General features: G+C 40.2%; 3 protein-coding genes, 1 long non-coding RNA gene and 1 pseudogene across 4 annotated transcripts; 2 read left to right on the top strand and 3 right to left on the bottom strand.

The window, feature by feature from the left end:
* Window positions 1–35751: 35751 nt before the first annotated feature.
* GCM2 (glial cells missing transcription factor 2) lies at window positions 35752–43390 on the bottom strand. Its single transcript, XM_053601565.1, has 5 exons — window positions 43301–43390; window positions 38469–38721; window positions 38197–38309; window positions 37634–37759; window positions 35752–36678 (listed from the first exon to the last, which is right to left on the bottom strand). Exons 1-5 carry the CDS (start codon window positions 43388–43390, stop codon window positions 35752–35754), a joined length of 1509 nt encoding a protein of 502 aa, XP_053457540.1.
* Window positions 43391–43700: 310 nt separating this feature from the next.
* On the top strand, window positions 43701–129132 carry SYCP2L (synaptonemal complex protein 2 like). Its single transcript, XM_053603632.1, has 32 exons — window positions 43701–43733; window positions 44083–44287; window positions 47306–47572; window positions 47666–47850; window positions 54484–54549; window positions 57257–57394; window positions 57480–57599; window positions 60461–60565; window positions 60999–61023; window positions 66013–66098; window positions 66213–66301; window positions 68992–69026; window positions 69873–70015; window positions 71910–71962; window positions 72871–72916; window positions 73625–73717; window positions 73816–73876; window positions 84851–84993; window positions 86886–86982; window positions 87462–87550; window positions 95259–95406; window positions 95985–96038; window positions 97824–97952; window positions 103064–103137; window positions 103261–103330; window positions 110942–111043; window positions 113550–113582; window positions 113643–113719; window positions 114286–114377; window positions 116601–116700; window positions 117262–117320; window positions 129105–129132. The coding sequence occupies exons 1-32, from the start codon at window positions 43701–43703 to the stop codon at window positions 129130–129132; spliced, it is 3045 nt and encodes a 1014-aa protein (XP_053459607.1).
* A 3430-nt stretch (window positions 129133–132562) lies between these two features.
* ELOVL2 (ELOVL fatty acid elongase 2) lies at window positions 132563–192617 on the bottom strand. Its single transcript, XM_053603671.1, has 8 exons — window positions 192538–192617; window positions 152625–152688; window positions 146892–147079; window positions 142120–142197; window positions 141093–141264; window positions 138548–138672; window positions 137202–137336; window positions 132563–135511 (listed from the first exon to the last, which is right to left on the bottom strand). The coding sequence occupies exons 1-8, from the start codon at window positions 192538–192540 to the stop codon at window positions 135386–135388; spliced, it is 891 nt and encodes a 296-aa protein (XP_053459646.1). The 5' UTR covers window positions 192541–192617; the 3' UTR covers window positions 132563–135385.
* On the bottom strand, window positions 169869–170347 carry LOC128593794 (ADP-ribosylation factor 4-like; annotated as a pseudogene).
* A 3725-nt stretch (window positions 192618–196342) lies between the features above and the next one.
* LOC128594828 (uncharacterized) lies at window positions 196343–229007 on the top strand. Its single transcript, XR_008382628.1, has 3 exons — window positions 196343–196425; window positions 219920–220192; window positions 228306–229007. It is a non-coding gene; the product is annotated as an uncharacterized LOC128594828 (long non-coding RNA).
* Window positions 229008–232710: the final 3703 nt, after the last annotated feature.

The following is a 232710-nucleotide window of genomic DNA, read 5'->3' as shown; positions in this document are numbered from 1 at the left end:
TAAGCTTTAAATTACATTTCATCAATTTCAGGTGAATAAAGGCTTATAGATGAGAGGCAAAACTTTTGAATGTTCAGAAGAGTATATTGAAGAATATATTTATGGCTTAGGGTAGGTAAAGATTTATTAAACAAGACAACAGAAGTCCTAGCCTTAAAAGAAAAGTAATAGATTATGTTAAAATTAAAATGTCCTAGAGCCAGGCACAGTGGTTCATGCCTATAATCCTAGCACTCTAGGAAGCCAAGGCAAGGGGATCACCTGAGCTCAGGAGTTCCAGAACAGCCTGAGCAAAGGTGAGACCCCATCTCTGCGAAATAGTAGTGTGTTGTGGTGGACACCTATAATCCCAGTTTCTTGGGAGACTCAGGCAAGAAGATCACTTGAGCCCAGGAATTTGAAGTTGCTGTGAGCTATGATGGCACAGCACTCAACCCAGGGTGACAAAGTGAGACTCTGTCTCAACAAAAACCCCCAAAATTAAAATTTTCTGTTTACCAAAAGACATAGAGGGACAGGATAAGTCAAAAATAGAGAAAAATACTTGCTCTTTATATAATTGTCAAAGGATTAATATATTTATATTCTATGTTCTCATCAGCATAGTAAATATAGAAAATATTCTGAATAGTATGAATCTTACATATGAAAAGATAAAAAACAATAGAAAAATTAAAACAATGAATATGCATATCATAGTACATACAAAAAGTAAGTAAACCCACTAGCTTGACAGAGGTGTTGGCAAGGATGTAGTGGAACAAGAACTCTTACACAAGAAGTCCTTGATAACTGCTGCAAGGCCCGTAAGTCAGTTGTAAATGGTTTAAAAAACAAAGATTGTAAACGCATGTCTCTCTTTGCTTCAACGGTATATCCAACTAATAAGCCTCACCTATCCAGTGAGTTTTAGCTGTAAATCTCAATTCCTTTCTCTTTCCATGTCTTTTTTTCTTTTTTCCTTTTTCCTTTTATTTCTCTTAAAATTTTTGTGTTATTAATAGAAATTCATATTTGATGTGGCTTAACTATATTTCAGAAGGTCATCAATTGTTCCTTGAAACATTTTTGTGTTAATTTTTTTTTTGTTTTGTTTTTTTGGCTGGGGCGGGTTTGAACCCACCACCTTCGGTATATGGGGCTGGCACCCTACTCCTTTGTGCCACAGGTGCCGCCCTGGCATGGCCAGTTTTAAAGTTGAATACTCAATTACTCTATAACCCAATGAATTCATTTTTAAAGAAATGTTTAAAAAAAATTACACCCAGGCCACACCTGAGACCAATTAAATCAGAATTTCTGCTAGTGGGCTTCTGGAGTTGGTGTTATTTAAATATCCCCAAGTGATTTCAAAGAGCAGCCAAGGTTGAGAATCAATTCCCTAAAGAATGTCTTGCACATGTGCTCCAGGAGGCATGTACCAAATGTTCACATACACGATATTTCTAGCAGTGAAAACTGAAAACAACCTAGATGTCATTTGCAGGAGAATGGACAGATCAAAGTGTAGATTGACCTTGGAAACATAATATTGAGTGAAATATACAAGTTACACAAAACAGTATGCAGTATGCTATTATTCTTATAAAACTTAAACACATGCAAAACTAAATAATGCATTGTTGAAGGTTAGGTCAGGAATTCACAAGACCCCCCGCCCACCCCCCCGAATTCAGAGATTTACTAGAAGGACTCCTAGGATGAGTATAATTGTACTCACGGCTAAGATGTAGAAAGTGAGGTCATTAGAGGGGAAGAAAGAGGCAGAATCTGCACTAATCCCTGTGCAGTTTTTCTTTAGTCCTCACTCTCATGTGAATGGGAAGCCCACTCTTCCCCCAGCAATGAAAATCCAGCAATACGTGTGCCATGTTTCTGCTCAGGGAAGCCCATTAGTGACTTAGCAGCCAAGATTTTTAGTGGAAACTAGGTGGATGCTAGATGCCATCTGCCTAGCACCTACTTGAATTCAGGACTGCCAGAGGCCAGGCACAGTGGCTCAACCCTGTAATCCTAGCCCTCTGGGAGGCCAAGTCGGGTGGACTGCTTGAGCTCACAGGTTCAAGACCAGCCTGAGTAAGAGCGAGACCCCTGCCTCTAAAAATAGCCAGGTGTTGTGACAGGCACCTGTAGTCCCAGCTACTTGGGAAGCTGAGGCAAGAGAATTGCTTGAGTCCAAGAGTTTGAGGTTGCTGTGAGCTATGATGCAACAGCACTCTACCCGGTGTGACAAAGTGAGACTCTGTCTCAAAAAAAAGGACTGCCAGAAAAGAAAAGCAGATATTCAGCATGACCCACACTGTGCGCACACACAGCATATGTACAGAGAGCCACCTATCTCGGTTAGGGAATGGTAGGAACACTCCTAAAATCCAGGTTCCCAGACACAAGCGAGAGTACAACTTTGCAAGCAGACCCAGGTAGTCAGCTTCAGGCCTGTTATACATGGTGTGAATTCCTTTTCTGCATGATGGTACATGCATATATGGTAAAGCCATGAAAATTAAAAGAATGTTCAACCCAAAGTTGAGGATAGTGGCTAACTCTGAGAGTAGGAAATGGGATACAGAAAGGAGCACACAGGTAAGTGCAAAGAATTGGTGCTATGGAATGTACTGACATCAGTTCCTTTGTTACTGTACTATAGTCATGCAAGCTGTCAACCACACTTGGGCAGGCAGGGTGAAGGATTCACACATCCTTGTACGTTTCTTTACAACCTCCTGTAAATCTATAATTACAGTTCAGTTGGCTCTTGAAAAACGCAGGGGTGAGGGCCACCAATTCCCCATACAGCTGAAAAATCCACATCTAACTTTCGACTCCCTCAAAACTTGACTACATAGCCTACTGTTGACTGGAAGGCTTACTGATAACACTAACAGCACACGTTTTGTAGGTTATACACATTATATACTGTATTCTTAAGTTAGAGAAAAGAAACTATTATTAAAATCATAAAGGGAAAATATACTCACTGTTATTAAGTGGAAGTGGAACATAACAAAGGTCTTCATCTTCTTTGCCTTCATGTTGAGTAGGCTGAGAAGCAGTGGGAAGAGAAGGAAAAAAATCTGCACCCAAGTAGACCCTTGCAGTTTAAATCCGTGTTATTCTGTGGTCAGCTACACAGGGTGGCCATAAAGTTTGCAACTATTTTAAATTGCACACCAACTTCATGCACCCTGTATTTTGAAATAAAAAGTTCAAAAATTTAATTGAACTGAGCACTTAAAAGCACTTCACTGTATATGTCAATTAAAAAATTGATAGGCTCATGAGTGTTTACTATAATTATGCTTCATATTAAGCACATTTTCATGCATTCTTTTGTTGGCATCAAATATTGCATAATGTTAAAGGAAAGTAGATGAGAATGTCAAATATTATAAAGAGATCAAGCAAGATGAAAATTGAAAAGCATCCATTTCTTTAGATGTCACTGTGACCTCAGGATGGAAATTTCAGCAGATAGCTGGCATAGTTGAAAGTATGCAGACTTTTGTTCCAACCTCAGTACCACCTCTTACTGACTGTGGTTATTATTTATCTCCAGGCAAAGAACTTGACTTCTCTGATCCTCAGTTTCCTTGCCCATAAAATGGGCTAATAACACTTAATCTTGAAATCAGTTTGACATTCTCATCTACTTTCCTTTAACATTATGCAATATTTGATGCCAACAAAAGAATGCATGAAAATGTGCTTAATATGAAGCATAATTATAGTAAACACTCATGAGCCTATTAATTTTTTAATTGACATATACAGTGAAGTGCTTTTAAGTGCTCAGTTCAATTAAATTTTTGAACTTTTTATTTCAAAATACAGGGTGCACGAAATTGGTGTGCAATTTAAAATAGTTGCAAACTTTATGGCCACCCTGTGTAGCTGACCATAGAATAACACGGATTTAAACTGCAAGGGTCTTCTTGGGTCTACTTGAATAATTCTCAGCTCACAGTCATCATCATTTAATATTCTTTATGACCTGAGGATTAAAACTACATGTCACCATCATCATTTGAATGAAATGGAGGCTGGATTGTGAAATGGATAGTGAATATAAAGAATTAAAAATACTGAGTATAGAGTGTAAAATTGTGCTGTGAAGAAAGGAAAAAAAGATAAATTGGTCATTACAGGGGGAAAAGAGAGACTTTCTTCTAAAAGGAAGAGATTTGAGGCTGTTTATAAGGTGAAGGGGCATGTTCAGTACTTGCAAAGAATGGATAATTGAAGAAAACTGAAAATCCCAGAGTAAGGGTTGGAGCCAGAGAGATGGGCTTACAGCAGTAAAGGAGTGATTAGCCTTTGTTGCGGGTTGGGGTGTGAATAACTCTCCTGAAGTAAGTCAAAGAGGTACAATAGGTGTGGAGCTTAGAGGTCACTTGGCAGTCATCATGGCCCCAGTGAGTTTGCATTTCATCAATTCAGAGTGTTACAACATATACAGCTGGAATCTGTTTCCCATTAAGGCATCGTCAATGGCATAATTTGCTCCTCAGTGGTAGTAGTAGTGGTAGTGTTTTGTGATTTGTTTGTTTGTTTGTTTGTTTTTGAGACAGAGTCTCACTGGGTTGCCCTGCTGGATTGCCCTGGCGTCATCATAGTTCACAGCTGTGGGTTACAGTTTAGCTTAGGCTGACATTCCTGAGGATCTGCTGGCAACAGCTGGGATTCTTCAACCCTAGCTCTATACTGAACACAGTACCTGCAGGACATCACGAGACAGCCAGGAGTGTTCAGTGGTTAGACATAGATCTATGGGTCACCCAAGGGAAAAGGCTCAAAGATTGACATCACTTAAAGGTTAAGATACAGAATAGCAGGGTAGAATAGGGAAATGAAAGTTTACCCCGAAGGCATTTTAACCGGTTCTTTTGAACTTCATAATCTCTTATGATAATCTCTTCTTTCTTTACAGTTTCCTCAATTCACTGATGTTGCAAAACTTCGTTTCTTTCTATCTATAACTTTGCATGTTACAAATGTCTTGCATGTATGGATTTTTCCTGGTTCCGTAAAAGACCCTTGAGGTTTTCATTCAGGGTGGCACTTCCTTGCTACCTCTAGGCACGTGAAGCTGCTTGCCTCTCTGAGCCTCACAGGTTATTTCTTTAAATAACTTAGTGTAAGAGTTTATTTATTGTGCCGTTTCCTCACCATTTCATCCCTAAGAGCAGAATTACACACAGCAACCTCAAATTCTTGGGCTCAAGTGATCCTCTTGCCTCAGCCTCCCAAGTATCAGGGACTATAGGCACCTGCCACAATGCCTGGTTAGTTTTCCTATTTTGAGTACAGATGGAGTCTTGCTTTTGCTCAGGCTGTTCTTGAGTTCCTGGGCTCAAGTAATCCACCTGCATTGGCCTCCCAGAGTGCTAGAATTATAGGCATGAGCCACCTGGCCAATAACTGCCTGGCCAATGGGGTTATTTTTTGAGGAGTGAAATGGAAAATAAAGTTATCCCACCTCAGTTTGTTTGTTTTTTGAGACAGGATCTCATTCTGTTGCCAGTCTAAAGTGCAGTGTCATCATTTTATCTCACTTCAGCCTCAAACTCCTGGGCTCAAGCAATCCTCCTGACTTAGCCTCCAGAATAGCTGGGACTACAGCAGCCTACCACCATATCCAGATAATTTTTCTATTTTTTTGTAGAGACAGGGTCTTGCTATGTTGCTCAGGCTGATCTTAATCTCCTGACCTCAAGTTGTCCTCCAGCCTTGGCCTTGCAGTGTGCTAAGATGACAGGTGTCAGCAACCTTACACAGCCTCAGTCTATTTATTTATAATAACAAGTCCTCATTTATTGCCTCCTATATACTACAGCCTGAGGCTGAATACTGACTGAGACCTGACGGACAGAAGGAGCAGTCATATAAAAGGCATCACAGAGGAGAGGGAATGAGGAGGGCATTTTCTAGGGGGGAGAACAGTATGGGATGAGGTCAGAAAGGGAGGCAAGACCTAGATCACATAGGGCCTGGCAGGACTGGGGAGGAGTTCAGACTTTCTATCATATGTCATAGGACAAAATTCTCCTTGCAAGGAATTAAGCAGAATCTGATATGATTAGATTTGCATATTAAATACCCCACCCCCAAATTGTGCCTGTCATAATCCAAGCAACTTTGTGTCTCACTTGAGTTGTTGCAGCAACCTCCCAACAGAGCATCTGTTTCTGCCTGGCTTCCCCTTCAGTATATGCATGCGGCAGTCAGATCCTTTTAGAACATAAGACAGATTTCACCACTTTGTTAAAAGACCTGTAATAGCTTCTGATCTCTTCCAAGTTAAAACAGGTCCTTATGGTGACCTCAAAGGTCCGTGGTTATCTCACCACCAGTCATCTAGTCTCCTCCTCTCCTGGTCTTTTTTTTTTTTAAGGGACAGAGTCTCATTTTGTTGCCCTCAGTAGAGTGCAGTGGCATCACAGCTTACAGCAAACTCCAGCTCTTGGGCTTAGGCAATTCCCTTGCCTCAGCCTCCTGAGTAGCTGGGACTACAGGTGCCTGCCAATGCCCAGCTATTTTTGTTGCTGTTGTTGTTGCCGTTTGGTGGGGGCTGGGTTCAAACCGCCACCCTCAGTATATGTGTCTGGAGCCCTACTCACTGAGCCCCAGGTGCCGTCCCTCTCCTACTGGTCTTCCTTCTTGGCTCTGCTCCAACAGAGCCTTCTCTCTGTGCTCCTGCCTTGGGCTTTTCCTCTGGCTCTTCCCTCTGCTCAGAATTCTCATCCCTCAAATGTTGGCATAGCTTGGTGCCTCACTTCCTTTTGGTCTTCATTAAAATAAACCATTTTGAGTGCAGCCTCCCTGGGCCACCTGACTACCTCACTGCTAACACTTCATGCACACCCCTTGGTTTGCTTGCTTTCTTTTGGGCACTTATCACCCTTTAATCTATAATATGTTTTACCAATTTATATTGTTTATTTTCTGCTTTCCACACTGGAATTTAAGTTCCCTGGAAGAAGTTTGTTTGATCACTGATATATCCATCCCATCAACACTGTTCAGTACATACCCACAGCTCAATAAATATTTATTGAATGAGTAAATGAATGTTTCTCCTGGCTGCTCTCTGGAGAACAAATGATAGAGGGGCAAGTGGGAGGCAGTTAGGAAGCATTTGCAATTGCACAGTTAAAATACAATGGTGGTCTGAGGAGGTGGGCAGCAGTGGAGGCAGAGGGAAGGGCCCTGGTGTTCAGTCACCAGTCAATCCATAGATGGGCTCCATTGAGAGACTGCACTTATAGAAAACTTAATCTTTGCTCAGAAACTCCTATGACAGAATATCCCTGCTGGTTCTGATTGTTCAAACCGTCTTCCTTTTTTTGATATACAAAGTGATGTGTCACTTTGCAGTTCCTGATGGCTACTGTGAACTTTCTCCCTTATGATTTATAGGGGACCTCTTGTTTTTACCTGTCCAGTGTCTATACTCTTCTGTTATGTATTCCCCCATTTTCCCCTTGGGCAGACACCTTTGACCCATTTGTCTATGTGGCTTAGCTTCAAGGATGGTCATTCGAGCCAAGGAGTGGCTTATACAAATGGATCATAATTCTGAGCTGCTGACAAAAAGGGTATTTCTTTTTCTGCTAGAGATACTTAGCAGTAAAATGAAGGCTCAGAGTGAATAGGGGCCATCTTGCTGCACAAGGAAAACTAAGAAGGCAGAGCTGAAAGGGACTGACATCATTCCAGATGGCAACATTCCAGTCTTTGAAGGCAGCTGTTCCATCTCTCCATCTAAGGACTGATGTGTGATTAGACACCACAGTCCCAGAATATCAAGGTCACCCCTTTAGGCAGTTTAGTCTCCCATCCCATGCTTGAATTCCTCCCCAGACTCATGCCAAGTGTGTGAACCTGACATTCAGTGACTGAAAGACCAGAACATGTCCAGTTCAATGTATTTTTTACTATATTGTACTCTTTTTTTCTTCAACTCTCAACTCTGATCCTACTAACGTCAATTTATGTGTTTGTGAGTTATCTTGCTCTCCTTAGAATTTTAATTAAATTATTTTCTAAAGAAATGTATCCTCCATATAAGCTTATAATCAAATTTTAATCCTAAATTCAAAATAAGTTTTACATCATTCTAATTTTAGGAATAAACCCTCCGCACACTCATTTTATCCATGAGAACACTTGTCTCCTTTGCAATTCTGTAGAGTAGCCAGTTATTGTTTTTTTTTTAACTGACTTTGCTCAGGCTAAATATATTTGTCAGAATTATTAGTTAAAAAATATTGCTATGTGTGCTCTTTTGATTGTGTCCTTGTCTGTGCAGAAGCTTTTTAATTTGATCAGGTCCCATTTATTTATTTTTGTTGTTTCTGTGACTACATTTGGGATCTTATTCATGAATTCTTTGCCTAGGCTGATATCAATAAATATTTTTCCAACATTTTCTTCTAGAATTTAAAGTTTCTTGCATTATGTTCAAGTCTTTATCAATTGTGAGTTAATTTTTCTGAGGGGTGAGAGGTGAGAATCCTATTGCAGTCTTTTAAATGTGGCTTTCTAGTTTTCTCAGCACCATTTATTGAACAGGGATTCTTTTCCCAGTGTACATTTTTATCTATTTTGTCAAAAATCAGATGAGGATACAAGGATGATTTCATTTCTGGGTTCTCTGTTCTGATCCATAGCTCTATGTCTTTTGTGTCAGTACCATGCTGTTTTGGTTATTATAGCCTTATAGTATAGCTTGAAGTCTAGTAAGGTGATGCCTCCCACTTCTTTCTTATTATGTAAAGTTGCATTGGCTATTCGGGGTCTTTTCTGGTTTCATATGAAGCGTTGAACTATTTTCTCTAGTTATGTGAAAGATGGCATTGATATTTTAACTGGAATTGTATCAATCAAAAGAGCAAATAGACAATCCACAGAATAGAAAAAATATTTGCATGCTATACATCTGATAAAGGACTGAAAACCAGAATCTGCAAAGAACTCAAGCAAAACAATAAGAAACAACTAAACAACCCAATTAAAGGGTGATGAAAGGACATTTTTCAAAGGAAGATATTCTAATGACAAAAAAACTCATGGAAAAATGTTCAATGTCTCTAATCATCAGGGAAATCTGAATCAAAACCACAATGAGATATCACATAACTCAACAAGGATGGCTCATATTATTAAGTCTATAAACAACAGATACTAGTGTGGATGCAGAGAGAAAGGAAATCTTATACATTGTTAGAGGGACTGTAAATTAGCACAACCTCCATGGAAAATTGTATGGAGATACTTTAAAGAACTTAAAGTAAACCTACCATGACCCACTGCTGGGTATGTACTAAAGAAAAAAAGGTCATTTTATAAAAAGGACACCTGCACACAAGTCTTTACAACAGCACAATTCACAATTCCAAAGACATGGAAGCAACCCAAGTGCCCACCAATGCCTGAATGGATTAATAAAATCTGGTATATTCATACTATAGAGTATTACTCAGATATAAAGACAAATGGCAATCTAGTATGACAACCCAGATGGAACTGAAGACTATTCCTCTAAGTGAAATTTCACAGAAGCGGAGAAACAAATACATGTACTCAGTATCAGGTTGGAACTGATTGATCAATACTTACGTGGACATACGGAAGTAAGTCTTGTGTGTGTGTGTGTGTGTGTGTTAGTTTTTTATTGTTGTTGCAGTTTTGGCCGGGGCTGGGTTTGAACCCACCAGCCTCAGTATATGGGGCTGGTGCCCTACCCACTGAGCCACAGGCACCTCCCGGAAGTAAATCTTAATGAAAATCAAGGTAGGAAGCTGCATACAGTGGCTCACGCCTGTAATCTTAGCACTCTGGAGGCCAAGGCAGGTGGATCACCTGAGCTCAGGTGTTTGAGACCAGCCTGAGAAAGAGCAAGACCCCCAACTCTACTAAAAATAGAAAAATACTAGCCAGGTGCTTTGGCAGGTGACTGTAGTCCCAACTACTCTGGAGACTGAGGCTCGGGTATCTCTTGAACCCAAGAGTATGAGGTTGCTGTGAGTTATGACACCATGGCACTGTACCCAGGGCAACATAGTGAGACTTTGTCTCAAAAAAATAAATAAATAAATAAAGCTGAGTGAAGGGGGAGAAGGGATGGATAAAGTCATATCTACTGGGTATGGTGAACACTGGGTGGGGGGCACATTTATAACCTTGACTCAATTGGTGCAAAAAGCAATGTATGTAAGCAAAACATGTGTACCTCCTAATATTCTGAATTTTTTTTGTTTGTTTGAGACAGAGTCTCCCTATGTCACCCGCAGTAGAGTGCTATGACATCACAGCTAACAGCAAGCTCAAAGTCTTGGGCATCACAGCTCACAGCAAGCTCAAACTCTTGGGCTCAAGCGATTCTCTTGCCTCAGCTTCCCCAGTAGCTGGGACTATAGGCGCCCTGCCACAATGCCTGGCTATATTCTCTTGCAGTTGTCATTGTTGTTTAACTGGCTCGGGCCGGGCTCGAACCTGCCATGTGTATGTGGCTGGCGCCGTAACCACTGTGCTATGGGTGCCGAGCCTCTGAAATTTTTAAAACAGATATTGATATAAGAGAAATCTTGTGGGCAGTGCCTATGGCTCAGTCAGTAGGGCTCTGGCCCCACATACTGAGGGTGACAGGTTCGAACCTGGCTCCGGCCAAACTGCAACAGAAAAATAGGCAGGCGTTGTGGTGGGCACCTGTAGTCTCAGCTACTCAGGATGCTGAGGCAAGAGAATCTCCTAAGCCCAAGAGCTGGAGGTTGCTGTGAGCTGTGACGCTACAGCACTCTACCAAGGGTGAGAAAGTGAGACTCTCTGTCTCTAAAAAAAAAAGAGAGGAAGAAAAATGTTGTGGAAAAAGTTAAAAAATATCTGAGCATAATTTACCTGCTATATCATGAGTCATCACAGGGTAGTAGTGTTCTATGATACTGCAATTCTGAAAATGATTTTCAAAAGACTGCCTTATTAAGAAAATTAATTTTTTTAACAATTAATGGTTTTTCTGATTAAGAATCTGAGTTTCATTTGGGTTCTTATTGATACTTAATCATTTTTGAGCAATTTGAACAACAAACAGCTAAGTAAATGCTAGCAAAAAAATTAGTGCATTATACTAGTGATTTTTTTTTAGTTAATCTATTTCATCAGTTGACTAATTGATAAGTAATAAATAACAATATAACACTAAAAGATATGATTAAAAATATCTCACCACTGTTAACATTTTAGTGTATCTTATTTTACAATTTTAAATAAACTTAACTTTAGAATAGTTTTAGATTTACAGAAAAATTACAAAGTTAATACAGAGCATTGTTTTATAACCTGTAGCCAGTTTCCCCATTGTTAAACATCTTACATTAATATAGTATATTTGTCTCAGTAATGAACCAGCATTGATATGTCATCATTAACTAAAGTACATACTTTATTTAGATTTCCTTAGTATGCCCATTTTCTGTTCCAGGATGTCATACAGAATACTACATTCTATTTAATTATCCATATGGATATTCCTTAAAAATTCAAAATAGAACTACCATATGATCCAGCAATCCCACTTCTAGGTATAGGTCTGAAAGAATTGAAACCAGGATGTTGTACTGTGCAGAGATAGCTGCACCCTTAAATCCACTGCAGCATCCCTCACAATAGCCAAGATGAGAAACATCTAAACATCCACTGACAGAAAAAGGGATAAAGAAAATGTGCTGTATACAAAAATGGAGCCTTCATCAGCCATAAAGAGAAGGAATGCCTACCATATGCAACAACATAAATGAAGCCGGAGGATATCATGCTAAGGGAATTTTAAGCCAGTCAGAAGATAAATACTGCACGATTCCATTTAGAGGGGTATTAAAATTGATTCACAGTAGCAGAGAGGAGAGTGCTGGTTGCCAGGGGTTAAGGGAAAGGAGAAATGGAGAGTTGTTATTCCATCGGTATCAAGTTCCAAATGAAATGCAGAGTTTTTCCCAACAGCCCGCTCCAAAGAAAAGAAACCACATCACATCACCCTGGAATAGCTTTTCTACTAAAGCAAGAGTATACGTGGGGTGTTGGTTTTTTATCAGTGTTCACAACTTGTTGCTTTCTATGGATACAAGAGCAAGAACGGCATAGCCCTTCAGTGGTGCCCAAGCGTGTTGGCTAAGAGGCATTGCAGTCCTGGGGGTACTTCCGAACCTTCCTCATAGAGGTCACAGGTTGTAGGTAGAAGCTAGGAGGGCCCCTATCTGGAGGAGCAAAAGACAGTGAGCCCAAAACACTCAGTCCTAACTTTAGGCACAAAACATCCCTAAGGGTGACTGTAGGAGTCCCGCAGGGTCACAGGGCAGGGCTGGGAACCTGAGACGGGGCTGTCTGTCAGTAAGCGGCTGCTTCCTGTTGTGCTTAGACTGTTACACTCACTTGGGCCTTTACACAAATAAGTTCTGAGTTGTCTGGCTTAGGAGGAAGTAATAAATTATATCACCTCAAGTATGTTTGCTTCTGTCAGAATGACTTTGTGGACCTGATCTTTATCAATATGTTTCCAGGCCCAGCGACTTGTTTAGAAGAAGGTTTTACGGTAATATGATATATCATCAAGTTCCTGCCCCATCCCTCACCCCCCCACCACCAAAAAAGTTCGAGAGCTCTACAGTACATTTTAGAAGCACTAGAGGGACATAATAAAGGCAAGTGATTCATGACATTCCAATTTTCATTCTCATTTTTAAAAAATTTCTTAAGATGCATGATTTTTTATTTTGGTCACAATGGAGTATCTGGGGGAGGTTGTGTTAAAAAAAAAAAACAACAAAAAAAGTAAAAAGTCAGGAAATCCATGCAGTTCTTTTCAGCTTTGCTGAAAGATAAATACTAGCTTTGCATTTTAAAATTACTACCCAGCCTTTAATGGGTAACTACATGCATAGCTTTTGAACAGCTTCCCACTGAGATTTTAGAGGTGTTTGTTAATATGTCTATCTTTATTTAAATGCAAAGGTTCTTTTCTTTATGGAAAAAAGTTTTCCCTGTTATATAAATTAAAAATTAGACTTAGTCCAATTCACTGTGCAGTTTAATAATAACTTCTGCTCAGTTTTTGGTTTACTTGTGGACAGTCATGAAAGGCCCAAATCTTGGGTGAATTAGGAAAGTGCTTTACCTTTAAGCTAGGTGGTCACCCTTTCACAGTAAAAACAAACTGTGAAGAATAACTGGCAAGTGAGGGAAGCTAATGCAATCCAGGAGTCGGATGATTCTAGGGACCCCAGAAAATGGCCGCTCGGGGGCTGAAGAAAAGAGAATGTGCTACGTGTGGCCCCTTGACTAAATCCAAACTTCACAGAATAAACTCCTTTATTAAAATAATTTATTCTCTAAGATTTGGATTCAGGCTAGGCCTGGTGGCTCACGCCTGTAATCCTAGCACTGTGGGAGGCCAAGGTGGACGGATCACTTGAGCTCAGGGGTGTGAGACCACCCTGAGCAAGAGTGAGACCCTCCTCTGAAAACTAGCCGGGCGTCGTGGTGGGTGCCACGTGTGAGATGTGCACTCTCTCCCGTGAACACTCCCATGAGCCACGGGGAGGAGGGAGGAACCAAGAAAGAAGATAAAGGATCCTGAATAAAGAAGACCTAATGTGGGAAGAGGGAGAAAGAAATCCCAGCATCCTGGTGGAGGAAAGAAATAGCAGTATGAACATGTGGTTCAGATAGATGGAGGAAATACCACAAGCAATGCTCAAAAGATTTGCAAATGTTTGTCTCAGAGTAGTGGGAGTAGGATAGGGAAGGGTAGGCCAGGGGACTGCTGAGCTCATTATACTACTTGGCATATATACAGAGGGTGCCAAAAAAAGGTATACACATTTTAAGACAAGAAAAAACGATTAGAATGGTAATTAATATTCAGTCACATTTGACTTCTGAAATTACATGAGATGCTCGACGTGACTTGTATTCATCTTTAGTTATCAGTATATATTGAGTATTATAATTTTAATACAGATTTTCCTATCCTAAAATGTGTATATATTTTTTGGCATCTTCTGTATATGCACACATATTGTGTGTTTAGATACACATACGATAGTTTTAGAAAAATAAAATTAGCTTTCAAAATGTTATGGCTCTCTGCTTATAATGCCTATTGCACTGTGGATTTTGTTATGTTAAAATTCATCCTAATGAATTCTTTTTTTTTGAGACAGAGCCTCAAGTTGTGGCCCTGGGTAGAGTGCAGTGGCATCACAGCTCACAGCAACCTCCAACTCCTGGGCTCAAGTGATTCTCCTGCCTCAGCCTACCAAGCAGCTGGGACTACAGGTGCCTGCCACAATGCCCAGCTATTTTTTTGGTTGCAGCCCTCATTGTTGTTTGGCAGGCCTGGGCTGGATTCGAACCCTCCAGCTCAGGTGTATGTGGCTGGCACCTTAGCTGCTTGAGCCACAGGCGGCGAGCGGCCTAATGAATTCTTTATGTTGTCTGATATTTTTGTGCATGATCCTTGAGTCACCTAAGACATAAATAGAAATAAAGAGAAAATCTTTTTTTTTTTTTTTTTTGAGACAAAGTCTCACTTTGTCACCCTCAGTACAGTGCGGTGACATCCTAGCTCACAGCAACCTCAAACTCTTGGGCTCAAGCCATTCACTTGCCTCATCCTTCCAAGTAGCTGGGACTACAGGCACCTGCCACAAAACCAGCTACTTTTGGAGGTGGGGGTCTCACACTTGCTCAGGCTGGTCTGGAACCTATGAGCTCAGGCAATCCACCAAACTCAGCCTCCCAGAGTGCTAGGATTATAGGCGTGAGCCACTGTGCCTGGCCTAGAAATAAACAGAAAACCTTAAAATCTCCAGACAAAATGAGGGAAAAGATAAGAATAAAATCTGATTTGTTATCAGAAATAATAGAGGACAGACCTAGAATTCTATATCCAGCAGAAATATTATTCAAAAATAAAAAGGTACAATAAAGACATATTTTGTGGGCATGTAAGGGATAAGAAAGTGTGATGAAAAATTGGAAATCAATAAATTAGACTGAGATGAAATGAGAAAATTCATTGAAAAATAAATCTACCAAATAAATCTACCAGAGGGGTTCCCTCTTTTGAAGTGTTCAATGCCCTCCAATTTCTACCTAACTTTGGAGATTTTTCCAGGGCCTACAAATATTTACATTTTATGTTTGTCCAGAGTTTATAACTATTACGTTAAGAAGAGTTAGTCCAATACAAGCCACTTCCCCATTTCCAGAACCAAAACTTCAAGAATTTACTTTTAAGTACTGATACCCCAAATATTTCAAAAGGAGATCGCATTTTTGACACCAAGTCTTTCCATTCATATTTTTATGACTTCACGTGTAGATATGTAACAGCAAAAAATTATATATATTCTGATGTTTAACATAAGTTCAAGATTTGCAGAGATCAGTCATTATTCTTGGAACCCCTCCTCTGTACTGTCATCTTTATGCTGTTTCATCCTCAGATGATTAGTTTTTCAGTGTTTAAATAGGTATTTCTTCTGATTCTCTTTAAGGAGTGGGAGATTTGATCATATGCATGTTTTAAACTACCAGCATATTTCTTATCAAAGAATGGCAGAATTCCCCTTCACAACATGATGACTATCAGGACAGTGGCTGACCCAGCAGCTTCATATTTAAGACTGTGCATTTCACATTTGAGCTTTTCAAATTCTCAGAAGATAAGCATTCTTGAAGAAAACATCATTACATGGTCTTCTCAGAACTTCCAATTGATAATACTTTGTAAGCCTATAATTAATTTTCTCAGAACTTCTTAGTATTTAAGATGAGCAATAAAATAGTTGAGAAGTAGAAGAAACACTCAACATTTGCATATGATCTATTTTCTGCTTAAAATAACTTTCAGGACAGCGCCTGTGGCTCAGTGAGTAGGGCCCCGGCCCCATACATCAAGGGTGGTGGGTTCAAACCCGGCCCAGCCCAACTGCAACAAAAAAATAGCCGGGCATTGTGGCAGGCGCCTGTAGTCCCAGCTACTGAGGAGGCTGAGGCAAGAGAGTCGCCTAAGCCCAGGAGTTGGAGGTTGCTGTGAGCCATGTGACGCCATGCACTCTACCTAGGGCGATAGAGTGAGACTCTGTCTCTAAAAAAAATAAAATAGCCTTCAAAAAGTATCTTTGGGGCTCAAAACAGCGTTCAAGTGGGTCAATGTTTGCTGTTGCATTATGTTCATGAGCAATTGCTAGGTAATTAAGTTTGTATTCGAATAGCATTTGACAATCTGCAAATGCCAAGTATTATATGTGGATTCCCGAATTTCTATCTCCAAGTCTGTGCCTCTGTCTTGGTCTCTAGACTCACATATCCAACTGAGCTCTCAGTACTTCACTGGGAGATCAATGGTCTGAATTTAGCACTCCTGAAATTGAGCTGGTGATCTTCTCTCCTTCCTCCACCTCCCCTGCCGCTCCTCCTTCATCCTTCCCCATCTGAGTCAATAACAATTCCGTGGTTCCACAGCTCTGACCAAATGTTTGGTGTGTTACCCTTGAATCTTCTCTTTGTCCTCACATTAACAAAACCCATGGTCTTTACCTTCACTAACATGCCCCAAGTTCAACCAGGTCTTACCCCTGCTGCCCGCACCCTGGTGGGAGCCCTGGATGTTTCGCCTCTGCAGTGCTGAGATCACCTTCTTCCTGGGCCCCTGCTGCTACACCCACCCTTCTCAGTCCATCCCCAACACACCCGCATGAGCTCATGTTCTGCCTGTACTCCAAACCCTTCAACGTTTCCCATCTCGTTGTAAATAAAAGGCGAAGTTCTAATTAAGACCTGCAAGTCCTACAGTCATCTTGTCCGAATCTCACCTCACTCTGCTACAGCAACCTGGTGGTTCTAAACACGCTGAACACCCACCCGAAACACTCTTACCTCAAGTAGCACATGGCCAACGCTCACATTTTCTGCACATTTTTACCCCAAAGTCACATTTTTAGTGATGCTTTCTTCCCCTGGATTCCCTATGTAATTATGTACACTTCCTTCCAGCACACACTTCAATCTCCCTCTGTGCTTTATTGCCTTCCCTGGCACTTATCCCCATTTGCCATTCTAGATATTTTCTTGTTTATTGTCAATCTCTGTAAGGCAACGAGGGCAGGGATTTGAGCCCGTGGTTTATGGCTGTGTCTCCAGTGCCTAGGCAGTCTCTACCACAGAGAAGCTCCAAACGCATTTGTTGAATGAGTAATACAAAGCTACTTTCATACATATGGCCATGTCTGGTCCTTCCAACAGTTCAGTGAGACGGGTATTCAGTGTCTTCATTTTAGTGTTGATGATACTATATTCAGTTTGATTACATGACTTAACCAGAGGTGCATAATCAATGTCAAAGACAGTAATCAAATGCTAGATTTAGTTGTATGGTATGTTTTGGAGATAAACTAACAAGAATAAATGTCATTTATACAAAATACCAATGTTATATGATTTATAATGTCATATGTCATATAACACTCCCACCCAGGTCAAGATAAATATGGCTTGTGAATCTCCTGCATGCAAAGAATCTCCTGTTATTTATGAACCAATAAAAGGAGGATTTTTAGGTATCTCTCTTGCTACATTATTATCTACTTTCTCTAATAGTATGCAAGCAACCAGACATTTTTAAAAATTGAGATTAGATTCACATAAGATTAATTTTTTTTTAATTTTTATTTTTTGAGACAGAGCCTCAAGCTGTCGCCCTGGGTAGAGTGCCATAGCATCACAGCTCACAGCAACCTCCAACTCCTGGGCTCAAGCGAGTCTCCTGCCTCCTCCTCCCAAGTAGCTGGGACTACAGGCGCCTGCCACAACGCCCGGCTATTTTTTTGTTGTTTTGGTGTTCCCGGGCTGGATTTGAAACTGACTTGCCACTTCAGGTGTATGTGGCTGGCACCTTAGCACCTTGAGCCACAGGTGCCGAGCCTTCTTTTTTTTTTGAGACAGTCTCACTCTTTTGCCCTGGGTACAGTGCTGTGGTATCATTACAGCTTACAGCAGCCTCCAAGCTCAACAGATACTCTTGCCTCAGTCTCCCCAGTAGCTGACAGGCATGTGTCCCCACACCTGGCTAGTTCTTTCTATTTAGTAGAGATGGGGTCTCGCTCTTGCTTAGGCTGGCCTCCAACTCCTGAGCTCAAGCAATCCACCTGCTTCACAGAGTGTCAGGATTATAGGTGTGAGCCACCACTCCCGGCCAAGATTAATTATTTTAAACTAACCAATTCCATGACATTTAATTCTTTCACATTATTACACAACTGCCACCTCTAATAATATAGAACTTTAGTTATAGAATTTCCTTCCTCCCTCCTCCCTTCCTTTCTAACTTTCTTCTTTCCACAAATTATGCTATGATAAATACAGAGAACAGACTCATAAGAAAACTTAAAGAACTAAAAATTCCTTTTTGTGGCTCGGTGTGCCTGTAGCTCAAGCGGCTAAGGTGCCAGCCACATACACCAGAGCTGGCAGGTTCAAATATAGCCCGGACCTGCCAAACAACAATGACAACTACAGCCAAAAAAAAGAAAAATAGCCAGGCATTGTGGCGGGCGCCTGTTGTCCCAGCTACTTGGGAGGCTGAGGCAAGAGAATCACTTAAGCCCAGGAGTTGGAGGTTGCTGTAAGCTGTGATGCAATGGCACTCTACCCAGGGCAATGGCTTGAGCTCTGTCTCAAAAAAAAAAAAAAAAAAAAAATTCCTTTTTGTGAATTAGTTTCATCCTTTCTAAGTTCAAAACTTACATTTTTTTATCAATCTATTGGTAGGCTCTAGTACTTTAGCATAAAAGCCTACCTTTAGTACTTTTATAGTACTTTAGGGCTATAAAAAGCACAATGATATATACATTATTTTGGTGAATAGTTACTACTATTCTTGATATATGCATGTACTTACTGGTCTCCAGAGTTTCTGTAAAATTGTAATTTTTACATTTACAAAACCCACATAAAATTATTTAATTAATTATATATCATATGACATTGGCATTTTATATAAATGCCATTTTTTTCTTGTTAGTTTGTCTCAAAAACATACCATGCTCGGTCTTATCTCATAGTCCCCAAAGAGTTCACTTTTCCCAAATATCATCTTTGTTTGCCATCTACCTAATTCTCTCCACACCTCTACGCCCAGGCCTCTGTTTTCTGTGAGAGTCTCATCAGCTACTCAAAGCATCACTTATTTTCTTCCTCCTTTAAACTTCTTGTACTGCTTTTCTTGTCTCCACCATAGGACATTGCTGAATTTCATTCTGTTTTGTCTTGTTCATTATCTTTCCATACCTAGCTACTCTGGGATCCCACTGCAGTTTTCATAAAGTGAGAAAACAAGCCTAGATGTCCTTTAGTTTCTTCTGAAAACTCTAATTATGTGTAATAGGGTCTTTTTTTTTTTTCCGATCTGAGCCAGACACAATCCTATAAAACACTCTGCTCAGGCTCAGCACCCGTAGGTCAGTGAGTAGGGTGCCAGCCACATACACCGAGGATGGTGGGTTTGGTCCTGGCCTGCCAAACAGCAATGACTACTGCAATGAAAAATAGGCAGGTATTGTGGCGGGTGCCTGAAGTCCCAGCTACTTGGGAGGCTGAGCCAAGAGAATTGCTTAAGCCCAAGAGTTGGAGGTTGCTGGGAGCTGTGAGGGCAACATAGTGAAACTCTGTCTCAAAAAATAAAATAAAATAACACTCTGCTCAGCACAAAACAGCTACTTAATAAATGACTACCTACCATCCTACCATGGATCCTACCATGGATGTTTATGTGTGTTTAAGAGTGTGATGCCAAGGGCAGCAGTAGGAGTAGAGTGCAAACCCGGCCCTGGCCAAAAACTGCAAAAAAAAAGAAAAGAAAAGAGTGTGATGTAACTCCTAGGAGTGATAGTGATACTTTAGGTAGAACTAATAGAGTTATAACATTCAGGTCTCAGAAGTGATAGTCTAGTTTCTCTCATTAGTTACAAAGCACTACCCTGGCAGGCTCATGTTAAGAGAAAAATATTTTAACTGGATGCAAACAAGTTAGGGTAGTTTCTGGAAACCGTAATCTAGAGATATGGAAGGCACTTAGCCTGGATAAGAAGAGAGTAACCAGAGATAAGAATATTCCAATGCTTTGGGATAGAGAATGAGGAACAGAATTATTTTCTATGGTTCAGAAGACAAATCTAGGACAAATGGAGTATAATATGGGGGTGATTTCAACTTAGCATAAGTAAACACATTTTTATAAATTTCTTATCCAGTAAAAGAATGAGCTAAATGCCTCCTAGGGCTTATTAATTAATTCTGTAAATTTTATTGAAAACCTACTCTATTCCAGGCACTATTTTTTTTGACATAAAAAGTGATCAATGAGGCAGTCCTGGGTCTGCTGTAATAGAACTTACATTCTAGTGGGTCAGAGAAACAACAAGCAAAACAATTTAATTTTCATGAACAAAACAAAATTGCTATGAAGAAAATAAAACACTGTGAGAGATGGAATGAGGTGGGAAAAGAGCTAGGAGGGAAGAGGTGGAGTGTGAGAGGCAGGCACTCCAGGAAGGAGGGGCAGCAGAGGTAGGTGTCAGAGGGCCCTCTGCTGATGACCCTGTGATGGCGGACATTCTTAGGTCTACTTGGCCAGGCCACGGTGCCCTTATAGTTGGTCAAATACTGGTCAGATGTTGCTATGAAGGTAGATGTGATTCATAATCAGTTGACATTGAGTGGCGCCTGTGGCTCAGTGAGTAGGGCATCGGCCCCATATACCAAGGGTGGTGGGTTCGAACCCAGCCCTGGCCAAAATGCAACAAAAAAGTAGCCGGACATTGTGGCGGGCACCTGTAGTCCCAGCTACTCAGGAGGCTGAGGCAAGACAATTGCCTAAGCCCAAGAGCTGGAGGTTGCTGGGAGCTGTGACACCAGGGCACTCTGCCAAGGGCAACAAAGTAAAACTCCATCTCTAAAAAAAAAAAAAAAAAATCAGTTGACATTAAGTAGATTACCCTCTATAACATAGGTGGACTGCACCCAAACGGTTAGAAGTCTCGAGAGCAAAGAGCAAACATAAGGTTTCACAAAGAAGGGAATCTGCGTCAAGAATGCAGCATTGGATCTGACAAAGTCTTGATAACTAAGATCAATAAAGAGCTCAAATTAATCAACAACAAAAAAATAGCTAACAATCCCATGTATCACTGGGCAAGAGACATGAACTTCCTCAGGAACTTTCTCTGAGGAAGACAGACGAATGGCTAACAAATATATGAAAAAATGCTCATCAGCCCTAATCATCCGAGAAATGCAAATCAAAACCACGCTGAGATATCACCTAACCCCAGTAAGAGTAGCCCACATCACAGAGTCCCAAAGTTGCAGATGCTGGGGTGGATGTGGAAAGAGCGAACACTTTTACACTGTTGGTGGGACTGCAAACTCATACAACATCTTTGGAAAGAAGTATGGAGAATCCTCAAAGAACTCAAATTAGACCTCTCATTTGACCCCACAATCCCACTACAGGCATCTACTCAGAAGAAAAAAAAATCATTTTATCATAAAGACATTTACACTGGATTGTTGCAGCCCAATTTACACTTGCCAAGATGTGAAAACAACCTAAATGCACATCACCTCAGGAATGGATTAGCAAACTGTGGTAAGTGTATACCATGGAATACTATTCAGCCATAAAAAGACGGAGACTTTCCATCTTTCATATTAACCTGGATGGAGTTGAAACATATTCTTCTCAGTAAAGTATCACAAGAATGGGAAAGCAAATACCCAATGTACTCAATACTAATATGAAGCCAGTAGATGATCTAATACATACCACATAGGAGAAAAATTCATTTCAATTCAAGTTGGGGGGAGGGGGGATAAGGGAGGGTGAACAGCGGAGGGGAGGTTTTAGGTTCTCCCACTTAATGGGTACAATGTAAGGGTATATTAGATGGCACACCTTTTGGGTGTGGGGTACAATGTAAGGGTATATTATATGGCACACCTTTTGGGTGTGGGACACAACTGGAAGAGGGAGTCTACCTAACAAATTCAAATATTGTAACCTGATTGTTTGTACCCTCACGTTAACCTGAAATTAAAAAAAAAAAAAAAAAAAAAGAATGCAACATCAAAACCTACTCAAATTTCTAGGCTGCTGAACTGCCCTACAAATTTCAGACTTGCCAGCCCCCACAATTGCATGGGCCAGTTCCTTAATGTAAATCTGTGTGTGTGTGTGTGTGTGTGTGTGTGCATACACACATAAGTATGCACATATAAACCCAACATGCATATGTGTATGTGTGTACATACATAAACATGTGTGTATGTACACACACAATCGTATGTATGAGTCTTTTTTTTTGAGACAGAGTCTTACTGGGTAGAGGGCCATGGTGTCATAGCTCACAGCAACTTCAAACTCATGGGATCAAGAGATCCTCTTTCCTCAGCCTCTGCAGTAGCTGGGACCACAGGCGCCTGCCATAAAGCCCCACTAGTTTTTCTATTTTTAGTAGAGCTGGGACCTCTTTGCTCAGGCTGGTTTGGAACCCCTGATTAAGGTGTGAGCCACCTATGCCCAGCCTGTATGTTTCCTACTGGTTCTGTTTCTCTGAACAATCCTATGTGGACCCCTTCCTGGGAGTTTTTGCACTACCTGGAGTGAAGTGTCAAAGATGCCACAGCCAATTAGTGGGTGTGGAGAGTGAACTCCAGTGGAATATGATACTGGGCGTGAGGGTTTCAGGAGGCATTGCTACTTCACAAATATTTCTGCTGACTTGAATCCTACAATGTAGGGGGGTTGCCTACACTGGAAATACTCAATAAAAAATGGAGAATTCATCCTTTATTCCACCTCTACATTTAAAAATGGATTTCGTGGTTAATTTAGAATGTATCTTAGAGAAAAAGAGGTTAATTATGGACATTTAAACTTTATTTTAGCCTCATTCCTTGCTGGATTTTTAAAAATAGACATATTAACGTTTTTGAGACCGACTTTTAACTTACAGTCTAAGGACTACCTTAGATATTGACATGGGAACACCATGTGTTATCAGTGAGCAACCAGTTTTGATTTATGATTTGCTACACATATCTGAGAAATCACCTTGAAATGATTTTCCTGGCATTTGCACAAGTGATATAGGTCACAGATAACATTCATCATTCTGTCACCACTTGCTACTCCCTTCCAGTTCAGCAAATGCCTGGGATAACATTTCATAGACTCAAGGCAACTTGTCCTCATCAGAGAATTGAATCTCCAGGGTCTCATGGCCGTAGCTGACAATTAAAGGTATTTTCCACCAGGAGTGCAGGGTGTAGAGGAGTGTTGTTAGCTGATAAATGAACTAGTAGTAGAGTAGAGGTTACAGATCACCATGGTCAATTTACCTTATCGGTGAATAGACATAAAGTTGTAATTAGCCCTCTTTTATTCTCCGTATAGAGAACATTTCGTTTTTAAATGAATCATCTTGTCTAATCTTAAATTATGCTAATTAAATGTTATCTAAATAAATCAAGCTATATTTTATGTTAGGGAGTTTGTAAGTCTGACCTGAACTTTTGTCCTGAATGGATCATGAACAATGCAAAATAGAAGATGTGTGATGGAAATCAATATTTTAAATGCTAGATATTTTAATGTTGTCTCCTTCAACATTTTTCTTCTGAGTTACAGAAGGGCTTAGCTTGATTTTGATCATCTTCTAAGATTCATGGAAAAGTCCTCATGATTGCAAAACAGTTTTGCTTAATCAGATTTACGTTTCTTCAGTTTATTTGCTGTTATTCCTTAAATAGTCACTCTTAAGCAAACTTCTCAACTGCATGCAATTTTCTAGCCCACTTTCAACCCTCAGCAACTTTAGATTATGAAAGTAGATATTTCCTATGTTCCTGTATAAGTCCTTCCAAGTAATTAAAAACCTTTGCCCCTGAATAAGGAGAGATTTCATATATCCCAAGGGGAAAGAACTGAAACCCTCAAATCATCCCACAAAAGAAACTGCGTACCCCATCTTCACAATGTGCAGAAGTGTTGGTTCAAATCCTGTCTCCCACTACATGGCTGTGTGAATGCTGGTAATATTCTTTCATGCTCACCCTTTTCAGTTCTGCCTGATTCCAAAGACTGTGCTCCTAAACGTCATGTTATATTGCCTAATCCCATCTCAGCATGAGTTTTGCTGCAAGTATTTCTGGACTACCATCTGAGTCATTTTCTCTCTCTCCAGCTAAATTTCCCTGGTCCCTGTAATCCGTTTCTTTTAATATGACGGTTAACTCTGTGAGCTAATTTGTCTGGGCTTTGGTATCCGGCTGCTTGGTCTACCTTTCAAAGTACTCTTTCCAGGATGAATTTGTGAACTTAATTGTCAGACCTCGTATGACAAAAGCTCTGCTGGCCATTCCAGAGAGAGTTCCAAACTGCTATGAAGGGTGGACTAGATGCTGGCAACAGTGCAGAGCTTTCCAAGGGGAATGTTTTGAAGGTGACTATAATCATATTCAGTAATGAGTTATACAGCACTTTTTCTAGGATGAGTTCGTGAACTTAGTTGTCATGTCTCTTTAGCCTCCTCTAGACTGTGAGTTTCTCAGACTTTCCTTGTTTTGATGACCTTAGCAGTTTTGGGGAGTACTGCTTAGTATTTTGTAGCATGTCCCTCAATCAGGATTTGTCTGATGTTTTTCTCATGATTAGACTGGGGTTCTGTGTTTTTTGGGAGGAAGGCCATAGAAGTAAAGGGCCATCTTCATCACATCATATCAAGGGTACCTACCATGCCCATGACCTAACACTGTTGATGATGGTCATCTGGTATCTCAGCTTCAACAGGGGGTGGTGATGACTGCTGACCTGTGGTACCCAGTGGATGTCCAATGACCAGACAGCAGAATGGTGGAGAGTGGAGTCCTCCATGAAGGACATTCATTGGATGCCCAGCCAATTCTCTGAATTTTTCAAAAACAATTTATAAAGTTTACATCAATTACAATTGGTGGGATGGGATGATAGGATTTTTTTTTTTTTTAAGTTTTGAGGATTTCTGCAAAACTTTGCTGGGCCAGTTTTCATTTTATATTCATGATAGCATCTTGAGGATGATTCCATTAATCTCTGCCTCAAATGCCTGCTGTGACATGGGGAGCTGGGCAGAGAGAAATGCTGCTGGGAAGAGGACAAGGAGAGGTGAGCAGCACACCAGAGTATTCTTCTCTGATAGTTCTTAGTTATAGGAATACACATAATGCTTTTTTTTTATTGAAAACATTGTTATAAAGAATATAAGCTCCACGAGAGCAAAGACCTTCTTTACATTGTTCATCACTGTAATGTAAGGGTCTAGAATATCGTAGTTACTCAAAAAATGTGTTTGAATATGTGCTCATAAATACAGTAGAACCCCTGGAAGTTGACCACCCAAGGGACTGTAACAAACTGGTCAGCATACAGAGGAGGTCAACATAAGGAACCAGACCTACTGTACTGACACAGACATCTATGAAAATTTGGTCAAAACTTGAGGAGGTGATCGATGGAGGGAGGTGGTGGTCAACTATGGAGGTTGACCTGTATGTTCATTATAAGCATGAACATATTCAATATCTAGCTTCAAAAATAGATTCTTTGCCAAAAGGAACAACCTCCCACTTGTGCTTTTCAGTATATTCTTCTTACGAAGGTGTTACAATTCACCTTCTCCTTGGCAGACGGTCTCTGTGCCCAGCTTCTGCACCTGCAGAGACAAATTCAGCTCTCACCGTTTTAATGTTTTGACAACCATAAAATTAGTGAGGAAAAATTCTTAGAAATATTGTTCTATTTTCCAATGTGTATAAAATATTGCAATGCATGTGATAAGGTACAGCCTTCCATGGCTATTTAACATGCCATTTAGCACGTCTTATTTCTTTTGCTTACGACACATTTAAAAAAAATTGTTTTAGAGACAAGCTCCACTGTGTCACTCAGGCTGGAGTATAGTGGTTATTCAGAAAGGTGATGACAGTGCCCTGTGACTGCAAACGATCCTCCTGCTTCAGACTCCAGAGCTGCTGGGACTATAGGCCTGCACCACCCCACCCAGCCTTTCCCCACCCCCTTACTACAGATTTCTTGAAGGCAGAAACCACATTTCTTGCTTCTCTGTAATTCCTATAGTGAAACACCTAACTGGTGAATGATAATATTCTGTTGAATATGTCATGATTATTTTTTCAAATTATCTTTGCAAATATAGTCTCTGAGGTCAACTTGAACTTTTTTTTCATCACAAAACCAGAACATAAAGCTGTTTATTTACCCTAAAGTCTCCTGTTAGCATTCCACGAAGACAGCAGGACTACAGCAAGGTCAGTAATACACGAAGCAGGAATGGATGGACTTGTGTTTGGAGGCCCACAGGAGCAGTCAATCCTGAAAACAGACCACGGGAACAGATAACTTATGCACATTCATTATGACATTGAAATTCTGGGGGCACTTGCTTAATAGGTTTTATGACTGCATCTTGACAACAGCCAAAAGGGATCTTTAAAAGCACAGTGTTTGGGGTGGTTAAGAGAAGGGATTCAGGTGGTTTATGAAAACCTTGGATAGTACTATAATCTAATAAATAGGTCATCTCCAGCAAAAGGCTTCTTGATTTTTTTTTTAAACCTGCCCTTAAGAAGCATTAGAAAAGAGAATGTTTATTTCCCACAGGCGGCGGCTTCCATGGGCAGAAGGGTGGCAGTTTTACTCATTAGAGCCCTTCTGGTACATGTCAGGGGGACCGCAGGTGCCTGAGGTTGAGGAGGGATTCTTCTTCCCCCTCTTTTCCACACACCCACAACCCTGGAAGCCTCGTGCTTGAAAAGATTTATCAGACAAACTATAAAACGCAAAGCTACGTGGGTAGCTCAGCTGTCTGAGAGAGGATCAGCCCAACGCTAATGGGCTGATGAATTGAAAATACATTACCGATGTAGCATCGAAAGAACATTCTTACTTTTAACCAAGTGGAATGGAAATCTAAGGAAATAGGATAACCATCAACTGAAAAGGTTGGTGGCAGGAGCTCAGGTTGTTCATTCAGTGTGGTTTGTAAATGGAAAGTTCAAAGGATGATTTGTGGCCTTTAAAAATCTTATATTAAGTGTACCTATAGTGTATATAATCAAGGATGATAAAAAATATATTCTCTTCCACTAAGTAGAGTACACAGCCTACTATTATTTCCACACAAATGTTCAGCAACCAGATTGTTTTATTTAAATACACTTTTGGCTTCTTAGTTTGTCAAATGTCACTTACTATCTCTTAGACAAGAATGAAATTAAATGATAGTATTTCCACTAACAGAGTGCCAGATAAAACACAGGATACCCAGCTAAATTTGAATTTCATGTAAATGATGAATAATTTTTGCTATATCCTTTCATTATTTGAGATATGAAATCATGTACCACCAAATAGCAATGTTTCAGTCAAATGCAGACTGCGTATGTGACAGCAGTCTCATAGATAAGCTGAAAAATTCTGATCCCCTGATGATGTCATAGCCGTCATAATGCCATAGTTAAATGCATCACTGTGAGTTTGTGGTGATGCTGGTGTAAACAAACTTACAGCACTGCCCATCATGTAAAAGTAGAGCACCTAATTATGTACCGTATATAAGACTGGATAGTGATACTAAACTGTTACTGGTTTACTGCATTTTTTATTGCTAGTTTAGAGTGTATTTTACTTATTTAAAAAAACATTAACTATAAAATAAAACAGTCTCAGATAGGTCCTTCAGGAGAGATTCCAGAAGAAGGCACTATTATTATCACAGGAGATGACAGCTCCAGGTGTGTTGTTGCCCCTGAAGATCTTCCCGAGGGACATGGAGACTAAGGTGTCTTAGTTTTTAAATTTAAAAAGTAAAAAAAATCAAAGGGTATAATAAAACCAGCACACTGTACCCCATGATTGCATTAGTGTACACAGCTATGATTTAATTTAAAAAAAGTAAAAAAATAAATAAAAAATTTTGAAGTAGAAAGAAAGCTTATAGAATAAGGACATAAAGAAAAAAATCTGGCTTGGCACCTGTGGCTCAAGCGGCTAAGGCGCCAGCCACATACACCTGAGCTGGCGGGTTGGAATCCAGCCCAGGCCCGCCAAACAACAATGACGGCTGCAACCAAAAAATAGCCGGGCATTGTGGCGGGCGCCTGTAGTCCCAGCTACTTGGGAGGTGGAGACAGGAGACTCGCTTGAGCCCAGGAATTTGAGGTTGCTGTGAGCTATGATGGCACGGCACTGTACCCAGGGCAACAGCTTGAGGCTCTGTCTCAAAAAAAAAGAAATCTTTTTGTGCTGCCATGCACTATGTGTTTTAAGCTAAGCGTTATTAGAAGAGTCAAAAAGTCTTTAAAAATTAAAAAGTTTATAAATGAGAAAAAGTTAAGGAAGCTAAGGCAAAAACAAATGTAGCGTAGCCTGTGTGTACAGAGTTTGTAAAGTCTGCAGTAGTGCACAGTAACGTCCTGACCTAGGCCTTCACATTCACCCACGTCTCACTCACTCACGCATCCAGACCAACTTCTAGTCCTGCAAGCGCCATTCACGGTAAGTGCCCTAGACAGCTATACCGTTTTTTATCTTTTATACTGCACCTTTTTATATGTAGATATGTTTAGTAGCACAGACACTTAACCATTGTGTTACAATTGCCAGCAGTAGTCAGTATAATCACATGCTATGCAGGTTTGTATCTTCGGAGCAACAGGCCGTTTAGCGTAGGTGTGTGGTAGGCTGTACCATCCACGTTTGAATAAGTACATTCTGTGATGTTTACCCAGTGACAAAGTGGTCAAGAATGCATTTCCCAGTCCTTAAGCGATGCGTGATTGTACTAATCCTCAAAAATTACTTAATTATCTGAAATTCAAATTTAACTGGGTGGCCTGTATTTTTATTTGCTAACTCTAGCCACCCTATCACCGAGGCAAATTTCACTGGAAGCAACTTGAAGCTCTCTATGTAGATTTTAATCAGGAACATAGACTTTTATTCACACTTGGAGATCAATCTTACCTCGGCCACACAGCTTTCCTCTTCCTATCAGCTCTCAGTCCATTCCTGTATGCCTCACAGACTCCCATAAACCTGTGGGGAAGCATCTTTTCTACTTCTTCCCCCCCTCCCAATTCTTCAAAACATACTGTTCATGTAGTTTAACTTTATTTGAACCTCATGGAACCAGACACTTGTCTGTACTCAGCTTCTCAGCTACACTTTGCAGCGTTGCCCCCCTCCCAGTTTGGCCCAGGCTTCTGTGACCCCTTCTCTGTCCTGGTTTTCTACCTCCCTGCCACTAATCCTCATCTCCTCCATCAGGCACTTCTCCTCTAACTCCACCTTGGGAATTCCTCCTGGCTGCATAACAGCTTCCCCTTCCCCTCCTCTCTGCCAACACCATCAAATAGAACTTTCTCTGAGGTTGGAAACGCACCATCCAACGCAACGGCCCCTGGTCCTATGTGGCTACCGAGCACTTGAAATGTGGCTAGTGTCACTAGGAAATGAACTTAAAATGTTCTGTTATTTTAATTAATTTATATTGCCACAAACGGCCAGTGGCTGTCATATGAGATGGTAGACGTCTCATTGGGTGAGACAGCCTTATGTTTACTATTTCCTGAGATTTACTTATGGCTCAGACCGCTCCACAGAGCCTCAGGGCTATAACCATCTGATAATTGGATGACTTGCCAGCATGAAGGGACCATAACTGTCTTTTTCTCAGCTGCCAGTACCTCAGAGAATGGTACTCCCAGTCACTCTGTTTGTTGAACCCAGAAACTGAGAGTTCTTGGTTTTTCCTTCTTCCTGACTATCCCACATCAATCACAAGTAAGTTCTGTTGGTTCTGCCTCCGAACTGCGTTTTGAATCTGTTCACTTCCTTCCATTGCCACCACTACCATTTAGTCCAAACCATCATAGTTTCTTGCCTGGACTACTTACTGGCAATAGTCATCCTGTTTCCTAAATGGAGCTTTTATCTCTTTTCTACACAGCATCAGAATGAGTTCTCCCAAAATATAAATTAGATCATGTTACTTTTTTGAAAATTCTTCAGTGGTTTGTTTTTGCTCTTGGAATGAAATTTAAATTCTTTGTCTTGGACTTCAAGGCTTGGGGCCCTGCTTTCAAGTTCAACCTATTTCATACTGTGTTACCCCTGTGTTTACGCCCTGACAAGTCCACCCTTTGTCAACTTGGCAGCCAGATGCATCTCCTGAAACCATACTTAATGCAACTATCCTGCACACAACTAAAAATGCACCTTCCCCAGAATTCAGCTTTTAGGATTTCAACATTTGGGAATTTGAATTTTGAGATCTTAGATGTTAGACTTTAGGGATTTTGATTGATCTTTCCAGATTTCAGCATTTGGGATTATGATGTTTGAGATTGTATGTTTTAGGATTATGATTTCCATTGCCTGAAATGACAGGTTTGAAATGTTACTTGTCTTTCCCTATTATACATTAAACTTATAACTATTATAATATGGGTGGGCTGACCCTTTACCCAGGGACACCCTTGAACTACACTTTGGGAAACCCTTGCTTCTGTGCCACCAACCCATATCTGCTCACTTTTGTCTGGCCTTTCCTACCTGTTCTGCCTGGGTTCCTTAGGTCCCATGTTGGGACACAAACACTTAGAAATAATAAAGATCACTACCCTGTGCCAAGAACAACACTCTGAATGGAATTTGAAAATAGAATTTACTGATAAAAGATGTGATGAAAGCCAATATAAAGTGCTTAGGAACTTGGACTTTGGTGATGAGCAAGCTCCAAAGCCCAAGACTCTGGTTTGCTGTGTACATCGTTTCATCTCCCTCAGGTTGCTCAGGGGACAACTAGTAGGATGAAATAAATTAATATACCCTCAAGGATCAGAACAGTGTCTGGCACATGGTAAGTGCTAATCAAAATGTTAGATATTATGGGGCAGCGCCTGTGGCTCAGTGAGTAGGGCGCCGGCCCCATATGCCGAGGGTGGTGGGTTCAAACCCAGCCCCAGCCAAACTGCAACCAAAAAATAGCCGGGCATTGTGGCGGGCGCCTGTAGTCCCAGCTGCTCTGGAGGCTGAGGCAGGAGAATAGCGTAAGCCCAAGAGTTAGAGGTTGCTGTGAACTGTGTGACGTCATGGCACTCTACCCGAGAGCGGTACAGTGAGACTCTGTCTCGAAAAAAAAACAAAAAACAAAAAAAAACTTCAAAATGTTAGATATTATGGGCAGCGCCTGTGGCTCAAAGGAGTAGGGCGCCACCCCATATGCCAGAAGTGGTGGGTTCAAAGCCAGCCCTGGCCAAAAAACAAAGCTGCAAAAAAATGTTAGATATTATTATAGGTTGTTAGTTTTGGCAGTGGAAATATAAAGGAAAGAATAGTCCATGATTGTACTAGACATCCTCTCTTTGAGGAAAAGTTGGTTAGAAAATCATAGGAGTACACTAATTTAATCCTGTGGTAAATACTGTATGTGTCTATAATGTCAGGGTATTAGGGTTCTATGAATCCTAATAACATAGAACATTCAGTGATTTAAAATGGCATCTGTCCACTTAGATCAGGAACCAGGCAAGGTTGCCCATTGTCTCCATTGCTCTTTAACATTGTAATGGAAGTTTTAGCCATTGCAATTAGGGAAGGAAAGGTGATCAAAGGTATCCACATAGGGTCAGAAGAGATCAGACTTTCACTCTTTGCGGATGACATGATCGTATATTTGGAAAACACTAGGGATTCTACTACAAAACTTTTAGAAGTGATCAAGGAATACAGCAATGTCTCAGGCTACAAAATCAACACCCACAAATCTGTAGCCTTTATATATACCAACAATAGCCAAGCCGAAAAAACAGTCAAGGACTCTATTCCTTTCACAGTAGTGCCAAAGAAGATGAAATATTTGGGAGTTTATCTAACAAAGGACGTGAAAGATCTCTATAAAGAGAACTATGAAACTTTAAGAAAAGAAATAGCTGAAGATGTTAACAAATGGAAAAACATACCATGCTCATGGCTGGGAAGAATCAACATCGTTAAAATGTCTATTCTATACTTGGGCAGCTCCTGTGGCTCAAAGGAGTGGGGCGCTGGCCCCATCTGCCAGAGGTGGTGGGTTCAAAACCAGCCCTGGTCAAAAAAAAAAAAAAAAACTGCAAAGAAAAAAAAAAAGTCTATACTACCCAAAGCAATATATAATTTTAATGCAATTCCTATTAAAGCTCCATTGTCATATTTTAAAGATCTTGAAAAAATAATACTTCGTTTTATATGTAACCAGAAAAAAACCTCGAATAGCCAAAACATTATTCAGAAATAAAAACAAAGCAGGAGGAATCACGCTACCAGACCTGAGACTGTACTATAAATCCATAGTGATCGAAACAGCGTGGTACTGGCACAAAAACAGAGAAGTAGATGTCTGGAACAGAATAGAGAACCAAGAGATGAATCCAGCTACTTACCGTTATTTGATCTTTGACAAGCCAATTAAAAACATTCAGTGGGGAAAAGATTCCCTATTTAACAAATGGTGCTGGGTGAACTGGCTGGCAATCTGTAAAAGACTGAAAGTGGACCCACACCTTTCACCATTAACTAAGATAGACTCTCACTGGATAAATGATTTAAACTTAAGACATGAAACTATAAAAATACTTGAAGAAAGTGCAGGGAAAACTCTTGAAGGAATCGACCTGGGTGAATATTTTATAAGGAGGACTCCCCAGGCAATTGAAGCAGTATCAAAAATACACTACTGGGACCTGATCAAACTAAAAAGCTTCTGCACAGCCAAGAACATAGTAAGTAAAGAAAGCAGACAGCCCTCAGAATGGGAGAAAAGATTTGCAGGTTATACCTCTGATAAAGGTTTAATAACCAGAATCCACAGAGAACTCAAACGTATTAGCAAGAAAAGAACAAGCAATCCCATCTCAGGGTGGGCAAAGGACTTGAAGAGAACTTCTCTAAAGAAGACAGACGCACGATTTATAGTCACATGGAAAAAAGCTCATTATCCTTAATCATCAGAGAAATGCAAATCAAAACTACTTCGAGATATCACCTAACCCCAGTAAGAGTAGCCCACATAACAAAATCCCAAAACCAGAGATGTTGGTGTGGATGTGGAGAAAAGGGCACACTTCTACACTGCTGATGGGAATGCACACTAATATGTTCCTTCTGGAAGGATGTTTGGAGAATACTTAGAGATCTAAAAATAGACCTTCCATTGGATCCTATAATTCCTTTACTAATCCTATAATACCCAGAAGACCAAAAATCACAATATAACAAGACATCTGTACCAGAATGTTTATTGCAGCCCAATTCATAATTGCTAAGTCATGGAAGAAGCCCAAGTGCCCATCGACCCACGGACCCGTGGACTAGCAAATTGTGGTACATGTATACCATGGAATATTATGCAGCCTTAAAGAAAGATGGAGACTTTACCTCTTTCATGTTTACATGGATGGAGCTGGAACATATTCTTCTTAGCAAAGTGTCTCAAGAATGGAAGAAAATGTATCCAATGTACTCAGCCCTACTATGAAGCTAATTTATAGCTTTCATATGAAGGCTATAACCCAACTATAGCATAAGAATGTGGGGAAAGGGCCAAGGAAGGGGGGAAGTCAGGGCGGAGGGAGGGTAATGGGTGGGGCCACACCTATGGTGCATCTTAGAATGGGTACAGGCGAAACCTATTAAATGCAGGATACAAATGTCTACATACAGTAACTAAGAAAATGCCATGAAGGCTACGTTGAACAGTTTGATGAGAATATTTCAGATTGTATATGAAACCAGCACATTGTACCCCTTGATTGCACAAATGTACACAGCTATATTTTAACAATAAAAAAATAAAAAAAGAATAAAACTAATTTAATAGTTTGCAAATTGGTCATTCTATACAAATTTGAGGATGATGCTTTTCTCCCCCCAATTCTTTTTTTTTTTTTTTTTTGAGACAGCCTCAAGCTGTCACCCTCAGTAGAGTACTCTGGCATCACAGCTCACAGCAACCTCCAACTCCTGGGCTCAAGTGATTCTCATGCCTCCGCCTCCCAAGTAGCTAGGACTATAGGTGCCCCCCACAACACCCAGCTATGTTTTGGTTGCAGTCGGCGTTGTTTGGTGGGCCCGGGCTGGATTCAAACCCGCCAGCTCAGGTGTATGTGGCTGGCTCCTTAGCCACTTGAACCACAGGCACTGAGCCATCTCCCCACAATTCTTAAAAATATATTGTTCATGTAGTTTATCTTTATTTGAAAACTGAATATTTTCACTAAGTATTAGGAGTAGTGCAGTGTGTATGTGCACCCTACAAATGTTTTGAAGAGGCTTTCTGATCTGACCAAGTACAAGAGGTATTTCTATTTTTTTTTTTTTCTGAGACAGAGTCTCACTCTGTCACCCTGGATAGAGTGCTGTGGCATCATAACTCACAGCAACCTCAAACTCCTGGGTTTGAGCAATCCTCTTACCTTAGCCTCCCAAGTAGTTGGGACTACAGGCATGTGCCACTGTGCCCAGCTAGTTTTCCTACTTTTAGTAGACAGTCTCGCTCTTGCTCAGGCTAGTCTTCAACTCCTGAGCTCAAGCAATCCACCCGCCTCGGCCTCCCAGAGTGCTGAGATTATAGGTGAGGGCCACCATGCCCCACCAAGAGGTATTTCTAAAATAAACCATAAAGCTGCCAAACTATTTAATAAGTTTTACTATTTCATAATAACTGTTTTCTAGGTCATAATATGAACAATATTTTTTCTATTTCTGTTTTGAAATAACTCAAGCATCAGCCATATTACTTTAAATTATTACATTTAATTGAATAATATTATCTTTACCTTCATTAAATTTCCTTTATGAAGAATAACAAAAGAACAATAAAGCTATATTTCAACATAACATTTCAATTCTAATTTTGAAATCTAATCAGAAAAATATTTTATTACAATGATAATCCATTAAATACACATCTTCATTATGCTATCTTTGTTATGAAAACCACCATGTTAAGAAAAGGTATTCAGTTAACAATGAAAACCAAATTCATTTAAAAAACAATTGAATTTCACCATTGCCAGAGATTTTTTTAAAAGCTATAGATACATATTTTGGAGATAAAATGATCGCAATTACTTCCTAAAGCTATTTTAACAGGTTCTAAATGCTAAACAGAAATTTCATGAAACTACTCAGGAATTAGCTTGTAGATTTTTTTTGAAAGCTATTTTGACAGCGTCTAAAGGGCCAAATAAGGATGTGTGGAATTCCCTAATATGGCCTAATGGGAAAAGGTTAATAAAAACCAGGATCCTCAGTTTCTATGTGAACTTAGATCAGTATTTAACCTTCTCCAGTTTGCTTATCTGTTCATTTGGGTGAGTCACATCTTCCCAACCTACTTCTATGAACTATAGTGGGTTTTAAAATGCTGTGTGAAATTTCTCTATCTTATCTAAACATTTCCAACTTATTATTTCCTCAACCACTCAGTATTTTCACTAGTGTTGACATTTCTTAGTCTACAAGATGAATCTCCCAACTCAACATATTTCACTGTCTACATGTACACCAGTACTATGTGGCCCCTGAGTTGTCTTTCAAAAGTCCTCACTGTCACAACTAAAGATCAGACCCACTCTATCTGAGTAACTGATTGCAGGGCCCAGCCCAGACAGACACACCTCCCAGGTCTCTGCTCCATCCGTCCTAGAGGAAGCTGACTCTTGAGGAAAAGCCAAAGTGGGTCCAATGGCCTGGCAATCTCCTGGAGTTTTCAAAGGAAGTGGGCCCAAGGGAGAGGCTGCCCTAGTGACTGTAGCTGGAGGGCTCAAGGCTTCAGGACAGACAGACATCTGAGTGTCCTCAGGAGCACTGTTACAGCCTAAAAGGCTCTTAACCTCTCCCCCTACATTGGCACTGTATTTCAGAGCAGGGGGCTGGTAGGCCTGGTAGGACACTTTGGTGGTGGTTGTAATCACTGTCTGTAGGGCAGGGGCACCTGGTGGGGCAGTTGTGAGGTACCTGCAGGGAAGCTCTGGATTATAATAAGGGAAATTGGCCATGGCCTGGAGCTGTCCATGGTCAGACCTGTCCCCAAGGACAGGTATTCCAAAAGCTGGTTTCCAGTCATGTTGTTTACTGGTGAAATCAAAGTTTCTCTCATAACTGCTGTATGAACTGACGTTATATTGTAGTGAATTCAGATGAAGCCAGTCTGTGTCATTAGGGATACCTGGGGACTCTTTACAAAGGGTAGAGTAGGGGCTCGAATTTATATAACCAGGGCCTGACAATTCATAGTTGCAAGGTGGCCTAGGCAAATAGATTCTTGAGTTTGGATATTTCTGAAAGGGTAGCATTTTATCTCCTTGAAAAGTGGCTAGGTCGTAAGCATCAGAGATTGGGAAGGAAGGGCAAGGCTGTTCTAGAACAGGGAAGCCGGTGTCAGTAATTATATCAAACTGTTCCGGATGTTCCAGGGGAGGTATATTGAAATGAACACTGCTGCCTTGGTCTTCTTCTGCCTAAAAAATGATACAAATATAGACACATGATATGTAAATCGTGTGCATGCCTTCACCCTCACCTAACAATACCCCCCCAAGCAAGTGAAAACAAACTTCCAATTGGTGAGGAGCTCTGCGTTGTGAACACTGCACTGCTCAGGTAGGTGATCTGGACTCATGGCCCAGGAGTTGCTAAGCTTGAGCTGGCTCAGGCATGAATACCATACCACTGAATGAGGCAAGTTCACCATGGCCAGGCAGGATGGGTCTGAGAGGCAGATGGTCCTGTTCTCGCTCAACTGTGTTCAGAATAGTGGAGACTCAGAAGCCACACAGACCTGGGTTCAAATCCTGACTCAGTCCCTCACTAATTGCTTAACCTCTCTGGGCCTTGGATCCTTCATTATAAACATGGGGCTTAATATTTTATTAATTGTAACCGTTGGCTATTGCCACTTTTTCATAGAGTTTCTATAACCATTAAATGTGTGAAACCCTTAGATCAGTGCCTGGCAAGTAGGAAGTGGTGAACAATGTCAGTTTCTGTTTATAATCACAGTAACTCTTTGCCTGTGTAACATGCTTTGGTAGAAATGCCAAACTTGATCAAGTTACCTAAAGAAATTGTTATCTTTTCCTGTGTAAATAAGGTGAGGATCCTCTCAGGCATGTACTGACTCACTGTTGGTATGCACATATTTCTTTCTTTATTACTGTTGGATAATCGCCCTTGGAGGAGGATGTCAGCACATATCCTGGCCATATCATTGCTTGTAGAAATTGTTTAAGAAGAAGAGGATATTAGAAACCCTATTCAAAGGTTGTTTGAATAATTTTCTGTTGGAGTTATATAAGTTTCACATAAAACCAAACCCTTGTAGTTAATATATGACATTCATACTTCACATAATTACTCGTGTGTCTTTTGATAAAAATGAACACAGACCACAATGCGATGTCAGCTCCCCGTTACCTCAGCTTCTCGAATTCTCTTTTTCTGGGGTTGGTAGAAGGAGGCCATCTGTCGCTTGATGACACTTCTTCTAGCTTCTGTCTCTGATTTGCTCTCTGGTCTTGGGTGATCATGAGTTCCCTTGGCCTGTATTAAGGAGGCGAAACATAACATTTGTTCTTCCAAAGGAAGTTGGCAGCGTTGGCCAAAAATACATCATGCCTTTCCTAAGAACTCATGTGTTTGGTTTTGTTTTGTTCTTTCCAACTGGCAGAGAAAAAAAACTCTTGAACAAATAAAACAGCAGCAACAATAAATATTTTACAAGATTACCTATAATCCCTTCACATTAGTAAATAAACTAGATAACCCTAAATTGGTTGGCTCTCTCTGGACCTGAAAGAGCACACAGTACTGAAATAATTGCTAGGCTTCCAGTAGGTCCTGGGGAGCTCTAGCGCCTACTCCTGGCCACTGGAGCTATATTTTGTTTGGTCCAGAGTTCCCATGGCACAGGACAGGTGGTTTGGTCTCTGTGGTCTGACGAAAGTGTCTATCACAAATTGTGTTCTCACCTAGCTTACCTGAAAAAATATTGCATTGCCATCAAGCCGCCAAAAGTTGGTCACAGGGTATCCACTATGCCCTCGACATGGAATTAACTCCAAAGCAGAATGACAGTTGGGGCACGCTTTCTCTGCAAAGCTCAGAGGGAAGAAATATTAATAACCCTAACCCCAAACTTTCCTGAAGGGAGAAAGGCGAAATGAGTTGGGAATAAAGAACTCATGACTCCAAGGTCACCCTCTCCTTTTCACCCCGCCCTCCCCCACCACTCTCCCATGCATGCTCTCACTCTGCTGTTTCAGTCGCGCCTTGTCGCAGATAGCAGGTCGCAGCTGCAGGCGCGAGCCATCGGGCAGGGTGCAGGCCCGTGCACACACCACCACGCCCAGGCACGACTTCTTGAGGATGTGCCCATTATGGTTGTTGGTGTTGCGCATGGCCCAGCCGCTCAGGTGGCGCTGTGCCTTCTTCTCCTCACTGTTGTAGATGAAGCGCACATACCCGTCCGGCCACTCCCGGAAGTGGTCGAAGAACATTGGCTCCTAGGAAGCAATAGAGGAAGGGCGGTCAGCTCTACAGAGGAAAGGCGGTCAGCTCTACAGAGGAAGTGTGGTTAGCTCTATAGAGGAAAGGCGGTCAGCTCTACAGAGGAAGTGTGGTTAGCTCTATGAAGACCAAACAGCATGCATCATGCTTTTAATTTTCTCCAAGCACATTTAAAAAGGAGTTGGGTTTTGTTTTGTTTTGTTTTTTAAAGACAGAGCCTCAAGCTGTCACCATGGGTAGAGTGCTGTGGCATCACAGGTCCTAGCAACCTCCAACTCCTGGGCTAGAGCGATTCTCCTGCCTCTGCCTCCCAAATAGCTGGGACTATAGGCCCCTGCCATAACGCCTGGCTATTTTTTGGTTGCAGCTGTCGTTGTTTGGCAGCTCGGGCTGGATTCCAACGGCCAGTTCAGGTGTTGTGGCTGGTGCCTTAGCCGCTTGAGCCACAGGCGCTGAGCCAGGAGTTATTTTTAAATCCAGCAATGTTGCCAAAGCCCAAGACTATGCTATCCCTAAAGCCCACTCACCCATTCTATGTCTACTTTTTGACAACTGGCTGATAATTAACAGTGCTTATCTTCTAAATGCTGGACATGGATTAATTCATCTAGCCTCCACAACACATGCAGACAATTATACCCAATTTACACAACAGGACATGGAGGTCAGAGAGATTGTCTCACCCAATGTCTCACAGCTAGCAAGACCTGGTCCTAGGATTCACACTCTGACAGTCTGACTCGAGAGCCTGTGCTTCTTACCATTAGGTTATACCACTTCTTGATGTGATTAAATGTTGAAAACATTTTCAAATAAAGTATCACAGTGTCAGGAAAAAAAGTGATAGAAGTGCTCTGTCACTGAAATGCAATTTAATTTATAAATAAGCCAGTGCATTTTCTTTTCTTTTTTTAATAATTTTTTTATTAAGTCTTTCGTACATAGATCATAAATACATTTATGCCCATTTCAGTGTGTTGATTATTTGTACAAATTGGACTGCTTACATCATACTAATCAGCATAGCTTTCACCTCATTTACCCAATTATAGCATTAGGACATTTGTGTTCTACACATGATAGATCTAACTTGTACTTGCAATGTGCTCCATAGTTGTGGTCCCCCTACTGTCCCCTACCATCCGTCCCCCTCCCCTTCCCTCCTTCATCATAGCCTAAAGTTGTGTTTCATTTTTCATATGCAAGTGTGAGTTATTATAAATTGGTTTCACAGTAGTATACTTCACATTGGATACTTTTTTTCCCATTCCTGAGATACTTTGCTAAGAAGAATGTTTTCCAGCTCCATCCATGTAAACATAAAGGAGGCAAAGTCTCCATTTTAGTGCATTTTCTTCTAAAGCTCTTGGCTCTCATGTCAGCAGTGACACCAGAATAATGTAAGAGAGGCAAGAACAGCTTCCCTCCCTTCTTCCAGATTAGTTCTCCAAGTTTAAAGGGCACTTTTAAAGATGTAATGAAAGATGGACCCACAACGGTAAACCATGAGCTCTGGGGTGTTGGTGACCCTGCCTGGCACTGGCACTGCTCCCCAGAGCAATGTGGGATTGTCATTCATTTTCCTCAATAAAGAGCCACATGGCTGAAATAGTAAGTTAATTCTAAAACACCAAGCATTGCCTTAGTATGTGTATTCGTATTTGGTGGTCTTTGTCTACATTATATGAATGTCTACTGCATGAATGTCATTCTATAGCAATGAATGTCTCTTTTATGTACATGCATGCAAGTTTAATGGAAAATAATCCTTTACTGAGCACTTATTATTTACCAGGTACTTTTTAGGGCAGTGCTCTGTCATCTAGGGGTCATTGGGTCAAATCAGGCCTGCTGTTTGTTTTTGTAGAGTCTCAAGCTAAGAATAGTTTTCACATTTTAAAATGGTAGGAGGGGAAATCAAGGGACAAGTTATAGTTCGTGATGCATGGAACTTACGTAGTATTAAAATTTCAGTGTCCATAAAGAAAGTCTGGTTGGAATGCAGCCATGTACCTTTTTCTATGCATTGTCTAGGGCGGCTTCATAGGGTTGCTATGATGACATGAGTATTTGTGACAGAGATGGTAGGGTCTGAAAAACCATATTGTGCAATATCTGTAATCCTCACAAGCACCTTGCAAGATGGGCATTCTTACTCTTGTTTAACAGGTAAGGTAGAGTTAGATAGATAACCTGCAGGAGCCTAACTCAGGCTTGTGTCTAAATAGGAGGTCTGTAGCAGCCAGGCCTCGGTAGTTTTACTGGTGTGATAAAAACTCAGAAGAGGATTTCATAGTAGTAAGTCCTGCCACCCAGAAAAGTTAGATCAAACATTAGCAAAGTTAGCTATTCCCAGTCAGACCATTTGGACTTTTATACATGATTAATATTTCATATTCTAACAGTAGTTAGTTAAATTAATGATTTTTTTCCTCCAGAATCTCAGGGATATTGTTGATGAATATCAGTATTACTACCATCAGGTACTATTTATCTTTTCTCTGAAATATTACTATACAATTGACATAAATTAATACATCAACTTAAGGTAAGCCGAAAATGAAATATATAATGATGTACTATCAACTCTAAGCTTATATCAAATGAAAATATCTTTTTTTTTTTTTTTCCTTTCTTGAGACAGAGCCTCAAGCTGTCACCCTGGATAGAGTGCTATAGCATCACAGCTCACAGCAACCTCCAACTCCTGGGCTCAAGCGATTCTTCTGCCTCCGCCTCCCAAGTAGCTGGGACTACAGGCATCTGCCACAATGTCCAGCTGTTTTTTGGTTGCAGTTGTCATTGCTGTTTGGTGGGCCAGAGTTGGATTCGAACCCACCAGCTCAGGTATGTGGCTGGTACCTTAGCTGCTTGAGCCACAGGTGCTGAGCTCAAATATCTTTGTTTTAAAAGTGAACATTTCAGCTTAAGGATTTTAGTACCAAACCAACAATTTTCCAGACAGAGTATTTCTTTATCACTCCCCGTATGGGTGTGCACTAGGCGCCCATGTCTCTCTCCAGTTACTGAGATAGTGACCCTGAAGGTGAATGAAGTCACAGAAACTGTATTTTAAAATGAAAACAAGAACAGAGGATATCCAGGATTGGGTTTCATTTGTTCTAATGCCATGTGTGCACGGCATTTTCTCTCTACTCTCTCTCTCATCTTACATACACACACACACACACATACACTGAACCCAACAATAGACCTGAAAGAGAATTTCAGATAGTTATCTCCTTCTAGTACTTGATGACAAGCGAATAGTCTGAGTCTAAGGCAAATTCAAGGACTCTCCCAAGGTCATATAGCTCAGATAACCAGAGCAGGGCTGTGCTCAGTTTTTCCACGTCTCTAAGTGCCAAAGTGCCTGTCCCTTCTGAGGTATTACACACTCCCTGCTCAAGAACCAGACACCTAAAAACCCATATTTACATTAAAAGTCTAGAAAATGCTTGAGAGATGAGCCATGATTTGGATGTGATTCTTTTGGCAAGATTGGATTTTTTTTTTCCTGTGAAAATTGCCACGAACACAAGAAGTCCACAAGGTTGAGATGGGCTTGCTGTACTGTGGTCTACTTTTGCACAAATGGTACCTTGTGACTCTAAGGTAGACAGATTTTACAACAAACATAAAAACTCCTACTACAAATGTATACACCTACAAAAGTGCTGATCTCTTTGAAAGACTGCACAATCTGGCTAATAAATTGCTATTTATTTGAACACCCATCTGGCACATAACAGATACTGAATAAACACCACATCTCATCTCCGTATCACAACATCCCCAGAAGTCCACACTTGTAAGTGCTTGGGAAGCAGCTGCTGGTCACCCCCACCCCCATGCACTAGGACATTAAAGTCACTCTTTAGTTTGGGCCCAAACTAATTATGACCCAGTGTAACTGCTCAGTTGATTCCCTGAACTTGGCTCCAAACCATTTTGCTCCATTAAAATAAAGCAAAACACAACAAATTCACCCTAAACGAATGACCAATTCCCTGTCATTAGAGAAACAGTAAGCTTTGGGCACTGATGGAACATTAGCATTCCTATGGGGCCCCCCTCCATGGGTGGTCAAGGACATCGGGATGAATTGCTCAAATCGGGCTATTTATTTTAGATTCTGGCCATCAGATTCAATTTATAGTGCTGTCTTGCAATTTTGCTGCATAAGAAGCAGTGAGTTTTAACATCTGCTGAGATTTCAAGTAAATGGAGAAGTAGAGAGGCACCGGATTTCCACCTTGGTTAAAGGCAGATGAAGGAGCAAGGCGTCCAGCTTTCAACAGAATACTGGGAATGCGGAGCCTGATTACATTCCCGAGGCTTTCTGTTTTCAGACAAGCGCAAGGAAATGGCTGTGAGAGGACGCACTTCTAAACCCAGGTCTGCCTCTTGCAGAGCCCAAAATAGTATTCTCTACATATCTAACGTTTGAAGGACCTCAGAAACTCAGAAACGTGAACGTGGTTTCTCTGCAGAGCCTCAGCAATAACTTGAACACATCTCCCCTTCTTTGGAAGGCCAGCGCCCCGCGTGGCGCGCACACTGAGTCTCACTCACTGGAGGCATCTGCGGGTCGTTGACGTCCCAGCTGAGCTGCATCCCGTAGGAGCGCACGCTGTCTGCTGGTTGCGCCGTGTCCGCCGGCATCTGCTGCCGCCTTCTTGCTTTGAGCCCAGGATCCTGAAAGAAGAAGAAACAAGAGGTGCGCCAGATGACTTAAAAAAGAAGAAAAGAAAAAAAAAATCGTTGGGTGTGTCTGGGGGAGGGGAGGAAGGGGGTGGGGAAGGGTGGGAGAGAGAGAGAAACTGAGAGAGAGAGGAGAGAGAGAATCTTAAGCTGCGAACGGCGGTTAAGGAAGAGAGAGAGAGAATGAGAATATCTTGAAGCTGGAGACGGTAGTTTAGGGACCCGGGCAGAGCCCTGTCCTCAGCTGCGGTGCTGAAAGGTCTCCGCCGGAATGGTAGCACTGCCGTCAGGCAGCTGCCAGCTGGTTTAAAAAAATATGCACTCCTCCCCGCTCCGCCTTTCCTCGCCTCACCTGCTTGCGCCTATGCTGGGGGACCCGTTGTCTTCTCCCGGACAGAGCCAGGAATGCAGGTGGAGGCTAAGCTGAACCCTTGTAGCAAAGGGAAACTGAAGCCAAGATGTTAAGAAGCTGGGGTTTGCATTAGAGTAAATAAATAAATAAATAAACTTGTTATGCAAAATAAAAAAAAAAAAAAGAAGCTGGGGTTTGGAATGTCTCACCTAAGCTTAAAGCGACTTTTCACCACCACCACCACCACCCACACCCGGCCTCTGTGGTTTCAGAGAGCGCTCATTAGATCCCGGCTTTTCAGCCAAGTCCCCTGAAAGCTACCACTCAATTCCAGGAGAGCTCGGGGACCGTGGGAGAGCTCGGGGACGTGGGATCCTCCGCTGTCCGTTCGACGTCCTACTTTGCCCATCCGCGGGCTCGCTCCTACTCAGGGGCCGGCCCTCTTTGGGATCCACTCCCGGCTCCTGCTGTAGCAATTGAGCGCGTCGGGACTTCTACGCTCGGCTGTTAGGAACGTCCCACAGGGCGCCAAAGTCCCCGCACGCTCGCAGGTGTAGCTGCACTCACTCTGCCTGGGGCTGTGGAGGGATCTGGCCCCTCCAGGAAAGAGCCCGGGAGAGTGGGGCGAAAAGAGCTCGGGGTAGGTGGAAGCCTGGGGTAGAGGAAGGTGGCGGCGAAGTGAGCTCTGTGGCCCAGCAAAGAAGTGCCAAAGAACCCATAGCTCTCTGTGCTGCCTCCTTCACCCCCGCGATCCGTTTAACTGGGATTGAGTGAGGTTCGGGGACTCTCAGTCGCTACCCATATAAACACAACTCTTGCAAAAAAAAAAAAAAATCTGTATTGATATTGTCGTGGAACTATCACGGCAAAGTCATGTTTATTCCATTACAGTCTTGGGGGGCTTTAGGGGACTAGAGAACCCCGGCGAGGGGGCGCAGGACGATGTGGGCTCCCCAAGGTTGGGACAAAGCCTACTTTACTACTTGAGCACCCCCCTCACCCAAGGCCACACCCGCACCTGTAGACGCCAATAAAAGAAATGTACTCAAATGACTTAAGTTGCTTTTTGACCACCGAATGCCGGTTGGCCAAGAAAGATGGGCTTCTGGAATTTATTCTCTGCGCCCTTGATTTGCAGTCGGCACGCTTCCATTCTCAGCCCTAGCGGGAGAAGAGGAGCCGACTCCTAGAAGTGTAGCACCTAGAGAAGGAGGATCTGATCTTGACGCAGCTCCAAACACGGACACCTGCGGCCCTAGATCTTAGTACCGCGGAGCCGCGCTAGAGCCGCGCGGGGCCTGCCTGGGAGGCCGCCCAGGCCAGCGCCTCCTGCAGGATTAGTCCTTTCGGTTCACAGGAGGTGCGGAAGTGTGCGTGCAGTGTGTGTGTGTGTGTGTGGTGGTGGTGGTGGTGAGGGGTGTGTGTGTGTTTAAGCCCACAGCCTGTGCGAAACAATCATGAAAGGATCTTCCACGTCCTTTTACCGCCGCAGTCAAAGGCACAGTCGGGCTTGCTGGGAAAAGTCGATCCAACAGCGAAGTACGTTTCCGAGCGACCCGCCTGTGGCAGGGGGCCAGCGAACTCGGGGAGAAATGCAGGATTTGCGTAGTTCCTTGCATTTTCTTCCTCCTCTAGCTTTAACCTGGGTTTTTCCTCCCAACCAAAGGCAAAATGTCCTAGCAATGGAATTCGTTCATTTCCAGCTTCTTTCCGCCCCAACCCCACCCCTACCCCAGTTCTCTTCTGCGGAAAGCCATGGTCAGGGTTTCTTTCTTTCTTGGCAGTTCAGCTGGGGCCAGGTTCGGGTTCGAACCTGCCACCCTCGGTATATAGGGCCGGCGTCCTACTCACTGGGCCACAGGTGCCGCCCTGTCAGGGTTTCCTGATTAAAATCACTCTCAAATGATCCGCATTGAGATCTAGGTGGAAACGGATCCGCATTGAGATCTAGGTGCCTACTCTTCACCCATTAGCTTCAGTCACAGATTTTCATTTTAGTAACTGGCCGCCAAAGGTCCCGGCGACTCCTGTAATTCAGTTGCTTTCTGTGTTGTTTTGTCTTCAAAAATGAAATGAAAATCTGTTGACCGTTCATGTAAAAATAAATCGATATTTCATTAAAGGGATTAAGATAATTTATCTTTTCAAATGTTCTAAAAATAACTTCAAAATTGTCCTATAAAGTTACATCAGAGAATGCCTAGAAACTAATTTCTGGCCTTACTGCAAACATTATTAGAATAGTTCTTGTCTCTAGCTTTTGGAATGTTCCTACAGAGATCCAACTCTTCAAAAATATAAATAAATATAACTTTTTAATGTTAAAGGCAAATCAATTAATTCCTAAGTGAATTATAGCATCCAAACAAATGTCATGGAGCCTCGGCCATATTTAATTTTAGAAGAATTCTATATTTCAAATTGCCCTAAAATTATGTCTGAGTAAAGCACGTTAGTGAAAGAAGGCAATCAAAATGAAAATTAAGTAAATAAGCAAATAAATGGCATTGTCTATTGTGTTATTTTTAAGTTTTCCTGAAGATTGGAAGGCATTGCTACTACTGAGTTTGGAAGGATGGATTTTTTCTCCAAAAGCCTGATTATGATATTTTCTATCTAATGTTAAGAAAAATTTACTTTTTAAATATTCCTCTAAATAAATGCATTTAAACTGTAGTATTTCAGATACTGCTTTTATTATCCTTTCATATTTTTTCCTGCCCTAATACTTGCCTTGAATCATAATACTTTATCTTCACAGCTGTCCCTGCCTTGATTAGTAATTTAATATTGTAATAGTCCATTAGTTCAAAAGGAAAGAAGCCTGTATTTGCCAGAAAACAAATAGGATGAGTTCTGACATAAATACTGTTTTGCTTTTCTCCATGATGTATGTCTCAGAACATAAATACTGGTCTGGATGGACTGGAGATGCAGCAAATCCTGGGCTAACAGAGATTCTTGTTATGTTTTGCTTTTATGTAGACAAATATTTTCTGCACGCATCACGCCATAAAATACTCACAGGTCTAGTCATAATACAGTTCGATTTTTTGCAGAAGGAATGTTTAAATTGGAGGGGTCATGTTGTTTGTTTTTGAAGAAACTCTAGTCCAACTTATTTTTGCCACCGTGTTCAGATTCAGGCATCTGGCTACCTACCCGAATCAGCCTAGCCATTGATACACATATTTGTCAGGTTTAAAGAAGTCGACAGAAAGTAAGAAATCTACCGTGTTTTCTTTTTTCTTTTTTATTCCTCCATCCTAGGTACGAATAAAACATCTTTTGTGATAACAGGAATTTATTGATGTCGGATACAAGTCTGGTTCCCAAGGGAAGGAGTTTAACTTCAAAGGACCGAAAACAGCTCTTCGGGCTATTTAAGGCTGAGAGGAAACTTCAACCATTTCCGTAAAGAGGATGCCTAGCAGTTTGGAATTGGCACATAAAGAATGCTTACACAACGTTGTTCACATTCTTCGAGTAGGGCGTTCTCCTAAGGTGTGGGTGCGTGCGCCCAGGTGGCCAGACCCGCCTGCGCGAGTTACCTGCGGTTCGGGTGTCTCTTCCCACGTGGTGCAGGCAGATTTCAGGGGCGGGTCTGTCAATTACACTGCCTCGGGAAGATTGGAAAGAGAGAGCTGAGGGTGACTGGGGCTTTCTCCGCAGCTCTCTCAGCTGGCTGGGTCTCCAGCAACTGGAACCTCAGAGGAACCACCGCGTGTCAGCCGCGTGGCGCGCCCTGGGGCCCGGTGACCCAGTGTCTGGCCGGGAGCCTGGGGATGCAGGTGAGTGACCCCTGGAGGGCCCGGGCGCCTGTGGAGCGGGGCCTCCTTTCCAGGTCCAAGGGTGTGCGAAGGTGCGGGGTCACTCGGGCTCAGGCTTTGCCGCCTCGAGGTGGTTGCTCCGAGACCCAGCGCGGGGAATAGGGCCCTTTGCGCGCTTCAACCTGCTTAGGCTTGCTCAGAGTCTATTAGCAGTTTTCAGCCAGATGAGCGAGGCAGGATGGAAACTGCGGTTCTCCTTAATAAAGAGAAGGGAGAACCGGAGAATTCTTGATTGGAAAGTAAAGAGATAGTTTCATGCAAGTTTTCTGGGTATTTTCCCAGGCGGTTCTCCATATTTCTTTCGCCTTCACAGTGCGTTAAGCCGTCCCAAGTGCTTCAGCATTCATTTAACTAGAACTCATTGAATACTCTGCTGAGGGGAAAAAAAATCTGGATTTGTGTCTTTGAGTTCACCCAATTTTTCATATTTATAAATAATGACGATACTATTGTAAACTACACCGACATTTAAGGATTTTGGTCAAGTTCACGTAGGTCTTATTAGCTCAAACTAGATTAAAAAAATATTTTGTGTATTATACTTATTAATTGAATTAGTTGAAGTGAGGCGATGCAGCGTGATGTGTTGTAAAACCAGTACGGTGGACCAGGGGTCACATCTGGAGTGTAAAAATCCACTACTAAATGTTTTGGACACTTCTGTGCTTGTCGACGTTTGATCCTTGAAATTTTAATGTAGACATCCTAGGGTAACAAATTTATGTGTCACAAATATAAAGCTTAAATTTGTGATTCTGCTTAAGATACTTTGCGTAAAAATAAAGCTTATTTGATTTCAATTATAGCAAGAAATATATGCTTATAGGAAAAAACATTCAACAGGAGAAATAATTGAAAGGAAAACAGTTTTCTTTTCAGCAAATCAGCCTCTGATTGTATTTTGTTGTATTTCCTTGCGTTTTTTAATGAGTGTTTAATTTTTTTAATAGAAAAGTAAATTATTAAAAATATGAGATTTTAAAAAGTCATCCACTTTCCAACCCCTAAAGGATAATCACTTAGCTTTTTCAAAATTTCCCTTAAATGTTTTTCTATAAGCACTATCATGTTTTCAAGATATGAATCATCTTCATATACTTTGGTATTATGAGGGTTTTTATTAAAAAATTTAATTATATACTTATTTGATGTTTATTTTAACATATTTATGATCATAGGTATATATTCAAATTTCCACTTTTTCCATTTAACATGACACAACCACATACCTGGGGCAAATATACATTCTGACCAGCCTTTTCGTTTTTCTAAAAATGTCCTAAATACTGACAGCTGCTTCTAAATTCCTACCCCCCCCCAAAATCCAAAAGTGTTGCTTCCTTGCTTCCAGCATAAATTCTAAGGATTTTTTTTAGAAGAATAGTTATCCTTAAATAATTGCTCTAGGAAATGTTTGGATTCTAAAATTTCAATTTTTGAATCAGATTCATCCCTATGTACTTATCTGACTTCTTTCTATTGTTTAATAGATTTTTTGTTCAATTTAGTGCACAATATTGAAAATACCTGTGAACCACATAGAGTGCCTAGATCAGTGTTTCTCGAACATCAAATAAGTATATAATTAACAGCATTAGTAACATCGGATTTGAGCCCACCCAAGGATGCCCCCCCCCAAAAAAAAAAAAAAAACAAGCACACACCAGGAGCCTGTTTAGAAATGCTCTACTGGGCCAGGCACAGTGGCTCACACCTGTAATCCTAGCACGCTGGTAGACCCAGGCGAGTGGATTGCCTGAGCTCAGGAGTTGGAGACCAGCCTGAGCCAGAGTGAGACCCCTAAAAATAGCTGGGGGTTGTGGCTGGTGGCCTGTAGTCCCAGCTACTTGGGAGGCTGAGGCATGAGGATCACTTGAGCCCAAGAGTTTGAGTGAGCTATGACTGCCATGGCACTCTACCAAGGGCAACAAAGTAAGACTCTGTCTCAAAACCAATCCTGTCTACTGCTTAGGCTCTTACTGGAGAGATTCTGATTTAATTGGTATGGGGTGGGGTTCTAGTTTGTTGTTTGTCTGCTAGGGCTAGATGATTATATTACTCAGCTGGGCTAGGAACTCTTTTGTTCTTTATAAAATTCATCTGTCAGCTGGCTTCATTTCCTCTCTCAGGTCATGGCTAGAGTCCTGACTGGATAGTCATGGGGAGGCAGATTTGGTACACAAACCATTTTAACATTAAGATAAAGGCAGGGGACCTAAGTGTATCCTCCCGACCATCCCTCTTACTGTTGACAACTGCCTTTCACTGAGCCATTATGTGCCAAGCACAATGCTAAGAATATTACAAATATCTCAGTCAATCCTCACTCCAATCCTTGCATGGAGGTGTTATAATAATATTTTTAAAATGAGGAAACTGAGTCTTAGATATTCTAATGATTTTTTTTTTTTTCTGCTCAAACTATCCCATTTTCTGATTTTCCTGTATAGGAATTGAACTGAAGGGGAGAGAGGGCAGTGTCTATAGAGAAAAAGGGGAGAGATGGTTAGCATAAGGGCTCCTGAGAATATTTTTTTAGGCAAGGATAGAAAGTATTTCCCAATAATTCAGAACTTGTTGACAAAATTTAGAAATTCTTTTCAGATCCACAGCATAGTATTTATTTGATGCCAGTGTGTGCTGTGAATTAACACCCAATTTTAATTTAGCTTTAGATGTTCTTTCTGTCTCACTTCTCTCAATTACCCACTAACACAATGGTTTTTTGAACTATTTTTTACTTTTATTTTATTTTTTGAGACAGCGTCTCAAGGTGTCATCCTGGGTAGAAGGCTGTGGCATCATAGCTCACAGCAACCTCCAGCTCTTGGACTCAAGCCATCCTCTTGCCTCAGGTTTTTTGTTTTTTTTTTTTCTTCCTGTTCTTAGTAGAGACAGGGTCTTGCTTTTTGCTCAGGCTAGTCTTGAACCTGTGATCTCAAACTACCGCCTTGGCCTCCCAGCGTGCTAGGATTACAGGTGTGAGCCTCTGTGCCTGGCCTTTACTTTTATTTTTAACCTACACAAGAAGTATGTATTTATGGGCTACAGGGTGACATCTCAATATATATCCAGATAGATAGATAGATAGATACACACAAAGTATAAAGATCAAATTAGGGTAATTAGTGTACCCCTTGAAAGAGAGGAGACCAGGGAGGTTCAGGCCAAGTTTAATGAAAGGGGACTGAGACTTGCCTGGGCACGATGGCGGCTGCAGTAAGAGTGGTTGGGGGCTTGTTTTTATACTGGGTGTAGGGGGAGAGAGAGTCCACAGGTTGTGGGAAGGCTTTGGTGGGCTAGGGTTTTTCCTGTGGAACTCTTGGGGTGGGGCCAGGTAGGCCTTTTATTCTGGGATGGGAGGAGGGGAAAGGGTTTAGGCACCTAACCTCAAAGTTTGAAAAAAAAAAAATTGTTTTCATATTTTAGAGACTAGGTTTTGCTATGTTGCCCAGGCTTGCCTTGAACTCTTGCTCAAGTGATTCTTCTGCCTCCTCCTAGCTGGGACTTAAGGCATGCCACTATGCCATGCTTATCACCTCAAACCTTTGTCCTTTCTTTGTGGAAACATTAACAATCTACTCTTACAGCTATTTGAAGCTATACAATAAATTGTTAACTATAGTTACCCTACAGTGGTATAGAACACTAGAACCTATTCGCTATGATTTTTTTAACCAACCTCTGGCTGTCTCCACCTTTCCCTTTCTAGCCTCTAGAACAGTGATTTTTCAGCTGGTGTGCCATGGCACATGGCTGTGCTGTGAGAGGATCTTAGGTGTGCCTTGAAAATTTTTAAAGAACATTAATCAAATTATTTATGAAACAAGTTCAAAGCACAGTAAGTATATTCCTTTTTTTTTTTTTTTTTTACTTTTTTAAAAATTCACATAATTTAATTGTGCCACGGAAGTTTAACTATAGGTTCAAGTGTGCCATGAGATAAAACAGATTGAAAAACACTGCTCTAGAAACTACTCTTCTACTTTCTGTTTTATGAGATCAAATTTTTTTAGCTTCCATGTGTGAGTGAGAATGTGTGTTATGTCTTTCTGTGTCTGAGTTCACTTAACACAATCTCTTCAAGGCTCATTCATCTTGTCTTGAATGACAGGATTTCATTCTTTTTATGGCTGAATAGTATTCCATTGTGTACATATACCACATTTTCTTTACCATTCATCTGTTGATGGGCATTTAGATTAATTCCATATTTTGTGTGAATAGTCCTGCAGTGACTGTGGTAATATAGACGTCTCTTTGACAGATTTCCTTGCCTTAGGTTAGATATATACCTGTTAGTGAGATTGCTGCATCATATGCTGGTTCTATTGTTAATATTTTGAAGACCCTCCATACTGTTTTCCATAATGACTATATTAATTTACATTCCCAGTAACAGTGTGTAAGAGTTCCTGTTTTTCCACATCCTCACCAGGATTTATTTTTTTGTATTTTCGATAATAGTTTTCCTAACTGGGATGAGATAATATCATTATGGTTTTGATTTGCATTTCCCTGATGATTAGTGATGATGAGCATTTTTTCATATACCTAGTGGTCATGTGTATGTCTTCTTTTGAAAGATGTCAATTTACTTCATTTGCCCATTTTTAATTTTTTATTTATTTTATTTTATTTATTTTTTTTGAGACAGAGTCTCAAGCTGTCACCTTGGGTAGAGTGCTGTGGCATCACAGCTCATAGCAACCTCAAACTCTTGGGCTTAAGTGATTCTCTTGCCTCCACCTCCCAAGTAGCTGGGATTACAGGTGACCTCCACAACATCTGGCTATTTTTTGGTTGTAGTTGTCATTGTTGTTTGGTGGGCCTGGGCTGGATTCAAACCCGCCAGCTCTTGTGTATGTGGCTGGCGCCCTAGCTGCTTGAGCTATAGGTGCTGAGCCCATTTGCCCATTTTTTAATTGTTTGGGTTTTGCCCTTGAGTTACATTTAAGACAAGGTCTTACTCTGTCACTCAGGCTGGATTACAATGGTGAAATCATAGCTCTCTGCAACCTCAAACTCCAGGGTCAAGTGCCCCCTCCTGCCTCTGGGCCCAGCCAGTTGTTTTCTTTGCCCAGTTGTTTCCTTCGCTGTGGCAAAGCTTTTTAATTTGATATAATTCCATTTGTATATTTTTTATTTGTTGCCTGTGCCTTTGAGATTTTCTCCATAAAAATCTCTGCCCCAGAAGCCTGCCCCAGACTTAAAGCATTTTCTGTATGGTTTTGTTTGTTTGATTTCTTTTTTTTTTTTTTTCTTTTTTGAGGTGGTTTCGTAGTTTGGGGTCATACATTTACATCTTTAGTCTAATTTGAGTTGGTTTTGTATACAGTTAGAGATAGGATAGAGAGCTACTTTCATTTTTATGCATAGATTTCCAGTTTTCCCAGCACTGCTGAATGTTCTAGGCACCTTTGTTGAAAATCACTTGGCTAGGGTGGCACCTGTGGCTCAAAGTGGTAGGGTGCCGGTCCCATATGCCAGAGGTGGCGGGTTCAAACCCAGCCCCAGCCAAAACCCACAAAAAAAAAAAAAAAAAAAAAAAAAAGAAATCAGTTGGCTGGCTTGGTGCCTGTGGCTCAAGCAGCTAAGGCATCAGCCCCATACACCTGAGCTGGCAGGTTTGAATCCAGCCCGGGCCCGCCAAACAACTATGATGGCTGCAACCAAAAAATAGCCGGGCATTGTGGCAGGCACCTGTAGTCCCAGCTACTTGGGAGGTGGAGGCAGGAGAATCGCTTGAGCCCAGGAGTTGGAGGTTGCTGTGAGCTGTGATGCCATGGCACTCTACCCAGGGTGACAGCTTGAGGCTCTGTCTCAAAAAAAAAAAAAAATCATTTGGCTGTAAACACATGGATTTATTTCCATGTTCTCTACTCTGTTCCATTGGTTTATGTGTATTTCTATGCCAATACCATACTATTTTGGTTATTATAGCTTTGTAGTATATTTTGTTCAGGTAGTATGCCTCCAAAACACTTTTTTTTTTAGACAGAGCTTCCTTTGTTACCCTTGGTAAAATGCTGTGGGGTCATAGCTCACAGCAACCTCAAACTCTTGGGCTCAAGTGATTCTCTTGCCTCTGCCTCCCAAGTAGCTGAGACTATAGGTGCTAGTCATAATGCCTGGGTATTTTTACACACAGAGTCTTGCTCTTGCTCAGGCTGGTCTGGAATTCCTGAGCTCAAGCAATCCACCTGCCTTGGCCTCCCAGACTACTAGGATTATAGGCATGATGTGACTGCAAAACACTTTTTTTTTTTTTTTAAATTGAGACAAAGTCTTACTTTGTCACCCTCAGTAGATTGCCATGGTGTCATGACTCATAGCAACCTCAAGCTCTTGGGCTCAAGGAAGTCTCTTGCCTCAGCCTCCCTTAGTAGCTGGGACTATAGGCATCCACCACTATGCTGGCTATTTTTTTTTTTTTTCTTTTTTGTTGTTGTTGTTTTTAGCAGGCTCGGGATAGGTTTGAAGCCACCAGCCCTGGTGCATGTGGTTGGCACCCTAACCACTGAGTACAGGCACCCAGCCAAAAAACACTTTTTATTTAACTTTATAAGTTCTCATTCTGAAATGGTTTATTAATTCAAGTTTTTCTTCTCTTTTATGTCATCATTACAGAGTTTTCGTTTTTTATTTTGTATGATCATTTTTTCAAATAATATTTGTTCCTCCTGATAATCACTTTTATTCTATTATCATAGACCATGCTAAAGAATAAAGTTTTTTTAAAGGTATTGTCTTACTTAGACCTATTAAATGAGTAACCTAAAGTTTCTATTCGGGAAAACAGTATAAACTTTTATCTTTAAAATTCAAAATGCATTTCTTTGAAATTCTTTTAAATCTTTTATTGCACACAGGAAAATGGAGATCCTTTGCAGTCTAAGGAAGATGATGAGATTGGAAAGGCCCAGGATGCTTTCTGGGTAAAGATCACATTTATTCTGTAGTCTTTGTGCAGGTTTGTTCTTTCTAGTTCTGTATCCCAGGGCCATTAGCAAAATTGTTCTTCTGTTGCTTAAACCAGAAGCAGAGAAATATTACTCCTTCTCTAATCTCCACATCCAATTTATCACCATACCTACTCAGTTTTACCTTTGTTAAAGTTGAAGTCATCAAAATCAAAATAAAGTTGCTAATGTTAAGAAAACCTTGGCAGACAGAACCAGGAAAGCCGTGAAAAGAGGGTTCTCATACCTGGTAACAAAAAGGACTATGAAAACTTCAACCTTGCACAAAAAAATACTTTTTCAAGGACATCTGCCCTTCCAACTTCTTCCTCAGATTGGCATCATCTTTTTATTAATCTTTGTAGCCAAAGATAATTATTTCAAAACAATGATCTAATCCTAATTTTTTCCTTTAAAAACTTTTGTCTGCCTTTACCTCCTTCATGTATGCATAGTTTACATTATGGCATATGTATCGCCATTTCAGGGCTCTGCTCCCAAATAAACATTTTCTTTTAGAGAGCCTCTTTGTTATTTAGGGGGACCCCTTCCTCTACCTTACCAGTGTCCTACAATAAACTATCTTGTGTCCAGCACTGTTATAGAGGTGAGTCATGGTAACGAACAAAACACCTAATTGCTGCCCTAATGGAGCTTACATGCTGGCAGAGAGCCAATAAAATGGGTTACTAAACAGTAGTGGGGGGAAAAGAATATGGTGAAGAAAAATAATTGAGGGTGCAAGAAAGCACTTGATCTACTCTAGATAAGGTGGTCCTGGAAAGGCAACCTGAAAAGGTGGTACTTAAGCTTAGATCTAACGGGAGCCAGGTAAGTGGAAGTGGTGACACGGTATAGGCCTAGAACAGCCAGTGCAAAGGCCCTGGGGTGAGAAAGAGCTTGACTTATTCTAGGACTCATAAGGGAAGTCAGAAAACGTTGACAGATCAGAGCATGCAGAGCCCTGCAGACTAAAGTCAAAGGTTTGGATTAATTCCATGTGTGGGGGAAGATATGGTGAAGTTTTTTTTTTTTTTTTTTTTTTTTTTTTTTGGTTTATTTGGCCGGGGCTGGGTTTGAACCCGCCACCTCCGGCATATGGGACTGGCGCCCTACCCCTTGAGCCACAGGCACCACCCGATATGGTGAAGTTTTAAGCAGAAGAGAAGCTGAGTGTGAATCTCTACTGAGTGATCTCACATAAGTTTGCAACCTTTCCCATCCTTGCTGTTACTATCCCCAGATAGAGCCTGACCCCTCAGGGTGGTGGTGAGGATTAAAAAGAAACATCTGCAGAAAACAATACACTTGGGGCGGCGCCTGTGGCTCAGTCGGTAAGGCGCCGGCCCCATATACGAGGGCGGCGGGTTCAAACCCGACCCCAGCTGAACTGCAACCAAAAAATAGCTGGGCGTTGTGGTGGGCGCCTGTAGTCCCAGCTACTCGGGAGGCTGAGGCAAGAGAATCGCTTAAGCCCAGGAGTTGGAGGTTGCTGTGAGCTGTGTGATGCCACGGCACTCTACCCAGGGCCATAAAGTGAGACTCTGTCTCTACAAAAAAACAAACAAAAAAAAAAACACACACTTGGCCCAAAGAAGCTCACTCTGTGATAACTTTAAAAAGGAAACATTTCTGTTTAAATAGAGTAATTTGAAGTGCTGCTTCCCCGTTTAAATCAGAATAAGTGGAATTTTTGAGCTGTATACAGTGAAATGGCTCCTTATTAAAATGGTATTGAGTATTGTAATTTAGCCAGCATGATTGGACTGCTTTTCTCAAAGACTAAAAAAACTATGTATTCTTTTTTTTTTTTCCACTCAGCTCTCTAAGGTTCAAAATCCTATCTTTTGTAGATAATTAAGAAAACATCTGTTATTCAAGTGTGTATATTTTAGAAGTACATCTTGGCTAATGTCTGGGCAAAAAGACCAATTTCATTTGTTATAGTCAATTTGCATGTTTATGAACTTCCATTATCTGTAATTATTAGTTTTCTTCCTACTATTCTGGTCTTTTATGACACATAATGAGTGATCATCAGCTTTCATTCTTTAGTGTTTCAGAATCTCCAACATTACTAAGGCTTTTCACATATTGATAGCTGTAATTCCAGTGCAATTTTCCTCAGTCCATGGTTCTCAAACTTTAATGTGGATCAGAATCACCTGAAGTGCTTTAAGTCTAACAAGTCGGCAGGTGACACCAATGTTGCAGATGTCTACAGCCCAACAGACCTTTAATCATTTTTTTTTTGTTGTTGTTGAGACAGGGTCCCAGCCTATGCCCCTGAGCAGAGTGCAGTGGGCGTGGTAGCTCACCACAACCTCAGACTCGGGCTGCGGGCACCCCGCTGCCTCAGCCTCCGGAAGCCGCTGGGATTACAGGCGCTCGCCGCGGCGCCCGGCTGGGTTTTTCCATTTTTTTCACAAGTCGGGGTCTCACTGTCGCTCAGGCGAGTCTCGAACTCCTGAGCTCAAGCGATTCTTCCCTCCTCAGCCTCCCACAGTGCTGGGATTACAGGCGTGAGCCACCGCGCCCGGCTACTGTGTTTCATGATAGAGATCTCTATATTTACCCCGTATTGTTTTATACTGAATTACTATGTATTGTTAACAATGTTATTAGAAATATTACTGTAAATATTTTTGGGGAAAACGTAATTTGTGAACTATTGCCTTTTCAGCTTCAATCACTTATTACTGATGCAGTTGATGATAAACAATTTCAGAAAATGAAAGAATATTTTCAACAGAAAGAGAGGCACTCTCCTCAAAAATATAATCATCTTCTGTTACGTTATCTTAACAGATCCATAAATAAGGCAAGTAGGTTGGTTGGTTTTGCGACCAAGATTCAAATGTATAATTATTTATAAGGTTTTTAATTGAGTGTGGTCTAATATCTAGGAACTGGATAAGAATGAATTTCAGTATGTTTCACTGTTGCTGAAATGTATTCAGCGATTCTTCAAAGATGACCCCCAACAAGACGAGCCTTTGTTAATTCAGCAGGGGCTGATCCCAAAGATAAGTGTCATATTTTAATTTTATATAGTCTTGGGTAACTTAAAGAACTAGTGTGGATTAGTTGCCTAGTGTTTTCTGTTTCTCTGAAATCCAATTTGAAAAGAAATTGGTATCTGGGCAGTGTGACTCAAAGGAGTAGGGCGCAGGCCCCATATACTGGAGGTGGCGGGTTCAAACCCAGTCCTGGCCAAAAGCTGCAAAAAAGAAATTGATATCCATTCTTATTGCCTATATCCAATCAAAAATTCAGCATGTTTTCAGATGTATTATACATGCTGGACAGAGCACATGAGTAGTGTAGGTGATTGTAGACAATCACATCTGTGCAGTAATAGCATATTTTTCATTATTTTAGTGAATTTGGGGAAGATGAGTAGAGAATAGGTTCTATTTGCACAGACTTTATTAACTAGAGTAGACCTACAAAAATTAATCAAACACTTCCCTTTGCCTTTGTAACATCTCACTTTTTCTACTTTGTAAACCTTGGCTGAATCTGAAAAAATGAATAGCAAAAATTTTCTGCTTAATCAGTCACCCCAGTTTTGTAAAATTAACCTGGGGGTATGATTATATGTGCCTTTATAATCTCATCTGGGGGTAGAACAGCTGTTGGCAACATCTGTTACTGCGGTTCCCCTCTTTTCATGGCAGGGTTTTTAAGCATTGAGATGATTTGTTTTTTGGTAAGGAGATGGGAGAAAGATGATCTGGTTGGTGATAAGGTCATTGGTTACTCCTTAGGCTCTAGTTTCTAAAGTTTATTTGGGGGAGCTTGGGCTAAGAAGGTCTGTCTCTGCCCCTTTTTACTGTCAAATGCCTCTAAATTATGAAGCTTCCCCTTAGAGGAGAAAGGATTAACTCTAGGCTTTCCCAGACTCTTCTCTGGGGCTTTAAAAGTGTGCTTTTAAAAAGTGGGATTTTAAAAACTGTGCTTATGCAAACTGTATGTATTTCATTTTGCATTTAACCCACTTGACTTCCTGATACACTAGCTACACTATCATGTGGATAATAAGCAAAGAAGCAGAGATAAAACTCCAAAGGGAACAGAGCAGGGATGACAAGGGTACCTTGGAAACGTAAGCTGCTTTTGGGGGAGTATGTGTTGGAATATGCCCCAATCTGCCCTGATTTTTAAAATTAGGTTCAAGAATGCCCTCTTAAGGTATAAAAGTGTCAGATCATATCTCTACTGGAGTTTTGGAATCAAATAGGATTTTCTATATTCCTGGAATTCTAGTTGGTGAATTCCACCGCTGGAATTCTAGTTGGTGATAGAAATTTCATAAGCATCATTTAGGTGCTGTTATTTCACATGGGTTTTAGCCTGGAGAGTAGGTTGAAGTTATCAGAGATACTGGGATGTGAGACTTTGTACTTCTGAAGACAGTTGAGTTTGCAAACTCATTACAGACTGTGCTTGGAAGTCCACTCCATAGAAGGAGAATTTCCTGCAGAAAGGAATGGGTTTAGTTCTGTTCTATAAAATCCAGGAGGATTAAGCAACTTGTCCTGTCCCATATTTCTAATAAGTTGTTGCTATTGTGTCTGGCCTCTGATAGTGACACAGCTGTGGGGACAGCTGGGGTGTCTGTCAGACAGTGTCTGCTCATGGTACATCAATATGTTCAGTGAGCACTTCTATTCCCAAGTATATGGATATACCCAACTAATTTTATTAGGGGTGCTGAGAGGGAGATAAACTTCAGGGGATAGATGGAATGGTAACAAAAATATACTTTAAGGGCATAAAATTTTGAGCATGGATAGAGGGAGGGAGGAAATAGTCTAATCCGTGAGTTGCACTTTACAGGGGACATTTCTTCCCTTGTGCTGTCAGAGAAAAGTGTTTCAGACAGTAGATGGTTCAGTCTAATACAAGTATTTGCCTGATTTGGGATAACAGGAAACCTTACTTGGCATATTGATATAGTGGTCCTCAGACTTTGTTGTACATTACACTCACCTGGAGAGCTTTAATAAACACCTGTTGGGTGATTCTGATTTATTGGGTCTTGAGATGGATTCTAAACTTCAGCAGGTGGTTTCCAGAGCTCCCCAGGCTTTCCTAATGTACAGCCAAGCTTGCAAACTTTACTAGTGTGTTTATAGTCTTCAGCAGGAGTGCCTTGGGTTCTTGGCTTCAAAGTATACAAAGTTTTGAGAGGCTTTGCTCCTGTAACGGTTGTTCCTCATAAACTTATGTTCCTAACTTCATGTTCAGCGGATGATTTCTAACTACGCATGCAGGATTTTTTTCTTTTTTGTAAAAGTGACCAGTCTTAGCAAAAATGGTTCAAAGATGGCTTTTACTTTCTGAATAGATACTGTATATTCTAGGGAGAGTTACACAAGTTTATTTTAAATTATACCAACTGTAGTAAGTTAATATGAAATTGGATGTATATTCCCACAGAGGGAAAAATATCTCCAATTAGCTGGAGGCTTTTGGCAAAAGATAGGCAGGCCTTAAGGCATGTTTACTATAACCGTGAATACCTCTGGAGCTTTTTCCAAATTCTGCTGCTTCTTTGATCACAAGATTTTCCCCTGTGTTGGAGAGGTTCATTCATATTTTAAACTTTCCTCCCTGTGGCTTTCCAGCGTTGATCTTGGCCGAGTCTGCATGTTTTCTGGTGATCTTAGAGAACTTATCACATAGTACAACTCTGTAGAAGTGTGGCTTCATCCTCAAGTGTGACAAACGGGAGCCTGCACAGCCAGCCCTGTTGAAATGTCATAGAATGGGAAAAGGTCTTTGAGATTATTTTGCCCTAATGATAAAATTATCTTGAGAAATTTTACTGAAATAGTCTTCAGTCTTATGTGGTTCCGTCTGTGTTTCTTTTCCCATGCACATGGTTTCCTGGTTTGAAAGAATGTTAGACTTTCTGATCTTGGAAGACCTGGATGCAGACACATCGCTGATGAGTGTCATGGAAGACTTCTTTGACACTGCATTGGTAAGGATGGGGGAGAAGATGCTTCCCTAAGCAAATGCCATTGGTAATTGGCAGGAATCTTCAAGTTATTTACAAGACATGGTTTTCTAGAAGATGTATGTTTTGTTAAAAGGCTCCCATATTTTACTGTTAGAATATTATATATTAACAAACATTAATGTCTATAATTGATGTTATGGGAAAATGAGATCTTCTTTGTTACGGAAAAATGAGAGGTGATTTATTTTTATACGTACAAATATATTCACCTTATGGAGGGTGATATGCTCACCTTAATTAAGTCCTTGACGCTCAAATAGGCTTTCTCTAAAATTCTTTCTGTATTTAAAACAAACCCCTACTGTTAGAGAGTATTAGCATTAATGCATTCATGTTATAGTTTATAATTCTATTTTAAATAATATGAGCTTTACTTTTTCTTTCTTGTTATTAGGTAATTTCCAGGAGTAGTAGTAAAGGTAAGTTTTCCTGGCTATCAATTTTTCATTCGTAGAATATTCTAGTACAGAGAAAATATTTAAATGATATGTAAAAATAAAGCAAGTTTAAATATTGTATTGGGATTTGGTGACCCCCTCCCCACGGTAAGCAGGATTGTGATGTGTAAAGAAAGTCTCAGTTTGCCTGATGTACACTTTAACTTAGCTGCAGTTGACACCATCTGGTTACTTAATTCAGGTCCTAGGGAAGCCACTTTTGTCATTTCAAACCAGTCATTTCATTGAAAGTAGCAACGAAAATAATTTTATGGTTGGGGAGGTCACCACAACATGAGGAACTTTATTAAAGGGTCGCAGCCTTAGGAAGGTTGAGAACCACTGGCCAGGAGGCTGGGAAGTCTGAGATTAGGGTGTGAGCATGGTCGCGTTCCGGTGATGGTTCTCTTCCTGGCTTCTTGCTGTGTTCTTACATGGTAGAGGAAGCCAGCAAGCTCTCTGGGATCTCCTCTTTTGAGGGTGCTAATCCTGTTATAAGGACCCCACTGTTGTGACCTCCTCTCAACCTCATTAGCTCCCCAAGTCCCCATCTGAAAAACCATCACTTGGAGGTTAAAACTCCAAAATCTGAGTTTTGAGGGGGACACAGTCCAGTTCATAGCAATAAAAGCTTGTGCTTGTACCCCACCCTGGCCAACTTTAAGAGAGCTGGCCTCTCTGCAAGTGACAGGTTTTCACATGTAGCCATTGACAGCCCTCTTATATGGGTGCTATGCTGAGACTCTACAGAGCCAAGGTCTAGTCCCTCTCTCTGAAGGAGAAAGATGTCACTGACCTTCCTACGTTATTCTATCATTGACAGAATTACTCCTGTTTATTTGGAGACTTGTCATCTTCTTGCGTGTTCCATTTTTATGAGTGCTTTGTGCTTTTGCTGCATGGATCAGGTTTTCTTTCCCAGTTTGCCCTTCTCTCATGGTTTGAAGGGCTTCTATCCTACTTCTACTGATACTCTTAATTTAATTATCAATATCAAAATGATGGTTACTTATTTCTTCTTCTTTATATGTGACGAGAAGTTTAACATGTTTTTATTTCTCCATCATCTTGCACCCAGTCTGAGGCCCATGTTATGTTTCTTTGTAAATATTATTGGCTCTTAGTCTTCTTGCCCTCAGGGCCCACCACAATGCCTGGCTCTTTTTAGAGACAGGGTCTCCAACTCCTGAGCTCAGGCAATCTGCTGGCCTTGGTCTCCCAGAGTGCTAGGATTCCAGGCGTGAGACACCCACGCTCCTCCTAAACTCTTTTATAGCATGACATTCCCATTCTTGCGTTCTTTGTTCTGCTTTGTCTCCATCTGCTATAAAACATTTCGCAGAGCATTATTAGGGTGGGGTGGGTGGGCTGTGGTCAGAGCATTTAATCATTCGGGGATAAGATTCTAGGTTTTATACACTATTGCTTTGCATGCTGTTCCGCTTACAATTGTTTTGTCGTGTTCTGTTAAGGGTTGTGAGTAAACAGACATGCACGCGTGCGTGCGCATACACACATTTGTTTTACATGGTTCTTTTTTTTTTTTTATTGTTGGGGATTCATTGAGGGTACAATAAGCCAGGTTATACATGGTTCTTTATGAGTTATTTTGAAACTAAATCTTTAGCTCAGGGCAATTTATTCTTTGATAATGAGTTTTATCAGCTTCGGCAATATTGACGTTTTGAGCTGGGTAATTCTTTGTTGTGGGTTCTGTCTTGTGCATAGTAGAATGTTTGGAGTCATCACTGTCCTCTACTCTCTAGAAGCCAATAGCATCCCACCTCTGAGTCATGACAGCAACAATATCTTCTGATGTTGCTAAGTGTCCCCTTGGTAGGGAAGGAATCACCTCTACTTTTCAAATGAGGTGAAAACCACTGAGGGTAGAGTGTTTTTGGTGTGAGTAACAGAATGTCTAACTCAGACAGGCTTAAAGAATAAAGATGACTTATTGGTTGAAGGAACTTAAACTTCCAAAGACACAGAGTTTGGTAGTGGCCCTGCTCCACTTCTCTGCAGTTCTTTCAGTTTTGCCTTCATTGGAATCTAGTCTTTGCTCTGAACTTGGTTTCCCTTGGCGGTTTAAGGTGCCTGTCTGCAACCAGAGCTTTCCCTTCCTGTCAGATCTGGGGGAAGAAAGTTTCACTTTCTCAAGTAGCACACAATGGCCCTATCTTTGTTCTGATCGGATACCCCAAATTAACCAATCACTGAAAAGATGAATGAGCTGTTTCCTTTATAGTTTAAGCCAATTAGGATTCACCTCTGGAGCCCTTTAGTCCTGCTCAAACAGCCTGACTGCTCCATAACAGGGGAGGGGAGAAAGCATGTGGGGGAGGCCACCAAGAAGTCCATCACAGTTACTTTCTGTTCTCCCTTTGTAAGATTATCTATTATTCATCTTTGATTTTTCTCTTTACATGCATCTTTTTCTTGCTCATTTTCCCTCTCTGTATTTTGAAAGCTGTCATCAAGTTTTTCTTAGAAATCCTTGCTTTAGCTAATTCTATGACTCTGTGATCGCATCTTTTTGTCCTTGAGACTAGTGGGTGGTGGCTATCTGTCTCTGCTCTCAGCTCCATTCCCGGGTACTATTTTTCCTAGGCATTTTTTGCCAACCGACAGCCTGCTAGGTATAGGGGACGGAAACAAGGCTGGGAAATGGAAGTAGGAGAGAGAGAACTGGCCCTTTCTCCCCCTCCCTTGTTGGTTGCCATCTCTGGGAGTGGCTGCAGGGTCCCTGTGGCTCTGGCCCATTTCCTGTTGGAGCTTTTGCTCGGTGGCCTGGGACCTGGTAATTCCACCATCTCCCGGAGGCTCTCCATCCACAGAGGTTAGGGAAGGGGATGTGGTGGTTTCCTGCTGGTGTTGGTCTCCTGCTACCTCTCTGCTCTGGGTTTGGCTTTCCAGCTGCTCTATCGTCCTTGTAACTAATGCCCTCAGATTGAAATACCTAGAATGGGTTTGACTTTCATAATACATGTTTCTCATTTGTGTGTATTTTCATCTTAGACTAGTGCCGCCTCGTGCAAATCTAATTTTTTTCCTATAGAATTTGTTTTAAGTTTTGAGGAGATGAATCAGGTCCTTCCTAAACTTTTAAGTTGTCTTAATTAAATATTTTTCAAAAGTCACTTTTCTGCTACCTCTTGTTCCTCTTTTTTTCATAGGGCTGTATGCTGTTAGTTTCTCTTACTACTCTTAAAATGAGAATAGTGACAGGCATCTGATGCGAATAATCAACAGGGTGCACAGATACCTTTAGAGTCCATCTGGGCTCTGGTAGAACCTTCTATTCAGTTGTCAACTAGTGGGCAAGTAAATGGCACAGCCCCCTGCCCAAAGTCTGATGGTTTCCAGAACTCACCCAGCAGTGTCAATGTGACTTGTTTGGCCTGAGAGAGATCTTTATTTATTTATGTATTTAATTAAATCATAGTCGTGTACATTAATGCAATCATGGGGTGCCATGTGCTGGTTTTATATACAATTTGAAATATTTTCATCACGCTGGTTAACGTAGCCTTTCTGGCTTTTTCTTAGTTATTGTGTTAAAACATTTATAGTCTACATTTAGTAAGTTTCATATGTATCCTTGTAAGATGCACCATAGGTATGGTCCCACCAATTACCTTCCCTCCACCCAGCCTCCCCCCTCCCTTCCCCTACCTTTCCCCACATTCTTAGGCTATAATTGGGTTATAGCCTTCATGTGAAAGCTATAAATTAGTTTCATAGTAGGGCTGAGTACATTGGATACTTTTTCTTCCATTCTTGAGATACTTGCTAAGAAGAATATGCTCCAGCTCCATCCATATAAACATGAAAGTAGTAAAGTCTCCATCTTTCTTTAAGGCTGCATAATATTCCATGGGGTACCTATACCACAATTTATTAATCCATTTGTGGGTCGATGCTGAGAGAGGTCTTTTGTGTTTCTATTTCCTGGTTTGGGTTCCTGTGATTTCATGAATTATACAGGGGTTTAAAGGTATATAATATGTGGCTGGGTACAGTGGCTCACACCTGTAATTCTGGCACTTTGGGAGGCTGAGCTCAGGAACTCAAGACCAGCCTGAGCAAGAATGAGATGCTGTCTCTACTAAAAAAAAAATATATATATATGTGTGTGTGTGTGTGTGTGTGTGTGTGTGTGTGTGTGTGTTGGGGTGTGGTGGTGGGTGCCTGTAGTCCCAGCTACTCAGAAGGCTGAGACAGGAGGATTGTTTGAGCCCAGAAGTTTGAGGTTGCTATAGCCATGGCACTCTAGCCTGGGGCAACAGAGTCACTCTGTCACAAAAGGAAAAAAAAAGGTATATAGTATGTGATAAATAGGTTCATATATATAATTTTGGAATATCATTTATGTTATAACCATACCGTAAGTTTTCACAGTATACACTATCATTGTCATTTCATATATTAACAATGTACATAATGAAATCACATATTAAGAATAAAATGTTACTATTATCCTGTTTGTTTTTTTTACTATGTACTGACATTATAAATAGCTCTTGAATTTTCTGTGATTGTTATTTAATATAGACCAACACTTGATTAAAAATTCTGTTAGTGCCAGTCTGTATGCAATTTTTATTTCATAAAATATACAAATGTCGGAAACACATGGAAAGGACAGGCAGCTGTGTGTAGGAACTGCACTTTGTACATGGCTAAGTCTGGACAAGAAATTGTAGCTTTGCTCAAGATATGATCCCACGGAGTAGTCATACCTTTTGTGTGGCCGCCCTTGTTCTCCTTAGTGGGTATCTATGTAGTGCAAATTGGTATGGCCTGAGGGTTTCTGTAACTTGAAGCAGGCTGTAATTCATCCCTTGTCCAGACTGTATCATTTCTAATTGTTTACTGCTCCCTTGATTCTTTCTGTCTCTTCCTGCTGTGTAAGAGTCATTTTGTGACCATTTTTAGCATAAATCTGATTCTCATTTGAAATTATGCTTTTAGGGAAAATTCAGATGCTGGATTCCTTCCTGTTCAGCTTAGGATTCCTGGTGACAGAACCGACTATAAATCATCCTCTTCAACAAGAGGTAAGTTGCAAATAACGAAACCGGGTCACAGTTGCTCCAGAGATCTTAAAGAAGGTTTTGCATAGGTCTCTGTTTCGTTTCTTCTCCATGAATGCCTACACCAATTCCAAAAAGGCTTTGAGAACTTTGAACTGCATTTTGCAAGGTGTACCTCAGGAAGAGAGGAAGAAATTCCTTTTGTCAGAAGGCATGTGTCGTCTTATGTAAGTGACTTTGTACAAGTTGCGTGATGTAGTAAGGGTAAAAATCTCTCGTGATTGTACTACTTCAATCTTTGTCCTTAGATCTGGTTACTTCCTTCTGCCCTTTGGTAAATGCTTTGAGCACCTACTATGTATATATTAGGCTCTATGCTAGACGGTGAAGAGGAACTGAGGGAAAAAGTGTTAACTTAAAAAAAAAATGAAGAGGGTTTGTATTTGAGAAAAAGAGCTTTGGAGCTTTATTTCTTATAAAGGGAGCAACCTGCTGGGTGGCCATTCCAACAGGTTGAGAAGCAGAGGCCTGGCCGGAAGCCAGGCTGAAAGAAGAGAGAACAGAGCTGGGCAGTCAAACATGCATATTCTGCAAACTATGGGAGGAGTCATGAATATTCATGAAGGGATAATGGTGCCTTATCTCCCTCATCCTGCCAGGCCTGGAAACTCAGTTTTAAGGTGTTTCTGTGACTTCCTTGACCAAGAGGGAAGTAAAGGGCTTAGGATTTTATTTTAGTTGACAAAAGGCAGACTTTGCTAGATTCTTCCTTTGTTTTCTTTCTTTTTCTTAAGTGGTATGGGGTATTTTGTTGGCATCAAATTTGTGAGGCAAAGTGCTTTCTCAGGCTATGGATTATTTTTTCATCGTGAATATGAACTGGAAGAAAGTTAAGAGAAAGACCCTAGGCCCAGACTGCTTGGCTTCACACCCTGGTTTGCCAGTTAATACTAATTGTCTACAAGCACAGTCTTGACCTCATCATACTTTGCTTTGCTCGCTTACAGAATGGAGTCAACTGCAATATTTATTTGATTGAGTCATTGTAAAGGTTACACCAAGTAATCCATTTAAAGTGATTAGCATATTACCTGGTAAAGGGTAAATGCTTCCAGGTTACCAGTTATCAGCTATACCAAGAGGGCATGGAGTTTATATTGCTTTGAATGTTTTGGGTTTGAGTGACTCAAAGTCACAGTGACATAATTCTTGGGACACGAAATTTGGAGGTTAGATTGCAATGTGTGATCATGGAAACAACAAAAGCTGCACCTTTTTGTAATTTGACCCTGAACATGTGACTGTGCCAGCCACTTCCACCATGGAAAGCATCATCCTAGTGTGTGGTCTCATCCAGGTGGCAGCCGGAGTGTAGGACCCGGGAGAGGTAATTGATGAGCGTGAACTCATTGCCATCGTGTTTGCCCATGTAACTGATCTTTGCAGGATTTAGTTTTTCCACATAATTTTTCCTAAAAAAAATTTATTGAATGCATTAGTGAAATCAATACTGTTAGCAGTATGTTTAGTTTTGAAGAGCAGTTGACCTGATGCTTTCTAAGTTATTGTCTGTGTGTCCAAGAAAGCCTGAAATGTTCTGGACTTCAAGTCAATAGTAAAACATGCAAGTATAAAATTAAGTAGAACTCTCAATGGTACTGTTTAATAGTAACAAATCAATGTACTTTTGAGAGTCTGAACTATCATAAGACTTTTTTTTTTTTTTTTTGAGACAGAGACTTCAGTTGTTACCCTAAGTAGAATGCCGTGACATCATAGCCCAAAACAACCTCAAACTTGGACTGAAGTGATTCTCTTGTTTTGGTTTTTTTTTATTTTTAGTAGAGATAGGGTCTCGCTTTGCTCAGCTGGTCTTGAACCTGTGAGCTTGAGCCTCCCTTTTTTTTTTTTTTTTTTTTGAGACAGAGCCTCAAGCTGTAACCCTGGGTAGAGTGCTGTGACATCACAGCTCACAGCAACCTCCAACTCCTGGGCTCAAGCGATTCTCCTGCCTCTGCCTCCCAAGTAGCTGGGACTACAGGCACCTGCCACAACGCCTGGCTATTTTTTAGTTGCAGCTGTCAATGTTATTTAGCTGCCTGGGCTGGATTCGAACCTGCCAGCTCAGGTGTATGGCTGGCGCCTTAGCTGCTTGAGCCACAGGCGCTGAGCCTCATAAGACTTGTTAACATATCTGTTCTTTAAAATGAGAGCTGTGAACTGGTCACAGTGGCTCATACCTGCAATCCCAGCTACTTGGGAAGCTGAGGTGGTAAGATTGCTTGAGGCCAGGAGTTTGAGACCAGCCTTTGTGAGACCCCCATCTCATAAATAAATAAATGAATTATTTTAGACATTTTAAAAAAATTGCCATCATATTTGTTAGAATTTAGTTGAAATTCTAAATGAATATATAATTTATGGGAGTCTTTATTAGTTATAAGAGTGTAATAACTTACATCACATCACATCTCTAAATTAATTTCTGAAATCAAATCAAACAGCTCAAAGGAAAGAATCCCAGGAGCGACTGTCTCATTCCTTCCAGGTGTCAAACTGTATAAAAGGACACACACCTTCATGGTGGGTGAGTGACTATACAACTCCACAGTCATAGCATTTGAAAAATCCTCAGAGATCATCAAATTGAATTCACATCACAGAAAGGGAATTAGAACCTCCGAGTGTGTAATAATACTTCCAATTTATTAAAAGATAATATACATGGGTTATTGATATTTAAACTTGAAAAAGTTTTTCCATAAAAACATATTATTTGACATTGAGGAAGTTCTGATGCTGAGTCTGAAATAGTTTCAAAAATACATATCTTGGTTTTAAAATTTCATGGAAGTATAATAAAGTTTTACCTCTTGACATTAATTTCAGTTAAATGTAATTTATCTAAATGTTTCAGGAGAAACCTTGCAAGGACAATCTTGACTGTGGGTGGTAAGATTTAGAATTTTAAATATTAGAATATTAAATATTGGACACGGGGGGTTTTATGAGCATCTCGGAAACATGGTTTATAAATTACGGTCAGATTGAAAATTAGGATTTTGTTCTTAGTTTATTGGGAGAAATTTAGCTTGCTGAAAATTATAATGAATAATGAGTGAATACTCATTTACTCACTAGCAAGCTTTGTCAAATTAGCATTTTGTCACATTTATTTCAACTTGTTTTTCCAAATCAGAGTCATAGATAAAATCCCCTGTGTCCATGTCCCTGATCCTATATTCCTCTCCTTACCCCAGATTTGTTTTCAAGTTTATTTTTCTTCTTTTACTGTATTCATAAGCATCATACTTTATTATTTTGCAGATTTTAAAAGCATTATATAAATGCCATCCTATCGGGCTGTAATTCCTTTTTACCCTCAACATTATTTGAGATGTAAACATGTTGATATCTGTAGTTTTAGTTTCTCTGCTGTGAAATACCATCATTCATCTTGGGATTTTATTTTTGTTGTAGAATTATTTTTAAGGCTATTTGATAATTGGCTTTTCTAAATATATAAAGTATATTCTTATATTTTCTGAAATAGAAATTGCAAAAATATTTATTTTAAAAAACTGTCATATGCCAACTAAACATGCTGTTTAGTTTTTTCTCCTAATATTAAATATTGAATTAAAAATATAATTACTGCAGGATACATCTTGCTGCTTATAACTATAAGATACAATGCTTCATAGATGGAATTCCTTAAGCAGTGCTAACCCTGAAATTCATTATTTTTTTAGCTTTGTGCCCAGAATTATTTATGTCTACTATGTTTTTAATCTCTAGATTATGACCAGCAGGTGGCTATTTCTGAAGCATTGTGTAGACTGGCGACTAAAAAATCAAGAAATGAACTTGTCCATGAGTGGTTTGATGATGATGTCATTGCTGAAGCTTTCAAAGAAATTAAGGATCGAGAATTTGATACGGTGAGATCCCTGGTTATATGAATTTCTGTTTGGCCAATATATATGAAGCATCCTCTCAGTACCTTCCTGAGCCTAGAACTTGGGAGGATTTTTCACTTAAGTGCGATTAAGATGCCATCTTGAAGTTCCTGTTTTCTACTTAAGCAAAGCAATTTGAAGACAATGCAAACAGAATATTTGGGGGCCAAATATGGGGCTATCTCCTGGAGGGGTGAGTAATTTTCAATGAGCCAAGAAAGATAGGGAGGGTGGAGGAAAAATGACAGCATTTTAGCCTTAAAGAGGGCACCTGCTTTAAGGGCTGAAGGCTAGAATTGGCCTGGCATGGTCTGTGGCAGAGGCGTGGTATGGGGTGGTTGTGTTCTGAGCCAGCCATCCTCTCCCATTTGGAGAAACCAAGTTTTTTTCACTGTCCTCTCTGCAACCTGGGCTCACTGTGACTGTGTCCTCAAGTAGCAACCAAAAAACTCAAGGCTGTGTGTGAATCTACCTTCACTCTAAAACAGCTAAAACATTTCCCCCTCATATTAATAAAAAATTCTTAAACTGAAGGTTAGGGTCTTCTAGGAAAAGGTAAAATTCTTAACAACAGAACTCATGTTAACAAAGCCTTTCTGATCAAAACTCCCATGTAGTTAGGATTTTATTAAATCTGAGCCTTTAGATTATCTCAGACTCTGAGCCTACTGCCATGGATTGTACATAAAAGCTGATTAGTCAGAAGTCAGTATGATGCAAATTGAAAGACTTGAGCTTTAGGGCTAGTCCATACTTGGATTTGAATTCTGTCTCAGGTTTCTGTCCCACCTTCCCGACTTATATGATGTATGCATTTTGACCAGGCAGGTGACCTGTGAAGCCTGAGTGTCCTCATCTGTAAAATGGGCAAAACCCTACCTCAAAAGCATGAAAACTCAATGAGAGAAATTGAAAGGGCCTGGGCTGTTGTGGGCATGTTCACATGTTAATTTCTTTTCTCCTCTGTGTCATTCCCTCATTTGCAGGGAAATTCAATGAATATAGGAGAAAAGTAATTATCTAGTTCCCAAAATCATTTTCCACTAGAGCCATCAACTTCTCAATTGAAATGCATTTACATGAAAGGCTTACACTGCTGATGTATATTTTAGTGCTGAATATAGACTATGGAGAAGAGAGGGCCATTTGATCACAGTAGCCAAGAGAATAAAAAGCTGGATCTGAATTTCTTTGCCTTCAGAATGTTGGGGGCCAAAGTTATTTACTTTCCTGATAGAACTGTCAACATAGTCTCTGCTCTTAGAACAGACACCAGGAGAGAGAACTCACGGAGGAGTGGGATAAGAAGCTCCTGAAAAGGAAAATGCAGTGGATGATACACGCAGATAAACCCAAAGTTGATAAATTGTATGAGTTTGTGGTTGGTTTGTGCTAGGCAGGTGTTACAAAGGTAGATAGCCAACAGGTTAGTCACATACTATAATCTAGGAGGTCATCGGTAACATGTGTTTCTTTTATTTACTTTTCTGACCCAGTGAAACACGATAATACATGTATTAGAATCTTTTCAAGATCTATTTCTCTGGCGAAAATCTAATGGCTGGGAGAAAGGGGTTCCTTCTAGAACAGTGGTTCTCAACCTTCCTAATGGAATTCCTTTAATACAATTCCTATGGGTCGTGACCCACAGATTGAGAACCACTGTTCTAGAACACGTGCCTGGCGCCTCCTCTCTGTGGCACAGGGTATTGTTACTGTATAACAACAAATCCTTATTATGTTACTGCCTCCTGCACATTTAGAAGCAAACGCACTGATAGGGGTAATATTAAATAAGACATCTTGATTTTTTTAAAATAAATCCTTTAATAAAAATCCTTTTTTAATAAAAGGATTTACATTATTTCCTTTAAAGGACAGTAGACGGTTTCTCAATCACCTAAACAACAGACTTGGTGACCAAAGAAGGTAAGATATCTCTCTGTTGACTAGTTGTGTTCTGAAAATGTCTAGAATTTTAAAAGAGCAGTCTAGGGCGGCCCCTGTGGCTCAAAGGAGTAGGGTGCTGGTCCCTTATGCCAGAGGTGGAGGGTTCAAACACAGCCCCGGCCAAATTAAAAAAAAAAAAAAATAGCAGTCTAGGATCTGTTTCGTTTTAGGAGAGAATTATCAGATATGTCATCTACTGAAAACTATGGAGTTGTTCCATCAACCTAGAAAGATCACATGCTTTCTGCCTAGTGGCTTATTTGAGTGTGTTTGAAACTTTATCAGTCTTCAGTATCTTTATTCATGATTTGGTATATTTTTAACATTACATCCTTTAAAAAATCCATAGATTTTTATGAAGAGCAGTTTCCTACAGATTTGAGCTTATTGGAGATAGATGTATTATAGACAGTTAAGTGCTTGATGAGACAATATTTGCTGAATTCACTCTAGTTTTTGGCAATCTTTTTTTTTTATTGTTAAATCATAGCTATGTACATTAGTGCAATCAAGGGGTACAATGTGCTGGTTTCATATACAATCTGAAATATTCTCATCAAACTGTTCAACGTAGCCTTCATGGCATTTTCTTAGTTATTGTATGTAGACATTTGTATTCTGCCTTTAGTAAGTTTCGCCTGTACCCATTCTAAGATGCACCGTAGGTGTGGCTCCACCCATTGGGTTGACATACAGTAATTATAGTAAATGTGGCTTATATACCACCATAGTAGGTCTCCATTTGCAGGTTTGAAACCGCCTAGCCTACCCTGTACAAGGAACCTTAATAGCAGACCCTAGTTAGAAATTCTTGTTGCAGACCTTCTGTAGGTGTTTAAGGTCCATCCATATTTTATTTAAATTTTTAATTGTGAGGTGTTTTGCAGGGTCTATTCGCTTCCGTGTATTGCTGCTTTTGCTGAGGAGAATGAGGTACGTTTTTCTGTGTTGGAGGTGTGCAGTGAAACCTGTAGTTAGGTCAAACTTCTCTCATAACTCAAAGAGGCTTTTTAAAAAAGGATGGTAACTTCTCTCCCCACCGACCCCAATTCCCAAACTGTATCATGCCATAATCAGGACGCATCACCAATAAGTTTAAGGGTTCCACTGTTACTACTTAGAAGAAGGAATTTTAGGGTCCTGCACTATACACAGGAAGTTAATTACAGGACCCTTGCTCAATTCACCCTGCTTGTGGGTAACATTCATGCTTAGATGGGAAGGAAAAGGGTGATTTCCTCTCTGCTTTCCTTCCAGCTGATGCTTCTCCCTCTTATCCTCAACTACTGTCCTTGTATTTGATCACAGTTAACTCCTCCAGAAGTTTCCATCCAGATGTAGTGTGGATTGTTAGAGCTTTAACATAGAACTGCTTTCTCCAAGAGTCTTTCTGGAAAAAAATGTGTGGACGGGGTCATTCTGATAAATATGCTAAAGATAGTGGGAATTTTTCAATGGCTTAGTTGTATAAAATTGAGATCCTTCTCCTGTTTTGCACAAATGAGTCAGGTAATAGAGGCACTACAATGTTAAGATAATGTTTTTGCAGGTAAAGTACAAGTTCTCTTTTTAATAGAATAGTTTTTATCTGAATTTAACATGATTTTTATATGTATAATTCATGCTGAAATTCTCTTACAGGTGAGAAAACCAGCAGATGAAAAACTAGAGAAATTTTGGATTGATTTCAACTTAGGAAGTCGGAGTATCACTTTTTATATAGATAATGCTGAGGTAATGATTGATTTCTGGTTAGACCTAAGCACTTAGAAATTGTTCATTTGTAGGTATATATGATGTGCTCATGAATTTCATTTGTTTATTTTTCCAAGAGTACTCTGTGGGACTTGGTAAGACTTTCGAAGGAAGTAGTGACGAATTTTGACATAATAGGTAAGATGATGATTTTAAACTATCTGTATTAGTTCTGAGTATTGTTTCTATTTTGCAGTATATGTTAATTCTAGGGTATATTTGATCATGAATTGAGGTGGGAGAAAGGCTGTAGAGTGTATAGAAAGCTTATTGTTATAGACTGCTAACTTATTTGGTTTGTGATGTTGAAGTTCACTTACTTGCCTGGTTTTCTCCTTGTAAAAAATGAACGTAGAACTACCAGATGGTCCAACAATCTCACTTCTGAGTACATAGCCAAAAGAATTGAAAGGAGAGTCTCAAAGAGTTATTTGTATACCTATGTTTATAGCAGCATCATTTATAATAGCCCAAAATTGGAAACAACCCAGATGTCCATGGAGAGATGAGTGGATAAACAAAATGTAGTCTGTACATACATTGGGATATGATTCAGCTTTAAAATGAAAGGAAACTGGGCGGCGCTTGTGGCTTAGTGAGTAAGGCACTGGCCCCATATACTGAGGGTGGTGGGTTCGAACCTGGCCAAACTGCAACAAAAAAATAGCCAGGGGTTGTGGCAGGTGCCTGTAGTCCCAGCTACTCCGGAGGCTGAGGCAAGAGAATCGCCTAAGCCAAAGAACTGGAGGTTGCTATGAACTGTGAGGCCACGGCACTCTACCAATGGTGACAAAGTGAGACTCTGTCTCTTAAAAAAAGGGCGGTGCCTGTGGCTCAGTGGGTAGGGCCCCAGCCCCATATACCGAGGGTGGGAGGTTCAAATCCGGCCCTGGCCTAACTGCAACAAAAAATAGCCAGGCGTTGTGATGGGCACCTGTGATCCCAGCTACTTGGGAGGCTGAGACAAGAGAATTGCTTAAGCCAGGGGTCCTCAAACTTTTTAAACAGGGCGCCAGTTCACTGTCCCTCAGACCGTTGGAGGGCTGGACTATAGTTAAAAAAAAAAAAACAACTATGAAAAAAAAAAAACAACTATGAACAAATTCCTATGCACACTGCACATATCTTATTTTGAAGTAAAAAAACAAAATGGGAACAAATACGATATTTAAAATGAAGAACAAGTAAAGTTAAATCAACTAACTTACAAGTATTTCAATGGGAACTATGGGCCTGCTTTTGGCTAATGAGATGGTCAATGTCCGGTTCCATATTTGTCACTGCTAGTCGTGACAAGTGATGCAAGTGTGCATCAGTTAGTCTAGATCTGGTTGGAGATTTCAGGTGTTTCATTCTGGAAAAAGTCTGTTCACAGACATAAGTGCTACCAAAGATGGTTGCCATTTTGAGTGCATGGTTCCTGAGATTAGGATATGTCTTAGAGGGGAGAGATGCATAGAAATTAGGAAGGCTGCTTGACTTGAATGCGTCTTTCAGAGAGTCACAATTCTGCAGTTCAGCCAGTTCCATTTGATAAATCGTATCCACATTTTCAATGTCAATAGAAAATGGGTTACGGAAAAGCTGTATGTCCTGTTCATGGAGATGAAGCTCTTTAAATCTAAATTGGAACTCCTTTTGCAACTTTTCCAGTGAATCCACACGTTTTATTTGGGAATGCAACCAATGGATTTTCTGCTAACAGATTTTGAGATGTGGGGAGATGGCAGAAATTTTCCTCTTTCACTTGTTTGAGGAGGAAACCTAATTTTACTTCAAATGCTTTCACATGTGATTGCATATCACAGATGAGCTTCCCCTTTCCTTGAAGTTGCACATTGAAATTGTTGAGTAGCTCTGTTACATCTGTCAGAAAGGCAAGGTGGCATTTCCATTCTGCATCATTGAGCTCTGGTATTTGTTTTTTGAAAGCACAAAAGCTGTAATCTGTGGAAGTAGGTCAGAGAAATGTTTCAAAATTCTCCCTCGACTCAGCCAATGGACTTCTGTGTGGTACGGAACATGTTCATAGGTAACATTTAGCTCGGACAGAAATTCCTGAAATTGTCTTTGGTTTAGTGTATTACCTTTAACGAAGTTAACACAGGATACCACAGTTTTCATAACAGAGTCCCACTTCAGTGATTTACTACACAGCGCTTGTTGGTGGATGAGGCAGTGTATGGTATTGGATGAGAATGGTTATGTTTGTCCATCTCTTGATTAATGGGAGCAATTACTCCTTTCTTAGACCCCACCATGCTAGGAGCACCATCATTTGTCACATTGGCTAGTTTTGCCCAGTCCAGCTCCAAACTACTCAGTTTGGCAAACCTTTTCATAAATATCCTCTCCTGTAGTTGTTCCTTTGATGCCTTGCAGTGCAGCAAGCTCTTCTGTGACTTCGAAATAGTCATTCTTACCATGAATAAAAATTAGAAGTTGTGCAGAATCACGAGAATCCTTACTTTTGTCAAGTGCCAAGGAAAAATAGGAAAGGTTTTTTGCAGAGTTTTGCAAATGCTGATGCAAATTGTCTTCCATTTCTTCAATCCTTCATGTAATTGAGAGTCCTGAAAGACTTACTGTACTAAATAAATCGGTATTCTCTGGACACATCTCTTTGGCAACAGAAAGAAGGCATTCTTTAACAAATTCTCCCTTCATGAATGATCTGCCAGTGCACACTATTATCTTGGCAACTTGAAAACTTGCTCACAGTGATGAAGTATTTAGCTGTTTCTGCTTCACAAAAGTATTTTGATGAGTTGTCAATGTATATTTCAGTTTTAATATTTTATCTTTTCTCACTTCTCTGACCAAACTATCATATTTATCTTTATGTTGAGTTTGATAATGTCAATGCAAATTGTATTCTTTAAACACAGATGCTATATTCTGGCATGTCAAACACACAGCTCTTTCCTTGTACTGCATGAAAAAGTAATCATAAGTCCACTGTTCTTTGAATATCCTACACTCTGAGTCAATTTTTCTCTTTCTTGATATCATTGTTTCCAAGGGATTCCAAATTGCTATTAGTAAAATATCACTATATATACAGCGCTCCAAAAACAATATACCAGCAATAACTTTGCCCACACAGAGACATATAGACTGCACTACCCAACAATGCCATCTGATCAGTGTCCATCAATGCAGCCTTGCCAGTCCACATCACTTCAGCCTCGCCAGTGCTCATATGGTAGAACTCCGCTTTTACCTCAGGCTCACACCTGTGGGAACAGACACAATTACAGAGCCGGTTCCTCCACCCCCTTTCCAGTTCACTCTACCCTGTGCGAACCGCACTGTGATCTGTGAACTCACACAGGAATCTGATTGCATGGGTGACAAGACCCATGCGATCAGATTCCACTGCAGGAAAAAAGAAGGCACATATGCCTTTTTTCTTTCAAATCTAATGCGAGTTCAGGCATATGCTTATATGGCTGAACTCGCACAGCTCAGAGATCGCAACAGTGTGAACCAGGGCTTACACAGCACACAACATACATCATCACACACAACTGAATAGCAATCAGAATATAAATGCACTTACTGGCAATTAAATTGGGTTTCCTACTCCTTGGCTGTCTGCAGAGCCAGATTAAGTTCCCATGGGGCCGTAGCTAGATTACCAGTTTGGGGCCCCCATGTGGTAACACGGAGCACTGACCATTTGCATTAACACTGACTGCTGACAATTTGCATTAATACTGAGCGCTAACAATTTGCATTAACACTGAGCACTTATAATTATCATAACCACTGAGCACTATTTGCATTACCTCTGAGCTCTGACCATTTGCATTACCTCTGAGCACTGACCATTTGCATTAGCACTGAGCGCTGACTATTTGCATCATCACTGTGATGCAACCCGTCAACCAACTAACCAACTTAAAAAGGCTTTCCTAACTTCAAAAAAAGGCTCTTCTAACTTCAAAAAAAGGTGCCCCCTATCTGCAAAAAAAAAAGACCTAACTTCAGAAAAAAAAGGCCCCCCTTAACTGCAAAAAGCCCTACTAACTGCAAAATGAAAAAAAAAAAAAAAATCCTAACTTGTTCTTGCCTTGGTCCTTAGGCAGCAGCAGGCTCCTGCACAGGCAACCTGGTGACTCCTCCGATTATACTAGAGACTGAGATGAGGAGTCAGAGACAGAAGGAGGGGCGGGGAGAGACAGAAGGAGCGGAGTCAGAGAGTAGGAGGGGCATGGGAGAGTGTGGGGCACATTCCACACATGCGCACTGCGGCCTGGACAGTGGGTTGCTAAGCAGAACAGCAATAACACACGGCGGGAAAGACAGAAGGAACGGAGTCGGAGAGTTGGCACACTGCGGCATGGGACAAGTCCACTACTAAGCAGGACAGGCAGCTGTGGCAAAAACACTCCGGGCGGGATAAATGTCCTCTGCGGGCCAGAGTTTGAGGACTCCTGGCCTAAACCCAGGAGTTGGAGGTTGCTGTGAGCTGTGATGCTATGGCACTCTACTGAGGGCAATAAAGTGAGCCTCTGTCTCTCCAAAAAAAAAAAAAAAAAAAGGAAATTATGAATTATGAAATTATATGATACATGCTTCAACATGTAGGAACCTTGAAAAAATTTTGCAAAGTGAAACCAATCTGTAAAAGATGATGAGTGGCTCTACATTCATGAAGTCTCTAAAGTAGTCAAATTCGTAAAGACAGAAAGGGCAATGTTGGTTTCCAGGGGCTGGGAGGAGGAAGGGACAAGGAGTTGTTTAATGGGTACAGAGTTTCAATTTTGCAAATTGAGAAAGTTCTCAATCTGTGGTTCATCAATGTGAATATATGTAACACTATTAAACTGCACGCTTAACAATGGTTAAGATGGTAAATTTTATTTAGTGGGGTTTTTTTTGCCTCACTTAAAAACAAATTTATAATATCTGCCCTCTCTCTTTAACAGAGTTACAGTAATAAACAATGAGTTTATATTGGCATGTACTAGTTGTATTTAAATATCAGCCTTCTGACCTCCCCTCCCACTTTAACCTTAAAGATTAACCAGGGCGGTGCCTGTGGCTCAGTGAGTAGGGTGCCAGCCTCATATACCGAGGGTGGCGGGTTCAAACCGGGCCCCAGCCAAACTGCAACAAAAAAATAGCCAGGCATTGTGGCGGGCGTCTGTAGTCCCAGCTACTTGGGAGGCTGAGGCAAGAAAATCACCTAAGCCCAGGAGTTGGAGGTTGCTGTGAGCTGTGACAGCACAGCACTCTACTGAGGGCGACAAAATGAGACTGTTTCTTTAAAAAAAAAAAAAGATTTAATATCCAGTTCATGCCCCTTTCCTCTCAGCTTGGTAGAAAGCATTGAGGGGTGTGAAATTAGGAGTGATCCTTTCATGGGTGGGTGTAAATTGTTAATCCAGTTCAGCATTTCAGTTATAATCATACTTGATGGGGTTTTCTGAAGTAGATCTTTAAAAAAATAGATGGATGCTTTTGAAAGTAACTCATTATACATACATTTCTAAGTCACTGGGTTTACTAAAGAGTTAAAACTAAAATTATGTAATTGCAGGGATGTTATACTTCTTCTTACACAATTATGCCAAAATAACAGAAATAGAAAATTGGAACCACAGACAAGAATAAAAATGTCTATCATGAAGACTAATCTATAAGGGCCACCTCGGAGATTCACATTTGATGCTTCACTTCTTGGAAGCCAGAGTAAAAAGTGAAACATGATTTGTAACAATCTCATGGTGAAAGACTTGAGGAGAACAAATCCTTCCAAACCTTTAACACTAACTAAATGTTCTCCCGTCAGACTATTTAAAGGTAATCTGTAACCCTGAGTTCCTTTGTTGGAATTTCTTGTATACAATTAACTTTGGTGTTCTGATTAAAAGATAATTTTTGAGAATGGGAACTCATGACAGATATAGAATGAACATGTGTTGAGGATTTTGTTTAATTCACTAATTACTAAGAAAATCAATAAGATCTAATAACCAGTTAAGGAAAAATCCAGAGAACCATGTGTATATTCGCAATACTGAGATTAATTTACAAGTAGATGCAAAACTATATGATTTCATACCATTGACACCGTAATTTGCATTTCTGTGGACAAGAATTCCTTGCATTATTATCAGTTTTCTGCAACTTACAGAATCATAAAATAGCTCCAAGACAATGCAAAATATAGATAACCCTGTAGGATATGGTAGACAGGCACCTAGTAACTCTTGGTCAATTTCAGAATCTTTCACAATTATTCCCCTGTAGTGTTTTTTTTTGTTTGTTTTGTTTTGTTTTTTTAGTGCCTGTGAGAATGTGTCCCGGTGGTCAAGATTTTTGAGTTTCTTCTGTTGGACTATTAGAAAGAGAGAGGCATTTAGGGTCGGGAATAGATGAGGAAGTAAAGTCGGTAGTAGAGGAGGAGAGTCTTTCATAGTGAGGCTCTGAAAAAATGAAGGGAAGATGAAGAAAAGCGAGTGTAGATATTGGAGACGGTTGAGAGTTGAGAGAACTCAGATAAATGAGAAGAGGTGGCAATTATGTTCAGTCACCGAATTGGAAAGTCTACATTGAGTTGAGGTACTTCCTATACGTGAAACTGCCCTTAACATGATGAAATTAATAAGGGACCACAAAGTGGGAACTGTAGTAGGGAATCTACTAACACATGTAACCAGCCATTGTTCCCTGGCTTGCTTTCCCATAATTATTTACTACTCAGAATCATGTAGCTGATGATCACATAGATGCTCGGCTTTCTTCATCACTCCCATAGATAATATCACCCTTGGGAAACCTGAGGCTAGTTTCTGAGATACCTTCCAGGCCCTGCATTCCCAGGGATCTGCTGACCCACCCAGACCAGTGGCCCATACTAAGGAACTTACTTAACTAGTCTTATGACCCTTACTCAAGAACCAACTCAGCAAAGATGACATCTCTACACCCTGTGTTCCCACCCTAAACCCAGACAATTAGCAGACCAAATTGCCTAGCCCTTTGCCTACAAAACTTATCTTTAAAAACCCTTTCTCCCTAATTCATGGAGACAGAATTGAGAACTTCTTCCTGTCTCCTCATATGGCACCTGTGATATTAAACTTTCTCTGCTGTAACCTCTATTTCCTCTTGAGCAGAGGGCAATGAACCTGGTAAAGCTGTAATGTATCTAATCAAGGAAAGAGCTTTGCAAACATCTAAATAGAAATATAAAATGTAATCATAAATATAAATAAAAAGTGAGACTTTTCAAAATGTCAAAATGTGATTGAGGCAAAGATCTCAATCAGTGGAAGTTTTTTAAGCCAAAATTTGAGGACTCATCCAGGAAAAAGACAAGCCACAGGTGCGTCTGTGACTGTTTTCTTCCCAAGCAGATTTAGGAACTCGGTACTTAAGGGGAGGAAGCTAGACAGATTAATGGTTCCATTCTTATGAAACCCAGAAAATCTACTTTTTACATAAGATAAGGCAAATATTTGAAGAGAAAAAGGGAGTGAAGGAAGAATCAACTGTAGCTATGTCTGGGTAGGTGGAAGGATGATTGATCTTGTCTCTGTTCTGCATCGGGAAGATAAACTTATAATCAGCATTATTAATGTGGAATCGAACAGACTCCAGTTTTAGGAGCTAGACTTAGCCTGCAGACCTAAAGTTACACTATGCATGTCTGTGGGAGGCCAGCAAGCATTTTCCTTATGAGTGATCTGTGGGGACAGTCCTTATAAACACCTGAGGCCTTTTACCTTTCTGTACAGATCTGGCTAATGCATAATGTTAGTTAACAACTGTTCATTTGGAGGGGGGTATTGCATAACTCTGCCTCCAGGCTTGACCTTCCCTTTGGCCAAGGAGTTGAGGAGTGGTCCTGAGATTTTTATTTTCCTTTCCAGTGTCTTAATTTATATACTAATTATCTGTTACTATTATGTAATTCAGGATATGAATAAAATGGCATTGGTATTTACTTGCAGTAAACATAAATTTTTCTTTCTGAGACAGAGTCTCACTTTGTCATGCTTGGTAGAGTGCTGTGGCATCATAGCTCACAGCAACCTCAAACTCCTGGGCTTAAGCAATTCTCTTGCCTCAGCCTCCCAAGTAGCTAGGATTATAGGTGCCCACCACAATGCCTGGCTATTTTTAGAGTTGAGGTCTTGCTCCAGCTCAGGCTGGTCCTGAACCTGTGAGCTCAGGTAATCCACCTGCCTTGGCCTCCCAAGTGCTAGGATTACCAGTGTGAGTAACAGCACCCTGCCAACCTAAATATTTAAGTACTGCCATAAGTTTTCTGACTGGGGTACTTCTAACTTGTTTTTTTGGTTTTAAGTTTCTCAGCTGTTAACTTTGCTACTGTAATGGTTTCCAGCAAGAACCTTGCTGAAGTTAATATTCCATACTTCGTCAATATATCGCAATTCTGTGAGAACTTAGAATTGACACGGTATCTCACAGTATCTAGAGGAAGTAGGTGCTACTCCTTCCATGTTTATAGCCAAGGAAATTGACGATTGTCTAGTAAATTCTGCAAGCAAGACTTTTGTATCATAGTCCTTCTGGCTAAGGAATTGGCAATGTAGGATGTTGGAAGATTGCTGTAGCTCTCAGGGTATTTTTTCTGACCCTTCTGTGTTTATAGTAATCCCCACAGCCCAACTTGCTATTTACTTTTTCAGGTGCTTTTTAGGGTTACTTTTGTTGCAAGGTTTAATAGATGTTCCCCAAAATGATGAGTAAATATTCAGTTATATCAGTATTTTGGGGAGATCACTGAGCTTTACTCTAGACCAGTGATTTTTGTATGCTGCTAGAGGATTATTTATAAAGGTTAAATTATTTTCGAAAGAAGTTCAAAGCACAGTAAGTATATTCTTTATTTTTACTTTTTGGGGATCAACATAATTTAAATGTGCCGTGGAAGTAGGTTCGAGTGTGCCGGGAGATAAAAATGGTTGGAAAACCACTTCTGGATTGTCCTATAGAAATATAATGTGAGCCACAAACTAAATTTAAAATTTTCTTGTAATCGGGGCGGTGCCTGTGGCTCAGTGAGTAGGGCGCCGGCCCCATATGCCGAGGGTGGCGGGTTCAAACCCAGCCCCGGCCAAACTGCAACAAAAAATAGCCGGGCGTTGTGGCGGGTGCCTGTAGTCCCAGCTACTGAGGCTGAGACAGGAGAATCGCCTGAGGCAGGAGAATCGCCTAAGCCCAAGAGTTAGAGGTTGCTGTGAGCCGTGTGACGCCACGGCACTCTACCGAGGGCAGTACAGTGAGACTCTGTCTCTACAAAAAAAAAAAAAAAAAAAATTTTCTTGTAATCACATTAAATAAAAAAGTAGACCATTTTTCTGTCTCACTTTGTCATCCTTGGTAGAGTGCCATAGCATCATAGCTCACAGCAACCTCCAACTCTTGGGCTCAAGCAATCCTTTTGCCTCAGCCTCCCTAGTAGCTGGGACTCCAGAGGCCCACTACAACACTGGGCTATTTGTTTAGAGATGAGGTCTGGCTCTTGGTCAGGCTGGTCTCGAACCTGTGAGCTCAGGCAATCCACCCACTTTGGCCTTCCCAGAGTGCTAGGATTATAGGCGTGAGCCACTGTGCCCAGCCAAAATTAGACTAATTTTAATAAAACATTTTATTTAACCCAATCAATCAAAAGTATTATCTTGGCTCAGCACCCATAGCTCAGTGGTTAGGGCATGGGCCACATGTACCAGGGCTGGTGGGTTTGAACCTGGCCAGGGCCTGCTAAAAACAAGGACAACAAAAAAATAGCCGGGCATTGTGGTGGGCGCCTATAGTCCTAGTACGTAGGAGTCTGAGGCAAGAGAATCACTTAAGCCCAAGAGTTTGAGGTTGCCGTGAGCTATGATGTCACTGCATTCTACCGAGGGCAACATAGTGAGACTCTGTCTCAAAAAACAAAAAAGAAAAAATAAATAGCCAGGTATTGTGGTGAGCACCTGTAGTCCCAGCTACTTGGGAGGCTGAGACAAGAGAATCACTTGAGCCCAAGAGTTTGGGGTTGCTGTGAGCTATGATGTCACAGCACTCTACCAAGGATGCCAAAGTGAGACTCTGTCTCAAAAGAAAAAAATATATTGTCTTACAGGTAGTTGCTATAAAAATCATTAATGAGATATTTTACATTTCCCTTTTTTGTATTGAGTCTTCACTACCTGATGTGAAACCTACTTTTTGCGCACAGAGCAGCTCAGTTTGAGCTAGCCATGTTTCAAGCCCTCTACTGCCCGGGACAGCACAGATCCCCAGCTGTGCACGCTTCATCTTTCCCCCTCTTTCTGTTCTCATCAATTTGTGGCCATTAGCTTTGCCTGTTCTTTCCTAGACTTTGCTGCCTTTTCTCTTCTTATACTTGACTGTAGCTTATTCTTCTTTATTAATTTGGTTTAAGCTCTTTTCTCTTCTAAATCCAATTACTATTTGTCAGGAAGGGGTTGGTGACCTCGCAGGAACACTCAAGGAAGCTGCTGTCTGAGCCGCAGACTTCTCCAAGAGTTTCCTTTTCCTCTCTCCAGGTGGAGATTATTGAAATGGCAGTGGATTATTCCATTTTGCATATCGGGAATGGTGGATTTATTCTGAATTTTAGAAATAAGGATTTTAGAGAGAGAAAAAGAATGATTATTGTGCTTTGTATATTTATTTGGAGATAAAGTCTCTGTTGGCTGTTGATAGCTTTGTGTAAACAAAAATGCTCTTAGAAAAACTGAATTCCAGAAGATAAAATTACCTGTATTTTTTCTACTGAGATAAGGTACTTTCTATTTTTGGGGAATAAATTGTATCTTAATTGTATATGTAAATACACACACGTGCCTCTACTAAAAAGAATTTCAAAGTAATTTTGATTTCTTTTTAATTTCTTTCTTTTTTTTTTTTTTTTTGCAGTTTTTGGCCAGGGCTGGGTTTGAACCTGCCACCTCCGGTATAGGGGGCTGGTGCCCTACCCCTTTGAGCCACAGGCACCGGCCCTCTTTTTAATTTCTTATCAGAAAAATCTGGACAGTTGACAAATATCTCAGTGCAGTTATTTAAAATTTTAACCTTTCAGTGTTGCTATGTGTTGATATGCTGTATTTTTTTGTGCGTTAGAAACCCAGGAGCTGAAGGTATTTGTCATTTACCTGAAGAAGCCTGTTATTATCAGCAAAAAAGAAGTGATGAGACTAGAAATCCATTTTGATTTGCAATTCAACATATCACAAGCTTCCACTCAAGCTTTAGGAGAAGATAAACACATGGCAGGTTTTATTCTTTTTGATTATTTGAAAATGTTTAGTATGCCTCGTATCTTTTAAATTTCCTCGTTGGAGTTAATTGTATTTGAGCAGGAGGAAGACCTAGTCTTCTGAATGCCATGTAAGAAGTATGGAGAGTTCTGGATTCTAATTTTTGTTCTTCCCTTTCATGTCTCGTTGACTTGATGACATGGGACACAAAGCCTTTTTGTGCTTTGAAATGCTTATTTTATTTTGTTATTTTAATTTTTATTTTTTGAGAGAGGGTCTCACTCATTTGCCTGGGAGGTAAATGCCTTGGCATCACAGCTCACAGCAACCTCAAACTCTTGGGCTAAAATGATTCTCTTGCCTTGGCCTCCCTGGTAGCTGGGACCATAATGCCTATCTATTTTTAGAGACAGGGTCTCAATCTTCTCAGGCTGGTCTCAAACTCCTGAGCTCAAGTAATCTGTCTGGCTCAGCCTCTCAGGGTGCTGGGGTTATAGGCGTGAACCATGCGCCTGGCCTTGTTTTATTTTTACTGTGAACAGTTGAAAGGTTTTCTGGTATGGTATCACCTTCTTACCACATTCTTGCTGGAGTTCTGAGGATACCTACTGTGGGCTTGGTGGCATCTCCTCTCTCAGCCCCTCTGGGACCTAGAGGAGGTCATTAGGAATAGAGTTTCTTGAGTTTTGCCAACATTCTTCTGCCTATTGGTCTTACCTCAAGGAAATGATCTGCACCTCTCTATTCTTCTGTACTCTCTCACTTTCTGATTATGTTGTTTCCTATTTATTCACAAGACTAAGAAACCTTTATCTATCACAAATGGCAGGCAGGGCAATGAAATTTGTGACAAGAAGACAAAATACCATGGTAATGGCCACTGGGGAATTGAATTAAGAGGTCAGAGGATCTCTTTTTCCTGAGGAGAAAGTCTTGGGCCAGCTTTCTTTTGGTTGGTATTGAATATGAAGGTGTTGACATGTATTAATAGTAAAGTGAACTGCAAATATAGTTTCTAAAAACTCATTTTAATGAAATATTTTATTTTTGAGACAGTCTCAAGCTGTCACCCTGAGTAGGGTGCTGTGGCATCATAGCTCACAACAACCTCTAACTCCGGCTCAAGCCATCTTCTTGCCTTAGTTTTTCTATTTTTAGTAGAAACGGGGTCTTGCTTTTTGCTCAGGCTGGTCTCGAACTCTTGAGCTCAAGCAAATCCTAGAGTGCTAGGATTACAGGCATGAGCCACCATGCCCGACCTGATGAAATATCTTTTAATAAGATCATGTCATGGGTGAGAATGAGAAATGAAGGAAAACCAATCTCTTAGTAAAAAAATAGCTCCCTCATCACATTACCTATGAATTACCCTGATGTGATATATTTGCCCTTAGGAAAAACATCAAAATCTTATGTCTTTTCACATTTCCCAAAATAAATAAAATGCTTTTGGGGTAGACCTGGGGTTTGCATGTGGTCACACTGCAGTTCCTGGAATATGAGGCCTCTGTGAGGAAGGGATTGGACTGCAGGACCCTGCAGGGGAAACTCACTGCAGACTCATCCCGAGAAAGAGAAGCTCAGTCCCTTAGTAAAACAGGGATTATAAGGTACCAATGTGGTTAAATTGGAGCTGGAGGAAGGAGAGGCTGGGAAGATACTGGCAGAGAGGAGTTGGTAGTAGGGCAGCGGCTGTGCGTAGCTGGTCCTTGGGTGTGTGTGTGTGTGTGTGTTTGGTAGAGAAGCTGGAAACAATAACACGATCCTTTAAGAAAGGAGAAATTGAAGACTGATTTCTAATTTATCTGTGTGTTATGTTCTAAGCTTTACGTTTTCCTTAAACTTTTCTTTTTGAAGATCACTACTTTAAAAAGTCATGCAACTTCTGGCTTGCATTTCAGATGTTGCCTGAACAGATGAAAACTTCCTCAGAACTTTATGTTAAGTCTGAGAAAGAAGACAAAGAGATTCCTACTGGCCATGAAAGGGAGACAGGTACATTGGGAAATAACAAAACTCTGACAGTGAATTCCCTCCCAAAGCAGCGACGAGACCTCAATTGGAAGAGGTCACTGGAAACCCATGTTCACGTAAGCATAGTTAGTGTCTGATTGTACCTCTGGAGAAGGAAGGGTGGCTTGTAGCCTTGGATCACTTTTCACACCTGATGAAGTCTCTTGTGTGGGTCAGCTGGAAGTGAGAAAGGGGAACCATGATGCGGAGGCCAGAGGTGGGAGCAGGGTGGGTCTTGTCTGTTCACAGAGTGGCCTGCTCTAGAGTTACCCCGCCCCCAAGGCTGTTTTCTCAAGTGCCTTTAGATTTCTAATTCGTGGTCTGAGAGAGACCTCATTACCGCTCTTACCAAAAGATGGTGAGGTGCCAGAGGTTGGTATCCTGTGAAGAGCAATGGCAAGTGTGTCAGAGAATGTGAATGGGTATTATTATTTTAAATGTTCTTTGCTTAATGTGTATAGAGCAGGCGGAAGAATCCACTGACCTGGTAGAATTCACGAGGGCTGGAGATGACCGTTGCCTGATAACTCTCCCCTTCAATGACCAGTCTGTGAGTACAAGGAGCTGGGTTCAAGGTTCTGATCAGTGTCCACTAGGGGGCAGTTGGGTGGAAGCCGCCTCTCCTGGCTTGTAGACCATGTTCTGTTTGACCCTCTCCTCCTGGGATTATTTTGTCTGTCATGTTTGTGTACTCTCTCTTCCATTCCACTCTCCTGCGGAACGAACCCATGACTCATTTGGTATCTGTAGACTAAGATGTAGGGAAAGGAGCCTAATGTTGGAGTCAGCCCTGATTTTCACTTACTGTGGTAACTTGAGCAAATTATTTAACATCAAGGAGCCGGAGGCTTCTCATCCAGCTGGTTGGCAGGCGTGGCCCTGGTAGGATGAGAAAAACAATGTATGTAGAGCACCTTGGAGAGCGGCACGTGAGTGTTCAGCCTGTTCCTCATTTTCTCACATTTGATTACGTGAATGCATCATGTGGAAGTGCAACACAGTATCATGATTTTTCTTAAAAAATACTGAAGATTATTCCTCCAGAGAAACATTCATATTGTATCCAGTCTCCTTGGGAAGTTGTGTACTTTTTCCAACAGTGCTGACACTGTTGAAGACACTTTTGAGAGTCTTCTCCTTGAGTTTCCCTTAGTATCTGTAACACCCTTTGTGTTTGTCTTTGAGGGTGACATATCCTTTCCTGAGGGTAAATATGAATTTTGGGGAACATCCAGTTGTCAGTTGATGTCAATATTTATGTATTAATGTGTAAGGAGCCTGCTATCCTTAGTATTCAATGGTATGCATTTTTTAATGAGGTAGGAAGTGGTTCCAAAAGACAAGCTTCGAAGGTAACATATAGAAATTTTTGGCTTTTCTGCAGCAAACAAATATAGCTGAGAGTTCCTCTGAAAAACTGAAAATGGATGATACACAAGGTCAGATATATTTTATCTATCATAAATAAGATTTGAGTGGTATGATTAATTTTGCTTGACATGCTTAACATTCTTTGTTTTTAATTTTTGTCATTAGAAGTTACGTCAATATATTCTTCAGATTTACGAGAACAATCAGTTAAGATTCAGTCTCCTAAATTAAGTGACAAATCTAAGTAAGTGATTTTTAAAACTAATAAACAATGTAGATTATTATTTATGTGAGTACTACAAGTCGACTATCTAGGTTTTTATCTAGGTTTCTCCCTTTCCCATGTCTGGCTATCTGCTCTCCCCAGCCCTGATAGACCCATAAGAAGAGAGCATTGTGTGAAGTTTTCTGTAGAATGATCTGAGCTGTTGGCAAGCTCTCGTAACCTACAGGCCTCTACCATTACACCTCTGGGTTTCCATTTGGCAACATATTTTTCTGCAGCAAAACACTGAATCTGAGATTGAAGAACACAAGGTCAATATACAAAAATTAATTTTCCGTATTATCAATAAGAAATTGAAATAAAAAGCAATACCATTCAAGGAATAATTTGATAAAAGATTTGCAAGAACTCCCCAACACGCCTCACACTGAAAACTAAAGAAATTAAAGATCTAAACATGTGGAGACAGATATGTGCTTATGAGATGGAAGACTCAATATTAAGATGCCAATTCTTTTCAATTGATCCAGGGATTCAATACAATTCCTGATTCAAATCCCAGTAGATGTTTTTCTTTTTAATTTAAGAAACTGGCAAACTGGCTGGGTGTAATGGCTCATGCCTGTAAACCTAGCACTCTGGTGACTGGATTGCTTCAGCTCAGGAGTTGGAGACCAGCCTGGGGAAGAACAAATCTTGACTCTGCTAAAAATAGAAAAACTAGCTCCATATCATGATGGGCACCTGGAGTCCTAGCTACTGGGGAGGCTGAGGCAAGAGTATTGCTTGAGCCCAAGACTTTGAGGTAGCAGTGAGCTATGACGCCATGGCACTCTTCCCAGGGCAACAGAGTGAGACCCTGTCTCAAAAAAAGAAAAAAAAATAAAGAAATTGGCAAGCTATTTATAAATATCATGTGGATGTTTAAAGGACCTATAATAAAAAATAAAGGACTTATTATAGATAATAGTCCAGATAAATTTCAGAAAGAAACATAAGCTGGAGGGCTTATCTCCTGCATGTTTTTGGATTTATTAGAAAGCTACATAAACCAAGAGAGTATGGTATTTGTAGGACAGATAAAACAGACTAGAAAGCCCAGAAATAAGACAGCTGGTCTATGATAAAAATGCAAAGACCGTTCCATGGCGAAAGGATAAGTTTTTCAACAAAGGGTGTTAGAATAATTAAATATCTATATATGAGAAAATAAATGACCTATGATCAATACTTTCCATTATATAAAAAATTAACTAAAAATGGGTCATAGACCTAAATGTACAAGCTGTTTGAAAGAAAACATAAGAAAAAAAATCTTTATGATGTTGGTTTAGGCAAAGATTTCTGAAAAATAACACCCAAAGACAGTAAAAGGATAAATTGATAAATTAGATTTTATCAAAATTAAAAAACAAAAAACTTATGTTCTTTGAAAACCACTTTTAGGGGCTCTGCACCTGTAGCTCAAGTGGCTAGGGTACCAGGTTTGAATCCAGCCCGGGCCTGCCAAACAATAATGACAACTACAACCAAAAAATGGCTGGGCATTGTGGTGGGCGCCGATAGTCCCAGCTACTTGGGAGGCTGAGGCAAGAGAATCATTTCAGCCCAGGAGTTTGAGGTTGCTGTGAGCTGTGATGCCACGACACTCTACCCAGGGTGACATAGGACATAGGGAGACTCTGTCTCAAAAAAAAAAAAAAGAAAAGAAAATCACTTTTAGGGGAAGAAAAGAACAAGCCATAGCCTTGCAGGAATTAATATTTGTAAAACACATGTGATAAAGGACTTGTATCTATCTGAATTATGTTACAAATTCATAAAATTCAATAAAAATATTCAATGAAGATATTGTCATAAGATTTAAACAGCTACTTTACCGAGCACGATAAAGTAGCTGTTTAAATAGTAGATAAGCACATGAAATTTGCCCAATTAGAACTTGAGAAATGTAAATTAAAACTGTAATGGGATGTACTACACATTAGAACGACTAACATTATTAATAGACTATACCAAGTCAATATAAGTGGTGAAAATATGGAGCAACTGGAACTCTTATATATTTGGTTTCTTAAAATTTAAACGATACCTATGCTATAACCTAGTATTACAATTCTAGGTGTTTACCCAGAAGTGACAGCACATGTCCACACAAAGGAACCTATGCAAATGCTTAGAGCAGCTTTCTTTGTAATAGCTCCAAATGAAATAACCCACTGTCCATTAGCAGATGAATGAATAAACAAGTTTCAGTGTGTTTTTACAGTGGAATACAACACAGATATAAGAAGGAAAGAACTATTGAAATACATGAATGAATCTCAAAATCATTATGGCAAGTGAGAAGCCAGACAAAAAAGAATGCACATGGTATAATTTCATTTACATAAAATTCTAGACTATGATAGCATATGAAATTCTAGAAAATTCTAAAACTGGTATATGCTACACCTCTTGGGGGCAGGACACAATTATAAGAGGGAGTTTACTTAACAAATGCAATCAGTGTAACCTAATTCTCTGTACCCTCAATGGTGATGCATTAGCTTTTTCTGTTTTGTTTGTTTATATTGTGGTAAGAACACTTAACATGAGGTCTACCCTCCTAACACATTTTTAAGGGCACAGTGCAGCATTGTTAATGATAGGCACAGTGTTTTACAACAGATCTCTAGAACTTACCTTGTATGCGTATAACTGACACTTTACCCACAGTGAACAACAGCTCCCATTTCCCCTGCTCCCTGGCCTCTGGCAACTGCCAATCTACTCTCTATGAGCTTGACTATTTTAGATACTTCAGATCAGCGGGATCATGTGGTATTTGAGTGCTCATCTCACTTAACACAATGTCCTCCAGGTGCATCTGTGTTGTCACACATTCTTGAATTTCCTTCCTTCTTATGGCTACATTATTTGTGTTTACATTTCATTTATCCATTCATCTGCTGATGGACCCTTAGGTTGATTCTATATCTTGGCTATTGTGAATAATACTGCAGTGAACTTAGGCGTGCACATATCTCTTCCACAAACTGTTTTCGATACCTTTGGAATATATACCCAGAAGTGGGATTGCTGGATCATAATGTAGTTCTATTTTTAATTTATTGCAGAACCACCAATGTTTTCCATAGCAGTTGTGCTGTTTACGTTCCCACCAACAGTGTACAAGGGTTCCACTTGTTCCACATCCTCACCAACACTTGTTATCTTTTGTGTTTTTTATATTCAGACTGTATATCTGATAAGAGGTTAATATTAAAAATATATGAGAAACTCCTATAATTCACTAGCAAAAAAAATCAAATCAATTAAAAATGGGCAAAAGAGTTGACTAGATATTTCCGGTGATGGTTTTCCAAGTTCCATTAATTTGATGTATTTTGTTTTAGGGCAGATTCTACTTTCAAGGATGACGGAAAGCAGGAAACGAAGGTGCTGGTCAGATACTAACTTTAAGGCAATACTTCCCAAGCTGTGATTATTTGCATATAGTCTTCGAAATGGGCCAAAGCTCTTCTTTTTATTATCTATATTTTTCTAATTAAATTTATCTTAAACTTATTTGAAAAGGAATTATTTCACTTTCCAATGGAAAGTCAGTATTACTTGTAACATGGTAGATAAGCCCCCAAATTAAATACAACTGAAAGTAACAAGGTGAGCCTCTTGAGGTGTACTTTCACTTCATTTATTTATTATTTTTTATTCATTGCCTACATTGGGCCTTATGAACTGTAAACTGTGAAAAGATAAATCTGCCATATTCAGTCTCATGAGTTAGATGAACAGATAAACGAGACCAGTCAGTAAACTCACCAGGACATAATATTACACGTCAAGTCTTATTTTGAAGGCTTACAGACAATGGAAAAAAGACCCCTTCAGGCAGTCCTTTGCTACTGTAGTAAGCGCTCATTTAGTTTTGTAAAGAGCCCACTGACCTTAGATGAGAGATGATGGGTGTGCCCTCCTACTGTGGCCCAAAGTGGCATCATTGGTGAGAATGGGCACTACCCAGGAAACCCACATCGAAACTCACAGCCACTAGAGTTTCCTAATGCTGCAGGAACATTAGGGAACTTTAATACGGTTCCTGTGGGTCACGACCCACAGGTTGAGAACCGACGTGCTAGAGAGATCTATCAAAGATGCAGAGTTGGTCGTTTCTCTTTCCTTCTTAAAACTCTTTAAAAAAAAAAAAAAAGCAAACTTTTATTAGGCTTTGACTCTAAAGCTTCTTATTATTCAATTTTAAACGGTTAGTAAGTAGATGTGTTAAAGCCTTCTAGCATTTCAGCCTTATCCTCAATAGATCAGGCCTGTTCAAGAATTGAAAAGGAATGTCTCCCTCTCAGTGTTGTTCAGTGACATGTTTCTGTGCCTGTGTGTGTCATATGACACCTGTCCAGTGGTCTCTTGCCTTAGGAAACGCAGAGCTCTATGCTTGTACTCAGTGTATTTTTTAAAAAAAATCTCCATAATGAACATTCAATGAAACGTTTTTTCTAAAAGTGAGATCCTGAGCCTTAGACAACTGAATGGAGGCTTATTCTGGCTTCCTCCTCGTGAAACTTCTCACCCTTTGCTTCTCAGGCCTCCGATTGGCATCACCTGGGGAGCTGGAGAAACTAGTATGGGTATCTTCACACAGATGGTGACTTTATTGATCAAGAGCAAGACTCAGACATTGAGATTTAGTTTTAGAATCCTATTGGTGATTCTAATGTATGGCAAAATTAAGAACAACTGTTCTAGATACTTTTGTTTTTGTGAATAACTTTCAACTCCTTTTGATAAAAAAACAAAGAAACTGGGAAAGCTTTGCTATATGGCTATTAAGGATGCATTAAATGAACAGGACACTGGACTGGAGAACTTGGGAATAAATGTCCAGTTCCTCCAGCCTTTTTTTCCCTTAAGGAAAGCATGAGATGCCAAGTTCCTTTTAGAAGTTACCTTCTCTAATCTGAGTGTGTGTGGGTAGATGAATGGCTAAAGAAAATGTGGTGTATATATACCCTTAGTCTTAACAAGGAAGGGAATTGTGTCATTTGCAACAATATGGATGAACCTGGAGGACATTATGTGAATGAGGCAGACGCAGAAAGTCAAACACTGCGTGATCTCACATATATGCGGAATCTAAGGGAGTCCAGCTCAGAAAAGCAGAGAGTAGAACGTGTCACCTGGGGATAGGTGGGTTTGGGGGGCTTGGGGAGATGGTTACAGGATACAAAATTCTAGTTAGGAGTAATAAGCTTAAAAGGTCTCTAGTGTATCATGGTAACTATTGTTAATAGCAATATACAGTATGTTGTATACTTGAAAATTGGTAATAGATTTTAGGTGAACTTACAATCAGAAAAAGGTAACACATGTTAATTAGCTTGATGTAGTCATTCCACAATGTATTCCTATTACAAAACATCATGTTGTATACCACAAATATGGGCCATTTTTATCAATTAAGAAAAAGAAATGAGCTTTTCTATAAAACATTGAACAGCTAACAGTTTGAAAGGAAAAGTAATTTCTTCTCAAAAAATGAATTCATTTGAAAAACTAGATAACATCACCTACCTTAAATCTCTTGGGTCATGTTATCATAGACAAGGGTAACATTGGTCTAGCCCTAACCTACTGAGTGTTGGGAGCTGAGTCTGCGTTTCATCATTCCAGGCAGGTGTGTCTTCCAGCTGATGCGTTTCCTGTCTGAGAAGGCTGTTTAGTTACTGTTCCAACTTACTAGATCCTTCCTGGTCTGAGATGAGTGTGAGTTGTTAGCAGTTGAATGGTGAAGCCCCCAGGAAGACAGGGTGGCTTGGAGACTGGGCCCCTGGAGGCATCCAAAAGATAGACTCAAATAGTGTGTACTTTTTTATTAACACAAAACAAATTCCTTATTAGAATTGAGCATAAACATTTATTTGTCACAGCGTTACAAAAACAGGAAAATGTTTTAAAAAATCAATTTTCAGTGGAATAATCCACTAGAAAGATTACACTTGCCCTAAGTTGCTAACCTTTTTTATTCCAGGATTAATTTCAAAATGCTTTAAGGTTTACCCAAACATGACCCTCCTGTTTGGTTTTAGTTCTTTTAAAGGGTAGAGAGGGCCAGGCACGGAGGCTCACACCTGTAATCCTAGCTCTCTGAGAGGCTGAGGAGAGTAGATGGTCTGAGCTCAGGAGTTTGAGACCAGCCTGAGCAAGAGTAAAACCTCCACCTGTACTAAAAATACACTAGCCAGGCGTTGTGGTGGGCACCTATATAGTCCTAGCTACTTGGGAGGCTGAGGCAAGAGAACTGTCTTTGCAAAAAATATTTTTATACTTTGGCCATTGGATTCAGTATTTTGAAGTTGTAATGTTGGCACAATATTAAGGTGCATCAGCTTGTGTATAATTATCTAACATCTCTTCAGTTGCAAATATTTGATTCAAGAAGATTTTGTCGTCCTTTAAAATAGTAGCTTGCTTGAGACTCTTCTCCTTTCTCTTCTCTTCCTTATTTCTTTGTCTTTTTATTATGTGAGATCCCAGTCTTCTAGGAGTTACTTCTATGTCTAGATTTGTATTAGTCCATTTAATTGTCCATAAGTGCACTAACACCCCTTTAAAAGTTCTCATTTATCCTCTGCGTTTATAAAAGTTTAATTACAGGAAACATCTCTTCTCTGAGAGTAGTCAAGATTCAAGTACTAGTACCAGTAAACAATCTTGGACCAGTACCCAAAAGAGGAAATCCTTAAAATCATATTCTGGTAGAAAAAAGAAAAGAACCAGGAGTAGATTAAGAAGTAAGTTTGGTATATGTCTTCTTTTGAGTCGCTTTGCAAATAAATCAGGTATTTATTTTTCAGTATGTGATGGGAGAAGGTACCAAAGAAACACATGATCATGCGATCTCTTTCCCTGCTACAATTACAATGGAAAGGCAAAATGAAACAGGAAATATAGCATGAGATTAGCCAGTAATTAAATATGAGCTATGGATAAATGGAGTTCAGATGAGAGGACTCTGGCATGAGCTGGAATCATTGTGACATTCTGCAAGGAAGAGATGGGTGGGATTTGAGCTAACCCTTGGAAAAAAGAATAGGATCTGAAGAGGAGACGCGGAACCATTGTTAGGAAAAATTATACGGATAAAACAAGGATATGAGGGTGACATTCAGGGACAAGAGCTGGAGCAGAGAATTCATTCTAGGTAGTGAGGAACAAGGTTGAAAATTAGGGAGCTGGAGGGTAGACATTTGAACAAAGTATAAGAAGAGGAAATTGCTTCTAGCATCTGCATGTTAGAAGAGGGAGAAATGAATTTCCGCATGTCTTTGAGTCAACTTATTCATTGTGTACTTACTTTCTTTCCTTTTAGTCTTGCCACTCGCCCCTCTCAGTAGTAGCAGTGACCATGAAAAAGACCAAGTAAGTAATTTTTATCTTGGCTGCCATGCCCTGTGGGTTAGACTGCATTGATTTCTCAAAAAACACTTAACAGGAATATGAGAATAACAAACCATTAGTTTGCTGATATGTGACATTAACTGATGAGAGAAGTGGCAAGGACTTCTAAATGTTCCATATAAATCTTGGGTAAATATTTGGGGTACTTTTTCATTGTTCCCAAATATTGCTGAAAGATGTTTGTCGTGAGCAATGCTAAAAATCTGGGCTATTCTAATTTCCACAGATGCATGCTCTTTTGAATTTACATTTTAAAATAAACTATTTGTTTTTACATTTTAAAGTAAACTTGTTAGTTTTCTTCCCTCAGTTTTCAATGTGTTGATGCTTCCTCCAAATCTTTTAATAATATAATTATTTATTTTGCAAGTCTTCAGGCCTATATAAATATTCAACAAACCCTCAAAATTTCTTAATTTTCCCTTACTTATCCTCCTATTATATCAATGTAGTTAAGAATTTAGACAGCAGTGTCTGCAATAATTCAAAATCAAATTTGCCTTTTATTAGCTGAGTTACCTCTCTCAGCAGTTGGTTTTAGTTTCTTGTCAGATGAGATAAGGACTACAGAGTATAGTGCTGAAATACGTAAGGTTTTATAAGGGGTAGCTGCTGAGATTCTGACAGTATCAGCAGCACCCTGCTCACCCATGCATCCAGGGTTCCATCATAGCTCCACCTGCTTTTTCCCATCAGCCTGGGCCATGTTGCCCTCTGTGAATCTAAATGGCTCTCACATTCTATAAGGACAGAGGTAGGCTAAGCCTATGAGCCAGAGTAAGTGTTTAATTATTCTTGAATAGTTCAACCTGAAATAATGAGTTATCAGTTAGAAATGGGCCAAAAGAAGTTTCTAGTAAATACAGCTTTATTTTAAATAAGCACCAAAGGTATATCACAGCTTCAAAAATCCATAAATTTAAGCTGTGTGACTGGCAAGAAGCCTGTGCTGATTTTTAGTGAGGACATTGCTGGTCTTGTACAAATACTGGTATTCAAAATATACTTCTCTCTGTATCAGAGAATAACTTGGAGCAGAGATGCACAATTTTTTTTTTAAAGGCCGGATAATAAATATTTTAGGCTTTGTGAGCCATATGATCTGAGTGGCAACTACTCAATTATGCCTTTGTAGCCAAAAAGCAGCCATAGACAATATGGAAGTGAATGAGTTGCCTTGTGTTCCAATAAAACTTTATTTACAAGAACAGTCAATGGGCTGTACTTTGCTGATCCCTGATTTAGAGCAGTGATTCTCAAACATTAGTGGTCGTCAGAATGACCAGAATGGCTTGCCAATGCACAGATTCCTAGGTCCTATTCCTAGTGTTTTTGATTAAGCAGGTCATCAGTGGGGTTTGAGAATTTGCATTTCTATCATATTTTCAGGTATTGCCGATGCTCCAGTCTGGACCACACTATGAGAACCATTGATTTACAGTTATTAATAGAAAAACAACCTGATGTTCTTCTGATTCAGGAATCTTATGGCCTTAGCATTTATCTTCAAGTGGAGTAAATCCAATATTTAAGCTTCTTAAAAGGATATTGAACATGTCTTAGAGCTGGGCAGAGTGGCTCATGCCTGTAATCTCAGCATTTTGGGAGGCCAAAGTTGGGGGATCACTTGAGCCCAGGAGTTTGAGACTAGCCTGGGTAACATACAAGAACCTGTCTCTGTTGTCTTGGAATTTTTTGATAACTTGTTTTGAAAGATTATAAATCACTTCAAAAAGATTCTGTATTTAAGCTGAACTTCTAACACCGTTACAGAAAGACATGTCCAGGCAAAATGATACCATGCCTCCCAAAATTTCTGAAGCAAAATTCCAAGGCAGTTCTGCCATTTTAACTCCTGAAGATTCTGCCCAGAAAACAGGTACATGATTTCTGTCAACTTACATAGAAAAAATTATATTTTGGGAAAAGTAGTTTGAAGTAAGCAAAAGATTTTCCTTTTAGTGTCTTTATTAGCAAAGGGTAGAAGATACTGTATTTTAATTTTGCTTTGACATTTGGGATCAGCCGGGGTTCAAGAATTGCGGGTGTTCTCCCTCTTTTTAAAGAAGCAAGACAATTTAAGTGATGACCTATAGCAGCAGTTGATAAGCTTTTTCTGTAAAGGACAAGATAGTAAATGTTTTTTGCTTTGTTGTAACTATTCAACTCTTGAGTTGTTGCACAAAACTGACTCCAGACAAGATGTAAGTCAACTGTGGCTGTGTTTCCATATAATTTTATTTACAAAGTCAGGTAGCAGACTATTATTTGGCTTGGGGGCCAGAGTTTGCCAATTATTGAACTGTGAACTTTATCTTAACCCTCATTGTATTTTAACTATCGGATCATTTAAGTTTATTAAGAATACTGATTATCTTTTGCTCACCTTTATTATTCTGCAGCTTAGCACATTGACAGGCATACAAAAACACTTAATAAGCACTCCAATGACAACTTCTTAGCTGTCACTGAAAGAAAAAGAGAAGAGGAAAATATAGCACTAAGGAGTAAAAGGAAGGAAGATAGTAAGATGGGGCAAAAAGGAACAAAGGGGACACTAAAATAGCCAATAAACAATTAACAAAATGGCAGTAGTAATAGTCCTTACCTATTAATAATCACTTTAAAAATAAATGGATTAAATTTTCCTGTCAAAAGACAAAGAATGGCTGAATGGATAGAAAAAAAATCTTCAACAATATGCTGTTCATAGGAGACTCACTTTGGCCATAAGGGCAAAGAAAAACAAAGTGAAGGGCTGGAGAAAGATATTCCATGCAAATAGTAACCAACAGAGCAGAGGTGTGGCTATACTTAGACCAAATAGACCTTCAGCCAAAATCTGTCACAAGAGACAACAAGGCCACTACATGATGATAAAAGGGTTAATTCATCAAGAGGACATAGCAATTGTAAATATATGTGCACCCAACAGTCCAGCACCTAAATACTGAGGGTGCCAAAAAAATGTATACACATTTTAAGAAAGGAAAAAAACATACTGAAATCATAATACTTGATATAAACCATAATGTTTATCTTGTATATTGTATCTTGTATTGCTTATAATCGCAGAAGTCAAATGTGACTTGAGTATTATAATTTTAATAGTGTTTTTCTTTCTTAAAATCTGTATACATATTTTTGCATCCTTTGTATATAAAGCAAATTTTAACAGAACTGAAAAGAGAAATAGCAATACCAACATAACAAAGTTCTTTAATATCCCACTTTAAAGAAGGGGTAGATTATCCAGACAGAAAACCAATAAGGAAATAGAAGACTTGAATAATACTGTAGACCAAATGAACCTAGCAAACATATGCAGAACATTCCATTCAACGTCAGTAAAACACACATTCTTATGTACATTGAACATGCTCCACAATAGATTATATGTTGGGCTGCAAATTTAAGATGAATTACATCATCTCAAATGTCTTTTCTGACCACAAGTTATAAAAATAGAAATTATAACAGGAAGAAGACTAGAAAATCCAGAAATACATGGCAATTAAACAACACACTCCTGAATAATGAGTTAAAGAAGAAATCAAATAGGAAATCAAAAAGTACTTTGAGACAAATGAAAATGGAAACACAAAACCTGTGGGCTACAACAAAAACAGTGTTAAAAGGGAAGTTTATAGCATTAAGTGCCTACAGTAAGAAAAAAATCTCAAGCAGCTTAATTCCATACCTCAAGAAACTGGAAAAGAAATAAAATAAACTTAAAAACAGCAGAAGTGAAGGAAATGTTAATATCAGAGAATAAACAAAGAAATGGAGACTAGGAAGACAACAGAAATGATCAGTGGAACTAAGAGTTAGTTTTTGGCAGCACCTGTGGTTCAGAGGAGTAGGGCACTGGCCCCATATACTGGAGGTGGTGAGTTCAAACCTGGCCCTGGCCCAAAACTGCAGGAAAAAACCCCAGTTTTTTAGAAAGATACTCTATCTATTTTTATCTTTTAGAAAGATATTCTAAAGGTTTTTCAATTTTGTTTAAGATAAAAAGAATGAGGAATCAAATGAAATTGTAAAACAAAAAAGGAGATATTACAACTGATACCACAGGAATACAAAGGATCATAGAGACTACAACTAACTGGACAAAATTATACTCCAACAAATTGGACAACCTAGAAGAAATGGATGAATTCCTAGAAACATTTAACATACCAAGGCTGAATATGAGGAAGCAGAAAATCTACAGACCAATAATGAGTAGGGAGATTGAATTAGTCATCAAGCCTCCCAACAAAGAATAGTCTAGGGCTGGAATAGCTTCATTACTGAATCTATGAAGCATTTAAAGAAGAATTAATACCAACCCTTTTCAAGCACTTCCAAAGGATTAAGGAGGATGGAACACTTCTAAACTCCTTTTACAAGGCCCGCATTACCCTCCTACCAAAGCCAGGTGTAAGAATGCTGTAAGAGAAGCAAATTACAGGCCAATATTTCTGATGAGCATTGATGCAAAAAGCCTCAAAGAATACTAGTGAATCCTATTCAACAGCATATTAAAAGAATCATTCACTATGTTCAAGTGGAATTTATCACTGGCATATAAGGATGGTTTAATATACACAAATCAATAAATATGATAAACCACATTAACAGAATAAAGGATAAATTCATAGAATTATCTTAATAGATGCAGAAAAAAAATTGAAAAAATTTAACATCATTTTATGATTAAAAAAATTGACAAATTAGGTACAGAAGGAAGGTACCCTAAAGGCCACATATGATAAGCCCACAGCTAACATCCTACAAGCTCAGGAATGAGACAAGGATGCCCACTGTTCCCACTTCTGTTCATCATAGTATTGAAAGTCCTAGCCAGAACAATTAGGTAATAAAGGGAATAAAATGCATTCAGATTTGAAAGGAAGAAGTTAAAGTGTAGATTATGTGATGTTATAAAATAGAAAACCCTAAAGACTTCACAAAAAAATGGTGAGAAGTCATAAATTAATTCTGTAAAGTTATAGGATCCAAAATCACCAAATAAAAATCAGTTGTATTTGTAAACAATAACAATGAATTATCTGAAACAGAAATGAAGGAAATTCCATCTACGATAGCTCAAAAATGCGTAAGAATAAATTTAACCAAGGAGGTAAAAGACCTATTATACACTGAAAACATTGATGAAAGAAATCTAAGACTTAAATGGAAAGATACCCTGTGTACATGGATTGGAAGACTTAGTATTGTTAAAATGTCCATATTACCCAAAGCAATCTACAGAGTCAGTGCAATCTCTGGCAATGCCAGTGACATTTTTCACAAAAATAGAAAGAACTTCCCCAATTCATGTGAAACTATAAAAGATCCCTAAAAACCAAAGCAATCTTGAGAAAGAACAAAGATGGAGGCGTCACACTTCCTGATTTCCAATTATATTTAAAAACTATAGCAATAAAAAGAACATGCTCTTGGCATATAGACACAAAGATTATATATCCACAGACGTAATCAATTAGCCTTTGACTAGGGTGCCAAGAATACATAATAGAGAAAAGAAAGTCTCTTCACTAAATGGGGTTGGGAGAACTGGATATCCATATACTAAAGAATGAAAACTTTGTCTTACACTGTATAAAAAAATCAACATGGATTAAGGACTTTAACTTCCAAAATTGTAAAATTACTAGAAGAAAACACAGGAGAACAATTCCTTCACATTACTCTTGGCAGTGATTTTTTGATGATCCCAAAGGCACGGACAAAAGAAAAACATTTGGGACTACTAAACTAAAAACCTCATGCATAGCAAAGAAAAATAATGAAAAGGCAACCTATGGAATGGAAGAAAATATTTGCAAGCCATGTATCTGATAAGGGGTTAAATATTTTAGTAAAACATATCAAGAACTTAATTCAATAGCAAGAAAAAAACTCAGTTTAAAAATTGACAAAGGGCTTGAATAGACATTTTTCCAAAGAAGACATACAAATGGCCAGGACATGTACAAAAAGGTGATTGGCATCATTGATCATTAGAAAAGAGCAAATCACAACCATAATGTGATACCTCATATCTGTTAAAAGGCTGTTGCCAACACTTACCTTTTGGACAACAGTGTGGAGAACAGAGAACCCTTGTACACCATTGGTGGGAATATAAGTTCTGGCTATTGTGGAAAACTATATGGAGTTTCCTCAAAACATTAAGAGTATCAGGCAGTCTATCGATGCCAGTTCCAGGTATATACCTAGAGGAAATAGAATCAGTATCTAAAAGAGATGTGCACCCCTATGTTCACTGCAGAATTATTTGTAAGAGCCAAGATAAGAAACCAACTCAGATGTTCATCAATGAATAAGTGGATAATGAATTGTGGGGTAATATTATTCAGCCATAAAAAGAAAACCCTGCCATGTGACAGCATGGATGTACCTGGAGAACATTGTGCTGAGAGAAATAAGCCAAACACAGACACAGAATCTCCCTCACATGTAGATCTAAAAAAGTCAAACCCATAGAGGCAGAGAGTAGAGCAGTGGTTGCCAGCGCCTCCCGTGCTGGGGGAGTGGGAAGATATTGATTAAAGGATACAAATGTTCAGTTATAAGATGAACAGGTTCTGAGAATCGGATGTACAGTATGAGCATGATGGATGTGCTAATTCGATTGTGATAATCATTGTACTATATGTTAATATACATACTACATATATCAATTCATCAAAAAAAAAAATGAAATAAGGGAGAGAAAAGAATCACAAGGTCGAGGTAGAAGAATCCTTGCTCGTGTATTTGGGGTCAGATGGGCAGCTACTGAGATGCTGATGTAGTCGAAGTAACTGGCTATTTGTTTTATCTCTAAATCTACAAACCTAATGAGTATCTATGCCCTGACTGGTACAGTCCGGGTTTTTTGTTTTATTTAGAACTGTATTTCCTTTTTGTGATGATGAGATTTAGATATTGCTTCCCTGGGTGTATTTATTCTCTTGAAACTTTTCTAACACTCAGAGCTTCAAGGTCCTCACCCCCCGAGTGAGCTGTCTCCTGGGGAGCACTCAGAAGATGAAACAAGTGTACCTAAGGTACTGTTTAAGTGTTGCTTATTCATCTGTTTTTCCAGAATTAGTATTCAGGGGGAACATAGCACCACTTGTTTCTCCCTTTGCCATAAAATATATATATTTGTGGTCTGCTTTGTTTTTAAGATCGTGAACCAAGAGTCATTAACAGAAAGTACTAGCCTCAAACATAAGCTGCAAAACTTAGAAGACAGAGGTAAGAGAATAATAAACATTTTTTGTAGAATGTAATGAAATTAATCTGATTTTGGAGGGCTGAGCTATTGCTGCAGGTAAAATCACTTCACAGAGTGACTATTCCAAGGCCTTGCAGGAGCAGAGAGCCAAATGTTCATTGGGGTTAAGAGAAGAAATGGGCTTCACTCAGGAACCAGAACCTCTCGTGTCAGGGAAAATATAATATAGCCTGAGACTCAATCCCACCAGGCATCCCCACCTCTGCTCTGGTTTCAGAGGAGAGCACAGTGAGGGCGCCTAAGGATTTGGTCCAAAGCTTATTCTGTCTCCAAGGTCATTTTCAGTTTATAAGAAATATTGTAAAAGGTTGTGTGCTTAAGTTATTAAAACTTCCAAATTCATTTTCTGATTAACAGTGTTGTGAAAGTTTCAAGTCTAGTTTGCAGTGTTACATATGATGCAATATAATTCAATATGGAATATAACAATGAATTTATACAGTATCTCTCCACTCTTGATGGCGATTTCTTTCTTTCTTTTTTTTTTGAGACTTACTCTGTTGCCCTGGGTAGGGTGCCATGGTCTCATTATAACTCACTGTAACCTCAAACTCCTGGGCTCAAGAGCTCCTCCTGCCTCAGCCTCCCAAGTAGCTGGGACTACAGGCACCCACCACATTGCCCAGCTAAGTTTTCTATTTTTAATAGAGATGGAGTCTTGCTCTTGCTTAGTTTGGTCTCAAACTCTGACCTCAAGTGATCCCAGAGTGCTAGGATAACAGGATCAGCCATCATGCCCAGCCAATTATTTCAATTTTTTAAAAAGCCATTGATACATTCAAGTTCTTCATGTCTTCTTGGGTCAATTTTAGAATTATGTATTTTTTCTAGAAATATATCTTTTGGCTTTCATATTTTTTGTGTGCTTAAATGTTTTATTTAATTCTAATCTTCATATTCTCTTTTTATTCTGTATTAGCTTATTTGTATCTTTAATTCATCTTTTAATTAAAAGAATCAACTCTTTGGTTTGTTATTTTCTGTTTTTATCCTTGTTTTCTCTTTTGTTAGTGGCCCTTTTTCCCCATACACTTCTTCTTCTTTCTTTCTTCAAGTGTTCTTTTCTCAATTTTTGAGTTGTGTGTGCGTTTGTATTTCTTAACTTTTTATGTGTTATTTTTTAACTTATTTAGTAAAATTTAGTTTCCAAACATTTGGGACATTTTAAAACTGTGTTTTTGCTATTTATTGCTAACCTTATTGCAACTTTGTCAGAAAAAGAGAATCTGTACAATATCATTTCTTTAAAACGTATTGGACAGGGCGGCGCCCGTAGCTCAGTGGGTAGGGCGCAGGCCACAAACACCGAGGTTGGTGGGTTCGAACCCAGCCCAGGCCAGCTAAAATTTACTGGGCAAATGCAAACATTGTAGCCTAATTGTTTATACCCTCACGTTCATCTGAAATTTAAAAAAAAGTTTTGGGGACTAAATATTGAGGCCTAATTGAGCTTGCCTTATGGCTGAAACTGTTTTCAGATTTCATGAGTGTTCTGCATGTATTTGTCTATTTACCTTTGCTTTGTCCATTTTTATTTTATATATTTGGAAGCAGTGCTACTGGGTGTATTGGAAAATGAATTTGGGTCTCCAGTAATGCTTTTGACTTAGTTTATATCAATAAAGCAACACCTGCTTTCTTTTGTTTTGTTTGAGTGTTTTCTTTATGAGATTTATTATGTTTCTTTGGAAAATACAGTCCAAGGTGTAGTTGGTCTTTTTTTCCTGTAGTATGAACAGCAAGGGCTCTTTCCTTACCAAAAGCCTCTGCTTTCCTCCAAAGCCCAGACAGAAGCCAGGACAGAAGGTGATACTTGTATTGGGGTAGGGGAGGGAACCTCCAGATAGTTAGGGACTCATGCAGCTGGACCCGAGCAGTGTAGGAGATGGTCCTTGAGTCAGAGGTGAGGGACCAGTGGAGCTGGGGGAGAGCTGTGACCCTATAGTCCCCTCTGTCTTGAAAGCCTCCCTGGCCTGAGTGCTTTGTGACAGCTGTGTCAGTTTGGAGGTAGTGTGTTTTAAAGTTCTAGAAGTGCAGATTGAGTCCATGTCTTAAGACAGCCTGTCACCTTCTCTGGCTTTCTTGGGCACTTGATGTGAGGCTGATGTCAAGGCCAAACAAGACAGGAACCTCTGGTGGCTTCAGGAGAGTGGGTGTTGGCCAGTGGTGCTTGCCATGTTGTAGGGCTGCTCTGAAGCTATCTGTGTCACCATGGAGGGGAAGTCTTTGAGCTGTTGTGACTCTTCAGTGAGATGCGGTGTGAGGGTTTGTGTGCAGATGTGTAGTAAATGCTCAGTGCTTGTTTGCTGCCAATGCTGCTACTGTGGCGGGTGTGGGCATTATTGTTCCCACCACTGGGTTGGCATCCTTCCTGCCATCTTTGCTGTGATCTGTTTTCTAAGAAAAAAGGTAAATTAAAGCTGCCTTCTCAAAGGCTCACATTTCTTTCTGTAGTTCTTAGGGATTTAAGTATTCTATTGATTTATAAAAGTAGCCTCCATCAAATGTCAGTTTGTGTGATTTCTTTAATTTGTTAATTTTTGAGATGGGCCTTGTACTGTTGCCCAGGCTGGAAGGCAATGGCACCATCATAGTTCACAGCAGCCTCAAACTCCTGGGCTCCAGTGATCCTCCTGCCTCAGCCTCCTGAGTAGCTAAGGCTAGGATTATAGGCATATGCCACCGCACCTGGTTATTTTTTTAATTTTAATTTTTTTTATTACTATGTTACTCAGGCTTGTCTTGCGCTCCTAGCTTCAAGCAATCCTCCCACCTCAGCCTCTGAAAGCACTAGGATTACATGTATGAGCCAAAATGCCCAGCCTCAGTTTGTTTTAATGTTTACCCTACAACTTTTGATGCCCTGTGCTTCCAGAACTGAAAGTAAGCAGAGTAATTTTATATATGATATTGTATTTTGTCCTCATCTGCCTTCTTGGAGAGGCCCCCGGAATCAGAAAGGAGTCATATGTTTAGCTCCTCAGTTCCATTCAGAGCTGTGAATGCCTAGTTCAGTGTCTGGCATATAGAGGCATTCTGTAAGTATTAGCCAAGGTAACAGTAAGACATGTAGAAACCCCAGTATTTAATGATGAACTTCTCCATATTTGAATAAGCATTTATACATAGTCACAAATATATGTTATTAACTGATTTACAAGCTTTTAAATGCATTAATCCATACAAAAGATACTTTAGCAGTTCCCATCAGACTGAGAAATTCAGTGGTAAATATTGTCTCTTATTTTTCATATTCTCAGCACTTAATAAACATTGGTAGACTAAACAAGGGACTCGACATTGAGAACGTGCTATAAATATCACATGGGATGGGCGGCGCCTGTGGCTCAGTCGGTAAGGCGCCGGCCCCATATACCGAGGGTGGCCGGTTCAAACCCGGCCCCGGCCAAACTGCAACCAAAAAAAAAAAAAAAAAAGCCGGGCGTTGTGGCAGGTGCCTGTAGTCCCAGCTACTAGGGAGGCTGAGGCAAGAGAATCGCTTAAGCCCAGGAGTTGGAGGTTGCTGTGAGCTGTGTGAGGCCACGGCACTCTACCAAGGGCCATAAAGTGAGACTCTGTCTCTACAAAAAAAATAAAAAAATAAATAAATATCACATGGGAGACCTTCTGGTGAAAAAAGACTTAGTCCTTGCCCAGGGAAGGCTGTTGGCCTTTATCATTCTGTGCCACAAGGTGTCACTTCAGAGCAAGGTTTAAAAAATGCCGGACCTTAGGAGACCTGGATGTTTGTTAATCATTGGATTGGTTCTTTTCTAGTGTTAAAATTTTTTTTTTTTTTTTTTTTTACCAGAAATATGAGTTTAAAAATGCAATGTGGACACCAAACTACATTCTGTAAAACTTGTGCCTTGGAGGCCACCCTGAACAAATTCAAAAGCTCCTCAATGGCAAGTCTTCAGTTTTCATGGAAATAAAGAATGTTATGTTCTTGTAAGAGCAAGAGCATACTGCTTTCTGCCAGCTACCAGCACACGTGTAGATTTAGCATTCTTTTGAGATGAACTTACTATGTTTGTGTTGAGATGTTTTATGTTATAGCTTTAACTCTTTTCTGAGAATGTTGAAAAGTGCTGGTTAAAAGAGGCATATGGTTACCATGAAAACAGAACTGAGCCAAGGCCATCACTTAGGACTTGCAGCCTTTCCTGACATAGCACTGGTTTACCTATACGAGGTAAAGTACTTTACTAGTATCGCCACTTCCAAGAACGGTTCTTTTTTTTTTTTTTTTTTTTTTTTCTTCATACAGAGTCTCTCTTTGTGGCCCTCCATAGAGTTCCATGGTGTCACAGCTCACAGCAACCTCAAGCAACCCTCTTGCCTCAGCCTCTTAAGTAGCTGAGACTATCTAGGCACCTGCCACAGCACCGGATTAGTTTTTCTATTTTTAATACAGATGGGGTCTCACTCTTGCTCAGGTTAGTCTCAAATTCCTGAGCTCAATCAATCCACCTGCCTAGGCCTCCCAAAGTGCCAGGATTATAGGCGTGAGCCACCACGCCCGGCCCCAAAGAAGGGTTGTGCGTGTCAGACTATTTCCATATCCAGGAAATCACTCATCTGGATGATACTTATTAGTAGGTTTGCAAATTCCATGTAATTCATTCAAGGGCTGCCCAGGTTATGTATGCTGTGTTCTTGAATTTCTCTGTTGGTGCTTATAACTACTATCTCAGCTGGCAAATGTATTGTTTTACTGTGGGTAGTTCACAGACATGATAAATCCAAATTCAAGGCCATGTTTCAGGCTATTGCTACAAATTTGCCATCAAAGAAAAAAAAAGTCCCGGAAGGGGCAGAACAGGCAGCAAGCAAGGAAATGTGTTGGTTGTTCATCAGTGCCTAATTGAGATGAGCTAGCATCCTTTCTACCTGGTTTCTTCAGTATAGACAGAACAGAAGGTACAGGCTTGAGGGCGCTTTGCTTTGAAGCTGGAAGAGAAGGAAGGCTAGAGCTGTACCTGCATTCTTTTATTGATTTTTAAGAACCTTTTGCACTTGAAGTAATGTGACCCTTTATAAAATATCCATCCAAACCTTTCAAATAAATGAGTACACCTAAATCTAAGTGTGATGAGAAGAACACGATCCTGTCAAGTACACTCTCACACTTGAGCGTATTTCCTGTGCTTTTAATTTTATTCTTATTTTTTATTTCAAAGAGGCTGAATATTAGCTCTTCTTTTGCTAGGTTCTTCAGAGTAAGAATGTGATCTTTAGTGAAGTTTCCAGTTCATAAAGGGTTTTTTTTTTTTTTTTTTGAGATGGAGTCTCAGTTTATCACCCTCGGTAGAGTGCCGTGGTGTCACAGCTTTCAGCAACTTCCAACACTTAGGCTTAAGCGATTTTCTTGCCTCAGCTTTCCGAATAGCTGGGACTACAGCTGACTATGCTCAGCTATTTTTTGTTGCAGTTTGGCTGGGGTCGGGTCCTGCGCCCTACCCACTGAGCCACAGGCATCGCCCCATAAAGGTTCTATTGCAGAATATCACTTAAGGAGTCCCTGAAGGTCATCGTTCATAGGTGGTCCTTTATTTGTATAGCTCTTATTACTAGTTTAGCCCTTTCTGAATTTGGATCATCCTTTTCACTCTCAATATTTATTACCTCTTCTGTTTTTTTTTTTTGTCCCTTTAATAAAAATAATCTAAGTTGATCTTTAAACCTGGGTTATTAATTTTCCTTAACACTTTATTATACCATACACCATCAACTATTTTAACACTGGCTGACTATTCTCTGGTATAATTTTCATACCTTTTTGTATTCGTCTTGTCACTTTGAAGTTGGTGACTGGTATTTCCTACTGTGGTGGAAGTTCTAAAAATTAGTATATTAGTATACTTACCCCCCCCCAGCAGCTCTTACAATACTAAATTTATTTATTTCTGTTTATTTGCATAGTGGATATTTGGGTCTTTAAAGTGTGTGTCACTTTTCTCCCTCTGTCCTCATCTCTAAGACAACTAGAATAAGAGAACTGAAATAAATTCTTGTCTATTTTATTGAGATCTTCTCTGGGCATATCAGGTATCTTATTTTTAGGAGTTTGGGGATTCCTTCCTTTATTCAACAAATATTTATTGTGTGTCTACTTTGTGCCACACACTTTTCTGGGTGTCAGGGATGTCACAGTAAAGAAAAAGACAAGGTGCTCTCATTGGAATTTACAGTAGGGAGAGACAGATAATACACAGGAAGAGTAAAACAGGTGGTATGTCACATGTGATGAAGGCCAACAAAAAATTAAGCAGGGAAGGGGGTCTAAAAAGTTGAGGGGCTATATTAAAATCTTAGGTTGGGTGGCCAGAAAGGTCCTTAGTAGCAGATACATGGGGAAGTGCTCTAGTGAGAAGGATTCTCTAGTGTCAAGGCCTTGAGGTGAGAATGTGCCTGGGATGTCCATAGAAACACATAGAAACCCGAATAGCAAGAGTAGAGTGGAAGAAGGGCACTTACCTCCTTGCTTCCTACTTCCTGTTGACTCTGTTGCACTTAGCAAGGAGTTATTTGCCACCCAGGCTAAGAGCAACTTCTAAATAGTCATTGAATGATTTAGTGAAATTGGATTCCAGAACTTTGAGGGGAAAATCAATAATGATGAGAGGGGTATGTGAAGAAAGAAGGGCAGTGAGGTGACGTCGCAGTTGAGGGTAGAGGGGAAGAGAGTGGTTCAGGTGGGGAGGAAGAGAATTGGGTGGGTTTTGAGATGGGGTTGCCATTGGAAACACAAGTTTGCTCGTAAGAGCTCAGGCAGGAGAGACTGGAAAGCTGGCAGAAGGTGTGGAACTGAGAAGATCCTAGAGGTCAGCTTTGGGGCAGTCACAGAGTGTGAATTTGGAGAGCAGGAGAGTTTCATTCCATAGACGGGAGCTCAGGCCTTGAGGATGGAGGAGAAGTGGACAAGAAAGAAAAGGGGGAGCTGAGTGTAACCCTGGGTCTCCAAGGAGGGCCCAGATGGGGAGCAGGCATGTTGGGGTAAGAACGAACATCAGAATAGAAAATACTTAATGTTGTGCAGAATTGGAAAGAGATCTGTATTGGTGTCTTATGAGCAGGGCTCTCAAAGTCTCTTGAGCTAGTGAGGAGACCAGATGGCCTCGTTCATGAGGCAGCCTCAGTGCAGTGCGGAAGCGCCTGTGTCACCAGCACGTGGTGCACTTGGGTGTGATCTGAAGAGCTTCTAAGTGTCTCTGCCTGGAAACTTGCTACCTCGACATTTCAGCTCATGGCCCTGGAAATGTTGGTTTTGATGCCCACCATTCCTGCTGCTTTTGGGAGCACCCTGCATAGCCATCCCCACTGCACCTGGCTAATCAGAGCCTGCCTAAACATAACTGAGCTCATCCAAGGGTGCCGGCTCCTACATTCAAGTGTCAGTAGAAGTATTGCTTTGAAACTTGCAAATGTTAAGTAATTAGTAATGCGTAGTGGACATGTTTCACTTCTGTACATCATGGTTAGATATTAACTGGCAAAAAGAGAACTAAGATGCATTTGGGTGAAAAGGAATGTGCGTGGGAACATCAGTGTGCTGTGTTTGCCTTTAGATATACCAGAAGGTAGTTTTGCTAAATCAAAACAGTCAAGATTGGAAGATGATGGTGCTCCAGGGTCCCCTTCCTCAGTGACAGAAGAAGCAGACTTGGCAGGTAACATCGTGTACCCAACTGGCACTTGAAGTAGGAGTGGGAGAAATGGGTTAGCACGGAATGTACCAGCATGAATTACAAAGAAGTTACAGTTTTAAGATCACAATAGCTGCAGAAGCCTAAATGCAGAGCATTCTGTCCTTTCAGAGACAAGTACTTTGTTGGATGAATTACAGATAAAAGCACACACCATCCCTTTCTAGCATTTTGATTTCTTCCTCTTAACTCTTTCTGGCAATTTCCTAATGCACTAGGTCTCTGCTTTAGTTGATTGTTTATTTACTAAACTTTTATGTTAAAATGTACAATCTACACCAATCGAGAAGATTAATCTAGAATGTCTGCTTGTATGGGGCTGGCCTCTGAATGAATGGTTGAATAGGACCACACTTTTTTTTTCTTTCTTTCTTTTTTTGTAGAGACAGAGTCTCACTTTATGGCCCTCAGTAGAGTGCCGTGACATCACACAGCTCACAGCAACCTCCAACTCCTGGGCTTAGGCGATTCCCTTGCCTCAGCCGCCTGAGTAGCTGGGACTACGGGTGCCTGCCACAATGCCTGGCTATTTTTTGTTGCAGTTTGGCCGGGGCCGGGTTTGAACCTGCCACCCTCAGTATACGGGGCTGGTGCCCTACTCACTGAGCCACAGGCTCTGCCCAGACCACACTTTTTTGTTTTTGAGCAAGGTCTCATTCTGTTGCCCAGGCTAGAGTGCAGTTGTGTCATAATAGCTCACTGCGACTTCAAACTCCTGGGTTCAACTGATCCTCCTGCCTCAGCCTCCTGAGGAGCTGAGACTATGGACATGCACCACAGCAATCTGCTACATTTTCTATTTTTTGAAAAGATGGGGTCTTGCTGTGTTGCCTAGGTTGATCTCAAACTCCTGGCTTCAAGTGTTGCTCTCACCTCAGCCTCAGAAAGTGCCAGGATGATGGCATGAGTTGACTGCGCCCAGCTGGTGTTTCTTTTCCCCTTCCCCTCTCCCACCCTTCCCCTCTCCCACCCTTCCCCTCTCCCGTCCCTTCCCCTCTCCCGTCCCTTCCCCTCTCCCGTCCCTTCCCCTCTCCCGTCCCTTCCCCTCTCCCACCCTTCCCCTCTCCCGTCCCTTCCCCTCTCCCGTCCCTTCCCCTCTCCCGTCCCTTCCCCTCTCCCGTCCCTTCCCCTCTCCCGTCCCTTCCCCTCTCCCGTCCCTTCCCCTCTCCCGTCCCTTCCCCTCTCCCGTCCCTTCCCCTCTCCCGTCCCTTCCCCTCTCCCGTCCCTTCCCCTCTCCCGTCCCTTCCCCTCTCCCGTCCCTTCCCCTCTCCCGTCCCTTCCCCTCTCCCACCCTTCCCCTCTCCCACCCTTCCCCTCTCCCGTCCCTTCCCCTCTCCCGTCCCTTCCCCTCTCCCGTCCCTTCCCCTCTCCCGTCCCTTCCCCTCTCCCGTCCCTTCCCCTCTCCCAGCCCTTCCCCTCTCCCAGCCCTTCCCCTCTCCCAGCCCTTCCCCTCTCCCAGCCCTTCCCCTCTCCAGCCCTTCCCCTCTCCCATCCTTCCCCTCTCCCATCCTTCCCCTCTCCCATCCTTCCCCTCTCCCAGCCCTTCTCCTCTCCCAGCCCTTCTCCTCTCCCAGCCCTTCCCCTCTCCCAGCCCTTCCCCTCTCCCAGCCCTTCTCCTCTCCCATCCTTCCCTTCTCCCAGCCCTTCCCCTCTCCCAGCCCTTCTCCTCTCCCAGCCCTTCCCCTCTCCCGCCCTTCCCCTCTCCCGCCCTTCCCCTCTCCCGCCCTTCCCCTCTCCCAGTCCTTCCCCTCTCCCATCCCTTCCCCTCTCCCATCCCTTCCCCTCTCCCATCCCTTCTCCTCTCCCATCCTTCTCCTCTCCCATCCCTTCTCCCCTCCCTCTTCCCCTTTCTCCCTCCCCCTGCTCCCTCCCCTTCCTTCTTCTCCTTTCTCTTTTATTTTTTTTTTCTAAAACCAGTCAAATTTAGCAATGGGGGTGGGGGTTGTATACCAGTATTTTTATGAGAAAAGACCCCTAAAACACACAAATTTGAAAGCTGGGTTTAAATCCTAAAGCTGCTGGTGTCAGCTTGCACAAGTTATGTGATCTCTATGTTCAGTGTGGAGCCTAACAGTGCCCACTTCACATGTTTTTTGTGAGCATTAAATGAGTTAAGATGTGCAAATCACTCAGACCCTCACAAGCCCTTCCAAGGCTGGCACCTAGAAATTGTCATGCCAGGTTACCCCCACAGAACTGTCCTAACTGGCATGTCCTCCTCAGAACCTCTTACAACACCTCAGCCTGCTTCTTAACGTAATGTCAGTTGCTCTGATGTGAAGTGCTGGGAAGGCTTGGGGGAAACCTCGGTGCAGAGAGGTTTGGGAAGCTTCACAGAGGACCTGCTGTGTGGACTCCAGCCTGAGCTGCTCTTACATGGTCACAGCCAGAGCCAGGCATGTCGCAGACTCACAGCCGAGCAGCCTGTGGGGCTTCCATGGCTCGTATTTGTCTTCCATCCTCTGGGCAGCTGATGGCCTGAGCACGTCTACTTTGAGCACTTGTTCATGTTATATGATTTATTTTTGTTGTTGATAAGGCATGTTCACTCCATCTCGAGAAGTCCCAGAGAATTTGAATGAGTCTGCCATTCTCACAACCTTTGAGAATTTCACTAGAGAACTGGAGAGAAAATACAAGGTAATAACAGTCCATTAAAAATGAAAAACTAGCTGCAGGACATTATGCTGAGAGATATAAGCCAGACAAATACCACGGGATCTCACTTACACATGGGTTCTAGAAAAGCTGAACTCGGAGAGAGTGGAGTGTTGCTACCAGGGGCTAGGGGTAAGAGAAATGGGAGATTTGGGCTAAAGATACAAACTTTCAGGGGGTTGGACAAATAAGTTCTCAATTTCATCCCAGAAAAAATGTTACATACCTTGCTGAATATCACTACAGTCACAGTCAAAGTACCCTCTTTGGGGGAGCCATGTACAGGTATCAGCGCCTAGTTCACCCTTCAAAACACTTTTTCTAGGATGAGTTCACCAGTTTAATTGTCAGATCTCGTACAATGCTGATAGCTCTGATGGGGATTCCAGAAAAGTTTCCTGAAAGGGGTGTGCCTTATCACAATTTTCGAACGCTGATGCTAGTTATGGATATCATGATATGCCGCCAGCATCTTTTTAACACAAAGCACTCACTCAACTTACATATTTGTGTTTAACCCAAATCTGATCACTTTTTTTATTGTTTAGGATAGGTACAGAAAGAGTCCAATTCATTTGGCAAATGCAAAGAAAGCACCGGATTGCCTAATAAAACTTTTAAACCAGATACACCTATGCAGGTAAGTATTAAGTTGCAAAACTAGGTCATGTTTTGACCAACATTGGTCTCGCAAGCACGTGCTGGGGCCCTGAGGAGCTGAGACCTCAACAGATGTGATGTGTGGTACATCACTTAACCCTTCCTGGTTTCTGTTTCTTCGTCTGTATGAAGAGGGATTGAACTAAATGCCCTCCTTAAGCCTTTTGGTCGTTGACCACTTTATGACCCTAAAACAGTGTTAAAAAGCTTATAATTCAGTTGTAAAGACAGGCCAAGCATGGATATGCATGTAAAAAATGCTGGATAAATGAAATATGTTATATCCATATGATGGAATGTTATTAAAAGGAATTAAATTTTAATGTGTGTTATAACATGGATGAATCCTAAAAAATGTTTAGGTTGAGGCAAAGAAACCAGACACAAAGGGACAAATATTATATGATTCCACTTATACGTGGTACCTGGATTCAGTCAAATTCATAGAGACAGGAAGTACAATAGAGGCTGTCAGCAATGGAGATGGGGGAATTGTTTAGTGGGGACATAGGGGTTTGGAATGATGGAAAAGTTCTGGAAATGGATAGTGTGATATTGAACACCACTGTGAATGTATTTAATGCCATTGAATTGTACACATAAAGTGATTAAAAGGATAAGTTTTATGACATGTATATTTTACCCCCAAAAGAAAATATCACAGGCTGGCTGGGTGTGGTGGCTCACACCTGTAATCCTAGCACTCTGGGAGGCTGAGACAGGTGGATCATTTGAGCTCAAGAGTTCAAGACCAGCCTGAACACCAGTAAGATTTGCCTGAGCAAGAGTGAGACCCTGTCTTACAAAAAAATAAATAAATAAATAAATAAAAGCCAGGTGGTGTTGTGCCAAGTGCCTATAGTTCCAGCTACTCGGGAGGCTGAAGCAAGAGGATCGCTTGAGCCTAAGATTTTGAGGTTGCTGTGAGCTATGATGCCACAGCATTCTACCTAGGGGGGACAGCGTGAGACCTTGTCTCAAAAGAAAAAATCACATACTAACACACAGCCTCTTAGGATCATGTAGCAAGAAGTACAAATGCACTCTGGAAAGAATGTAGAGGGATGGGTTTGTGTACAACTGAAATTACTCCAGAGTGATTACAGTGGAAGTGCCTCTTAAGTCAGGTTCTGGAAATCAGGATTTGAATGGTACAAGCGGGGCAAGTATAGAAATTGCTCCTTGGGCGCCGGTCCCATATACCGAGGGTGGTGGGTTTGAACCTGGCCCCAGCCAAACTGCAACAAAAAAATAGCCAGGCATTGTGGCAGGCGCCTGTAGTCCCAGCTACTCAGGAGGCTGAGGCAAGAGAATTGCCTAAGCCCAGGAGTTGGAGGTTGCTATGAGCAGTGACTCTACGGTACTCTACTGAGGGCAATAAAGTGAGACTTTGTCTTTAAAAAAGAAAAGAAAAGAAATTGTTCCTCCTTGAAGTGAATGGCCTGTAAATTAGGAAGGGAAGAAAGAAATGGCAAGTCAATTTGCTTAACTGAAGTAGGAAGTTTCTTAGGGTAGCAACCATTATTATTATAATAGAAATTTGCAGTGCTTTTCAAATTCTTATATACATGTAATGTCCCTTGGTGGTCAGAAGAAGCCTGAGAAGGGCTTTGGACTTATGGAGTTCCCATTATTCAGCAAACATACACCCAGCAGTGCAGGGTGCCAAGCCTGTGCTCTGCAAGAGCGTGATGAGGACAGGATTTAGGAGCTCCTATCCTCAGGGACTGTTTAGTCTAATGGGGAAGACAAATAGTAAGCAAACAAGTAATCAGTGCATATGGAGGTCAGACACAGAATAGCGATGGTTGGGAATTTTAAAGCTAAGACGTAGTGGTGGGAAAAGAGTACATTAGCCCTTTCCTGACAATAGCTTACAGGGCCAGCTTAAGGCAAGTGGAAGGTAGCAAGGAATGGTGGGCATCAAGCTCCTCTGCCCTGGAGTTGTCTGTCCTGTGCTCTACTAAGAGTAACGTTGAAAGGCTACGTGAGAGTCTGTGTGATTAGGTTTCTTAGGGGGGTTAGGGGGTGATGAGTAGACAGGGGAAGGAGGGAAGAGACTGGAGATGCCCACGTGTTTTCAAGATAACTAACATCTGGAGAAAAATGTTTGAATTATGCTTATAATTAGAAGATTAATTAAGAGTGTCTTTTGTCCCATCCAAGCCATCCTAATAAAGTTCATTGACTTTACATTTGTCAGACTCAATAAAGTAGAGAAATTTCAAAATTTTGTTCTGCAAGAGTTGAGCATTCTTGAGAAGGATATTCAGGCCCTGGAACATCTTGAAAAGGACGTTCTGGTAAGTTCTTTTTGTTTGGAATGTTCTCTGTGATTTGAGAAGATCTTTTCCAGAGAAAGATAATTGCTAACTACTTAAACCTTTGTTTGTTTGTTTGTTTGGGATTCATCGAGGGTACAAAGAATTAGGTTATACTAATTGTGTTCGGTAAAGTCCCTCTTATAATTGGGTCCTACCCCCAAGAGGTGTGCCATACACCATAACCCCCGTCTCCCTCCTTCCTCCCCTCTCCCCACTCTTGTCCTACGCCCTTCTTCCCCCTTCCTCATTCCCCTACCACCTCACCTGTATTAGCTCATCTACTACCTTCATATTAGAATTAAGTACATTGATTGCTCAGACTGAGTAAGGTCTGTTTCAAGAATCTGGGAGCATTTAAGTTGGGTGCGTGAATACTTGGAATTGAAAAAAAAAGAATTAAGTACATTGGATTCTTGCCTCTCCATTCTTGTGATACTTTACTAAGAAGAATGTGTTCTCAATCCAGGTTAATACAAAAGATGTAAAGTCTCCATCTTTAGTGGCTGAATAATATTAAACCAACCTTTTGTTCAATTTTAGGAGTTTTGGGAGAAACAGTCTGCTGATCTGGAATCATTCTGTGATCTGCAAGTGCTGAGGTATTTTTGTATGTGTTCTTTCCAGAAGTGTTTTAGTTGAAGTATGAGGTAACGCTTTGGCTAGAGTAAGGCGGACAGTGTGGTTTAAACTTGTGTAGCTGAGGATACACCTCCTAGAGGATAGCGTGTGGCCAGTGGTATCAATGGAGAATGATAAATTTTGAAAACTTTATTGAGATCATCCAAATTTCTGTATTTTTTTTTTTTTTTTTTTATTGTTGGGGATTCATTGAGGGTACAATAAGCCAGGTTATGCTGATTGCAATTGTTAGGTAAAGTCCCTCTTGCAATCATGTCTTGCCCCCATAAAGTGTGACACACACCAAGGTGTATTTTTAATCTCATTTGTTTTATTTTTAAGCAGTACAACATTAAAAAAATTAAAATGATTAGATTTTGAGAAAAATGTTTCAATTTCTGAGTAAACAGTTGATTTTCAGTTATATGACAAACTTTTAGAAAGACTGTATTCTATGTGTTTTATTTATAATATATTTGTATATATTTTCAACATATATGTGCATATTTTTTCAAATAACAAATGGGTTTATTCTGCTACAGTTCCCTTCATTGTAATTAGTCAGTGGACATCCTGAGCTACTTTTTTTTTTCTAACCATTTGGAATACAGTCCATCTTCTGGGGCAATGGAGAGTGGAGGCTGTTACCTCTCTGTTTCTGTCCTCAGGGAAGAATCTGGTGTTCTCACGCCACTTGAATAATCAAAAGTAATCCTTGTATAAATTTGTAATGGCTTGATCTTTATCTTCCAGATAAGAATCAGCTTCTTTTACAGAAATCTAAGTCAGATGGTTTTAGGAAGGATATTATTCTGGTCATGCCATATATTTTTAAAGCAAAAAACCAATAATTTTCAAATTTGAATTACCTGTTCTATCCTGCTATTATTTCAGTTAACACAATTAATGACCACATGAACCATTTTCAAAATCCTTTCACATACTTATCTCTCTGTTTCTCTTTGTGACTATGCTTGAAGGTGATGATACACTTTAAAAATATCTTCACTGAGTGCCCCAAACTCTTCATATGCTTAACATTTACTGAGGATCCCCAAAGAGCTTTGGCATATGTGGGTTTTATCTCTGAATATTTTCCATGTTAAAAATCGACACTGAGGCTCAGCGCCTGTAGCTCAGCGGCTGGGGCACCAGCCACATACATTGGAGCTGGTGGGTTCAAATCCAGCCTGGGCCTGCCAAACAACAATGACAACTACAACCAAAAAATAGCCGGGCATTGTGGCAGGCACCTGTAGTCCCAGCTACACAGGAGACTGAGGCAGGAGAATCACTTAAGCCCAAGAGCTGGAGGTTGCTGTGAGCTGTGACTTCACAGCACTTTACTAAGGGTGACATAGTGAGACATAATTAACACCGATTTCAAAAGTATATTTATATTATAAACCTTTACATATTGAAATAATAGATTTTTATGAAAAATAACTAAACTTTCCATAATGAGAAACGTGTAGGAAGAGAAGCATTTCTTCATGGCTTTGAAAATCTCTTTAATGTCTGGTATATAGACGACAGCTGGATTTGTGTATCTTGTTTCTGAGTTTAATCTGTTGTGAATCATGTAGCCTCTGGGAAATCCCACTGTACATTTGGGAGAGAGTAAGAATGAAAAAATCAGATAATGCCTTCATGCTTTTACCATTACTAGCAAAATAGTTTTGACTTCATAGAACCTTTGGTTCCTTGGTGGAGGGTGGGGGAGCAGGGATCCCCAGAACACACTTTTTGAGAGTGGTTAATACTATGTATAAAGCAACACTTTGTTAAACATTGGAGAAGATTATATCCCCCAGTTTTCTGAAACCTGGAGAATTTATGTTTTGACTAAATTTCAAATTTCAGTCAACTGTTTTTTCAAACATTGTAATATATAAACTATTCTTCGTATTCACCACTCTTTGACAAGAGGCCCCTGTGTGAATTTAGAATACAGCAAAGATCAAGCATCTCTAAATGTACCTCCTTCAAGGTTTTGCCTTTGCTCTCCTCTCTAACAAACACTAAACACTGGTTTGCCAGTGGGGGATGATGGTGATTCTTTAAGCTTATCAATCAATGCCTGGCTCTGTCCTGCATGCTTGATGTGCAAGGGCCTTATAGGAGGTTCATTAGCTCATCCAAGGCTGATAAATAGGTATCCAGTGTCTGTCCTTTTGTCATGTTTTCATATCAGTGATGGCCAAACATCTCTCTACTAGATTTCTTTAGCCCCTAGCGCAGAGCTACAAGGAATTAGGGATTCAGTGCTTTGAATGGTGGCCATGAAATACCTCTAAATATCTTGTGAGCCAGTGGTATTGACAGAGGCAAGTGCATGATACAGAATCAAGTGAAAATGTTAATCTCTTATGTTGATATTCTGGATTATTCCTCTTCTATTATCAAGTAATGTAATGATCTGTGAAATTACTCTGTGATATATCTATGTACGTACATGTATGTTCTTGTTTTAAAATGGCCTAATGTGACTATAAGAAGAAGATATGGACCAATTTCTTCCAGGCTGAATCCAATTCAGCCTTCATAAGAAGAGCCAAAGCCTGGCTTTATTACTGCAACACTCAAGATTTCCATTGTTCAGTCAATGTGAATTGGGGCGGAGAGAAAAAAGTTCTAAAACAGCGGTTCTCGACCTATGTGTCGAGACCTACAGGAACTGTATTAAAGGGTCGGGGCATTAGGAAGGTTGAGAACCACTGTTCTAAAAGATGTTGTATTATTTGTTCATATTACATTTTTATACCTGAACTTCCTCCTCTTTCACAATCTCCCCCATCCCAGAAATTATCTGTCTGGATCAGGTCCTTCATTCATTAAGTATTTATAATTGAGTGCTTACTTACCTTGCACCAAGCACTAAACTAAACATGGGGAAACATGTTGTATTCCCCTTATCTGAAATGCTTGAGACTAGAAGTGCTTTAGATTTTGGAATATTTGCAGAATAAATACCAAGTGGGCATCGCCAATCTGAAATCCAAAATCTTCCAATGACTACTTCCTTTGAGCCAGCAGGCAGAAAAGTTTCAGATTGTGAAGAATTTTGGATTGCGTATTTTTAGATTAGGGATGTTCAACCTGTATAATGGTTAACACAGAGATATGTTCTTGCCCTCATTAAAAAATAATTTTTTAAATTAATTTTTTTAATGGGGGGAAGGAAGACAGAAAAAAATAGAAAATAATCACAGGTTTAGTAAATGTCTTAAGAAATACTAGCAAGGTGCTTTGGCAAAAAGCAGTGGGGTGAAGTGTCACCTTAAGATAGGATGGTTATCAAAGGTCTCCCTGAGGAAGTGATACTTAAAATGAAGTCTCAAGGATAAGAAGAAACTAGACTATGGACCGTTTAAAGAAGTAGGGTTGGTTGGGGGAGAATTTGACATCTTTGAGAAGTGGTTACTTAAAGTTGGAAGCATGGTAGATGTTCAATGAAGTGGCTTTATTGATCATGTTGAGGAGTTTGCATTTTACACTGAAGATGAGGGAAAATATATGTGGGTTTTGAGCAGAGGCATTGTGGGTAGCTGATATACATTATAAGAAAATTATTCTCACTTTCATATTGAGAATTCATTGGGTGAGTGAAGGATAGAAGAGGTTAACCCAACTGGAAGGCTTTTGGAGTCCAGGACCGTGGCTCTCAGCAAGAGAGTAGAGATAGAGATGGTGACAAATGGAGAGACACCAGATATATTTTAGAGCTAGAACTAATAAATCACTGATAACTGGAGTTAATAAATAAAAGAAAGAGAATTAAGGATGTCTCCTAGGTTTCTGTCTTTGGCAATGAGTTGGATGGTGTTGCCAATGAGAGCAATATGGAAAACTGAGGGTGGATCAAGCCAAAACTACAGTTCATTTAATATTTTAACCTTCAGGTGTCTGTGTACATTCATCCATGTTTTGATGGGAACCTGGGGTAACTGGACAATTTTCAAGGAAAGTATAATTTTATAAAACAGACTCCTGAATAGATGAGAAACCTTAACAGGCAAAAATGTTCATACACATAAAAAAGATAAAGTTGTCAAAGTTCTGTTTTCCTGAACTGCCCAGCAGCTCATACCAAACATGCATATAGTCCAGATTGCATCATAGAGGAATCCTCCTCGTCCTTAAAACAAGGATAATTTCACTGCTGTTAAAGCTATTCCAGCACATAGAAGAATAAAAATTCCTCATTTTTAATGAATCCAGCATTACAATACCAAAAATCTAACAAAAATTTCACAGAAGTATAGAGCAATCTCACTTAAAATAACCAAGCCAAAAATTCTACCAAAAAATATATATATATGAATTTAGAAGCTTATTTTAAAGAAATAGGATGTCATGACCAAGTCATATTTATTCCAGGAATGCAAAGATAGTTTGACATTAGGAAATCTGTTATATGTTAATTACTAATAGACCTAGGGAGAAAAATCATTATGATTGTCCATGTATTTCAGAAAACATTTAAAAATTTGTGTCTGTTTTGGAATTTTTATAAAACCTAATAAAATAGTAGCTAGTTATTCTGTAATACATAGTATGAGAAATCTCAGTCCAAAAGCCAGCTTTCTGCTTAATGGAGAAGATCTAAATGCATTTTCACCGAAATCAGAATCAATGGATAGGAGACTCAATAACATAAAGGTGTTAATTTTTTCTAAAAAAGGAATTCAATCTATCACTCTCAAAGGCCTAACTGGGCTTTTTAGGGAAACTTCATAAGCTGATTCTGATATATAAGGGCAAGCAGCAGGCAAAAAGTAATTATGATGTGATTGAAAAACAAATTAGTAAAAAGAGCAATGGTACAAGTCCACAGCAACTAAAAGGGTGGTAATAATAAGCTTCAAATCTGAAATAAAATAGAAAGCAAGGAAAAACAATAATCTCAAAGGCACAATTGGATGAAATATAGAAACAGGTTCATAGAGACCTTAAAAATCATAAGCATATAAAGAACAGCAAAAGTCAATAAATTTGAAAATTTAGAGGAAACAGATAACTTTCTAGATGAATATGCATGACCAAAAGTTAATTAAGAAGAGTAATCATTAATGAAATTGGTATTATAAAAAAGTCCCTCAATTTATAAAAAGTATATCAGATCCTTACATTTTTATGTAAGTTTTACCAAATTTATGAGGAATAAGTTATCCTTATACAAATGATTCTAAAGAAGAGGAGAAAAGAGAAGGCTCCCCATTTCATTTTCTGAAGCTTCTATGCTCTTGATACCAAACAATATAAGGAAAATTATGAGAAGACAATTATAGATCAGTCTCAAAAACTAACACAATTTAAAAATGTAACAATTTAGCCAACGTAATCCATAAATATTAAAGGTAGTGGGGTGTGTGGAGGTGTGTGTATCTGTATCTATGAATAGTGAGGAGAAATAAATCAGAAGTAGGTATGTATCAGAACATGTAAGAATCTGTTTAACATGTAAGAATCTCTTAATTTTCTTCTATTAGTAGAATAATGACATAAATATCCCAGCAAACTCAGAAGACAAATTTGATAAAAATTCACCCATTCAAGAATAAAACCCAGGTGGTGCTTGTGGCTCAAAGGAGTAGGTTGCTAGCCCCATATACTGGAGGTGGTGGGTTCAAACCTTGGCCAGAAACCGCAAATAAATAAATAAATTAAATAAGTAAAATAAAATAAAAAATAAAAAGAATAAAACCCAACCAAATCAATAAAGCTATTAGAAAATTAGGGATGGAAAAAACACAGCATCTCCAGATGTCTGCAGACAACACTGAACTTAATAAAACATTCAAAATTATTAACAAGAACTTCTGTTCTTTCTATTTTGCATGAAATCTAGTCATTTCTGGTCAGCCTTGTGTGGCCTTTTGAGGTTTGTAATGTTAAACATAAGTGAACTTTACTGGCTTCTCAACATGATTTTTCTTCAGAGTTCTGCTCAAGGGCAGGCATAAAGGTGGGGGATAGGTTTTATCTAGGGTTTTGGTTTTCTCAGAATCCAGAGGGAATTGAGGGACAGGAAATTGAGGTGGTTTACTCAGGAGTTGTTAAAATGGTGCACCTCAGAAGCCAGACTTGGCAGGAGGAATTTAAAGTAGTTCCTCTAATGGACTAGTTATAAAGTGGTAGGCTTAATGGATGGACCATCTCAGTGGATAAAAGTTGTCTAGAGGAGCTAAGAGAGCAAGTGACTCAGGCTGGCAAGGTGTGGTTGGAGAGTAGGGTGTGGAGAGTCAGGAAGTCTGATGATGATGAGGTCTGGGCACACATAGCTGTGGTGAAATTGAAGAAACTTCTAGAGCAGAGGTCCCCAACACTTTTGGCACCCGGGACCAGTTTCATGGAAGACAATTTTTCCATGGACTAGGACATGGGTGGTTTTGATATGAGTCTGCAAGTAACTGATTTATTGTGGTCTCTGTGCAGTCACACCTCTCTGCTAATGGCAGTCTGCATTTGCAACCACTCCCCAGTGCTAGCATCACTGCCTCAGCTCATCAGGCATTAAATTCTCACTGGGAGCACACAACCTAGATCCCTCTGATGTGCAGTTTACAGTAGGGTGGGCACACCTATGACAATCTGATGCTGCCCCTGATCTGACAGGAGACAGAACTCAGGTGATGATATGAGTACTGGGGAGCAACTGTAAACACAGATGAAGCTTTGCTCCCTGGCCCATCACTCACCTCCTGCTGTGCAACCCTGCTCCCAGCTGCCCAGGTGCAGACTGTGCAGTTCTAGGAGAACTGAGAAGCCAGAGTGTGATGATGGATGTTTTGTGATGCTGTCGTAATTACTACTAAGCTGAGACAAGAACCAGGGCCAGGTAGACAAAAGAGTCCAGGAAGCTAAAAGTGTAATGTAGATTGATAGTGTGAAGGTCGAAGGTTGGCAGGGTGATTTCTATGAAATAGAGTTGGGAATCTATTTGGTGAGGAGCAAGGAGAAGGCCTGCCTCTCTACCTTGCTTGGAGGAAAACAAGCTTTGTATTGAGACAGGATGTTGGGGGGAGGTCTACCTTCAGAAATCAGCCATGTTTTAGTTAAAGAGGCAAGGAGATATTTTCTTCCAGAAGAGGCTAAGGGTGTTGTTTTGCTGCTGACAGACTGCGCTGTTGGTACTGGAGAGGAAGACCCCAGGGAGTGGGGGTGGATGGGCTGGGGCAGTTCACTGGGGCACAAGAAGAGAGGGACCAGTGACACTGGGTGAGGATGTGGGTGATAATGCCTGTCTTGGTAGTCCCTAAAGCAAAGAGGACTTGAGGCTGATGGGACTGATGCTGAGGGAATTGTGAAGGAGGAGCCTGGCAGCTCTTGGGGCCACCACTCTGAGTCTTCTGGCAGAGGGATAGAAATTCCCAGAGTAGGTAAATTAACAGGCTGTGCCCAATAGCCACCAGCCATTATGTTCTTGGATATAGACTCTTGAAGGACAGTAGTCCTCCTCTCACAGTGGGCTTCTTTGAATATTATTTTGTTCATTCCCACAGCATTTCATAATGGGGATCTTTATACAGATATCAACTCTGAGACTCTTCAATTTAGAGGTCTGAAGTAGCTTTCTTAAGTAGACCTTATCCAAATACATTTGTATAAGGATGCAATTCCATTTATCTTAAAGGGTACAGTAATTATTTATTTTTATTTTTTTGAGACAGAGTCCCACTATGTCACCCTTGGTAGAGTGCCATAGCATCACAGCTCACAGCAACCTCAAACTCTTGGGCTTAAGCAATTCTCTTGTCTCAGCCTCCCAAGTAGCTGGGACTACAGGTGCCCACCACAATGCCCAGCTATTTTTTGTTGCAGTTGTCGTTGTTTTGGCTGGCCTCAAACCCTCCAACTTCCATGTATATGGCTGGTGCCATAATGACTGTGCTACAGGCACTGAGCCAATTTCTTAAAAAGCAACTTCCATGTTCACATTCTAGGAAGTTGGAAATGTGCCAAGTTTTGTACAGTGATGTGTATTGATATTAATGGGATATCAGGAAATGCCTAAATGTTCGGCTAGTGTTTGGTTAAATAGATCAATGCATCTGTGTGATATGTCATGTAGCCATTAAAAGGAATGATTTAGATTCTATTAATTGACTTGGGAAGACATTTAACAGTATGTAAAAAGTGAAAGCTTATTACAATGCATCACTTATAACATGATCTCATTTGTATGAAGTGTTATATGAGTATGTACATGCGCATTCCCTCAACACACAGGGGAGTTTGTTAGGTGCCAGGTACTTAGATGCTGAGTACAGCAGTACCCCATATCCCTACAGAATATGGAAGACATGGCACGTCTAGGATAGAGTGACAGCAAACAAGTAAACAGATGAAAATTCATGACATTGGTAAGTGTAAGGAGGGGAAAATTGTGTAGAGAGAAGGACAGTATGGAAGTGAAAGACGTCAAGTGAAACTTCTCTAAGGAAGTGACATTTGGGCTGAAATCCAAAGGTTGCCATGTAGTCAGCAGTGGGGAGAGCTGGGAAAGACCATTTCAGAGAGGAACGGTCCAGCCAGATTTCGGAGGCCGTAGCGGCTTGTATGTGGTAGGAAGTCATGGAGAACCCACCAAAAGCAGTGAGGGCAGAGTAGTTAATGTAGGAGGAAGGTAGGAGAGGTGGGAGTGCGGAGAATGGTGGGAACACAGGGCCTTACAGGCCATGGTAGGGAATTGAATTTTATTCAACTGCAGTGAAAAGGTAATAGTCCAACAATTATTCTCAAGGGAATGTGTGTTTTGGGGTGGGAAAATAGAGTGATGTGGGCAGAAGAGAAGGTACTGGAAGATGGATTAGATGCTGCAGGTGGGATTACAGGACATTTGGGTTTGGAGCTTGAGCAACTGGGCAGAAACTGATGTCATTTAGGAGGTGGGAGAGATTGGAAAAGGTCCAATTTTATTGGTGGGGGGGGCAATGAGGATGGATATTAAAAGTTTGCTTTGGTGGTGGCTTGTGCCTGTAATCCTAGCACTCTGGCAGGCTGAGGCCGGTGGATTGCCCTGAGCTCACAGGTTCAAGAACAGCCTGAACAAGAGTGAGACCCTGTCTCTAAAATAATAGCCAGGTGTTGAAGTGGGCACCTGTAGTCCCAGTTACTTGGGAAGCTGAGGCAAGAGAATCGCTTGAGCCCGAGTTAGAGGTTGCTGTGAGCTATGACACCACAGCTCTACCAAGGGTGACAAAGTGAGATTGTCTCAAAAAAAGTTTGCTTTGGGACTTGGATTCCATATGTGATTTCAGTATCTGAGTGGAGTTTTCAGGGGTAACTGGATATCTGAGACTGAATCTCACAGCCAAGGGCTGGCCATAGACAGGGTGAGCTGACCTAAGTATAGAGAGAAGATGGCCCAGGGCAAAATTCCTGTGCTACTCCAATGTGGTGAAGTCAGGTAGGGGAGATGAAGCTAGCAAAAGAAGATAAGAGTGTTGACATAACAGGGGAGGGAAGGTGTTACAGGAGACAGTAGCTTACATGTACATGCATACATAGCAAGAGGGCTAGATGCTAAAAGGATGTTCCAGAAATGTCGACTGTGGTTATTTCTGTGATATTTAAGTAAATTTGCTTTCTGGGGCTGTTCTGTATTATACAACTTATTGTAAGATACGAATTACTTTTGTGTAATAAACAGCATAGAAGTTTATAAGGAGTTAAAATTATCTTTCCACCCCTTAAACTTTCCTCTTATTCATGATCCAGAGATACCTGTCTCTTTAAAGTTTGGAATATATTCCTCAAAGATTTGTTCTGATGTTCACGTAAGAATGTCTACATGTGTTTACACACATATATGTATATATGTTACACTTAATGGAACGTATGTACTTCGTTTACACAGCAATAAAAATAGGACTCCTTTCCAAGGTAGTAATATTCATCTTTTTTTTTTTAATGATTGTGAAAAATTCTGGTTTATAGGCACACTGTAACTTATGCATTCTTTTGCCTTTGATGGGCATCCAGGTTATTTTTAATTACCATTAAAAATCAGCTGGGCATGGTGGCTCATGCCTATAATCCTAATACTCTAAGAGGCTGAGGCAGGAGGGTTGCTTGAGCTCAAGAGTTTGAGATCAGCCTAAGCAAGAGTGAGACCCCATCTCAATTAAAAATAGACTACATGCATAGCCACTGTGCCCAGCTAATCAGGAGGCCGAGGCAGGAGGATTCCATGAGCCCAGGAGTTTGGGGATGCTGTGAGCTATGATGACACAACTGCACTCTACACTGGGTGACACAGTGGGACCCTGTCTCAAAAAACAAAGCAACAAATTATTATTAAAAATAAACCTGTAACGAACACCTTTGCATTGCACACATATCTTGAACTATTTACATTATTGGAGAAAGATACTTAAAATTTTTTTTTTTTCAGGTTAATGTGAGGGTACAAACAATCAGATCACAATATTTGAATATGTTAGATAGAGTCCAATCTTGTAGTTGTGTCCTGCATCCAGAAGGTGTGCCTTCTACCCTACATTAAGGTGCCCATTAAGTGAGAACACACCAGCATCCCCCCTTTCCCCTCCCTCATTCCCCCTGCCCTCCACTTGAATTGAGTCTTACTCCTGTGTGGGCATGTATTAGATTGTCTGCGGTCTTCATATTAGTATTGAGTATATTGGATATTTGGATTTCTTTTCTTGTGATACTTTACTAAGAAAAATTTGCTTCAACCCCAATCCAGATAAACACAAAAGATGTAAAGTCTTCATCTTTTTTATGACTGAATAGTACTCCATGGCATACATATACCACCGTTTGTTAATCTTTTCTGAATTGATAGGCATTTAGGTCATTTCCACATCTTGGTGATTATAAATTGAGCTGCAGTAAACAATCTAGTGCAAATGTCTTTATGATAAAATGATCTTTTTTCTTCTGGGTAGATGCCTTGTAGTGGGAGTGTAGGGTCAAATAGGAGGTCTAATTTGAGTTGAGGATTCTTTATACTTCTTTCTAAAGAGGCTGTATTAGTTTGCAGTCTCACCAAAAGTGTAAAAGTGAGCCCCTCTTTCCACATCTGTGCCAGCACCTGTAACTTTGGGACTTTGTGTGGGCTATTCTCCCTGGGATTAGGTGTTATCTTGGAGAAAGATACTATTATCTTTTGGGAAAACAATAATAACAGTAAATCTCCAAATCAGAATAAGAATAAAGAGGTTATAAAGCAAAGACTACATGTGGGGCCCACAGAAAAAATGAAGAAATAACTTAAATCACACAGATGATTCTGTGTGCTATTCTTCTCAGTGGGCATATGCCCTGGGTTTGGGTAGGACGTTCCCTCACTTGATATCAACTCCTACCGGTCTCTTATTTATGATGGGCTGAATGCCAAACTGGTTATGAACAATGTGTTTTGCATATAAGGTGGCCCCTGGAGCCAAGCCAGCCACTTTATCTAGTGCCCTAATTAAAAAAGAACTGGCTTTTCTCCAACACCCAAGGAAAAACCACCTGCTGTGTTGAACTATCAAGAGATGACATATATGTCCTCAAAGTAGCACATATTTAAGAGATTTGGGGGATCATTTTGACTCCAGGCAGTTTCTACCTAGAACACCAACCTCAGCTCTCAGCAGCAATGCAAGATGTGACTTCATGGAATTTCTGGGTTAGTGACATGGGCCAACCAAAAGGGGTGACAGTCCTGTTGGCTCACTGAATTCTGAGGGACCAAGAGATGGATAGGTCAGCCTTGATTAATGACTATTTTTGTTTTCCTTTTTCACCAGTCTGAACCACTCGAAGCCGAAGATATAAAGAGCAAGTTTACCGCCGGCTGAGGCCACACAAGCCATCCTTTGATGCTCCTGCTCATTTGGTTTCTTCCACTCCAAAAGAGTCCCTGGGAACTGCCAAAGTGTGATAAAACATAACATGTTGGTAGTTTGCAACTGTGCTGTTATCCATTTGTTCATAAAGGTTAACCTTTAGCATTAAAATTTGGTCAGATAGTAGAAAGTTCAGGACATTGAGCAACTTGGAATGGCTTTTTTCTTTTGTGATCTTAAAAGTAAAATTGATTTGAGAAATTACTTCAAGTTTTGTGAAAACAAAAACTGTAGCATCATCTATATAAATACAATTTAGCATATCTCTTGGGAGGAGAAACTTAATTTGAAAATGATGATCAATGATCGATGTTTCAATCAGCAGACTTTGAATGAAGCAGATGACCCTCCACAATGTGGGGGCAGGGCTCATCCGATCAGTTGAAGGTCTTTTTGTTGTTGTTTTTTTTTTTTTTTTTTTTTTTTTGAGACAGAGTCTCCCTATGTCACCCTCAGTAGAGTGTTGCGGTGTCATAGCTCACTGCAACCTCAAACTCTTGGGCTTAAATGATTCTCTTGCCTCAGCCTCCCAAGTAGCTACAGGCGCCCTCCACAATGCATGGCTATTTTTTGTTGCAGTTGCCATTGTTGTTTAGCAGGCCTGGGCCAGTTTTGAACCCACCACTCTTGGTGTATGTGGCTGGCACTGTCACCACTGTGCTATGGGCACCAAGCCAGTTGAAGGTCTTAAGAGCAAAGACTGAAGTTACCTCAAGAAGCGGCAACTCTGCCTCTAAACGGCATCACAGAAACACTCCTGAGTTGCCCACCCTGCAGATTTCAGACTCAAGGCTCCAATATCAACTTTTACCTGAGTTTCCAGATGCTGAAAATGTGTCTCCCCACTGCTCCCATTATCTGTCTTTTTTTGGTTCTGTCTCTCTGGAGAACTCTGACATAAGGTGTCCCTAAGCTAATGTAGCTGAGTGCTCTCTGAGGAGTCTTGGCATATTCAGTTCCCCATGTAAGTGAGGTGAGATTGTGAATCCTGCCATGTTAAGATAAACAGCACATTCTTACAGATGTGATGATGACATGCTTTCCTGGTAAGAGGGTCCGTAAAAGTAGAAACCTTGTCTGGTTTCTTGATTATTTTATTCCAGATCCTAGGGCCAGGCCTCACACATGGGAGGCCTTCAAGAAATACTTGCTGAAAGAAAGAATTTTGAGTCCCATTAGAATTCTAGGGATTTAACCTCTGGAATTTCCTTAAAGTTTCCTCATCTATTTGAATTCTTTACCCACCCAAACTAAGCTTAGGCCTTACCTCCTTTAGAGATGTTTCCCTAGTAAACTGTTTATGTATTTTATGAACTGTTCCCCTGCCTACTTGCCCAGACTGTGGACTCTGAGGGCAGGTATTTTATCTGGATCATTTTGTATCCCTAGCATAATAGCGCCAGAAAAGGAAGATTTGACAAATTATTCAAATGAATATAACTATTCTCAGAGTTTATCAAAGTCCATAGTTTAGGCTGGGCATTGTGGCTCACACCTGGAATCCTAGCACTCTGGGAGGCGCAGGTGGGTAGATTGCTTGAGCTCAAGGAGTTCAAGACCAGCCTGAGCAAGAGACCCCCCTCCATCTCTGCTAAAAATGGAAAAATTAATTGGGCATGGTGGCACATGCCTGTAGACCCAGCTACTCAAGAGGCTGAGGCAGGATGATCACGTAAGCCTAGGAGTTTGAGGATACTGTGAGGTATGACACCAGGCAGTATAGTCTAGGGCAAGAGGGTGAGGTGGTCTCAAAACAAACCCCACCAAAGTCCATAGGTCTGCCTTTAAGAGAACAAAGGCTAGATCTACACAGTACCGTGTTAGGGAGAATGCTTCAATCTTGCAGAGAAATCTGCAACATCTATAATTGTTTCTCGATCCACAGCAGACAAGACTGTATTCATTTGCCTCTAAGTATATGATACTGGCCCAGGCAAAACTGCATAGAATTTTTCTGTTCAGTGCTCAAGAATCATAAATTCAAATGCCTTTGGAAGCCAGCCACAATAAGAGGCTGAAGGTAAGGGGTGAGTGATGGTAACTGGCAAATACAAGACAGAAGCCCATCTCAAGGCATGTGGGTAGACTACAGACCACTAAATATCAAGGGATGTGCAGAGAGCTTTGCCCCCTCCAGCCAGACATCATGTGGCCACACTTTCACAATGGCTCCCATTAGGTTGCTCATAAAATCTGAGTGCGTTTCCCCATTGTTCAATGAGGGTATAAATTACAGATTTACTTGCCCTGTTAGTGTTCTTCTATTGTTCCCTCAGCACAATTTAAGATGGAAAAATGACCTGCAAATCAATAGCTTTTACTTTTTTTTTTTTTCCCCTCATGACTAAAAGTCATGTATTACTGAAGGTCAAGGAATATTTAGGTGACTATAGATAGTCTTGGAAGAGGGACTGTTTCCTTGTATGCCCTGGAGAGGACCTCTTCCTCAAAAGTGTGAATTTGATTTGGAAGAAAGCCTGCTGTAATAAAAACACATGCTGAGTTTTTCTTTATACAAAAAATTTGACTTACTGAGGTGAACTTTTATCATGTGTAAGCAGCCCTTTCATTTGCAACAGCAGTTAGGCCTTACCATGGAGACATAAAACTTACTTTCAAACACTAAGTTTTAATGAGTTGCTCCACTGTTTAATGAAGAACAGGAAAGGAGGCATTTAAAACATTCGCCTCCCACCCCAAACTCTGGCCCCAATTCAGATAGTTAAGATGAAGTCCCCTCCCATTCCTCCTCCTGCCCTTCCTTAAAATCTGTCTTGGCCCACACATCACCACCCAGAAGCGTGAGACTTTGACTTTTTAATCAGACTTTGAACACGTTCTCGTTTTCTTTTGGACCTGTGTGTTATCCTTAACATCTCATTTAAAATGCTATTCTTTATGTTAAGATGCCAGCCTGGGCTCCTGTTCCCGCCCCCACCTTGACTTCTGGGCTTCCACATGGTCTAGTCTCAGGGCACATACATGCCCTGTTCCTGAGCTGACCCCCTTTCTGTCTAGGGTGAAGGGACAGTCTTGAGTCTCAGGGCATTGCACCATGCTGTTTCTGCCTCAGGTCTTCTATCTAGTGCTCCTCTCCAGAATATTCTATATAGCAACCTGTTATAACCTTTGTTTTCTGCTTATCTTGTTGGTCTTTGTTTTGAATGACCACTTTCTGAACCAGTTGGTATGTGAATACTATGTAAAGGTCCACTGCTTGTTGAAATGAATTAAACATCTTAAATTCATTGCTAAAATACTGCTTTATTGTCAAAAGGATCCCTGAGTGATAGGTCATTTTGAATATCACGCAGGCACACATTTTAGAACCAAATAAGAAAATTGCAACAGGCTTCAGTGTAAAAATCAATTTATTATACAACAATCATACAGAATGCTTTTTATCTAAAAAGAAAAATGGCTTCTCCAGACTCCCTGTCCACCCCAGTCATGATAGCATGTCCTTAAGATATAAGTACTTTCAAAGGAAAACAAAGTGATGCCCTTATTTTCCAAAAAGGAAGCCCCCAGAAATATGGAAACACTGGAAAGAAAATACTCTTACATATAAAATGTGGTTCTGTCCATCACAGTAAATACCATTTTGCTTTAAAATAAAAAAAAAAAATACTTCCCTAATAGAGGGGGAGAGGACTTTATCCCTTAATATGTCCACATTCACAGTATATAATTTTAATGGTTTCAAATTTCATTCCATTTTAAAAAATTGAACAGATATGGTTATTTAAATGTTTTCATTACCATGAATAAGAGGGAATTTGAGAGAAAACATTTTCCACTGTTTATAGAAATATTTGAATATCACACAGGCACACATTTTAGAACCAAGTATCTTATATTTTGTATAGTTTGTATAGTTCCATTCTAGGAAATCACATTAAAAGTAAACATTTTGGTTTTTTAAAGTTACAACACTTAATGACAGGTTAAAATATTTACCTGATTCAATTTCTGTGGCTAAGATTTCATAGCTCTATTTTTAAATCTGCCCTTGAATGGTTTAAGGCTGTAAGTGTTTCATTAATCCTCGCTAGAATTAAAGACCAAATTGGAAATAAGTATCCGAATGAAACCTCTAAAATTCTGGCATTAGCTTGAAAGTGTAAACTATTCACCTCCCCCCACCCCCGCCTCTAATCGGAGAGGTTTCATACAGCCACTTGACTTTGGCAGTCTGAAGGATGGTCCCTCCTTGCTATACAGATGTGATGTCCATGAAAACATCCAAAATGGCAGGTATGATGTGCAGTGAGTCTTTAGGGTTTCACTAGCAATTAAGAAAAAGCTGAATACAAGGGCTAGTGACGACTGTCTTCAAGTCTCATTTTTACCTGGAGTGCACTTTGGTAACAGATTTTTAGCCCATGTTTGAGACTTAACACTGAACTAGTGTCAGTTTCTCCAAAGGGCTTTTTCCTTAGTCCCATATGTGTTTTTTCATAGCAGAGCAGTAACAGTCAAAGGAATTGCCAGGAGAGAACAAGACACTGAATAGTTATAAGGTAATGCAAGATGGAAGCGGTGATTAAGCACCCTAGAGCAAGTTAGGTTTAGAAAATGATTCAGAAGAATGAGTAAAAGTTAAGTGGGCGTTGGACAGGACGATGTCTGTCCACTGAAATGGACTGACTGGTACCGAGAGAATGACACAGGGCCTCACCCTGACAACCATACCAAGCCTAAGCCACCTTTCCAAAAAATATGCCAGAATCCTAAGGAAACGTAGCTCACGTGAAATAAAGGTTAGGCCAATACAATATTTTTTAACAGGGAAAATAATTTTAAAACTAGAGTTTGGGGGGGGGGGGAGGAAGGCACGCTAGACAGTAATGAGTTGGGACAATGGTGAAAATGCCTTTCTGGTGCTTATACATTTTTCCTGTCAGAGATAGGACCTAAAAACTCTTTTTAAAAAAATAAGGGAAGATAAAGTATCAAAGTTGGCAAGTCTTGTTTTATAGGGTATAAATTAATCATCAGATCTTCAGAAGATGTTTTGTTCCCATTCTTGGTACAGTTAGGGAGAAAGGAAGTGCTTGTTAATGCTTTTGTGCTTGATTCTCAGTAGATGTCACACATCTGAGCAGGGAAAGGATGTGCTGAGTTTGCCAAACTGGTATTTTTCATTGTGGTTCATTACTTTCCCACAGCTGACGGTTGGAATCTCTCTAAACTATTCCTTCTTTTTCTTCCTAATTTCAAAAACTTAACCTGAAAAGAGTGATAGCAGGCGTTTGGAATAATAGTCACAAGGAGAGTCACCTAGAGTAGCTGTCTAATGTCTACTGTGCCCCCTCGCTCTGTTAATGATGATTTATAAATATTCCAGTGGCATATATGTGAAGAGGTCAGATTGGACTCCAGTCCTTGTTCAGAAAGGAAAAGGGAAGCCAGATTTAGAGACTGCTTTTAGTAGCCAGCACGGTGTCTTTGTTAACTTAGGCTAACCAATGTGGGAGGCAGACATGAATATATGAATGAAGACACTGAAGAGCAATTCCTAACTCCAACCCTCAACTCTGAAAATCTGGCAGGTGAGTTTTCTTCTTGGAATAATATTCAAAACTATATCACTAAGTTGAGAATCAGAAGTAGTTGTAGGAATTTGTCAGACTCGGGCTTAGATTTTGTTTTTTATTTTTCTATCTTCCACGTGTGATTCTATTTTAATATTTTCTGGAGTTGATTCCTAAAGGAGCAAATGGACTGATTATGCAATTATTGCTTAATACAAATTAAAACATACCCTGTATAAGAATATAATTAACATTTTGTTTTAAATACTTTAATATGAACAAAACCTCTAACTTTCGTATTGAAGACTTTAGTGAAAAACAATACTCTGTGTTTCCTGGCTTTGTATGTGCATAAGGCGTTATAAGACAGTTTCTGGTGAGGAGTTGCGTCTGTGGGGAGGGAGAGAGAGGGAGAAGTCGCACCAGTTCTGAGGTCTTCACAGATCAGCGTCACCTCAATGCTGATCAAAGCATTCAGTTAACAGATTAACCTAATAGCAATATATTAATATATTCCACATACAAATGATTTATAAACTCAAAAGAAATTAGTTTATGCTGAAACATATATAACTTTCAATTCAGTCTTTGCTTTAAAACAAGCGAATCTGTTAGGCTAGTATATATGCTTTAAGTTACTCTATTTTATTGTGCTTTCTTGTCCGTCACCCCATTAGCTGCAGTGAAGTAGGCTTTAGAAAAACCATTCTTAACTTCTTTCCCAGCAGGTGGCTCTTGCGTATCTTTCTTCCTTGGCTTTTTTCGGTATGTCTGTTGAATGTATACGTTTTGAAAATAAAAAAAAAAAAAAAAGGATCCTTTAATAATACCTTGTCTCTAACATTGCATATATAATAGTTAAAACGGTATGTGATTAAGCCTTTAAAGATGAAAATAGAGTGAAAACCAAGACAAAAGCAGGATTTTCAATGAATGTCAGGTCAGGATTTGTATATTCTGGGATTAACATTCAGATTATTCTGCATGAGGTGCTTACTTGGAAAGGAGGTAACTTTAAGGACAAATATGATTCAAGTGAAAAAGTGCTATTATTTTAAAAAGACCATATGATACCTAAGATTCTGACTTGATTTGGTTTTTGGTATATCTTTCCTATTTTGACAAAATACCTGCTCTCTCACCCCCTTTTTTTTTGGGGGGGGGGGTTGTTAGTTTTTTTAAAAGAACAATAGTATTAACAAAGGTCAAGACTGCACTCAACTCTAGAACTAATTTTCAATGGTTTAAAGCTTTGGATTTTTGAATTCTCTTGTCTACCCTTGCTGGGCCACATGCTTCTTTCTAGTTTTTCACACTGAGCACCAAAAGGATTCCCTCAGGTTGTGGTGTGTGCGCTCATGCACACATGACTTGGTTTGGTCCCAGGATTGGTTATTGTTTAAAAATTCTTAAAGGAAACTTTTATCTCTTACAATAGACAAAGCCTATTCAGTCCAATTTCAGAAACACACGTTCTAAAAAGCTGTCAAAAGTTCAGTTCCCACAGTTTCACACTGGATAAAACTACTTTGAGGTAACTTTCAGTAAATGCAAACTAAAAAAAATAAGAAAGTACTTGTTTGTCTGAAAAATACAGTTGAATGCAACTTCAAAAGTATTATTTTGAATAGACCTGGTTTTATTTTAAACAAGATTTTCCATTTCCCCAGCCCACAAAGGAAAACAATTTAAAATCTACAACCACCTGAGGCTTGTGCTCTAATAGCTTTCACTGGCTTTTATATAACAGAACTGCTTTGAAACTGCATCTTGAAACTGAATTGTTAATTAAAAAGAAAATGGCATTTGATAAAAAGTCATTGTGACCTTTCCACAATGGTTTGCCTTAAAGCAATTTTTTTCCCCAAATAAACAGTGAGTTTTTTTTTTTTGTGATTTTTGGCCGGGGCTGGGTTTGAACCCGCCACCTCCGGCATATGGGACCGGCGCCCTACTCCTTGAGCCACAGGCGCCGCCCCAATAAACAGTGAGTTTACAACATCAGGGTAGCTGATGTGGGAACAATAACTTTTTAATACTAAATTCAATAAGGCCATATTTTTATCCATTTATGTACATTTCCTAGATCTGTCATACTAAACACATGTAACTTTCAGATGTCAGACTTTGGTAGTATGGTACGAATGTATGATGCAAATTGAGAATTGTATGTTCAATGATTTTTTCTTTTTTTAATGATATTTTTGATAAAATTTCATATGCATCAATTAAAAAATGTTTGAAAGAATGCCTACCCGACTATTAACTATGGTTATCCTTCAAGGAGGAAGATGTGAGGAGAGGAGTTAGAAATGCAAGTTTCACTTTTTACTTTGTATACCTATGTTGTTTGAATTCATCAACCAGCATGTGCTACTATAATATTTAATCAGTAAAATTAAACATAAACTATAATTGTGCACTTTTGCATTATAATGTTGAATATGTACATTCCACGTACCTGAATATAAAAATTTAAGAATAGGATGACTAATGTCAGCATGTAAGAAGACTGGAAGATGAGACAACCGAAGGGGAAGCCACATGGTCTCACCACCGCGCTCATGGTGTGGGTGATAGTGAGCAGGAACTGCACCTGCAGGGGGCAGAGGAGGCAGCTGGGTGAACAAACCAGGCTGAGCCACATGGACACCACAGGGAAGCCTTGTCAGTTTGGAACTAGAGGTCACTGTGTTAAGTGACATAAGCCAGGCACAAAAAGACAAATCTCCCATGTTTTTACTCACATCTGGGAGCTAAAATAATTGATCTCATGGATATAGAAAACAGAATGATAGATACCAGAGGTTGGGAAGGGTGTGTGGGTTGGGGTAGGAGGTGAAGAGGTTGGTTAATGGAAACAAACTTACTACTGTTAGAATAAGTTCTAATGCTTGCTAATGGAGTAGGGTGAGTATGGCTAACAATAATGTACTGTGTATTTCAAAATAGCTAGAAGAGGACTGAAATGTTCCTTACACATAGAGATGTTAAGTATTTGAGGTGATGGATATCCTAAATAACCTGACTTGATCATTACACAGTCTGTGGCTAGAACAAAATACCTTGTGTACCCCCAAAATATGTACAAATATTATGTGTTAATAAATCAACTACTGTGGCTCTTGGAATTTTGCAGGAATAAACAGGCCACTACCCTACCCAGAAGTTTTATTTAAAATTACATTAGTAAATATATTAAACTGCTCATTATTTTTCTCATGGAAAAGTAGCAGTTAAGGCTGGGGGTGGTGGCTTATTCTTGTAATCCTAGCACTTTGGGAGGCCAAGGCGGGTAGATTGCCTGAGTCTGGGAGTTCTAGACCAGCTTGAGTGAGTGTGAGACTTTGTCTCTACTAAAAATAGAAAAAAAACTAGCTGGGTATTGTGGTGGGCACCTGTTACAGCTACTCGAGAGGCTAAGGCAAGAGGATTGCCTTAGCCCAAGGGTTTGAGGTGAGTTATGATGCCACAGCACTCCACCCAGGATGGCAGAGTGAGACTCTTGTCTCAAAACAAAAAAAACAAACAAAACAGTTAAAATTATTTAGACAAAAACGATTTAACTTACACATTAATTTTAAAAGTATTCATCTACATTCCAAAGCAAGGAACTTCTATGATAAGCTATTAATAATTACATACACAAAAAAGCATTTTAACAGTTTAATTCTTAAAAGGCCATCTTTAGAGAAAAATACGCAGTCTCATTATATATAGAAAAACCTCTGATTTCTAAGACGACTGAGATTTCTATTTCTCCATTCATGAGCCACATGGAAAGAGTTGGACAAAGGCATCACATACCAGCTGAGCCTGGGTGAGGTATTTCTTCCACCAAAGATACTTGTGCATAGATGGAAACACAGAAAGTCCATAGTAGGAATACATTAGAATGTGAATAAAACTGTTCAGGGTTGGTCCAAAGAAACCTGTAAAAGTACAGTATTAAAATTACTACTTCTAGAAGCAGAATTGTTCATCCTTTGTAAAGCAAGATTCTTCCTTTACATTGTAATTGAAAATGAATTAAACACAAAATTCACAATGATAAATGCTCTGATCATGCCATTTCTAGCCTAGACAGAAGGACTAACCTGGGATAGTTTTTCTGTCACAGTGCTAACCAAACAGGTAGTTCCTTATCTATAAAAGTTTTACTGTCTCTCTTAACTATAATTTCTCTTGGCTGGAAGAAAAATATTAAAGCTAGAGGCAGAATTCCTCTGAAATAATTGTTTTTGCTTTAGTTAAACCTTTGATGAGACATTTTGATTGCAGAAAGAGCCTTCTGAACATGCCTGAACAGGGTGATAGAGAAAGCAAATATATTACTCTTCACAATTAAATAAGTAAATTCTACCTGAAAGAGACTCAGGGACCAGGAGATCCTGGACAAAGTGAAAAACAGGAGCGAGAGCAGGGTGAGGCAAGGAGAAACTGGCCAGTGAAGCCTTCCAGTGAGTGGGCTGTCTCAAGGCTTTTAGGACCAGAGCTATCTAAAGTTCAATCTCCTGGCACTCACCTATTGGAGTCTTCCCTCTAACTGCTGCCAGTGTGGGTGAATGGTCTTTCAGAAAAGGCTATGTTCCACGCTGGGTCAACTAAGGGCTGAAAGGATTTAGCTGCAAGGGTTGAGATGCCATAGATGAATTATTTGCTGGAAATAAGGAACTCAATGCTGTGAAAATTAAACCAATTGATATGTGAAAGTACTCAGAAAAGGGCTGAGCACACAGGGAATGCCACACGGAGTGTCAGCTTGGGATCCAGATGGCTGGTCTGTGGACTATCAACCCTATGGGGTGAGACTATGGCATTTGAGGGCTGTTTATTAGCTACTTCCCCTGGATACATTACTTTGACCTGCAAATATACATATTTTCCACATGAGAAAGTGGAAACTATGTATAACGATTACTACCTTTTACTATTGTGATGAGATTAATGAGGATAATAATGCTATATGAACATGGTGGTTAATCAATTTAAATTCTCTAGCTTGGTTTTCTAAAATAGCAATCTAGAGAGAGAAATGCAAATAAATCAATAAGAAACAAAAGGTACAACACTGTGCATACTGTAAAGTCCTCAACATATATTGGCTGGAATAAGCTGTTATGTACTTCAATTTATATAAACACACACACATAGTTTCAGAGTGCCTAGTAGCACAGCATTTGGTTTTCTTTACCCACTTGAGTTTTCATTTCCATTGATTAATGAACATTGAACAGCCACTGCTTATAATTTTTATAATCTTGAGTAGAAAATGTCACGTACAATATTTTATTCACAGGACTATGTCTTTACACAGTGATGATTTAAGTGAATTTTAGATGCTTATTTGTAATGAAACTTGCCAATCATAAAAACCACTTAACCTTGGTAATTCTCCTTTGATATTGATTACAGTCTTCTCTCCTTAACAACAAAACTTAAGATGCCAGATTCTGTCTGGGAGAAGGGAAAAGATTTCTGCCTGCCCACCGCTCCCCAGCAATTTCCTTCTTCACACTCCAGTTTTTGTTTGCATCTTCAGTCACTGATATATTCCAAATATCCTGGGTATTTTTTCTAATAGCTCTAGAAGATCCTCAGTCTTAGGAAAAAATCATTTTGACTTAAGTTTTACTATTCATATTTCTCATAGAATACTTTTAAATTCTTGGGTACAAAACAGTAGCAAATAGAAGATGCTGGCCTCTCCACCTCAGTGTGTCTCAAGCTGCAGGTCATGGTGAAGCCAACACAGTGACAGTTGTCATCAGCTTTTTGTAAAAGTGAAAAAGGATTTTAAAAAATACCACAGTACATCATACAGGGCCAGGGTAAGTACTATTTCATAAAATTTTTGTTTTATCCAAAATATGAACAAGTGTATTAGATAGTGATATAAAATGTATTTCTTATGGTAGTTCATAGTAAAAAAAATTGGAAGTCATTGCTTTAGTAGGCCACACAGAGGTGTAACCTTAATTTTTTAGAATGTAAAAGCAAGAAACTAACAGTTGATTGTGTATCACAGTAAAGTGGTGTCTGTGGAAGGTGCCGTATTTGCAAGGGGTGGAGTGAAAATGCTCCAGCTGGGGTATGTGCTTCTGACCATCTGACATTTGGTGCCTGGGAAAGAAAGTATTTTTCTTTAAATTTAAGGTTATGCTCAGATTTTTCCAGTATTAAAATCCAGAAATTAAACAGCCCACTGGCAGACATGTGCTTCCTCTTATGTCATGGCTCTCAGTGGCGTCCCTTTGCTCTCCTGATCTGCATTCGATGCTCTGTACAAGGCAAGCACCAGTGCTCTTGTAAGATTTAGTCCGTAGAACTGAAAATTTACACAATAACTTACTTTGTCCACAAGGTATCCAGTTCAAAACACACCACCAGATGTTAAACATAGAAGCATGATGATATACATGAAGAAAAGTAATCTGACTTGTTTTTTTCCGCAAAACAAAGAAAATTGTGTCGAGGAACTCTACTGATTTGGAGAAGTAGTACCACCATAACACCTTGGCTACCTACAAAAATTTTAAAAAGAGGGGCAAAGGGTGAGAAGTGGAAATGCTCCCTGCGCTGTCCCACCACTCCACATCCTCTGCTTTACTGGGGTCTCTTTCTCAGATTACTGAAAAGGTGGCTCACCTGGTGTCTCTGCCTCCAGTTTCCCCTTAATCTAGGGAAAGATAAGTTGCCTTTCCAAAATACACATGTGATCAAGTCACTCCTTTATCCCAACAGAACTATTAATAAGCCCACGACTCCTTGTGTGAGCACAGGGTCTCCCATGGGCTTGGATGGCTGCTGTCCCCACCACCCGCCTCCAAGCACCCTACCAAGATATCCTGTGTGCTGAGACACTGGTCCCAGTTAAAATATATCCCACTAGGGATTTCCAGAGAAAACCGTATTTTAAAGTCACTTGAATATGAATTCTTCTTCTTTGGGTGGTTATATCACCAGCTTAATAAGGATATTCATTAATTTAGTTTGTTTCCAACTCTATAGGGGGAGGATAGCTTGCTTTTTAAGAAAATACACTTTCATTTCTTGTACAAAAGGTACTATAAGCACAGTTCTTCAAATTGCTTTTTTTTTTTTTTTTCACTTAAATCTGTCCTAAAGACAATTCTATGGAGATCTTTCTCATTCCCTTCTATAGAGGCATCCATTAAGTGTATGTGCCATGGTTTATTCAGTCAGACCCCTGTAGATGGACATTCAGAAAACATTTGTGTTACCCAGCATTTCTGTCAAAACAGGAACCCCTTTACAATCTAATACCAGGCCTATCCTCATATCTGGAAGGAGAAAGACCCCCCCTCCTTTTCAATGAGAGATCGTTATGAAGAGTTGATTTGTTTCTAATGGCTCACCCGGATATCAGCATCCCCTGCACTGGCAAGATCTTGACATTGCAAGTTGTATCCTCCTTCCCAACTGGAGAGAACGAGCTGCCAAAGAAGAAAGAAAGAAAAAAAAAATCATTGGCACATGAATTTGAACACAAACTGAATTTCCTATTCATGTCTTTAATTGGCATCTATTAAAGGTTGGATTAGAAAATTTCAGTTTGATTCAATCCTATCCTCAAAAGGTAGTATTAAAGAATTTAATAATCCTGTTAAACTAAAATCAATTGCCTATATTAATATATTTTACTTCTATTTACATCAGTCAAAATAGCAGAGTTAAGCTATCATTTGAACCACAACATTTTATTTAAGGAATTAGTAGCATGCATCAAGTAAAATGTTGAATTTAATGAAAACAAATATGAGGAAATTACACTAAAAATTTAATAATATTTTGTACTGGTTTATATACAGAGGGTGCCAAAAATGTATACACATTTTAAGAAAGGAAAAACAATATTAAAATTGTAATACTCAAGTCACATTTGACTTAGGCAATAACAAGAGGTGCTTGAACATGATTTGCATTCATCTTTTACTGTTGGTATATACTAAGAATTACTATTTTAACAGTTTTATTTTCTTACAATATGTATACATTTTTTGGCATCCTCTGTATATCTTATCATCTTAGTAATTTTAAAAAGTATGTATATATTGCCACTTTACAGAAATGGAAAACAAGGCTTAGAAAGGTTCTTAAATGATTTTCTTCTTGTATTTATGTAGCTTGTTAATCAAACAATTTGTAGGACTGATTGTCTATCTTCCCCATCACTCTCAAAACCCAAAATGCTACATACAGTCTGTACCTCTTTCTTTGCTCATCTTTGTTTCACAGTTCTTGCCTCGTGCCTGGCTCACAGTAAGTACTCAATAAATACCTGATGAGTACACGATTTGCTCAAGATTACGTGGAAAGTGATAAAACAATGGTTAGAATTCAGACTTCCTAATTCAGTGTTCCTTCCACAACATAAGAAAATGAGCTTAAAAAAAAATTCTTCACTGAAAATTCTATAAAGGAAGTTTTCTCCATCTAAAAATTTAAAATTCTAGACTATAAGGCATTTGGCACTGATTTATATAAAGCAGGCATCCTCAAACTGCGGCCCACGGGCCACATGAAGCGGTATGAATTGTATTTGTTCCCGTTTTGTTTTTTACTTCAAAATAAGGTATGTGCAATGTGCATAGGAATTTGTTCATAGTTTTTTTTTTTTTTTTTAAACTATAGTCCGGCCCTCCAACGGTCTGAGGGACAGTGAATTGGCCCCCTGTTTAAAAAGTTTGAGGACGCCTGATACAAAGTATCATAAGCAAAATGCCTACTATTTGCTGCTGCTTAGAGGTGTGTAAAGTTATAGATCTGTTAAGATACAAATACAGAAGGAATGGAAATCAATTAATTGGACATTCAAAAAAGATAAACTAGTAAGTAACATTTGAAATGTTTTAGAACCTTTGTCTTTTCTTCACTGTCTTGACATGCCCCCTCTTTGCTTCTAACAAAAGCACCTTTTAGCTATCATGGTAATTAAAGATTCTCAGGGTAAATAAATCTGAGAAGAAAACCTTGGATTTTCCTGATGGCTCTTCTACAGATCAGGTCACCCGCAATATTGCCCAGGGGCTTTATGCTCTTGATTCTCAACTGGGAACCAGTGGCAGGCTGGAGGGGGATCTCGGAATATCTTGCAGTACATGTAAGTTTTTGTGTGTCCCTACAGTTTTCCAACTAAGAAAACTGTTTACCTCTGTGCATAAGGATTAAAAAGCTTAAGCAATCAGGCTGTAGTTCTGTAGTAAGGGGCTCCACTCTCTACTTTGTATGTTAACCCAACAGTCTGCAGAGTAACCCCTGAGTGTGGAGAAGGCAGGGCATAGTCTCTGTTTCTCCGTGATACTTCCTGCTTTAGTTAGATTCATCCAGGTTGTCCCCATCCCTCTGGCACCTGTGCAGAACATCCTGGCAGTTTGACAACCAAATAGTAGAATTAAGCAGCCAAGCTACAGAAAACTGTGTCTCACCCTGGACCTTAATCCCCTAATGGTTTGGGTGCAGGAGCCATCCAAACCTATGTGTTGAAGAAAAGGAAACAGGCTGTCAAATTGGGTTAGCCTAAAGGTGGTATGGATTAAATTGCTCTAAAATATACGTAGCATCAGGCAGCTGCTCCCATCTCTATCTTAATTCAAGCTACTAGTACCTGTTGCTGATAGTACTGCAACCCCTTCTTAACTGGACTCTTTGCTCCTAGTCTTATCCCAAACTCACTCTCATAATCCATTTTCCATGTAGTAGGCAGCAATCTATTTTAAAAAGGTATAATATCACTCCCCTCGTTAGTCCATTACACTTAGAGTACAAAACAGGTCCTTCTAAGGCCCCATGTAATCTGCCATTTCTCCACCCCATCTCTCCCAGATGCAATGTCACTCCTCAGCAAGGCCTGCCCTACCACCACACCATCACTCTCTTTCCCACAGGGCAGAGGCTGCATTCTAGAATCTACAATAGAATTTAACACAACATATGAATTTGATACATATTTCTTGAAACATTTAATTATTGCAGTGACTTCTTGGCCAAAGCAAACATCTGCTGGGCCACAACAAGTTAGCAAGATTAAGTAATCTGTCCCGTAAGTAGTATCTAGTAAATATACTTTAAAAGTGTCAAAGAAAAGACCTATGTCTACTCTGAAAGAGATGACAATCAAAGAGAGAAAACTGGGAGGTGATCGGTGGTAGTGACTTTTTTTTTTTTTTTTGGCCGGGGCTGGGTTTGAATCTGCTACCTTCGGCATATGGGGCCAGCGCCCTACCCCTTTGAGCTACAGGCGCCGCCCAGTGGTAGTGACTTTGAACTGAGATACAAACCTCAGAGAAAGAGTAGACAAGCAATAGATAATATTAGTAGCAGGGTATGTGCTCAGAACACAGATGTTTTGCCTAGAAAAGACAGGAACAATTTACTTGGTTATTTGAAAACCAAACTATTCTGTTCCTGTTGATGGTTGCTTATATTCAACTGCATTTTGCAATTTACACAGCATTTTCACATTTACCAACGGCTATTGTATATTAGTCTATGAGCTCTTTAAGCACAAAAGCCACATCTTATCCATCTCTTATCTTCAGGACTTCCTATTCACAGCACCTGGTGGGCACTCAATAAATGTTTGCTGAAGGGAACTCATTAATTCTTACAACTCATTCAAGAGTTATATAGGATATTGGGAACTCATTAATTCTTACAACTCATTCAAGAGTTATATAGGATATTGGGAACTCATTAATTCTTACAACTCATTCAAGAGTTATATAGGATATCGGGAACTCTAATTCTTACAACTCATTCAAGAGTTATATAGGATATTGTATCCATTTTACAGTTGCCTAAGGTTCAGAGAGTTTAGGTAACTCCTCTAAAATTACACAGGGCTTCATGTCTTCTGACTCCCCCACACAAAAGTTCCATTAGAACAGGGAGGTGACCACTGATACCAGACGAGGAGGCTGGTCCTTCTGACACAGAAGCTACTTCTGAAACACAGTTTCAGAAAGAGTACCTTTCTTGTTACTACATAGAGAAAACTATAAATTGCTGCCTTGCCAAGTTCATCTAAGTGAGCTAAAATTCACCTGTTAAAGAACCAAAATAAAACAGTCTTTTCGGAGTAAGGTAAATTGGTGTGCACCTCTGTGATAGAAGTTTAGAGTTGTCAGTGTGGCTTTCCTGACCCCAAATTCCATCTGCATTCTGGCGCCTACAATTCCATTACTGCAGCTTCATTCTAGTCATTTAAGGCAATGTTACTAAATATTATTAGAATGGTACATATTGGAATAATGTACAACATAAACTCTGGGTGAGAGAACCTATATTTTAAGGCAAAGATTTCTTTACCATTGGAATTCAAGTACACTGGAGGCGGCAGCTCTTTTTGCCATTACAGTCATTTATGAGAGTGATTTTTTATATGTATGAATGATTTTATCCTAACTTTTCTCTAAAAAAGATTTTGTTATATATTTATTTCTTGTGTCTTTGTTATTTTGCTACAGAAGTTTACTTAACACTTTTAGGTTTTCCCTTGTATTGTAGTAAAATAAGCAAGTGGTATAAGCAGGGCAATCATCATTTTTTCTTTCTCTTATAAAATAACTTGGGTTGTGCTTTCCAAAGGAATCCAAGTGCGCGATGCAATGAGAGCCACAAGCGCTCAGCTGGAATGTCAGACGCTCCTCAGAAACAGCTATGCCACTGTCAGAGTGTTCCACAGATGTGCACCGTATTCTTTAAGGAAATATACATATATATTTGCATTTCAGTCAAATTAACTGCATTTGATGTTTAAGTTAATTTTAAAAATACCCTGTTATTCAATCACAGTCTATTCTCAGGCAAATTATGTAACTTTTCTAAGCCTTTGTGTCAAAATCTGTAAGTGGAAAAAAATAACATGAACTTTACGCCTCATTCAAATTTAAATTTTGATTCTATATTATAATTAGACTAGGGACTAAAGAAACAGGCCTAAATTGGGATTAGAAAAATTTAAGATAAAAACAAGGACTTCTAAGATTTTTGGAAGGAATGATATCAGACTTTGGAACAAGTTCTTGAGGTCTGATAACAACCTTGGATAGTTCTGGTAAGCCAGACGTGATTGCTTCTAAAAACTGCTCAACTATTGGACTCCAGCTTTAGCCACATAAACACTTACCTCTGCCAGCATATATGCAGAGAGAAGTGTGATTCCGAGATTATACAAGGTGAGTAAACCCCTGAGAGAAAGAGCAGGTCTGTTCTTCATGTATTTGTTACCCAGCCATATTGAAAGCAGATATATGACAGTAAGAAAAAAGGTAGGAAGGTAAGAGTCCAACATGAACCACCCTCTGACTCGAGAATCTGAAAAGAAACACACACAGTGAGAATCCTGAAGAGTAACACTTCTGTTCCATTATCAATATTGTCACAAATATTGTATTGTATTTGTATAGTACCAAACACAACAGGGAACAATCCGATACAGCATTTGGTATTATAGTAAAGTACCAAATACAGATTTGGGTTAGAATTTAAGGGGAGAAGCAGCCTGTGGGGGCTGAGTAGTTTAAGGAAGGTTTCATGGTATAAACAAGGCTTAAGTTCAACACTGAAGGTCAGTAAAAAGAAAGCTGGGAAGTAACAGTTCTTACTTTAGAACAGTGATTGGATTTATTTACTCTAATTTAATGAATATGAAGTAAGTACTATCATGCCATTTTATGAGCAACAACAAAAATAGCAAGGCCATACAGTAATCGGCAGCAGAGTCAAGATGAGACTCGGTCACCTCTGCCTCTCAGCCCATTCTGCCTTGCTGCTGTCCTCTGGTGGAGGCAATCCGAGCAGCCAGAGGAAAGAAGGCACGTTGATATTGTATCCTAATTCCAAAACCCACACTGCCCAGAATTTGCCTAGGATCATTGTGCAGTAAACCAGGAATGGGTTTAGAATTCCTCTAATCCAAAGAGAGCAACAGAATCACAGTACAGCAAGCACGGGAAACTAGCTAGCAAAGGCTTGGAGCTGATGATTCAGAACTGAGAGCAGAAATAAAACCAAAAACCTAGACCTGCCTATGGGACCAGAAGTATAAACAGAAGGAAGGCGAGGACCTGGATACATCAAGGGCCCCTCACTCTGGAGAAAGCTAAATAAAACCCATATGATAGATCTATAATATAATTAGTAACCCCTGGAAATAACTGTAGGCACAAATTATTTTTGTTCTATATTTTGCTTTTTTTTAAGTAAAGAAAATATATTTGGCCCAGAAATATAAAAATTACATGTTTTTAATCTCTATAAATAGGGTTGTAAGGGGCTGGTTTTGCCAAAAAGCCATGCTTTGGTTTTTTTGGTTTCAGGCCCCCTCCCTAGCATACTCTAACACAGTGGTTCTCAACCCTCCTAATGCTGCGGCCCTTTAATACAGTTCCTGTGGGTCACGACCCACACGTTGAGAACTGCTGCTCTGACCTGTCTACCTCCCTACTCCAGCCTCCTGTTAAACCACCCACTCTCCAGACAGTTCCATTTTCATGAGGAAAGGGCCTTCTCAAACTCTGTCCATCATGTATTCTGTAAACGTCTTCCCTCAATGATAAGAGCTCCTTCTCAGCATTTATGGGACTAAAAGATACTACCTTCTGTACAATTAGCTCACAATCCCCTGTGATAAGTCTGTGCTAGATGCTGCTTCCTAATGTGCATCTCCGCATCGAAACCCTATTCACCCGTTAATGCCCAGATACATGTTTATGGCTATAATACTGTTATTATAGCTAATATTTACTGTGCACTTATTCTGTGTGAGGCACTGTCCTGAAGCCTTTTATGTGTATTTACTTTTTTTTTTAAGAGACAGAATCTTACTTTGTCACCTTCAGTAGAGTGCTATGGTGTCAGAGCTCACAGCAACCTCCAGCTCTTAGGCTTAGGTGACTCTTACCTCAGCCTCCTGAGTAGCTGGGACTACAGGTGTCCACCACAATGCCTGGCTATTTTTTGTTGCAGTTTGGCCGGGGCTGGGTTTGAACCTGCCACCCTCGGTATATGGGGCCAGTGCCCTACTCACTGAGCCACAGGTGCTGCCCAGTATTAACTTTATTTATTTATTTATTTATTTTTGAGACAGAGTCTTACTACGTCACCCTTGGTAGAGTGCTGTGGTGTCATAGCTCACAGCAACCTCAAACTCTTGGGCTTAAGCGATTCTCTTACCTCAGCCTCCCAAGCAGCTGGACTATAGGTGCCTGCCACGATGCCCAACTATTTTTTGTTGTTGTTGTCACTGTTGTTTGGCAGGCCCAGGACGGGTTCAAACGTGCCACCCTCGGTGGATGTGGCTGGTGCCCTAGCTGCTGAGCTATAGGTGCTGAACCTGTATTAACTTATTTAATGCTCATAGCAATCTTATTATATAGGTGATATCATCCCTTGTTTACATTTGAGAAAAACTGAGCCTCAGCGAGCTTACAAAGTTCAATTACTTGCATTTAACTGCTACCCTACCTCTTGATACAGTATTGGGGTTTGAATTGTATCTCCCCAAAAGAAATGTTCAAGTTCTAACTCCTGACACCTGTGAATATGATATTATTTGAAAACAAGGTCTTTGCAGATGTAATACAGTTAAGGTCATACTGGATTGGGGTAGGCCCTAACCAGTGACTGGCATCCTTCTAGGAAGGAAAGAGTTAGATACAAGGACGGGAGGAGAAAGCCATGTGAAGATGGAGGCAGACACTGGAGTGATGCGTGTACAAGCCAAGGAGCACCAACGTCGCCAGAAACCACCAGAAGGTAGGAGGGAGTCACAGATGAGCTTTTTCCCTGGAAACTCAACAGGGAGTGCAACACTCCTGGCACCTTGATTTCAGACTGTTAAGCATCCAGAACTGTGAGAGAATAAATTTCTGTTATTTTAGGCCACTTGGTTGTGAAACTTTGTTATGGCAGCCCTAGGAAGTGAAGAAACGTGGTTCAGTACTTAATTATTTGTTTTCCAACTGTTTCAGATATACTAGTTTTACCTCCTCAACTGTAGGACATGCTCCAGGAGGCAGCGACTAGGTCTTATATGGTGACTCTGTCTCCCTAATATCCACTCAGTGCTGATTTAAGAGGAAGCATTCATTAGCTTTGTATCAGTTGGCATAGATGAGTCAAGTACATACTGCAAAACTAATATAGCACCGGTAGTTTTCCATTTTCTTTTGTCATGGTCCTTTTAAAAGTGTTTGCTAGAGGTGTTAAGGGAAATTATAATTGTTCCAATCAAAAGATTAGAATACTTCCAGTAACATTTCTTATCTTTGAAACTTGAGAAATGTCATGTCTGCATCTGTGGCAGACATTTTCCCAGAAGAATAACCTTGATGGTACAGGCAAAATCAGAAAAGACGAGGGGACACCCAGAAGTTTACTAGGTGATGGGAAGGGAGAAAGATGTCTTAGATGCTAGACACTCAGTCACTGTGAAGGTCATCTGATTTGGTTGTCAATTGTCCATTTTATAATCTCCTTGTTACAAAGGGAACCTCCATAAAAAAAGACCAATGCTGAACAAACAACTGCAATCCTTTCCTCAATCCCATATCCACTTAATTCTCGGTCACGCTGATCTTACTGATGGCAAAACTCAGCGTGAACTTGGCTCAGAGAGATTGTTGTTTAACTTTCTAGAAGAAGTGTCCAATAGAAAATCCACAGTAACCAGGAAATCCTAGTTCTTCTTATGTCCTTCACTCCTTATTAAGAGGGTCACACTCTCTATGCCGAGCTGTTCTCTTTGCCACCCACTAGAACTTTAGGGGAAAAAACACATTACAAGAGGTTACAAAGGTAAAGATATTCTGCCCTGCCTGCCTCAGAGGATCATCAGGAGGATAAAATGTAGGGGAGGGGAACCTATGTGCAAGTATTTTTTAAGCTGCATACAATCATTATATTGTTATATTAAAACCATATAGTCATTCCGTTATAAGAGTTTATGGACCCTATGTAGAAATTGGAGAATGGTCTAAAAACTCAGCGAATATTTAGAGATTTTTAGAAACAGAAAAACCTCTTCATTTCCTTCCTCCTTTTCTCCCCCAATAAGGCTGAGAATAGTTTACAGAGAAGAATGGACTTTCTACAATTTTGTGAAGAAAGCAAGGCTCAGAACAAAACATTTGTTAGAATTTATACATTTATTTGCAAAGTATGCAATGTCCAGTATGCTCCCAGAACTGTAATAAGCCTGGAGTCAAATGGTGAGTAAAATAGCTATGGTTCCTGCCTTCATGGGAGCAAGAGCTATTAATAACAGTGAAGTATGTGAAGGAAAAAAGCAGGGTTTGAGACAGAATAATGAGGGACGTATTGAAGTTCCCCCATTATCTGCAAGGGATATGTCCCAGAGCCCCAAGGGATGCCTGAAACCCCAGACAGCACTGAAACCACAAGTATACTATATTTTTTCAATAAATACATACTATGATAAATTCTAATTTGTGGATGGGGCATTTAAAAGAGCAATAAAAACTAATAATAAAATAGAACAGTTAGAACTATACTGTAATAAATAGCCAATACTGTGAATGTAGTCTCTCTAAACATATTATACTCTACCTGCCTTTTTTCAGACCACAGTCGAATGTGAATAACTGAAAACATGGAGAATGAAACTTGGACACAACATGAGAGGACTACTGTCCTTTAAAGGAGGAAAGCCCATCTGAGAAGTTAACATTTAAGCTAATTCATGAAGTATGGGAAAGAACTAACTAGAGTAGGTGATGAGATAGGAGATGTAAGAGGGAATTCAAGGCTCAAGAAAAAGCATATCACATAATTTCATGTATCTGAGGAATTAAAAGATAACCCAAGCTGCTGTATCAAAGCAAGTAAGGAAGGCTGCCACTAACTGAGCTGGACACAGGGCTAGGTAACACAAGGGCATGTGTCTGGGACAAGAAGTGTGGTTTTCACCATGAGGGCAGTGTGAGGACAGTGATTAATTTTAAGCTAGAGAACCACAGGATATGATTTAGGTCTTTAGCATATTATGCCAGCAGATACTTTGAAAATGACTGGAAGCAGGTAAGAGAGGAGGAGGAGAGGGGAGTTAGGAGGCCACTGCAGCAGAGTGAGTGACTGGTGACAAAGGAATGATGGGGAGCTGTCCAAGCTGGCCCTAGGGCCTAGACAGAGAAGCGCACACATCTTTAAAAGGGATTTGCTGAGGTACATAAGGGCAGAAATACCACTCTCCTGACTGCCTGGGAGGCAGAGGTGAATGCATGCTGCAGAGAGGACAGGAAAGCTGCATAGTCTAGAAGAAGGCTACAGGCTGGCTTTGCGCCAGAGAAACTGTGGGGGGGTGAGATGGGGGGGGAAGTCCTGTCTTCTATTCTGTGCCCACTTCTTGCTCCTTAGCACTTCCTTAACTCCAAGAGAGGTTGAACATGAGGACAAATGGGGCCTTCTGGATGTTCCAGTGGTATATTAACGGTTAGGGAAGTTCTGTTTTTTTTTTTTTTTTGAGACAGAGTCTCAAGCTGTTGCCCTGAGTAGAGTGCCATGGCATCACAGCTCACAGCAACCTCCAACTCCTGGGCTCAAGCGATTCTCCTGCCTCAGCCTCCCCAGTAGCTGGGACTACAGGAGCCTGCCACAATGCCTGGCTATTTTTGTTGTAGTTGTCATTATTTGGCAGGCCTGGGCTGGATTCGAACCCGCTGGCTCAGGTGTATGTGGCTGGTACCTTAGCCTCATAAGCCACAGGTGCCAGAACCAGGGAGGTTTTCAAATGTTAAGCACCACACTGTTCTCAAGACACCAGAAATAACAGTCTTTTTCTATAACTAAATGGCACTCTTTCTTGTCCCTTCCTCATTAAGTTCTCAAGTAGCTCCCTTACCTCGAGGTCCAAACATATTGTCCAAGAAAGCATTGATTTCGTCATCAAAGGCCTTTAGATGCTCCTGAAATAGGAAAGAAAAGAATTTGAGTTTTTGGTTTTATTTTAAACTCTCAAAACGAGCCATTACCAACAACATGTAGTTGCAGACTCTCCCAAGGGTCCCAACTTCAAGGACTTTTGACTGTTTAGGCTTAAGGAAAGGGGACCAGTAAATGCAGCCTCACCTTTCATAAGCCTATGAAGTTTTAAGGAAACAATTCCTCTTTCGTTTCCTTAGGCAAGAGGAGTCTTGGAAAACAGGTTTGGTGCATTTAAACCTTGAAGGGTTACAGATTGTAATTCCATTTATCTCTAAAATGCTGACAGACAAAGCTGCTCCAGAAGTAATTCCTGTTGTTGCAATTTTCCCTGAGCAACATGGAAAGCCTATTCCCACAAAATGTAAGTGTAAATTTTAAATGAAAATTCAGCTGAACTATGTTTCATTAAGCTGATTCTAAAGCTTTAAAGAGGACTTGTTTTTCAAGTAAGTAAATTGAGCACTACAGCCATTTTTTCCTATTACCTTTGTTTTGTTTGTTTTCAAATTTTGTTTTCAAACAGTAACCTCTACTTACTAGTAAATAGTGTTATTCAGGGTATGCCAAATTATTATTGTCACTTTAACTGGATTGAGGTTGGAGCTGGAATATTGATGCTCAGAGTCATTAAGTGAAGACTGGCAACTTGATTGAACTCCTCCTCACACTGGTCTGCAATGATACTACTCAAAATACCCACTGAGTTGTTCTCTACCCCTACTACAGAAATCGAGAGTACCTCCTTGAGCAGAGGGAGGAAAAGACAGACCACTACCCCATGTCTCCAGGAAAGGGGGTATGATGAGAACAGTGGGCTAGAGAGTTCTCCCTGACTATATGTGTTGGAATAGCACAGCCTCAGCAAGATTATATAGAGCATGCTTTAGATGCAACAGCTACACTAAAAGCATCTCACCCTCAAAGAAAAGTATAAGCACCAAAGAGGACAATTCATTTACTGCCATCTAAAAAGAGGTTCTGCATATTTGGTGGTTGGCACCTATCACCTGGACCTATTCATTATTTGTGACTTTGATCCTCAGAAAAATTTCAAGGAAACTTATGTCTTTGGAAACTTTCCTTTCCTTGGGAAGGAGGATGGAGATTAAGATGAACATTTACTAGCACCTGCTACTGCTGGCCAGGGTGTTAGGAACTTTATTTTTCACTAATTCATAACATCTCTATAAAAAGTATTTACGCTAAGAAGAATAGTCTTCTTAGTAAAGTATCTCAAGAATGGAAGAAAAAGTATCCAATGTACTCAGCCCTACTATGAAACTAATGTATGGCTTTCATATGAAAGCTATAACCCAGTTATAACCTAAGAATATGGGGAAGGAGAAGAGGGACGGAAGGGAGGGGGGAGGATGGGCAGAGGGAGGGTGATTGGTGGGATTACACCTGCGGCGCATCTTTCAAGGGTACATGTGAAACTTAGTAAATGAAGAATATAAATGTCTTAACACAATAACTAAGAAAATGCCAGGGAGGCTATGTTAACCAGTGTGATGAAAATGTGTCAAATGGTCTATAAAACCAGTGTATGGTGCCCCATGATTGCATTAATGTACACAGCTATGATTTAATAAGAAAAGTATTTACGCTAAACCAAGCTTGAAAGTTCTTAAGTATTTTTATCTTTGGTTTCCACATAAAGTGTCTCAAGAGACCTCCAGACTTGAGAAAGGTTAGTTATCTGAGATCCCAGTGTGACAGAATATGATCTGTGTTGCCATTAGAATAGGGCAAGTCTGTCCAGAGGCCTCTCAGTCTTAAGAATTTTAACCTCATCATTGTACTCACCCTCACTCACCATCTTTCTTCCATTGCTGGATCCAAGAACATTTAAACTTTTTCGGTTTGCTAAGGTTCAAAATCTATTTTCCAAGATTTGTAGAGCTAAGGAAACTCTAAATAAAGGTCTCAAAGCTCATATTATTTCCATATTTCAGCAATTTAAACAAGAAGAATAGAAACAAAAGTAAAAGAAGGGAAGACATGAACAAAGCGGAGGATGAAGGAAATGAATAAAAAGGAGCATTTTGTTCTTTCACTCATTCATTTATTGACTCATTACCCCATTATTTGAGCATTCGTACATACCAGCACTATATTAGATGCTAAAACACAAAGTCAAATGAGACATGGTCCTGATTTTACATGGTTTTCAGTCTAGACAGAATACACAAATAAAAAATTATAGTGCAGTTTTAAATATTATGAGAGGTCTACAGAGATATGCTACAAGAAGATACAGAAACACACTTTAATTTAGCCCTCTTATAAAGATGAGGCTATGGCTGGAATCTGAAAGATTCTAGGACATTTTCTAAATCTGCAGTCTAAGGCCATGAATCTAATAGGGGTCCCTGGCCTGTTAGGAACCGGCTGCACAGCAGGAGGTGACCCAGCAAAGCTTCATCCATATTTACAGCCACTCCACATCACGTGCATCACGACCTGAGCTCCACCTCCTGTCAGATCAGTGGCAGCATTAGATTCTCATGGTAGCACGAACCCTACTGTAAATTGCACATGCAAGGTATCTAGGTTGCCTGCTCCTCGTGAGAATCTAATGCCTGATACTTTGAGGGGGAGATGCAATGTGCTTGAATCACCCCAAACCGGATCCCACCTCCTGTTCATGGAAAAAAATGTCTCCCACAAAACTGGTCCCTGGTGCCAAAGAGGTCGGGGACCACGAGTCTAAATGGAGAAGGAAAGAAAAAAGCACAGCAGGAAGAAAGATTAGCATATAGAAACACACTGAGGAAGTGTTTATGACCACGGTCTTTAGTGACCTATATGATACAACTGCAGCCAATGCTGGGAAAATCAGAAACCTTGTAAGAATTACCTTTTTCTGAGTTACTTAACATGCCGTAGAACCACTCTAATTTGACCATCCAAGGGACTGTAACAAACTGGCCAACCTACAGAGGTGGTCAACATAACAAACTATGCCTACTGTAGTGATACATGTACATACATGTGGTGTACACTGGTCTATGAAAATCAGGTCAACTTGAGGTGGTCAATGTAGGGAGGTGGTCAACTATGGAGGTTCTACTGTAGAGTAAGGAAGTTGTCTAAAGAGACCATGGTGAGCATTTAGCAAGGGATGATAGAGCACACGTAGGGCCAGGAAGCCACAGCAGTACCCTAGGTTCTGTGTACATGTGACGCATACTGGACAATGCCTCCAGATGAACACCGCAGCCTAGGAGCTAACAAGAACCAACAAACTCCAGGTCGCACTTCATTCATTCCAAACAGCATTTTTGAAAAGCATGTGTGTACATAATACTTTGTCAGACATATGAAGGAAAGCGTGGTTGACTCAAAAGTTTATGGACAAATTGTGAAAGCAAGACATATAGGAAAGGGTGAATAGCAGATGATTAAGGAGAGGGAGATACAGAGAGCTGCCATGATGACAGAAGATAAAGGCATTATCATCCCGCAGGATGGGGTTTTTAAAGATGGTTAGAAATCTTTGCCTAAAAAAAGTGAACAATGCAATATAATCATCTGTACCCTCATATTAATATGGAAGAAAAGATAATTAGAATTTGAATAGATGAGGGTAAGGCTGTAGCTCTTGGTCGTGCCCTGTCATGCTTTTGGTCACACCCCTCCACAAAGGAAAAAAAACCATTTGACCATACTTGGTCACAACTCCCCCTCTCCAGATCATGCTCCCACTTCTGAGGAAACATGCTCACACCTGGTCACAACTCCCCTCTCCAGATCATGCTCCCACTTCTGAGGAAACATGCTCACACCTGGTCACAACTCTCCTCTCCAGATCATGCTCCCACTTCTGAGGAAACATGCTCACATCTGGTCACAACTCTCCTCTCCAGATCATGCTCCCACTTCTGAGGAAACATGCTCACACACGGTCACAACTCTCCTCTCCAGATCATGCTCCCACTTCTGAGGAAACATGCTCACACACGGTCACAACTCTCCTCTCCAGTTCATGCTCCCACTTCTGAGGAAACATGGTCACAACTCCCCCTCTCCAGATCATGCTCCCACTTCTGAGGAAACATGTTCACACCTGGTCACAACTCCCCTCTGCAGATCATGCTCCCACTTCTGAGGAAACATGCTCACACATGGTCACAACTCCCCTCTCCAGATAATGCTCCCACTTCTGAGGAAACATGCTCACACATGGTCACAACTCTCCTCTCCAGATCATGCTCCCACTTCTGAGGAAACATGCTCACACACGGTCACAACTCCCCTCTCTAGATCATGCTCCCACTTCTGAGGAAACATGCTCACACATGGTCACAACTCTCCTCTCCAGATCATGCTCCCACTTCTGAGGAAACATGCTCACACATGGTCACAACTCTCCTCTCCAGATCATGCTCCCACTTCTGAGGAAACATGCTCACACACGGTCACAACTCTCCTCTCCAGTTCATGCTCCCACTTCTGAGGAAACATGGTCACAACTCCCCCTCTCCAGATTATGCTCCCACTTCTGAGGAAACATGCTCACACCTGGTCACAACTCCCCTCTGCAGATCATGCTCCCACTTCTGAGGAAACATGCTCACACATGGTCACAACTCCCCTCTCCAGATCATGCTCCCACTTCTGAGGAAACATGCTCACACATGGTCACAACTGCCCCTCTCCAGATCATGCTCCCACTTCTGAGGAAACATGCTCACACATGGTCACAACTCCCTTCTCCAGATCATGCTCCCACTTCTGAGGAAACATGCTCACACATGGTCATAACTCCCCCTCTCCAGATCATGCTCCCACTTCCCTAGACCACAGAAATCTCTGCTAAACAACCCAGAGGATAGTTGCAGAACAAATCCTTGCCCCACAAGAAAGTCCATGTTTCATGACTTGGAGTTCAATGTGTGGCTGTGAACAGCAGAAAGCTGAAGAATGGAAAGACTGGAAAAAAAAAGGGCCTCATTTGTGTATCTGTGATCACTTTCCCCAGTTGGTAGGAATACAAAACGGTAAATTACTTTGCAAAACAGTTTGGTAAAAACATCTACATACACCTAACACCTACCATAAGATACAGAATGCCATTCTTTACCCAAGAGAAAAGAAAGCATATTTTCATGCAAAGACATGAAAACAAATATTCATAGCAGCTTTATTTGTGATTGCTAAAAAAACAGAAACCCCAAATGTCCAACAGGTGACATGGCCTTATCTACTCCATGAAATACAGAAGTGAACTATTGATATACAGACAACATGGATGGATCTCAAAATTATGCTGCATGAAAGAAGCCACACAAAAGTTACATACTGTATGTTTCCATTTATGTGAAATTCTAGAAGACTAAAACTTACAGTGACAGAAAACAGATCAGTGGTTGCTTGGGGACTGCAAGAGAAGATCAGAATATCTTTCAAAAACAAAGTTAAATCAGGACATATTCATATAAGTGTAAGTGAGAGAATGTACAGCCAGCAGAACTGCACTGCCTAGTATGCCAAAAATGTTCTTCATGCCAAAGGGAAGTGATTCCATATGGAAAGCAGAATTTACAGAAAAGCATCAAGAACACCAGAAACGAGTCTAAGTAATTGGAGAGCCATAATCCAGAGCACCCTAGGAAAAGCCTCTACCCACCTACTCCTGTCCACTGTTACTCCCAGCACCCATCCCCACCCCTGACACCATGTTCATCCCCTTTTACCAGGATGCAGTGTTGCTTGACACCAATGATGTCCTGAACCTGTCTTCCCCCTACCAGTAAAAAGACCACATGGAAGTAGTGCTGACCCGTCTGAGGCAGATCCACTGGACTGCCTTCTTACAGAGATCTGAGATTGTCTTCTTGGCCATGGAATATGCGACTCTCAGGGCCGGTGGACTGGCTCACCACACACACCTGCCTCAGCTGCCATTTTCTGTGAGTACTTGGGGGAACAGGAGAGCCACGAAGGGCACACTAAGGTTTTGCCATCATGATAGTAACTGGGACTCCCATCCATCTCTAGCTACATCAACATGAACCAAGGTATATCAATAGGAGGCCACTTCCTGGTCCATTCTTGAAGGTGTGAAGCTTGTGATCATTGTGAGGACTGGCTCAAGCTGAACACCTTGATAGCCCAGATTTTCTTCAGCAAAGGCTGCCTTGCAATCAGAATCAGAATCATTATTACTACAATTACAGGCCGTTCTATGGAAGCCAAGGCAGGAAGCAGAGCAGAAATGCACCTACCCCCAAACTCTGCCTGTGCCTTCTCCCATCTCTACAGGTTAAAACTCTAGATTCTATTTTTCTTTACTTTCCTTTTTTCTTTCTTTCTTCCCTTTCCCCATCTTTCTTCCTTTACTACTTCTTTCACTCATTCCTTCTTCACTTTCCTCCTTTCACTGGATTTAGGCAATAGGGTGACTTTTAGTTCTTGTCTGTCATGGGCACCATACTGTGTAAAGATCCAGTGATCCAAGATCTTGGTGTCTGTCCTATTTTGTCAATAGTTTTATAGAACACTATAAAGACACTTATTCAATCATAATAGCTATTTTCCACTATCAACTCATTGCATTTTAAAATTGGCAAAAGCCACTCTAATTATGAAGAAACGGACTTCATACTCTGAGGAAACACAACAACCAAATACATATTCTCTAGCATGTGTATTTCAGAGTAAACTCAATGTGAAGGGTACAAGGACAGCAAGTCAGGAAATGGGCTCTGATCATCTTAGGAATGTATCCTATTTCAGACTAACCTTCAATTCTGACAATTTCCCTGTCAAGGTCAAGGCTGAGTTGGACAGCAGTGAGAAAAAAGGAGGTGGTTTCTCAGATTAGGGTATCATCACACACTGAGTCCCATGTTGTTCCCAAGGCTCAGCATGGCCATCAAATGTTTGAACCTCTTTTGGCAACTCCTGAGGGATTGTTCCTGGCTGGTGTCTCATGTATTTGAAAGAAGCAAATTTGTTTGCATTTGTGAATGCAACTTGAAGGTTTAGAGGATGGATAAAAGTGGACATATACAAATACATGAAATCATTTGGCTGTCACATCACTGACTTCACACGATGTGGGTTCTTGCACATTTACCTTGACACCCATCAACTGCCTGCCCACTCGGCGTCCCTATCTCTGCCACTGTTTTCTGGAGGGAGCAAGGAACTAAGTTAGGGTGAGAGTAGGCAATGGATAGGCAACTCTCCTTCATGTATGAAACTCTAAAAATGTTATTGTGGGGCGGCGCCTGTGGCTCAGTCGGTAAGGCGCCGTTATACCGAGGGTGGCGGGTTCAAACCCAGCCCCTGCTGAACTGCAACCAAAAAATAGCCGGGCGTTGTGGCAGGCGCCTGTAGTCCCAGCTACTCGGGAGGCTGAGGCAAGAGAATCGCTTAAGCCCAGGAGTTGGAGGTTGCTGTGAGCTGTATGATGCCATGGCACTCTACCAAGGGCCATAAAGTGAAACTCTGTCTCTACCAAAAAAAAAAAAATGTTATTGTATGTTTTGGGAATAATTTTCAAAGGATTGAAACTGTCTAAGGTAGATACTAAATAATCTGAGGAACATTATAACATTTTAGGATAGATATAAATGAGCTAACCACAATGGTGAGTAATACGTGCCAAGCATTTGATATATGCTATCTATGGTTTTCACAACAGCCTTGCAAGTTGGGTATCTTTCCCAATTTACAGATGTAGGAACCAAGATCTATTACATTTTTTTTTTTTTTTTATACAGTCTCAAGCTGTCACCCTGGGTAGAGTGCTGGGGCGTCATAGCTCACAGCAAACTCAAACTCATAGGCTTAAGCGATTCTCTTGCCTCAGCTTCCCAAGTAGCTGGGACTATAAGTACCCGCCACAATGCTCGGCTATTTTTTGGTTGTAGTAGTCATTATTGTTTGGTGGGCCTGGGCTGGATTTGAACCTGCCAGCTCCAGTGTATGTAGCTAGTGCCCTAGCCGCTTGAGCTATAGGCACCGAGCCAAGATCTATTACATTTTTTACAAGTAGAATCCTACTCTATCTTGCAATTGACATGAGTCCATTTGACCCTTTTTAAAATTTGTGATACATTATGAGATACATACACAATATCTTAGTGATTTTTTTTATATCTTACAACATTTTGCTCTTTAATTTTCCTAGAAATTATCTCATCACTACCTGTCAATAACTCCAATCTACTAAAAATATGAAAATGTGAGAATGATGGAATTGACTAGGACTATGCAACAGTCAAATTAGCCATTAATACTATATTATCCTTTTTTCTTATTATTTTACCCGAAGTATTTGGATCATGCTTCAAGAAGATACAAAGAAATTCTAAAGACACCATCAGTATAGACTTTTTAAAGCTTTCATTGGAATTTTACATGTTCAGAGATTTTAAGATCACCTGGTTTTAAGATCTTACCAAAGCACAGGTCCTCATTCACTGGTCTAGGATACGGGCTCAGAATTTCACTTCTCTCAAGTTCCAACACAGACCACATTTTGAGTAGCAACAATTAGACAACACAAGATCTCTTGAAACTTGTTTAGATTAAAATCCAAGGATTGATTTTTGGATGTGTTTTTATTATAAAAATACCAAGTTCTTGCTTACTTTCTACAAATCTACCAAGTCTTTCAGGACATATTCTATATTATGAAATTCAAACTTGTTATATGCTTATTATGCACCCATTCATTTCAAGGCATTAAGTGAGGCTGGCTATGCAAACCCACTTAATAGTATCCATATTGCTCCAAATGAAGAGGGAGGAGAAGGGGAAAAGGGAAACACAATCCCAAAATTATTAAAGTAGCAGCAAAAATAATTTCATGGTTGGGGGTCACCACGACGTGAGGAACTGTATTAAAGGGTCATGGCATTAGGAAGGTTGAGAACCACTGATTTATATAGTACCTAAACTAGGTTGCTACCTAACAATGTTGCAAATCAGCAGGGAAAGCAAGTGTGAATATTTTCATCTTACAAGGTTGAAGGGAAGTAATAGTACCAGCGGGTAAAGATTAACTTCAGGGAGAGAAGGCTTTTATGTGCTTTTAAGCAAAAGATAGGAACGTATACAGAAGCTCGTGACTTCTGGTGCAGGGAGTAAGGAGGGAGAACTATTGTTTTAGGAAGGGAGGAGAAGCAGGTTGGGGTCATTCCTTGAATGCACCTCCTGGGATGTGGGGGGTCTTGCCACCTCACAATCTGCACTCCACGTTAACCTGTTAGTTCACGCTGCTTTCTCTGCTAACACACTTCAGAGGAATAAGATGTCTAGGTGAAGAATAACATTTCCACAGTAAAAGGATGATTTTTTTTCCTTCAATCCCAAATACACATGTATAGAAGGTTTTCCTCAGTGGATCTGCAAGTGGTCTGACCTAAGTATTGGTCAGATTGCCATTTTGTTAACCATAAGATAGGCATTTCCCCCTCGTGGGTTAAAATTATACAAAAATCAAAGCCCTGGGCAGCACCTGTGGCTCATGGGTAGGGTGCCGGCCCCATATACTGAGGGTGGCGGGTTCAAACCTGGCTCCTGCCAAACTGCAACAAAAAAATAGCCAAGCATTGTGGCGGGCACCTGTAGTCCCAGCTACTCAGGACGCTGAGGCAAGAGTATTGCCTAAGCCCAGGAGTTGGAGGTTACTGTGAGCTGTGATGCGACAGCACTCTACTGAGGATGACAAAGTGAGACTGTGTGTACAAAAAAAAAGAAAAAAAAGCACCAAAGCAGGCCTAGTCTAGTGGTAACTTCATTATTTTTACCACTACAAGTATTGTTACTGTCACTATTATCAATATTTTACTAAGATTCAGATAATACTGTCCAGAAGTCAGTGGAAGGAAAGTCCATCTCAGCAGACTATACTATAGTAGTCCAGACATATACACTATGCCTCTCAACCTCAGGTCCTTGGCATCCAACTGGCTATTACAGGAGAAACTAGCATTCCTTTTTGGCATAAAATCTGAAGAATTAAAAAAGAAAAAATCAGGGTGACGCTTGTGGCTCAAAGGAGTGGGGTGCCGGCCCCATATGCCGGAGGTGGCAGGTTCAAGCCCAGCCCAGGCCAAAAAAAAACCTGCAAAAAAAAAAAATCAAATAAATGTCATTAATTCTTGTGGCTGACTGGGCCAGAATGCAACGACCTCCACCCACTTTTCTAAGCCTCTCCTTCCAGATCACAAGCACTTTCTTTCCAGGTGTGTCTGCTTACTTGGCACTCCCCCAGTGCACCATGTTCTCTCTCGTGCCTTTGCATGTGGTCAGCCCTGTGCCTGGAAGCCTCCAAACTGTATTTTAGTTTTCCTTGGCCACTCTTCTTCTCTGAACTAGGCAAGATCCTCTCTGCCTGGCATACATTAAGCACTTATGAAATGCCTCTACTGTGAAGGAACGAGTTTACCAGAATCACATCAGGAATAGGGTAGCACACTTCAAGTGTCCATTTCGGACCTCTTTCCTTTATCAATGCTCCACTTAAACAGGTTCAGAAGATTGTCATGGCTCTGTGTGTAATGATACATACTTGACAAGCAAAGAGTGTTGGGGAGTAGAGACAGCAGAGACACTGAGAAAGCTTCGGTAAAGTATTTTAAAGCAGAGATATTGAGACAGCAGTAACACAAAAACTATAAAGAGTCCATGACTCAGTGGAAACCAAGTAGCAGAACCCTAAATAAAATCCTTTTATTCTAGATTTTCAAGAGATAAATATCAGTGTTTAAAAATTACCAATACCAATAATGTGTTTTAAATAGCAGTTTTATAGTGTGCTATAGGGCCTGTGTGCATTCAGTGATCTGGTCCATCTACACATGGTATGGTGGAACAGCTGCCCCACCTGGCTTCACAACCCTCTGCAAACTGGCGGGCCAGTCCATTCTGCTCGAGAACCTGAGCCGTGTCTTGAGAGGGAGCTCATCCTAAGGAGGTGCTAGTGGGGTGGTCAGAAGCTGACAAGGCTGTCCCAGTAACAAAGCACTGGACATGTGAGGAGTAAAGGAATGCTAGTGTAATAATGAACCTGTTATTTGGGATTCTTCACGGCTTAATTCCCCAGGGGTCCCAGGGAGACAGAAGGAAATGATGAAAAATAGGATGTACTGAACACTTACACAAGACAGGAGTGCTTTGTGATCGCTCAAACATAAAATAGAGGAGATAGGCATTCTCAAATTTTCCACAGAACACTGCACAAAGTCTGCTACCTTTGTGGGGAGCCCCACAGAGGGCTCCAGTGTTAGAGGTTGTGTCCAACCAGAGTCTGTGCTCAGCAGAGCTGGGGACGACTGGTGTAAGCAAGTGAGCCCTGAGCTGCTGCAGCAGCAACATGCGGCAGGCCAGCAGCACGCTACAGATGTAGTGGACAGGGTGTTCAGCGGACCTGGGGGCCTCCCCCGGCAGGAGGGCATCTGAGCAAGAAAAGGGGACTAGCCCCACAAATGTCAAGAAATAACACACCAATCAGTTGTGAACAACTCTGGGAGAACTCCTGAAAAGAACTATCTGGGTATGTGTGTATGTCGAGGGTGGTACAGGAAATCTGTCAGGAGCTGGAGTAAGAACTAATGAAACAGAAAGTAAACATAAAGTATGGTAAACTATGTCTCAGGTATGCATCTCTGCGGCGCAGGATGATGCTTGGTTCTTAAAGATATACGTATATCTTATTTGCTAACATTTAATGCTAAGATTTAATCCAAAAATCTCTCTTTTTTTTTTTTTTTGTAGAGACAAGAGTCTCACTGTACCGCCCTCGGGTAGAGTGCCGTGGCGTCACACGGCTCACAGCAACCTCTTAACTCTTGGGCTTACGTGATTCTCTTGCCTCAGCCTCCCGAGCAGCTGGGACTACAGGCGCCCGCCACAAAGCCCGGCTATTTTTTTGTTGCAGTTTGGCCGGGGCTGGGTTTGAACCCGCCACCCTTGGCATATGGGGCCGGCGCCCTACTCACTGAGCCACAGGCGCCGCCCTTAATCCAAAATCTCAAAAATCATCTTAAACACTTAAAATATATTCATGTGTTCAGAGGTGGAACACATTCTTCTTACTAAAGCATCAAGAATAGAGAAGTAAGAATCCAATGTACTCAATTCTAATATGAAGGCAGTAGATGAGCTAATACAGGGGGCGGGGTAGGGGAAGGAGGGAGGGGAATCGGGGTCATGGTGTATGGCACACCTCTTGGGGGGGTGGGACACAATTACACGAGGGACTTTACCTAACAACTGCAATCAGTGTAACCTAATTCTTTGTACCCTCAATGAATCCCAAACAATAAAGTATGTAAATATATATTTATAAGGCTTAAATGATTAGTAAATTAATTCACTGGTTACATAGAAAGTTACTAAGTTTAAGGAAACTGATATTTTATTCAATATATATTCTCCCAATAATGAATATAAAAAATTAGCATCTAGTCATTTTGCAAAGTTATGGCCTTCTCCCCAAGAGTATAGAAATAAAATCCAAATACATATTTATTGCCTAACATTCTGATCTAATTTAGAAATATTAAATAACTTGCCTTAATTTTAAGTGAGTAAAATAAAATCTGCTACACAGAAGAACAAAGAGCTTTAATTTCCTAATTAGAAAATAAAGTTATTCACCGATTCAATACTGAATAAGTGAGGAATAAAGAAAAAGAAACCTGACAATGCTGCTAAGTTTGCTGTTCAAGATATTTTTAACAATTATTACAACTTTCACTTCCACAGGAAGTGGTGAGTGAATATAAAACTCCTTGGAGATTTAATCCAAAGCCAGATATCTGTATTCAGGACACCTTGGAACTGTACCAGTTTCTGAATTTAGGGACATGGGGAAGAATAAAGCTCTTTCACAATTAACAACAGCAATGAAAGGAGATTCTGTCTGTATGTGCTCTGGTTATCAAGTACCGACCAGAGGACAAGCAGATTGGCTATTCTGAATGTACAAGTGGTATCCTTTTGAATATGACAACAAAAAGCCTTATCTCTTGTAAAAAATATGGACTAGATTAGATTTCTAATTCTTTAAGCAAGAATCATATCTGTATTTCTACATATTTCTATATATTCTAAAAATATCTATGGTATTTCAGTATATATACAATAAATCCAAAAGAAGTATTCTTTTACTACTAATACTGAGCAAGAGATAATCCTTAAGTAATATGGACAAATTGTTTTATATTATTCTTCTTTCAAGCTATAAAGCCAACTAATACGGAGATTTACTGAACCACCCAGATTCTATCCCTGCTAAATGAAATCCTTATCACACACTTTTTGGTTTGGCAGCATATTACCAAAGTGACAGGTGATTGACCTTTTACTGCATGAAGTCTTTACTAGGAGGTAAAGGAAAATCATACCTTCATTTAACTGCATTTTAATCTAGATAATGTCAAATCAAATTGAGCATAATTAGCAGGCATTATGAGGAAAATAAATCACTAAAAAGCAAAATGCCAACTGGCCTGTGTAGGCAAAAAAATGAGGACACCCCACTGACTTTAATGATTGTTAGTGTTTCAAACTAATTTTAGATATTTTAATTTCAGGTTATTTTAAATATTTTCTGGGATATCATCTTAGGTAATTCATTCATCAGCCCAACATGGTCTTCCAAAACACTGGGACGAGTAAAGACTACTCTGGGAAGAGGGAGAAAGGAAAGAAGGAGGTTAAAAGTATTACTACTTATTTTACAGATGGTAGGAGGCAACAGTAGAAATGATTTATTACAAGCTATGTGCCATGTGTGGTGAAGCCAACATCTCAGAGAAAATCATGTCAATGCACACCTCTGGCATTGTGTCACACAATCCTCTCCCCAGGTTTTTCTTGGCCCTTGTTTTGAATCCTGCTAAACAAGTACTTTTGACAAATATTACTATTCATTTTCTGTTGACAAAAATCACTTCTAACATACACAAGAAAGCATTTTGTAGTATGAAATGTTCCTTAAGTAAATATACTTGTTTTAATCCTTCCACTATTAGGCCTCTGGAGACCGCTACTTTTGCCATTATAGAATGTACAAAAATATGTGCACATATTCTCTAATTTTTAGAATTATTAAATAAAATGGTCTCTGAGGCCCTTTTCAGCTCTCTACTTCTGAAGAGACAATGATAATGTGTCTCTGTTCTCCCATCCTTCCTATTCTTTCCTTTCCTCTCTTCTACATCTCAAAGCTGGTAGGTAGAATGCCAGATTCATTCAGAAAAGAATTGTCTCTAAAAGATTGTTGACCAAGTATCAGCAGTCAGCACAAATGAAATTATCATGGATATTGAAACAAAACATTCAAAATTCTCAAAAGTAACCTTGACTTAAATTGGCTTTTTAGGTTGGTTAATGGGAAGAAAGGAAGGATGAGTTTGTTCCTAACTTCAATGGACAAACCTCTTTTGATTTCCCACTGAGACATTTGAGAGAACTGTTACATAGTCCCTTCTGTATCTGCATCTCAGGAAATTCAGAGAGAATGGATAGGTTGTTTCTTTCTTCTTTTTTTTTTTAATCCTTATTGGAAAGTAAGGATTTCAGTGACCCTGTTAAAGGCAAGAATTGGCAGTGTGCAATGGTAGCACATAGAAATGGCTTAGTAGGAGAATCAGCATCCCCCTGTAACTTCCACTGGCCATTGCCCTCCACCTCCATTCTTTGGAAAGAAAAATTTATGTTTTCTCAATTTTCTTTAAAGTGCTTAGTAACAGCAGCTTTAAGCTGCCCAACCCCCACCCAACACTCTCAGTTGAAGTAAAACGAAAATCTGCAGTCTGACTATATAAAAATAAATACGCTTTTGGTTTAGACATATTAGAATAGTTAAAAGAAAAGATGTTAGACTATGGAATTTTTTTTGCCATTTTTGAAAGGAGAAAGTCTGGCCAACTCATTTGCATAGCTGTAAAACAGCCCATGGGGTGAAAATGTGAATAGCTCCTGAGGCCAGTAGCTAGCCACACAAGAAAGGTCAGGCTGTGCTGGGCTGCCAAGGTACAGGTGGGCAGCATGTGGTTACGAAGTCCTTTGTGATCCTTCTGGGCTATAACAGGAGAGGCATGCACACTCACACATTAACCCTGGACTTGAGGATGAAGTGTTACGTTACAGACAACTGGGACAGAAACTGATTCTTAGGGAGCCTCCTTCGTTTCATCCACAAACTAGAAGTTGTAGAAAAGTTGAAGCTGTTTATGAGTAATTTTTTCATTTGTCTTTTTCATATGGTCATTGACCACGCTCTGAGCAAGTACAAAAGAATCTCTAGTTTATATGTATACAGCATAGGGAAAATAGAATGGTGAGACTGATCACCAATCTACAGATAGTAACCTAATGTTTTCTTATAAACGTTAACATAGTTATATGGAATATTATCGTACTAACAATTATTCATGTATACTTTAAAATATTTAATTGACAAACAAAAAAGGAATATATTTATGGTGTATGACATGCTGTGAAATATGAATATACTGTGGAATGGTTAAATTGAGCTAATTAACATATGTATTACCTCACATCCTTATTTTTTTGTGGTGGGAACTTTGTGTCTTTGACCGACAATATCTCAGGCTCTGCACCTGTGGCTCAAGCGGCTAAGGCGCCAGCCACATATACCTGAGCTGGCGGGTTGGAATCCAGCCCAGGCCCGCCAAACAACAATGATGGCTGCAACCAAAAAACAGCCGGGCGTTGTGGTGGGCACCTATAATCCCAGCCACTTGGGAGGCAGAGGCAGGAGAATCGCCTGAGCCCAGGAGTTGGAGGTTGCTGTGAGCTGTGATGCCACAGAACTCTACCCAGGGTGACAGCTTGAGGCTCTGTCTCAAAAAAAAAAAAAAAAAAAAAGATTTATATCTTAGGTAATGTTTGAAAAGTTTTGGTGTGAATATTACTCAATATTTTTAATTTACCCTTCTATGTTTTATGAAAAATAACTTAAAAATATATTATAAATACATGTTAATTTTTACTATAAGAATGTACTTCCTATCACATAGCACTGTAAAGGTGTAAGAATTAGTTCTGCATGTTTGAGTTTTTATTATGAATAGAAATGTGTTAGAAAAAAAGTGAATTAAAAAAATTTCTGTTTTATCTTTTTTTGTTTGTTTTGAGACAAAGTCTCACTATGTCGCCCTTGGTAGAGTGCTGTGGCATCACAGCTCATGCAACCTCCAACTCTTGGGCTTAAGCAATTCTCTTTCCTCAGCTTCCCAAGTAGCTGGGACCACAGGCACCCCCCACAATGCCCAGCTATTTTTTGGTTGTAGTTGTCATTGTTGTTTGGCAGGCCTGGGCTGGATTTGAACCCGCCAGCTCCTGTGTATGTGGCTGATGCTCTAGCCACTAAGCCACAAGCGCCGAGCCTCTGTTTTATCTTTTTATTAAGAATAATTCCAAATAGATTATGAAGAGAATATATTCATTGAATTTGATGGATTTTCAAAAAACTCTTAATGAAGATCTGTTCACCAGTAAACAATAAAACACCAGCAGAACTATCATGTATTGGTCAAAGGGTGAGGCTGATACCAAAAGCCACATGTGACATAAAGGAAGATGCTCTGCTGAGTGTTAAAAACCACCTCAATGTGAGCTCTTTACAACCAGCACAGAACTAATTAGCTATCAAATCCAAATTACTCAAAGGTAAGTTTGGCTGACAGAGGCCAAGAGTGAATATGGGGGGAAAAATAAAGTTCCTCAGTGCAAGAGAATGGAATAGTGTTTTGGAGTATTTCCCAGGCTGGTACAAGTCACCAGCATTTGAAAATCTATTTTGGCAATGGAGAAAAATAAATACGAACAGAATGCTGCATTTTTAAATCATCAGATTGTCCCAGGAGTGGGAAAGGTATTGGTAAAGTAGCATTATTTGTTGTGGGCTCAAAAAACATTCAAAATGGATTTATGTTCAGGCATTTAGGCTGAAGGGAGGTAAAATGAAAATGGAACACTCCACCACCCCTCCCCGGGAGAATTTCTTTGAAAGTTAAGCATATTGTTAAATAGCAACATATACTTGTCAAACAATAATTGGCAACAACAATCCCAGATACTGTTTAATAACCAAGATGCAAAGTAATTTTGTTGTAACAAGCCTAGACCAATTCTATAAAACACATCCTTGAATAGATACCCAGTTTCAGTTTTCAAAGCTCATTTGATGGTCAAATCCCTCATACAGACCAGTTCCTTGTGTAGCACAAGTAGCTCAAACATACCATGTTCTGTTATGAAGAGACTGAAGACCTAATTTACCTGTCATTTCACTGATGGCCATGGCATTGGACACAATCCTATTTGCAAAAAGCAGCAGCACGTCATCTTCCAACTCATCTTCCTGAAGCATTTTCTGCAGCTTGTCTGCTCCTCCCTGAATTCTGTCATGACCACTGACAGAGTGGCCTAATTTTGTCTTGACCGCCAACATCCCATACTGTGAGACAAATGTTCTTACACTGTTTCCACATTAAAACCAGTGGTATGAATGGTGGTAACCATCTCCCCCAACTTCAGTTTATACAGAATGGCTGTCTTGCCAGCAGCATCCAATCCAACCATCAAAATGTGCACTGGCTTCTAGGCAAGAGGCAAGGAGAGAGAGGAGACAGTGAAGCCCATGGCAGTAAGTGGCACTTGTGATGGGCAGAAGGGATCTGGGGAGTCTCCAGGGCTGCTGCTTTCACGCTCCCTGCAAACTGAAGGAGAGGGAAGAAAAAAAGCTAAGGAAGAAAGAGGGCACAGGGACTTACCACTGTCCGGTATGTCAGATAAAGCTCCAGAACAGGAATTAGAGAGACAAGGACCTATTGAGGGACTCAGAAGTGACTTTTTTAAAGCTCAGATGAATACAGGAGCAGCTTATTGGCTTTCATGATCAGTCATAGGTATCTAACTCAATTTTCCACTCGAGGCTGGAAATAATTGCTTTCTGCAATAATTCTGATAGAAAATTACCCACCTTTGGCGGCGCCTGTGGCTCAGTGAGCAGGGTGCTGGCCCCATATATCGAGGGTGGCGGGTTCGAACCCAGCCCCAGCCAAACTGCAAAAACAACAACAACAACAAAATGGAAAATTACCCACCTTACTTGAAAGAATATGGTGAAAGAATTCTCACTACTTGGTAAGGCAGCACATTTCCATTTAAAAATGTTCCTTGTTTTTGAAAAGCCTTTGCTGGCTGGGCACAGTGGCTCACCCCTGTAATCACAGGAGGCTGAGGCAGGTGGCTCGTTTGAGGCCAGCCTGAGCAAGAGCAAGACCCTGTCTCTACTAAAAAAATAAAAATAAAAAATTAAAAAAAAATACAAAAAGTAGCTGGGTATCATGGCAGGCTCCTATAGTCCCAGCTACTCAGGAGGCTGAGGCAAGGGAATCTTTTGAGCCCAAGAAATTGAGGTTGTTGTGAGCTATGACACCCTAGTACTCTACCCAGGGCAACAGAGTGAGATTCTGCACGCCCCTAACATAAGAAAGTAAAAATAAGTAAAAAGCCCTTCCTTATTTTGGGCTAAAAAAAACTTTTCTCCATTCAACTGTTACCCAGAAATCCTAATTCTTTCCTCTGGAGTTACACAGAACTAAAATTTTTTTTCCACAAGAGCCCTTCAGATGTTTGATGGGAGGTATCAATTCCCCAACCTTTACCTTTCCTGACCAAATAGCCTCAGGAAATTCCACTGCCTCCATTCTCTCTTCTTCTCCCTCACTTAGTAGTCTTACCTCTTCTTCCTTCCTCTTTCTGCAAATATCAATGGAGTATCTACTATGTATTAGGCCTTAGACTCAAGTCTGCACATAGGACATCAGTCTAGACCAGTGATTCTCCACCTTCCTAACGCCTCCTAATGCCACAACCCTTTAATACAGTTCCTCATGTTGTGGTGACCCCTAATCATAAAATTATTTTCGTTGTTACTTCATAACTGTAATTTTGCTACTGTTATAAATCGTAATGTAAATGTCTGATATGCAGGATGTATTTTCATTGTTACAAAGGGGTTATGACCCACAGGTTGAGAACCGCTGGTCTAGACGTTCACCTTCACCATTCTTTTCTGGATGGATTCCACTTTGTCAAAATCTCTTTTTAAATAGAGCCCGCTGAATGTGGTCCACCGTTTCAGAACATGGTAGAACTATTACCACACTTACTCTGAACACTATTTTTACGGATATCCAATTCCTTCTGCCTTGATAAAAAGCTTTTCTCCTGATGCCAATCCTCTAAATGTATATAATTTGTACTTTTTTTGGGAGGAAAAAGACTACACACATGGATTTCTCTTCTTCTCTATCACAACAATGATGAAAATAGAGTCATCAATAACTATGTATAACTTGTTTTGGTTATATGTCCCTTCTCTTCGGAAATTTAATTTCTGGCTTTAGAGACAGAGTAAGTCATTCTATAACATGGTATGCCTCATCTGCTATGGCTGCCAAGCAAAGCCATTGCTTGACTTACATTGTATTCATCTCAACTCTTCAGTTTGTCCTTTATAAAGAGATTTGAAGGCTGAGTAGAATCAGGTGTGGCCAAACAGGCTGGTCTGTGATTGGAGGGCTGCAGTCCAAAGTTAACTGTCTCCATCAGAAGAACGGTAAACTGCCTCCACACTATAATGATGGCTGTGGGTTTCCTTTCTTCTTTACTTACTGATTGGTTATAAAGAAAAAGATAATCTTCTACATGAGCTGCCTATATAGGTGCCATGAAGCTTGATTAAGATGTTCCTAATTGATAGTTCAGAATCCCTTGCCACTGCTAATTTCTTTATTATAAAACTACAGAAACATAGTAATAGTAAATGAAAATAGCTTGAATGTATTTAGTAGATACCAGCCATGGTATTGGGCACACTACATAATATTATCTCATTTAATTCTCACAATTATTCTGTAAGGTATTTTCATCCCCCACTGACAGATCAGGAAAGTGAACCTAAGAAAAGTAGCGACACTTGCCCAATTTCAGAGCCAGTAAATGAGCAATGCTGCCTCGTTTTGCCACTCACACGGCAATTCTTTTTAAGAGGTGTAGCATAGCATTCAATGTGGCTCACTGCAAAAAATGAGAGTTTTACACACTTTCCAGCCTTGCTCTAACACTAAGCAGCTGCGTAACTTTGGTCAAAAGGTTATCTCTGAGCAATGTCTTTGTTCTCTATAAAATGAGAAGCATCATAAACTGTGATAAGATATGTGAGGCTGTGAAGTCTAAATTATTTCCTATTTGTAAAAGCATCTATGACAGGTCTGAACACAGAAGAGAAGTTGAAAGCCAGCTCCTCATTCAGAGTTCCGCATTTTCAAACCCCAGTGCAGGGCACTGTCACAGGCTTACAACAGCCACTGCCAGCATACCTGGATAAACCAAAGAGAGCAACACCATATAGGAGAAATGCCCCCTTTTAAATTAGTGCTTGTCTCAAGAATTATGTCATTTTTTGGTTGATTTTTCGTTTGTTTGAGACAGGATCTCACTGTATGGCCTCAGCTAAGTGCAGTGGCATCATATAGCTCATTGCTGCCTCACAAGTGATCCTCCTACTTCAGCCTCCAGAGTAGCTGGGACTACAGTGCACACCCCTACACCTGGCTAATTTTTCTATTTTTCTGTAGAGATGGGGTCTTGCTCTTGATCAGGCTGGTCTTGAATTCCTGGCCTCAAGCAATTCTATTGCCTCGGCCTCCCAAAGTCCTAGGATTACAGGTGTGATCCACTGTGCCTGGCCAAAAATGTTATCTTTTTAAGAAAAATTAGAAGAGGAAATGCAGTGGTATAAAAAGGAGGGTAGTTTGCATTGTACCAGTGATCCCAGGAAGAGTTGACCTAACTACTCTCTGGGCATATTAGATATGTATGCAGGGGACGGGGAAGAAGAGGACACAACCGACTTGCAAATAAGAAACACATATTTATGGTGTACAATTTGAGTAAAATTGTTCTCCTTTTATCGTTACATTCCTTTCCCCAGTTTGCCTCAGTTTCTGTAAGGGGAGACCGAGAGTACCAATTCCCAGGGTTGCTGTGAGGATGAGAGAATACAGGAAAGGTTTTATAACAATGTTACAGCATAATGTCATTAGTTGCTGTTGTTGAATTTGGTGATTCTCTCTTTTTACCTGTAGGGAAATATGCTTATTCCCTCACTGATGCTAAGAATGACAAACATACCCTTCTGTAATATGCCCTTTAGTTCTCTAAAACTGTAAGGATGCAGAGTCGGACCTGCTAAGGCCTTTCAGGTGCTGGTTCAGGTAGCCAAGAAGAAAGAATTAAGGTCTAAGAAAACAAAAACATGCCCTGCTGCCCTAGGGTTCATCTGTCCTAGATGTGCTTTTTTTTTTTTTTTTGAGACAGGTCTTACTTTGTCACCCTCTGTAGAGCGCGGTGATATCACAGCTCATAGCAACCTCCAACTATTGCCTCAGCCTTCCAAGTACCTGGGACTACAGGTGCCCATCACAATGGCCAGCTATTTTTTTGTTGCAATTCTCATTGCTGTTTTAGCTGGCTGGGGCCAGGTTTGAACCCACCACCCTCTGTTTATAGGGCTTGCGCCCTACACACTGAGCCATAGGCGCCGCCCCTAGATTGCTATTTTTTGAGACAGAGCCTCAAGCTACCACCCTGGGTAGAGTGCCGTGGCAGCACAGCTCACAGCAACTTCCAACTCCTGGGCTCAAGCGATTCTCCTGCCTCCACCGTCCAAGTAGCTGGGACTACAGGTGCCCGCCACAACATCCGGCTATTTTTTGGTTGCAGCTGTCATTGTTTGGCAGGCCCAGGCTGGATTCGAACCAGACAGCTCAGGTGTATGTGGCTGGCACCTTAGCTGCTTGAGCCACAGGTGCCGAGCCTAGATGTGCTATTTTTAAAAGACCTCTGAGACTCTAATGCAGAACCCAAAACAAACTTATTTTTAACTTGGGGAAAAAATATAAAGGTATAAAAATGTAAAGAATAAAAATATCATCCTATGTACTCAATTTTGATATGAGGACAATTAATGACAATTATGGTTATGGGAGGGAACAGAAAGAGGGAAGGAGGTGGGTGGGGCCTTGGTGTGTGTCACACTTTATGGGGGCAAGACATGATTGCAAGAGGGACTTTACCTAACAATTGGAATCAGTGTAACCTGGCTTATTGTACCCTCAACGAATCCCCAACAATAAAAAAAAAAGAATACAAATATCATATATGAATGTTGAAATTATGTTATATTTGCTTCAATTCATTTTAAATTAATTCAGTAAGTACGAACTGAGGATCGACTATGCACAAACACAACTGATAAAGTCATCATTCCTTTTCTACACCTTCCCAATCCTGTAACTATTGTGATACATTTGATGTCAAGCCTTCCAGTCCATGTTTTCATACATTTATGTGTATGAAACAAAAATAGCAGTTTCTTTAAACTTTCTTTAAACCCTTCTTCCTGCACCCTGAGTTTTGTACATTTTAAGGACTTAGATATACGATAACATACCACACTTTCTGCAGGTTGTTCTGTCACTCAGCATTGTTTTACCAGCTACTTACGTTGACACATGTTGCTCTGGTCTGTTCACTGTAACTATTGTACAGTATCCATCAGATAAATATTCTATATTGTCATTTATCCCTCTGGTAGATATTTCAAGATGTTTCCAATTTTCTATTATTTGCTTTATACAAATCTCCTTGTGTTTATTAGTGAGAATTTCTCTGGGAACGAATCTGGTTGTAAAGTTACTATGTTGTTTGGGAAGTACGTTTTTATTTTTAGTAGAAACTACTGTGTTGCTCTAAAAAATTTACTGAACTCAATGATTGTCAGAATTTTTAATTTTTTTGCCAAGTTTATGGGTATGATATGGTTTTAACTCGCATTTCTTTATTTCTACAGCAGTGGTGCATGTCTTTAAATGTTTAGTGGTTAAAGAAGTTTCCTCTTTAGAGAACTGCCATTTAATAACCTTTACCATATCTCTAATGGATACTTGTCTTCTGTTTATGGATTTACAAAAGTCATTTGTATATTTGAGGTGCTAATATTTCATTTTGTATATTGCAAATACCTTCTCCTAGTCTTGATTTTTCCTTTTTTAATCTCTACTTATGATATCTTTTGTCATCTTTAAATTTTATATTTTGATGTGGTCAAATCTATCACTTTTTATAGTCAGTGTTTAGTCTTGCTTAAGAAATTATCCTTACCATAACTTCTATTTCCTAACAGTTTCAAAGCTTCATTTTTCTTTAGGTTTTCAAATGATCTAAATTTATTTTTATATACTGTATCAGGTAGACATCTAATTCTATTTTGCCCCATTTGGAAGGCCACTCATCCCAACACCATTCCTGTAACAGTCCTTTCCACACTTAACCTGTATAGCTACCTCCTTCGAACAGTAGGTTCCCATATCTGCACCAGACTTTCTCCGTTCGCTTCACTGATCTAGTTGTCTATCCCAAACTTTCTACGTTGCTATAGCAAAACCACAGGTATTTTCCTCTTGTAAATATCAATGCACTAGAAGTCAAAGACCTAGGCTCCGTTTTTTAATCTGCCACTTCTCCAGATGTGTTGAAGAAGTTACTGTTTCTGTGCTTCAGTTTTGTCACACATATATTGTATAAGGTTTATCATATTTGTCCAGTTGGCTCTGTCACAAGGTTGAGGTCTTATTTATGAAAGAACGTTAAGGTTGTAACGTTTCCCACCATACTGTCAAACTGCAGGACTTACTCTCCTAGTGGCAGCCCAAATTAATTTTCACATCTTTTTACACAATTTGGATAAAAGTTTCCTCTCCTAAAAAATTAAAAAGTAGTAGAGGTTGGGACAGGGTCTCTACAGGGCCACAAAAATCTAGAATTCAATCTTAGTTTTTTCACAATATGCATGAAATCATGGACAAATCTTGAAAATTTAATTTCAGAGGACATAAGGAAAAATGGCTAACCAGGCTTGGTGCTCATAGCACATTGGTTACGGCACCAGCCACATACACCAACACTGGCAAGATCGAACCCGTCCCGAGCCAGTGAAGCAACAGTGATAACTGCAACAGAAATATAGCCAGGCGTTGTGGTGGGCACCTGTAGTCCCAGCTACTTGGAAGGCTGAGGCAAGAGAATTGCTTGGGCCCAACAGTTTGAATTTGCTGTGAGCTGTGATGCCACAGCACTCTACTAAGGGTGACACAGTGAGACTCTGTCTCAAAAAAAAAACCAGAAATAAAAAGAAAAAAGGCTAATCAAATACCTCTTCAGTGATTACAAATACAGTTGCCCTGTATGTGCATGGGCTCTACATTCATGGATGCAACCAATCATGGATCAAAAGTATTTGAAAGAAAAAATATTCCACAAAGTTCCAAAAAGCAAAACTTGAATTTGCTGCACATCAAGTTCCACATTGAATCTACATGAACAAAATATGTAGGTACTGTACTAGGTGTTATAAGCTAGAGATGATTTAAGCAAGGGCATCCAAACTTTTTTCTTTTTTACCACACATTGAAAGAGTAAGATGTCTTAGGCCACATATTAAATTAACAAATACTAATGAAAGCTAATGAGCAAGAAAAAAAAAAGGTCCATGCATACTTTCCACGATATCCAACACCACAGATAAGCAAAACAGGTCTCAAAGAATCTGCAAGTGGCCCACAGGCTGCACATTGGACATCTCTGAAAGTATATGGGAGGATCTGTGTAGGTTATATGCAAATAGTGCACCATTCTATATAAGAGACTTGAGCATGTGCAGATTTTGGTAAGGGGGGAAGGTCCTGGAACTAATCCCCAAAGGATATCAAGGGACAACTGCATACAGACATTCAAGGCACCTCTGTTACCAGCAAGCTAGCCTAGTTTAGCACTTTGTTCAGAAAAGAAATTTGGAAATTTGTTCATGAACAGCATTCAGGCTGACTTCCAGAAAGGAAGAATATGGACAAAATTCTTCTAGGGAAACTTTACTTGTGTTAATTTTTAAATTTCCTTGAGCTTGCAATTACTGCATTCTCGGCGTGGCTAAACTGACAGTTAAGTTTTATTGTGGTGGTGGTTTAGTTATTATTTTTACCGCATTTCCCCAAAGTTAGTATAGTCTTTTGAAATGACCTAGATCAAGGAATCACTTATGGTACTAAGAAAGTGTTGCCAGTGACAGGAAATCTAGAAAAACTATATTTTAAAATATTTATTCTCCCCCAAACAGACACTGTAAAATACTACATATATCACAACTCAGAAACTTGACTCCGCAATAGTCACAAAGTGGTTTATATCTTATTTTCAGTTACAATGTGAACTGTGATCATTATGAAAGCTTTAAGATACACAAAAATCAAGAAATGTAAAATCTGTGTGGACAGAAACCAACGAAGCCCTCCCAGCAACACCAATAAGCCAAGCAAGTTGAAACTTTCATTGTGAGTTACAAAAGATGCTGTCAACTGTGTTTCTTAGAAGTGAAATAATGGACCATAACACAGTCTGTCTCAAAACTTTTGTAGTGACCCACATATAAAACAATTTACAGCATGAAAATGTCCTTGCGTAAAAATCTGCAAAATGAAAGAATATGAGTTAAGGCTTAAAAACATTAATCTATAAATAGGCATTCTCTGACAATATATGGTTCAAAAAATACCTATCCAATTACTTTGTCTTCAGCAAGGAGTTCTTTCTGTCCATGCTTTGAGAGTCTGCAGCCTAGCCCCCAGTCACAGCATGCCTGTTCCTTCTTTCCCTGCACAACATTTTTATCCATAGATCATTTACCTTCTAGAATGCTATTTAAAATATTTATTATGGTTAAAGTTTATTATCTCATTACTTTCGTGTAGAATGCAAATATGAATTGTCTATTTTCTTCACTAGTGCATTCTAGTGTTTCAACCTAGAATAACACCTAGCATGCAAATAAATAAATGAATAAACAAATGTTTAATCATGAATGTTTGCTAAATATTTCCCACATTTCCTGAATATTTGTTGAACAAATAAATTCTAAGAAAATAGTATTAAATAAAGTAGTATTAAAATAGTTCTGAACATTTTAGGGTCTCTTTATATACCTGAGAAATCTCCCTTGCTATTTATTTTTTATTTATTTATTTTTTAGAGACAGAGTCTCACTTTGTTGCTCTCGGTAGAGTGCCATGGTGTCACAGCTTACAGCAACCTCCAGCTCTTGGGCTTATCCAATTCTCTTGCCCCAGCCTCCCGAGTAGTTGGGACTACAGGTGCCTGCCACAACGCCTGGCTATTTTTTTGTTGCAGTTTGGCCAGTGCCAGTTTGAACCAGCCACCCTCGTATATGGGGCCATCACCCTACTCACTGAGCCACAGGCGCTGCCCCATTTGCTTTTTATTTACATTTTTTTTTGGACAGGGTCTCACTCTGTTGCCCAGACCAGAGTGCAGCGGCATCATCATAGCTCACAGCCACCTCAAACTCCTGGGTTCAGGGGATCCTCCTGCCTCAGTTTCCTGAGTAGCTGGGACTATAGGAGTGTGCTGCCACATCTGGCTAATTTTTCTGGAAATACGGAGTCTCGCTTTTGATCAGGCTCTCCCCTGGTTTTAAGTTATAACATATTTTAGAAAAGGTTCAGTATGAGAACTTTTTATAATGAGAAATGACAAACAGAAACTGGATACTGACTCCCTGACTGGATATCAGGAACACCTATTGGTATAATAAAACAAGAAATGGGGTAGAAGACAAGAGACATAGGTATGAAGTAGGGTGGGGTCCCTAGTCCACCCCTGACTAGTTTGATGACTGACTAAAACAATCTCTTTGAGTCTTCGTTTCCTCCAACATGGGAGACCTACTTTACACATCTGTTCATTTACCATGGAGTGTCTACTAAGTGCAGTGCCATCCTAATGTGGTGGTGAAGATGACAGATGAAGTTCTCACCCATACACAGTCACACTGCAGAGGGGTAGAGAGATAATAAGCAGGTAAAACAAGCAACTAACACGTAACCAGAGTGATGCTGTGCAAGTGTTTTGTACATCTAAATACATGGCATTATGATTACCATCACCAGGGATGTGGTAGGAAGTGCCTCTAAAAGTTGATCAGAAATTAGAGGTGTAATTATTCCATTTCACTTGGAGATGAGCTGACAGGGAGTCAAGCCATACATGCCAGAGACCAAGGTACTTCATTCTGTTTGGTTCAAAGTACCCCTCTAGCCTTGCCTTTGACCAGCCAGGCTGGTTGAGTCACTGCCCTCAGCATGTCCAACGTGCTTTCTGCGTTCACCACCTAATCTTAGCCCTTTCTAACACTGTCCCCTCCTAGATCATGTAAAATCCTCTATTCTCCATCTATTTTTGGTTTTGCTTATACACTCACACATCTAACCAATTTTCACTACCTCTAAGCTGACAGAAAAGGCAGGAAAAGACGCTTTGTGCACATACACATTCTCTTTCCTTATTTCCAATACAACATACAAATCCAATAATCTGCTGTACTTAGGACTTCAGTAATTGGAATAATGAGGACCTAGTGGGAAAGGCAGAGAATGAGACACATTCTCCTGTACAGTAAATTTTAAGGGCAAAGGCATTAGATGAAGCACTATTAAGAAGCTCAAGACACAGGCAATTTGATGTAGGTGGTTGGGCAAATAGCTAAGGTTTAATCTGATTATGTGGAGCTCTTGAGATTTTCTAAAGTGATTCAAATCCATGAAACAATTTTCAAAAAACATGCGCTTTATAAGTACATAAGTGAGAACTGTTCAATAAGAAAAATTGTTTTGAAACAAGCACAGAGTTTAGATTTCCATTTGCATGAATTAGTCTAACAGAATTCATGCAGCCTCAAGAAAAGGAAACGAATCAGAGAATAAAAGTTACCATTTTTTCATTATCCCTAGACAAAAAATCCTTAATGTTAAAACTAAAATCCATTATCGCAGGAATATGAGGATTTTTTAAAATGTAAATACATATAGATTAATCAAGATTAAAAAAAAATCTCTATACCAAGTGTAGAGAAGAAAGGACTGTAAAGGTGACTATGATTAAGTTTCTGTGGATAATAGCCACTAGTTTTGAGAGTGGCTTCAAGACTTTGTATGTATATGTTACTTACCTGACCCAACCTTCACTATGTGTTGTTATACATTTTTTATAGGTGAGAATACTGAAGTTCAAATGACTAGACAACTAGTAAAGAAATGAGGTAAGCAATTAAACCCAAGAATGTATAAAGATAATTTTTAAAAGTTGACAATGTGAAAATAAGCAGAAAGAATTGACATAGCTCAACTCTTTTATAGCCTCCTTCCCTAGCCTATATGTGCATTATGCAGACCAGAGTAATCTTCCTAAATGATACTTTCATCATTTGACTCTCCATTTCAAAAATCTATTTGTTCTCTACTATCTACACAGGAGAAACTTTTTAGACTCAACTTAACTCAAGATTCTTCAAAACTTGATTCATCGCTAACATAAATCCTGTAATCTGTTGGTATACAGGCATCATACATTCAAAAAGCATTTAGTGAGTACCTAACATGGGTGAGGCTTTGTGAGGACAGCCTTGTCACAAATTGCTCACAGAAAAGTATTTTTAAAATATTCTTTACTCGGGCGGTGCCTGTGGCTCAAAGGAATAGGGCGCTGGCCCTATATATCGGAGGTGGCGGGTTCAAACCCACCTCTGGCCAAAAACGGCAACAAAGACGAACAAACAAACAAACAAAAAATATATATATTCTTTACTTAGTGCAATGTAAGCCTTTCACACTGTATATCAAAGTAGTACGCTGAACCCCATAAATGCATCAATGTACAAAAGTTATGATTTAATAAAAAATAATTAAAAAAAATAGTCTGTCATTTTCCAGGGCCTTCCCCCAGTTATTTCCCCTGTGTCAAATGTTCTGCTTGACTTTGCATTCCTCATTTCCCCCCACACATCAAAGTCCAACCTATTCACGATCAATTGTTGATCCCAACTCCATGAAGCATACCCTAAACATGTTTGCTAGAAACTGTTCCCATTTTTTTGAACCCGTAGAACATTAGCTATTAAGTCTGTGTGCACTAGGAATCATCCTAGCATACAGATCCCCAGGCTGCTCACACAGCCTGGGAATGTACGTTTAATCACGTATGTCAGATAGGAATCCTAAGTCCATGTTCCTTCTACCTGAGCTCTAGACAACCAGTCTATATTTTTTCACCTCTCACTGAGTTGACTAGTCAGCTGAGTACTTTGGTGTCACACAGACATCACCTTGGTCTCAGCTTTATCAATCCCAATGATTTTGGCTCTTCAGTTACCAGCCACCTCCTACTCCTAATGGCATTCTTGGCTTGATAAAGACACAGAAGTCACCCGTGCTGTAGGGCCTTTTCCCCCCCTAATAACATAACTAGTCACATTATTAGACTGAGCCTTTCTGTTGGATAAAATGGTACACAGACATGGGAGCACATTTCCTGGCCTGAGTGACATGAAGGCCCTCTCCTGACTCGTGAAGCATACTTACAAAGGAAGAGACAAAGGAATCTTCTTCCATATTACAGATTTCTTGAAGCTGGGGCCTGTCTTTCACATTTAAAAGAATAGTCACTGTCTGTAATTGAGCAGTACTGAATCAAAGAGTGTATTTAATCAAAAATTTACTGAGGCAATGTCCTCTTGACAGCAATTTTAAAGAACGTGTTACTCATTGTAGAGAGCATATTTCTTTCCTTCAACAGAACAACAAATGCAAACTATTAATTCCTAAGTTTTCACTACGGACTTAAGACTATTACAGACACTTGTTCTATCTTATAGGAAGCAAGTTGTGGTAAGATCAGTGTTCTTCTCAGAAATTATTAAAACAGGGATTTTTCCTCTACTTTTTTCCCTTAGAGACAGGGCCTCACTCTGTCATTTAGGCTTGAATTCACTGGTGCAATCACAGGTCACTGCAGCCTCTGAATCCTGGAATCAAGCCATCCTCCTTTCTTGTGCCCCTCAAAGTTCTGGTATTACATGTGTGAGCCACCACATCCGGCTTCACTTACTTTTTAGATTGTAAAAAGAAAATGACTTGTGAGGTAGTAAATCTAATTTATAGCAGGAACATGGCACCATCGTACTACATATTACAGTAGCAGTGGCAAGACATCTAAGGAATCGATATATCATACTGTTATTTAATGGAGAAACAAGGCTTCAAAAAAACACAGTGAAACTAGTGAAGTTGCTTTGTACTTAAGAGTTTGAAACCAACCTCAGGCAATAAATCTCAAAATGACTTAGGACATATGCCATTTCTTTTCAGGACTTTGAACACAGAAAATGCCAAAGGACAGGGGGTAATACCTTCCTTGAACATACAAAGGAACAAAAATCTCCAGCCTCTGGAGCGTGGGATGTGAAATGACTCCCAAGTGTAGTTTCGATTGGATTACGCAAGGAAGGTACAGTCAACTGAATGTTTTTCTGACAGCTCAAAGCACCCTTCCACTTAAGCTTCAGCACCTTAAAATAATGTGCCTTTCCAAAAGTCAAGGAAGCTATGGATCCAAAAGAATGTCTTCCCTATAATAATTTCAAGAAAGCTTCTAGCATGGGAGGCAGAAAGGATTAAAAAATAGGCTCTCAGGGCAGCCCCTGTGGCTCAAAGGAGTAGGGCACTGGCCCCATATACCAGAGGTGGTGGGTTCAAAAACCCAGCCCTGGCCAAAAACTGCAAAAAAAAAAAAAAAAAAAAAATAGGCTCTCTGTCTTCTTACCAGGCCTTGGAGAACACATTGCACAGACCTCCCAGAGGCAGAACAGAAAACCAGTTGATCAGAACTGAATTTTTAGGAAAACTGAACATGGCCTAACTTTATTTTGCATTATGGACACATTCTGTCTTCTTCTTTAAAGACGTGAGTTAATTTTTAATCTAACTCCTTAGTGTAATGGTCAATAAACCTTTTGACAATGGTCTCCCACGCAGTCACAGCATTTAATAAACTGAAAGATCTCATTAACCAATTCTGCCTAGTCACATGGAAAATTCAATATATTTGTTAGCTTTAAAGTACTGGAAATAAAGCCAATAGTAAACTCATATATAAAATAAAAACTTATATGTAAAGTTGTTATCTCTGATCAGTGTCTTAATACTGTAATTATTCTACTCAAAAACAGTTATTACTACTGTGGCACAGTGGCCCATGCTTATAAATCACAGCATCTTGGGAGGTGGAGGTGGGGAACATTGCTTGAGACCAAGAGTTTGAGACCGGCGGGCAACATAGCAAGACCCATTACCCCCCAAAATGAGAAAATTTGCTGGTCATGGTAGCAGGCACCTACAGTCCCAGTTACCTGGGAGGCAGAGGTGGGAAGATCACTTGAATCCAGGAATTTGAGGTAGTGATGAATTTTAACTGTGCCACTGCAGTCTGAGCCACAGAGTGAGACCCTTTCTCAGGAAAAAGAGGAAAGAGGAGGAGAGAGGAAGGTAAGGGGTAGGTGGGTGGGAGGCTAAGCAGGGTGCAGGAGGAGGAAGGGAAGGAAGAGGAGATTCAGTGGCTACCTTACTTCTCTTAAAAATAACTTAGCCAGTACATGGGAGCACTTTACCAGTCACATGTTCAGTACTGCTCAATTACAGACAGTGTGTAGGTACTATCGATTTAAATATGAAAGACCGGCCCTGCTTTAAGAAATCTGAAAAACAGAGGGGGATTCCTTTGTTCCTTCCAGGGCAAGCATGTTTCACAAGTCAGTAGTGAGCTTTCAGGTCACCCAGGCCAGTAACGTGCTCCCACCTCTGTGTACCATTTATCTAACAGAAAGTTTTGTTCCCCATCTATTATACTAGCGGAGTAAGTCTGAGATGCACACGTGGTCTATAGCCATACCACCCTGAACACGCCCGTGTCATCTACATTTGTATGCGTGCTATTCATGACTTCCTCCATTTCAAATAACACCTTCCCTTGCATGTTCCATTTTCTGTACATGTGAAATAAAACCTTAGATTTTATATATCTATGCTTAAATATACATATACAACACATGCAGGCATCCATATCTATCTATCCTTGTAATTCATGAGAAAGAAACTATGTAGGGAAGTCACTGATTTTGCCATTCTCATCTATTAAAACAATAGTGGGGAAAATCCTACTGCAGTGATTCTCAACCTTCCCAATGCCGCCACCCTTCAATACAGTTCCTGTGGGTCGCGACCCTCAGGTTGAGCACCACTGTCCTACTGCTGTCATCAAATTTATTTAAGAATACATTTATGCTAGCTTGTGAATAAGGCTATATGAAATACTATGAAAGGTGGTATCTGGGGATGAGAAAAGATTAAGACCTGCCTTTGCTGCCTCTAGTATGTGACCTTGGGCAAACCATTCATTTTCTTTGGAACTCAAACTTTTTACCTGTAAAGTACATATATTGCTATAAGAATTACCTCCCTCAAAAGTGTTTTTCTGAGGCTTCAAAAAGAGTTAATGTGTATAAAAGTTCATTAAAAAACATTTAACCAATTGATAAATATCAAACAGTATTACTATAGTACCTGCAGTGTATTTAAATTTTACCAAAGTCCACAAATACGTAAGTAAAAATAATTCAGCAAATTCATGTGTCACAGCTTTATTTATATCACTATTAAGATATTACATTTTAGTAAGAACTTAATGTTGTAACTGTAGATTTTATTATGTAAAAATAATAATCTACAAACTGTATTATAAAATACAAATACAGTTATAGAAATGCATATTCGTTTTAAGGTCAATAAGAACTTATGAAACTGTATATTTCATTGTTTAGAGATAATGACAGAACTTGGCCCTTTGCACAAATATGATCATGAAGTATAAATACAGTTAAATGAATACATACAATTTACTAAAAGGCTTTACAGGCCTATGTGCATTGATAAACATCTACATTACTGAAACATGATCAAACTGAATTGTGATAAATTAATTTCAAATGCACTGAGAGACTGTTAATCAGAGGAACCGTACTGTAATTTTGCAAAACAAATGTTCATTTCTCAGTACACCCTCACGGATGATAAATGAGGTGTGAGGAGAAAAGAACACAGTCAGAAGCATTTGCATGCGGTTTCACAGGCAGTCGTTTAGCACTTACTGTATGTATCAGGCATCAATCCAGGTGTACTTGAGAAACATTACTGAACAACAGACAAAAATCTCTTGTCTTCAGGAAGCTTGCATTTCATGTAAAAATACATGATTTAATAACTAATCAATTAAAAGGTTATAAGTGCTATATTGAGTACATTGCTAGGTTATTAAGTGCTGTGGGAAAAAAATAAAGCAGTGTAAGAGACCAAGTGTGTGTGAATACGGCAGGGTAGGTTGGTTTTAGAATGGTTAGGGTAGGTTTAATCATGAAAGTACCGTATTGAGCAGATGGACACACAGTGCTGTGAGGTAAAGACCCATGTGGCCAAAGGGAACAGGCAGTATAAAGGTTCTGAGGCCCCATTTGATTCTAACAAAAGTCTTGTGAAAAAGATAATACCCCTTTTACTAGGTAGTAAAACTGTCGCGGAGTGACTTGATCTAGGGAATAGGGCTAGTATATAATAAAGCTAGGACCAGAAACTGGGGTTTCTTGACTCTTGACCTAGTACCTTCCTTTTACTTTATCCCTTTGTTCACTAGACATCGAGGAAAGTGCCCTCTTTCTTATAAAGCACTGTATAAAGATAAAGCTACATTGCTGCTGTGGTTTTTGCTAAATAATTACTATTAATTCCATTGATAAGTCTTTTTTTGCATTTTTCTCTGACATTGTTGTATATATTTTGGGGTATATGTGATATTTTGATACCTTTATCTTTTCTACATGTTGAGAATATTAAAATTCTTGCCTTTGTATTTTGAAATATATTATAAATTATTGTTAACCATAAATTCTTCACTATATTACAGAATACTACAACTTACTCCTCCTGGTAGTTCTCAGAGGTAGGTAGAGCTCACAGAACAATTTCATTTTCCCTTCTCATGGCTTCTCTTTCTCCCTTATCTGTGCTTCTTTTCTTGGATGGATCATTTTGAGATCAGATTACCAGTTAAAGTAATTATACTTCTTTGGATATTTGATAATGAAAAGGTGTCTAGCATAGGAATAAGCTATAAACTAGAAACCACTGGTGACCTAACATGAAAAAGAGCTAAGGAAAGAATGGAGAGAATGTGGAGCCCAGTGACTTGGACAGATAACTGCATTTTTCAAGAGGTAAGAAGTAAAAAAGTTAAAAACAAAAACCACAAAAAAGGAGACTTGAAGAAAAGGCAAAAATGGCAGAAAGGAGGCTTAAGAAGAGGAGAGGAAGAGATTTTATAATGTTTTTAGGTAAACATATGATAATATTAGACAATAAGCAACATACAAGAAAAAAGAGACTAAGAATCACATTTCAGACACTGTAGACTAAAGAGCTGGTAGAATTACTAACAGCAAAAGGGAACGGAGAGGAAGGAGAGTCTGAAAGATGAGTAGCTTTCTTTTTGTAATGCTGGGTCTAAGGTGGCAGTGAGGTTCTCACTAGTGGAAAGGGTCTAATAGATAAGGGGTAAATTTGAAAGATGTGTACTGTCTTGAGCAGTTTGATCTTGTACAGTAGCCTTTAACCACATGTGGCTACTGAGCAAGTGAAACATGGCCGGCCTGAACTGAGATGTGTTCTAAGCATAAAATACATACTTTGATGATTTTCTATTAAAAAAAATAAAAAGAATGTAAAATATCTAACTTTCTTTTTTGCCTTGATTATATGTCCAAAAAAATACCTGCATTGTCAGGCTAAATAAAATACATTAAAATTAATTTCACTTTTTTGTGAGTACTAGACAATGGAAAATTACACATATTGTTTACATTATACTTTTATCAGACAGTGCTGACATAGAGCAATCCTGCATAGATACTAAGATCACATAAGGGAAAGAGAGGTATGAAGTGAATCAGACACATTATTCTTCAATGTCTCAACTGAAAACAGACATGGGAGAGAGAAAGAACACATCATTATAAAAATAGTTAAGACTTACTAAGCCCTCTAAGCCTAAGCTGGACAAGTAAAATGCATCATTTGTCCCTCCCAACAATCTTATGAAATAATACTAACTTTTACAGAAGAAAATAGTGAGACCCAAGGTTACAGACTTAAATGCTGATGTTGGATTCAAACCCATGAAAGATCCCAGATCTCAACCTCTAAATTGCCACAGCAATCCCAGAGCAAGTTATGTTGTCCAGTTATTAGATTTTAAATATTATATTTAAACTAAAAATTTGTCACAATAGGTCACTGTGATATATCAGTGATATCCCAATTTGATTAAGAAAAAACTACAAATGAGTGAATTTGTAACTTTTTTTTTTTTAGAGACAGAGTCTCACTTTATTGCCTTCAGTAGAGTACTGTAGCATCACAGCTCACAGCAACCTCCAGCTCTTGGGCTTAGGCGATTCTCTTGCTTCAGCCTCCCCAGTACCTGGGATTACAGGCGCCCACCACAACATCCAGCTATTTTTGTTGTTGTTGTTGCAGTTTGGCGGGGGCCGGGTTTGAACCCACCACCCTCAGTTATATGGGGCTGGCGCCCTACTCACTGAGCCACAGGCACCACCCATAACTTTTTTTTTTTGAGACAGAGTTTTACTCTGTCACCCTGGGTAGAGTGCTGTGGTATCATCATAGCTGCAGCAACCTCAAACTCTTGGGCTCCAACAATCCTCTTGCCTCAGGCTCCAGAGTAGCTGGGACTATAGGTACCTGCCATAGTGCCAGGCAAATTTTTCTATTTTTCATATAGATGGGGGTCTCACTCTTGCTCAGGCTGGTCTCGAATGCTCAAGTTCAAGCAATCTTCCAGCCTCAGCCTCCTGGAGAGCTAGGATTACAGGTGTAAGTCACCACCTTGCCCTTGCCAGTCAAATGCGTAACTTTTGAATTATGATAAGCTACTGACTTCAGCATACTGTCACACATTAGGCTGTTAAAAAGTTTCAACTTCCTTTCCCTTTATTAATTTCTACTCCTAAAAAATTCCAACATACTGGGTGGCACCTGTGTCTTAAAGAGTAGGGCACTGGCCCCATATACCAGAGGTAGTGGGTTCAAACCTGCCCTGGCCAAAAATTGCAAAAAAAAAAAAAAATTCCAACACATCAGGTTAGTTGGTACCTACCTGACAATGATGATCACTGGCATAATCTGGAATAGAATGGCTCTGCTTTCTGAACATACCGGATACTTGATATGGATCCATTTGACAAATTTTTAACAGTCTCTTTCAGACCCTGAAACCTCCCAAACTGACTAAAATGTTTTGAAGGAAGCTAGATTAAATGGCAACCTTTGGTTGAAAAACTAAAAATTAAGCTTACCCAACTGGATACTTTAAAAATGGATTTTATTCTCCTCGAAAATCGTACACTTTTAAGGAACAGAAAGAAAAATAAAACTTGATACTTTGGAATCCTAACAGTAAAATCTCCTACAAATATAAGCTATAATCAAAAGAATAAGGTATCTTTCATTTACACTTGGTTGGTTTTAATTTCAAAGACAAACTTATCTTCCTTTTCTTTTTATCCTTAATTTCTCCTACGTATCTGGACATGCTGGTATTCATAGAACTGCTGAACTTGTGTAACCATAGCTATAATCGCATCATTTAAAAAAACTTGTTCATGTAAACTTTATTAAGGAGCTTATCTCCAATTATGAAAAACATACTTCTTAGACTAATTTTAAAAACCCATTGCGATAAATATACATTAGGGAAATGGAAAAACAAAAGAAAATTTGAATAAAAAATATTTAATTGGAATAAGACTAATTAGCAGAGGTATCTTAAGAGATAGTTTATATTGGACACAGATTTATAAAGGTCTCTCTGAACTAACCTACTAATATACTAATTCCCTACCCTTTCCACTTCCTGCCACACTTAAAAAAAAAAGTATATGATTTGAATACAAAACAATAATCTCCACTGAAGACTCAAAGTTTCGGAGAAATGCTTATCTAAAGAAGTATCACAATTGTATAGGATAAAGCTTATAAAAGCTTGCCTCTGATTTTGGTTCTTTAAGGTTGACTCCCATAACTTTCCATTCAGTTAAAGAGATATCATGGGACTTGTTCTCTTACCACTATTCCTACCTAAACTAAGCGTTGGAACAAAGACCCCAAAAGTGAGAGGGAGTTAGCTCTAAAAACACTTTGTCTACTCTGATGTCATGATGTCAAGAGTGTGAAATGACAGACTAGGCATAAGAGATGACCACCTGACAGCCACAAAACCCAGCCCTTCCTGTTCCAGAGTATCTCCCTCCTCCCAAACCTCGCTCTTTAGAGTCTCAGCATTACAACTGTCAACTGATCACTTCTAAGAGTTTTGTAGTAGAATCCCTAGTGTTTTCCAGATATACAATCATATCATCTGTGAAGAGCGAAAGTTTGATCTCTTCTGACCCTATATGGATACCCTTGATCACCTTTTCTTCCCTAATTGCAGTGGCTAAAACTTCCATTACAATGTTAAAGAGCAATGGAGACAATGGGCAGCCTTGTCTGCTAAATCATGGAAAAAGCCCAAGTGCCCATCGATCCACAAATGGATTAATAAATTGTGGTATATGTACACCATGGAATATTATGCAGCCTTAAAGAAAGATGGAGACTTTACCTCTTTCATGTTTACGTGGATGGAGCTGGAACATATTCTTCTTAGTAAAGTATCTCAAGAATGGAAGAAAAAGTATCCAATGTACTCAGCCCTACTATGAAACTAATTTATGGCTTTCACATGAAAGCTATAACCCAGTTACAACCTAAGAATAGGGGGAAGGGGAAAGGGAGGGGAGGGAGGGGTAAGGTGGGCAGAGGGAGGGGGATTAGTGAGATTACACCTGCGGTGGATTTTACAAGGGTATATGTGAAACTTAGTAAATGTGGAATGTAAATGTCTTGGCACAATAACTAGGAAAATGCCAGGAAGGCTATGTTAACCAGTGTGACGTAAATGTGTCAAACCGTCTATGAAACTAGTGTATGGTGCCCCATGATCACATTAATGTACACAGCTATGATTTAATTAAAAAAAAAAAAACTGTCAATTGGATAATCCTGGAATCCTGGTAGTTGTTTCCCACTTGTGCGTTTACATAAAGCAGTCTGCTTGGTTGGATTAATTTTAAAAAGTTATTGGCAGCGCCTGTGGCTCAGTGAGTAGGGAGCCGGCCCCATATGCCGAGGGTGGCGGGTTCAAACCCAGCCCCGGCCAAACTGCAACAAAAAAATAGCTGGGTGCTGTGGCGGGCGCCTGTAGTCCCAGCTGCTCGGGAGGCTGAGGCAAGAGAATCGCTTAAGCCCAGGAGCTGGAGGTTGCTGTGAGCTGTGTGATGCCACGGCACTCTACCGAGGGCCATAAAGTGAGACTCTGTCTCTACAAAAAAAAAAAAAAAAAAAGTTATCAAGCACCTATGTGCACCAGGCCACTGTTCTGGGTGCTAGGTACAGCAGTGAACAAAAAGACAAAAATCTCTGTCCTGAAACTTACATTCCAGCGTGGGAGACGTTCAAAAAACAAGATAAAATATATAGCATGCTACAAGAAATACATACAGCATGAAGAGGAAATGCAAGAAGCAGGCAAAGGGGAAATGCAATTTAGTGGGTAGGGTAGGAAAGGTTGGAATTTTGAGATAAAGTGGTCAGGAAAGAATTCACACATAATCAGGTAGATGGTGTACGCCTACAAGGAAAACCAAGGCAAAATTTAGGCTGATTAGAGTCAGCTGGAGAGGGGGAAGCGAAAGGAGATCAGGATATTTTAACAAGCCCCTCCTAAGTGGAGAGGAAACCATATGAGAGGGAGGAGAGAGGCAAAGATAGAATACAGACCACCCAGACAGACACGTATCTCACATTTTGCCTAAGATCAATCCTTTAATCATGGCACGATACACGTTCTCCTTCTATAGACAAGAAACCAGGCTCTGCTGCTAAAACTCTCAGGCAAAAACAGGGGAAAGCACACATGGATACCACACACACACGCCCTCCGGTAACAGCTTAATGCCGAGGAGGAAGCCTTTAGAATCCAGAGGTGGGTACCGGCCTGGGAAACTGGGCAGAGAGCCGGGAGTTGTTGAAAGAACACACCAGAGGCCCCTCCACGCCGGAACCTCCCCCACTCCCGACGCCAATCTGCAAACCCAGCAAGGCACTAACGAGCGCACGGACACACCCCCGGGGGTGCAGACACCGTGCAGGGGAGGAGAGAAGGCAGCAATTCAACCGTTAGGACCCCAACCCCAGGCTTTTTCGAGGCAGTGTGGGAGCGCGCGCGGGAAATGCTGCTCTCCCCCGAGGAGCCGGCGGGTGGGTCCAGGGGGCCTGCGGGCGGGCGGCGTGCGGGCCTGGCCGCCGCGGGAGGCGGGGGCGGCTGCCGCGGGCATCCCGGACGCCCAGCCGGCTGCGTGCATGCAACAGGGGGCTGGAAGCGAGCGGGAGCCTCGAGGTGCCGCGGCGGGACCGGGCGGCGGGGAGCGGGACAAAGTTCCCGAGACCCGAGGGCCCCGGCCCGGCCCGCGCGCCCCGCTGCCCAAACGCTCGCCGGCCGGGCCCCTCGGAGAGCGGCGGGTTCCAGCGGTCGAATCCGCAGCGCCCGCGCTGCCGCCCGCTCGGCCCTTTCCCGCCGAGTGTGTGGGTCTCAGAGAGAAAGAAAGCGCGGCGGCGGCGCGCGGCCCCACTCACCATGATCCGCGGCGACCCGGGCGGCCGGCGATGCGCTGTCCAGGGTAGCCAGGGTCCCTCTGCCGGGCGCTGCCCCCGGCGCCCGCTCTACTTACCCCCACCCCCACCCACGCCCGGCGCGCGCACGCCCGCCCGCGCCTCCCCGCCCCCTCGGGCTGCTGCCGCGGCCGCGCGGCGCTCCGAGCCTCAGGGCCGTTTCGTCCCCTCCCTCCGCCCCCACGGGGGCCTCTCCGGCCGCAGCGCGAGGAGGGCGCGCGGGGGAGGGGGCGGGGCAGGCGAGGCGGCGGCCCCCGCCCCCGCGGCCTCGAGCGTCCCCTCCCGGGCATCTACATTTCTCGCGAGGCCGCGGTGCCCCCTGCCGGCCGGGCGGTGATTTGCAGGCCCAGCCGGCGCGGGCTACACGCGGCCGCTCAACGTTCGCAGAACTTCAGACCCACCCGCCGCCCGGAGAGGCAGCGACTACAGGGAGGACGGTGGGGGATGGGGGGCGGCAGGGAGGACGAGGGCACTGGCCCTGCTGTTTGTTAAACGGGCTTCGCGGTCTTGATGCATATATTACGGGAGAACGGCTATTGCTCATTCAGGTTTGCAGGACCTGGGTGTTTAGCTCTGTAGGATGGGCTGGTTTCTTTGGGGATGAGGTCCAGAGCGGGTCGGTACCAACGGTTCTGAGCAGGAGACTGGCTCACACGAAGCTTCCCCCAGAGAACCTTATTCCAGGGGCGTCCAGCTAATGCCACCCCCCAGCCGTTGGCTAAGTCAGCACCTGGCTGCGAACAAGTGTGTGAAATCTTACTTAGATCCTGGGCTTTTCATTTTATTATGGGGGGTATGAGGGACAAGAATAAGACTCAGGAAAAGGGTAGACTTGTGTGACTGTTATATGACCTTTCCTCTTTCTTAGCCTTCAAATTGCGTGCCTGTTTTTTGTGAGGCTGATGTGATAAACTTGAACTGAATTCAAAGATGAACATGTTTGTTGGAGTTGAGAATGCCACGTCAGGGCACAGAGGTACCTGCACTATACACTTAGCATTTTGCACTTGAGGTAGTGTGCATGCACTTGCAGAGTTTTGTAAAGTAGCAGAGTGAGTAACCACAGGTGCCAGGTCATGTAATCACTTAATATTTAGTTTTCTTTATAGAGTTAGAGTTACAACGATCAGATATATATTTGATTTTAAGGAGTGAATGACTTTATGGCCATGAACAGGTATTTGTTAACCAAGACTTGTGAAAAAAAATCTCAGGAGTCAGCTCTGCCATGTGTTGGCTGTGTGGTATTGGGTTAGTTACCTAATCTCTCTGTGCTCAGGTTTCCTGATCTGTAAAATGGATATGAAATAGTACTTACAGTACATGATGTTAAGATTAAATTAAATAGTAAAACTCTAGAAAAATATCTGGTGCAAAAGTACTAGTTATTAATGCTTATGAGAATGAGAAAGTGATATTCTATTGCAAGTCTGCACATTTTAATAAATAGTGTCCAGAGGGCCCAAATCAAATATACAATTTGATTCCAGTTTCATTTATTCACTTCGTTCACTCAACAAATATTTGAGTGTCTGCTATCGGTTAGGCATTATGGTAAGAGCTGGGGTCACAATGATGAACACAAACACAATCCCTACCATTAGGAGTTTTCAGACTCTATAATGAACTATATTATGATACCTAGAGACTGGAAGGAAATTTATGTAAATATTCACCAAATACTAAGTGTTTTTCCCTTGAATAATAGTATTTTGGGGGTACTTCTTTCTTTTTACATTTTCACATTTTAAATATTTTTACATGTATTCGTTTACATTTTTAAAGCTATAAAAATAATTTCCACATTCTTTGGTTATTGAAATATAAAAATCCTGGGCCAGGCATGGTGGTTCATGCCTATAATCCTAGCACTTAAAGGAGGCTAGGGTGGGAAGATCACTTGAGGCCAGGAGTTCAAGACCAGCTTGGGCAACATAGTGAGACCTTGTCTTTACAAAATCTTTTTTAAAGACAATTAGCTGGATGTGATGGCACCTCTGTAATCCCAGCTACTTGGGAGGCTGAGGCAGGAATTTGAGGTTGCAATGAGCTATGATGACACCACAACACTCTAGCCCGGGCAACAGAGTGAGGCCCTTGTCTCAAGAAAATATTTCAAACTATAAAAATCCTGGATCTGAGTTTCATTGTATCATTAATCTGATGTAGTAGAATGTGAGTTTTTAAGCTAGATCAGTGATTTTCAACCAATGTACTGCGGCACACTGCTTTGCCATGGAAGGATCTCAGGTGTGCAAAGTTTTAAAGATCATTAATTATTTTAATAACTAAAGTTTTAAAGACCATTAATTAAATTATTTTCAAAATAAGTTCAAAGCACAGTAAGTATATTTTGTTTTTACTCTTTTTTTAATCTACATAATTTGTGTCACAAAATTTAACTATAGGTTCAGGTGTGCCATGAGATAAAAAAAGGTTGAAAACACTGATCTACATACTGATTCTCAGACATTATTGTGTGTAAATAGCACCCATGGATTTAATATAATGCAGAGATACCTGGGACCTAGCCAAGTAGTCTCAGGTACAGACCAGGAATATAATTTTTTAACAAGTACCACCAATGGTGCTGATGTAGGTAGTGATTCATGGACCACATTTTTAGAAACACAATTCCAGGGTGGTGCATGTGGCTCAAAGGAGTAGGGCGCTGGCTTTATATGCTGGAGGTGGCAGGTTTAAACCCAGCCCCACCTAAAAACTGAAAAAAAAAAAAAAAAAGAAACACAATTCCGTCATCTACTCAGGGAAAATTTTAGTTTACTTTTCTAACATAAAGGGAAACATTTAAAAAAATTTTTTTTTTGTAGAGACAGAGTCTCACTCTACTACCCTCGGGTAGAGTGCCATGATGTCACACGGCTCACAGCAACCTCTAACTCTTGGGCTTACGCGATTCTCTTGGCTCAGCCTCTCAAGCCACCAAGCACTCTGCTGCTGTTTGCTTGCTGCTGCTTGCAAAGCATACCAGGTTAAAATGGAAGGAAATCTTGGGCAGCGCCTGTGGCTCAAGGAGTAGGGCGCCAGTCCCATATGCCGGAGGTGGTGGGTTCAGACCCAGCCCCGGCCAAAAAAAATGGAAGGAAATCTTATGTTTTGCATGATTCCTATATTTCTATGTTAACATTTATCCTGATAATTGTTATTATTTTTTTAACCTAAAAATGCATATCAACATAGTGGCCCAGAAGAAGGTCTAAGAAGTGACCTATATCTTAGCTACTTCTTAGAATATTATTTTATGGCTTTCCCTGTTAATACAATAAAGGAACAAAGGAGACAGTGTATGCCAGAGGGTCTTTTTCCCCCCACATACTTCATTAAATTTGAAAATTTAAATTTTAGAGGAAGTGATTCTTCCTCTAAAAACACAGGACCGGGAAATTTCCTTAACTATAAATAACTGGTAAAGAATATTAACTAGATATAACATTAATTTCCACTTATTTATAATTAAAAATATTTGAATATGCCATCACTAACATGACTTTATAATATTTCCTTCCTTTCATTATTTATTCTCTTATATGGATTACACAAAAGTTGAAATCTGCTTGTATTTCTTAGCTGTGGGGCAAGCCACTATTGCGCATGTGTACAATAATAGAATTATAGACTAATCACGTATTAGGTACTTAGGTGGATGTGGCACTATATAAAGTGATTGTTAGCATAACCTAAGAGTCTTAAACCTAAAAATAGAGGTCAGACTCTCTTCCTTTCTCTTTCTCCCTCCTTATGTTTTATAGGTAAAGAAAATATATCTCAGAGGAGTTAGAGAAGCAACAACTAATAGATGATAGTGCTGAAGTCAGGACTTCTGAATCCTGGGTGAGTATCCTCATTACCTTTACTCCCTCTTCAGTGCTGGCCTTCCAGCTCTCATCAGAATCTCTCATCAGAATACTGAAGTGGGCAAACTGTGTTTTTTTGTGTCTTATCTCCTTTTTGAGTGGTTCTTTTCTAAAGTGTCATTTTGTTTGATGTCTAGCATCTTTGTGTTTTATCATGAAAAAAATGCCCATCTAAAATCTATGGTGGCTCTACATCAATCTCTTCCTTTTCTTCAAAGTATTTATACTTTTAGGGTGATAGTAGAAAGACTCTGGAAATCACATCCTTTCCTTGGCCATGTACTCAGCTTTGTATAAAGTACGCTCTGCACCTAATGAGTTTAGAAATGAAAAATAATAAGATGAAGAGTAAACCAAGACAAAGGCACAGTGACACAACTGAATTTCGTTCTTTAAATTTAGTGCTTCTTTTACTCAATATTATCAGGATAAAGGACTTAGGACAAAGCAATATAACAAGTAGACAATCAGGTAAAAAAAAGATTTATGTTTATCAAAAATACTATGCTACATACTGTGTGGTAGGGCAACATTCTAGAGCAGGGGTTGCACAGAGCATGACTTGGAGGAAGCACTTTAAATAGGATGGCAGGAAAGGCCTTTCTAAGAAGATAATACCAACTTGAGATCCCAGTGATAAAAACAAGCCAGTCATGAAGCCATGAGGAGATCTAGGGGTAATCCGTCCAAGCAGAGAAAATAGCAAATGAAAACATTCTAAGACAGGGGCTTCTCTGAGGAAGAAGAAGGTAGCCAATGTGTCTAGAAGTATGAGTCGGGTTGTAGCAAGGATGTAAGTCCATTATCTCCCTAGCCCAGTGGTTCTCAACCTTCCTAATGCCGCGATGTATTTTCATTGTTACAAATGGGTCATGACGCACAGATTGAGAACCGCTGCCCTAGCCAGTTCTTGTGGATAGAGGCCCATGTGTTGCTGACACCATGGCAATCAGCCCCTGCCCTGAGGGCCTACAGGGTAGGAACCTGGTCCTGGCAGGGCATTCTCCCGTGATGTCTACCAGTCAGCTGCTGCCATACCAGTTCAGAAAACATACAGGGCCATTACTTTGTACTCTTACGGAAATTTGGGTTTATCTTTCATCTTTTTGTTATGCTCACTTAACTGATCTTAGTCCCACGTCCATTCAATTAATCATTTTGTCTTTAACGTGCTATTTTACTTAAATTGTATTTATTGATTTACTTATATATATTTTTAAATTTATTTATTATTAAATCATAGCTGTGTACATTAATGCAATCATGGGGCACCATACACTGGTTTTGTAGACCATTTGACACATTTTCTTTTTTTTTTTTCTCACCATGTCAATATTTATTCTTTTACCATATGTAGATACACATTCAATCAATCCCTTGTGGAACACGGGGTTTGGTTCCAATGCTCTGTCATTGTAGTTATCCTGTGATAAGTGTCTTTATTCAGGCATCTCTTTTACAATTTCTTGAGGAAAACTTGTGAGAAATAGAATTTTTGGATCAAAGGGAATGCACACTTTTTCTAAAAACCAAAATAAGAATAGATTTACTTCAAGTCATTCATGTAGAAAATTAAAGCTTAGTCTACAGGCCTACAATCTGGAAGCAGTGTTAATGGCAGGCGATTCTTTAAATTTCCTGCGTGGGATCGTGTTGTTCCTTTGGGGAAGCAGTGGAGAAGAACATGACACTGGGCTGCCGCCTGAGTTCTGGTTCCTGCTCCATCAATTACCAGTCACATGATCAAGGAAAGTCACTCCAATGCCTTTGGCCTCGGTTTCCTCATGTACAACGTGAGGATAATGAAAGTACCTACCTTGTAGTGTTATCATAAAAATGCAGTGACTCACTGTCTAAGGAGTTTAGAATTGCCGAGGCATACAGCAAGTGTCATATAAGTAGTTACTGTTATTTTATAACTACTTTTTCACTTAACAGCTTGCTCTTTTCATATCAGTGAATACGGATCAAGTCAATGTTTTTAATGGCTGTATTTTATTCTATTCTAAGAATGTGCCTTAATTTTTTTAGGCAATCTTAGGCTTCTCACGAGTTATCTTCTTGTGATAAATTCCTAGAGTAAGGATTGATGGGCTCACTTTTAATGTCCTGTAGATATATGTATTTCTAAATTATCTCTTCAGGGTGGTGCCTGTGGCTCAGTGAGTAGGATGCTGGCCCCATATACCAAGGGTGGTGAGTTCAAACCCAACCCTGGCCAAACTGCAACAATAAAAAAAATTTTTTTAAATAAGTAAATAAAAAATAAATTATCTCTTCAGAAAAAGGAGTTACTATGCCTATTTGAAAGTGAAACCACTGTTTTACTATGACTGTGTCTAAGTATTGTGCTTTTTTACCCCCAATTAATATGAGGATACAGACAATTAGGTTACATTGTTTGGGTTTGTTAGGTAAAGTTCAAGCTGTAGTTGCACCCCTCACGGAGAGGTGTGCCATGTACCCTTGTGTTGTGCCCTTAGGTGAGAGCGCACCAATCCCCTCCCTCCTCCCTTCTCTTTCCCTCCCCCCCACACTTGAATTTGTGTTTTTCTCCTGTGTGGGCATGTATTTGTTCATCTACTGGCTTCATATTAGTATCGAGTACTTTGGATACTTGCTTTTCCATTCTTAGGATACTTTCCTGTGTAGAATGTTCTCCATCTCCATCATTTGTTAATACAAAAGATGTAAAGTCTCCATCTTTTTATGGCTGACTAATATTCCATGGCATACATACACCACATTTTCCTAATCCATTTCTGGGTTGATGGGCACTTGGGTTGATTCCACAGCTTGGTGATTATGAATGGAGCTGCAATAAACAATCTAGTGCAAATGTCCTTGTAGTAAAATGAGTAAGTGTTGTGTTTTCATGAGTGGCTTCATCATATCACCGGGCATAGTGGACCTGTAAAAACAATGGAGAACGTAGAATTGTTGGCTGAAACCCCAGTTGTTTAAGAAGCTGTCCCCATATAGCCCCAAGGTCAAACCGCACATTAACAGCCAGAGATTCTAAAACCTCCTCTTACTGTTACCATCGACACATTTTCATCACACTGGTTAATATAGCCTTCCTGGCATTTTCTTAGTTATTGTGTTAAGACATTTATATTCTACAATTAGTAAGTTTCACATGTACCTTTGTAAGATGCACCATAGGTGTGGTCCCACCAATTACCCTCCGTCCACCCGTCCTGTACCCTCCATTTCCCCTTTCCACATATTCTTAGGTTACAATTGGGTTATAACTATCATATGAAAGCTATAAATTGGTATCATAGTAGGGCTGAGTACATTGGTTACTTTTTCTTCAATTCTTTTTTTTTTTCTTTGCTTTGTCCTTTATTTGAAGGGGCACAGTGCCCTCCTTTTTTTAATTTTTTTTTTATTAATATTAAATAATAGCTGTGTACATTAATGCGATCAAGGGGCACCATACACTGGTTTTATAAACAGTTTGACACATTTTCATCACACTGGTTAACATAGCTTTCCTGGCATTTTTTTAGTTATTGTGTTAAGACAATTATATTCTACATTTACTAAGTTTCACATGTATTCTTGTAAGATGCACCGCAGGTGTAATCCCACCAATCACCCTCCCTCTGCCCATCCTTCCCCCTACCTCCCCTCCGTCTCCCCCTTCCCCGTATTCTTAGGTTATAACTGGGTTATAGCCTTCATATGAAAGCCATAAATTAGTTTCATAGTAGGGCTGAGTACATTGGATACCTTTTCTTCCATTCTTGAGATACTTTACTAAGAAGAATATGTTCCAGCTCCATCCGTGTAAACATGAAAGAGGTAAAGTCTCTTTCTTTAAGGCTGTATAATATTCCATGGTGTACATATACCACAATTTATTAATCCATTCATGGATCGATGGGTGCTTAGGCTTTTTCCATGACTTAGCAATTGTGAATTGGGCTGCAATAAACATTCTGGTACAAATATCTTTGTTATAATGTGATTTTTGGTCTTCTGGGTATATACCTAGTAGAGGAGTTATAGGATTGAATGGCAGATATATTTTTAGATTTCTGAGTGTTCTCCAAACATCTTTCCAAAAGGAATGTATTAATTTGCATTCCCACCAACAGTGTAGAAGTGTTCCCTTTTCTCCACATTCATGCCAACATCTCTGGTCTTGGGATTTTGCGATGTGGGCTAATCTTACTGGAATTAGATGGTATCTCAAGGTAGTTTTGATTTGCATTTCTCTGATGATTAAAGATGATGAGCATTTTTTCGTATGTCTGTAGGCCATGCACCTGTCTTCTTTAGAGAAGTTTCTCTTCAAGTCCCTTGCCCAGCCTGCAATGGGATCACTTGTTCTTTTCTTGCTTATACGTTTGAGTTCTCTGTGGATTCTGGTTATTAAACCTTTGTCAGAGACATAACCTGCAAATATCTTCTCCCATTCTGAGGGTTGTCTGCTTGCTTTACTTACTGTGTTCTTGGCTGTGCAGAAGCTTTTTACTTTGATCAGGTCCCAGTAATGTATTTTTGATGCTGCTTCAATTGCCTGGGGGGGGTCCTCCTCATAAAATATTCGCCCAGGCCTATTTCTTCAAGAGTTTTCCTGTACTTTCTTCTAGTATTTTTATAGTTTCATGTCTTAAGTTTAAATCTTTAATCCAGTGAGAGTCTATCTTAGTTAATGGTGAAAGGTGTGGGTCCAGTTTCAGTCTTCTACAGGTCACCGCCAGTTCACCGAGCACCATTTGTTAAATAAGGAATCTTTTCCCCACTGAATGTTTTCAATTGGCTTGTCAAAGATCAAATAACAGTAAGTAGCTGGGTTCATCTCTTGGTTCTCTATTCTGTTCCAGACATCTACCTCTCTGTTTTTGTGCCAGTACCATGCTGTTTTTGATCACTATCAATTTATAGTATAGTCTGAGTTCTGCTGCTTTGTTTTTATTTATGGGTAATGTCTTGGCTATTTGAGATTTTTTCTGATTCCATATAAAACAAAGTATTATTTTTTCGAGATCTTTAAAGTATGACAGTGGAACTTTAATAGGGATTGCATTAAAATTGTATATTGCTTTGGGTAATATGGACATTTTAACAATGTTGATTCTTCCCAGCCATGAGCATGGTATGCTTTTCCATTTGTTAACATTTTCAGCTATTTCTTTTCTTAGAGTTTCATAGTTCTCTTTATAGAGATCTTTCACATCCTTTGTTGGATAAACTCCCAGATATTTCATCTTCCTTGGCACTACTGTGAATGGAATAGAGTTCTTAACTGTTTTTTCAGCTTGACTATTGTTGGTATATATAAAGGCTACTGATTTATGAATGTTGATTTTGTAACTTGAGAGCTGTTGTATTCCTTGATCACTTCTAAGAGTTTTGTAGTAGAATCCCTGGTGTTTTCCAGATATACAATCATATCATCTGTGAAGAGTGAAAGTTTGATCTCTTCTGACCCTATATGGATACCCTTGATTGCATTTTCTTTCCTAATTGTGATGGTTAAAAGTTCCATTACAATGTTAAAGAGCAGTGGAGACAATGGGCAACCTTGCCTGGTTCCTGATCTGAGTGGAAATGATTTCAATTTAACTCCATTCAATACGATATTGGCTGGGGGTTTGCTGTAGATGACATCTATCAGTTTAAGAAATGCCCCTTCTATACCAATTTTCTTAAGTGTTCTGATCATGAAGGGATGCTGGATATTATCGAAAGCTTTTTCTGCATCAATTGAGAGAATCATATGGTCTTTGTTTTTTAATTTGTTTATGTGCTGAATTATATTTATAGATTTACATATATTGAACCAGCCTTGAAGACCCTGGGATACAACTGACTTGGTCATGATGTATAATTTGTTTGATGTGTTCCTGGATTCTGTTTGTTAGGATCTTCTTGAATATTTTTGCATCAATATTCATTAGTGATATTGGTCTATAATTTTCTTTTCTTGTTGGGTCTTTTCCTGGTTTGGGAATCAGGGTGATGTTTTCTTCATAGAACATGTTGGGTAGAATTCCTTCTCTTTCTATATTTTGGAAAAGGTTGAGTAGTATAGGTACAACTTCCTCTTTAAAGGTTTGGTAGAATTCTGATGTGAAGCCATCTGGTCCCGGGCTTTTCTTTTTAGGGAGATTTTGTATGGTTGATGCTATTTCAGAACTTGGTACAGGCCTGTTCAACATTTCCACTTGATTCTGGTTAAGTCTTGGAAGGTGACGTGCTTCCAAGTATTGGTCAATTTCCTTCAGATTTTAATATTTCTGAGAATAAAGTTTTTTGTAATATTCAATAAGGATTTTTTTAATTTCTGAGGAGTCTGTTGTTACTTTGTCTTTATCGTTTCTGACTGATGAAATTAGAGATTTTACTCTTTTTTTTCCTGGTTAGGTTAGCCAAAGATTTATCTATTTTATTGACCTTTTTTTTTTTTGTTTGTTTGTTTTTTTTTTGTAGAGACAGAGTCTCACTTTATGGCCCTTGGTAGAGTGCCGTGGCTTCACACAGCTCACAGCAACCTCCAACTCCTGGGCTTAAGCGATTCTCTTGCCTCAGCCTCCCGAGCAGCTGGGACTACAGGCGCCCGCCACAACGCCCGGCTATTTTTTGGTTGCAGTTTGGCCGGGACCGGGTTCAAACCCGCCACCCTCGGCATATGGGGCCGGCGCCTTACCGACTGAGCCACAGGCGCCGCCCTTTATTGACCTTTTCAAAAAACCAACTTTTTGGTTTATTGATCTGTTGTATAATTCTTTTGTTTTCAATTTCATTTAATTCTGCTCTAATTTTGGTTATTTCTTTTCTTCTTGTGGGTTTGGGGTTGGAATGTTCTTCCTTTTACAGTTGCTTGAGAAGTCCCATTAAGTTGTTAACTTCTTCTCTTTTCGTTCTCTTGAGAAAGGCTTGCAGTGCTATAAATTTCGCTCTTAGGGCTGCCTTTGCGGTATCCCAGAGGTTCTGTTAATTCGTGTCTTCATTGTCATTTTGTTCCAAAAATTTGGTAATTTCCTTCTTAATCTTGTCTGTGACCCAGCTATCATTCAGCATAAGGTTATTCAACTTTCATGTTTTTGTATGAGTATGCAGATTCCTGTTGTTACTGAGTTCAACTTTTATTCCATGGTGGTCTGAGAAGATGCAAGGAATAATTTCTATTCCTTTAAATTTACTGAGGATAGGGTGGTGCCTGTGGCTCAGTGAGTAGGGCACCGGCCCCATATACCAAGAGTGGCGGGTTCAAACCCGGCCCTGGCCAAACTGCAACAACAACAGCAAAAAAATAGATAAATAAATAAATGAATAATAGAATTTCATTAAAAAAATTATTAAAATAAATAAATAAATAAATTTACTGAGGATAGACTTGTGACCTAACATGTGATCAATTTTGGAGTATGTTCCTTGGGCTGATGAGAAGAATGTGTATTCAGTTTTGTTGGGATGAAATGTTCTATAGATGTCTGTTAAATCCAATGTTTAAGTTTAAATCTAAAATTTCTTTGCATAGCTTCTTATTGGAGAAGAAGAATCCAAGATTCTGTTGGATCTATCCAATACTGCCAAAGGAGTGTTAAAATCTCTGACTATTACGGAGCTGGAGGAAATCAAGTTGCTCATGTCTGTTAGAGTTATTCTTATAAATTGAGGTGCATTCTGGTTGGGTGCATAGATATTAATAATTTAAATCTCATCATATTGAGTATTACCCTTAACAAAATGAAGTGACCATTCTTATCCTTCCTTACTTTTGTTGGTTTAAAGCCTATTGTATCTGCAAATCGAATTGCTAAACCTACTTTTTTCTGATTTCCATTTGCCTGAAATATAGACAACCATCCCTTCACCCTGAGTCTATATTTATCTTTTAAGGTAAGATGAGATTCTTGTATGCAGCAGATATCTGGCCTGAGTTTTTGTATACAGTCACCCAACCTGTACCTCTTTAGAGGACAATTTAAGGCATTCACATTAATGGAGAATATTGATAAACCTGGTAAAATTTTGGGTATCGAGATTTTTGAAAGTCTAGTGGACATTTTTAATCCTTTTGCCTCTGTGGAAGTTGGAGTTTGATCAAAAGTTTCTGAGTGTGTTTACCCTTGTGGTAGAGGATTGTGCTGGTCATTATGCAGGATAGATCTGAGAATATCGTGAAGAGCTGGTTTAGTTATGGCAAATTTCTTCAACATGTGAATGTCATTAAAGTATTTAATTTCTCCATCATAAATGAAACTCAGTTTAGCTGGATACAGGATCCGGGTTTGAAAGTTGTTTTGTTTTAGGAGATTAAAAGTTGATGACTACCCTCTTCTGGCTTGAAAGGTTTAAGCAGAGAGATCTGCAGTCATTCTAATATTCTTCCCTTTGTACGTTATGGTTTTCTTACATCTGGCTGCTTTCAGAATTTTCTCCTTCATATTAACTTTATGTGCCTGGGGAATGTCTTATTTGGGTTGAGTCGTGCTGGGGTTCTGAAACTGTCTGCTAGCTGAATTTCAGAATATCTTGGCATGTCTGGAAAATTCTCTTTCATAATTTCATGGAGAAAAGCCTCTGTGCCTTGTGAAGCTACTTCATCGCTTTCAGGGATTTCTATGAGGCAAATATTAGCTTTCTTTGAATTATCCCAGAGCTCTCTGAGAGAATGATCTGTTTCTGCTTTCCATTTCTCTTCCTGTTTGAGAGTTTGGGAGTGTTCAAAAGTTTTGTCTTCAATGTCAGAAATCCTTTCTTCTGCTTGCTCCACTCTGTTACTGAGGGATTCTACTGTATTTTTCAGATCTTTGAGGGATGCAAATTCTTATCTCAATGTATCAAAATCTTTGGTGATTTTGTCTTTAAATTCATTGAATTCTTGAGACAACTTTTGAATTGCTCCTTGAGTTTCTAATTCCAACTTCTTCTCCATTCTGTTAATCTTGTTTGCAATCCAAATTCTGAATTCGATTTCTGACATCTCGGCCATCAGTTTATGAATGGAATCTTCAGTTGCATCTGCCATGTCTTTCCTTGGGGTGGGGGGAGTTGATCTACTCTGGTTATTCATGTTTCTGGAGTTTTTCTGCTGATTCTGCCTCATGATTATTTTGACTAGATGAGCAGGTAAAGAGAAGTTGGGTTGGGAGCTCCAGGAATAGTGATTAACCAGCCCTTTGCCAAAAAGCTGGGACTGATGTTTGTACCTTTTCCCCTGGAGCTTTGCCAAGGAACCGTACTGTGCTATGGCCTGAGAAACTGGGAACCTGCTTGATGTGGTGAGGCTAAGTGGCTCTGTCTTGTTTTCAGCTTGTCTCTGTCCTACCCTAGTGAATCAGTTACTCTGGGTTGAAGTCTCAGCTATGGAGAAATACCAGCATAAGTCACCCCGCCTCCCATTGGCAACAATTGAAAAAGTAAAATCAAACCTTCCTACAACCACATACCCAGGGTACCACTTGGATAGTCCTTGGGCATTTGGCCCAGTTCAAGAGGTCCAAATCAATTGTCTCAGTTAGCACCTGTCACAGGTGGAAGAGTTTAAAAGGTCTTTGACAACTAGATCACAAGTGTCTGCTGAAAACTCAAATATGACTCACTCTGGTACTCCATGAGGTCAAGAGGACCCACCCAGCAAATAGATTAGCCTGGGAAGGTTGATACCTCCTTCCACACCTTGCACCTCTGTCACACCCAGTCACTGATAACCCCTCAGGGCTGTGACCCTGTTGCTTCCAATGAGCAGATACTCCAGGGGTGTGCACCTGCCTGAATCACAAGGGAGATCTATGTCTCCTCAGCCAGGCCACTGCTCTCTGCCACTATCCAGCAGGGGGAGGTAAGGCCTGACAACCTCAGGTGCTTAATGGAGGCTGGGGCTGTTCATTTAGTTCTAGCCCCACCCCTGATTGATGTTACTGACAGAACAACTTTGCAGAACTTGTTTCTGTCCCAGCTGTTTTCCCCTACAGAAGAGATGCTGTTTGAGTTCACAGAACCTGCGCCTGAGGCCCTGTCTTGCTGCTGCCTGGTCTTGGCTGCAGTTTGTATGGAGCAGCACGGTTAGCTGTTAATTCCAGCCTCTATCTGCCCTCCTTTGTCTCAGCTAATGATCCTCTGAGGGCCAGGTGTGTCTTAGGCTCACTAAAGCAGTCCTCTGGGTCAGCCCTGCCCTGGGAATCTGCCGGCTCTGCCCAAGCCGGTACTGTCTCAGGCAAACCCTTTACTCATGGGGCCTGCATTTTTGTCCCAGATCCATTCCACCAGTGGCTGCCACCAGAGAAGATGACCAGACTCCTCTGGTTGCCCAGAGAGACAGGGGATATGACTCCAGAATATCCAGGGGTGAGCCCTATTGTTGCCACTGTAGCTGCTGCTCTGTGCCTTGGGGCACCGCTGCTCCTGTATGGTTCCCTCTCAGCTGACCGTCCTCTCCTTACTCCTGTGCCACAGAATCAGCACTGACCAGCAATAGTCCATACCCTGTCCACACCTCTTGAGAAAATACCCAAGAATCTAGACTCCTGGGGGACAGGCTTCTAGACCTCAGAGTGAGAGTAGAGGGGAGTGCTGGGAGTTCAGAATTGCAGGCAGAGAATTTATACAGTTTTATTCCTGGCAGGAGAGCTCCATGGCACCCTAGTAGGGAAAGTAGGTCCAGTTTTTAAAGGATCTATTGGATATTATGGGAGGACTTTTGAACTTGGCTTGCTTCTTTGTATGGAGTACTGCCAGCCGTTCTCATGGGGGACGGGACTCCCTTCTGCTTGGTGTTGGATTTTGTACCTTTTGTTTGTATCCTTGGGGTTGCAGCTCACCCCAGCAGGGTTGTTGTGTGCTCTTCAACCTTCTCTGTTGGCTCAGCTATAATCCATCAGGTTACTTGCTAAACTTCTGTACTATTATGTTTGTTCTAATTGGTATTCAATGAGCATACAAAACAAGAATAATGTTGATGTTTAACCTTTTATTTTTCTAGGAAATTGGCAAATTAATCTTACAGAGAAGTTAGAGATGAGGAACCTAAATGAAGTTCAAGAGTACAGGTTTCAACTTGGTGCCCGTAGCTCAGTGGTTAGGGTGCCAGCCACATACATGGAGGGAAGCAGGTTTGGCCCCAGCCTCTAAACAGCAATGACAACTACAACATCAAAAAATAGCTGGGCATTGTGGTGGGTGCCTATAGTCCCAGCTACTTGGGAGGCTGAGGCAAGAGAATCACTTAAGCCCAAAAGTTTGAGGTTGCTGTGAGCTGTGATGCCATGGCACTCTACTGAAGGTGACATAATGAGACTCTCTAAAAAAAAAAAAAAAATAGTGTGGGTTTCAATCACACGCACTATTACAACCTAAGCAACTTCTTCAACAGCTGGGAAATAGACTAAAGGGATCCTGTAATTAGTCCAGAAGTCATAGTAGGCAGCCTCAACATATAACATCATGATTCTTTTAGCTCAGCTGTGATATTACAGGTAACTATTGGGTGTCTAATAGAAGTCCAAAACCATGCTAGGTGACTTACAATTATAGCTCAAATAATCCTTCCTACACTCCTGTGACTAGCCCCATTGTACAGATGAGAAACCTGAAGCTCAGAGAGGTTAAGTAATGTACAGAGGGTCACATAGTTAGGCAGTTGGAAATTGGGGAAGCCTGTTAGATTCTTTCCACAATACCTTGCCATTTGGAAAAATCCTATCTGTAAGAATCTTTATAAAGTTGGCAAAGAAACTTTCTGCAGGCCATTTATTCACTTGAGAGTCAGCTGCTTATGTGACATGGGTCCACATTGCATCTAGAAGAGTTTCATAGCATTGGTAGAAGGGTAAGGTTGAAGCAGAAGGGACAGTACTGTCCAAGTAGCTTAAAGACAACCTTCAGGATCTGTAGGTTTATTTTACAGTTACAATGTAAGGGAATCCTTATTTAGTATATGATGAAGGATCCAAAATGTAAGTTCATATCACTGGTCCTTCTGCTAGACTTTAATGAGTATTAAAATAGCAGATGGAGAGTGAATGTTCCAGTGATTTTATTTTTTTTCTTAATTATGGAAAATTCCAAAAATATACAAAAGTAGACAGTAATAATGAACTCCAATGCATCCATTAATTATCTATCTTTAGAATTATCAACTCATGACCAATCTTATTTTATCTATATTCCTACTTCCTACTTCTACACTTCTGTTATTTTGAGCAAAACACCCCCAAAATAATTTATCTGTAAATACTTTAGTATGTTTCTTTAAAGACAAGAATTTTTTTTTTTTAAAGAGACAGAGTCTCACTTTGTCACCCTTGGTAGAGTGCCGGGGCCTCACAGCTCCCAGCAACCTCCAGCTCTTGGGCTTAAGGCCTTAGGCGATTCTCTTTTCTCAGCCTCCTGAGTAGCTGGGACTACAGGCGTCTGCCACAATTCCTGGCTATTTTTTTTTTTAATTGCAGTTTGGCCGGGACTGGGTTTGAACCCACCACCCTTGGTATATGGGGCCAGCACCCTACTCACTGAGCCACAGGTGCCACCAAGAATATTTTTTAAAACATAATCACAATACTATTATAACACACCTTAAAAATTAAGTTGAGTGTACAACTTCCCAGTTATGTCTTCTAAGTTTCATTTAATCTCTACCTCTATCTCTTTCTGTTTTCTTGCAATTTATTTGTTTGCACTATAGAATTTTCAACAGTCTGGATTTTCTTGATGGCATTCTGTAGTATTCTACTGGTAAATGTTTCTGTATTTTTATAAATTAGTAACTATAACAGGTTTTAGTGGCTTGATCAGATTCAAGTTAGATTTTTTTGACAAGAGCACTTCCTAGGTGTGTAGTGTGTTTTTCTATCAGGAAGCACCTAATACCTGATGATCCTTTTTTCTTTGAAAAGTAAATTTATTTTAGATTAATGTGAGGGTACAAACAACCAGGTCAGAGCCATTCTTTTATTTTTATTTTTTAGAGACTTACTTTTGTCGCCCTTGGCAGAGTGCCGTGGCATCACAGCTTACAGCAACCTCTAGCTCTTGGATTTAGGCGATTCTCTTGCCTCAGCCTCCAGAGTAGCTGGGACTACAGGTACCTGCCATGACGCCCTGCTATTTTGTTGTTGTTGTTGTTGTTGCAGTTTGGCCGGGGCCGGTTTCGAACCTGCTACCCTCGGTATATGGGGCCGGCGCCCTACTCACTGAACCACAGGCGCCCCCCTAGATCCATTCTTATTATGAAGTTTAGGCAACAGCTAATGCTCAGTGCTTACATCCACTGATTAATTAGGGCCTGCAAAATTGTGATAATCTAGTTCTACATTCCTCTTTCATTTATTAGCTGGAATACTTTAAAGAGAAACTTCTTCTCATATACTTTTTGGTTACTTATGGGGTACAGTTCATATAGGGAAGACAGGCTAAATGTCAGTTGTAAAATAGTTCATTTAACAATGTAAAAACGTGAAGAGCACGTGCAAAATTTAGACATGAAGCTAGGTTAAGAGTAAACAGCATTTGGAAATAGTCATGCAAACTGCCAACATAACAATGCTACGTTAACGGTTGTTGCCAAACTTGTTTTTTACATCTTTGATGTTCCAAATGAAAACAGGGCAACTCTTTCAAAGAATTTTTTTTATTTATATAAGCTTGGAAAAGGAAAAATATTAACAGAAAGCTTTAAAAGATTGGTCCTTTTCAAAAGGGTAGGTCAGAGTTCAGGAGAATGAGTCATGATGAACTTATTGAGTAAAATCTTATTTGGTGACCTCATTAAAAGTAGCTGGATGAAAAAATACATATGACAAGAATCTTAAGACAGAATAGTGTCTATCTCTTTCTGTAAGCAGTTCTGTTAAAGGTTAATTTATAATTATTTCTCTTAATACTTCAGTTTAGTTCAGTATTTACCTTAAAATGTTAATTCTAAATGCCCTCATAGTTTCTGACACATAGTAGAGATTCGGGTAAATATTTGAGACAGACTGACCCTTTGTTTTATTTACCCCAGGCCATCCACAGTTTCTGTGTCACTATAAAGAGATTCATTCGATTCAAAGGTCTGTGCAAAATGTATTATTTTTATTAGCTAATGGAAATGAAGTTCCTGACTCAATGGTAATTTAATAATATCATTTACATAAACAATACTGTGAAAGAACTGTGGCCATTACTCTTTTGAGGCCTGCATCATGCCAGCACTAAGACGTTTGCAAAAACTCTGACACACGGTTCCAGCTATCACAGAGACAAGACACATATGCAAAAATAAATAAATAAATAAATAAATAAACAAACAAACAAACAAAAAAAAAAACCCAGTTCATAGTACAAAATTAAAATGACAATCACTTTTATTAAGCACAATGCCTGCTTTGGAGTTTGTGTTTTGTGGGTTTTCCACCTTCTCGATGTTTCTAACAGGGGTACAAATATGATACTAAGCAGTGAAGAAACCACTTCCTGACTAGTGCCCATAAGGCCTGTTGAATCACAATACTAGCTACAATTCAATGAGCTGGGAATTCTCTTCTAGGAAACTTACATAGGTTAGAGCCTGAGATGAGGTCAGCTAACAAATGTGGGGCCAAGTAAATTATTTCTTATAACCAATGAAAGTAAGATTTAGGTTATTTGCTTTGATTCCTATCTACCATCCTGATCTTTCTTTCTGTAGTGAAACTGAATGAAGATTGGTGACACTTCTAGTTGAATCTGTGCCAACTGCTCTTTCACATGAATGTTTGCAACTTTAAAAAGGCTAGAAATCTTGGTGCAGCAACTTATAGCTCATCATTTCTAGTGAACTGAAGTCATTAAATTCCTGAACTTTGATACATAGCAATCAGTAAAGACCCCCCCATGAGGAGGACGGCCTGTTCTACTATGCAACTTTGGACTCTCTCTGCTGCCCTAATTCCACACGCTCTAAAAAGTATTGCATAGCTTTTGACCTTGCTAAATGAATTTCTGAGCTGACTATGTATAATTTTATCATTCAGACTAAGCTATATGCAGTGGCCAGATTATCTTTTGGAACTTTAGAATGCTCTCTCATAACAGTACTCCAAGCATATTTACCAATACAAAGATTTGACCACCTTGTGAATTCCTTAAACAAATAATTTAAAATAAACTGATATCCTTTGAAACTGGCTGGGAAGCCTATCAGTAGCCTTGATTCCCCTTGAGGTAAAAGAAAAAGAAAACCTAACCCATTTTTAAATGAGACTACTTACGATCCTTATTCTGTCAGAAGCTAAGATGCAAATTAAAATTAAGAATATGAAATAATAGAGACCAAGTGGATAGTCTTAGAGGTCTCTGAAGGTTATCTGGTAAAATCTTCAAGAAAAGAAAAGTAATAGTAATTTTACTTCTGTTCCATTGATCTATTTATCTACTTTTCTTCCAGTACCACATGTTCATCTCCCCCTTTTTTTTTTTTTATTGTTTTTTGAAGGCTAGTCAAGTGAAGCAGTAGGAGAAGGAACAAAGGAATCTGTAACCGGTTGTGATCAATTAGTTGTAAACACCCCTGCGCTGGCACCTACCCACTCTGTCTTCTTGATTACCATTTCTTTATGGTAAGTCTTAAAATCAAGTTTTGTTAATTTTTTCACTTTCTTTTTCAACATTGTTTTGAGAATTCTGGCTCCTTTGGTTTCCCACATAAATTTTAGGATCAGCTTGTCAAATGTTCCACAAAAAATCTTAGAGAACTTATGACTGACATTGTGTTGAATCAGAATGTCAATCTGGGAAGAAATGACATCTTAATAATATTGGGTTTTCCAATATACATACTGTTATATCTCCCCATTGGTTTAGATTGACTTTTTTAAAATCACTGTTTTGTAAGTTTAAGCATCTCTTAGATGTATTTAGTTAGACTTATACCTAAGTATTTAATAGACTTTTGATGCTATTGTATAATGAATGGCATTTTAAATCTTAATTTATGATTGTTTGTTGCTAGTATATAGCACTATAATGTATTTCTGTGTATCAACATTGTATCTTGTTACATTGCTAAACTTACTACATTTAGAGGCTTTTAGGTAGGTACTTTGAGATTTTCTATATATAGAATCAAATTGAATGTAAGAAAAAGATTGAAAGGAAAAGATTTTCTATATATACAATCAAATATGAATAGAGACTATTGTATTTCTTCCTTTCTTCTCTGTCTTTTATTTCCTTTTTTAAACTCATCATACTGACTAGGACCTCCAATATGGTGTTGAATAGGAGTAGTGAGAGCAGACCTCCAGTGCCTGGTCCTTCTCTTAGGCGAAAAGCTTTCAGTCTTTTACCATTAAGTATGAAGATGGTTGTGGGGTTCAAGGTCACTTTTGTTTGTTTTACAGCTGTCCTTTATTAGGTTGAGGAAGTTTCTTTTTTTAGTTTACTGAAAGGTTTTAATTGTTAAAATGGTTGTTGAATTTGATCAAATGTTTTTGCTGTGTCTATTAAGATGATCATACTTTTCTTTTTTTTTTGAGGCAGAGTCTCACTCTATTACCCTGGGTAGAGTGCCATGGAGTCATAGCTCACAGCAACCTCAGACTCCTTGGCTCATATGATCCTCTTGTCTCTGACTCCTTAGTAGCTGGGATTACAGGTGCCCACCGCAACACCTGGCTAGTTTTTCTATTTTTTTTTTTTTTTTTTCCGATAGAGACGGGGTCTCACTCTTGTTCAGGCTAGTCTGAGCTCAAAGCAATCCACCTACTTGGGCCAATCAAAGTGCTAGGATTATAGGAGTAAGCCAAAGAGGCAGGCCTTTCTTTAGTTTTGGATGGTTAGTTAACTATGGAATGTTGAATTAACTTCTCATTTCTTGGATTAAGCTCACTTGGTTGTGATGTATAACCATTCTTATATATTGCTGGATTTTATCAACCTAAGTAACAGAGTGAGGCTCTTTAAGAGGAAACAATATTTATTTAGGAGTGGGCATTGCAATGGGAATACACTTACTATAGTAAACTATGTGTGTATTTAGGGAGGTAAAGGAAGACAATAGTTTTTAAAAGAAAAATGAGTAGGATTACATAATTGTTTTGAGATAATTATCTTTACTAGCAAGACGAGTAGAGGGTGATACTAGTTAAAGGTTGGCAGGTGGTTGCCGGGCAGATGTGCTTGCGGAAGTTCTTCTTTTGTTTTTTTGTAAGGAAAGTATTGTGCCTTTCTTCTTCCTTAGGCAAGGTTGACATTTTTGCAGTCTTGTCTGATATTTCTTGTTATTTGGCATTTGTGCATGAGAACCCTCCCATCGTGGCTTTTCCTGGCTCTGTTTGTCAGCATTTTTTTTTTTCCATGATGGGAGAATATATTTGCATGCTACAAATCAGTGTTTGTCAGCATTTTTAAGACAAGTGACTCCATTTGTATTCTAACACTTTTCACAATTTAATTTACTGATATATCACTGAGAATTTTTTTGCATTTGTGTCCTTGAATTACTATTCTATTGTTTCCTGATAGTATCTCTGTCTGGTTTTGGTATCAGGGTAAAGCTGGTTTAAGTAAAAGAATTGGCTATTCTTCTCTCCTTAGCTGTCTTATGGAGGGGTTGGTGTAGAACTGGTGTTGTTTCTTCTTTTAAATGTTTTGAAGTACGTACATTGGAACTCACATGACTGATGAGTGGATAAAGAAAAGTTGGGTTCGGGACTCCAGAAGTAGTGATTAACCAGCCCTTTGCCCAAAAGCTGGGACTGGTGTCTGTACCTTTTCTCCTGGAGCTTTGCCAAGGACCCGTACTGTGCTACAGCCTGAGAAACTGGGGACCTGCTTGGTGTGGTGGGGCTAAGTGGCTCTGTCTTGTTTTCAGCTGGTCTCTGTCTGACCCTAGTGAAACAGTTACTCTGGCTTGAAGTCTCAGCTGTGGAGAAATACCAGCAATTAAGTCACCCCACCCCCATAGGCAACAATTGGAAAAGGAAAATCAAATCTTCCTACAACCACACACCCAGGGTACCACTTGGATAGTCCTTGGGTGATTGGTTCAGTTCAAAAGGTCCAAATCAATTGTATCAAGTCAGCACCTGTCTCAGGTGGGAGAGTTGAAAAGGTCTCTGGCAACTGGATCACAGGGTTCTGCTGACAACTCAAATATGACTTGCTCTAGTGCTCCGTGAGGTTAGGAGGACCCACCCAGCAAATAGATTAGTCTGGGAAGGTTGATGCCTCCTTCCCTACCTTGCACCTGTGTCACACCGAGTCACTGATAACCCCTAAGGGCTGTGACTCAGTTGCCTCCAATGAGCAGATACTCCAGGGGTTTGCACCTGCCTGAATCACAAGGAGATCTATGTCTCCTCAGCCAGGCCACTGCTCTCTGCCACTATCCATCAGGGGGAGGTGAAGCCTGACACCCTCAGGTGCTTAATGGAGGCTAGGGCTGTTCACTCAGTTCTAGCCCCACCCCTGATTGATGTTACTGACAGAACAGAACAACTTCGCAGAATTTGTTTCTGTCCCGGCTAAATTTTCCTGCAGAAGAGAAGCTATTTTGAGTTCATAGAACCTGTGCCTCAGGCCCTGTCTGTGCCACTGTCCAGTCTCAGCTGTTTGTATTTGCAGCACAGTTACCTGTCAGTTACAGCCTTTGCCTGATCTCCTTTGTTGAGGCTGATGATCCCCTGGGGACTGGGTGCATCTTAGGCTCAGTAAAGTGGTCCTCTGGGTCAGCCTCACCCTGGGAATCAGCCAGCTCTGTGCATGCGTTTTCTAGTCCCTGCCCTCCACCCAGGCCCGTACGGCTTCAGGTAAACCCTTCTGTCCCAGATCTGTTCCACTGGTGGTTGCTTCCTGAGAAGATGCCCAGCCTCCTCTGGTTGCCCAAAGAGACAGGGGGTGTGTCTCCAGAATATCCAGGGGTGAGCCCTATTGTTGCCAAAAACGGCTTGGGGCACTGCCGCTCTGGCGTGGTTCCCTCTCAGCTGACCATCCTCTCCTCCCTCCCCTGCCGCAGAATCAGCACTGACCAGCAGCAGTCCAGGCCCTGTCTACACCTCGTGAGAAAACACCCAAGAATCTGGACTCCTGGGAGACAGGCCTCCAGACCTCAGAGTGAGAGTGGAGGGGAGTGCTGGGAGCTCAGAATTGCAGGTAGAGAATATATACAGTTTTACACAGTTTTATGCCTGGCAGGAGAGTGCCATGGCACCCTAGTAGGGGAAGTAGGTCCAGTTTTTAGAGGGTCTCTCCTGTGGAGTATAATGGGAGCACTTTTGAACTCTGCTCATTTGATTATGGTTTACTCCAAGCCATTCTCATGGGGGAGGGGATTCCTGTCTGCTTGGTGATGGATTTTCTGCCTTTTGCTTGTATCTTTGGGGTCACACCTCGCCTCAGCAGGGTTGATGTGCGTTATTCAACCTTCTCTCTTGGTGCAGCTCTAATCTGCCAGGTTACTTGCTAAATTTCTGTCCTTTAACTCTCCTTCTGGATGGGAGCCTCTGTTATTAGCCACTTGCAGGAGATCTGGGAATCCACAGATCAGCTGAACCCTTGGACATGTAAGCGCTCACTTGCTGGGGGGCGCCTGATAAGCCTCCTGTCTCCTGAAACTGTGTTGGGATACCTGCCACTGGAGATGGCTCTGAACTCACATGAACCAGAAGTTTTCTTTCTTAGAAAAATGTAAAATATGAATTAAATTTCTTTAACTGATGTAAGACCATGGGAGTCATTTATTTATTCTTGAGTGAACTTTGATAATTTGTGTCTTTCAAATAATTTGTCCATTTTATTTAAATTGTCAAATTTGTTGACATGAAGTTATTCATCATATTCCCTTATTGTCCTTTAAATGTCCGTCATCTGTAGTGATGTTCTTTCTTTCATTCCTAATACAGGAATGAATAGCTTGTTCTGTTACACTTGCTTTTTTGTGCATCCCAGATACTGTGTTTCTAACAAAGTCAAGGTTCATGGCAATTTTATGTCAACCAAGTCTATTGGTGCCATTTTCTTCCAACAGCATGAGTTCATTTCATGTCTGTGTCCCATTTTGGTAATCTCACTATTTCATTTTTTGAATTATGTCTGTTATAGTGATCTGTGACCAGTAACCTTTAATGTTACTGTTTTAATTGTTTTGGGGCGCCATGAACTGTGACTATATTAAAACGGCAAATTTATGTTGAGTGTGTTCTGATTGCTGACCAACTGTTCTCCCATCTCTCTCCCTCTTCTCAGGCCTTTTTCTTTTTGGAGACACAGTAATATTGAAATTAGGCCAACTAATAGCCCTACAATGGCCTCTAAGTGTTCAGGTAAAAGAAATGATTAAGTTTAGTGACCCTAACCCTAACCCCTTGTCAAATGACAAGACAAAAGCCAAGACTGGCCAAAAGCTAGACCTCTTGAACCAAGCAGCCAAGCTATGAATGCAAAGGAAAAGTTTTTGAAAGAAATTAAAAGTGCTACTCCAGAGAACACACAAAATGATAGGTCAGCTTATAAATTTGTGCTTTTCTTCGTTCTCTTCCTCTGAATTAGTTTTCTTTTTTTTCTACTTTCTTAAGGTAGAAATTTAGATTACTGTTTTCAGTCCATTAAAGCTGTTATAACAAAAATATCTTCAACTGAGTAGCTTATCATTAACATAAATTTATGTCCCATAGTTCTTAAGTCTGAGAAGTTCAAGGCCAAGGTGCCTACAGATTTGTGTGTGGTTAAGAGCCTACTTTCTTGTTCATAGACAGCACCTTCTTGCTGTGTCCTCACATGGAGGAAGGGGGTGAGTTAGTTCTGTGGGCTTTCTTTTATAAGGGCATTAATTCCATTGATCAAGGCTCTGCCTTCGTGACTTAATCACATCCCAAAGGCCCTAATTCCTAATTGATGATTAGGCTTTAGTGTGAATTTGGGGGAGACAGAGGCATTCAGACCAAAGCAATTATTAAGATTTGTTTTTCCTAATGTAAGGATATACAATCAACCCTTTGTATCCATGGGTCCTGCATCCATAGATTCAACCAACATCAAATCAAAAATATTCAGGAAAAAAAATGAACAATTGCATTTGTACTGAATATATATAGACTTTTTTCTCTTGTTATTCTCCAAAAAATTCAGCATAAGAATAGTTTACAAAGCATTTACATCGTATTAGGTATTATAAGTAATCTGGAAATGATTTGAAATATACAGGAGGATATGTATAGATTATATCAAATACTGCAGCATTTTATATAAAAAACTGAGCATTGATGGGGAATTTTTAAAACTAATCTTCCATGAATACTGAAGGGGGACTGTAATGCTGTGAATTTTCCTCTAAGCATTGCTGTAGCTACATCCCACACATTTTGATATGTTGTGATTTCAGATTTATTCAGTTCAAAATATTTTCTACTTTCCCTGTGATTTCCTCTTTGACTCATGTGTTATTTTGAAGTGTGCTTTTCCATTTCCAGAGATGTAGTTTTCCAGATACCTCTTTGTTATTGATTTATGATTTAACTCTGTTCCAGTTAGAGAACATACTTCATATGATCTTAATTTTTTTTTAATTTGTAGAGGTATGTTGGAATATGAATGTATATATTTGTTCCAGCATATGGTCTTAGTGAACGTTCCATGTATACTTGAAAAGAGTATGTATTCTGCTCTTATTGGGTGGAAGGTTGGTTTCACCGTGTTAACTAAGTCAAGTTTGTTCATAGTATTGGGTCTTCTGCATACTTAGATTGCTCTAGTCTTTAATCACAATCTATTTTCAAATAATATTATGTAGTTTCTTATACATAGTACACTACCAGGACTTTATAACCGTATATTTCCAGTCTCCCCACTTCTATCTTTTGTGCTATTGTTGGCATGAATGTTACTTTTTATGTCATAATTCTATAATTCATTGCTTCTATTTTTGCTTTAGATAATCAGTTAACATTTAGATTAAAGACAAAATGCCTTTTATAGTTCCAGTTTAGCTAGTTTTGGAAATCTCCATTTCCTTGTGTGGATCGAATGTTCTGTTTTGCACCACATTCCTCTTCTGTAGAATTTCCTGAACCATTTTCTATAATAGAGGTCTCAGGTAATGAATTCTGTCAGGTTTGTCTGGCTCATAATTATGAGATTTCACATATTTTCTCTGAGGTAGATAAATCTCTAGAGATGAATGCTATCAATTCCTTTTCTCCCTGTAAGCACATCAAGAGGTAGAATCTACTTGGCTTCTTTAAACCTGGGCTGATCTTGTGACTTTGCTGTCACCAATGATTGTGGCAGAAGTGATTAGGTGCCACTTCTGAGTCTAGCCTTGGAGTCCTGGCAGCCTCTGAAGCCAGCCCCCTTGACAAAAAAAAGCTCAAGCATACTACTGAATTATAAGGTGTAATATGAAGAGAGAAACACCACAGGAAGGAATATCAGGCGCAAGACTTGTATGTGATGCTTCCTGGACCTTCCATATTAGCCCAGCTGCCCACGACATGCAGTTGAGAGAGTGGCCCTAGCTGATTCCACACACAGAGAGAAAGAGCAACCTGGCTACTCCTTGCCTAGATTCCTAAGTCTACCATGTGGTGATGAGAAGAGGCAGATAAATGTTTAGTCCATTTTTTACATTCTTTGCAAATAGTATACCGCCTTGGCCTGCACCCAGACTGAACTGCTTCCCCATCCAGTGATATGCCACAGGATAAGAATGAAAAACTTGAATTACATGGAGCTAGCTCTTCTACTCTTCAGCAAATCAAGATTATTAGGTCTCCACTAGCTCCTCAGATGGGCTAGCAAATTTTTCTATGTACATTCAACTAATAGCTTCATCAAATACAGCTTACAGCTCCTCTTCAGATACTATCCCAAGACTTCAGATATTCAGGATCTACTAGCATTTTTATTTAGTGAAAAAAATCCTATTATTTTTTCTTCATTCAAATGTGAAAGTGTATTGTGTTTTGTGGCAAAAGAGAATACAAGTTGTTTTATCCCCAGTTGAAACTGAATCACGACTCTCCGGCTGCAGGCCTTTAGCCGGTGATACACAGATGGCCAAAATAGTAATGACTATTCTTTTTAAAAATCGTAACTGTACTACCATTTCTGGGCGTGGCAAGATGGGACTGTCTTATGGGATAATGTGTTAATTACTGTGGCTACCTAGGAAATTTCAGTGTTTTTATTTATTTCCTTCTAGTTGTCTCTCAAAGAAGGTTTCAAGAGAAAGCTACTCATTGTCCACCCGAGGCAGCATGTACGCATACATGGTTCACTCACCAGCGCCCATTCTGTAGAATGATACAAATGATTTCCTCAAGCTAGTAACTGGTAGAGTAAGGAAGATAATTTGAAGAGTAATGAAGTAATAGAGATAATTTCTTGAAATACATACAAAAATAAAATACCTGCCATCAGGAAGCCTTTATTAAGGATATTTATTAATATCCTATTTTTCCACCTGTATTTATTAAATTTCAGGTGGAAAAAGTAAGGTGTTTTGCTACTGCCTGATGTTCATCATTGTTCATGTCTATTTATTTCCCCAGTTTCCATAGGCCTTGACTTCAGATAGCTGCGCATGTTTCTGGACTTGCCCTGTGCGGAAGGAGAGCCCTGCTGCCTTGATCAAAGTTACACCCCTCTTTTGCCCAGGTTAGGCAACATCCGGTGATTGGTCAAATCAGGTAGAAAGGTCCAGTTCCCTGTGCCACTTCTGGGACACCCTGAAGGATGCAGTGAATCCCTCTTCCACTGCCACAGATGCTCTCCTTCTCAGAGACTGCTTCCCACAGGCAAACTGATGGGCAATAATTATTCAGGTGGGTAGTCCCTGAAAATCCAGATGGTGAAATCCTAACTCCTACCATGATGGTATTGGGAGGGCAGGGCCTTTGGGGGGTTATTAAGTAAAAAAGGGTTCTGCTGTCATGATTGGGGTAAGTGCCCTTATAAAGGAGACCCCACAGATCTAGCTTGCCTTTTCTGCCATGTGAGGAAAGTGTCCAAACCAGGAGTGGGCTCTCACCAGACAGTGAACCAGCAGATGGTTTCATCTTAGACTTCCCAGCCTCCAGAACTGTAGGAAATAAATTTCTGTTGTGTATGAGCCACTCAGTTTATGGCATTTTGCTATAGCAGCCTGAGCAGACTAAAACGCTAACTGATCTTGCTTGCTCTAACCTCTGTTAATTTCCCCTAATCCCCATACTACCCTATGTTATTTGGAAGCAAATCCCAAGTTATAAAGTTTAATCTGTAAATATCTCAAGATGTACTGTATCTCTAAAAGGTAACGACTGTTCTTTTTAAAAATCATAACTGTACTACCATTGTTATACCTTTAAAAATTTGTCCGGGTGCAATGCCTCATGCCTGTTAAGCCTAGCGCTCTGGGGGGCTGAGGCAGAAGGATCCCTTGAGCTCAAGAGTTCAAGATCAGCCTGAGCAAGAGCGACACCCCATTTCTACTTAAAATAGAAAAATTAGCCACGCGTTATGGCAGGTGCCTGTGGTCCCAGCTACTAGGAAGGCTGAGGCAGGAGGATCATAGAAGTTTGAGGTTGCAGTGAGCTAGGCTGATGCTGCAGCATTCTATTCTACGGCAACAGAGTGAGACTCTGTCTCAATAATAAAAAAAATTAACAGTAATTCTTAATACCATCAAATAAAGTCAGTGTTTAATTAGCTTGAAACACAATCAATACAAGATCCTATAAAACACAACTGATTTCTTAATTCTCTTGATAGTTAGCTTCTTTCTCAGTTTTTTTTTTTTTTTGTTTGTTTGTTTGTTTCTGCAGTGTTTGACCATGTTTGGGTTCGAACCCGCCACCTCTGGCATATGGGGCGGCGCCCTACTCCTTTGAACCACAGGGGCCGCCGTCTTTCTCAGTTTTTAAACAATATAATTTTCAACTTTTATGATTACTGTGCTAGGACATTCAGTCCCCAAAGCTTATGGTAATGCAAATAGTAGCAGCATACAGTAGCTGTCTTTTGAGGCACTTTCATGAGCTAGCCCTAGGACAGGTGCATGGCATGTGTTAATTATCTCATTGAAATCTGTGTAACAACCAATGAGGTAGGTCTTAGCAGCCCTGTTTTACAGACAGAAAACAGAGAGAGAGATGAATGAATTTGCCTGAGATCACATAGTTAATAAGAAACAGAGGTGAAGTTGAAGACCACATCATTCTGATTCCAAAGTCCGTGTTCTTAACCTTTAGGCTATACTGCCCGAGTAAATGCATTAGGAAAAATTAATGCCATGCTGAATGGGGACGATTTTTCTCAGATAGATGTTTGAGCTTTTTCTTAGGTTAAAAAAGAAAATTGAATGCCATCGTAAAATGGCCATGTAGTCAACCTCATCCTCTGTGTACATGGACCTGGGTAGGAGCTGAGCAAAGTCCACAGATAAATGATATTGATCTCTGCCTTCCAGATGCTCATGACCCAGAGGCTGGGTGGAGGGAGGCAGGCAGATAGATTACAGGCAGATCCAATAAAAAGTGGACATGGTAAGTGCCAGGATGGAACTGCAGACAGGAAATGATGGAGGCAACCAGAGAAGGTAATTCTAATCTGGGAGGTTACGGAAGGCATTTTAGAGGTTGTGGGAGCCACAGGATCCTTGAATGATGAGAAGAATATTAGCAAACAAAGTTAAGGGGATTGAGGACTGAAGGTGATGAATATTAAAGTATAATACCACATTTTTAAGAAGTACATTCTGTTTCTCTCTGTTGATTATGTGGAAACGCACAAAGCATTTATTGTAGCTTGCTCCAAAACTCAGCAACTTGCAACATAGGCAAATGGAAACTAAGCCTGTCCCTGCCTTTACTGCCTTTCCAGATGGGCTGCAGTCAGAGGTGGCAATATGAAGGCCAATTACCTGGCGTTGTCTGCTTGGTCAGGCAACTTGCCAGTTCTATCTTGGCAGGAGAGCCTCAGTTCCCAAGATATCAGTTTTGTGCCTCTCTGATTACAACCTGATTGCAACCGTGGATTGTTCTTGATGAGCAGTGAGCAGCTATCACTGCAGGAGGCAGTCAACCCCTGTGCTCAGTGACAGATACATCTGAGATTCCTTTTAGGTCTGCTACATTAAAAAATGAAGCTGTCCTTTCCAGCACTTGGAAGGACTATTTCATTTTACATCTACATCACATTTACGTTTATGATAAATAGAAAGAAAGACAAGGAGGTTTTAACATTAATCAAAGTGGAACCTAAGCAGAAAAATAAATCTACTACTCACTCCTTCCCTCCAAGCCACAGGTAACGGTGAATTGATAAGCCAAAAACAAAATATTTGAGTCATCTATACTAGTAGTTCTTGAGTTAATCATATAGACTATAGCCCTTATCTTTGAAGATACCAAGATAACTTCAAAATCGATGTTGATATATTGTTTCCAATGACTCTTAAAATTTTTTTTTCATATTTGTATTTTGGTATTAGCACAGTTATAGCATGTGGTAGTGATTAATGCTATCCATTACATATTTCTGGTTTTCCTCCCAGAGCACGTTGGTGTTACTTTCCTGAGCTCTAGGCGTTAGGTGTGGCCATGTGGCTGGCTATAGTTAAGACACTGTGAGTGAGGGGAAGGGATGCCATCTGCAGACAAGCCTGGGGAGCCAGGGTGTGACTGCCAGTGCTTTGCTTTCCCTCTGTCAGGTAGTGGTTGCTCTGTCAATCTGGTTCCCCTGGTAGAGGCCCCAGTCAACTATATGGTGGACGTGCAGCAAAAGTTAGAAATAAAACCTTTGATGTTTAGAGTTACTTGAAACTTTGAGGTTGGATGTTACCGTTGCCACTACCTAGCCTCACTTGACTGATGTAGAGGGTTTCTTAAAAGCTTCTGAGGTGGGAGGCTGAGGCAGGAAGATAGCTTAAACTTAGGAGATGGAGATCAACCTGAGCAAGAACAAGACACCATCTCTATTGCCAATAGAAAAAATTAACCAGGCACCGTGGCTACCCCATCCCTGTAGTCCCAGCTACTCAGGAGGCTGAGGCAGGAGGATAGCCTGAGTCCAGGAGTCTGAGGTTGCAGTGAGGTGTGCTGATGCTGCTGCACTCTAGCTGGGGTGACAGAAGGAAACTCTGCCTCAAAACAACAACAAAAAGCTTTTGAGGATTAAAGTGAGCCTTTGGATAACCTTTAAGGTAGCTTCAGAAAAGATTTTGGCTTTGATAAAACACTCACCCTCTACAAATTGGAAGGACTAATGATAATTTTGCCAAACTTTCTAAGAAGGCCCACTTTCCAATCTTTTGATTGCTTGTATAGCATGACATATGCTTACTATGTATAGAATATGTCATATAGCCCCAACAATAAGTGTTTTCAAGAGCATTAACTAACAATATTACAAAATGGGTGGTGCTGTGGCCCCATATACTGGGATGGGGGGGTTCAAATCCAGCCCCGGCCAAATTGCCACAAAAAAATAGTCAGATGTTGTGGCAGGCATCTGTAGTCCCAGCTACTTGGGAGGCTGAGGCAAGAGAATTGCCTGAGCCCAGGAGTTGGAGGTTGCTGTGAGGGCAATAAAGTGAGACTCTGTCTCTACAAAAAAAAAAAAAAAAAATTGTAATAAAATAAAAATAAAAATATTACAAAATGGCAAGTGGAAGAAATTACCCTTGTATTTAAGGTTTAATATTAAAAATTTTGCACTTTTAAAACAATGGTTCTGAGACTTCCTATACTCATATTCTATAAAATTTGCCCTTTCTGGATATATTTGTTACAAGAACCTCGTAATAAAGACTGAACTGGCAAATATATTATTCAACAAATTTATGCTAAGCTTCACTGTGGCAAATTAGTATTTTAGCACCCTCTGCTGGGGAAATTATTGTACACCTCCGATTCATAAGTAGGTGATTGCTGCCAATGGATCTTTTTGACTTGTGCCTTTTAATATAGACTCTGGAGTGTATATTTTTAAAAATCTGCACTAAAGGAAATATCTTCTTCAAACAAATGCTCTTCTGACAAACTATCCACGTACCAATGGTACTTGTTCTCTTGCAGATCCCATAGAAACAGACAAGCATATATTGTCACTAATGTGTGTATCATTTACACACACAAAATGCAAAAATCTACTCAGCGAAAATGAGAAGTGTGAAATACTATGCCTTTCTCTCTCACATTCCCCATCCATGCTTGTGCACAAGCATGTTTATCAGCCTTCCATCTCTCTACGGTGTCTCCTGATTTCACCTGCCAAGTCTCCATCCACAGTATGTTGTTCCCACTCATTCAGCAGAGCCTGTGACAAAGTGCCAAGTAATGAGAATCCCATTTTAAGTAAACAGATGTTATCTCCTGTCTTAATCTGTTTTGTGCTGCTGTAACAGGATACCACGGATTGGACCATTTATAAAGAAATGTGCTTCCTGGGCGGCGCCTGTGGCTCAGTGAGTAGGGCGCCGGCCCCATGTGCCAAGGGTGGCGGGTTCAAACCCAGCCCCGGCCAAACTGCAACCAAAAATACCTGGGCGTTGTGGCGGGCGCCTGTAGTCCCAGCTGCTCGGGAGGCTGAGGCAAGAGAATCGCGTAAGCCCAAGAGTTAGAGGTTGCTGTGAGCCGTGTGACGCCACGGCACTCTACCCGAGGGCGGTACAGTGAGACTCTGTCTCTACAAAAAAAAAAAAAAAAGAAATGTGCTTCGTTATAGTTCTTGGAGGCTGGGAAGACCCAGATTTATTACCAAAAGTTCAACACTTGTACCCCGAAGCTGCATCAGAAAAAGAGGGGTGAGCAGTTTGAGGAGAAGTAAAGAGAAGTTTATTATTTTACCAGCAAAGGAAGAAAATGGCCAGTGGTCTCAAATCCACATTCCTCCTTCCAAGCAAAATCACAGAGGTTTTAAAGGTTTTGATCCCATAATCCCACCTTGGGCCACGATAATCTTGTGGACTCTGCCCATTCTATCTGCAGCTAAGAAGATCTTGTGATCTCTGCCCAGACAATTCTCTAGAGCTGTGTCCTGTGGCACAATGAACAAGAGATATTCCTGTCCTTCCCAGCCACTGGCCTGAAGCAGGGATGCAGGTTTCAGTTCCCCAAAAGTTTGGGAGACAGAAAATATTTTTGTTATTTTTTTTCAGCCTATTCCCTCTACAGCAGACTGTCGGGCTGGCACCTCGTGAGGGCTTTGTTGCTGTTTCCTTCCATGGCAGGAGGTGGAAGGATAAGACAGGGGGAAGAGTAAGAGGAAAGGAGGTGGAATGCATCCTTTTTATCAGGAAACTTCTCCCTTGACAACTAACCCACTCACAAGATAATGGCATTAATCTCTTCCAGTGGGCAGAGCCCTTACTACCTAATCACCTTTGAAAGGCCCACCTCTTAATACTGTCCCAGCCACTTAACTGTCACTCAGGCTGACAGTAGAGCAGACTGGTAAAGAGCCTGGCTGAGGGCAAACTGGGCAACATCCTGGCCCTCCTCCCGCTTACTAGCTGTGGATATTTGGTCTAGTTACTTAATCTCTCACCTAACTCCAGTGAGATTTTCCTCATCTATAAAGTGTGAATTATAGTACAGGTTGAATGTCCCATATCCAAAATGCTGGAGACCAGAAATGTTTGGGACTTCAGATATTTTCCAGATTTTGGAAGATTTGTATATGTATGTGTGTGTGTGTGTGTGTGTGTGTGTGTGTGTGTATGTATTTGGGGGAGGGGACCCAAGTCTAAATATGAAATTCATTGTGTTTTATCTACCCTTTAAACACATAGCCTGAAGGTAATTTTATGTAATATTTTAAATACTTTTTTTGTGCATGAAACAAATTGTGTGTACATGAGGTCAAGTGTGACATTTTTTATTTGCAGTGTCACACTGGTGCTCAAAAAGTTTTGGATTATAGAGCATTTTGGATTTGGGATTTTTAAATTGGGGATGTTTAACCTGTAGTTCCTACCTAGTAGAATTGAGGTGAACATGAAATGAGTTAACGTAGTAGACGAGGATGACAGAAATGTTATCGGCCACTGTTAGTCATAAATGACAGTGTGAAATTTTGAGCCTAACTCTAATTTTCATGATAAAGCATTACTGTATTAATAAGTACTTTTAAACTAGTGGGTTGAAAATATTGACTTGAGCTACAATACGAAGTATAACAAAAGTCTTTTCGGTGATCTTCAAAAGTAATTTTTGAAATTTAAATGTTGTACTAGAAAATAAACATCCAATAAAATGTCACACATTTCTGAAATTATAACAGTCAGGGCTTCATTTAAATGGGAAGATGAAGTCTCCATTCTGCGTATCACCAAAGAAAACATGACACAAACATGTTGTCATGTCCGAACATGTCATTTTAGGAATTTGTTCCTTCTTGCTCAGCGGTCTCCCCTGCCTCCTACTGTTACCCAGGTTTTTTGGCAGGGGAAGGTAGTTATGGAAGTTTAGAGAAGGATAGATTGAACTGCTAAAGGAAAGAAACATAGCATCTAGCTTTCAAGTATGGAACATACTGCCTATCAAGTTGTGAAAATAATAGTATAGCTACTTTGTTAAAGTTTTAAATTGGCTAACTTTTCCCTAAAAACTAACAAATTAACCTAAACAGCTACAATATAAACTTTTACACATATGATCCAGAACCAAATATTCTACCTGTCATGGGAATGATTATGCCACAAAAGGAAAGGAGAATCAGCCATATGTGCCTTCTTGTTCATAACATGTCCCTCCTGTCTGTGTAGGTAAAATCTATTACTTGCAGTTAGCAGTTAAAATTGCTGAATGGAAACTGATGTGCATTCAGTGCTGAATATAACTTTAAACCACTGCTAGGACTTGAACCAGAAAGGCTTCCTGCACATTAATGTGGATTTCCTTCAAGTCAAAATGTTAGTAGGAGACAAGAGTATTTGAAATAAAGGTATTTATCCAAATAAAATCTAAAAGGAAAATTTGAAGTCTCTCCTCTCCTTGGTTCCTCCCTCCTGTTAGCTATGAAGCTTGCAGGTTTTCACGAGGCCTTAAATACACCTTAAATACCTTGAGCGACCTTAAATACCTCCTCTCCTCTTCACCTCTCTTCCCTCCCCCAGGCCCTTGCCCAGCATGTCCTAGGCATAACATCAGTACTACTGCTAGGCCTAATCTTTTTAAAATGCTACTTTGGTCTTGTCATCTTCTCTTTCTATACTCTTATGAGTATAAAATATACTTTGGCTTTAATTTTCCCAAGTTTGCAGATGAATGCTTCAGTCCTGACAGGTCTCCTGAACTCCCACACAAACACTGGCGTCTTCCTGCTGAACTCCTTCCGTTCTGAGTTGCTACCGTCACACTCAGAATCCTGCAAGGTCCTTATTCCCTGATCAAGTCAAAGATTTCTGACAGGGCACTGACTTTCATTCAGTCACCTGCGCTAACACTCTGTAAGTTGGCTCTTCCTATGTCCTCAGCAGCATGGCCAACTTGTGGGTCCTGGCTCGATGGTGTTACTCCCATCTGCTCTTCCTCCCCTGAGTTCAGGTCTTTTGCCCTTTTGCTCAGATGACTGGGCTGGGCAATATAATACCGTGTATTGAGGTCATAAAAAGAAAATATGAGAAAGCTTATATTTTTAAGATTAAGCTTCCCTAATATTTGCTATAGATACTAGAACCCTTACCTGGTCCTTAGGTTACATGTTCATGTGTCAGATAGAGTAATAGGAAGTATCCTGAGGGCATACGAAGAGTTCCACCATGAATTGCTGTTTCCTTGCTATGAGTTGTTTTCAATGGGCCTAAATTTATAAAAGCAAGACTTCAAAATAAGAGGTGATCACTAAAATGGCTAGGCATTAGGTACTCCTTTGTACCACACAGGAGTTCTTTGGGTTTTATAGTGGCCAAGTATTTAAAGAAAAGTTACACATTTTTTTTCTTTCCACTTTTAGGTGAAAGTGTCATAGGTTGGATTCTGTGAAGACAAATTCTAAGACACATTCTGCAGGATGATCATTAGGACACACCTCGATTTCAACAGCCACAGAGAGAAGGATAAGAAGGAAGTAGACTGAGCAGAGGATAAGCTGAGTTGCATTTCAGGCCAGAGACTGCTTGGCTGACCCTATGGGAGCTCTGGAGCTAGAATGGCCCTTCTGAGTTATCCTGAGTTGGGCCAAGATGTCCAGATCCAGATATTCCTGCATGGGACAGTCACTGGATATGGGCCATCCCATAAAGGGGGGTTATACCAGGCAATGCCTCAAATGCCACCTGCATTCCTATAGCTGGAACACTACCAACATAGAGGGGGCTACGTCTGCATGGTGAATCACAATGTACATCTCACAAGTGTATGAAGTTTGCTGACTGCTATGGTCTAAATGTTTGTGTTCCCCAAATTCATATGTTGAAACTTAATCCCCAATATGATGGCATTAGGTGGGGTCATTGAGGTGTGACTTGGTCAAAAGAGGGAGCCCTCATCAATGGGATTAGTGCCTTTGTAAAGGGGACCCCACAGAGCTGCCTTGCTCATTCATCACATGAAGACATAGCTAGAAGGCAACACCTACAGATGAGGAAGTGGGCCTTCACCAAACGCTCAATCTGCCAGTACCTTGATCTTGGACTTCTCAGTCCCCAGAGTGCTAAGAAATAAATTCCTATTGGTTGTCAGCCACTTAGTCTATAGTATTTTGTTCTAGAAGCTGGAATACTTTTCTGCAACAAGAGTGACTCTCCTCTTTAGCATACTAAGTAGTAGATGTTTTGGGGATAAAAACCACATTTAATCTGTTTCTTCAAGACAAAGAGAATGTTTTATTAATAAATGAGGAATTTGGCTCGGCACCCTTAGCACAGTGGTTATGGCGCCAGCCACATGCACCCAGGCTGGCAGGTTCAAACCCCGCCTGACAACTGCAATAAAAAATAGCGGGGCCTTGCGGTGAGCACCTGTAGTCTCAGCTATTTGGGAGGCTGAGGCAAGAGAATCACTTAAGCCCAAGAGTTTGAGGTTGCTCTACCGAGGGCGACATAGTAAGACTCTGTTTCAAAAAAAAAAAAAAAAGAGAGAGAAATTTGTTACTTTAGAAAGAAAGTTACCCTATGGAGAGAGTACTGGGGAAAGGAATGTTGATAAACATTTCCACTGTTAGATAATTTAAGCCCATCTTTGCAAAAGCAGTAGTGAAAAAGAAAAAAATTTTAAGTTCAAAACTATACAACCATGTTTCCTATTTGCATGCAAGCATGGACACAAAATTATTTCATGTTGTTTAAAAATTTTCTAAACAAGGTTTCTGTGAACTTTTAACCTATTAATATAAAAACAGTGCAACTAATATCTCTACATACAAGAACAACATAGGAAAGATGGAAATTTGCTAGCTGACTTTCAGTACAAATCCTTGTGTAATACATGGATGAGATTTTAAAGATGTGTGTCACAATTCAAAAGTCAGTCAGACATGTACTGCTTTTATTTGGATCTCTGCATCTTTTTGAGGTATTAAGGGAAAATTGTTTCTTTCCTCACCACACTGCTGACACTAGATGTGTGTGGATGTGTGGGGTTGGGGGTGTCCAAGCCAACCAATTCTCCAACTCTGTAGACACCTTTGGGGTATCATACCATTCAATCCTGACACTACCCAGAGTTAATATAGACGCCCCAGGTTAAAGTCTCAGTCCCACAAGACTGTTCCCTCTTCAAATGCCTCCTATAAAGTCAGAGGTTCTCATGATAACCCCTCAGGTTTCATAATTTGCTAGAATGGCTTACAGAACTCAGGGAAACATTTTACTTTCCTTTATTGGTTTATTATAAAGCATATGATAGAGGATACAAATGAACAGCCAGATGAAGAGATACAGCATGGTGTGGAAGGATCCTGAGCCATAGGAGCTTCTATCCCCATGGAATTAAGGTACACCACCTTCCAAGCACATGGATATAGTCACCAACCCACAAGGTCTCTGAACCTGGTGTTTCAGGGATTTACATTTCATCATGTAGGTATAACTCTAGTCCCTCTGTCTTCCCCAGAGGATGGGGGTAGAACTGAAGATACCCAAACTTCTAATCATGGCTTGTTCTTTCTGGTGACCAGCCCCATCCAGGATCCCATCAAGTGTTGATTTATTAGAACAAAACACTCTCCTATCACCCAGGAAATTGCAAGAGATTTAGAAGTTCAGTCTCAGGAACCAAGGACAAAGGCTAAATATTAGAATAAAAGATGTTCCTAGGACCCCTGTTGCTCCAGAAACTATCATAGTTTTAGGAGCTCTGTGTCAGGAGCTAGAGGCAGAGAATATACGTTTCTTTTTTTTGTTTGTTTGTTTGTTTTTGGCCAGGGCTGGGTTTGAACCCGCCACCTCCGGCATATGGGACCGGCGCCCTACTCCTTGAGCCACAGGCGCCGCCCCAAATATACATTTCTTATATATTTTAAAATGATAAAAACATTATTCAGGTAAACTAAATTTGAATAATTGACCTGCTGAATCTCAAGAATTAATCATTTTCAAAGATCTTCTTAATGCAATGAAGACTATTTGGTGATTGTGATGGGTTGATTTGTGTTCTACAAAAAGATAAGTTGAAATCCTCATTCTCCTGTCCCCAGATTGACATTATTTGGAAATAGGGTCTCTGCAGATGAGGTCCTACAGGTGGGCCTTTATCTCATCTTATGTGACTTGTGTCCTTATAAAAGGAGAGAAGAAGACACACAGAGAAGAGGCCAGGCAAAGAGGAAGCAGAGACTAGCTTTATGCCAGCACAAACCAAGGAACCTCTGGGCCTATGAGCAGCTGGCAGAGAGAAGGAAAGAGCCTCCCCAGGAGACTTCAAAGGGCTCATGGCCTGCCAGCATCTTGATTTGACTTCTAGCCTCTAGAACAGTGACAGAATAAATTTCTGCTCTTTAAAGCTACCCAGTTTATACCACTTTGTACTTAGTGGTTTTAGCAAACTAATACAGTCATATTAAAAATTTTCCCTGCCATTAAAATTTTAGGTGGGGGAGCTATCACTTCACACATTGCAGTGCACATGTGTGTTTTTAACCCACAGAGAACTCTACATTGTTGGGTAATGGAGGCTGACTTGCAAATTAACTACAGGTAAAATACTCTATTTTCCACAATATTTCTGTCAATACTACCAACTGGAAATTAGAACAGTAGAGTACTTTTCTGAATCCAATCCTACTCTTATTTTATACACTATTTCCTAGCTGTGTATGATCTTTGTTTGGCCCAAAAGGCAACAGCTGGAACAAATAGTTTGTACCAGTTTTAAAAAGTATCTCTTTGGGTTTTTGTAAATAATTTTAACTCAAAATTGCTACTTTCAAAACGAAAAGTAGAAAGGTTTAAATATTTATTTTTCTTCTTTTAAATTTCTTTCTCATACCTTTCATAATGTAAAAGTAACAAATGTGCTAATTTGTAAAAAAATGTATTAAAGGTGTGCACTGAAACATCTTTAACTAAATATACTAAAAAATGTTTGAGCATATGCTGGAAATTGTTTGAAAAGTTATTTGGAGAAATAATTTGAGGCCTAGAATGGTGAGCCTCTTTGTTTCTGCCAGGCCTTGAGGCCACACCGTCCTAATCCAGGATTCCCTTAATCCAATTTCAGAATTTGAACTTTTCTGGGTCAGCCAGATCAGTCAAAGCCAACCCAGGATGCAGGTTTATTTTTTGCCCCCCCCCCCGCCCTTTGTTCTGTGGTGCAGCCCTTTGTTGTCTAAGCCCAAAGTACCTGTGAGTCCAGCTTCCTCCTCAGCCCCCAGAGCTGTGGAAAGCACCCGGCAGCAGCTGTCATCACTTTAGGACAACGGCCCCCTGGGCAAAACAGCTTCCCAGTGCCTGGCTCTTGTTTCTGATTTTCCATTTCTATTTTCTCCCCAATCTTGGCTCAGTTATTTCTCATTGTCTTATTAGCTATTTATAAAAAGATTGTTTTTTTATTTCTGCTTTTTAAAAGTTTATTCAGCTAGAAACTAACTAGGCTATCATGACCAAAAGCATATTCAAAAAATGTTCAGAGACCACTTCTAAACTAAGCCAGTGATTTCTACACTCTCCAATCTTTTCTCATCTCCAATATCTCTTTCGCTTTGCTGCCAGATCAACATTTTTCAAACACTATTCCCATCAAGTTATTTTCCTGCTTAAAAAACAAAATTCCTCAATGACTCTCACTGTGTGGTCACTATGTCAATTTAGTTAAGCTGGAATGTCCCAGTCTTTCCTTTCCTGTTCGTTTCTGGATTGTGTTGGCCAAAAGAGACATGCTGGGTGATATTTGGGAGGTCCTAATGAAACAGCTGCCATTTT

Source organism: Nycticebus coucang, chromosome 9 (genome assembly GCF_027406575.1).
Source record: "Nycticebus coucang isolate mNycCou1 chromosome 9, mNycCou1.pri, whole genome shotgun sequence".
Taxonomy (NCBI): Eukaryota; Metazoa; Chordata; class Mammalia; order Primates; family Lorisidae; genus Nycticebus; species Nycticebus coucang.
This window is presented reverse-complemented; position numbering and strand designations above follow the sequence as displayed.

Bases quoted from the DNA above. Each gene is read 5' to 3' on its own strand.
- GCM2 (XM_053601565.1), bottom strand. From the start codon at position 43,390: ATGCCGGCGGACACGGCGCAACCAGCAGACAGCGTGCGCTCCTACGGG. The intron at 38,310-38,468 runs GTGAGAGCATGC...TGAGCTTTGCAG, and splicing joins GGCGCGACTGAAACAGCAGA to AGAAAGCGTGCCCCAACTGT. The intron at 36,679-37,633 runs GTAACGGGGAGC...ATCATTTTTTAG, and splicing joins AGAGAATTCGAGAAGCTGAG to GCAGAAGAAGACCAAGGCAG.
- ELOVL2 (XM_053603671.1), bottom strand. The intron at 141,265-142,119 runs GTGAGCCATTAG...AAATTTTTGTAG, and splicing joins CAGGGGATGCTGATATCCGG to GTAGCCAAGGTGTTATGGTG. The intron at 135,512-137,201 runs GTACGTGGAATG...TACATTCAACAG, and splicing joins TCTTAAATTTTTATATTCAG to ACATACCGAAAAAAGCCAAG.
- SYCP2L (XM_053603632.1), top strand. From the start codon at position 43,701: ATGGTAGCACTGCCGTCAGGCAGCTGCCAGCTG. The intron at 71,963-72,870 runs GTAAGATATCTC...GGTGTTTTGCAG, and splicing joins AGACTTGGTGACCAAAGAAG to GGTCTATTCGCTTCCGTGTA. The intron at 117,321-129,104 runs GTATTTTTGTAT...CTTTTTCACCAG, and splicing joins TGTGATCTGCAAGTGCTGAG to TCTGAACCACTCGAAGCCGA.